Source organism: Aulonocara sp. 'chitande type north' Nkhata Bay, linkage group LG5 (assembly GCF_057382095.1).
Source record: "Aulonocara sp. 'chitande type north' Nkhata Bay isolate Kocher_YH1m ecotype deep benthic linkage group LG5, A_spYH_male_GT1.1, whole genome shotgun sequence".
NCBI classification, from domain to species: Eukaryota; Metazoa; Chordata; class Actinopteri; order Cichliformes; family Cichlidae; genus Aulonocara; species Aulonocara sp. 'chitande type north' Nkhata Bay.
Genome location: NC_141348.1, coordinates 34,024,527 through 34,268,319, shown reverse-complemented (window position 1 = coordinate 34,268,319; position 243,793 = coordinate 34,024,527). Strand labels below are relative to the sequence as shown.

General features: G+C 40.6%; 1 protein-coding gene and 1 pseudogene across 3 annotated transcripts; both read right to left on the bottom strand.

Annotated features, from left to right (window-relative positions):
• Positions 1–7,375: 7,375 nt before the first annotated feature.
• LOC147331081 (plasma membrane calcium-transporting ATPase 1-like) lies at positions 7,376–146,144 on the bottom strand. Of its 3 annotated transcripts, XM_086293136.1 has the most exons (23): positions 145,556–146,144; positions 116,857–116,916; positions 87,268–87,681; positions 61,811–62,008; positions 58,882–59,139; positions 58,558–58,683; positions 58,037–58,162; positions 53,109–53,144; positions 47,527–47,700; positions 44,531–44,745; positions 44,188–44,430; positions 42,335–42,576; positions 41,987–42,224; positions 38,125–38,304; positions 37,116–37,203; positions 36,850–36,956; positions 31,030–31,221; positions 26,876–27,089; positions 26,527–26,738; positions 25,668–25,775; positions 24,399–24,581; positions 19,905–20,115; positions 16,119–16,256 (listed from the first exon to the last, which is right to left on the bottom strand). In XM_086293136.1, exons 3-23 carry the CDS (start codon positions 87,461–87,463, stop codon positions 16,252–16,254), a joined length of 3,552 nt encoding a protein of 1,183 aa, XP_086149262.1. In that variant the 5' UTR covers positions 87,464–87,681; positions 116,857–116,916; positions 145,556–146,144; the 3' UTR covers positions 16,119–16,251. The 3 variants fall into 3 exon arrangements, with proteins under 3 accessions (XP_086149261.1, XP_086149263.1, XP_086149262.1); XM_086293135.1 differs by lacking the exon at positions 19,905–20,115 and having other exon boundaries at positions 7,376–16,256; positions 145,556–146,142; XM_086293137.1 differs by lacking the exons at positions 19,905–20,115; positions 53,109–53,144 and having other exon boundaries at positions 7,376–16,256; positions 145,556–146,143.
• Positions 146,145–184,140: 37,996 nt separating this feature from the next.
• On the bottom strand, positions 184,141–185,101 carry LOC147331080 (uncharacterized; annotated as a pseudogene).
• Positions 185,102–243,793: the final 58,692 nt, after the last annotated feature.

Sequence of the window (243,793 nt, the reverse complement as noted above, 5' to 3'; positions counted from 1 at the left end):
TAGCCCATAGGTTAATATTGTTAAATGCTAATTATATGAAAAGGCATTTCAGGCATTCTGTGTAACTTGTGTAATAACGACCCCCAACACGGATCACAACAATGAAGGGAACTACCTCCAACTCGCACAAACATTTGAACACAAAACTTATAATTAATTTACATGAATGTCTTTGATGTGCTGCTAAGAGATGGTGGTGACTCAAAGTGGAGCTAATGAGAATCTAAGAGAATCGCAATCATAACTGATGTCAGTATTGGATTTGGAATTCTTATCAATTCCCATTCCTACTCCCACTGTATCTACTGTCCTGAAGTATTAACCTGGAATTAAGACACTACAGTTTTGTAGTGTTTTTTGGGCGTGTTTAATTTGCACAAGGTCGGCTCTGCCGTTCCTGTGTCTGTTTTGTACCAATGAGGCACTTTTAAGATGTCTCACTGTCCGACACATTACTGAAATTGGTAATTTTCTGGTAATCAGTTGTACAGATAACTGATTACATAATTTCCTTTGGGATAAATAAAGTATTCTGATATCTGCTGGTCTCACAGTCGCTATGACAGATATATGAGATACAGCTCATACAACAAAAACCATGACCTGGGGATCATACCAGTTGCTTGGCTGTTACGCAGTAACAGTGGTTTACCAAATTATCTGTCTTTGATTCTCGCATGAATCAAAGGTTTGCAGCAGTTCCAACAAGGATCCAAATGCGGGGGGGGGGGGATTTAATACTAAGATGATTCAAAGCTGCAGAAAAATAGTAAACAGGAAAAATAACAAACAAACCCAAAAACAATGAATCCACCAAGGCAGAAAAAAAGAACAGGCAGCAGAGTGAGAACAGGAGAAACCGATGAGAGTAAAAAAAATAGAAAAAGACAAAGTAAAAACAAACAAACAAACACAGAAAGATATCCTTTCAAAATAAAAGAGGAATCTACAGAAATGTGTAAAATTCTGTCGTGAACCACAATGTTCAGATAAGGTCTATAAATACCAGTGAAGCACAATGAAAGTTACAGATTCTTAAAAGAAATAGAGACAGAGAAGTTCAAGCATGAGTAAAATCAGGAACACTTTCCTGTGAAAGTTTTAAGACAACTTAAAGGAAGTCTCTGACTCAGCAAACCAGATTTCCTTCAGTAGAGCACTCCTCGCCTCGAGGTGCTTCTATAAATCTCCTGTCCTCTTTAGTTTTAGTTGTGCTGTATTTCAGTCTGGGCTGAATGTTGTTTAAGCTACTACAGATACCTGATAAAGGAACTGTGTTTATACACAGTTCCCAGACGACAGTGTTTCCAGGGAAGTTCTTGCATGTTTTGACAAGATAATGCTAATCTTCATAGTTTAGCTTTACTGTACACTTTCTCATTTTAAAAATGTGATGTGTTTTCTTTGTTCAGTTGTAAATAAAAAAGGGGTTGCATTTTGTTTTTACAGTTTACAGAGCGTCCCAGCGTTTTTGGAAGCGGGGTTGTAAAATTGTATATTTGTCCAATTACTTCTGAGCATCTGAAAATGTGAGACTATATGTATAAACAAGAGTGTAACTCCTAAAAAGTTAATGCAATACTTTTGTTAAAGCCGTCAGTTAAAGCTAAAAGTCTGCATGTCAATCGCACCCTGATGGTGAAGATAAGTTTCCACTTCTAGAACAGACAGAAGGAAAAAACAATGCGCCCAAGCAAAGGACCTTAAAAGGGTCATTTTTAAGGTCCTTTAAAGTGTTTCTGGCTCAGACGCACACAGCAGTGAGCTCGTCCCATCAAATCACAGCCACCTTCACTCACAGCCTGCAGGCTCTTTAAGCAGCAGAGGAGATCCTTGGTGTAGTTGTTCAGGAAAAGGCACCAGGAAATACAAATGGACAAATTATGGGCCACATGGAAGAGAGAAGGAGAATTACCGTGGGCCATAACACACCCACACCAGCTTTTCTCAAACCTTTTGCGACACACCACCTCGGAAAAATTATTAATAATAAAAAAGATGGAATTTTTAGTTAAATAATGATTGCCGCTGATAGCAACAGTAAACTGTTTATTTATTTCTCCCTAAAAAAACCCAAAAAAACATAACCAATATTTCAACATGCAGTGGCTGTGCCCCATCGTTTGGGACGATATCCTCACCTGTAAAGCAACCTGCATCCACACGGGGGCAGTGTTGTACTGAGCAGCTGAGTGTTGCTCATGAACCACCAAACAGCAGGTTTAAGACACTGCAACACTAAATTCATTTGCTGAGTAACATACAGTAAAATACATTAGGACTGCTCAGTAACGCCCCATAGAGGCAGCAGCGTTCATTACAGTCACAACATGAGCAAACATCTTGATTCTGTCCTTCTTACTGTCTTGATGCATGCTCAATCGTTCAGGTAAGTAAATCCCAAAAGGTTGATTCTGTTCATCTGGATGTAGAGTTTTCAGTGGGAGAAACGTTTCGTCACTCATCCAAGTGACTTCTTCAGTCTCAGCTGACTGCAGGTTTCCCCAACCGTATAAACAGGTTTATACAGTTTATACTGTTTTGTTTATAAAAAAAACAACAAAACAGTCTATGCAATACTTTTATTAAAACCCTCAAATTAAAGCTGATGTTCTGCACATCAATCACATCTTGATTGCTTGATTTAAAATGTAATCTAACTGTAAGTGTCACATGCAACTGGCACGGCCTCGGGCAATGTGCACAAGATCTTTCTCTTGGCATTTTTGTCTCTCGGTCCTTGAATCACTCAGGTCTCAAAGAACAGAGCCAAAAGGATATACACCTGCACAATGAAAAGCACTACATCAAAACACTTTAAATGCAACACCTTTTTAACGTTTATGAAAAGCACGAGCAGCTAATACACGGTGTATAACAGAGTCTAATGTACCTGCATTGGTCAACAACTATGAATTCTCTTAAAGACAAATCGCATTGTTACCATGACGTTACTATTGTTTGTTTGTTTTTTGTTTGTTTGTTTTTCTAAGCCTCAAAACCATCAGCTGATTTGGTTAGAAAGCTGCATCCATAAATATCTATGTGCAAGGCACTATCAAGTGCCAATCAGTTGTTTTATAATTTTATTCAATAGGAGCCCGGCAACAGATGGGTGACCTGTCCAGGCTGTACCCCGCCACTCGCCCTGTGGCAGCTGGGATAAGCTTGGTGTTTCCTCTGCAGTGACTGCTCCCTGCTCCACTCTGTGTTACTGGCCAGGAGCAAATATACACATGTTGATTTAGCCATCTTTGAGAATCAATAATCCATTCCTAACCTGGGTTTGACCAACACCTAACTGTCAAACAATTATTATGCATTCAGACCGAAGTGAAGTGAAAATCTGTGAACATTTGCCCCTAACTCCGAACTGGTGGAAGAGTGCACCCTGACTTGTTTTTCCTCAATTTTCTCCCAGCTTTTATTTTCTTCCTTTGTCTACATAAAAGAAAAGTTTAATCACACAGTAGGTGCCAAAAATGATTGCATGTGCCCCACCTAGTGGCTGGAAAAGGAGATAAAGGTAAGTGATGCTACCTGGAGGCTGTGGCTGGTAGTGATGTCTCGGTGGCAAACGAAATGGCTCTTAGAGCCGGGTCTTTGAAGTGAACGCCGTGAGCCGACTCCTTATCGCGAGCCGTGGGGCTTTTTTTCCTTTTCTGTCCCTCTCTCTCGTGCATCTCTCGTAATTGAAGTGATCTAGGTAGCTCTGTTTTGGAAGTTCAGTTAACGCTAGAAATGTGTTTTGGAGTTTGTACGTGCTTTGTCTCTAGGGGCCACCGTAAATATTTATATATAAACATTAGGGGTGCAACAATACTCGTATCGATATTGAACCGTTCGATACAGTGCTTTTGGTTCGGTACGCATATGTATCGAACAATACAAAATTTGTAATTTATTTGATCAACTTTCCTTCTGACGATGCTGTCTGTGTTGAGCGCTCAGTGGATCTGCGCTCGACAGTGCAGCCTAGGCGGAGTAGTCGAACGCAGATTCACTGAGCGCAGGGCAAGCTAGCGAGACAGAAGTTAAGCTCTCCTTGCAACATGGCAACTTGAACCTCCCCCACCCTCATTCAGATCTGGCGTTTGGAACTATTTTGGTTTTCATGTGACGTATGACCCTGAAGGTAAGCGAGTCATGGACTAAAGTAAAACAGTATGTTGGATGTGCCATGCAATGCTCAATTACATGGGTGGGAGCTAGTGTGTTAGCGCAGTTAGCTCGTTAACGTGTTGGCCGTCCAGCCCCATGCATTTCTCTGTAATAAACTCTCTTTTCCAAAGATGAGTGATTCCTCAATCAGATACAGGGCTCGCAAAATCGCTAGCCCAACATCCCGGAGCTAGCGATTTTTCCAGTCAGGCTACCAAAATCTATCTCTGCCCTGCCCGTCGGCCTATCATAGGAAGGAAAAATATATGTCAATGCTTTTGCATTCTTTCGGAAATGTAGCTGGGTAATTATGTCATTGGCATCGATGAGCCACTGTCAATATGTGACATATTGAAATCGCGTTTGAATTTGCGCTTGTTTTTTTGCTTTCACTTTGCAATCGCGTGAACTGTGTATAGAGAGCGACATAATTTGTGCACCAATTCCTCTGACATCGTCTTATCAATCGTTAGCTTACTATGCAAACATGACAAGTGAAATCTCCCGCAGCAAGTTTAAACATGTGAGAGGTTGATCGCGCAGAGAATCGCTGAGCGTTATGTGAGTGCGTGTGTAAAAGCAGCAGGATATATATTTTAGTTCTGCTGAGCCAAATAAGACAGGTCAGGGTGAAGAAGTGACAGCCAAAGAAAAGCTTACCACAAGACGGAGAAGTTATGACAAATCAGACTATGAGGCAAAAAGAAAGTGCAGCTTTATGGTTTCATGGACAAAAGAATTTCTGTGGCTGCGATATGACAAGCTAAATAACCAGGGCTGCACATAAGTGGTCTGTGTAAATGACCTCATTAATATTTGGTAAAGTGTTTTGTAAACTTATGAGTGGCTATTATATTGTTGGAGTGAATGCTTTTATTTTGAAAGTCACAGAGCGACAAGGTGCCGTAAATCAAGTGGCGTAAACCATATGGCAGAAGCGCGAGTTTTAATGCACAGAGAGAAGGTGTGCTCTATGGTTAATGGACGGGAATGGGAAAAAGAACGGCTATTAAGGTGCAACACTGAGTCGAAAGCAGTTTCTTAGCACCTGGTTGATGAGGGAACAAGGTTTGTAACAAAGTTTGTCCTGTAGATATGTATTTTGTTGTTTTACGGAGCATATAGCTGCTGACCGCTACTAAGCATAAAGGCTAAGTTTTCACCCACTAGAGGGCGCTAACGTACCTCGTCATGTTTAGGCAGCGATGCAACGATTTCCCTGTTATATGCAATAATTTACAAGTTTTAGTGTTATTTGTTATGTAAGGTAAGGAGAATTAATTTGTGATTAATGAATAAGTCAAAAGGTTAAAGGTAACACACTGTTTGATTTACTAATAGTCTTTTATTCTGTATGTTGTAGCTCTTACGGTGTGTTCACATACACGACTGTTTAATAAAAGGATTGTGAACCATCAGTTTGAGAGACCATCTTTTCAACCGGGGATGCTACAGTCTGCAGGTGCGCATTCGCTGTCAAAATAAAAAATGCGCACAAGATAAGAAGTTGCAACGCGTGTTTGTGTACATAAGATTTTCAGGAGGAGGACAGACATTTGTTTAGAACTCTTAAAGATGTCGAAGAAGCAAGCTCCTTTAAGCAATTACTGTGATGTTCCTCCACCTCCAAAGAAATGTCAGGAGTCCGAACCACAAAAGAAGCGCGTATTCTCGGAAAAGTGGTTGCAGGAGGTGAGCTGGCTTCAAACAAATGATGAACGCACAGAGATGTGGTCCAGAATGAGCCGTGAAAATTTAATAAATGACAAATTAAAAAGGCATGAACATTTTTTTTGTATCGAAAAAATATCGAACCGTGACACCAAAGTATCGAACCGAACCGTTAATTTTGTGTATCGTTGCACCCCTAATAAACATATATAAATAAAACCACTTTTTTTTACATTAGTAATTCCTTTTGTGCATAATTTTATATTATTGTTAATAATAAATTAATTAAAGCAACAAAACAACCCGAAGAGCCGGTTGGGAGCCGACTCTTTTTAGTGAGTCGAGCCGAAAGAGCCGGTTCTCTAAAAAGAGCTGGAAATCTCATCACTAGTTGCTGGAGCAGGAAGACAGTCTTTGACCTCACAAGATCAAGACCTCTACAGACACTGCTCCTTATTTCACACAATCCTTAGTTAGTCTTTGAAATCCTTATTTTTAGTTTAGTTTGGTAATGTTTGCATTTATTGCAAAAATTAATACTGCTTAATCTTGGCAACAACGCTTCTCTGTGGACCTTGGATTATTTTGGACATAAAGAGTCAGTCACTGTCTGTGGCATCAGGTGAATCCAGTCTTTGGGAGAGTCTCTGCTAAAAGAGTTTTGTGACCCAAATTTTTCTCCAAGGTTTAAACAGTGAAGTCAGGTTGATTTCCGTAGACTTTGTTCAGCAAAAGATGAATTCAAAGCCACAGGAAGTCATTCCTGCCTGCGGCCATCAAACTTTATAACTCCTTCTTGTGATACCTGGACTAATTTTACTTTTCTGTACTATCCATGTAGTATTTCTAATATTTAATTCTAATTTAACACATCACTTTGACTGCTTTTATTCATTTTTGTTTTATATATTGAGATTCCTTTTTCTATCTTCTCCCAGGATTAATAAATACCCCTGAGTCTGTGAATGCACCATTACTCCAACCTAGCCCAACCGTTATCTCTAAAACCAAGTGTTGTCTTCAAATAGGCCTTTGAAGGGGCAGGCCAGCCAAACAGTTCCAGCTTTTACAAAGGCAACTCTGATGGACTAAACCTTTGAGACTGTTATGGTCGCAAAAGCACATAAATCTGCGCACACACTGAAATACACACATGCGCACTCAGAGATAAATGCACAAATGCTTTTGCTTCAACGATGACCTCATGTAAACCTCTAATTTGTAGATACTTTCATGCAGGCAGCGATGTGAAATGACACACACTGTATACAGTAGTGAGTAGTAGTTTATCTAAAAGCCACTGAGGTTAAGAAAAGGCAACCAGATGTGGAAAGATGCAAACTCACTCAGGTTTTATGACCCCTGCGGTGCTTTTTATGATCGCCTTCGTGTGATGCATTAAGGGGACATCTGTAAATAAGAGCTCTTACAAAACAGTCTGGTTTTCATCCCCCCCAGCAGGTTCAGGTCTAGTTTTATTTTTAAAAAAACCTGACATTCAAAATCTGACAAAAAATAAAATAAAATAAAATCACAAGCTGACACAGCTTTATTTCAAATTTCAATGGCTTTATTTTATGTGTATAGATTTGTATATATTTATATATATATATATATATTTATATATTAGATATATATATATATCTTTATGTAACAACTTGTACTCAGTTGCTTGATTATCATCTTTTGTTCAGCTTAAGTTCAAACGACATGACACTAAGACCAAGGCATTCCACATGTTCATATTTTACAAAAGAGTAAAGAAAACGTGTGCGCGCGTGTATGTGCATCTGTGTGCACACAGCTGCTGTACACAAACACACACACACACACGCGTGCACACACACACACACACACACAGACATATATCAGTGTACAGGTGGTGTCGTGGTTCTGTCTGTACAAAGAACTGGAACACAAAAAGCAGATAAAGACGGAGACGAGCGGACAGAGTGAGAGCGCGAGGGAGAGAAACCGGATGAACCACTGGAGGCGAACTGAAGGATTCTGTTGCATAGATTGAAGCAAACAGGAGGAGGGTGTCTGACAGGAACGGACAGGATGGGAGTGAACAACAGGGAAGGTGACACACACACACGCACTGAGGAAACACACCTTTGTCGAGCCAATACATCCACACGAACACACTCAGGGAAGCACAGGACATTTTATTTTGGCTCAAACAACAAACCACCGCTGCGGCTCAGAGTCTAGCAGACAGGACCGAAGACACAGAGGTCACGACCTCTGCGTTTCAGCTGATGGAAAGCTAAAGGACCACCAAAGCTGTTACACCTCATTCAAAGGGGGACACCAAATGTTTTGTGCTAAACTCCATGTCTGTCCGTCCAATAAAGTGTCCAGATATTTCACTAAAATGTCACCCTCGTGTTAGCACTGAAGGGAAAGTCAGTGTGAAGGATTTTTCTTTTAGGGAGTCTGATCGCCACTGTGGCCGACCAGATCTGTGGACGCCACGAAGCCAGCCAGGCTCCCTCATCTATCACGGTGTTCCTTTATCCCAGAGGGAGAAGATTCCCTGTCCGAGAATCACGAATGTTTGTGCAGAGATTTCAGTTCTGACAGAGCGTCCAACGGTTACTCCGATATTCTAGTCTGGACCAAAGCAGCCGACCAGATAACCAACACTGGTCAGCTGTGATGATAGAGCACGGTTGAATTTTGGGATTTTTATCTTTGTTTAATCTCGTCGCATCACTTTTTAACATTGTTTTGATTCATATTAATTCAACTAAAGCTGAAAAGTATTACAACTTGGACACATAAACAGTGTTTTACAAGAAAGGAAGAAATGCAGTTTGGAACTTGTACATTTCACTACTTTTAGGCATTAATGTCAAGTTTCAAGTTTACTCGATGATGTTGAGAAACAGAACGCTGATAACAGAGTTGCAGACTTAATAAGGATCAAAATAATTAGAGACAAACATTTTATCTTTGCTTGCGCTGGGGGCTGAATTGTGTTCATGACCTCAGTGTTGCTTTAATCCTGTCAGCGACCCTGCTGTCAGATTTCATGCTTCATGCACTTTAACCCAGTCCTTTCCACTGTGATGCTAAATTCTACAGCCTGATAAAAACAAAATAAATAAACATTGAGTCCATAATTGTTTGTATCTAAGCTGCAGCTGTTTATTAATGTAGGCTTGAAGTAAAACGTTCTCTTTTGTGGAAACTGAAGGACTAAAGGATTTATTTTGTGTCTTCAAACAGGAAACGTTATGGCATTTTGCACGCTGCTCGACACAATTAGGTGCCGCTTGAGATTTTAACACTAAAATAGGGAACGTGGCTGTTTTTCTTTGTATTACATGGAGGGTAAATGAAAATGGGGAAACAAGGCAGAGCCCACATTTCACGGCTAAAAAAAACAGTTCAAATCCCTAAATCATATCACATGATGACTCCATTATCCTCCTTTTTCTGTCCAGCGTAGCCTGTAGAGAGATTCAGGAGGATAATGGATCGATGAATGTGATCGGTGGGATGAATGGACGCCCACCTGAACCACATCATGCTGAATGTTTCAGGCCTGTTTAATTGCCATCACCTTCCTCCCTCCTCCTCCTCTTACTGCACACAAGAGGGTGATGAGTTCAGTAGGGTCTGTAAAAGTGAGTGTTTGTGTGATATGAAAGAGAATAAGGAGAGGAGAGACGTGATGAGTGGACTTATGTGTTAAATGAGATGATGAAAAAAAAGAAGAACCTTCATCTTTCATCAATCCATCCACCAGAAGTCGCACAGTTTTAATTTCCTCAGTGTTTCACCTCACAGTGCACATACCCGTGTGTGTGTGTAATGCTGCATGTGTTGGGGGCCGCGTAACTGAGATTCATTTAGAAAACAAGTCAACATTTGGGATGTTTCATTCCATACTAAAACATGCAGAACACAGAACATTGAACACATATACTGAACAGTTAGTTTTATCCAAATGCAGTTTCTCTTTTTTCTGTTTGGTTTTTTTTTATCTTTTTTTTTTTTTTTATCTTTTTTTCCCGTACAGAGTGATTTTAGGATACACAGAACACGACGGAAACCAATCGCACCAGGTTGGACATATTGCTTTAAACCACCAAATTTTGTATATATGTCATGCATGCCACATAGATGATATTATGTTTATACAAAAATAACACCAACGCCTATTACTGTGTATCATAGTAATTACAGAAAAAAACTTTCAGTCTTTTTTGCAATGAAGTTCAACTGAGAAACCTTATACATCTATGTATTTATATCTAATACACATATACATACAAATATATATTAGATATAAATACATAGATATACTATATAAATATATAGATATATATGTTAAATGGTTATGACTTTTCCAGCTGTGATATTCCAGTTCGACTGAACCCCCTTTTTTTTCTTTGTTAACGTTTGATGTGGTTGTGAAGGTTCTTTAAAGATTTCCTGTTGTGAAAAAAGGCAGTGCTCTGAAGAAGAAGAAGCAACGCAGTCAAAATGCAACAGTGACCGGATAAGACGCGAGTTCCTTCTCCATACAGAAGTCCTAATGAGGGAAGAAAAAAAAAGAAGATCTGTGGCAAAATGAGATCTTATCTAGTCCAGAAATGAACTTTCGAAAAACTAAATCCAGGTGAGGATTTTCAGTCTGCTGAGTGTCGTGTGGACTGTTTTTTTGTTTGCGACGTGGCTGAAACCAGTAGCACAAACAGGCCGCCGCAGAGTCTCTGATTGCATGGCTCTGCTTGTGCAGCTGGCATGAGACGTGAGGGGCAACCAGTCCAAGCAGTCCAACACATGACCACCGCGGCCACAGTGAGGCGATGGCGAGAGCACGGGTGGGGGTGGGGGAGCACTCTTATCCAGACAGGAGGGAGGAGAAGCGAGGCGAGGGGAGGCGGTGACAAAGTTGTGCAGAAGAAAAAGACGACTTTGGCAGAACATTCTTAAAGCTTTGCTGGGTGATGATTGGCTGATTGCCCCCTCTCCCATTTCCTGTCACCGACACAGACAGCAGGTACACTTCATTCACTTATTTGACAATATTTACACTGTACTGACTCTAAGGAGGAGTGCAGGTGTTGAGCAGTTAGACAAAACAAAGAGGAAACACGTCATCATTTGGAGGGCGTGTCTCGTTTACAGCCAACGGACACGTGTCGGGAAGAGGAAGTGATGTCACCAGCGCTCTTAAGTTCCTTCTCTCTTCCCGGAAACAGTTTCTGAAAGCTGTTAGTCGCATATAAAACGGTGATGACCTCCACAGCTGCAGCTGTGTCCCTCCACAGGCTCCGCCTCCTCCAAGATCTGAATTTCATGACCACAAAAACAAACAAACTGTGGTCCAGGGCCGGATTGAAACTTCTTAGGGTTCTTACAGACAAGTCCCCCTTTACCCCCAATATGTAACCATGCACATTAATGCCTCAAGTAAATTCATAAAGCTCCTGCTGTACCTGGATGTTGTAATAAATATTAACTCTACAAAGTGAAGCCTCACCTTTATCAGTTTAACCAGTGACCGAGTCCTGAACACAAAGCCAAGTCGCTGTGGGCTCAAATACATTCAGTCTAACCTGGTTTGGGCAGAGCGCTAAATTTTAGAGCTAACCAGACCACGCCTTGTGACAATTTTGGACGAGGGCTCAAAGACTTACAGCAACACTAAGATTACCTAAAGCTTGACTTAGAGTACAGCACTGAATCCACACTCCATCCTGATGTGCACGACACAGGATTGGTCTACTCGGTGGTACCAAAGTCTTTCTTGAAGCAACTCACAGAACTCGTTATCCTGCAAGCCCTTACATGGGCATTTATTTTGAAAAAACAGCTTAAAAAGTCATTTTTCAACTTTGCCCCAGAATAAGATTTTCAATAAAGAAGTTAGACTTGTCCCACGATTCTTTCTCTCTCTGTCGCCTGTGTTTGCTGTGCATACACTGTAAAACCCATTGATTAGCACTCTGTTAATGCCTCTGTTGAACCAAATGTAATAGGCTGTGATTGTATCTAGTGCGATCACAATGCTAATGCAATGGCTGGTATTCTGCCAGTGTACATGGCATTTTCTCATTTTTACAGCTCAGTTCCCTTCTTCCTGCTTTAAAGTAAAAGTAACTGTTGTTCAGAGTCCAACGTGAGCAGCTCAGCTAGTAAAAGCAAAGATGGCCGCTCTGGGGTTTGTGGCAATTCAATGCAGAACTTCAAATTAAGCTTAAAGCCTTTGACCTTGAGTCTGGGAGGTCAGAGCTTGCTTTGTGATTTGGTCTGTCTCTGTACTGACTACAACTACATGGAGCTTACTTTCGGAGGTTTTTCTCGCAGAGGGGTTGGGAAGTCAATTTGGACAAAGGTGGGCGTGCCTTCACGGACCACGGCCCCTTCAAAACGGAGGCGGAGCATGACGTGGGACACAGCTTTGATCCTCTTTAAAGTCGTCAGCTCCGACACCTGCAAGCTGGAAAACAGCATCAATCCACTCATTCAAAGAAATCAGTCGCTGTAGCTTCAAAGCAGAGAAACAAACAAACCCAGAGGTTGGATAAATAATTATACACTCCCATTTAATGTTTGATACAGTTAGCTGATGCATTTTCTGAACTCTAATGGAGTTGGATAACTGCGAAAAATCACTTAAGGTGTAGTGTGTCACAACATCTCAGGTAAAGTGATTATACTCATGTAAAAGGGGGCTGATGGGACTAGACTGTTCAGATTCCAATTGATTGGGCGACAGGAAGTAAACAAGTCACTGCAGGTTTCTGAGCCCTAACGTCAGGTGACCAAGACGACACACGTGGCAGAAATATTTAGAGAGCTGTAAAAAGACAGAGTCCACGGTAGGTTCATCTCATTCATGTACGGTACTGTCACCAAACTCTTCAGCCTATACATATATATTCATATATCTCCAAAATATTAAAAAGTACTTAATATAAAAATACAGAAGAATTGTAAAAAATGAGCAAAACATTGAATTTTATATGAAAACCATGCAAGAAAGATTCCCCATTTAGTTAAATAGTAACTCTAAGATTCAGGAAAACAAGGGAGTGAAAGGGAAGTGGTCGGATGAGAGAAGCGCAGACGAACTGCCACCGACTCGCTTTTCATGTAAACATTGTAGAGGTCCTTTTAACTTGGTTCGGCAGTGACGACTGAAGATTTTTCTCCTTGTTTTTTTTCTTCTTTTGTTTCTTTTTTGGTCGTGTTTGAAGTAAAAGGGCCAGGGGAGGAGAGAGGGTGTGTGCTGGGACGGGGTTAGAAAGGGTGAGGGGTGAGAAAGTCCAAAGCAAACCTCGATAACAATGAGATTTAAAAAAAAAAAATCAATACAGACAACCTATAAAATATGGCTCTGAGTTACATAGAAAAAGCTCATCAGTGGGGAAACCTAGTCATGACAAAAGTTGGAAATATGGCAGTAGTAGCACATTACTTCAATAACGTGTCCTAGTTCAGAGATAGGTTGATGGCTGCTAGTCAGACTAAGAGGGGATTAGACGCACCGCTGCTTCTGATTGGAGGATGAGTCTTTCTTCTTTTAAGACAGTAATCTGCAGACAAGCAGGAAGTACTAAGCGGCAGCAGGAACACAGTGGATTTTAATCTATGGGCTGACTGGTGACATCATCAGTCTCCCGTAAACCTCAGCATGGCCGCCACACTGATGCCTGCCAATCAGACACAGCAGAGAAGAGAGCAATGATGTTGATGGTGAAGATCAAACATCTTCTCCGCTCCTGGCTGTGTGATGTCACTGACAGCTGATTTAAGTTTATGTTATAAAGTTATAAAGTCTGAGAAAGGAGCTAAGATTTGTCTTAAACACAGGCAGACGGTCCAGACGCTGTTTAAAGCTCCATTTACTTCCTGTCTTTGCCCCAAAAACAGACTTGTCAGCGGTGCAGTCGTTTTCTGTTTAACACGCGTTTAAACTCACTTCTTTTACCAGCGCCACAGTCAGACTGCAAAAATGTGAGTGACACCAACAGATGTGAGCTGCCCGTAGGCTTAAAATGCTTCAGATTCACTGATAGCAAAACTAAACTTTGTGGCAAGCCTACATTCTGTATCGACCTGTATCCCCATGTGATGTCTGTGTTGTGTGTGTAAGGTCGGGGGGGGGGGGTCCCATTTCACTGCAGGGCAACCTGCACGTGGCGAATTAAGCCTTGATTGATTGATTGATTGATTGATTGATTGATTGATTGATTGACATTCATGGGTCCAGACATGAAGCACTAAGAGTACAATCTGACCTCTGACAGAGACGATCTTTAAGAAATGGGTAGAAGACTAAATAAGATTTGAAATGCTTTACCTAAACTTTTCCTTGAACAAACTAAAAGGTTAATACTCCTTCATCCTCTGAAGGAAATGTTTACTCTTTAAGCAAATACCCTAAGAAGTTAGTTGTGATCAATTGTAACTTGCTGATGGTGGGCGGGTTTTGTCTAATACGAGCCTGTCGGAGTGTAGAGTGAGGAGACACAAACGAGAGTTACAGTTTTCACACCTATCGGTATGCAAACATCTGCTTGGGAGTGACATAAATTTGGTCAGCAAAGGGTCACGTCCCTGTGCCCGGTGTATCGAGAGGACAACCGTGATTCCTCTCAGAGGAAGAGCACCGACTTAACCTCGGTGTCCAGGTGCGAGTATTACAAGACCAGAGATGAGAATGCATGTGTTTTAGTCTGTCTCTATCCATGTATTACTATTTTGATTGTATTCAACCTCTCCTAGCTGAAAGCATCTCTGTGCACAGCTGCCGACATGAGATTGGAGTGGGCCGGTCGCAGCCACGTGGCGAGCGAGCGACACGGTGGGGGTCGAGCAGTGGAAAAAACAGGCTGCAGCTTTTGTTTGTTGTCGTTGGCCCTCGGGGCTTTCCGTGTGTGTGGCGACCTCATCTTACCAGCGATACCTGTGTTGTGACAACACCGAGACAGACATTGGATTTCAGGGCTTTGTGACTTCGCATTACCCCGATACCGAAACTTTTATTGCACTCGCCTACTCTGAAACACACGCGGACGCCGGGGTATCGATTGTGTTAAACACCCTGATGGTTTCCTCTGCCAGAATATCGATGAGGCTGCCGTGGTAACAGGAGGTTCAGTCCTACAGACAGGAAGCTCATGGAGCTCTGAACAGACGCTGCTGCAGACGCACAAAGTTGAAACAGAATCCCGAATATTCATTCCTACTGTACGTTATCATGCGACTCAACACGAATTAAACAAAAACATGCATCCTACTAGAGACGGAAAACATGAACCACACTCCCGTTTCCTATCCTCACAGGGGACAAACTGGGGGAGGGGCAGAGAGAACCAGAACCCTGACTGGATGAGATGAGGTCAGAACCCCCACTGAGCAGAAAGCGAGCCCCCTCCAGACGCTGCCGTCTTCAGTATTTTTGGGTAGTAAACATTCTGTTCTTCCACATGCAGCACAGCAGCTAAAAAAAAAAAAAAAGCAACACATACAGACACGATAAAGGGAAAAACATTATTTTAACCTTGAAAGCTGTAGTGTCACACTCACAAGACATTCTCAGGAGTCTGAATCAACCATCGATTGACATTCGTTAGAAGGTTTCAAAAAGAAATCAAGATCAAGGTCTAAAAAAACAAACAAAACAAAACAAAAAACAACAATAATAATAATAAGGTTACATTTTTGCATTTGCCTAAAAATCTTCTGATCAACAAACCCGGCTTATAGCTGTGTAGAAGAGCGGAAGCGTATGTACATCTGATTCACTGCACTCTTTGAAAAGTTCGGTGCCGTTTGAGAACGCAGGAATGAAGCGAGTACAGAACACAACATGCTGCTGCTGCGAGTCCTGCAAGGATCGAATCCAATAAAGTTTAAAAGCTTTTCAAAAAGAATGTCAAGTTAAAAAAAACAAAAAAAGGAAGAAAAAAAACAAAACATGAATGGACTAGAAGAGGCCTTCCACTGTGGAGACTCTATCAGACTTACAGGCAGAACGACGCCACAGTCAGTATGAAAAACACAACGTGGCAGGAATGACTGAGGGGGGGGGTGGAGACGATGTGAAGCATGTGTGTGTGCAGAATGAGTCATGACTCCCTTCCTCGGTGTGACAGTTCGGTTGGTGGGGTGACAGATGATGCTGATGAAGAGGAGAGAGGAGGAACTCAGATGGATTAATCGAGGTTGAGGGGGAAGGTGGTGGGCAAGTCTTCTCCTCCCCGGATCAATGATGAGGAGCTGGGGAGGGGGTCGATTTCGTCTCCAGTCTCCTTAATGGTGGGGATGCGAGCCTCCTCCTCCTCGGACAAGGGCACGAACTCAGGATGGGCCATGAAATTGTGGATGGAGCTACGGGACTCTGGGCTCTCCAGCCCCGCGTACAGGGAGCTACGGAACGCATTCACCACCTTAATCTGAAACAAAGAGAGGAAACAAACGTCAGAGGAGGTCTCGTAGGTGGGCAGCCATTTCTACACAAACAAAAACAAAACTGGCAGCAGGGGCTGATGGGACACGTGGCGGTCGTGCGTCTGAATCTGGGCACGGAAATGAGAAAAGAAAAAAAACACAACGAGTGGAACAGCTGAATGAGAACACGGTTGGAAAGCTGAAAATATCCACAAAACATCAACGCAAAAAAGGTCAATGCTGGAGGCAGCTCATAGCAGGAAGTGCATCAAAAAAAAAACACACAACAAAAACAAAAGCATCATCAGGGAGTCACATGTGGAGAAGCACTGAATCACAATCACCACAGTACGCACACCTGCACACAAGCACACACGTCTGCAGAGAGAGTTCGATTGATGCTTTCTCTACATCTATAATTCTGCTTTTTAATATCTGACAGTTAAATATTGATACGATGTGTCCAAAAGTCTGTGGACACCTTAGTTACAGTTAAACTGGGTTCTTAATGTATGAGCACATCGACAAAAGAATGCATCATCACATGTTTTATCTTTCTACACACGAACTTATGCATAGTTAACTTTTAGCCATCACAGCCGACTTAACCTTAACAAAACCGCCACTGTAACCGTCACTTCACTAACATTCGAAAACCCCATTTAAACCAGCGCAGATCTCACAATTAGCAATGTTAACTAAATTTATCTGATGTGTTCATTTATCCCTGAGCTGGCACTCAGTCATCAAAACTTCCTGACAGAAGACGCTGCATGTTATCAACCCGCTCCCCCACTCGTCTAGCTCCAGATGTCGAAGCTGTATGCGCTCCCATTCAGCCACTGCAGTATTAATGAGGACGGATGCTGGCGCTGGGTGATGAGGCCTGACACACAGTGGGTGTTGTAGTTCTTTCCAGAGTGGATAGATTGGGGCTGGGCTCTGTTCCCCCCCCCCCCCCCCCCCTCCCCCCTTTCTTTTCTACCAAACTGGAAAAATATTTACTAATAATTCTTTTTGTACATTGGGGAATCGTCACATTGTGTCACACTGAAAGAGTAATAGGATTACCTGAAACGTAATACAGACTACAAACATATTTGTTTTCAGATTTTCTCTCACTGGAAAGCAGGGGCTAACACCAGGACAAACGCACTCATACTACATAATACAGTAAAGGGTGTGAATGGTTTTGATTCACCCAGCCTTCGTGATCTCATACCTGATGAGAGATCACCCAAAATGACTCAAAAAACACATGCAAGTCTTTCGTTACATTTGTAAGAGATCAGTCTCTGAGAATGAATTCCTAAACTGAACCTTAAAAAATTTAAGCACAGTATGAAATGCATCTGTGGAGCTATTTGTTTAGACAAAACTCTTATTCTGCTGCCCAGTTTTAGATGACAAGTTTGTTAAATAAAAATTATACTGTAGGGGGAAAAAAAAGGCATAATCACGAACACAGAAGTGTCTTTATTTGTATGGTGCTTAAATAGCTGATTAAAATTTCAGTTTCAGTAAATTTGTATTATTTTTAAAGCCATGAACCAATCACAGCGCTTCCCTGCACTGGGCAGCCTGAAATCACAAACCAAAAATATGTTTCCAATCAATAACTAATTAATAAATATGTCCAGTAAGGACAATGAGTGAAAGCAGTGTCCGCATTCCAGGAAAGTGTAATAAAACCATTTTTGCCACTAAAACCAACAATTAATATTAAATTTTATCCTCCCGAGTCGGTTCCTGCGTGTTAAAAGATTTCCCCAGTGGATGAAAGGGTTACTTTGAGTCAAAAAACGGGCTCCGACTGTGGTTTGTAGCCACTCCAGTTCTTGGCCTGATTGTTGGAAGCTGCACCATCTGTAGTTCTCAGCGCTTACCTGGGAAAGTGAAATCTGGAGGCTTGTGACTGGGAGGTCTAATCTGAATCTGGCTAAAATTTAACCTCAATGCATGATCTCGTCTATGCAAATAAGATATAAATACCATAAACTAACTGTCCTGCAGCAAACTGACTTTCTGGGGTCACTGCTGGTTGGAGGGCACGTTTTACCAACTCGGCTATGATGGCGTCAGCGAGAATACCGAAATATTTCAGCCGATCCCCGACCCCAGTAAACACCACACACATAACAAACACAATCTCACTATTAAGCATTTCTAATCACGTTCCGAGTGAGAATCGTTTTGTCCTCGGCCTGCTCTCCTCTCTCGGCCTAAAGTCGTTTTCTGTGTGATGAATCCGCAGAGGCTGCAGCTGATCACACTGATTTATACGCACCAGTAGACACTCTTCATTATAATTAATAACCCTGCAGTTCAAAGCTCTCTATTACTGAACCACAAGAGAGCTGCAGGCTGAGCTCTGCAGCTTAGAGCATGCATGCAACAACCACAAACACTCGTGCATACACAAAGCTCACAAGTTAAAAAGCTCTTGGCTGTTAAACCACGAGGGAGACTTGCTCAGCCTGACAGATTTAACCCTACACAGGATTAACCCATAAAATTATCTCGATGACCAGGATGTTGCCTCAGAGAAATAGAGGGGGAAAAAAAATCAACAAAGAAAATGGGACGGGGAAATGAGAGCGATTCATCGTCTCTTTCTCTTCTAGTAGGTCACACGTGCCTTTAGTGACTTGTCAGGCACCAAGTCTCATCATGGGTTAATAGATGCATGGTGAGTTTAATTCTTCATGCAGGATGGAAGTGATGGAAGTAATAACAAGAAAAAAAGATGAATATAAAAGCACAGGAAGGTGAAGTGGACAGCACATGGAAGCAGAGAGATGGAAACAGATCAGGTTGTCTGCAGGCTCTCTCAGTACTTTTTTCTCTGGCTTTTACAGTCAAACTGCAGTTCACACTGGTGTCTATTCAAAGCCGTAATGTACATACTGAACACTTTAGAAGGATTTAATAAAACACATTCAGTGTAATTTTTTCTGTACAATAGAGCTGAAAATGTTTGAATGTTCTAGAAATGCTGAACTGAATGAAAGAAACATCTGAATGCTGCAACAAATCATCTAAAAGAATCTTAAACCTTTGTTTCTCACTCGCACCACTGTTCGAATGAAGCAGGGTAACATGAAGCAAATTAGCAAGTTTTAAAGATGTTCACTTTTTCTCCAAATATGCTTTTTAATATCTTGTGATGTTCAGCTCTTACTATACTCACATCTTCAAACTTGTTTACTTATAGATTTCAGCAGCAGCATCACAGCTTTATTTGCGGTTTTAATTGCAGCGATTGCAAACGGAGCTTTTTCACCTCGCTGCTGGTTTACATTTAAAGCTCTCCACCAAACCTTTGGGGGGCTTTTATTGTAAAGCTGCGGTAGACAATACAACTTAGCCACGAGTGTGATTAGAAGAGCTTTCTAAGCTATGCTCCTTGTGAAGGAAGGAAAGTAGAAAAGAAAGAAAAGTTTCTATTTAGTGAGCAGTTAATAAATAACCTAGACACACTCTTCACATGAAAAATTCCAGATCAGTTCAGGGCGTGCAGACACCCAGTTACGACAGCAGCAGTGCAGTGGCTTCAGTGTCGGTAAGTCATGCAACGTTCAAACAGAGGAAAAAAAAGACAGAGTCCAGCCTGGTGGAGCGTGCTGTTAGCTGGCCTCCAGTCACCGACTCACTGCCTGCAGTGGAGGAGGAAGCAGCAGCAGCGGGGGGCAGAGCCCCACCCGAGTTGGTGAGAGAGGAGGAGGAGCTAAGCCCTATGTGGGTGGGGCTAGAGAGAGTTTTGGCAGCAGTGGCGTCATTGTGCTGGCTGACGACGGACGGCTGGCGGCGCAGGGCACCGGGCACCGCCGCCTGGCTCGTCTGGAAGGTATAGACCACATCCATCTGAAGGAAGGACAGTCACAACACACTGTTAGAGAGCAGAGAGAGCAAGAAGACAGCACAGAGGAACAGACTTCTGCAGAGGTTAGAGACAGTGCAGTCTGACCTTTTAATTCATTCGGACGTAAAGAAGAGGTAGTGCAAGTACAGCGATGAAGACAAGCACATCTGATTAAATTACTCAATTTCAGGGTAGTTTACATTTAGTGTTAGCTGGCAGGAAACAGTGCAATGGCATTAGCTGATAAAATGTTGTGCATCAATCTACGATGAGACTCATCTATGTCATGCTTTGCTGCTAACAGCGTGACTGGGACTGTATCAGTCTGAATATGTCACACATTCAGTGGTAAGATTTTAAATTGTCCTGACAAAAGGGTGACGCTATGTTTTCAATGAAAGTTGGCACAGATTCTGAGCCTTTCCCTCTCATACTGACTTGAATTAATCATCCAACCACAAATATCAAAACTGTAAAAAAAATCATCTGATCAAAACCAACTAATATTTAATTTCATTCATCAAGATCAGTGCCGATGAAATAGACAGATTTTATTAAGTGGATCCTTTCCTTATTTTCTGTCATGTATGTATACACTGATGCTGAAAGGTCATTTTAAACTTTGCAAAGTTTCAAATAATGGATGATTTTGAATTGTGAATCATGGAACGCTTCTCTGTCAGAAGCTGGGTATCTACTGTCCCCACACTGAACAGACTGTATCCAGCATTTAAATTCAACAGTTAGTTTTACTGAAAGAAAGCAAATGGACATTATGGCAGTAAGAAACTTTCTGATTTTTCCATTGAGGTATTTCTTGCATATTTAGTACATTTGTTAAAGAAAAAGCAAAATAAAATATCAAATCTTCCAATGGGATAACCTCTGCAGTCCTTATCTGTGCTGCTGCAATACAGAAAAACTGAGCTACTGACACTTTTAGCAGGTAGAGACACTAGAATATGAAGGAGAAACAAAGATGAGAAAGAGATCAGGACAGAGGAGAAGTTGTAACAGCAAGGAGAAGTTTGAGAGCTGTCATTTAGTGTCAAAATGTGAAAATCCTCTGACAGAACGAAGGGATGAAGAAAGAAATGGAACAGTGAATAAAGAGCTTTTGAATCAGGCTTACGGCACTCTGAGAGAGAGAGAGCTGAGACAGGAGAAAGAGAAATGTGTCATTTGGAATGACTGATAAAGTTTCTGCAGCGAGGTGCTGCATGTAGCAATTATTCCCCCACTGTGTCTGACTGTTGAGGCGTTGAGCGGCACAACACTGCCCACCAGGATTAGAGAGGAAGAGGACAGGAAGAGGAGCGTGGAGAGATAAGAACCTAATTAGCTTGCAGCCTTTCGTCGCCTCCCTCTCCATCATCGCTTCCTCCCATCCTCCCATCCCGAGAGGACAACACTGATATTACAGATACACAGCCCCGAAGAGAAAAAGGAGAGCGTCCTCAGTTCTGTACAGGAGATCCGATGGCAGACAGAGAGAAGTGGAGGAGAAACATCCGCCTTTCACGACACCGATTTACGTGGACCGGGTGAAGATTATCGTAAACCGCACACGTGGATCAGGGTTTTCCGCTCCACCTGAAATCACACTTGCCCTCGCCTGTTCATTTGTACCCGCTCTGAAGCTTTCAATCAGATTATGTGATGAATGAGCATTTTAACCTCTAGACAGTTACCAGCTCACCGGTAACACATCGATGGTTAGGGTTTTGTTTTAGCTTCATGCAAAACAGGCATGTTTTAAATGAAGTATCATTTATTAAATTTGATATTACCAGATTTGCCTACAGTTTCTATATGAAACCACCGACTTACTAAATAATTCATTTGTATTCTTACAGTTTTAGTCTGTTTGTGTGATAGATAGTGTATTTTGGATATTTAATAGTCTACTTTCCAGTTTTTTTTCTGAACAGCTGTTGAACACTTTGGCCATCACCTGCTGTTTTAATCAAGGTATAATGTATAACACAATAATAAAAAGGACAAATGATGGAGAAGCACCAGAGCTCTGGATTAAGAAGCTACACTTATTTGTTTTGGTGTTTTATTTGGAAGAGGTCTGGTTTAAAATGAAGTCTTATTTTCTGTCAGTTACAGAATTGAGTGAAGAAGCAGAGAGTCAGTGTTTCTGCAGAGGTCAAACTGAGAAACTCAAGACGACAAACCAGAAAAAATTCGCTATTATTATTCAGACCTGGTTACCCTCTGGCCTCAGTAAGTACAAGCAAGCCCACTGGTAAGAGGAAAACACCTGACCCCGCTGACTCCATGTGTGTGCGCGTGGGAGCGGAGCAATGACTGCTGTTACTGTAAGTGGGCGTTAGCATGGAGGCTAATGAAGCCCACAGAGACTGAATGGAACTGCCCGTGGACATGCTAAAGCTCAGTGAGCTGTCCTGTAGGAGGAGGATAACACAGACAAGTTCCAGCGTACGAAAACAGCGACTACTAAGAACACCAGCTAGATTTCAATCCAAATGCAATGTAGCATGAAGTTAGTTTACTGACATAATAATTCACTAATGACACTTACTCTCCAATTCTGATGGAAGAAAAAGATGATAGCATTCGTGTTTTAAAATCCGGTTTATCTCTTCCTTTGATTAGAGGAGTGTTGACTCTTGTTTTTTCTTTGTCCGTGCTTTTTTTGCTCTCGGTCGCTCTTTTTGTTTACTTTGTGGTTTATTTTGTGACTTTTTTTTCCCTGACCCATGTTATTGGTTTGATTGTGTCTTATTGCTTTCTTTTTAACCCCTCTCTCTTCCTTGCTGTCTGAATTTAGTCGGAATTTCAATCAGTCTTTGCCAGGCTATTGCATTTTCAACTTCCTCTTGTTCCTCAGTCTTCCTTAGATTCACCCCATGTTTTAGATTCAGTGCTTTTTTAGGACTAACCAGCCTAATTGTGCTGCAGGTTTTCTAACTAACTTTCTCTTTACCCTTTCTGCGTGTCTGTCTCCGTGATTCTGTATTTGGGTCAACCTTGCGGTTCTTAGAAGTATTCCTAAAGATTTGCTCACTAAATCTGGCTTTGTTATTATTTAATCAGTAACTTTTTCAAAAAGCGTGACTTTTTAATTTCTTGTGGTTTCCCTCAGGTTACACAGGAATTGAAAGTCCGGATGGAAACAGGTGGATGGAGACACGCTTGCTGACATGACTGATTAATTTACTGACTAATGAAAGTACTCAGGAAGGTTTGTGCCGCTGTAGCAGTCTTTAATTTCTGTTTTTTAATAAAGTGGTTCTGTGCCGAAGCTCTGCAGCAGAGTGTGAAATTGACAGGACAACATCTGCAGTTGAGTGTGTGTGTTTAATCTTCAGTTCAATTCCACACACACACACACAGACACACAGTGTGTGTCACAGAGGTGCCGACATGAAGCTGCAGTCGGAGATACAGCTACGGTAAACTTTTATCGAGAGTTCTGGTTGACTGCACTATGTTGTACAGTATACATATGATAAAGACTCTACAGGCTTCATTTGGTGTCTGATCTGAGATGGCTGCTGACAGAGTTTAGAGGCTCCACATGGAAAGTTTGCAGAGCCAATCAGGCTTTGCGGCACAGCTCCACGCACTCGTTAAATGTAGATACTGTGCTTTCTGTATATATTTTTTCTCCTAAGCGGCGGTCAGCTTGACTTCAAAGATTTTTTTACACCCTCCAGCTGTTAATTTCACCGTAAAGCAGCTTGATGCAGTTTACCACTTACTGCTTTTATCTCAGTAAGAGATGGTAAGGAGATTTCCATGTATCTGAAAAAAGGTCCTTTTTTCTTTTCTTGCAACGAGAAGAGAACGTCAATAAGAAAAAAGATGTACTGTACTGTGAGAGCGCAGAAAATGTGTAGAGCATTTTATGTTGAATGAAAGTGAACTTGTCGTTTTGCAACAGAGTCTGGCTGGTCACCAGTGGTGATAAGCCGATGCTTGAGGTGATGCTCTGCTTGAAAAACACAAATGATGTTCGAGAGATCTGAAATAAAAACTTTGGTAAGGAATTTGTTGATTGTGAACCAGATCAAAAATGGACCCGGTTGTTGGATTCCATCGATTGTGATGCATTCAGGTGTCTGCTGGAAAAAATATTTTTATTAAAGTCTCTCTTTGTCATCTTGATGAGAGAATGCCTCTCAAACAACAATTCAGATAAGACAATAGACCAAAAACAAAACAAGCCCTCAGCCGTTGCCATCAAAGGGGGAAACTGATAACAGAAGTAGGTGATAAAGTTAGACATGTCGAGGAGCCGAGGCGAGCATACCTGTGTCTGGATGCGGTTCAGACCTCTGAACCAGAGAATCTGGCCTCTCCTCAGCTCCATCTCGGCGTGGTCGATTTCATCCGTGCCTTCGTTCAGCTCCTCCTCGGGAATCTCCTCCTTTGTGATACCGTGACCGGCCTCCTTCAGGAACTTCAGGTGGTGTGTGGGGATGGCCGAGATCAGCTGAGGTTGAGAGAAAACCATCGTCAGCAGATCAGATCTGGTGGTGTTTACGCCAAATCAGCAGATGAAAACAGCTGACAATATCCGATAACATCGATGGTCGAACTGCATTATGGGAAATGTAGGATCTTTTGGAGTGTGACTGATTAAAGTCCACAGAAGTTAATAATTCACGTATTAATATGTGTAGTGTATAATGACTCAAAAATTAAAAAAAGCATGGTGTGCAGGGTGCTTTCCCAATCTAGGACCAAGACTTATGTGAGACAACAGGACTGAGGTGTTACTAAGAGGTTGTAGGAAGTATTTTGGGTAAAGTTTGGCAAATTTATTTTAAAAAATAAAAAGCTAACAAATGAACTCATTACTTATTAGCGCTTTCATTTTTTTTTTTTTTACTAACAAGCAAAATGTTGCTAAAGCTGCACTGAAGCTTGATTTGACCTCAGTTTTAAAACATAATATACAAAAACTAATGAAGCACAATTAACTTGTAACTTGGTTATGCAATCATTATTTTCCTTCTGCTGGTGAACTATCTGTTCATGGTTGTTAAAAGAGAGCGGAGAGACACCCAGCATCCTGCTGGAGCTGCACATCAGCTTTTTATATCTCCGTCACCCTCCTCTCTCTCCGTTAGAAACAAAACGTGTTTTTACCTCTTAAATAAATCACAGACTTCAGATGACTCTGTTTCTGTCAGCATATTTCTGTCTCTCTGCCCTCCACCTGAACCCAGCAGGCTAGCTATGACTGAACAGTTTTTCTGTGTGTTTGCATGCTAACAGGATCATGCGTGTGATGGCGTGTTCGTGCGCGTCCACAGAGGCGCTGACACGCCGGGTTTGTTTTCCCTCGGCCCTCGTAAACAGGAGTCGCACAGCTTTCATGTGCTGAGCTCATTACCATGGCGATGGTCGTGATGGCAACACCGCAGCAGCGCGAGTGTGACAGGCAACAGTTTTCTGCCATAAACCTCACATATCCACCTCTTCATCAGCTCCTGGGTACACGTTGCTTATTCTCACAGCTCGGGCTGGTGTTTGTTCTGCTCAGCTGTTTGTGCACTTGAGGTTTTCGTCTCACCTGTCCCCACAGCAGCTCTCCCACGCCGATGAAAACGCACCACAGCCACTGGTCGATGGTCAGAGCCGTGCAGGAGAACGGCTTTCCTCCGAACTGAACAATGACGATCTGGGAAGGAAACAAGCAAGCGGCATGTCAGCCGTGTGAACTTTTAGTCGGCAGATCTGGTGGTTTAACAAAGTTATGTTAGACTATTCTATAGTGTGAGATTGGTAATACTTTTACTCATACATTATTCCAATGCTAATGTTAAGGCAAATAAATGAGATGACAGGGTAACAGAGGAAACTCCAATTTCCAGTGTTACAGGTGGGAGAATCAGTGACACCTGCACTGACCACTGGCACCCAAAAGAGACAGAAACGACACAACTTATTATTAGGTACTAAGGTTTTTCGCCATTTGGGCACTACTTTTTAAATAATACCAAGGTGCGATGTTAGTTAAGTTGCCAATAACTTCTCTGTCATTTACTGTAATCATTAGCCAGCTAACTACAGAATCAACACGACCACCACCTTTCTATTGACAACCTTTCGACACTTTGTCCCCCACACAGCACAGGCAACTGCTCATCTCGTGATCTTCCACCTGTTTTTGGTCAACATTTTGGATGTGTGATTCATCGTACCACCAGTTCTACTGTTAAGGTCTTAACCTGATGTGCTGATGTCTTCTTACCATTTCTAATTCAGTGAAAAAAAAACCATCAGAAGGTTTCAGCTAAACTCTTTTAAATGTAACCAAACTATGTGGAGCAAAAATGCAGCTGCAGCTACTGAGACCATGAATCCATCCAGACTGAGCGGTAACATAACAGGAAAACCTTGGTAGCACTAAAGGATGGTGAAGGTGTTACCTGCAGAGCGAAGGTCCCCAGTACAACGCTGCAGAAGATAGGGTTCCTGTAGACACCTTCGAACACGTTCCTCTCTCCGTGGATCTTCCTGGCATTGATTTCGTTGAAGAGCTGCATCATGACGAACACGTTGAACACGATGGTGTAGTGCTCTGATGGTGGGGAGTGCAAGGGAGCGTTTCGCCCACTGTCGATGTCGAAAAAGTTCTCACCTGATAAAAGATGAAGGAAAATACCCCAAAAATGTATCTCAACTGTTTCGACAATGATTAACAAACATCAGCGTCTTAGTATCAATGCATTACTGCAGAACCAGGTTTACACCCAACTTGGATGGAGTCAGACTCACCAGCGAAGAGCAGGGTAAAGATGATGACGAGCTGGTACACAGCATGGCCAAGTATGTTCTTCATCATGGTCCTGGAGATGAGGGGCTTGTTCCGACCGTAGGGTTTACGTAGCAGCAGAGACTCAGTGGGCGGCTCCGTGGCAAGAGCGAGAGATGCCAGAGTGTCCATGATGAGGTTGACCCAGAGCATCTGGACAGCTTTCAGGGGAGAGTCCTTTTGGAGAAGGAGTAGGAGTTTAATTTACGAGAAGAGAATATAACATCAGGTATATAACAGAATACAAATATGATTCAGCAACCAAACAACAGGGAAACCAGCAGACTCTTTGCAGACCAGCAAAGAGCATTACTCCCAACTACAGCTTTGAAATTCCCACGTTTACAGCATGAGAAACTGTTTTGGTCTAATTTTCCTTATTGTGACAACTGGAATGGTGTGACTGGTTTCAAATTTTGTAAAGGTATCTCGTGATCAAAAGACCCTGTTAAATGCCACCTGCTTGAAAAGATGGACTCAGTTCAGTTGGACTCGAATGTAGTATAAACGTGTATTCATACTAGATGACTGAACTCCAATGCTTTCTCAATGACACAGTAACACACACGGTAAATAACAAACCTATAAAACATGTGAGAGGACAGTGTGACCACTACTGACAGAGGAGCTGAGATGCTGAGAAGAACTGATCATTCAGGGAGCATGCTCTGACACGGTACAGGGCAATGAGTGGCCTGCTGTCTGGAACAAATATGGAATCTCTGAGATTCAAAAAATGTTGCCACTGATACACAAGTTATTGTTTAAGAAGGTTCAGGGACCTCATGGTGGACACATCCCATTTTTCACATGGTGTCTATGGTTATATTTGAACTTCCACATATTGTTAGGATTGCATTGTTAGGAAACAAATATATGGGCATTTTTTATACTGCTGTCACTGTGAGAACCATACTGTAAGAACTGATTTAATCTTAGTGCGTCTAACATCAAATGAGTAATTTAACTGCATAAAAAAAATGAGGAAAAAAGTACACACACATTTCAAAGCACTCCCTCCACTTCTAAAACCCAGTTTACGCCTCTGGGTCCTGCCTCTGTTCCTCTGTACACACACCAAACACATAAATCGCCTTTTAATGATCTTTTCCGTGCACTAACAGAGACCGAGCGCCTGATGATCAGTGAGCAAAATCACAGCACAGAGACCACAGACCTGCTGAGTCCCCCGTTATATTTCAGGATTATGATGGTGACGTGTTGCCATGGTTTCAGGCTGAATCTTAGCCTACTTTGTGTTCTTCGCTCTGTAGTCGAGTTAGTTATCTGGTCTTGCCAGCTGTGAGCCTTTCAATTAATACACAGCCCCAAGACTTTCTTCTTTATTGTGTCAGGGGTTCAGCTTTCTGATTACAGGCACATTATGAAACAAAGAAAATGTGACACGGCCAACTCGCCTCCTCGCAGCACTGAGACGGTCACATCGAAATCACAAATTACTCTTTGTTTCTGTGGATATTTTATCAAGCGGAGATTTAAAGATGTTTCCACAGCGTGCGACGAGGTACACCAAACACACCAGCCAGCCTCAAAATCGAATCAAAACACGAGTTAATCAAAAGCATAAGTGAAGGCGATGTTTTTACTGTTTTTGAATTTGAGATGAAAACCAGCAACGACACAAACACAATTTCACATGCTGTTTATACGCAAATAGCACACTCATTTAAATAGTTTTACATTCAAAACCTTTTAAAATCTATACATTCAAAAGCATGTGATTCATTGATCACTGATTAGAGATACTGTAGCACAAATGCTAGCAGCTGCTATAGTGAACATACAGTGGCTTACAAAAGTAGTCGGCCCCCTTGAACTTTCCCACATTTTGTCACATTACAGCAACAAACATGAATCAATTTTATTGGAATTCCACGTGAAAGACCAATACAAAGTGGTGCACACAGTGAGAAGTGGAATGAAAATCATACATGATTCCAAACATTTTTTACAAATAAATAACTGCAAAGTGGGGTGTGCGTAATTATTCAGCCCCCTTTGGTCTGCGTGCAGTCAGTTGCCCTTAGAAATTTACTTGATGAGTTCTAATGACTAAATAGAGTGCACCAGTGTGTAATCTAATGTCAGTACACATACAGCTGCTCTGTGACGGCCTCAGAGGTTGTCTAAGAGAATATTGGGAGCAACAACGCCATGAAGTCCAAAGAACACACCAGACAGGTCAGGGATAAAGTTATTGAGAAATTTAAAGCAGGCTTAGGCTACAAAAAGATTTCCCAAACCGTGAACATCCCACAGAGCACTGTTCAAGCGATCATTCAGAAATGGAAGTAGTATGGCACAACTGTAAACCTACCAAGACAAGGCCGTCCACCTAAACTTACAGGCCGAACAAGGAGAGCGCTGATCAGAAATGCAGCCAAGAGGCGCATGGTGACTCTGGACGAGCTGCAGAGATCTACAGCTCAGGTGGGGGAATCTGTCCATAGGACAACTATTAGTCATGCACTGCACAAAGTTGGCCTTTATGGAAGAGTGGCAAGAAGAAAGCCATTGTTAACAGAAAACCATAAGAAGTTTGCAGTTTGCCACAAGCCATGTGGGGGACACAGCAAACCTGTGGAGGAAGCTGCTCTGGTCAGATGAGACCAAAGTGGAACTTTTTGGCCAAAATGCAAAACGCTATGTGTGGCGTAAAACTAACACTGCACATCACTCTGAACACACCATCCCCACTGTCAAATATGGTGGTGGCAGCATCATGCTCTGGGGGTGCTTCTCTTCAGCAGGGACAGGGAAGCTGGTCAGAGTTGATGGGAAGATGGATGGAGCCAAATACAGGGCAACCTTGGAAGAAAACCTCTTGGAGTCTGCAAAAGACTTGAGACTGGGGCGGAGGTTCACCTTCCAGTAGGACAACGACCCTAAACATGAAGCCAGGGCAACAATGGAATGGTTTAAAACAAAACATATCTATGTGTTAGAATGGCCCAGTCAAAGTCCAGATCTAAATCCAATCGAGAATCTGTGGCAAGATCTGAAAACTGCTGTTCACAAACGCTGTCCATCTAATCTGACTGAGCTGGAGATGTTTTGCAAAGAAGAATGGGCAAGGATTTCCGTCTCTAGATGTGCAAAGCTGGTAGAGACCCTAAAAGACTGGCAGCTGTAATTGCAGCAAAAGGTGGTTCTACAAAGTATTGACTCAGGGGGCTGAATAATTACGCACACCCCACTTTTCAGTTATTTGTAAAAAATGTTTGGAATCATGTATGATTTTTGTTCGACTTCTCACGTGTGCACCACTTTGTGTTGGTCTTTCACGTGGACTTCCAATAAAATTGATTCATGTTTGTGGCTGTGATGTGACAAAATGTGGAAAAGTTCAAGGGGCCGAATACTTTTGCAAGCCACTGTATGTATGTGCTCCAAATCTGACACCTGACATTAAGATTCAGCCACACTGGTACTCTGCTTTTTGGTTGTGGCATTCACAAACTGCTATTAACATACATGTGAAAAATGAAAATTTGAAATGATGTTTGGAAACAAAAAATCTAAAGCAAAACACTACAAAGAAGAAGCACACTGAGCACACAAACCTTTGCCAAACAACTCACTCTCTAGGCAGTTCTTACTAGAATTGTATTTTTTTTTTAATTGTATTCACCACAATAAATTCACCTTTAAGACTTTGGTGGATCGAAGCCAAATTTAAATGGATTGCTTCCATGACCCCACACTACACCCCTTTTCAAGCTATCATTTTTACAGACAGAGTGATGACACACACGCACACAAACACAACCAAAAATAGAACCTCCGCAGTTTTTTCTGCCCACTCGTACTCTAAACTTCTTCTTTCTTTTTTTTTATAAACACAAGCAAACAATATCAAACTGTGAGACTGAATTTAAACAGAAGATTTTGAAAAATCCAGTGATCGTGACGTCCTTTTCTTTTTGGGTTGTGTAGTTACAAACATTATGTGAGATTTTTTCAAAAATTCTCATTCACACGTGTTCGTTCCAGCTTTTTCAGCTCATATTCAGGAGGTCCCACTGAGCCGTCTGTCGTTATTCAGACTCAAACTGGTGTGCTAAATGAGCTGTAATTTCAGACATAAGCGGTTTACCTGTGTGATGCAGGCGCCTGTGAACGCCACAATCACGGCCACCACATTGACGGTCAGCTGGAACTGCAGGAACTTGGAGATGCTGTCGTAGACGTTCCTCCCCCACATGACGGCCTTGACAATACTGGTGAAGTTGTCGTCAGTCAGGATGATGTCAGATGCCTCTTTGGCCACATCTGTGCCGGCGATTCCCTGAAAGGAAGCAGAGAGGCATCATTAGTCCTTGAATAAGAGCAAACAGCCTCTGTGATGCCAAGTTTCCAACAAATACGGAAACTCTGTTCACACAAGATCCACACAAGCAATGAATCAACTCTGCTAAAAAGTGTTCATCGAAACTTTCTTATACATACATTTTTGTATTTTTATGGTATTTATAAAAAAGTTCAAATATCTGAATCTGTGAGAAACGGTGTATTTGGAGCTAGGGTGGTGAGTTAGAGTCATAAAGTACTGGAAGAGACACAAACTACAGTATTATTTTTTAGATTTCAGTCAAATGACATCTCCGGGTACAAAATCAGAATTTTTCTATTTTCCTCCTCATGTTTAAAACACTGCTCGTAAATTACCATCCCAAGCACCAGGTGTGGGCCTGCTGCTGTTTATTGATGCTTAAGGTAATTTCTAATCGTTCCTCCAAAAAGTCCATTGGCTCCAAAATCCATTCAATGCTCATAGGTCCTGTGTTCAAATGCCCAACTTCAGTCATGAAGATAATGTTTACAATAACCAGGCTTCCCCCTTGAGCACTACAAGACCTATGATGTAAAAGACTAAAGTCTGGCACTCTCTTCCAATCTGATTTTTTGTCACAGGCTATGTGATTTTACATAAAGACTGCGCAGTTTGCCTTAAACATAATGTGCAAAGACAAAAACTGTTGAACAAAGACAGAAATGGAAGATGCTCGGAATCACGGCTGAAGAGTGATTTGCTCAGATCAAGCAGTCCAAAAGAAAGAAAACACTTTAGATACCGTGGACACGACATCGATCACATACTTGAACATCAACCAAAGCAAAACTTGCAGCAATTTGTCTTTGCTGGAACACAAAGCAGAGAGCAGAGCAGGTGTAAGACAGTGCTGAGTGTTACAAGCAGGCTACACCAAACAACTGAAAACTCAGGATTTTATTGTTACACTGGACACTGAACTTGCTTAAAAATGCTACCGTTAGCGAAATTAATTAATGAAACCGGCCCTCTCAGCTGTGTTTGTCACTTTGGTGCCTTCTGGAGCACTTTTCATGCAGTTATCCAATAAATAATATGGCTTCCTGTGGCATATTATTATTGGTCTATGACTTTATGGTCACTTTATTCTATTAGTAGTATAGCACTTTCATCCGCAGCTGCTACTTCTGTGTTTATGAATAAATCTGAGTTGACTTGACAATCCTGACAAGCTCCATATAACAAGATGGCCAACAAGCTAACTGAGGCTCAAAAAATGTGGAGACCAAGTCAAAACATCAGCCTGGCTTTGTACTAAACTGCCTCTCAGACTCGCACTTATAGATCCCCAAAGTGCACAACACATAAATCTGAGGGACTGTAAAGTGATTAATAAGGTAAGAAGACAGAAACAAGTATTTCTGCTATGCAAATTCCACATTTACTGCCATCTTCTCCCAATGCTTGACTGATCACCACTCAACTAGACAAACTGTGGTAAGCGGTCACAGATAACACATTGCTTTACCTTAATGAGTCCCAGTAGTCACAACCTAAAAAGCCTTGGAACCATGACTAACTAATTGTGCATAAACATCTCAGCTGTGAGCAAGAGAACTCTGGTTTACTGAAGCTCATCTAACACCAAAATGTTGAGCTGGAGCGCCCACAGTTTCCTCAGAGATGGATAAACGATTATCTTTCTGTGGAGTTTAATGTTACTGCTTCCTAGCTCATCCGCAGGGTACAAGCACAGTTGAATAATGCTGCCGAGGTTGTAACGGCAGAGCAGTATGACAGGTACAAGGAGAAAGTCCAGCTGTTCAGCTTCACTATGGATAAAGCGACGACTTATTGTTGGGTTCTTTCTCATCTCCTGTAGATGCGAACAATCTGCCAGCTGGACGTTTAATTTTTAAACCCCCTTTCATCTAAAGTCTGAAAAGCTTTGACAGAGAGTATTTTATGCTGCTCAACTGACAGTAAAGTAAAAATAAAACAGGAGGGTCGGCCTTGTCTTAAACAGCAATTCTAAAGAAGTTCTGAGCTGCTGTGTCTCTCTACGCAGGCAGACTCGCTCAAACAGATGGAGGTGAATCGCTTTCAGTTTCCCAGCTAACCAGGCGATAATTGAACAGGGACGCTGGAGTTGAAACTGAAAATGTTCCAAATGGGACATATAAGCGCTGAAAGGTCACTGCTTTAAATCCACAAATTGCTTTTGTGATGTGTTTAGGAACAGTAGCTACTATCAGGGAATTGTTTGACAGCACAGCAGCTGCTCAGCACCCTGCAGGAGAGCCTGATGTTCAGATGACTTTCCCCAGTAAATAAAGGTCACAACAACACACAGAGGAGTCAGCTGTGAACTCGTCCACATGCATGTATTCTGTTTTTAAACAGATACACATTGGCAAGTTGTCAGCTGATCATCTGTTCAGTGTTACTCTTTAGAGGTGAGAGTTATGACGCCACAGTGTTAATTCATTCAGTTTCAAATACAGCAGAATTGGATCCTTTAAATCTACAAACACTTCACTCGCAGGCTGTCTCTGTTTTACAAACTTGCACGATACAAAGAAATGCTACCATTTGGCACTGGGTTGCCAGGTCTGTGGTTTTCCTGCAGAATTGGAATACTTGCCTCTGTCAGTGCGCCCCAGGGCAGCTGTGGCTACAATGTAGCTTGCCATCACCAGTGTGTGAATGTGTGGATGACTGAATGTAGTGTAAAGCGCTTTGGGGTCCATAGGGACTAAGTAAAGCGCTATACAAATACAGGCCATTTACCATTTACTTTACAAGTTGCAGTTGCCATCCTGAACTCCTGTACAAGTTTACTTAAAACAGTCTTCACTTTGAGGTAAATATGATGAAGATTCGGTTGGTGCGTCAAAAGTGTTACATAACAAATGAGCTGACGTAGGTGCAGCGCTTGGGAATCATAAAACTGGGACAGTGAAAACAACTGAATTTACACAGCAAACAAATGTTTATGAGTGGCTGTAGGAGAAAGTTTACTGAGACATATTTTGACATATGTCAAACAAAAACATGTTTATGCAATTTTATCTCTTTTCCATTTCCTCCAAAGATAAATATGGTTTTAACTTTTGAAACTTTTAGGTGATGTAAATAAGGAGTGCGATGTTTCCCCTTAGTGAGTTAGCTTTGTGCTATAAACACAAGCCCCAATATGTTTCGTTCCAAAAGTTCTACTGGGAAGATGATCATTTTATCCGGGCTGAGCTCAAGTCCAAACTTGGACGTCTCATGTTCTCATTTTCCATAGTAACAACTTTCTAAGCCACCTGGAAGAAAGCTATAAATATTGTAAATAATGATGATTGCTGACCCTTTTCAAATGTATCCTGAAAAGCAGCACATTTTCCAAGACATATTTCCTTACAGCATGCCACTGGTTGTAAATGTATTTCCTGATAGTCTCCAAAAAAAAAGAAAAAAGAAAAAATCAATTTCCCTACTTAAAACTTGCTTGAGGTGTTTCATTTATTGTTGATGTGCGAGTCATGTGCATTAACAATACTTTTACCAGAGTAAATGTAACCATCATGTGATGGATTACTCAACTCAAGTTTCAGGAGTCTGAAAATTAATTTGTTAACGAAAAATAAAAACTAATAAATGTCGTTTCACTTAAATCTATAAAACACACCCAGATCGCCCAGAGGATTGTTATTGGTCATATATAAAACTCAAATGGGAGTTTCAGCCACCCACCCACTACCTTTTGATTGCTATTCTTCGCGTTTAGTGACCACTTTCAGGCATTTCTCAACACTTTAACTGTTATTACACACTTTCAGCTATGAATTTACCACATTTGTGTCTTGATAAAGTGCTAGTCACACTTTTAGCCAAGAAGCTCCTTCTTTTAATTTATAATTTTAGCTACTATAATAACTGTTTATATAGTTTTTCCAGCTACCAATTTCATTTGTTTAACTTTCTTTTTCTTTTTTTTAAGTAATCAGTTGGTCAACAATAATATGCATAGTCACCATTGCTTATACAGCTTTCTAGTGCGATTCCTCTTTATGGTTATTCTTCTGCTTTTGTTTATTTAATTAAAGAATATGAAAACAGAGCATGAGATGTTTGAGAGAAAGAAAAAACAAACAAACTTAATAAATTACAGTAACCAGATATACTTGGATATTAACCTAATGAGGAAATATCTATCTAAATCATAAAAAAGTACTGATATAATGAAATTAAGTTATAGGAAGGGCATTTCAAGGAGATACCATCTCTCCACTTTTCCTCAGACTGACCCTCCTGTAGCCTCATGAACCCAATATCAGGGCAAAGTGTGTAATAGACACGGCGGTCCATCATGTGTATGTCATGCTTTGCTTCTCCAAAGCATGAAATGCACAGGTGAAGTTGCATTACCAGCAGAGGGACATAGTATATCTAAAAAGCCAAGATGTTGCTCGTGACCCAGGAAGGTGTAAAGTAACTCCAGGATCAGTCTATGCCAGAAACAATTAAGCTAGGTGGCTAATATGCAGTTACAGATAAATATTTTAGTGATGTCTCTAAACGCTTTCTCGTGATTATTTTCAAGGTGAAGTAATATCATAAAATTCTTAAAGGGGGCGATATCTGACTCTGTAAATTGAAGTGCTGTGAGGTCTGGAAAGGTGGGATAAGATAGCCAAACGCTCGCCATGAAACAGAGCTTGATATTTTTCTATCTAAATGTGTTTTTAAACTATTTTGTTTGTTCATTTTTACTTTTACCTGAATATTTTAACTACATTTAACTAATAAATTCCACATATTTTTAACCAGCTATTGTATTTTTTTCATTAAGTTTGTTTAGCTAAAACCATAATGTTTTTATCCATACATGTGTTGAACTAATATTTCCAGATTTTAATAATTCAGCATTGTAGCTTCACATTATGAATGATTATCCATAACATGTTTTTGTAAATGGGTGAACAATCTAACAGTTTCAACTGTTTTGTTAAGCGAATTCAACTTTTTTCCACTTCGTGACCATTACTTATTTGTTTTAATCATTTTAGCAATTAATTTTGGCTGGGTCGGTCTTTTTATCTATTAACTTTAGTTAAAAGTGTTAACTTTCTTGCTCAAACACATTCTGCTCTTACCACTTCTTTAATTAAACTGTAATTTCAGTTTTTTCTTTTTTCCTTTTTGAGAAAATCTGTCCAAATACCCTCAAAAATGTGCAAAAATGCACCCCGGAGTACATGCACTCTGGTTGATAAAACAGACAACATAAAGAAACAGCATTAGTCTCACTCTCTGTGAGTTGATCTGTAGAAAACAAAGGCAGTGACAAGGTGGTAGAGTGGGGCCCCACTGTGCTGAATGCACCGAACTCAACATTTATTGATTTATTATTCCATTTCACAGCTATCTTAATGAATCCGCGGCATTAAACTGAAGAGTTATTGTCAATGACGTTTAGAGAAACGACCTATTTCATGGCTGCATTAGAAACATAATTAACTGAAAGGCTTATTTTTTTCTTTAGGTAATGATGCAGAGAAACTTAAGTAGCAGAAGAGTGAAGCAATGAAGAGCCGTGAAACAAAGGCAACAGAAGAAAAGGACGAGGGAAAAAAAAAATGAAGAAGTGGTTACCATAGCAAAGCCAACATCAGCTTTCTTGAGGGCGGGGCCGTCGTTGGTACCGTCTCCTGTCACTGCAACCACCTGTCGGGTTTCGCCCACTGTGCTGTCGATGATGCCTGATCAGCAGAGTGAAACAACAAGAACCTAGTGAGTGCATGATCATTCAAAAAAAGAAGGGGGAAAAAAGTAGATCCATTTACAGCAGCTTGACTAAAGGTTTACATATACACGCAGATTTAAAGCAGCTCAACAGTCTCCTGTCAGAACAAACCCACCTTTGACCAGAGTGTGTTTGTCTGTGGGTGATGATCGAGCCAGAACACGCAGCTTGGGCCAAACTTTGTCCAGACGCTCTTGTTCCACCTAGAAATGACATGTTTAAGTTTCAAATAATCTTTTTCTAGCATATAAAAATAACCATCCCAGTTGGGTACAGAGCAATAATGGGGACTTGGAGCTTCATCTTTAACTGGACAAATCTGAGCACTTTACTGGGCAGAGCAAGCAAAGCATAAGTCATAAACCTAATGCATGTGTTTGAATTTGCCTCGAGGCCATTTGCTGTGTCTGTCCTATCCAAATAAAGACAATGTCCGAAACTCCAGGACAGGCAGTGAGAGAAACAGCCAACTGCTTAAGAGTTAAACTGATTAATTGGTTAATGGGCTGCACTGATAGTTCTATAAGCTTTTCTAGATTTACTGAGCACTCAAAGCACTTTTTATGCTATGAGCTGCATCCATCCATTTACACACACTCATGCAGCACTTTATGTACACAAACACTCACACACTGATGGATGCATCAGGGGCAATTTAAGCTTCACTATCCGTACAATCAGTAAACAAAGCTCTCTACCTCCCAAACCCCCAAAAATCAGCTGATATAAGCTTAATGCAGACAGATCAGTTTAACATGATACTGTTGTAAAGAGTGCTGTGTGGACGGTATCAGCTGAACAGGTAAAACACTACCAAACACAACATCTCCCTCGCTCTAATAAGATACCTATAAGATACATTAGGAAACTTAATGTTTGCTGCTTTTGTACATAAGCCTTTGGAAGGGGGTTAACTCAGGGCCGTTAGGCCACCAGAGATGTAATGGGCTAGTGGAAATCCGGCATTAGCAACAAAGACTTATTGGGCCATATTGACTTAATTTGGTGGTTGTTTTGAGTTCATTTCAGAGTCATTCTCTGGTCAAAGCTTCTTTTTTTTTTTTTAAACTTAAATGCTCATATGAATGTTGCTTGCAGTTGGATTCTTTTTGTAGTCGTTTTACCTCTCCCTTGTCATTTCTTATTTGTTGGTTGAACTCTTTGCCCTCCAGACACAGGAAGTCCTCCCCAGGCAGCAGGATGCCACACTTAGTCGCAATGGCACGAGCAGTGTTGATGTTGTCTCCGGTAACCATGCGCACGGTAATGCCTGCACGCTGGCACTTAGAAATAGCCTCGGGTACCTGGAGGAGAGTCAGAACAAAGGGACTTGAGCATTTTCACAGTAAAAAAAAACAAAAAACCTTGAAGATGAATGCAGAGTGACAGAAAAGATGAAGATGATTTTGAGTCTGAAACATAAGGAAGGACCCCTTGCCTTTAACCCAAATAAAAAAACTGTCACAAACATTCTGTTGGTTGTTTCTTCAGGGTCTTAAAAGATGTTAAAGAAAGAGTTTATACTGCAGCAGAGCTTGTGTGTAAGAGGTCCAATTCCAGCAGCAGCAGATTTTACATGAGAACCACCGTCGTTGTTCTTAAACCCACCCTGAGATTCATTCATCTCGGTCTGGGAGAGGTGATAGTGACTACACAAAGGTACACAGACGAGAGAGGTGCTGACTGCTTCTTGTGCTCCTCAGGTGGTCCGACTGATATGACCAAAACCCAACAGAGGGCACATTTTTTGCTTACAAATACATACAAATGTTGCACAGTTCTCATTTAAAGTGCCTCAGCCAGGGTGCAGCATACTGTTTCCCTTCCTTAAGAATGGCTTCTTAACAGCCATCCTTCCACTGAGACCATTTCTGAGGAGGAAGTAAACAGTGGATCCCCTGAACGGCCAGCTTCATCTCTCTATTCCTGTGTCAGGTCTTTTTAGGCATCCCACTTCTTTTTTTGTCTTCCGGGTCTCGCTTTTCCTCATAATTTTAAGGACATATTACACAACATGCCAAGATATGCAGAGTTTTCATCTCTTTGGGAATCAACTTGTTGGAGCAAAGATTTTCTGCTGTCAAACTATAAGATCGTTGGGATTTTTAATGGATTTGGCTAAAGAAAAGGTACAGATGTGTTTTTCTTACAGGCTGTGAGTAACAAAGTTCCCAAAGACACAATTTAAAATTGTTTTTTTGCTAAGTTGTCTGCTATGTGTAGACACAACGCTGGTTCATTACCTGGAGTTAGTGACCTACGAATCATTCAAGCATCAAAATGCACCTGCTAAATTGCTTAAGAAACAAAAAAACATTCTCTCAAAGGTTTATGTACAAGGGCTGGGCTGAAAATGAGTGAAAAAGCAGCCAGTGTCCGAAGAAAAATGTTAAAAGAGCTTCAGAAAGCCTAGAGATCTATTGCTAAAGAGCATTTTTAAAATTAGTCTGGCTCCTTTTGTAGCACAATGTAAAGAAATAATGGGTGGCTCAGGACTTTGGCGCAACACTGCGGACACTTACATTAATTATAGTAAAATGTTGTAGGAAATGCTCTATGAATGGTCTGCATACATTACCCTTTAAGTTAATGAACCAATCAGGTTAAAAGGGGATCCTTGTGTTTCCTTAACTTTCAGCACTGACTGCTTGATTTTGGGGTTACTTGCAGTTACAAAAACACTTTTTCTGAACGTGAGGAGAAAAAATTATTTGTAGCACAAAGCCAAAATATTCAGTCTTGTGCCCATCACAAGTTGTGAAGAGATAAACACTGTGCTGCTGATTGACTCCTGCTGCTCTCCGGTTATTTCCATCCTGTTGGTGATCTTTGTGCTCTGACATTAAAGCAGCAGGCAGCAGCACTGATGCTTTCTCAGCTTCATTACAGGCCTCATTTAACACTTCAGAGCATCCGGACTGTAAGATCTGGCTAGGACAAACTTCGGTCTTCATGTTAGGAGAAAGTTAATGGCATGCTTACACAAATATAACAATATAGTCAAGAGCAGCCTCTCAGATGAGTTTCAATCTCAATGAAGAAAATTTAAGCTCCCTGTTTGGTCTGTTTAACTTATTTTTGCATCATCAGAAAAAACAAGCTGCACACCACAAACTCTGATTATCCCGTAGATCTATTGATCCCTGCGTGAAGTCTGGATTATTGCAGGCAACAGAAGCAGCAGCCTCTTACTGCTGTTTAGTAAAGCAACAAAGCTATTTCCGGCGCTTTTCATGTGAACAACTGATTGCAACACTATGAACGTCTTTGAATAGGGACCTTCTGGAAGTGTGAGAAACAAAAACACACACAAATGGCACAGAGCTGTTAGCGAGAGGATAGGGAGGAGGACAGCGGGAGGTAGAAACAACTGGATTATCTGTCAGTCTGCATGCATAGACAGCTTATCAGTCCTTTTACCTTTTTTTTAGGCAAAGTGGAAATTATGTAAATTCATCTCCCATGAAAATACAATATTTATCAAGGCACTGGGATGTGACATATGACTGAATGGTAATTATGTAATCCATAATTACAGTGTGTTTCTTGTTGAATAACATCATGGTCTCTTCCTCTCTGCTCTCACTGACTGTTAGGTTATCCACACTTCAGGTCAAAAGAGGAAATGACACATCGTGAATAGAAAAGTCTTTTTGGTGAACAGCGAACATTGTTTTATGTTCAGCCTTTTTATTCGGAGCTGCGGTTTTGCATGGTTAAAACAGATCCACGATTTTATCTAAACAGCGAATCACAAACAAATCTGAACAAAAAAACGTCAAAACCATATAAGACGTGAAATGGTAAGCCCATGCAATTCCATACTAACCACCACTAACCACTGAAGCTGCCATGGAAATCTATGGAAAAATGGTCCTCATATCCCTTACTCTGTGACTTCAGTATAGTTTCCTGATAAGTTTATGGTCTCAATGACTAGCTTCAAATTATGCTGATCACATTAAGAATCAGAAAAGAAGATCCCTGTCACATTTCAAAACACCAACATGGCTACGCTGAAACCATTCACCTTGGGGTTTCGTAGCAGTCTGGCCAGTCGCACAGTCCTCTTTAAATATCTTCGTAAAGGGGGCCCTCTATGGTTGTCCTAATGTTTTTGTCATATATACACAAAGCGATGGATACTCTTCCAACAACAAGGTCAGTTTATGTGCAAGTAGTGCCTATGAGCTAATACAGATCTGGCTGTCAGCAATGAAGCCCCATCCACCTGTTACCGTTTATGAGGGGCAGCCAATGAGAGGAATGGTGGCTGCACCACAGTCCAGTATAAAAATAAATCAGGATTATTTTCACCTGTGAATCATGCTAAGCTACCACAGTGGTATTCAATTGAAGTAATTTGGACCAGGAAATGTGCATTAACTTCATATTTAACTGCACACATTCTGAGCTAATGGTGGCTGGAAAGCATGTTGGTGCATTTGTTAGCACTGTTACCTCACAGCAAGGAGGTTCCTGATTCAAACCCTCTGATTGGCTCGGGGCTTTCAGAGGACATTGCATGTACTCTGATGTCTTCCCAGAGTCTCAAAAATGCATGTTAACATGCGGGTTAATTTATGCTTGTTAATTAGCCACAGATGTGAAAGAATGCTTGTCTGCTTTTCTGTGTAAGCGCTGTAAAGAACTGGCAAACTGTCCAAGGAGAAGTCTTTTCCTCAGCCTATGACATCTGGGATAAGCTCTAGCCTAATTAAAACGATGAATGGAAACTCTTTTTATGACTTTAATATTTTGTTTATATGACTGCTTTGCAACACAGTGTTTTCAACAATGCTACAGAAATAAAGATTGGGATGTTTGGCCATAAACACGCCCAAAGAGGAAAGGTGAAAATGATAAGAATAAATAAGCTGTATAAAGATTCTTCAGCAGGTAACATCATTGATTTTGAAACCTAACGGCACATTGGCCAACATGAGCTGTTAACTACAGAGAGCATTTTGATCGGTGGTGCTGTACCTCAGGTCTGACGGGATCTTCGATCCCCACCACGGCGATGCAGGTCAGTTCGTTGAGGATGTCATTCTCAGCGTCCCAGTCTGGCTCTCCAGCCTCAGCAGGAAAGTCCCTGTAGGCCACACAGATGGTCCTCAGCCCATCGCACGCCATCGGCTCAATCACCTTTCGCACCATCTCGTCACGGTCCTTGGGCTTGAAGACACGAGGCTGGCCCTGGGCGTCCAAGATACGAGAGCATCTGGGAGATGAGAGAGAATCAGAGGAAGTGAAGGGAGATTATAAAGGTATACCAAAAAGGTTACTGTGTCCACCCAAGCAGCCATCTTTCCTCAGACTGTTTGTTCTTACTTCCTCAGGATGATCTCTGATGCTCCTTTGCTGTACATCCGGAAGTCTCCGTCAGCGTTCTTTAGCACCGTGCTCATGGATTTGCGGGAGGAGTTAAAGGTGTAAACCTTGTAGAGTTTCTCTTCGGGGACTTCATCTCTGATTGGCTGGTAGTCCCTCTTCAGCTCCAGCACCAGGCCCAGCAGAGCACATTCAGTCTTGTTACCCACATGGCGAGGTAAGCCGCCTTCTTTCTCCGGGGGCTGAGGAGCGAGAAAAAGTTTGGAGGTGCTTAAACATGATTAAAGTTACAAGCAAAGCGGGTCACTAGGAACATCCAGCGGTTCAGGTTTGTTTGATGTTTGCTGGTTCAATCAGAGAAGCTTGGGCTCCAGAATTAATCAAATTTTAATCATTTCATTGGGTCTATACGCACAAAACAAGACCATCTGAAGAACACAACGCTTCTGTAGCTGCAATTCAGGTACATGTGCAGGTTAACAGTAACTGTCAGTCATGTTGGTGCCATGAAACAGGTTTAATACTATAATTTAAAATCACTTAACACACATGGTGACACATATCTAATAAATTAATCTAATAAATTATATCAGATAAATGATTTTAATTAAAATGTTAGTATTCATTTTTCTTGACTTGACATGAGCCAGCGTTAGCTTGGGTTTCAAGTCCAATATGTACTAGGAGATTTTAGAGCACTTCATGCTTCCATGTGAGGACATGCGTTATGGAAATGACAGTTTCCTTTTCCAGCAGGAGTTAAAACCTACACACAGTGCCAAAACCGCAACCAAACGGTTTGTTGGCCATAATTTTACTCTGTTTGATAAGCGAGCCAACTCCACTTACTCTGAATCTACGGGGATATTGTCAGGGAGAAGAATGTCCAATATAAAAAGAGCTGAAGGCTGATATCAAGCACTGCGGGCTTCAGTGACACCTCAGCAGTGCCACAAGCTGATCATCTCCATGCCACACCGCACTGATGTTGTAATTCGTAACTTGAAAAGCATCCAGTGTGTAAATGACCATAATTTTCAGACACCAGACATTTCTGTATTGCCATAATCATCAAAATGAAATAAAAAAAAAGGCTTTATATCTAACATATACAAAATATATCAGAGATTACTTTTTTGAGATATTTTCATTATCTGACTACCTCTTGTTTTCTCTGTCATGATGACACTCGCTATAATAAAACTATGGACTACCAAACACTAATAACACTACATACTAGTCTACATACTGTAATAAGAATACAGTACTTTGATCTGTAAAATAGATGGTTACTGTATGTAGGTAATGCGTTACCACTTTCTGCTTGGGGTGTGGAGGATAAACAGAAGGACAGAAAGCTCCCGGAGCGAATGCTGCTCACATTTATGCACACCTGAGGCCAAATTTTCAGAGTATGGCAAAGTTGTATGTTTGTGAAGAATGCGATCAACAGTTTGTATTGGCTCATAAATATACACTCAATATAAGAAGGGATGATGCTGAATCTCATTCATTAGATTGTGCTCAGATTTTTCTGGTATGTTCTTTGCTTAGATGTTTTTTCTCCTGTGTAATCATCAGGAAACATTGTCCCAACTATAGTTACTGCCTCAGGCAGGCACTCATGTTGCAGTTTATATGCTTGTCAGTCTATACTCATAACTTGCGTAGTGAAGACTTCCATTAATAAAGCATTTATCACAGCACAGCTTCTTTCTTTAACATAAATGAAATGTTAGGCCCATAAATAACTGAATATTCTCTGTTTATTATTATAGATGCTCCAGAGCCAAATAATTGCATTTGGAACACCTGAGTGTCACTATTTGTCGATGTGATAGTTAAAGACTCACCAGGATCTTGGTGGTGTACGCTGAGTTGATAGAGATGCTGTTGACCATTATTTCCAAAGTATCTGGCTTGATAGCATCTGGTTCTGGGACAGTCTTGTAGTGCGTATCGCCGATGTATGCCTGCACCACTGTCATCCGATTCATAGTCAAAGTACCCGTCTTGTCGGAGCAGATAGCCGTGGCGTTGCCCATGGTTTCACAGGCGTCAAGGTGACGCACCAGGTTGTTGTCTTTCATCATTTTCTAAGGGATGGACGATGAAGGTGCACTCATTAAAACCTCAGCGTCTCTGACATGATTTTGAGAGGATTCTATTAATGTTAAATAATTCCCTCCTGCTCACCTTGACAGAGTAGGCCAGAGAGATGGTGACAGCAAGCGGCAGCCCCTCAGGGACAGCGACGACCAGAACTGTCACACCGATGATGAAGAACTTGACAAAATACTGAATGTAAATGGGGGTGCACTCAGCTAACCACTGCCGACCCTGGACCCCAAAGGTGTCGATCACAAAGTAGAGGATGAGGATGATAACTGTCACCGCCGACATGATCAGACCTGGGTGGAACAAGAGCAGTTTTCCATTAAAGTCAAGTAAGCTTTTTTTAAGGGTTTTAAGGTTTCTACAACACGTATCTTTAAACCTTCAGTTTCAATCCTTTGGGACTGAGGCTGTTCTTTTGTTGCTGTGTTCCCAGTTTCTATGGACTCCTGTGTTCCTCCATCTCTGCTAACTTGTTTAGTCTCTGTCTTCATGTAATTTTGTAGTTTACTTTCAAGTTTTTCATGTACCTGGTTCTAGTTTTACCTCCGGCTCTTTCCTCCTTTGCAACTGTTTTTCTAGCACTCATTAGTTTTACCTGTCTTTAATTACTTTCCATTGTTTCATGTAATCAGTCTCTGTCTGTATATAATCTTGTCTTTCCATAAATCCTGTGTTTGACATCTGGATTCCTGTTTTATTTACTCCTTTGGGAATTATGTTTACCATTTTCAGCTGTTAGTAAATAAAGGCTAATTTTTTTGTTAGCATGCCTATCTTCTCTAACCATTTTATGTCATGTATGATGTTATAATCTTGGTGATCCAATACCTATTATCTTATTTTGTATTCAGCAACTTATACTCACATTTTAAATTGACTTACTTGACTGATCTGCACTTCTTGTCCACATTTCATACTTTTACACATTTTTTTCTAAGCAGAAGACACGTCTGCAGTGACAAGTGCACGGGACTGTTAATGTTTACCTTTAAATGCTTAATTTAATGACATTGTGATCATTATTTGAGTGACGACATTTGTGTGTTGAAGAACACTGTAAAGGCTTAGCTATTAACAGCCCACCATGACTGTGTCTGCAGCGATTAATGACACTTGTTCAGTGAACCTATTCAAGGTTGTTAAGGTTAATAAAACCAGCGTTCCTGGAACGCAGTGTGTCTTAACTCATGATGGAAATACAGCTGCTCAACTTCAGCTTTCTAAAGTTGGTCAATCTTAGTGCATTTTCAGATTGTAGTCCCCATTATTTGCTCAAAAAAAATCCACTGAGAACTGACGTAAAAAGTATCCTTAACTTAAACTATCTTTTTTTCTGATTTCCTGCCTCATTGGAAAGGCCGGAATGTCCTCTATTGAGCACATCAGTAGGGTAGCTCAAATAAGTCAAAAGATATAGACCAAAACCAAATGTCCATTACAGAGGACATTTGGAGACTATGGCTTAGTTTATTAGGTTTACGTGACTTGTCCACATTAAGTACTGCAGATTCAGTCACATTCAAGTTATTAAAAACCTTCTTTTATTTAAATTAGCATTTTTTAAGCAAAACCAACCTGGTATTTTTCACAGTGCTGTGGCAGCACTTTTCAGATCTCTTGTGGTGCTTTTAAAGATGATCTGATGAGCAGTCCTGCTGAAGACCTGCTGGCAAACTCTCCCTGTGGTCTAGCCTTTTGGGAAATATTTAACCACACTGTCCCCAGTCTGATGCTACTACAAAATAATTTTGATTGCATGTCATCCCCTTTGCTTTCCATGTCTCTGTTTCTATAGTCAACTACCAAAAGAAAATACACTTTAATCTTTAATCTATTTACGCTTTGGTGTCTAACTGCACTGATTCCGGACTGCCAACACTTGAATATGTCTCGCTTGTAAAAAATTGAAAGGTGGTTAAACTATGATATTTAATAAGGCAGTGAAGTCTGGATGCCTGTAACCAGACAACATCCTGAATATCAAACAGGTGAGGGGAAGTAACAGAAAATTCCCGTTTGTGTTTCTGTACTTCATCTCTCCTGTCAGTCACCTCCAGTCAAAGTGTTTGGCCCAAATTCTATTTCTGTTCGGTAATGATGTCCTGAAAACCCCTTGGTGTATTAAGGTCAATTGAAATGACACAGAAAATGCTTTCAGTTCCGGGATGAATCGTGTCCCCAATAAAAAACATCCATCCAATAGAACTGAGTGCATTTTGACCCTCAGCCTCTTCGTCCCTGCGCTGCCTGATCACTTTGTGTGCTATTAGAGGGCAAGACACACTTTTTCTCAAATGTCGTCTTTGTGAGAGTCATGTAGCAGCATAAGTTTCATTTCTATGTATCTAATAAAGAGACTTGTTTAGGATCTACTAGCCTGTAAAGAAATAAAACTGCAAAGATCCTCTTAGTGTAATCAAAAAGAGACAAAACTGCCTTTCCAATAACTTCAGATATGTCTGATGTTGAATCAATCCTAAATGGCAAAAAAAAACAAAAAACAGACCACTGCATATCAACTGTAAGCTTTCATCAGGGTCTGATAAACACATAATCAGTGTGAATTAAATTACAGTAATGCTAACACTTGTGTGGAGGAGATTGTTTGCTTGTTTAATGTTTATTAACCAGCCTCTGGTCTCCAGTGATTGTGCAAAAGTGGTCCTCAGACAAAGCAGCGCGAGTATCCCTGTTGTAGGCTCCCAGCATAAAAAAAAAAGAAAAAAAAAGAAGAAGACGAAGGAGAGAGGTCCCATCAGAGTTTCACAGTAGTTTAAAAACTCAAATTACTGACATTCATTTGTGGCTGTTAAAGTATTCTTAATAATCAGTTAAAGTTAAACCTCAAAATCTTTTACAAAACTATTAGCTTCATTCATTTTGGCATGTCTCTTTAAATGTGGTCTACAAAACTGTGCTGACTCGACTTTTACGTTTTTGGAAAGTGAATTAAAAAAAATAAAAATACTCCACCCCAGGTTGAAGCTAGACCAGCAGATTCCCCTCAACCGCCAGCCTTTGTTCTAAGCTAGGTTAAGATTGTTCGTGTGTGTGCGTGTGTGTGAGCTACTCACCAGCCTTCCCAATCTGCACAGCTAGTCTGGTCAGTTTTCCCTGAAGCACAGACTTCTCCTTCTTGGTAACATTGACCTTTTTCACTGGTTTGACCTCTTCCTTCTCCTCAGACTCAGCGGCCTCTTCACTCTTCAAAGGCTGTATCTCCAGAGCAATGCCATCCTGGGTCTTGGCTGTTAGGATGGAGGCGGTAAAAGGAGGAAGCGGAAGGTTTTACGGGGAATGACAGAAGGAAGGAAGTAGGGTTCGAGGTGGTGAGTAAAGACAGATGAGGACAGACAGAATAATGGAGAAAATTGATGGTAGTTGGAAAAGGAGGAAGGTTTTGGATGGGAGCAAAATAAAATTTGAATGAATTAAATTGATGTTTAATTGGCAACAAAATAAAACACAATGAGGATGCAAGGTTCAGGAGTGGTTAGGGGATGAAGGAAGAGAGGCAGAGAAAACGTTACAGAATCAGTCTGAGGGAAAGCTGAAAAACGACAGGACGAGTTTTCTCAGAAAACAGAAACACCTCTGACTCCTAATCATTACATGGTGAACCTTTGGCTGAATGCAGAGAGCAGCATTTCATCGTTTTATGATCACACAACATTCATGATAAAAAGGTCCAGGTAGCTTTCAGAGTGTCACAGACGAGTTGGGTGCAGCAGTTCATAATGAAGTGCAGCAGACAGAACAGAAAACAGCAGATACAACAGTGAGGATTTAACACGGGGCTGTCAATCACACACAATCACACGCACAATCACGCACACATACAGTTTGTTTGACATCAGAGCTCTGAGTTTGAGATCTGAAGTCTGATGTGCAGTCTAGCTTCGCGTCCTGCTCGACGGCTCTGCTCTGCATTTGCATAAACAAACTGTGTATTTGCATTTCACTTCATCAGCTGTGATCCTGTTTGGACTGTAGTAATGTATGTGGAGCGTTTGTGATCTGTTTGATCTCTGCTCACAGCGCATTCAGCTCCGCTCGCTCCATCCGCTGTTTGTCGTATTTCCATACCAAAGAAATATGAGCAGGTGATGAACGAAAACAAAACAGAGCTTCTCTAATCTCACACACTGAGGTTTGATATTTGTCCTCATGAACGACTGAGCTGACAACTCTGACTGGATGATTTTATCTGAAAATTCCTTCATTTCCATGTCATGTTATTCACAATTAAATACTGGAAATGCTCTGCTGGGTCAACAAACTGGGGCAAAATTACTCAAATTTACATCATTAAAGCTATTCAGACTGACTGCTGGTAAACATTTCAACATCAAATATGGAACCAACATTTCCAACAAATCGTGGATATAAAGCAAGTTAGACAGATGACCAGAAAGTAACAAGTACTCTTGTATTGCTAAGGTTATAGCTCTACTGCTGTGAAAACATAACATTTATTCACATTCTGAATTTTAGTTAAAAAAAATATTCAATGGAATGAACCAAAGGAAAAAACAAAACAAAAAACAATCCAACAATAATAACGTGAACTGGAATGAGGAGTAAAACCATGTTGTCCAGTTTTGCTTCACTTTTCCAGAAAGTTTCAGCAATAAGTTTAAAAGAAACTGAATTAAATCAAACTGAGATACTGAGCCTCAAGCAAGAACCGATTTAAATGTTTTTAAGGGAAATGATTCTGTTTTTCCTTTTTTCTGTCAAATATACAGTCAGTTTGCGCAGTCCTGTGAAGTACACCCTATAACCCAGCAGCTTTAGCATTTCACTGTGTGACTTTATCAGCTTCTCACATCATTGTGGAGTAATTTTTGCCCACTCTTCTTTAAAATGTTCTTTCAGTTTATGCACTTATTCAGTTTATGAACTGAAGTTGATGTTTGGGATCATTTATTTATACACGTCTCTTAAGTATTTTTCAGTCAGGTTAAAGTCTGGACTTTGATTGGATCATTGCGGCAACCTGAGTTTTTCCTTTTTCAGCCATTCTGTTGTAAATTTACTGGTCAAGCTTTAGCCGTCAGACTGATGGCCTCAGATTTAACTTTGGAGTTCACAGTCGACCCAGTGACTGCAAGGTATCTGAGAAAAACAAATCCTCAGCCCTCCACCACTGTGCTGACAGTTGGTATGAGGTGTTTGTGCTGATCTGTCCAAATGTGGCGCTGTGATTCACAGCCAAACATCTCCATTTTGGTCTCATCTGTAGAAACCTGCAACAGTCTTTTTTTCCTTTTTTGTTTATGCAGATTAACTTTGAAATTCTTATGACTGACTGACATAAATCCTGGTATTAGCTGGTGAGAAAAGATGATGTTTGAAATGTGTTGTATGTATATAGTGAGAATCTGAGCTCAATCTAACAAAAAAACTGAAGATTTAAGATAGAAACATTAAAAAAGTCCCTGCATGAGGCTCCTTGTCTTTAACGGCTATATTGCCTTCTAACCTGGGTAAAATGAAAGAATTTGCATGCTCAACAAAGCCAGGAGTGTCGCCCTAACATGTTTTTTGTCTGACCACTTTTATCCACTCCTCAGTACCACCACCTTGCTCTGAGTTTCATCAGGTTGTTAATGAGAAACCTCCGACACAGATTATTTCCAGAAGGGAAGTAATTTCACAACAGCACGACCTCAACAAGACATTTAACATTCTGGATGTGGGGATGGGTCGGTGTTAAACCGGGAAGCTGCGGAGCCTTATGCACATAGTCCACTCTGAAGACAAGCCACAACATAGAACTAACTGACACAGCTTCACACGAACAGGACTGAGACCCACTGACCAACCACAGAAGTGTAAACAGGCGCAGCACTGAACCATGGGAGAACGCACGGCGAGCAGAGGGGAGGGGGTGTCTGACAATCAAAAAGTAAAGCAAGTCAACAAACAGAAGATGAACTCAAAGGATCACCCCAAAAAAAATGAAAAACAACAGCGATGCAGAACCACGACAGAGAGAGACAGGAGGAGGTAGTGGAGGCTGCAGGAGACTTCAGCAAGACAAAAAGGAACAGAGGAGAGAATCAAACAGTGCCTACAAGACAACATGAAGTCCTGAGCAACGCCCTGCGAGGAGGCAACAGTGAGAGAAATGAGAGGAGTCAAAAGGGAAAAAGAAAACAAACTGAGGATAATACACAAACAGAACAGACGACAGCCCACAGCCCACTGATACTGCAAGGGTGCAACTCCCACATCCTCGCTTCAGCGCCCCCACCCGCAAACCCCCCCGGCCATGTCTGTTTCCCCTCAATACTGCCAAGAGAAGCTTACATTGACCACAGCATGTTAAAATGTGATTTAAAAAACAAACAAACTGTGGGGTATTTTAAAGGTGAAACATCAGATTCTCAGATCCTTCTTTTGCTGCTGCACTTCCTGCACAGATGTTTCACATTAAAAGCTTTCCAACCGCTCAAGGGACAAACACCCACATGATATTAAAGTGAAACATCTGCAGGAAGTGTTGTGATACAAAGGGTAAAAAAAAAAAAAGGAAAAGCAATTATTAAATAAATGATAAATAAACTATATTAAAAATTAAATCTTTAGGTTTTAAACTAGAAACAAGCTATTATGAGATGTGACCTTGGGCTTTTTAAAAAACGTGCAATGGGATACTTAATCAAAAGACAAGGGTTAGACACCTTTGTCAGCCCATTTGTGGAATCTGCACCTCCCAAGACACCTGCAGTATAGGGTGTCACCACCATAGACAGTATAAAAGATGGTAGCAGCTGACCAGTCTAAATAGTGCCTAAGTGCATCAAACATGCATTACTCTTAATGGCCAGTAGGGTGTGCCTCCTCTGGTTGCAATAAGACTTTAGGTTGTCTAGAAGAAAACAACACTCGGCTTCCTCGCACTCTGACCTCAGTAAAAACTTTCCATATGACTTTATGGCTCCACTGCTACTTTCAGGTCACACTGAAGAAAACAGGAAGTTCATTTCATAACTTATGGTTGGAAAAAATAAGCGGCTGGAAACATGACTGATGGGAGAACTGGGGCTATTTCACGTAGTTAATGTGCTGCAAAACTTGGAGCTAAAAAAGGTGGTGACAAATGCATTCAGGGCTTTAAGGTTCATAAAAATGAGCAAAGATGTTCCTAGAAATGTTGTCCAGCTTGTGTTTTTCAGCGGAGGTCGGCTGTGACTGCAGCACTGACTATAATTTCCGTGTGAAAAACAGTGATGAGCATCCAAAAGCTGTGTGTGCGTCTTTCTCTGTACATGAAGAAGCATTCTGTCTGCAGCAGATGCTTTAACCATGGGAGGTCTGGATTTGGGGAGTGTGTCAGTGTGTGCGTTTAAATGTGTGTGTGTGTGTGTGTGTGTTTGCTGAGACAGCTTGCAGAGGAAGCTGGCCATGTGCTGGAACACCCAGGACATGGAGGGCATTTGGCTGATTTTGGAGGTTGCCGCAATGACGTCATCAGCAATCTCACACACAGTCATTAAACCCATTAAACAAGGACACCTCAGAGGTCAGAGCAGTATGTTAGGAGTTAGTAACCCTCACTGATGGTCTCGCAGCCCAATTCTGACCGTGAACTGAGAGACTCTGATGAGGGGAAAAAAGGTGTTTAGCAAGCACATGACTTACATTTAAGAGATTAGTAATAACCGTTCAATGTTTTGTTCTTTTTCTTTCAAACAGAAAATAGCGATAAAGATCCCAACAGTTGCATAAGTTAGTTTGCAAAGTGCACACTGATAACATTTACAAATCAGTAGTGCTTCCATGTTTGTTTGAATATTATGAAAACAGCCTAACTTGTTTCTGCAATTTAACTTTTTTTTTTTTTTAGTGTGAATGTCTGTTGAATGTTTTGTGACATTTAAAGATTTGCTGACCAAACAAGAATTAATCATCATTTGAAGTCCTAGCTCGTTAGTCTGGCTAATATTTAATAACAGGCCTTCTGCAGGCGATTAACCATTAGTGTGTCTCCTTATAGACATAATATATTAAGTAAATCTGAATGATTACTAATTGATTGTTGTTTTTAACATTATATACTTCTGTTTCTTGTTGACTCTTGTGTATGCGTGCACCTGAAGCTTGCAGGCCTCGCTTCTGTGTACTCCTTAGCAACAGGTGTCACCACAAAAACATGCCAATGGGTGTGATGTCACTTTTGGTACACGTTCCTGTTGGCTAGTGCGACAATGAACTTCCTGTAAGTGATCATAAATGACTTGTATAACCCACGTCTTATTTTTGTTTTGAGTGCTGCAAATAAACGTGATTTACACAAAGATAACCACTACACTCACATTTTTAAAAATTTCCCTGTGGCTGATTTCTCACCCAAACATAAATCATGTGCTTCCAAAAAACATGCCCTGCTTTCAGGGTTGAGGCATTAATGCACTTCTACAGGGCGACCGCAGACTCGGCTGTTAGAGACTTGAAGGTTGAGAGTTGCACCCTTGGACAGGTAAAGCAAGGCGAGAGAACGTCCCCCTTTATACAGCAGAAAGAGAGAGAGAGGGAGAGAGATGGACTGGACACTCCCCTCCTGCCGCTGGGTGAAGGGTGAGGAGTGGGTGAGTAACAGGGAGGATGGAGGGACAAAGCGGGACAGATGGATGAATGGAGGGGTTACCTTTGTTGCGATTTTCGGGGGGTCCTTGTTTTTTACCTGTTCGGACAGAGAGAGAGGGCGGAATGCTGATAAGATGGCTCAAAGGAAAAATAAGATCAAATCAAACTGAGGGACAACACAAAGTTCAAACTGATAGAAACCCACAGGTGTGTGTGTGTCGTGTGTGTGCCGTGGGCAGGAATGGACGAATCAGAGGAGAGAGACACACGACTTCCCGCTGCGGAGAACCGATGGCCAACGAAATCTAAAGTTTTAAAAATATTCATCAGAAATTTAAAATGTGGTTTAAAAGTAATCAGGCGATTGATTTATTTGTACTTTCCTGAAGCTCTGCATTACTCTGTTTCTATCATTTATTGTGAGAAGGTAGACCTTTCAGGAAGTTGTCTGTCTGTTTTTGAAATGACACTGAATTCATGTTATTGATCATTACAATACAATAACATGTAAGACCCACTAGTGTGCTCGCTTCTGTATTTCACTTCACTTTATGCAGTGTGAATTCATCTGTACCAGCACACTGTGGCCTCTTTTAAAATGTGATGCTTCACATGGTACATAACATTGTTAATATGATACTTTATCTAAGCTTACTGAGGTTTTTGTTCATTATGTACATCGTTAAATAGACTGCATGTTGGTCTGTTCTGACACATTCTTGTAAGCTGCATTATTTTCAGATTATAAAATATAAAAATATATATATAAAAAAATAAGTTGATATTATGGTCATTTATTTATCAGAGTGTGGATTTTTAAAAATTTTTTTACTTTAAAGTGGAACGTAATGAAAAATGTTAAGACTCAATTATTTCACACAATTATTGAAGGTTGTGTGATGTGAATAATCAAATCTATGTTAGCACGTTCACCGCATTGATTTGTTTCAGTACTGCCTCAAAAGGCTGCCAGCACAGCTGCAGACGCTGTGATAAACAGTGACCACGTTTACATTTTATTTTGAAATTCGTTCCTTGTCTGAGCAGAAAGTGAGAGTTAACAGAAAGCTTTGCTTTTTAGGGCACTCCCTTTGTAGAGTGGTTGTGAGATGCTCTGACATGCATCAAAACATCATTTTATTTTTGTCTGCTGATTTTCTTGAGGTCTGATTTTTTTATGTGACTAACAATGCGTTCACTTCCTGCCAAGATGCCGTCTGTGTATCCTCATTATGTGCATGATGTTCTGTGGCGTTGGTGCCCCGAAGAGCCAGCCAAGGCAGTCTTGGAGATAATGTTCCCCTTTTATATCCCTAATGGTCCCCTTTTAGAAGACTTTTAGAGGATAGCAGTATGGCATTGATTTTTCTAATCTTTTATTGACTTTTTACTTTTGCTTTCATTTGCTGGATATGTATATTTTTGTTTATTTATTTATTTTTTCAGATTTAATCCTCAAAAAAGTATTTAGGCTTAGGAAAGCGTTGCAGTTTGGGTTAGAAGCTGCATCTTTATAACAGTAACCGTGCACATGTAAAGATAATGACTTGAGAGTTACAGTCACTCTCACTAGTGCTAAAACTCAGTGTGTCAGGGAACACATGACAACGGACACTTCAAATTCAAATTCAAATTCAAATTCAAATTCATGCCACATGCCAAACACATGCCAACGGACACTTTGTGTGTAAACGAGCCATTCCAGTGGCTTTGACTAAACAGCACTAATTGATGCCCTGTGGATGAAACTGGGCTGTCTGAACTGGACTGCTGAATCTCTAAAAGGGATTTTATTCACCCCAAAAATGACTGAAAAGCTAAACACATGGGCTGATGCTGTCTCTGAAATTGATCTTAACGAGGTGTCATGTACTGATTAGACACAATAAAGCACATCACAGGTGAAGTGCAGGTCAGGTACGTTTTCCTGCTCATAGGAAGTTACCTTCCTGCTGCAGTAAAACTAAGCTGTCTGCTTTTATTATGAAAGGAACTTTGGCAAGGTCAGAGCTAAACAGCGCGCGCGCGCGCACACACACACACACACACACACACACACACACACACACACACACACACACACACACACACACCTCTTTGTTATTCAGTTGGTGGCTTGATATCGAGAGTGAACTGGTTCGAGTATGTGTGTGTATGTGTGCGTTTGCAACACTGAAGGCTTTTATCCCCGCAAGATAACTGATGGCTGTGACTTGACACGAATGCATGAATGTGTGCAGTGCATGTGTGCGTGTTTACGGCGGATTGATGCAGCCATGTGTGACAGTGAAGTCTGCTGTGTGTCTGCTGTTAAAAGAACACAAGAACCTCATGACAGTGCCTCCGTGTGTGTGTGTTTGTGTGCGCGCTTCTATCTTTGCGAGGATTCACTTCCAATTTGGAAAATAAGGGCTTTTTTTTTTTTTTTAAGTTAAGATCCCTTTTGAAAAGTCTGAAAATATCAAAGCAAGGACTTGTTCTGAAAAGTGATGACACTTCTCACTTCAAAGACTTTCTGAGGGTTTGTGCTTTGTTTCAGCATAAGGATTAGTAACACATTTTAAGATTAAGATTAAAGCTTTGACAATGTAAACATGGAAGTAACGGCCTGTGTATGAGATGTAAATGTAAAGGCTCTTTTCTTTAAAATTGAGAATTTACTTTTAGCTGAATCTGTTTTGTGGTTCTCCTCATTAGGAAGCCAGCACCAATTTTGTTTTTGTCTGTTTGTCTGTATTTTTTATGAACCAGAAACTGGAGGCCGAAATGCAAACCTGAGCGTCTCTCTCCGCTGAGCTGGTACATTCAGCCAGTTCACAATGAATGCCTGACAAACTCAAACTTTAGCCAGTAAAACAAAATGATAAGACAAAAACAAACTAAAGGAAAAGGATACATGTGTAAAAGGGGGTTAGCATGATCACAAGCAAATCAAAAGCAATAGAGACCGACTGCAGAAGCCTGTTGTTTTACATCTGCTCTGACATAGTACAAAGATCATCTGGACGTTGGCTTTTGAAGGGTCCCTCTATAAAAGAAGCAACTGTGTTTCACAGTTAATTGATATTACGTAACTGGCCAATTTACTCAGTACTGTGGCCATGAATTTACATGAATAAATGAGACCACGATGAGGTGTTTGCTCAGGTGACCAATCAATCTGTCTTTGAGTCTTTGTGAAATCACAGTTCAAAGTGTTGCTTTACTGAAATATTAACAAAGATTGTTTGCAAGCCCATGACAGAGAACAAAAGTTTAAATGGCCTATCAAGATTCCCATCAAGCACTTAAACATAACAACTGAATAATGTTAAAAATTCAAGTATTTTTTAAAATTTTACATCTGGGGTGTCAAGCTCATTTTAGCTCGTAGGCCACATACAGCTTGATTTGATCTTAAGTGGGCAATTGCAAACCACTGCATAACAACCCCTAAAGTGCTCCCTTTCTTTTAGTGTACAGAAGTACATTCTGCACACTTTCCTGTTTAATGAACCATCCACTTACAAATGACAGCTTGACGTGACTGAAAGTGAACCTATTGTGCTTTTTTGAAAATATTTTCTGCCATATGTCACATAATGGTGGATTCTCTTATTAAACATGGCAAAAGTTTCAAATAAAGAGGTCAGTATATCCTTGAGTAATTTCTGTGAGCCAAAAGTTCAGGCTGCAGTGTGCTCTGAATGCTTGATTTCATTTTTTCTACTTTTGGATCTGTATGATGTGAATAAGAGAAGATATATATAATATGGTCTCCTCAGGCACACAGCTCCACCTGTGAGCACGGAAGCCCCACCTACCCGCTATTCAAACCTGTTCAATGAGCAGCCAATCAGATGGAGTAGCTAAAACAGCTTGTTTGAACTGAGGTGCTGCACCAAGGACCATTAAAATATCAATAAGCGTTATCTTCTAACTGAATCATGCAAAGCTATTTTGAGTCCAAGAATTATGTCTGACTCCTCAACAGCCTCCAAACTCTGGAGATTCATCTAGTGGGCAGCACTGAGTCCTTTGAAGGACTAGGGCTGTCTGCTTAACTTACAGAATGAAGTAGGCTATAATGATCCATGGATATAATAGCCATTTATCCCCTTAAGGATACATGGTCACATGCATTTCTTTGAAATGTAGCTTTGGGTACAACCATAGACTGTATATAAAAGAAGGACAGAGCAGAAAAGTGCAGCTAGTGCAGCATTTTTCAAATGTCCAGCAAGAGGTGACTGTTTGCAGACGTCTAGGAAGTACTTGTCCTCAGTACTTGTCTGATGAAGCACATTTAACATTTCTAGCCTATGACATCGCGATATGTTTCTGAATCAGCTCCACCTCACATCATATCCTGTTTGTAATCACCAAGATTGTCATACCAAAAAAGGTCAGCTCAAGACTTCAAAACAGGACTTTGCTAATTCATCTTTTATATACAGTTTAAGCTAATTACCTGGTCATAGCAAATGAACTATAATCTTACAAACTCTTTGGAATCGGTCACTAAAAAGGTGTGCATGCCACTTTAAAATTACGATAAGCTAAGTTTGGTAAGATTGTGGGAGCTCCTTTGTAGACGTCACTTTTATTTCACTTGTTTTGGGCCGGTACAATCACAATATTACTCATCTTTGGTCTCGTGTATTCACTATGGAAGGTTTTTGTGCTTAGATTGAAGTTAAATTAAGCTTACAGATCACATTCAGACCCTTCAAAAAGCTCTGCTGTTATCAGCTCAGACTGGATGAACTCTACCTGCTGACAGAGTCGGCTGGTACGACAGGAGAAACGTCAAATCAACACCAGCTGATAAAAACGGGCAAAATATTTCCGATCAGCCTGTTCAGAAATATTCAGAAGCTGACACGGTGACAGTCGTTCTAGCCAAACTTTCCTCACACTTCACAGACTTACTGTCCTCGTATGACCTTCCACACTTCAACATATGTTGTGTTTCTTGACATGTGTGACAGGCTTTGTCTCATGTCTTACTTTTCTTGACCTTCTTCTCTTCGTCGTTCTCGCTGGCGCCCAGCAGAGTAAAGATGATGCCTGTTTGAGAGTTGAGGCCGACAGCTGACACCACCATCCTGCCTGATCCCTCCATCACGTGGGTCCCTGAGGAAATATTCAAAAAGCTACGAGTCAAAAAAGAAGCTTTATTTATTTATTTTTTAAAACTGTTACTGTGTTACTGTCATTTGTTTTCATTTTAAATCAATGTCAAAGCACTTATTTATCCATCTAATCTCATTTTAAGACGCATTACTGAATATTTAAAATGACATGCTTTTACTTATGTTGCTTTTTTTCTAGGTAAATAGTCTTGCACTCCTGTGTAGCCCTACTCTGCATCCAGATATCCTTCTGAATCAAGGGATTGAATTCATACATGGGAAATTTTAGCTTTGGCGGGGTCTCAGACAGCTCTTGTGTTATAAGCAGGACATCAATCTTTCAGTCAAACACCGTGAACCTGATTTTTTTAGGAGAACAGTTTTCCAGGCACTCACCGGACAGCAGCATGGGGTCTTTCTCCATAGACTTGCGAACCTGGTCAGATTCTCCTGTCAGAGAGCTCTCGTCAATCTTCAGGTCGTTGCCTTGGATCAGGATACCATCAGCAGGCAGCAGGTCTCCTGCAAGCAGATCGATCAGATAGGTCAGAATCTTTTTCCCCCATCAGCCACAGGGTTTGAGCAGGATCTTACACAGAGTCCTTTTAAATTTAAATTTTGTATTGTAAAGCAGCTCCACAAAGGTTGTTGCTGTAGTCATAAAAGCTTGACAGTTAAACATCACATGAAATAACCAATAACAATGTTTGCGTTTCATACCGTATTTGATCTGAGCGATGTCTCCAACCACGATCTCGGCCACAGGGATCTGGATGACCTGACCTTTGCGGATGACCGTGAACTTTTGTTCTTGCTCGATGCGACTCTGCAGCCCGCGGAATTGCTTCTCCTTGGACCAATCGTTGAAGGCCGTCACCAGGACCACAATGATGACTGAGAACAAGATGGCAGCGCCTTCGATCCAGCCAGCCTGGGCCTCGCCCTCGTCCTCTACGCCACCCGAAGTTGCGCCGCATGCTGTGAAAACATGAGGACATGTTGAAATCAAATCCCATCATAACAGCAAAGACAGATGGCGAGATGGAGAGCTCTTATTGGAAAGGTTAGGCAATAATGGCTGACTGTGTAATGATTTAATGAACAGGTAAGGCAAGAAGCTCTAAGCTGTGATGGGGTTTAACCCTCTCAAGCCCGAATTAAGTTTTTTGTTGCTAATGCACAACCAAGTCCTGCAGTGGTACTTCTGAGTAAAAAAACCTCATAAAATATGTATGTGGGTTAATCAGGTTGTTATGTCTTAACTGTTGCAAATCTGCAACGTCTGCCTGGAGAGGGTTAAGATGACATATGGTATTGTATTGTGCATTTAAAGTGGGAATCCTGAAATTCCAAGTTTCCAGTTGCAATTTTCATCTGGATGCTCTCTCAAGTCAGACTTTCTACTTAGAATTTGGAGACGCAACAAAAAACCCACATCTGAATTCTTAAATTGCTGTGACAACCATAGACCAGTGGAATATGCTCCACTCAGGCATAACATCATCACATTATAATTTTTTCTCTTTTGGATTTTTATTAAGGCACAAAACACAACATTGCACAACAACTGTATCTCAGTTATCCTGCTTTAATAATTGTAAAATCATTAAAATTTAATTAATTGCTCAGCCGTCTTTCAAATTAGCAAAAAGCAAAAATGACCTGTATCCTTCAGTCGGGAATACTGTCAAAAGCTAAACAAAAACTTTACTTAAACAACTTTATTTACAGTACATATAATATATACATCCCCATATAAATAATAATATAAATTAAAATATAAACCAACTACCTACATATATCAGAATACTGAAAATAAATAATAATAATTAATAAATACATGTTACTTTTGGAATAGATGCAGTAATTGTGGGACGTGCAAAGGTTTGGGCTTTCAGTAACCCCTATGGGATTATCACAGCTTGGAAAACCTTAACCTTTAATCAGCTGAAAAAGTTTCTTCTCCTAATTTGTCATCTTTCAGAAATTCGTGACTAGCAGATAATTTCCTGTTTCTAGATATTTTTAGACTCCCTTGCATGCAAAGCATCTTCACAATCCACAAACATACTGCTCCCTTTTTCAGCAAACAGAGCTTTGATAATTAAGGCCAACAAAACATATTTTATCTCAGTCTGCACACAGCAGCTGTTACTCTGATCCAAATGCTGCTTTGCTGACCACACAGACTGACTTTTGTGACGCAGCAGCAGGTGAGGTTTTTCCTTTGATGTGGGCCCTGATTGTGAATGAACCCCACGCAGCGAAACAGTGCAGCATCACTTCTGTGTCAGCTAAACATTCCCGTTGCTGCTCCTCTGCAGACATCTTGTTTCGATTCCTGGCGCTCCCATCAACCACCACTACTGAATGACATTTTAGACAGCAAGCTGGAAGTGCTCTGATTTCCTTTTATAGCCTTCCCTGCTTCGTAGGCATCAGCTTCATTTTCAGATTCTCACTCACTTGATTAGAGGAGCCCGTGAATGTGTGAGTGTTACCACGAGGCTTAAAGACTCAGATAATTTATCAGGCTCTGAATTGTCATCAAGTGACAATTCCTGATGGCAGTTCTTAACCTCTCTTAGCCAACTCAATTAAGGCTCACCGAGCTAATGAAGTTCTTGCCACAATTATTGTTTCATTATTTGCATGACATAAAACGTATCTGCGTGTAAACACTTGAAGAAAGTCACGTTTAGATGTTTGTTTTCTGCACCACTTTATTTTCTTACTTCATTTTCATGCAAAAATTGACAGTAATGGAAACTAGCCCAGTAACTACTGACATTTTTAAACAAATCAATGATCAGATTTCTTGTTTTATAAAAGTGGATTACGTAAAAATGAAAGTAAATAAATCCACTTATAATTTACCCAGAAAAACATACCTGATAAAAGCATGTAATTAAAATAAACAACATGGATATAGAAAAAAAATACAGGTGGCCGCTGGTGCTACCCGTCAGCCCCTTAGTAGATACATGTATGGTATTCATTTGAAACTCCCATGTCGCCTTCTTTCACAAGATTTCACAAACTTGAGTGTCCACATCAAGTTCTAGTATTTTATAACAGTGCTCTAATTAATCTGCATCTGTGCATGACACCCATTCAGCTGTGACCAACCCAGCCAGTCACCTGATTGCTGGGCTTGCCTTTTTCAGGTGTTTAACCCATGTTGCCTTCCACCTCACAAAGGAAATGATTTCTCTTCCTGGGAGTCTAATAAAACGGTGGTTTTCTCCTCCAAGTTAGCTTCACTTGCTTTGGTTAATGTTGGAGTTCCCTCTATTTTAAGCCACGGGTAGTTTTGTCTTAGCAGTTATTTCATTTCTTAATTAATTTAACTTAATTCGTTTAAAATAATAAAATTATCCAGAGAAAAACTCCAAAAACCAGACGACACGCTGCAAACAAGCGCTTGGCGACAGTGGGAAGGAAAACTCCACTGGAGAAACAACCCTCTTTGTTATGTCTATGTGTGCAGCTTGGTATACTGATAACTTAGCACTGCCACCTCTCCATATATGTTCATCTCTGGCTCTGAAAAACCACCAGCTGGCAGCAGCTAAAATGCTCAGGTTGAGTCTTCAGTGTACCGAAAGCAATGGGTAAAGACACAGCGTCTACGACGATCTACACTGACCTTCACTGTCACCGCCAGGTGGATGGTAGAAAGACAGACCCAGTGAGATGATTGCAGCGATTTCCAGAATGATAAGCGTGACGTCCTGCAGAGCTTCCCACACCAGCTGCAGGAATGTCTTGGGCTTCTTTGGGGGGATAAAGTTCTGTCCAAATGCCGTGTGACGTTTTTCCAAATCGACAGGGTTACCAGACAGACCTGCAGACACAACCGAAAGGTCATGAATATTGACATCAACATTAGTTATTGTTCTTTAGTAAAACAGTAATTATTCTGACATGTGGATGGAAACTTGGAGAAATGTCAAATGAATCCAGCAACATGACAAAGAGTGCAGACATACAGACACAGTTACAAAGAACAAGGACTTTTCTATATCAATTTATTTTAGTTTTTGCACTTTTTTTTAAGGCTTGGGTTTTATTTTATTTCTGTTAACTGAAATTATTTAATATTTTAAAGAACTGTGCAGAGATATACCTTTACTCCGTTTTCAGTATTTCTGTGACGTCTCTCTGTGTGTACCTGTGTTGCAGGTGAATGAGTGTTGCAGTCAGACTGAAGTGTGTTGCTGTGTTAATATTTAGTTAGAGCAATGCTGTTTATAGTGCTAAAGTTCACCGGCCCTAAATATCTCAATGAATTTGAAATATAACTATTACAATCTTGTTCTGCAAGACATGCTTTTTCCACCACAGCTTATCAGCAGCAGCAATAGCAGCTGTGTATAAGGGTCAAAGGCTAACTCCTGTCTTCAAACTTTATTATGTTAACTCACCACACAGGGCAGAAGATGTACTTTAGTAATAGAAAGTCACGATCAGCCCCCTTTTGCTGCAGACTGCAGCATTTCCACACACAGTACTTATTTGAGCAATTCACCAAAACAGACCTGTTCCACCCAGAAACCATCTGCAATGACATACTCATCATTTCCGCCACAAAAAAAATGACCTAAAGGTCAGAAATCTGGTACACTCAGGTTCAGCTACAAAGATTGGAAAAATAATTCCCCTGATCAAGGGTGAATTATAAGCAGCTGTGATGGGGTGTGTTGTTTTATAAGTTTCAGTGACGATTCCTGAACGTTTCTTTTTGTTTCGCTTTGTTTTGTAACAGCGGCTGAACTTTTGTGGCTTGCGACCTCTAAAACAACCCTTCATTCAAAGTTACAACCGTCTACGGGCTGCAATTAGTTCAACCAAAGAGAAATGATGTAATTAACTTTTAGAGGGTGATGAACTGAAAATCACAGGAAACCTAAATATTAGCGGAAAGCAGAAAGAAAGCAGTCATCCTGCCAGCCTTCAGCTTTATTCTGTGGCCCCTCGTGTTGATCACAGTCACCGGGTCAGGGGCCTCCACTGTGTGTGTGTGTGTGTGTGTGTGTGTGTGTGTGTGTGTGTGTGTGTGTGTGTGCGGCAGCGATGAAACCAAAGCAGCCTGAACTGACCCAAGTTCCCCTCCCGCTGAACACGCAATCTGCTGCTCCACCAGAGCCAATCTGCTCCACGTCAACACAGCACCACCCGTTCAGACCAGCCCAGTCGCTCACAGGAAACTAATGAACCATCCCGCTAATCAAATTTGAAATCTAAATGAACAAATTGACAGATGATACACATTTTATACTGCAGCAATCATGATTTAAGGCTTATCAAAACCTTAAACTAAAGCTGGAGCCTGTCCCAGCCGACACTGGGCAAGAGGCAGCAGACTGTGGATAAGTTGGCAGTCAACCGCATGTCTAGAATCATCAATTAACCTGACAGGGAGAGCACGCAAACACAAGTTACAGTCTCGGTCGTTGTGTCCTTGGGCAAGACCCGTTGTCTACTGGTGGTGGTCAGAGGGCCTGGTGGCGCCGGTGTCTGGCAGCCTCGCCTCTGTCAGTGCGCCCCAGGGTGGCTGTAGCTAAGATGTAGCTTGCCATCATCAGTGTGTGTGAATGGGTGGATGACTGGATGTGTAAAGCGCTTTGGGGTCCTTAGGGACTGTCATGGTCCTGGGCCATGTGGGCCCAGTATTCTTAGTTCCTTGTATTTTTGCATTTCGTTCCTTATTTAGGCCATGTTTTCTGAGTTGCCCTGTTGTGTTGTTCCCTAAGTGTTTTCCCTTCATGGCTTTTACCCCCTGTGTGCCCCTCTGTGTATCTGTGAGCCCTCGTCTCTCCTTATGTTTTATTCCATGTTTCCCCTGCCCTTTATGTCTAAGTTCTCCCCGTGCTCTCTCTCCCCCCTGTGTGCCCTCTATGTATTTATGAGCCCTCGTCTCCCTTTGTGGTTGTTTCATGTTTCCCCAGCCCGTTATGTCTGTGTTTTCCCCGTGCTCTCTCTCCTCCTGTCTGAACCTCTGTGCCTGTACATGTCATGTTCAGTTCACCCCGCCCTGTCTCGTTATGATTATCAGTATCACCTGTGTTCCCCGTGTGTGCCCACTTTCCTCGTTTACCCTCTGTGTATTTCTGTCTGAGTCTCCCTCTGTTCGGCGTTGCGTTCTCCCTCATGTTGTGTGTTATTCTCCCCGTGGTTCGGTTCCTTGTACATCTCATGCTTTAGTTTTCCCAGTTTTAGTTTATTTTGTATTGCTTCTCGTGGCCAGCAATAAAGCTGTGTTTTTGAGTTTATCCCCGTGTCTGTGAATCTGCATCTTGGGTCCTTCTCCTGCCTGCCACACAACGTATCATGACAGAAGAACGCGACCGCAACATGGACCCAGCAGTTCACAACCCCTCCGCGGACCTCCAGGACGACGCGAACATGTCGGACCCAGCGACACAGAGGAGGGGGATCGTCCGGACAGTGGAGTCTCTATGCGACAAGTGGCTGCACTGTTCCAGTGAGGAGGAACGAGAGGAGTTCGCCCGCCAAGTAGGGGTGTGCGTATCTGTGTTCCCCTGGTTATGGGAGACGCTGCACCCCCTCGTCAGCGACTTTCTCGCCTCCACCCTCCAACTCCGTCCGCAGGAGCAGCGGCCCGGTGGGCGTGCACCTTCACCAGAGCCGTGCCGTTGCGCCGTTTCCCCGCTGTCTCATGAGCCAGTAGCGGTCAGAGTTGTAACGGTGAGGCTCGCCACAGACACACCTTCCGCCCGCACCCCGCCGGCTTCCGCGTCTTCACCGCGGTCTGGCCGCACGGCGTGGCGCACGGAGACAACGGAAGCCATAGACTTTGGCGAGGAAGAGCGGCAGCAGGTGTTACGGGCTTATCGGGAGGACGAGCTCCGGCGGAAACCCTGGCTCATCCCGGAGGAGGACCTCTCACCTGCTGCACAGCCTACCAGCCGCTCGCCGTCTCCGATCCGCTTAGGCTATTTTTCGCCTGTCTCATTTCTGGCAAGGATGGGGGCGGACGACGGGGAACTCACCACTACGTCACCCTCTGTGTTGGCGCCATCAGCGCCCATCGCGCCAGCTTCCTCTGCTCGAAGGAGGCGGCGCGCCCGCCGCCATAAACCGGACAATGCTAACACTACAAAACATGAAGTGGACGGCGGGTTCATTTTTGATAGAGCTATTTTTGTCGACCCTGAGCCTGCCATTTCTCGGACAGTTTTTTCTGAGCCTGCTCCTTTTCCTGCTCGTGTTTCTCCTCCCAGGCCAGCTCAGTCAGCTCCCTCGCAGCCCCTCACAACTCAGTCAGCTCCCTCGCAGCCCTTCACAGCTCAGTTAGCTCCCTCGCAGCCCTTCACAGCTCAGTCAGCTCCCTCGCAGCCCTTCACAGCTCAGTCAGCTCCCTCGCAGCCCTTCACAGCTCAGTCAGCTCCCTCGCAGCCCTTCACAGCTCAGTCAGCTCCCTCGCAGCCCTTCACAGCTCAGTCAGCTCCCTCGCAGCCCTTCACAGCTCAGTTAGCTCCCTCGCAGCCACCCTCAGTTCAGTTTCCAGTGTCCCCCGTGTCCTTTTCAGTTCAGGCCCCAGTAGCTCCAGTGCCGCCTGTAGCGCAGGCCCCAGTAGCTCCAGTGCCGCCTGCAGCGCAGGCCCCAGTAGCTCCAGTGCCGCCTGCAGCGCAGGCCCCAGTAGCTCCAGTGCCGCCTGCATTGCAGGCCCCAGTAGCTCCAGTGCCGCCTGCATTGCAGGCCCCAGTAGCTCCAGTGCCGCCTGTAGCGCAGGCCCCAGTAGCTCAGCTCCCCGCGTCTCCAGTAGCCCAGTCCCCGATAGCAGTACGGTCCGCTGGTCAGCTTAACATTCAGCCAGGGGTCTCAAATCTCTCTGGCTCTGCATCAGCTCCTGCTGGGAGCTCGGATGAGCTCATCCAGGACTCCGCGGCTCCCACGCCGCCATCTACCTCGTCAGCTGGAGGGTCCGAGGGGCCCGTTCAGCCTCCTGTCTCCGCTGGAGGGTCCGAGGGGCCCGTTCAGCAACCTTCCTCGTCAGCTGGGGGTTCAGGAGAACCGCACCAGCCTCATGCCACGTCAGCTGGAGGGTCCGAGGGGCCCGTTCAGCCTCCTGTCTCAGCTGGAGGGCCCGAGGAGCCCGTCCGGCCTCACGCCTCGTCTGCTGGAGGGCCCGAGGAGCCCGTCCAGCACCATGCCACATCAGCTGGAGGGCCCGAGGAGCCCATCCAGCCACCTTCTGCTACGCCTTGTCCAGCCTCTGCTTCTGCTACGCCTGGTCCAGCTTTGGCTTCTGCTCCTCCCGGTCCAGCTCCGGCCTGTGCTTCGTCTGCTGCAGCTCCGGCCTGTGCTTCGTCTGCTGCAGCTCCGGCCTGTGCTTCGTCTGCTGCAGCTCCGGCCTGTGCTTCGTCAGCTGCAGCTCCGGCCTGTGCTTCGTCAGCTGCAGCTCCGGCCTGTGCTTCGTCAGCTGCAGCTCCGGCCTGTGCTTCGTCAGCTGCAGCCTCAGAGCCTTCATCCTCTGCAGCCTCAGAGCCTTCATCCTCGCCCGGTCCGGCCTCTGCATCAGCTGCTCCTGCTCCGCCTGGTCCAGCTCCGGCTTCAGCCTCAGAGTCTTCGTCCTCGTCTGGCCCAGCCTCAGAGTCTTCGTCCTCGTCTGGCCCAGCCTCAGAGTCTTCGTCCTCGTCTGGTCCAGCCTCAGAGTCTTCGTCCTCGTCTGGTCCAGCCTCTGAGTCTTCAGCCTGTGCTTCGTCTGGTCCAGCCTCAGCCTGTGCTTCGTCTGGTCCTGTGCCCACCGGGCCATGGCCAGCACGCCTGACACTGGAGAGCCGCCGCTGCCTTCCGCGCGGCCGGCCTCCTGAACTGCTCCGTCGTCTCCCTCGCCGCCGCCACTGCCTTCCGCGCGGCCGGCCTCCTGAACTGCTCCGTCGTCTCCTTCGTCGCCGCCGCCATTGCCTTCCGCACGGCCGGCCTACGGACCAGCTCTGTCACCTGTGCCACCCGCCTGGTCGGCCCCCCGACCGTGTGACCCGTGAACTCTTGTGCCTGTGGGCTCTGGGTCGGCCCCCTGAACTTTATTTGGACTATGGTCATGTGCTCCTGTGTTTTCTGTTGTTTGTTTTGTTTCCCGTTCTGGTCCCTCCGTCCTGGTCCCCCGCCTCCCGCCCTGGGTGGGTTGTTTTCTGTTTTTGTTTTGTTTTTCGGGTTTGGGCTGTCGGGAGCCAGCCCTTTAGGGGGGGGTGATGTCATGGTCCTGGGCCATGTGGGCCCAGTATTCTTAGTTCCTTGTATTTTTGCATTTCGTTCCTTATTTAGGCCATGTTTTCTGAGTTGCCCTGTTGTGTTGTTCCCTAAGTGTTTTCCCTTCATGGCTTTTACCCCCTGTGTGCCCCTCTGTGTATCTGTGAGCCCTCGTCTCTCCTTATGTTTTATTCCATGTTTCCCCTGCCCTTTATGTCTAAGTTCTCCCCGTGCTCTCTCTCCCCCCTGTGTGCCCTCTATGTATTTATGAGCCCTCGTCTCCCTTTGTGGTTGTTTCATGTTTCCCCAGCCCGTTATGTCTGTGTTTTCCCCGTGCTCTCTCTCCTCCTGTCTGAACCTCTGTGCCTGTACATGTCATGTTCAGTTCACCCCGCCCTGTCTCGTTATGATTATCAGTATCACCTGTGTTCCCCGTGTGTGCCCACTTTCCTCGTTTACCCTCTGTGTATTTCTGTCTGAGTCTCCCTCTGTTCGGCGTCGCGTTCTCCCTCATGTTGTGTGTTATTCTCCCCGTGGTTCGGTTCCTTGTACATCTCATGCTTTAGTTTTCCCAGTTTTAGTTTATTTTGTATTGCTTCTCGTGGCCAGCAATAAAGCTGTGTTTTTGAGTTTATCCCCCGTGTCTGTGAATCTGCATCTTGGGTCCTTCTCCTGCCTGCCACACAACGTATCATGACAGGGACTAGTAAAGCGCTATACAAATACAGGCCATTTACCATTCAACCAGTTTAAGGTGAAAAAACTACTGGTGGACTAAAGTGGCTGGGTTTTTGTGTCTAAAGGGGCGTTCCAACAGGAAGAGACTGACCAGACCATTAAAGGTCCACAAATTTCAGCAAATTTTGAGATTAGCACCTGAAACAACTACCAATGAGAGCGAAGGATAATACTGACTGAACTTGTTAAATCTCTCCAAAGAGTCCTGGGTCTACCCCGGGGCTTTCTTCCGGTAAGACGGGCTCAGAATACCTCACCTAGAAGCCATCCTGGAGGCCTCCTAGTCAAATGTCTGAATCACCTCAACTGGCTCCTTTTGATGTGGAGGAGCAGCAGCTGCACGCCGAGGCCCTCTCGAATGGCTCCACACCCCATCTCTAAGGGAGAAGGAAACCCATTGTTGCCGCTTGTAATGGGTGGCAGTCAGAGGCGGAGGAATGTACAAGGAATGTCATCTTGCTTTACAGGAACATTTGCTCTATGTTGCAGTGTAAATGTTTATTCAGCACTGTTTTCTAGAAGGACTTTTCATAACGTTCCCCTCAAAACAGTCTGAAAACACCTTCTGTAACTGCAGTCAAACCTCACCTTACTTAACCTTATTGTTTAAGAGTAAAACACTTTCCTTAAACACACCATTAGAACTTGCAGATGGTGTTTGCTATTTTTGTGGAAGCATCCCTTCTAGCAGAGTTGCATCAAATTTCTGCTAATGTCAGTCACTGGATTTCTCCAACTAATCAATGAGTTCACCGAATTGAAAAATGGCAATGTTTCTCCTCTTATCACTCTGCAGAGATTGCTCCCAAACCTCTGCTTACCGAGGAACAAACAATATCACTGAGTTATTGATTCCAGAACTGTGACTGTCATTTTCCAGCCGTGGCTCATATCTCGCTGCTCATTCATTCTCCATATAAAGATAGTACAAACAAAAAGATTTCCCAGTCGACCCAGATGCTCAGAAAGACGGAGACACCAGGGCTTCATCCATCTTCAGAGCTCCTTACTTGTGGTTTTATTGAAACTGGGCTTAAATTAGATTTTAAAAACACCAACTGCAGTTTGCTAATTAAAAATGGATAATCAGCAGCTTGTTTCTGTATTGATTTTCATTCACCGGAAGAATCTCAACAGTTAGCTCTTTAAAATCACGTGTTCTCGTTAACTTTAACTGGTGTTTGCTGCAACTTTAATGACACACACATACAACTGAATGGAAAAATAGTGTAACCACTTGTTTAATTATGTATTTTTCCACTAAAGTCTGATCATCAAAGACGTCCTCCTCATGGTCACGCGGACACCAACATGGCTGCTGGGGATTCTTAGAGAAATCGGGAGGTATGCAGTGGAACGTGATCTGAATGTTAACAGACCCCACTGCCAGGATCTCTCATGAAGACAGCCTCCAAGTCAGCATGAACATGAGCTCAGCCATGTCTCTGCCGTCACATGTTTTAATAACGGACTCTTATTCTCGCTCTCTCTGATGATGCTGTCCAGACGGACCGAAAAAAAAGAGTTCCTCCTCTCCTCCTCGTGAATTCTCCCCCGTCTGTCACACTCCTCTTTGGATGCAGTAATGAGGTGAAACTATGAGACACTAGCTTCTGCCATTTTGAGGGTTTGCCTACACACAGCACACACAGATGTACTAGTTTCATGCCATCTAATCTTAATTGGACAGCTTCAGCGGCAGAAATATTCCACATCAAGGCTGACCGAGATAAGGTGAGAGATTAGATGTGGTAAAGGAGAGATGAGAGGAGGGCAAATAAGGTGAGGGAAGAAGAGATGGGGTGTGGATGGTGTAATGATATAAGGTTAGACGGAATAAAATAAGGAGAAAGGACACAACGAGAGATAAGAAGAGACAAGTTGAGATTAAATAAGTTCAGTGAGATCAATGAGATGTGAGGCGGCTTAAGACAGTAGAGGTGAAATGTGATTAAAGAAAATTAAAGTAAGGTGATCCTACGGCATATTCACACCAAACCCAATCAAAACCTATGCAAAGACACAAAGTAGGGGATGTGCGTAGAAGTGAATCTGTGTGTGGATGTTAAATATATCACATTTTCACTCTGTGTCTCAAAAATCTATCAGCAGACACTGGCTGTCCCACAGACAGTGGATGCTCCTGAGCCCACTGACAGTACAAGTATCTGTAGCTAAACTCATCGTTTCCAACAGGTCAGAGAATGACTGCGATCTGGTAGTGAATCAACTAAGTGAGCTGACTTTATACTATCATACCTTAAATAGCATGAGCTAATTCTGAATCAAGTAAGCTGATCTGAAAACATAAACTTTGACAATTAAAAAAATATTTGAATATTAACTCATTCACTGCCAGCCATTGGCAGTGAATGAGTTAAACCCATTGACTCATTCACTGCAATTGACGGCTATAGACGTCAATGGCAGTGAATGAGTTAATATTAATGCTAACAAATTGTAAATTGTTATCATTGGACTCACGCTTTGCATAATTCACGGTTCAAAATCACCCTTTTTTTAAATCTCCATCAGCTTCGGTACTAGGGCTGGGCGATATATCGAGTTTTTTAAAAATATCGATATATTTTCATACGAGATATAAGATGTGACAATATCGTTTATATCGATATAGTCTATGTTACGTTATAATTATACTCGTGGAGCCGCAGGTTTGCCTCTCTTTCGTCCACTTTTGTCTCTACGCAACGTTACTCGGCCTTGCCTCTCCTTCACTGAACACAACTCCGCCTCCCCCATAGCTTCACCTGCAGGCAATGACAAGATGAAAGCGGAAAATCTCCGTTAGCGAGTTACCGTGCGTGGGGCTGGACGGCGTCAACGTGTTAGCGAGCTAACCGCGCTAACGAGCTAACCGCGCTAACGACATGCAGCCCGGAGGGGCTGCACGGCCTAAAATCCTTTCATTTTCTCAAAACTTGACAGTGCGCCTTATGTATGAATTCTGGTTGTGCTTACTGACCGCGAACCGATTTTATGTGGTACACAGCGCTCAGCAATCTGTCAAAAAATGTTTTAATATGACTTTGCTAAGCTACGGAGCTGCACCGCTTGATGGATTGTCGGAGGATTACGGCTACCGGGGAGGAGCCTCGCGGAGTGATACGTACTGTGCTTCAACGTAATATTACCGTACTGTGTGTGTATAAGGACCACAAATGGCACCTGTTCAGAGACGTGGTGCAGCAGTGAAATCTGTCTCTTTGTTATTATGCTCAGCGTCTATTAGTTTACATTTTGACTGCACAATTGTGAGCTTTTTGTTATGCACAAAAACAACATTGTTTTCTTTTATTTATGGACCATGATTATTTAATAAATGCTGATAATTTATTTTTGAGTAATTTCTTCATGTACATCTACGCTGTATGTAAATAAAAGTGCCCGTGTGACATCTGGGACACAGTGTGACTAGAACTCTCTTTTTGTTCTTAACTTATGGCTTTAAAAAGAAAAAAAATCGAGATATATATCTTATATCGCCATCCAGCTAAAAAATATCGAGATATGAATTTTGGGTCATATCGCCCAGCCCTACTCGGTACAGCACCTCAGTTCATCTTTTGTCTAAAACAAGCAGCTTTAGCCTTTAAGCTAGCTGTCTTTTGTTGGTTTAATCAGAAGGCAGGCAGAGCTCTGTGCCTGAGATGACCACGACATAAACTTGCTTAGAAATACAGACCCAAGAGCAAAAAACCCCCCCACAAAACTGCCAAAGTGGGCATTTACAGCAGTCTGAACCCTGAATCTGTGGCTCATAGGGATTAATGTTCACCAGTATAAATATGAGAAAATAAGGAATGAAGTTTTTTTTGGATACTTCTTAATGATCCTTGTCTAATGTGGCACTTGTTAAATCTCTACATGCTGCAAACCATTTGCATTCTTTGAACAGATCATTTCCAAGCTTTTTGCCTTTTTTTTTTATAGTTTTATTTTTAGCAACTAAAGGTGACATGACACATATTAAATATAAAAATGAGAGCACCCTACCATGCAGTGGGATAAGAAAATATACAGTAATTCTGACACAACATAACAGAGCTGAGGACAGAATATCTTCATGATGAGCTATGACACACTCCGATATTTTAAAAATACACTTTCTGTCACAGGCACCATCGGCCATGTTTCATCACACTGTGGTTTAGTGCAGAGTCCAGTTTGATCATGCTGAGGCCAGTGATTGTCACTGAAAGCTGCTGTCAGATTAAAATAAAGATGAGTTCAATCACAGAGCACCTTTACTGAAGGTTTGAACGATATGAGTCTGTTTTTTTCCCCATTTAATGCTGTGATTGTGAAATCATGTTTCATCTAGTGCTTGGCATCAGCTTCCTGTTAGCAAGCGTCCCCATGGAGATGCACAATAAAGCTCTAAGATGACGTTCCAGTAAAAGAAGAGCAGACCGCCGCACACTCGCCAGTCACAGATGTTTGGAAATTTCAGCTTCCAGCAGAAATGGGCTACCTCGATCCAAAATGAGAACTCTTCCAATCTACAGTTTTATCAGCCACCACACAGTTCTCACTTTCATTCATTCTTCCTCTACTACAAAAAGACACCACTACAGAGACTGAGGACTATTTGTCCTTTCTCTGTCCTCCATGCTGCCAAAACCGCTTCACGTTTCCTTCATCCTCTCTGTGGTTCTTCCACCTTGTCGTTTGTTTTTTTTTCCTTTCACCACCATCCCACAGCTGGACTTATTGAGAAAAACAGCAGCAGTAACAATTCATGCTGAAGTCGCACACCCGGATCTAATAACAAAATAACAAACCCTGTACTGATAATTTAGTTTAGGAGTGGCTCAGGAGGTAGGGCAGATCATCTATTAATCGGAAGTTTGGTTGTTTAATCTCTGGCTGCTCCACTCTGCATGCCAAAAATAAGAGGGCGAGATACCGAACTCCAATAATCCTGATGTGTTCATCAGAATGTGAATGTCTGATAGAGATCACTTAAACGTAGAAAGAAAGTGCTCATCATGTTGTATAAACATGCTTTAAGAGCTTGAGTAGAAAAGTGCTATATATAAGAACAGGTTCATTCAGTAAAAGAGAACCTATTATGCTTTTACCCATTTTCTGTCAGAGATACAGTGGGGAACACTCATAATAAACATGGCCACTGTTTGAAATAATGAAGTCAGTGTAACTGCAGGTAAATCTGCTGACCCAAAAGCCTTTCTCATTGCAAAAATGTGGATTAGAAACAAAAAAGCAATTTATTTGTTTGTGTTCATGGATATTAATTGTCAAGTTTTTTTATAACCATCAGCAAGATTTTGAAAATAACTTTCATTTCAGTAGGGCACGAATGAGTTTGTATGAGACCAGTCTACAGCTTCATTTTTAAACAATTGCACTCAGGAACACACAAAGCTGATGGACTGAGGCGCTGCACTAACGGCTGGTTTAAAATCCAGAAGTTATTTGTGTCTTGGATGAATCCACATAATCACTAAAAACTGGCAGTCGTGCAGACGTCTACACGGAGCCTGAAGTAATTTAAGTCAAGTGTCCCCCTGTATACTCCGATATGGATACAAATACACTGTTAGTATTAACGAAGTGAATATTGTATTGTAAAAATGAGCCAAACCCATCCAGCACAGCACTGATTTAAGCTGTGCGAGAATAGTTCTCTTATACTTTGCCTTATAAATTCAGAAACTGCACAGTTATTTCTCGGTTTACATTTCAGAGTCAAAGATCCTCTGATGATATTTTTTCAAAACCCTTAAGCTGAGAAAAGAAACAGGTATAAAGTAACAAAATCCAACACAAGGTACAAGGCTTTTTCTACAAAGGGCTTCGCTTGTTTCATCTTTTGCTCACACAAAAATGTTATCATTAAATAGTGATAAGACAAACTGTTGAACAGAGAGTTCATGCAGAAGTGGTACAGCGAGCTGCAGGGCATGTCAGTAGGCGACAAATATTTAACAACAAATGAAACAGAAATTACTTTTTTTTGAGGCTGTTTAACCTTTTGTCCATGCAAAAAGGCAAGCCTATGAGTTTGACTATCGACGATGGTTTTTCCAACACCTTACTGTGGAAAAAAAGAAGACAGTTTTTGAGTTTCAAATAATAAAATAAATTATTAAAACTTAAAATTTGTCTCGGACATCTTTCCTACCTTTGATCTCCTACAAAAAAAGTTTTTAAAAAGTTACAACTGCCAGCTAAATATATTCTTCTTCATTTAAATGGACCTGTTTGATATGCATGCTGCACTGATGTGACCTGACATTACGAACAGTGACTCAAATGATGTCACGGGCCTAAATTGGGAACCATCTCGTTAAAGAGTGATTAACCTCTGAAATTCCACCAGGTCATCGGTGAACCACAGAGTGGAAGGGTTGGGCTGAGGCTCCATTTAACCACAAGTGACACAGATGCTTTCAAAAAATAGAAGACGGCAGCTTTCAAACCAGCCCTCTGTCATGCATTAGATGAGATAAGATCGCCTTTATTAGTCCCACAGTTGGGAGTGAAAACTCTATATGAGAAGATAAATGTGAGATTTACCCTACCCCGAAATAAACATGCTGTAAAGTAACAGTCATCACTACACTGTTCTCTCCACATGCTGTAACTGTCCATATGTGGGGATTTTTCTGGTAACCATGGCACTAAATTGCACAAAGATCTTTTTGATATCGGGATGAAGCATTTACGGCCCTGTTCTCTTGGTCTCCATAATATTCCTGAAAACTGAGAGCATGAGCGGTAAAGGACGACTACATCACTTTCCCCCCACATCCCTCTAGACCAGATCCGGTAGTGTTCACATTACTGAACTCTTAAATCTGCATTCATCTTTGTAACGAGGTGTTTATTCACTGCATCCCTGCTATAATATCCCTCTCTAGGTAATTGTCTCGTCTTGTTTTCTCATGTCCTGGATTCTTACATCTTCTCTCTTCTGATGAAGAACTTACCTTCTGTTTGTTTCCTTGCGTAATAACACCAACACATTTTTCTGATATAATGTAGAGAAGGGCCTCATATTGTGAGAAATTGTTATTATAGTGGGATGTAAGTACATTTTAAAGAATTGAGGAGGTAATAACCCTGGTCACTGTGAAAACATGGATAAAATTTGTTTTTACTGATGTCTTTTCCATAGATGTTAAAGCATTTGTCTCTTTAGTCACTGTTCCTCTAGAAATACAAGCATGCTGAGGACTTTGCTACTGTAATGCCTGCTATTATTTTCCTTTTCTCTTGCTATCTAGAAGTAAAATCAGAATTTGTGTCATTGCTCAGCATTTTTCATATTGTATATGCCACAGAGCAGGAATAGATATCAATCGGTTGACTGTACAATGCAGTTTTATTTGGTGGTCAAGTTTCTATTTAAAGCCATCACCAAGCCCTGTTTAATCTGGATGTTTCTTTCATTGTTTGAGGCCTCAAGCATCCTCTGAACCACTTTTCTTTCAGTGCCAACAGCACCTTAAATGGAGCCTGGTGACCGAATGAGGCCTATTTTAATAATTAGATAAAGAGAAAGCACATCAGCAAACACTAGCAAAAACAGGCACAGATGTGGATGCAGAACAAACATTTAACACAGACTGCATAAAATACAGGAGCAACTATGTCAAGATGTCTAGAGTTCAGCTGTGATGCTTTCACCATCTTGTTTTGTTTGTTTACTTCTTTGTTGTTTGGAAACAGTTGCATGGCAAACATTAGCTAAAACTGTACAGCTGTGGTATTTCTATCAGCTATTGTTAGCACTGGCTAACCATTTTGATTAATAAGGTGCGTCTGATTTAATGTGAAAGGCTATTAAACAGGGTGCTAATTTGGGCGATCGTGGCTCAAGAGTTGGGAGTTCGTCTTATAATCGGAAGGTTGCCAGTTCGAGCCCCGGCTCGGACAGTCTCAGTTGTTGTGTCCTTGGGCAAGACACTTCGCCTACTGGTGATGGCCAGAGGGGCTGATGGCATGATATGACAGCCTCGCTTCTGTCAGTCTGTCCCAGGGCAGCTGTGGCTACAACTGTAGCTTGCCTCCACCAGTGTGTGAATGAATAGTGGAATTGTAAAGCGCTTTGAGGGCCTCGATTGCTTTTCGAGGCCCTCAAAGCGAATGCAATCCATTATTATTATTATTATTATTAAAAAATTAATAAGATAATTAAAGAAAATTGTATTGTGTTTTAAGAGAGGAAATTCCCCCACCAGTCTCTGAAAGCTGCATCACCCCTAATATTTTACATTTTTAAGCTTCAATATAATTTAAGCCAGCCTCAAGTGGCCACTGAAAAAAGTTCTTTGGCACTTCAGCATGCCATTTTTAACCCTCCTGAGGTTATAGCTTAATCCAATATCTGCCCAAACTAACTCCACCTGCTGTTGTCAGCAACACATTTTTTTAAATTTAATGAGAGCAATAAATTGTAATGTGTGACAGATAAAAGCATCCTGGCTGAACGGAGGACCAATAGTTCACCTGAAGCATTTCATTCACAGGCTAAGCCAGAGATGGAGAATGATGACCGTGATGACCATATCACCGGTATGAAGAGACGAGTGTCTACAGGAGATAGATTTCTCTTTAACACAGACTCGCATCCTCTGTTGCAGAATGACATAAGGCTGAGCTTTATAAGTCCTCAGGTCTATCCTCTTTGAACAAAACCAGAGACCTGGTATGCTGCAAAATGACTTACACTGTATTTAAATGTGTACGTCTCAACTAAAAGAAAGAAAGAAAGAAAGAAAGAAAGAAAGAAAGAAAGAAAGAAGAGTGTCTTTGTAGCTTTCTTCCTCTTGCTGATTGCTTAGAGGAGCGTTCAGCTTGAATTGGCAAAGACATGGATGTCCTGAGGCTGTGTGTGTGTGTGTGTGTGTGTGTGTGTGTGTGTGTGTGTGTGTGTGTGTGTGTGAGAGACAGTGAATAGGACTCGGGTCATGCAGCTAATACTGAAACTCTGATAGGATGCTGACTTCTTGCACCAAAGAGTTCAAAAAGATCTGACAGACCAGCAGGCCGAGAAACCTCTTAACCTACAAACACGTACACTGTGTGTGTGAGTCTGTGTGTCCGTGTGTGTGTATGGGAATTCATTTACATAAAGCTCAGAACTGAACTGTGGCTGATAATTAGCCCTTTCACAGTACACACAGACAGGTGACACCATAATGAGGGGATCTGGAAGCGTGATTTTAAAATACTTCTGCTCGTATTTAAAGGCTATGTAACATTTCTGTTTGTCTGACACTTCATGTGCAAAGTTGCACTCCTAATCCTCCATGACTGAACTGTTAGAGATCTGGTATTCCTTGAGGAGAATAACTGGGGATGCAGCTTTTGCCGTTTATGCCCCCAACATTTGGTGCTGCTTTCCTCAAACTAGACTGATAATTTAAAAAACTCTTAAACATCTACTTCTTTAATCTTGCATCTAACTAGTGTTTGCATCACAGACTATCATAGAAGATGACATAGCTTAGGGTCTGACAAATTGTGTCAAACCAGAAAGACCTTAAATCTGCATTATTAAAAATGAATTATTTGACCTTGGGGTGACACCTGCACAAGAGAAACAACTTCCTGTCACATACAAGTCTATGGAAAAAAACCGTTGGACTCGACCTCTGTAAACACTTTCCTGATGCCTTCAGCTGCTCAGTCACTCATTTGAGTCATACTGAATAAACCATTAAGTCCATTTTGTAATAACCAGTATGTGAGTTCTCCCATATTTAGTATTCAGGTCAAAAAGAGCATTTGTGTCAATATCAACGTCAATATCACGTCAGCTTTCTACTTTTATTATCTCTGAGTTTGTTTTCTCTTGCCACATCGCTCTTCCTTTGTCCACTCCAACAACCTATTAGAGGTGGGAATCACCATACATCCCACGATACGATATTATCACAATACTTAACGCACGATACGATATTATTGCAATTTTTAAAAATATTTTGCGATATTCAGATTCTGTACATAAAGGTAAACTTTATCAATATTCATTTTATCTAGTATCAAAGTCTCACACTCAGTTTCTCATTTCAGTCAGTTTTATTGTTGACAAACTGAACGGTTTGTATTACAGTCTAGTCCAACTTAACTGAATGCAACCATCTGGTACAATTATAGCTATTCTGAACTATGCAATTTATGAAAACTATGCAGCCCATTCAGCAACTGAAGAATTTGAAAGTAAATTAAAACAAAATATGATTTTACATTAAATAAAAAAGTTTTAAACGTAATTAAAATAAAACATGTCTTAAATTAAAATAAGTAAACTGTCATGTTTATTGCTGCCAAAAAAAAAGTTAAACACATTTGGACAGTGAAGGAATGTCAGGATTCTTGCTCAGAAAAAGGATCAAAATGCTCTGAAGTCAGAGTTCCAGTCCACAAAAACCTTTTTTGTAACAAAATATCGATTTCTGCTGTCCCTGTATCGATACATTATTAGCAAACAAAATATCACGATACTACACAGTATCGATTTTTCCCCCACCCCTACAACCTATGTCCTTTTATTCTTTTAAATTATTATTTTTCCCCATGAAGCTCTTCGAAATTCACATGTCAGATTGAGGTCTACAAGGCAAGGCAAGGCAAGGCAAGTTTATTTGTATAGCACAATTCAACAACAAGGTGATTCAAAGTGCTTTACAGAGACATTAGAAACAAGAACAAATAAAAAGCATGATTTAAAATTGAATAAAACAAGCAAATAAACTAACTAACTAATTAACAAACAAACAAACAAACAAACAAACAAACAACAGTATATAAAATCAAAACAGATAAAATCAGAACAGTAGATAAAATCAGTAGTTAAATGTAAGTTTTGAAATTTAAGCTTAAAGTGTGGATTTGGTGCTTTATTCAAATGCAGCTGAGAACAGGTGAGTCTTCAACCTGGATTTAAATAAACTGAGTGTTTCAGCTGATCTGAGGCTTTCTGGGAGTTTGTTCCAGATAGAAGGAGCATAAAAGCTGAATGCAGCTTCTCCGTGTCTGGTTCTGACTCTGGGAACTGATAAAAGACCGGATCCAGATGACCTGAGGGATCTGGAAGGTTCATACTGGGTCAGGAGGTCATTGATGTATTTTGGTCCTAAACCATTCAGAGCTTTATAGGCCAGCATCAGAACTTTAAAGTCTATGCTCTGACGGACAGGCAGCCAGTGTAAGGACCTCAGAGCTGGACTGATGTGGTCCACTTTTTTGGTCTTACAAATAAAACTGACTGCACTAGTGTGGCATTCTCCTGGCATGGTTTGGATCCACTTGCCCTGCAAGAGGGTGGCTTCTGAATTTGTCGATGTTCATTTGTCAATTACGGCAAACAGGATATGGCTGAGGTGAACACAGGAAATACGCACCCACCAAACATTTTAGGTTTCCAACTTATCTTCTCAGGAGTTGGTGGTTTATTTTGATGAGTGCCAGTATTTTGATTATGATTAGAGAAACCCATGCAGCTCCAAAAGCCAAAGAAACGGACAAAAGTCAATAAATAGGACTAATACAAAAAATATTACTTTATTTATCATGATATAGTTTTATTTCATTTTGTTTCCATTTCTAGTTGCTCTCAGTCACTGTATGTGAGAGGGAGGGTGGAGGAACCAACTGATTACAGCTCATGAGCCCAAAATAAAATCTTTCCATTGAGTGATAAGTCATCTAAAACCACAGTTAGGTAAACTTCACAAGCTTCTGGAAATCAGATTATTTGGGAACCAGTCAAGGTCACACTATTGTCACTCCTACTAAGTTATATCTGAAAAACCCAACAGTAAAGGTCACACGTTCATGAGTGCAGAATAACACACTGAAACTGAAAAATACATTAAAGACACTTAAAAAAATATATATATATTTGGCCAAAACACGGTGGGATTTGACCTAGAGGTGATTTTTTTTTCCCCATCACCAGACTACATTTTTGACGAGTTTTTCTAAAAATGATTCAATGTTCTCAAACTTGAAGCACATTTTTGTTTATAAAATGGTCAAAAATATAAAAAAAAGCACCCACTAACATTTCTGCACTTGAACTACACCACAGGAACATCATAAAGACAAACCCTTTAAAAGCTTACTCTGCAAGAACTACTACTTACAACTGTTCAGTGCCATCATTCCCTGTACCATCATTAAATTCTGCATGAAAATCCAGCTACTTGTTCATCTGCTGCCTTTAATCTTTGTTAATAGGCTGGAAGTGAGAAACTACAACCCCAGCTAGTGTTTCGGCAGCAAATTGGAGGCACAACACGTACAATTGCAAATCCTGGCAATGGTGATTTGTGTAGGTTATCACATAAATAGACTTTCAGCTTCATTCACTGGTCAGATTTAGGCACTAAAAACTCTTGGTTAGCTTTGGGAAAATGGTGAGAGCAACAATGCATGTTTAAAAATGACTACCGGGTGTGACAGAACCATCTCCCTAGTATCATTACCTGGTTACCAAAGAGCAGAGTGTGCATAAATGAGCCGCCCTAGTGTGGTCTTTGACAAAATGGCATCAACTGACAAGCTGGGAATGGGTTGTTGTGCAAGAGAGATTAACACTAACAGCGGGAATAAAAGAACAATTTGTTTCATTCCAAAACCCCATCTCTGTTGTTATTGAATAGACTTCAAGTGACGTGACTGATTCACTGCAGCACAAATCGACCAATCGGAGCTTTTGACAAGCAGTTAACTAATCAGAAAGCCATTCTGATGTTAAGTTAATTGTTTAAGTCATTCATCAGTCATCAACGGCAGCTCTTCTCTGGCTCCACTTTCTCCAGCTGTCTCACATCACCATAAACTGCATTTCGCCTTTGCTGGCTCTCAAATGAGACCGATATTTGTACACAAGATAAACAGGAAGACATCTGTGTGACTTCCATGCCGCTTGCGCTTCAAAATTAGCATGAAACTGAACATTTGATCATTAGCTGATGCCACAGTAAGAAACTCTTTAAATCCATTTTTATCTGCCACTTTCAGCTCTAATTTCTTGAAGCTATTAAAAAGCGATGACACAAAATACAAAGGGAATTATCTCCTGTCTTCTTCTCACCTGAACAGTGACAGAAAACGCTGCTGCTCAGTGGCACTTTCCTAAAATAGAGGCTTATTTTAAGGCCCGCATGTGTATTTTTATAAAGTTTACATCTGGCTCCGTGTGTTATGTTCAAAAGCTGCATGTCATCGCAACATGAAACACACTCAGACTTTGATTAATCAATACACATTAACCAACAGGATGCACAGCTGCAGCTGAGCCTTCGGTTTTAGGATGTGTGTGTGTCTGTGTGTGTTAATGATCAGGTTCAACTCAGGATGACGAGGTCTGTGTCTGTGTCCATTCATGAGCTGGTTTTACAGACTGAAGCATCTAACTATCTATCATAGCCATCGAGAGAGAGCTGCTAAAGACGCGCCTCGCATGTGGTTAAATATAACTGTGTGAAATCTCTAACTGCTAACATAACGACGAACTGAGCTGTTACAGAGCTAATCAGGTTAGTTAGCATGGCAGTGGGCTATCAGAGAGAAGGAACAGGTTTTCTATTGTGAGAAGCATGATTCATCTGAGGCTCATTCCAGATCTGTTTACATCAACACAAGAAATCATGCGATCAATGTGAGAAAATTAGCTTAAGGTGAGAAACAGACAACCCCTGTGTGTGACTCAGGTTTCATGCAGGTTTCCCTTCTGTCACAGAGACACAATAAATGAGATGTACATGCTTTGAGGGGCAAAAAACACACAATATTCACTATTTAACTCCTCACCTCTGACACTGCGCATCCACTGTATCATTGATATTACAACATCCTGACATGGAACAAAACCCATATTAACAAATAAAATGCTGTTTAACCTAAAAAGCTTGCAGTTTCCCTTTAGTTCTAACTTACTATGCGTGGTAAGTTATTAATTCTGTATGTTTTTGGTGTATATCACAGTATTGCTTTTCATTTTTGGTTTAGAGTCACAGAAAACAGGCTTCCATCATCTACCACTTGGGTAGCTGAATGCTTCGATGTAAACTAACAAACTATGGTTATGGTATATAGTTCACATTTCTAGATGGAGAATAGGAGAGCGGTAAAAGAGGATTTATCAATACAGCGTACTCCCACAGCAAACTCTGTGCCTGCCATGCAGACTGTAAAATCAATTTGGAGTTTATTATTAGGATGGAAACTGTGATACGTTCAGCCAGTGTAGCAGTGCTGTCAAAATCCAGCACTAAACTTTAAATCCTGCACTGAAACAACCATAAACCGTGACACAAACCATAAACCACAGCCACCTTAATGATTAGGCTTGGGCTTTTCTGTTTCATAGCTTAAACATTTTCACTACTTAGGCTACATTTTATAGGTTTATTGAATTTTTAAAAAGTAGGGACGGGGTGATATATCAGCCACATAACAGCACCTCCCTGTATCAGCCTGGGTAAGAGAAAGAAACGTATCGACAAATGAGGTAGCCGATGTTTATCTGTTGTCAGCGCAGCTTCCCTGAATAAACGTTCAGGGACAGAGACTTTCAGAGATTTCTTTGTTTTCATGTTAAAAGTGAGCATCTGTATTGAACCACAATTTCAAATAACTGGTCCATCAGAATCAGCTTTTTTTTGACAAAGTAGGTGGACACATTCAAGGAAACGGGATCGTTTTTTTCTTTGCTCTCAATGTTCTTAACAGCATGGAAAACAGATAATACCAAAAACAGCAACATGACAGACAATAGCAGGACATATGTCATATTGATGTTTATGTGCAACAATGCAGCGGTGCGGAGTATATAAATAAATAAGGATTGGATAACTGGTTACTATATATAGAAGGGACTTGACAACATACATTTATATAATTAGAAATAACACCATATTTACTTTAAGGTATTTGTTTTGTCATAAATTGTTGATTTCATTGAGCTACATATTATATATATCATTGTACACCTTGCAGCTGTAGTAATCAGTCAAACTGCCGTTTAAACCATGCGTATACTGTCAAATAACACTTGTACTAAAGACTTGCAATCAGAGCTGTGAATCTGAGATAAACATATTAAGGCAGGTTTCAAATATCAGTTACGATGAATCTAAATGTATTTTAATTGGTATCAATGAACTTCCTGTGTCATTTTAGCCACTAACAAAAAAAAAAAACACAGAAACACACACACAAAGAGAAACTCATATGATGTACTGGAACAATCATACATAATTGATATAAATGAATCTAAATCTCATAAATGTTTTACCGGTTTATCAGTTTTATTGAATAACCAAAGGCTTTAAACCACTGAATTTAAAGCCTTATGATTTATGAAGTCATGTTACATAAACATCCATCAACACTATAGATGCAACAGCCACTAATGCAAATACTGACTGTGTAACAGAAAAATAAATAAATAAATAAAAGTCATTTGTGGAATGCACTAAATGGATGGATTTGTCTTTCATTTTAGTCTCAGGACTCTTGAACCTGTGTAAAAGGACTCAACAGTAGCACGGTGACTCTGTGCTGTAGCTCACCTGTTTCAGGTTTAGTAGGCTGTGATTCAAGGTTAGGCCCTGACCTATATTCTCTGTGTGTCAGGAATAATTGAATAAATAACAGTCACTGCTGTAGTGCCATATGCGTAAATGTGTGCAGTGTCCTGTTAACGTTTTGTCAAACCAGGATTAGGCTGCGTTCACTGGCGAGTCTCTTTATTAACCAGGCTCGTGCACATTTGCAAATTAAGCACATGAACTTTATTCTGTGCTTCCTGATGTTTATGGACTACTGTTGGTGCAAAAGAAGCCTGATGTCAGAAAAAAAAAGAAAAGAAAAAACGCCACTTCAACTTATCACTGTTTTCACAAAGTACAGGCCTTGAGTGTTTTCCTGTATCTGGTGTGAGATTTTCTTGGACATCTTATGAGTGTGAGATAAAATCATGTGTCTAGGAAGCAGCGTCAAAAACAACTAGTCTGTGGGATCCACTTATCCACTTTTGTGCTAGTTTTGGTTTCCAGATAAAGAAATTCTCCATCTTGAAGTTAAACAGTCTTAAAAACAATGTAAACTGTCCACTGCTGCTGCTGCTGTTTGCGCTTCTCTTAATGCTTTTTTTATCCCTTGTTGTCTTTTTTGTGCTTTTTCCCCTTTTGATGAACTTTGTTGCCCCCTTTTGTCCAACAGGCATTCGACCTACCGGTATGCTTAGCAACTTCACCGTCAGGCTATGTGCTGTCAGTTTTTTAACTCTAACTCCCTTATATGTGATTGTTTGATTAAGACAAACAAACTGACCAATAAATACACAAAAATGTTGTCTGACAATTGACCTTTTTTTTTCTTAAATTGTCATAAAGCTCAGTTTTTGTTTTTGTTGTTTTTTTTTTAAAAAAAATGGAATTTACTGTCAATTATTTCATGATTTACATGGTTAAGTATATTTGCTCTCACTGTAGCAGTGAGTAGTAGGAGCAGGCTGAAGCCTGAGATTTAGGTTCAGGGGGATTATTTGCATTTATGAAGAAACTTTGACCATGTATGATATAACCCTGCCCCACAGGAAAAGCAGGAGCCCTTTAGATGGCAAAAAGATGCTCATGTAGGACATGATGTTACTAATAAACCTGGATTGATGTCTTTACAGTGTAACACACTAACAGTCTCATTTCATGCGTGTTTGCCCTAAATCTTACATCCAGATTTCCCCGTTGTTGTTTTTTACCCCCTCCCCCCTCTGCAGTGAAAATATAATTACACTTTCTTCATTAAAGTGAGTAATTTCTTGCGTGGAGGACTCGACTACAGCTGTCCTCTGATTACTAAATGGAACGGAGCAATGATCTATGGAGCCATTAGGGGAACGGGCTGGAACTAATTTCAATCCTGGAATGGACCAGTGGCTGCAAACACACTCACACACATACAAACAAACACACACACACACACACACACACACACACACACACACACACACACACACACACACACACACACACACACATACACAAACACAGAGGGATCAAAGGATGAGAGTGGGAGAGAGACATAACAAACAGCCACATGTCGGCCATTTTCTGGTCTCACATAGAGCTCCAAAATGATCATCTTTTAGCACAAAATAACGAGGGTATCCATGTTTCACCAAACAAGCGTGGCTCACACACACTTATCTCCTGCTCTACTTGTGTTGTCAATGTAACTGTTGATGCACTTCCATCAATATGCCTGAGCAAGAATTTTGAGAAACAGTATTATTTATTGCCCTGCCAGCTACAGTCACTTTCAGAGTTGCTGAATAAGGCTGCAGTCTCATCATGTTTGATCTTATCAGACTAAATTCTCATTGGTCTGACAATCGCTAGCTTTACTTGCACGAGGGGAAAAGTGCTGCAATAATAGCCTTCAGTCCAATCCATTACTTTTGGCAGTGTGAACAGACCTCCCCTGAATTTCCACAACCATAACTCTGGCTATAAGAAAACTTGGACAACTAACATCTTTCTTAACCATAACCACAGATTATTGCCTAATCCTAACTAAGGATTATAAAAAAAGACTACGGATTCCAACCAGAATATCAATCAATGGATTAGGAATGGAAAGGTCATCGAATCAATCGTAAACCCAACAAATCCTAATCCTAATAGTACACAGCAAAAATGCCACGTCCCGTCACCGCTGTTAATTAGTGCACTACTGTTAAAGTTGGTTTCTTCTGTTGCAATAGCTTGCTTCTTTCTTTGTGTTTCTTAAATGCAGAGATTTATGAAGAAAAGCTTGAACTGAAGTACAATTTTTATGTTCACAATTAGAATCACTCTTTATAAATGTGTACTAATAAAAAATGTTTAGTGTGCATAATGTCATGAAAATAGTAGCTACAGATTAAGATTTTATTCCTCCTGTAAATTAATAAATAATTTCTTAAATGTATGTTTTTCCATCTATTTAATGCTACTAATTAAAGGTTTTATCGTCATTTTTGTACATGCATTACAAAATCAACATTTTTTCTTTTTCGGTTTATCTGATAGGAAGATGTGACCCATGTCTTTCAGTTGCTTAGCAGCAAAATATGGTGTATTAAGACAGCCACATACTGTGTATTTCCAGGATTTTTACTGTGAAAGGCAAGGACAAGAAGCCCTTTTTGAAGAACAAGCGTGTATGGTACAGATCTCCACTGCCACCTGCCCAGACTGAAACACAATCCCTGCGTTTTTTCAATTTAACAGAGTAAGCAGTTTCCAAGTCTTTGTTTTTAGGGCTCCTAAAATCCCAGAATTTGTGTTGTCTGACTTAAATGCTGTTAGGAATGTCAAAGATGGAGGTTGCCCCGTCCCCACCTTTAAAGGGCGATTCCACAACACTCCAACAAGGAACAAGTACATGAGCTGGTTGTGTTGGCTCATGTGCTCATGCTTACAGCAGGTTCAGCTGTGTGCTGCCAAATCTCAAGGTAAACATAAGAGCAGAAATGTACTGGGCCTGGGTGTGTCATTCATCAGACCACGTGAAGCGTAGTTGCGTAATACTCTGGGTGTGATTAATCTGGTGTAAGTGTAGTTATTGCTTCTTCTTTTTTTTTTTTTAGCATACTAAATAATCTCGTACAGTCAATTAAAATGGTACAACCTTCTGGCTTTAACTACCTGTTGTTCAGATCCAGAGCCAACCTTTCGAAACACTATCACCCATGATTGTTGACATTGTTTGAAATAAAAAAGTATCTTCATTAAAACTGTTTAGATCATTCTAAGGTACCAAAAGCAAACTTTCTTGACTGTACACAAGGCTCCAATAAACAAAAAACTTCCAGACTTTTTAGTACATAACACCATATATGGGGTCATGAAGAGGTGGGCTGGAGCCTATCCCAGCTAACACGTGTTGACAGAAGTTAAGCAGTTAAGCAGAATAAATGTGATTTCTGGAGGGAAAACTTTCCAAAAGTATTTATTGATGATATAACGGTGACCACTGCCAATCTAATTCACCTTGGATCATTTGTTTTTATTGTCACAGACTAATAAAAATTGTAGGTTGTGAACTGTTTCAGATCCACTGACTTAAATGGTTTGGTTGTGTGTATTGAACCGGTCTTACCTTCTATAGGGGATGTTTTCAGGCGGCGGCAGATGCCCTGCACATCTCCGTAAGTGTCCCGTATCTTGTTGACGGCCTCAGTGCTCCGCAGCTCCATCACGGTCCTCAAGTCCACCATGCTCACCCCAAAGTCCCCTTCATGGTTGCCCTCAGCAACCGAATTCCCCGGAGGGTGGTCTGCAGGGTTGTTTGCCATGGTGGTCCTCTTCACAGCAGTGTCGTTCTTCTGACTGTCTTTGTTTGTAGTGATCGAAACGTTGGCTATGTTATTAGTCACAGGAATTGTGGGTAGTGTAGTTCTTTTAGATGGCAGTCGGAGGAGACAAACTGTGACGTTAAAGCCTTCTCTGGACGTGCATGCTCCTCTCAGTAACTATGGAAACAGTGGAGTAAACATGTTCTGCTGGTTTTACTCTGCAGAGAAAATAGAAAACAGGAAAACAGTTGTTTAGAAACCAGAACCAGAGTGGAAACTGTCTAAAGACGTACCAGCCCAGCATCAGAAGCAGCACACATAAAAAATAAAGAAATAAATAAATTAAAGGGACTCCTGAAGTAATCTTTCTAATTAATAGCAGAGAGACTAATTTGCCCAATTAGAGAAGAGATTTTCTCATCTTAGATTATTAAAGGAGTCCCCTGAATCACCGAGGTCGTTATGATATAAACTTATTATCAGTTTGCGCAGCTCCTGTGAGACTTGTGGTTATTTGGTAAATATCTGCTCTCCATTAACCATATGCTGTGAGTTTATCACTCTGGTCAGAAAAAGCAGCATTTTGTCTTTTGTTGTATTTATGAGGGAGTCATAGTTTATTTCCTTGCAAACAGCTGTGGATTGAGTTCAAAATCAAGGGTGTCAAATGTAGTTTTACTAACAACCACACTGGGAAATGAGAACGAAATCAAGTGCTGGACAGATACGGTCTGTTGACAAGGTTTACCTTCATTGAAAATGTATGTCTTCTGCTAGTTCTTCACATTAAAGCCCTGAAGCAGGCCACACAAAAACATTTATTAGCCTTTATAACATTTAGTCAAGATCACGTAGTACACCTGTGCCATATAAAATAAATACCTCATTGTATGGTAGGGTTACTACTGCTTGCCAGTGGGTGTAGTACCATCATAGTAATTTCATAATTTACATAATTTCCTCTTGGATTCATGAAGTATTCTGAATCTGATGCTACAGAACTGCCACTGTGTCATTGAAAAAGGGTCCAAGGGCAAATCCTGAACCCCAAGTGGCAATTTTTCCACCTTAGTTAACATTTACTCATTACTATCAGAAAGAGCTTTCCATTTCCTCTGCCACACCAACTGGCCAATTCCTGCAGAAATAATTAAAAAAAGTGGAAGAAGACTCACCCCCCTCGGTTACACTGGTGTGTGTAGACCACAGCTACAACGGGGTGGATCAGATTTGGTCAACACTGAAATTATATGTGAGCCATATAAACATTTTGAAGGGTTTGAGTTGGCCCACAGGCCTTGATTTATTCACATATTCTCTTCTTCTCAGCCTTACTATGTGTGCAAAAGCACAGCTATACAGTGAAATAAAACACAGCAGTTGAAGACAGCAGTTGGCCTCTGAATTCATTAACTGAAGCATCTGTGAAAACAATATCAGGCAGCAAATTTAATTACAGACTACAAATCAGGAAAAGATTAGATGCCATAATCAAGAGTTTAGGAAAAACTAGATGAAGAGATGAAGAGCCAGAGGTCACTGTAAATGCAATGCAGCTCTGAGAGCCAATCAGCATCAAGCAGGAGACAATGAGATGGAGGATATCCACTGGGTCAGAGTGTGAAAATGTGTGTCTGGCCAAACTCTGACTCTCCAGCCCATCGCTACAGATTATGTAAGTGCACATCAAAGGCTGTCCTCCATTTTTCGCAGTTTAGCGCTCTTTGATGGACGAGCGCGTGCACACACACACACAGACCCTGTTAGAGAAGTACTACCATTACTGCCGGGGTTAAGCATTTTCTGAGTGGTGGTTTTTGGTACAGGTGTTGCAGGATAATAATAATAATAATGGATTGGATTTATATAGCGCTTTTCAAGGCACCCAAAGCGCTTTACAATGCCACTATTCATTCACTCTCGCATTCATACACTGGTGGAGGCAAGCTACGGTTGTAGCCACAGCTGCCCTGGGGCAGACTGACAGAAGCGAGGCTGCCATTTCGCGCCATCGGCCCCTCTGGCCAGCACATGATGCTTGGGTCAGTGGTTCTCAGACTGAGGAGGACAGACAGAACAATTTCAAAGCTCTGGTGAATGCTTAATATAACAGTGGGAGCTTCAGCTGGCTCGCTGTGCAATAATTGGCACCTGGTTCACTTAGAGAAATTACCAACTGAACGTCTAATCAAAGTATAGACCTCATTTACATTTGATGGCATCTGGACTCCCAAGTCAGAGACAGTTAAATGTTTATTGTGTAAAAATGCTAAAAAAAAATTCGTGATGCTTTCCTCTTCAGAAATTTGCTTTGAAGTCTTTATAATAATCCTAACATGGTTTGCTCGGTATCAAATGTAAGACAGAGATTGTTGTTCAAACAGGAATTGCTGATGGCCATCTCAGTATGACTTTACATAATGCAAATTTTCCCAACCTGAAACAAAATACACTGCACAGGGAGACTCACTCCACATCAGCGTGGCGGTACGAGCGAGAGCTCACAAGGATCAAAGACGTTTTTCTTTCTCGACATGTAAAGTAAAGTAAAGTGTGCGTGTTAGTCCCCATAGGGAAATAGTTCCTCTGCATTTAACCCATTCACCCAGTGAAGCAGTGGGCAGCCACCAGTGCAGCGCCCGGGGAGCAGTGTGTAGGGACGGTACCTTGCTCAGGGGTACCTCAGGGTAGCCGTTCAGTAGAGTCGAACCCCCGACCTTACGATCATGGGGCCACCACTCTACCTACTGAGCTATCCCTGCTCACGTTTGCAGTGCAATATCTGCAATGTGATACTTTAAAATCTACTACAATGGCATTACTTTTTACAGGCCACAATACAGGAAATAAGAAAAGTTTACTAGACATATTAATGATTGAAGAAGAAGAGGTGCAGTCTCAGTGTAAGCTGTTGTGCTATGACAACTGCACACGGTGCAGATTTCCAGTTGGGTCATTTAAATTGTAAAAGTCAAGTTTTTTGACTGACATTTTGCTGTTCTCATGCCAGATATCTGCTTCCACTCACGTATTCCCCTTTACAACCTAATCCTGTAACGCCAAATGTATCATATTTCATACATGAGTTCGGCAGCTATTTCATGGTTCAGCATTTACCAGGCTAATAATAGACTGCAGCTCATCTATATACTTAATTAAAAATTCATTTTTTTACCTAAATCTATTAGTTACTGCTCCTTACCCTTAATCCAGGGGTACTCTCTATTTCAATAAAAAATATCCAAAATAAATATTAAGAGTGGATGGATGGAATAAAACCAGATAATTCATATTAAATAAACATTTTCCCAGTCTGTGTGATGGTTTTCTTTGTGAGGGTTTTCACCACGTCCTGCGTAATGTTCAACTTTGGGTTGACTCCAAATTCTTCCCGTTTAGAGCAACGCCAGCGTTCACAGTGACAGCTTAGCCTGAGCTTGAACCCGTGTGCGCACAGTTTGATCGACATCCCCCTAAGGGGACGGGGCCTTCCCCGCTTTCGTCACAGCCACTGATCAGTGGCAGATTTGAGAAAACTTTCTGTTCTGCAGCGTTGAATATTACAGAGCTAATGAAAAAGAATAACGTGGCGCATAAAGATGCTGTGCAGTCCTTCACAAAGTAGAATATCGGGTCATTCTACACAAATAAACAAAATTACATTAACATGTTTGCAAAGTTGATTTGAATAAATTGTAAATAATTGCCGTAAAGAGTTTACAGATTTATCTGTGTCAACATCTGTGTCAACGTTTATTAATGATTGCTGCACTTTTACAAGTAAAAAAGAGGAGCTGGATGAGTTTGTTTTATGCCCCATCTCTCGTTTTTTTTTTTTTTTTTTTTTTGGTCTTTTTGTTAACTGGAAAATATTAATAAGAAAAAGCTCGTGTTTTTCTTTTTTTTGTATTTACACGCTTTATATTAATGTCCGCCACAGTTTCACACGGCACTGGCCTCTCCCAGATAATTTAACAATCCCGTAAGTCGGTTTCATGTTTTCAGTAACTATTTTTGAGTCATTAGTCGCAACATAAGAACGCGGTAATAAAATGAATGCTTGTTTGTTCTAAGTTATTAAAGAAATTGTTGATGATGTCACTGTGATGGAATGTGTTAATTATGGATAATGAGATTACTTAATTACAGAGGCAATAAGAGGATGAAATGTGCGACTATTTAATTAAAAAAGATCGAATATCTACGTTTACATTCATTATTCAGATGTGCATTAAAGAAACCAAATGAGTTACCATGTTGTGCTTTTAGTGTGTTTTGATGTACATGGGCAGAGCTTCAGTGTGCAATTCATAGCTCAGTTTCTTATCAATTTCCTATTAATAGCAGTATTTTTCAGAAGCTTTATGACCGTCTTATCAGCATGGATATAATCAGCAACATTAGTCAGAACATTAATGTTTGTTACTTAATAAAAGTCCCTCATTCATGAATGTGAAATGGAAATAAAACAAAACTGCACAACCCACATATTTTGGGTGGAGTTTCACAAACAACATACACCTTCTGTTTGTTGACTATACAACCACACCCAGCTCAGTTCGAAGGTAAGCATTTTGACCTTAAACCCTAATGACACACCTGCTCATTCAAACAAAACACACATTTTCTAGCCTGTCAGGTCACTGAGTGTTTGCAAGGTTGTCAGGCTTTAACAAGTTGTTTCCTTATCACAAACATAAGTGGGGGAACAAAGTGATGACACGAAGATACACCACCAGGTTGCATATACTGTCACAGTGCAGAAAAAAATAGGTTTGTTTCATCTGCTTTGCAAAGGCATTGAAACCCACAGAAGCTGTCATCTGATAACTGTCATACATAACAAGCTGCAGAGCCATTAAGCTCATGTGCAGGTCAGCTTGCTACTGAATATTAGTGTAGAACTTAGCCAGAAACCATGTTATTGTCACTGACGACTAAAACTGGGTGGGGAGACACATTTCAGTTAAAATACAAATAGAAATAGAAACTAGAATAGAAAAATGGAAAAAATAACTGAAACAATACTGGGCACTTACAAAAGACATGCAGTATGCAGAAGCACTGGTATATAAATTTACTGAGATGTGTATATGTCAATACACACATGTATAATTAATGCTGATTCTTAATTTATAGCATCTTGCATCTGACAAATTCATCTATCGCTAACAACAAAATCTCTCTCTGGAAACCAAATCTAAAGTAAAATCTAAGATTTCAAATGAAATCAAGAACATAATAACAACTGAAAGTTTTTAAAACAACAAGAAAAAAATCCTCCTGAATCCTCATGCCAGTCAGGAGAGAAATGGGATTTTCACCTCTTGTGTTTGAGAGCAAGACAGGAAAAATGACTTGCACATACACAAATCAATACAGAGATGAGAGCCAGTGAAACGCTGCATCCTCTTCTGGTGGTTCATTTTTGATCATTTTCAGTTTTGATTAGATCTGCTCTCTGCTGCTGCACAAACAAACAAACTAATCAAGCATTTGTGGTTGGGGCTAATTCAGGGTTAGTAAATTATGTAATGCCCGGCTCAAACTACATGATTTTCTGTTTGTTGCGTTAGTGTTTGTGTAAGATTAGGCGATTATGGAGTCATAAAATCCTGCTTTTTTCTTACTGTAATCTGTAATGAGAGGTGTTACAGATTACCGAGTTGCTCCTGCTGAGTTGCTAGTTGGTGTAAACATCTTCTTTTCCTGGAAATCACTAAGTGTATTAAATTTAACTAAACTAAACATAAAGGCGGGCAGCAGGAGTGTGGAAACTTTTAAGTGAACTGACAGAAATGTGAAGTAAAAAACTTCACATTTCTGTCCTGAAAAACAAACTAAAATAAAAAAGGCAATTTATTTAGTATTGTATTTATTTTTATTTTTTAGCTCATTTGTGTTTTTTTTTCCTTCAAACTAGTGTATTATTCTATTAGACTAGCATGTCTACATGACAGTAAGTCCTCCACTACAATGCCTGACAAATACCCAATCTCTGTTTTTAGAATTATAAAAATGTAAACGATCACTAAAACTTACAAAAACCTTACCAGCTGGTTAGAGAAACACGTGGACGACCAAAAAGTCTTCGAGCAGCTGCAGCATTAGCTTCCATCCATTATGATGTGAGAGTCACTGCATGAAACCCATTTTCATTTCCCCACATCGATATCGTGTAGCCTAAACAATAGATTACAAAAGCAAAGTAGCCCGCCCCTAACATGTTACAACCACTTGCCGAATGGGAATGGAATATATTTGTAAAATCTAAATCACAAAACCACAAGGTTGTAACACAGGTCCAACTAGCTAACGCTGGAAAATTCTCCAATGTGTAATCACAACTACAAACAAGCTGCACAGAATAATGTACATGTGAAAACCGACAGGTCCGATCAGGTCAACATACACAAGCTAATCCTCCTGCACACTTACATATCACTCGCACAAACCAGTTCTTTCTCAGATTACTGGTGATGAAATATTTCCACTAGCCAAGTGCCAGCTGGAATGAGAAGTAGCTTTCTAATACACTTGTGTGCCGGTTTATTATTAGCTAAAACTAATGCAACAATCCTCTTAAATGCCCTTTCATGAAGGTTATAATGAGTAACAGTTTTAAAGAGGTGTTAATTCTACTGCGAGATCATTTTGGAGGCTGCAGCACATCTACAATATAGAAGTATAAATACACACAGACAGAAAACGCACACTTAATTTAGACTACTGAGTATAGTGTACATTTTAAAATCTTTTTAGGTTTGAAGCTAGTTATTAAAAACTGTAAGCAAGAGTTAGTGATCTAATGACACTCACATCAACACTAAAGGAAAAGCAGGTTATTTAGGCGGAAATTTACCCACTGGGCAAGAACTAGTTGAAAGATGACTTTCCTAGACATCCAAACTACGTCATGGATTTGATTAAAAACGGAAAAGTGTTAAGTCGTCTTTCCAAGTTTTCAAGTTATAATTGTTATGATTTTTGCCTTAAATGCAGAACTGCAGGTGTTAACAAGTTAAGTTTTGACTGAGCACAAAGGCCAAAGAATTACTTTCATTATGCAAGTACTATTCAGATTTTAGTCTTAACGTGAGGCCAAGAACACCCGGCAGCACTGTTAAAAGAAACAATGATGTTAATGCGTTATTTTTACGTTCTAAAAATGTTACTTTTGATGACTCGATATAGCATTACCCAGACTTAGATATGATGTCACAGATATGTTAGTTTTTATGTTGTTCTGCAACACTGCAGAAGGCCTGGTGATCTTGAAACCACAGAGCAAAGTTTCCAAGACGTCACCTGTTGGTAGTAACCAAATTATGACCAAATGCTACACTGGAAACAGGTGATGTGTTCGTGAGAGTATTGCTAAAACTGCACATGCCCTTGCAAGTTGTTCATCTACACAGAGATCATTCATAGAAAGATAGTATCTGAGAGACTGGGCAACAAACATTGTTCATATATGCATGACAGCGGCATGCCTATAGTATGTCTGTCTGCATACTGAACACAGCCGCAGGATATCTCTGAAACCTGTTCTGTATGTTTGTGAGCCCTGATTCACTGCAAGACAAAAAAAAAAGAGAGAGAACATGCATTCATTTCCAGGCAGCTTTCCTTGCCACAGTAATGGGCCGATTCCCATTGAAAGTTAAAGGTTTAAAGGTGTTAACATCCAGTGTTTGGTGGAGAACCTTTACTAAACATTTCCTCTGGAAATGCAGTGGGAATGCTGTCAGCTGAAATAATCCAACATTTTCGTGTTTCAATATTTGACAAAGAGAAGATAAGAAAGTCCCAAGAGGTTTTGAGCAGACATCTAAATATAGATGGAGCATCAACGTGGCATTAAGACAACCAGTTTCCGTGCATGAGAGGCAGTGTGTCTGTTCTTTGTCTGTCTTATCTATTTCTTACTGCAGATTAAATTATGCTGTAGTTGCCATGTTGCCAGCCACTCAACTTATATGCATGTGCGATAGCATAAGTTTGTGTGTGTGGAAAGCGAAAAAAAAAAAGACTATTTTGGATTATATGTGTGGTTTGAAGAAGCCTTAAAACACTTTATAGTACAAGAACCCAATTGTTACAGAAGCGAGGCATCCCACTTTCACATCATGTGGAGATGGAGAAAGCGCCGTGTTTATAACTTGGTAAGTATTATTTAAAAACTTAGGGCAGTTGAAAGACTGCAGAGCTGGTTATGAATAAATATTCTCATAAACGAGTCTCGCTTTGGAGCCCATTTCTGAGAACGTTTTGGAAAACACCTGAAAACATAAACATGTAGGCACGTCTTTTCACATGTAAACAGTTTGCAGACACACTCTGCCTCAGAGAGGATTGAATTCATGTTTTGGCAGTTCTAACTGCATTTGGTTAAACTAAACAAAACCAAGGTGCACAATGACTCACGCACTGACATCACATTGTTATTATAAAGAAACCTGCGGGACATTAACACAATAGAGTTGTGTTAAAATGTTCAAAAAGGCACCTAAAACGTCAGAAACACCGTCAAGATGACACAATTATCTAGACAGCGCGACTCCTGAATAAATTATTGGCGGGACTGCAGACTTCTGCAGTGCAGATGCTGAACTGTGTTTGTTGGACGCGTGGAAGACATTTGCTCAATCTGAGCTCCACCAAGTATCACCATTTTCTGAAACGTACTTAATTAACTGATACAAATAAAACAAGTCACCTCAAATTCAGAAAACTGACCCCTAGCATTAATGAGGCGTTTGGGGTCACTCTGAAATGCCGCCATTAATCAAAGTCAGGTAAAGGATAAACTGACAGACATCGTCACGTTTGCATCTCTTTTACCTGGTTAATTATCAAAGCAGCTGATGCTCATTATAACCTGATCTGAAGCCAGTTATGTTCAGAGTTTTGTTTTTCCCACATTTTCACTGATGGTTTTTTTTTCGTTTTCTGTACGTTCCGTGAGCGAAATGGATTCTCTGCAGAAGAAAAATGTTGGTTTTTTTTTTTATATTCTTAGCCCATTGAGCCGTATAACACTAGAGAAGGAAGTTGCGCAATAAAGTTACAGTACAAGTTACAAAATCACATGAAGTGACATTCAGCTGGTGATGCAGAAAATACACAAATGTTTTATGCTTGATTCGATCTGCTGCCAGGTCCCATTCAGGCTGCTGGGGATGAAATAGCTAGAACACAGATTAGAAAATGTATCATTATAGGTTGTTTATTACCAAGAATATTATAATATATAAGGTCAAAGATCAAGCAGGTAACTAGAAAAAGGACATATCACATGTCAGAGAATGATAGAGGATATGGCTAAAGGCTGTGACAAAGGCTGATAAGCATATCCATTCAGAAGCAGGGCTCTATAGTAAAGTCTGTTTTCAGCCTGCTCTGTCTCAGCCAATGCCATTAACTCTTTTGATATTGATTAGCTTACAGGACTGTGCCTTTCTGTTTACAGCTTTTTGCACATCTAGTTTCTGAGCCTATAGATAGAAATAAAACCAATCAATCATAATACTTTAACACACTCGTCTGAAAAATGTTTTTCATTGCAGTTTAATGAAGTCATTGTGCGCTACTCTTTGGCCTTAGACAAAATGATGCTGATGTTTACAGTGTTTTTCCTGCTTAGAGAAATTTTTGGCATGGCCCGGAGGTCTGAAATCATCAGCAGTGAAGTGAAAATAACAGGAAAAAGCAGTCAGATTTGTTAATTAGACTTAATGCTTCCCTTTACACAAATTAACCCACCAAAGGCCAAAGCTAAGACAGGAAGGAACCCTGCTTACATTTTATTTTGAAAGTTAAGCTAAGCTGCAGGCAGACCACAATTTATCTCAGGAAATGCAATCATGCAGCAAGGCTAAACACACGGGTGGAGGACAGGAAGTAACACAGAGGGCTGTAAATGTAAACTCCAGAAGCTAGCAACTGTAACTCTTAATGTTGTAAATCACTCAGCTTCTTATCAAAAGCTTCACTGTCATCAGCAGCTATAAAAATGTTTGGAGGGTCGGTGAAGCTGTGCTAGTTGAAGGGGTCAAACATGTGGCCCAGGAGCCGTGACAGACCTGCCAGCAGGTCCAAATCAGCTTTATTTATTTATTTATTTATTTCTGGTGTGACATATCAATTCCAGCATTTTTTACGTAGGAGTGAACATTTCTGGAAATTTCCACATATTTATACATTTAGAACAACTTTTCTTGAAGCCATAAAAACACATTTGTTTTTCTCAACACTTGTCATGCATTTATAGAGTTACAATAAAAATGAAAAAAATTTGAGTTTTCTTTCCTTTTTTAGAATATATGGCTTTACTGACTGGCTCCTGTGAGTTTAAATTGAGCTGTATGCGGCCCGTGAAGTAAAATGTGTTTCACACCCCTGGCCTTGTTGACATTTAATGATCTGTTACCAGGTCGCTAGCTACAGAGCTAGGCTAATAATATAAACCGATCACTACACGAGATGTACTGATGATGGCTAAATTATTTTAAAAAATAAAATAATGGGGTCCCTGATGGGCACAGGAATGCCATCACACATGGCAGGAAGAAAACGCTCCTAATGGATTAAACTTCAGCCGAGAGAACATATGAGACGGGTCCATTCACAACACGAGGACAGCCATTAAATCGATGCTGTGTGCTTTGGATTGATCACTAAATAAAAGAAACCCTGGTCCTGCGTTTAAAGTCCACACTGAAATCTTAGACGGCCTAAGAGTGACTCTTTTCTGAAGCGTCAAAAATCAATATTTGGAAAAAGCATGAGGCTGGAGGCTCAAGTGTGCACCACGAGTTTTTAAAACTTAAATTGAAGCCTTGCTGCACATGAATAGTGCATACACAAAACTGTAGGGACCGAGAATCATATGCCTCTACAGTTTTTTTGGGGATTTTGTGTGCGTATGTGTGTGTGTGTGTGTGTGGGGGGGGGTTCCTCATATGGTGGAGACGCTTGGACCAGGAAACAGGATCAATACCTCATCACAGCTCAGCCTGTCAGACAGTTCTTCTCTTCCTGTCTTTAGAATATTTAATCACAAACTGTTTCCTAAATACTTTGATCTTTTATTTGATGTTTCAGCCACAGTCCAGCTGCTGTCACTTATATTATTTTGCCTGCTATGAGAAGGCTGCTGGCATAAGGAAATTTGATTTGAATGTAAATTTTAAAATTTCTCTGTCTCTCTCTCTCTCCTCCAAACACACAGTGAAACACACACAATAACAGGTCATAAAAACAGTTTCATTCATCTCTCTCTTTTCATTATCTTCCATCAGACCGGTCTGCTGTTCAGCTGCTGTTATCCTCCCTCCTTTTCCTCCATCTCGGTTCTCTGCCTCTGCAGACACACCTGCTCTGCATACTAAAGGAGAAGCCTGCACCGCCCTCCTCCACACACACACACACACACACACACACACACACACACACACACACACACCTACTATTCAACCTCACTGCTGCCCACACCCACCACACAAAGAAGAAGTTGATTCTTGGTTCGCTCAACAACCAATCACATGCAAACACACACACCCCACACACATACAGTCCTGAGTCCTGAATCATGTCAGTGACTTCATACAGGCTTTTCCACATGCAGGACACGTTACACTGAGCTAGTGTGAGTTGAGTCTAGACGACAGTGTGTGTGTGTGTGTGTGTGTGTGTGTGTGTGTGTGTGTGTGTGTGTGTGTGTGTGTGTGTGTGTGTGTGTAAGAGAGAGAGAGAGAGTGTCGCAGGATGCCAGATGGCCTAAGGAGAGCAAAGCAAGAGGCCAGGAATGCAGGAGACCACACCCATATCTGCAGTCATGTGACCAGAGTGGAAAAAGGAAATCCCCATACTGCAGAGAACAGAAACGTCACATATACACAAGAACACACAAACACACAGTCATGTTTCCATCACTTCACAATGGAAGGACTTGCATTAATTATGTTGAGGCTTACCCAAATCATACCCCATGTCGGAGTCCCCACAGTGTGTCTATAGATTTATGGCCCCTCAGCATGGCTAATACACACACACACACACACACACACACACACACACACCAGGGGGGTGTTTTTTTTAAAGCACAAAATAGGCTTTTACTGGGTGACTATGCAGCTAAAAATATTTGGGTCCCTTACAGTGCACACAAATGTGTTTTCTGTGTTACCTTACTGAACAGTACATGTATATTTATATTCTATTCTATCACTATTACTATTTGTCCCCTCTTTTATGTAACATATACACTGTTATAGTGGTAAATTTCATATTAAATATGCCCAGAGTTACAAATAATAAGGTCAGGGTATGTACAAGTTATGCTGTACATGCACTGACCTTGTCAAATTATTTAAAACATGAGGAATATGCCCATATTTATATGCATATTCTTGTTTCTATCAGTTTGATGGTTGTATGAATGATAATTAACGTAAAATATGAGAAACATATTTTGTTACAACTCTGGTGACTTTTCTTTGGGGCGGAAAGCTAAAACATCTTTGGAGGGAGCCACAAACAGACACACACCCACACACATTGCCTTTGTGTCTGTTAATGATGTTCTCACACAGCGACACTATATGGACAATTAGCAAGATTCATCTTACAGTTTTCCACTGCAAAAAAAAAAAAAAAAAAGCTCCCAAGGCTCAAAGTCACACAAGCACACTCATTCACTGGTTTGTAAATGACTCATGATCACAGGAAGCAAGACATGTGTGCAAGCAGTGCCAGCTTCCCGTTTGTCTGTTTATTTCAGGCTGTGCAATTAACCCTTCAAACTTTAAGGCAGTCAGCACAAACTGAGGCTCATCAACTTAAACCCTTTAATTTAATCTTCCCATCACAGAGCAGAAAACTGCCATTAACCAGTCAGATCTACGAAACCTGAATCTATAAACCTATGTTTTGGAAGTAAAAGAGCCTTTTATGAAAAATATGTGAATAGTTTTGATGTCTGTCAGTTTACATGTTTGTGATCAGGACTTAGGAGAACAATGTGTCTAAAAGTCAAAAATGGCCAATTTTAATATTTTCAGGTTATCGGGTACTTATTGTTCGTGACGATACTGCCAAGTTGCCTTGCGCCTTCCATTCTTTGTAACCAAGATGCCTAACAGCAGGAATCTGTCTCTACAAGATTTCACAAGTTCTATCACAACGCAGAAGCACAGAAATTCCCAGATGAGTTTGTTGCAGCAGTTGGAAAAGATGAGATGTTCTACATAAAACAGTGAAGAAACCTTAGCCATTGCTTTGCTTCCTATATTGACTTCTATTTTCGAAGATGGGACTAGAATAAACCGCACTGAGATGCTGTGAGAGTATAAATGGATACCGAGCTGCTGACGTCTCTGTCTGCATGAACAATGACAAATCTGTCAACCATAACCACAGTTTAGGTAGTCAGCTGATTGTTTATCTAGGAGTGACTGTGCAAAGAGATAAAAAGCAGGATTTAGAAATATCACTGTCCTTCATTTGAAACAGCAAATATGGTGGATGGATTCATATTAATATATAAGATATATAATATATAATTTCTACTCCTGCTGAGAACTCCAAGCAACTTCACACTACAGGCCACACTCACTCCGCTATGATACCTGCTAAGATTTACTCTTAAATGGGTGAAAATGGGCCCAGCTTTCCCAAAACTGCAAAGTCTACAACCTGTCACACATGTCTCAAGTATCACCTATTAAGGATTGCTGACGTGGTGAAGCAACAGCCAAGATAGTAGGCTAATTCATTCAGATTTTTTACAGATGACTCCCATGACGTTTAAAACAAATAAATAATATGAAAAACAAATAAACCAATGCATAAATGAAGGAAAGGGGTGGGGGTGGTGATTTTTGGGGTGAAGAAGGTGGCAAAGAGAGCCTGGGGTTTCTGCCCACATCACCTCCATCACAGATGAACTGACCTGCACTGTAGCAGCAGGGCAACCACTGGAAACGCATGCTGGCAGTTGCTGTGTTTCGCCAAAAGCAGACCAGGAAACAGACCTTAAGTGATCTGGAGACAGTCAGCTGCAGCAACGAAAAGTCTTTGTACATCATCATCTATGAAAACTTTGAGAGTTTTACTTCCGCTAGATAGATCTTGTTAAACGAGGTTTCTCTTTACACCTAAAGAATGACTCTGGGCTTTTAGTCAGGGGCAAAAAAGGTAAAGGGAAAAAATAGAAAAATAAAGGGAAAACAAGAATCTTCTTACCCCAATTATCTTGTGTTTACAATCTTTGGAGATGGTCTTAAACTGCACGGGAAACGGAGGCGGTGTCATATTTATAGAGCACTTTTATCTTTGGCGCTTTAATTGCTTTTAATCCATTATGTACATACTCAAAATCAATGGACACAGCATGGAAAATCTGAGACTCACTATCTCATCCGAGGACTTCTCAATATATAGGATCAAACAATCGACCCATTAGTAGACAAGCCCCTCTACCTCCTGAGCTACAGCTGTCATCTGTGCCAAAAGAACCAAACTAGGGGCTCTAGTGTTGAAAAGTGTTTTTATTAACTCTAGAAAAGAGTCAGTGCAATCCTAGACAATCCAATCCATCAGGGCGATGAAATATGAGACCCCGTAGATTTACAGAGGGCTCATTTTGGATCAAGTGGAAACCTCTTTGCTGTCATGGATAGGCCAGAGAGAGTGTAATCAGGCATGTTGGTAATCAACTCTGAAGGTTATAACATGCAATTTCAGAAAGAAGCAACACAAAAATAACCAGAAGAGATCTCAAACTTTCCTATTTCAATTGGTTGGAAAACAAAAACATAAAATTCTTCATTTGTAAGATGTCAAGTCTGCCTCTGACACACTACCAGCTCTGTTAAAAGATCTACAGGCAAACTTTAACAGAGCTGGTAGTGTGCAGACTGTGGTCCTGTGGTAAAAGAATTTAATCTACTGAGTGCCACAAATAAGTGACAGACATTTAAACCCAACATCATTTTATTATTCCAGGTTTTTCCTGTCTCAAACTGAGCCTTTAGGAATAACTATACAATATCAGACATTGCTATTGCTATGATGACATTGTCTGAAGGTCTTCTCCTCCCCATCTAAATGGCTACAGGGGCCCATGTGACATCTGTAAATATAGTCCAAACTTCATGACCACACAGGCTGAAAGCACCAACAAGCACATCCACATGAGCAACTGTTGCATAATAGTGTCATTATTTCCACTCTTTGATGTTTTCGTGCCTTTTTGGAAGCTGCTATGGAGACTTAAAGTTAAAAATAAATTTCCTGTTGCAAAGTTTTTTCCCCTTGTATCAGTAGGTTTGGGAGTTGCACAAAATAGAATCTAAAAAGGACAAAAAGCCCAAGTTCCCTTCAGCCTAACAAGAACTTTATCTTTCACATAAATCATTATCTTTTCAGCTTGATCCATAGCATACTTGAAAATGAGCCGCCTCTAACTGCATCAGAGATCCCCATCTCGTACAGCTTGCAGGCTGACCTTTAAAAAAATAAAAAATAAAAAATAAAAAATCCCAAATAGCCACTGTAAGATTTTATTGATCATATATTTTTGGTTATATGTGTTTTAGTCTGCACCTTAAGCTGCGTTGTACATCAGGAGGAAGCCCCCAGTCAACCATACATTTTATTAGGACCAGATATCTTTGGAAGAAGGGCAGAAATTGTACTGCGAACAGAAGGTTTGATAAAGGAAATAAAAATAAATTACAATCTGTTCTGCAGCTGAGTGCAGTTTTATATCACACAAGTCTCAAGACTACAGCTTCAGGTACAATCCAATTCAGTTATATTGAAAAGCTCACTACAATTTATATTAATCTTGTAACAGCCGCCATAAGGGAAATTAGACTGTGAAACTTCTAAAACTGAGTGGCAGCAGACTAAAATTTGTGACCCTCAGAAAATCCTGAATAATCAGGCTCTCGGTCGATCAGTGATTGGTGATGATGTGGAAAAGTCTGATTGTCTTAGCTGAGCTGAGCTTCGTCCTTAATGTCTCCTGAAGCCTTGGTATAGAAAGACTTGAATCCTCCATTAACTGTATGAATAACAACAAACTGTTCACCATTTTCACGCAGGATCCTCCTGGAGAATCACATCAGGATTATTGCCACAGTTGTCTTTTCACAGATGTAGCACACAGTAGGAAGTAGTCCACTTCAGATGTTTTAGGCGAGGGAGGTACCACGACAGCATGCAAGAGGGAATGCTCGCACACCGGAGCATTCCAACGCCACATGGATTTTGTGCAGGCACACTGGCAGTTTAAAGAGCAGCTTATATCCAGTCAAACTGCACCTGGATGTTTGAGCTCTGATATGCACCTTTGTTGGGTAATGCCTTGAGAATGTCAGGGCTGCAGTGCATGTATTAAAGCCACAGAACAATAATATTGCTACCATAACATTAACCAGTGGCATTTTAAATCCTCAGGATTAGCATTCTAGCTATGGCTGTGTTGTTTTCTTGCAGTCAAAAGTCTTGTGTTTGGCTGTGATCAGATAACAACTGTGGAATCACAAACACACATATTGGCTAATTAATGCTAAGGTAAAAGACCAAAATAATACTAGAATTTTCTGTGCCTGCTGCCCTCCCCTGGGGGTACCGCAAGGCTATGTTCTTGGACCTTTCCTTTTCTCTTTGTACCTGCTGCCACTTGGTAATATTTTCTGGAAACATGCCATTTCCTTTCATTGTTACGTGGACAATTGTCAAGTTTATTTTCCACTGAAGCATACTGGTGTGTTCTTGGACCATCGCTTTGATTTTAAGCATTCCTGCCAAAAGATTACTGCTAAGTCAATCAATCAGAAAATTACTGGTTCTGTTGTTTGTTTTGTTCTTCCTCAACTGGAATGAAAAACGTTTTATTGTTTTAAACATTTGAAAATGTCAACTTTTCTTTGAAAATGCACAGTATTCTATAGATTAAATTGTCAATTGAATAATCCTAAAAGGAATTAAGCGAGCTAATCAAATATGACAACTGAAATTATTCATTAGCTGCAGCCTGACACTTGTGTGAGATAATAAGCATGCTGTGTGTAAATGAATCCATTATTTCCTGCACTTAAGATTAGGCAAATTGTCACAGAGAAAGTAATAAGAAGGGACAAGAGACACAGCATTAAAGAGGACATGACCTTATTGTCCTTTTTTTTAAGCCCAAAGAATGACACAGAGGAGAAGACAGTTCTGAAACAAACAAAGCAGCAACATCTGGAGAGCATCCAGAGATTTAGTAATCCTGTTTACAGCCTAAGGCTCTGAAGCTGTTCATCACTTGAATCCTGATCCACGCTGATCATAACCCAAAAACACTGAGGAGGGGAGGGAAACATCAGACACTGCTGCTGCTGCTGGTCAGTCCCCAGGTGTGACTGTCTGAGAAGCAGGTTGATAAAGGCCTCCATTGTTGCCGCAGATGAAGGGAAACAGGCTGTAAAATTTAAAAACACGCCGCACAGCTGAACGATTTAGAGCACTGCCCCTTTAATGTTTGTCCTTTGCATGACACAATATTGCCCCTCTGGGCCGCCACAGCCGTTTCTGATCCAACAGATTTGATTCTTAGTTTGGTTTTCATAAACGTATCCAGACACTTGGACCAAAAAAAAAAAGAATCTTTTATCAACTTCAGCCCACATCTTTGTTTCCAGATGTTTCAGCCATAAAATCTTACATCAAAATTTAGATTTTGACCAATTCAGCTCCCTGTTGTATCATTTTCAGTTGTTTATTTGTCATTTTATTTATTTATTTCATTGGCTAAAATGTCTGCTGTTTTCAGCTGGTAAGAAATGCTTAGGTGGATACAAACCCTTACATTCCCAAACAGCACACTCATGCACTTTTGGATTTTGTCTCAACCATACTTCATATTTGCAACTGTACAAATTAGAGATGGACCGATCCGATATTACGTATCGGTATCGGTCTGATACTGACCTAAATTACTGGATCGGATATCGGAGAAAAATAAAAAATGTAATCCGATCCATTAAATATCACGAAAGCACCTCACAAAACTTGCAACACGCCGTAACTCACCTCAGAACGTTAGCACGTCGGAGCAGTATGCATCACGTGATAGAGCGGCTGTGGCATGCAGGACCTGTCGGTGGTCTGGATAGCATTTGGAGCTTCGCTAGCAACCCGGCATTTCATCTCGACAAAGTTATCCCGAGAGAAGTAAAGCAAGTGTGTAAGTCCATCTCTGAATGTTTGTAAAGCATTCCTGCGTTAAGCTTAACAAGCGACTGCCTCTTCTTGCTGCTACTTCAATCATGAAACTGCTTAACGATCAGCTGATCGGCTTTTCTGTCGCGAGTCCCTGTCTCTAGTTTGCTTTTGGCCCACTTTGCACCAGAAAGAGGAAACCAGCGGCTGAACAACAGCAGCACGTTTAAGCTTGATCAGCTGTTGTTAGAATGTATTTAATCTTACTTTCTACTCCAGGATCTTTTTCTACGTAGCTGACGCTGGTAACTGTGCAGGGGCGGATCTAGCAAAGTTTAGCCAGGGGGGCCGATAGGGCATTAACAGGGAAAAGGGGGCACAAAGACATACTTTTCTTTCTTATTCTCATTTAAAATGTCTAGCTTTTAATAAATAATTATCTGACACCCAAAGTTTTAATTTGATGTAAAATGAATAGAAGTCCATTACTGTATATAGTAACTATTAAGTCTAATATACCCTAGTAAGCTATAGTACTTTTTCCTTTGGGAAGGTACCATCTGTGCAGTCTGCAATTCTGTTGAAGAAAGATGTTGAATCTATTTAATATTTCTTGAAAAATAATTGATTTCTGTGTATTTTTCTTTTCACACTGCATCAAATTAAGGTTGATTACGGCGATTAAGCATCATGAGGTGGAGCGTGAGGGGTGGTTCCCTATTTTTTATTTATTTATTTTTGTTGTTGCTGGGAGTTGGAACCCTATTAGTTAGGTTGCTTAATATTTATGCTAAGTACTCTTTAAAATACCAGAATAGGGAGGATGGTGTAGGTTTAAGTTTATTAGATTGATCAGTATTGCTGAACTATGAAATATTTTTTTTTTGCATACAGGTATAACAGAATAGCTTTAGTGTAGTTGTTGTTTTAAACTTGAGTATGAACTTATACAAAATGCAGCAAGATATTTAAAAAACAGTTTTGTTGATTAAAAAACACTATATCGGATTCATATCGGTATCGGCAGATATCCAAATTTATAATATCGGTATCGGTATCGGACATAAAAAAGTGGTATCGTGCCATCTCTAGTACAAATACAATATAATAAATGAGATTTAAACTCATTGCAATAGTAGATATCAAAGGACCTGATTCATAGTGGGGAGCTAGAAGAGACTTTTCTTGCTTTCTTGCATGGAGCAAACTACAATGACCAAATTACAGGTGTCGTGCTAAATGCAGATGCAGAAAATGTTAGTTTTACAATCCTAACTATCGGTTATTTAGGTGTTTACTTAAAAGGTACTGCCTCCATTACAGAAAGGTGAAAATTATTCCCTTTTAACAGGAAGTACCAGGCTCACTGAAGGGCTCTTAGGGGTTTGGGACAGGACAGGACAAAAGACACACTGTGGAAGGAAGCCAGAGATTGATAGTAACTAATCATTAAATACAGAGTGATGAAAAGAGAAACACTCAGTGCACCATCAGGCCTATGACTAAGGGAGGGGTCAGGGTCACCTGATCCAGCCCTAACTATCCAATTGTTAAGTGATGACGTGACGAATCCTACTTCCGGGCCTAAAGTAGTCTGCGTTTAATATGGCTTTTGTGTTGTTAACATGTTTAATGTTTTGTATTTTCTTCTATTTAATCTCAAAAAGCTCCTAAAACAGTCAGTGATCACTGTTGACCTCCCTCGGCTTTTATTACCGCTAATCATTTATTTAAGCTCAGTTTTTAAAACCTTAGGAAGTAACTACAGCCCAACACATGCAGCAGTATATGAATGACTAACCTCGTATTGTGGATGGATTATCTCAGTTGTTCTCCTGGCTGAAGTTTGGTCCTTTTACAGCATCCTGCCATGCGATTACATTTGTTCCTGACCACCGAGAACACTCACGTTAACTTTTATCGAGTGGGAAAAAAGTTAGCTTGTTTATATTATGCTAACATAGCTGTGTCGCTAGCGGTCACGTAGCACATCATTATATACCAGCTAGCCCAACTTCAGTAACCCTACAAACGTCACTGCTGTTTAGTTTTCTGTCTTCATTTATGCTGGAAGTGATAACAGAGCTGTACGTTTTAATTTGTGTCCAAAACCCCGCAGTCAGGACATGCTATGTTGTATTTAGATAGAAGCTAGCGAGCTAACTCCCTGCTAACTTCTAACTCCGTTAAATGTCATAAATTCTGTTTTCATGGATGCCTGGATGTTAAACTCAATTGTTACACCTGGTAGAGCAGAACGCTGATCATTTTATTAAAGATGAAAGACTTTAGACAGTTTTTCAACTCTCAGTAATGCCATAGTGATCGTTTGATATTGACCTGCAGCGGAGTTTAGGTCCAGACACGACTAGTGACGTCAGACTGAACAACCGGATAAGCTTTAGCAAAAAGGAAAGTTCTAGCCTAATATTGAAAGTAGTGATAGTGTGTCTGTCTCCTAAATCCAAACTGGGAGCTGGTTCCACAGAAGAGGAGCCTGAAAGCTGAAGGCTCTGCCTCCCATTCTACTTTTAAATACTTTAGGAACCACATGTAAACCAGCAGTCTAAGAGTAAAGTGGGGCTTTTGTAGCAAGATGGGGCCTGATTATTCAAAATGTGAGAAGTATTTTGAATTTGATTCTAGATTTCACAGGAAGCCAATGAAGATAAGCCAACATGGGGGGGGGGGGGGGGGGGGGGGGGTAGTCCCTGTCGGTACGCCCACTGCAGCATTCTGCATCAGCTGAAGGCTTTCCAGGGAACTTAAGTCTGACATTTCTTTTAAAAAGATCATAGAGATAGTATATCAATGGTTTCCTGGTAATGGTGGATTCATGGGTATTTATAGTTTTTTCAAATTACATTATCCTATTTTTCTTCCTCTTTCTGTGAAACACTACAAGATTTAGATGACTCATCTTGAACTTGGGGGCAAATACTGTAAATGTATAACATGTAATTTGATTTTGGGCCAGCAGCTCAAGGCTCTGCTTACCGTATAAAAATGCATAATCGCTCATGTATCACAGCTTACCAGAGTGATATTACAGGAGTGGGGATATCTTGGCAAAAAGAGAAATTTGGGAGGACGACAACAGTCCTCTACAGCCCAGTAGCTTTTCTGCACCTCTTTCTACACCGCATTCACCGTTGAGCAACGCAGTCATACCCGAGACTTTAATCAAATCCTTCTCATAATTAGAGCATGTTTTTGGGTTCGTTTGGATGAAAATCACCTTACAGAAGACAAAGGAGCTTCTGTAAGCTTTGAAAAGTGATGCATTTGAATTTTGAAGTAGAGAATTAAATAAAGCACCATGTTCTTTCTTAGCTTTGTGTCAGCAGTTTATAGTTTGACCTGTTCCAACACCCTGTGGTCAAAGGCCTGCCCATGAAGAAATGGCTTTCCCCTGTCTCATGTGAGACGTTGACATAAATACTGATTTTTACATCTCAGGAAACGAGTTGCAAGCTCACTATGTGTTAGGATCTGAACTAACTCAATGAGACACCACAGTCAGAAAATACCTCAAACTATGTTACTTGGTGTCTGTCATTGGAGTCTGATGGAGTGTAACAGAATCACGTATTTGTAACAAAAAAGCGAGTAAGGTGGGGAAAATATCAAAATATACTCCATATAGTGTAGTCAAATGAATGTCACTTCTTTAATAGGTGGATAAAATCCACAACAGTTCATGGCTTTAGTTGAGTACCCAGTAGTGCCTTTTTCTAGTTGGGGTTGTGGCCTGTAGCCTTGTGCGTCAGGTAAATGATTCTCAAACTTTGCTTCAAAGAAACTCTGAGTGAAACCTGTTTACTCAGTGACAAATAAAATTTGAATTTGAAGTGTTTGATTATTTCAAACATCAGAAAGAGATATGTGAAACTGTTTTACGTATTAACTATAAAATTACATTTCATGCGTTAGACAAAGATTATTCTGTTGTTTTGGGAAGCTTTTCCAGATACCTAGATAAGTAAAAATAAAGATGATACTGGTCTTCCTCAGCCCCATCCAAACCCTTCGAGTGCTTCCATTTGATGTGGCGTCTCATACAGTTTTGTTCCAAGGCTTCAACTCACACCGCAAACATTTCAGAAGCTGAGTGTTTAGCCTGCACAGTTTCTTTCATTTTGGAAACCAAATTCAGTCCTTTATCCCCAAACAGATTTTCTTCGAGACAAGTTTTGAAACGTGCTCTGGTACATCTGGTGGAGTTACAGGCATTGTCTTGAGTGGGGGTTATATTCTCTTTTGGCTCTCTTAATGTCTTCCCAAGATGAAGAGCCAGGCCTGATGAAAGTCACAGAACCCATTCACTAACCTGTTGGGAAGTCTTTCCAGAAAATATAGAGGCTGCCACAGCAAAAGAATTATGGCTGCACAAGCTTGTTGATGCAAACACAATGCAGATTGGAAATGTTGACAAATTTACCAAAGCCAACAGAAAATTATTTATACAAAGAAACTCCAGGTTCTCCACTCTGAAATGAGAAATGAAATCATGCATTTATTCATATCCTCCTTCTATTCCCTCTCTGACCTGTCTGCTCTTTGAAGGGGAACTCCTTTGAAGTGCGTCAGCATCTGTGCAGTGAAGACCCTCCAATTAGCTCAGACAGCTAACAAGCTCCACAGGGCGGCTCCATACAGATGACAGTACCTGCAGCTGGGGTCACAGACAGCTGACCCTCTCTGGGCTGCATGCTAACAGCTGTAGGCCCGAACCAAAAGTCCTCTCAGGCTTTGATCAAACACCGCTTGACTAAACCGGCGGGATGGTGATGGTGAGGTCTACAGAGAGCAGTTCTTCTGTCATCTGAAGCCCGCGTGATGGCTGAATGTGTTTGCTGCCTGAGTGCTCTGTTTCAGAGGCCGATCATCATCTGTGATCCATCTCTTAAACATCATTTTTAAGCATGAGTTTTTGTTATGGGTTCGGTCCTAAATAGGTAATGGGTATATAAGGCCATTATAAGGCCTTAGAAAGGGTGAATTTACAAAGAGCTACTTATATGCATGTTACTGACACATTATATTTGTTTATAATAGCATTGCAAAGCCATTTATTGATTGTATTAATCTATATGTACATTTCTTATTAGAGAGAGCTAAAAAACTGTGAAAACAATAAAGTTGGAGCAGTGGTCACTTCATAGCAAGCTACAACCGGTTCACATTCACCAGCTGGGATGTTTGGATGCTCTCCCTGTGCCTGTGTGGGTTCTCTCCAGACTCCACAGACACACATAATGGGCTAACTGGTATTTCTAAATTGGCTGCAAGTGTGATTGCAAGGTTGAATGATTATCTGTCTCTCCATGTTAGCCTTGTGATAGACAGTAAAAGACCTAGATGCCGCTTGTCAAGAACTATTCAACAAAACAAAACAAAAACAAACAAACAAAAAACACTTAACAGCCCACACGTTTTTACCTCCTGCACAGCTCGCCACAACGTCACAGAGGTATGTTTAAAAACCAAAATACTAACAAATTACATCAAATCAAAGTGTTTAAATACCCATCTCTCTCCTCACGTCACGCCACACAGCTGTTCTGACTCTGACAATCACAGGACAAAGTACTGATAGTACTCTGTTAAACCAATTCATTTTCACATTTGAATGTTTTTTTTAAAACAAGCTAAAATATAATCAAAATTAGGCCGATTGAAATGTATATAATCCTATTAACACATATTGTAATATATTAACAAGCTACAAAAGTGTGAAAATACAGTGTGGGTTCAATTCCAGTTTATTTCTCTGGTAATTCAGAGCAATATGTACAATATTTTGTGCCACTCGTTGATTAAATTAGGTGAGCAAAATCCCGAGGCTGAGACCCCAGTGGAGCCAAAATCATCATCATTAAATCAAATCTGGATCAATGTGATTCAAAAGAATCTAAATGTAATCAAATCATGAGGTTGCCAGATTCTGACCCATAATAACCCTTCCCAGGACATTGTGTCTCGTTTAACCTTTAGTCCGCAAGTAAAACCACAGAGATAACCAGTGTGATGGTGTGACTGTTTACAGTTTCTCCTTTTTGAAAGAGGTATGTTTTACAGATTCTGGGAAATGTTACACACATCCTTACATTAGGAACATGAATATTTCATGGAGTCCCTACTGGAACCACAGCATCCTTTTATGTAAGAAAGCATTAAAAACCTTAAGAGCAACGCATCATTTAGATTTGGAAGCAGATATGTTAAAGTTACCACAAACATCGAACAAAAGTGCGAGAGCGGAATGTGGAGAATTCCCAGATAAATGTGGAGTTGTGTGGTCCGTGACTGATGAGATTCCACAAGAAGAGGAAAAAGGGTGCATAAAAAACTTTAAATAACAATTAGAAAGAGAAAATAAAGTGGAAATCAGTCTGTGCTGTGATTCACACTTGGACTGTGAATACGCTATAACTGCTTAATCAGAACATCTGTGATTTGGGCCAAGTTAAACCAATATAATAAAAATATACAGAAAGGAAATGAGTCTTGAACCAGAGCTTTTTTTTGGCAGCCAGAGGGACAGAATTAAATTAAAAACAAATAAACAAACTGCTGATGAATCTCCATCTCTTAAATGCTAATTGTATTGTTTTGAGGGCAAAATCTCACAGGCCAAATGTTCCACACTTTCCGCTACAAAGAATTACATATATTCTCAAAGACTGAGAGTTTGGGGAGCATTTTTGAAAGATTTGTATCCAAGAAAAAGCCAGCCGGAATAACTGATTTGTATAAGCTATGCAGTGGATATAGATTCTCTTTCTCTTTCACTGTTGATATTAATGTTCAATAAAGATGAACCCCCCCTCCCACCCCTAAAAAAAAAACAAAACATGTTTCTCCTTCTTAAAGAACATCACAAAGTGCATGAGTCTATGTTGATGTGTGAGAGTGAAAGCCAAGGCATGCCAATGAGACATGGAGTGCGTCTCCAACATGTTAGATAACAGCTGTTGTCTGCAGCACGTTGATAAGCAGGTCGCACCGAGCGGGACATGGCAACATTTTCCTCAAGAGGTAAATGAAGAAGAAGAAGCAGCTAAAAATACGACAGCGGCAGACAACAAACATCCTGACGAGAGACATCACACATGTCGAAGCGCATCATTTAACACGCTTGGATATGAGAAAACTGCCATTATCACTCCACTTAAAATTCAACTCCTCGTGTCAGTTATTTTTCCCATTACAATTAGAAAACAAGATATTAAAGATAAAACTAATATTGGTGGTCTCGTTCTCCAGTGCAACCCTTTCCTTCACAACTGTGCACTTTATCCCCTCTCTAAAAAGCTGAGCTCACTCTGGGCAGCAGTTTTGCAGATCTTTCTTTGGACAACCAAATGCAAATTTAATTGAACCCCAATACATCTTTCTTTTATTTGTGTTTTTAGGATTTTCTAAAGCAACGATTACCAAAAACCTCTGAAATCAGATGCGCTCTCTGTATTGGGAAAAAAAACAACCTTATCTAGGGCTTATTTTGAGTTTGCCTTTAACAGCAAATGTCTTTCTCACCCTCAACCTGTCTTGGCAGAGTGTCGCCCCTCCCTGAGCCTGGTTCTGCCAGAGGTTTCTTCCTGTTAAAAGGGAGGTTTTTTTCTTCCCACTGTCGCCAGTGCTTGCTTATAGGGAGTCGTTTGATTGCTTGGGTTCTCTCTTTATTATTGTAAGGTCTTTACAGTACAAAATAAAGTGCCTTGAGGTGACTTTTGTTGTGATTTGGTGCCAAAATGTAATATTTTATAACAGACTAAATTATGAAGATTGATGTGTTTGACAATCGGAAGGAGCCTTGCTAATAAAGCACATTTCCTGTTTTAAATAGTACCACTTAGTTTATATTAGTTGAGATGCAGTTATTGTGTTAAGTGAGCAATAAATTACTGCATATGCACTATATACTTGTGATTTAATACAAGTTTTGTAGAGACTTGGTAATAAGTCTGACTCTACTAAAGCCAACATTTGGATATGCTATGACTGACAGAGATACACACTATAAGGCTAAAAGTACTCGCTCGCCTGCCTTCACATGCATATGAACTTGAGTGACATCCCATTTTTAATCCATAGGGTTTAAATGATGTCAACCCACCATTTGCAGCTATAACAGCATCAACTCTCCTGGGAAAAGTTTTCACAAGTTTTACGAGTACATGTCTATGGGCTTCCAGAATCGCATTTGTGAGGTCAGACACTGATACTGGTCAAGATGTCCTCTCTAGTCTCCGCTCTAATTCATCCCAAAGGTGTTTTGTCGTGTTGAAGTCGGGACTCTGTGCAGGCCAGTCAATTTCTTTCACAGCAAACTCACTCATCCATGTCTTTATGGCCCTTGCTTTGTGGACTGGTGCACAGTCACATTGGAACACGAAGGGGCCATCCTCAAACATCCTTCAAAGTTAGGAGCATGAAACTATCCAAAATGCCTTGGTATGCTGAAGTATTAAGAGCTCCATTCACTGGAACTTAGTAAAAGGATGCAGTGAAGACCCTCCAATTAGCTCAGACAGATGCACCACTGCAACCAAAGCTTTGGATTGTGCTTGGTGATGTAAGGCTTGGATACAGCTGCTTGGCCATGAAAACCCATTCCACGAAGCTCTCTACCGACTGTTCTTGATCTAATCTGAAGGCAACATGAAGTTTGGAGGTCTGTAGAGATCTACAGAAAGTTGCTGACCTCTGTGCACTATGCTCGTCAGCATCCGCTGACCCTGCTCTGCGGTTTTATATTGCCTACCACTTTGTAGCTGAGTTTCTATCATTCCTAATAACTTCCACTTTGTTATAATACCACTAACAGTTGAATTTGGAATATTTCACAACTGGACTCGTCACGTATTTGGAATCCTATCACTGTATCACGCTGGAATTCCTGAGAACAACCCGTTCTTTCACAAATATTTGTAGAAGCGGTCTGCATGCCTAGGTGCTTGATTTTTATACACCTGTGGACATGGAAGTGACTGGAAGACCTGAATTCAATTACATGGATAGGTGAGTGAATCCCTTTGGCAATACAGTGTATGTCTTTCCCTGTTATATTCATTAATATATGCCTATGCTTCAGTAGATGAAACATTTGTTAAAAAACAAACAAACAAAACCTTAGTGGATCTTGAAATATTTCTTTCTTCTTTTAACAGCTGGGTCTACTCTGAATGTAATTCAGTTTCTTTGCATCTTTCTGAAAAATAAAATTCAGCCAACAGAAAATGCAAATGTTTAAAAATGGAGAAATCTTTGTCAGCAGAAAAGTTGAAGCAGGTTGAATGCATACGAGAACATGCAGCACCTGAATGAATAAACACATGAATAAATGAATATGTCAGTGAAAGCCTGTCTGACTCACTGGGCTGCTTCACATGTATACATGAAGTACTAGCCTTTAATGTGCAAGTCATTCACAAACAGCTGTGTGAAGCACCTAATCTCGATGGTTTCAAACTACAGAGATCAGTTCTGTGTCAGTCTCAACACATACACACTCTTTTAAAACATATCGAGAGGCCAAAAGCCTACAAACCCACCGCAATTAGAACACTCCGCGACGACAGCAGCTTCCTGTTCTGGATAAACAGCTACAGCTACAAGTCACTGTATATCTGTTGCTTATCAAGAGGGAAATGTTAGCACCGCAATCACTTTCTTTCCTTCCTACTTTGTTTCACAAACTTCCATCAGTCTCATTTTCAGGCCATCACTCGCATAGCTGACTGCATATTAACACAGAAACACAGCAAAACCCCATAAGAGCCTGCACTCAGCTCTTAGTCATCATCACCACTGAATGCGGCTAATAGCCAGCTGAGTAGACCTCTTAAGGCAGCCGAGCCAACACACATGATGATGTCTCTTCTTCACTAAAATTCATTGACACCAGTGTTACAGCTTCTCAATGCTGCCAGTTATTCTCCGTTTCTATTTGGGCTGGGAGATCTTCTCTGTAGTCCAACAGACATTTATTAACTCCAGTGTCATTGCTAATAAGTGAGATAATCACTGGATGAGTTTAAGACTGCGCGGTTAAGATTTTAACACCTGCCAGGTCATTGGTGATTGGTCTTGGGTTAAGGTTAGTTTTTATTTTCCCCACATGGAAAATGGTCAAATTCTCAGAAACAGAAAGATGTTGCCTTTCAAGTGAAGTGTCATGTTTTCATTTTGACATCACAGTTTTCCTTTTAAAAATGTTTTCCATTTGGGTATTCCAAAAGTCAAAAGTACATCATGACTAACCTTTACCCTTAACACACACACGCACACACAAACACACAATACAACACTGCGGAGAGTGTAAGAGTGTTTACAAGATCTTTTGAGTGTTTACTTCCTACTTCAAGTATGTTGACAAAGACTACATACCATAATCATTGGATACCACAGCTAATGTTTTTATGCTTCTCACTTTTGAATCTTTAACTTAAGGCATTGAATTTTCTAAATGGCCACAATTTTTCAGTTTAGGGAAACATACTCTTTTTTTTTTTTATGTGCACGTTTTTGAACAATGGGGAATTTAAATGCCCAACTTGGCCTCAGTTTAGACAAAAAACAAACAAACAAACATGTAAACAAGAATTTAAAAAACACCAGACACGATGGAGCTATTGTGGAAAAATATAAGCACCAGTGTCTGAAAATAATGTAAAAATATTACTCCTAAGCTCAGGATTTCTATGCAGCCAACGATGATGAGACTCTAATATCATTCAAAAAGTGCAAATCTAATTGATGCTTAAAAAATGACTTGTTATCATCAATTTTCAAATGGCTAACAAAACACTTCTTTGTAACAACCATTACAAAAGAGTATGCATGCCCATCCTGACACGTGTGTCGAATTCTCAACCATTTCCCTGAAATATCAACTTATGTGCTCCACCCAGATTCAGTTAAACAGCTAAAAAGATACCAGGCCATCATATTTGTTTGGCTCTTTTTGACTCCCTCACAGTCTCCTTTCAACCATCTCAGGCTCAAATTAAACTTTTTGTTGCTAATGCACAACCAAGTCCTGCAGTGGTACTTCTGAGTAAAAAAAAAAAAAACAAACTCATAAAATATGTATGTGGGGTAATCAGGTTGTTAGTTTTTAACTGTTGCAAATCTGCAACGCCTGCCTCGAGAGGGTTAATGTGTCCCACCTGTTTGTCCTTCGCTGGTTTCCTCCACAGCGGATTCTTTTCACCAGCAAACACAAAGCCCTGTGAAAAAGAATGAAAAGAGGCCACTAAGTTTTAAACACAAGTTAAAGTTTTTCCTTACTCTATGATGAGAAATGAGTATATTCGCTCCAGATACACATACATTCATTTCAAAGTGTGAAGAGTTGCGAGCATTAACTTGCACATAACCATGTCGGTTACATGCCAGCATGCTAACATGAAACTAGCGTGGCTGATTAGATTTATTATCAATCTAATTATAATGATGACATTCAATTAATACGCTGACAAGAAGATGAGTTGGAAAAAAAATCCCCTTGAATCCCCTCTAACGATCATCTGACCTTTAGATCATCCTCCATCGACACAACCCTAGTTTATCAGTCTTCCAGTGTCCACTGTCTCTTTTAAAATAGGGGCCAGTTTCAATTTCTCATAACATGCACGACTGAAGAGCCAGCAGACCAGACAACAGTTGAGACTCACACCAGTCTTATCAAAGCATCTTGTGCAGGGGTTTTTGCATCACAATAATGCAAATGCAGCTTCCTTTATAAGAAAAAGAGGATATTAAAATTAATGGTAACACTTTCTTGCAGGGAAACTGAGCAGCACTGCAGATTTTTACAACTTGGGTCAGTAACCTTTTACATCATAGGAACTTTTTCATATCTCCAGGATGTCACAGTACTGTTCCTATTGGCAATGCAAACCCAAATAGAAAAAAACCCCACACATCCCGAGGATGTAGTTATTCCCCAGTGACTATGGAGTTCAAAAGCACCTTGCAAGCGACAAATTTCAATTAGAAGACACAGAAAAGAGTTGCATTTAAGCATAAATATTGATTTAAATACCACATCAGAGTACCGACAACAACACAGTCTCCTCTCTATTCAATTGTGTAACTTCCATTTGTGTAATCAATATCTTCCACTTATCCAAAGTTGATTTGTGGTGGCAGCATGCTGGGGAGGATGTTCCAGTCATCCTTCTCCCCTACAACTTCTTCCAGTTCCTTATGAGATCCTGAGGTATTCCCAGGCCAAACCACCTTGACTGGCTCCTTGCAACACGGAGGAGCAGCAGCCCTATTCCAACGTCTCTCTCTAAGGCCAGCCCAGCTACCTTCTAGGAGAAGCTCATTTCAATCGCTTGTAATCAGTCTTATTCTTTAGTTCATTTCCAAGATCTCATGACCATACTGTAGGTCACAGTTGCAACACAGACAGTCTGTTAAATCAAAAGTTTATAAAACTTTACCTATTTTATCTAATGGGGGAATGATCTTAATAATGCAGATGAGTTAAGAGTGTGTAAAAACATGTCTCTCCAAAGCAAAGTGTCTCAAATTGAACATCATAACAAGTATAATTTCCACAGGCAGCATGTATAAATCCCAAACGCAGAAAACGTATACACAACACTGATGCATTAAGGCCTTTAGTTTCAGACTGCGCTTTCCAGTGTGGTTGTGGGCATATAGAGCTGCTGTGGGCTGGGAAATAAAAAAATCAATCACTCAGTCAATAAAAACAATACATTTTTCTTTCCGTTTATTCCTCGTGGAACTTACTGTTAAACTATTTTTGTCCAGCAAAATGTCTGATGTTAACTTTGAGGCTGGAGTCAATGTGGACTAAACGGGCACTTCAGTCGAACCCTGCTGACATCAGGCGTCTGATGGGAATATAAAGCCCATAGATGTGAAACCAACCCTTTGTTTTAAGAGATTTCAGCCCCCTCACAGAGATGTTTGCCTCCACTTAGATTGGTTTTTTTTAGTGGTATTCATGGAACAGTTTTGTTAGCAGCCAGCTTGTTTACTTCTGGACTGGACCTAACAGTGATGTTATCAGCTGTGGGGAAAATTTGGAAACAACAAGTCAGAGGAAAACTTGTTGTTTGGCAACTCAGTACTCGAGTTCATGTTTAAAAACAGCTTAACAGCTTCATCCCCAAATCAAAATGACCTACTTTCTTCTCTGTAATTCACACCAAAGCAAAAAAAGTTCCCTCCTGTCTAATGGTTCTCTGCAGGTTGCTCAGGTTGTTTTTGTTGTGCCTTATCCCACTGTCAGACATACTCCAATTTGGCGACGGTAGTATGCTAGAGAGCCACTTTCGCCACAACCTGGAGTAGGTGGAGAGCTGGGACCACTACACTGAGCTCAGAGCAAAACAAGGACTTTAGTCGCCAGCTACAGCTCAAGATGACAGAGCTGGAGTCCATCCACGGGGTGAGAAACATGTTCGAGAGGCAGCTGAGGGGCACAGTTTAGTGTCTTAAAGCATTTATGGTATTCTGTCACGAGTCTCTCTTCACGAGTAAATGGAGGCGTTGTTCTTCACAGCATTACATTTGGTGGGTGTAGTCTGATAGAAAGAAATGAGTTCCTATATGAACTGTGAACATGTTTTTTTCCCCCTTTCTGCAAATAAAGCGCCATCTGATCCCAGTATATTATAGAGAAAGGCAGACATCTCTACAGCCGATATCTCCAAAAACTGGGCAACAGTTTTGCAATATTTCAACACAATAAAAGCAAAAAGCAAATTCTGGGGTCCAAGCATTTAATTAGGGCTGTGCAATATGACCAGAATCTCATATCCCGATATAAAACATCTATCGTCCCGATAACGATATAAATCACAAAAAAATTTATATTTTCTGTAAATTCTGTGAATCTCGGGTAGGTGAAGTGTTTCCAGCTGGGCGTCGTGTAGCTGGAGTCGAGTGTTTTAACCGATGCATGAAACTACACATTTTTAGACATAGGTTGTAACAGCCGCCGTTTTCTTTGTGAGTATTTATTACACGGCGTGCTGCGGGGAAAAGCCTGTTCTAACGTTTGAGTCTAAGGTTTATTTTTTAGCACCTGGCGGCTCTTTTTTGCTTCTCATCCGTCAATACTCTGCATACTTTTTCACGTGATTCCGTTTATTTTGAAAAGTCTCCACATGATCTTGAGCTTTATTGTGAAAGGTTTATGTGGAAAATAAACAAGAGGACATGTGATGGTTTTACCGTCGTTGTTGCTAACGACAGCGCATAAAAACAGGCGCTTGTCCGTCCGTAGTGTGGTTATATTAAATATAAGAGAAAGAGAGAACTTTAAGAAATTAATATACTGTAGCCACTACAGTGACCATCAAAACCATGAAAAAAAAAATATTGCCGTAAAGTTTATTTTGCGACACCACGAAACAAACGATAGCGTAAAATGAAACGATAGACGTTTTTATATCGTCATCCGATATATATCGTTATATCGAACAGCCCTACATTTAATCATACTTTCCCCCCCCCTATTCTATAACAAACCCATCAGCCTCTTTCAGCCCTCATCAGTGAAGCAGCACATTACTCAGCCTCAGATGACTGTTGGTGGAGCATCTTGTGACTGAGAGCAGAGCGGAAAAAAAAAAATCCTCACAGTCTGCTGTTTGTTGGGCTGAAAACCAGCTGGACAATGTGACACCAAACATTCCTGGGTTTTGTGAAAAATAACTGTTCAGGCTGACAGAGTGGAGAGTGTCTGAACACAGAAAACACAAGCTGCCATTCATACCAGTGGATGGGAGGAGTGTATCTAACAGTCCAATCGGTGAGCAGCTGAATGTGTGACAGGGTCAAATTCACAAGAGGAATGTGACCAAGGAAACATGTTTCTGTCTCGAGTGTTCAGGACAAGTATCCACGGCAGTGTTGGCAACATTTTTTCCTCAGAGGGCCAGACTGAGTTAGATAGAGTAAGCAGAAGGAAACAAAGTGCTTAAAATCCACTAGAAAATTCCTGAAAAAATTATGAATGTGCCAGTGTCCCTATTTCTGTGTAAAATAGGTTTGCAGAGATTGCAGCAAATATTGTAAGGAAAATGTAGACAGCTGGAAACTAGAAACAGATTTTAATTGTTTATGTTAATATCCTGATAAAAGTTATTTTTGAGTTTCCCAAAAGCTAAAAGATCCATGGATCTGAATTTTAGGCAGAAGAAGGAGAATAATAATAATAAGAAGAAGATAATGACAAAAATCTGACAAATAATAGTCAGCCTTAATGCTATTGCACTGACGCACTCAATTAACTTTGACAGTCTTGATAGATTGCTTTAAACTGTAAAAGCCAAAGAATGTTGACTTTTCTCTGTCAGGCTGTTATGAAATCCGCTTAAATGCCTAATGCATGTATTAATATGCATGTTTGCATCAATGAATGAATAAAGAATGAATACATGATCATAGTCGTGGATATGACTCAGGGTGCATACCTGAACCAAACGGCCATCATAGTACAGACCTGCATCACTGAATCAAGAAAATCAGCTAACACCATTTCCCATGCACATACATTACTGATTAGGGCCACTCAGACATATTTGTTCCTTCATCCGAGACAACAAGGACTCTATTGAATGATGTCCTCACGCTTGTATTGAAAGTACACTGACTGCTCCCATTTCGCATTCCCCCCCAAAGTTCCATTTAGTACTGCAAACTGTGCATTGGACCTCAGCACTATCCTGACACTCTTGTGCCTGGATTGCTTAATCTAAACAGGATTCAAGTTCATCTAATCACAAGTACTGGTCTTACAGTTATGGGTGTGGTTTGGTACTGAGTGAACCTGTTACCCTGTGTAGAGCTTAGGCCTCTAAATTAACTTTCATTATTAAAAAACTAATTTAGCAATAATCTTTGGACAAACAAGTAAAAAAAACATGAAACAATTCAATAAAAACAAAAAACAAACAAATACTAAGTGTGGCAAAAACTACACACAAATTGTGTTCCCCTTGTCATTTTGACTTTATGACTACTTTATGACTTTATATGGTGGCTCCTATCAAATGAATGTGGACTGAGTGTACAGAAATTTATGAATTTGCAGAAAGGGGAAAAAAAAAGTTGGAGAACCAGTTCAAAGACACTCAAAACCAAAATACCTATTAAGTAAGTTAATGACACACACGCACTGATATCAGTGCAGGTAAAAAAAAAAAAAAAAAAAAAAAAAAAAAAAAAAATCACCAGAGATCATCATTTAAATCATGAATGAAAAATGCATTATTCTGCTGCCGTTTTTGAATCTGCTTTCACTAAAACTTGCCTGCTTCACAAAGGCGTTGCCATCTGTACAACACTCAGTGTCAGAATTATCACAGGCCTCCAAGTGTGTTTAATTCACTAGTCTCAGGATAGTGTTCTTTTGCCTGGCAACTAACCAGTTATTCAGCTAATCATATGCGCACCACCTTCAGTGGAACTCCCATCAGTATGTGTACTTCAAATAACTCCGTATCAGCTGCCAGCTACTTCAAGTTCATCTGTTATTGCCACGTAAACATTTCCAAAGCCAAACGCACTTGAATGCAAAGATAATTAAATTTATTTCACTACCAACACACACACAGACCAGGAAACTTGTATGTGATTAGTATCATGTTCACGGACACTTCAGCCTCTAGACGTGAGGAGCTACAGATGAAACCACCAACTCTGCAGTTAATTTACAACCAGTTCTACGGACTCATCCACTTTTTTCCCCCCATAGTGTTGAAAAGGCTAAATTTCTCCATTTTGAAGATTCTGTGTGTGAAAGCAGAATCCAAGAATATGACACAGAGTCACATGAAAGCATGCACAGAATGTTCTGTGTGGACAATGTTCTGTGCCTCTCCTGTTTTTGTTTTTTTTTTCCTGGTGAACTTTGAAATGAAAAGCCACTTCGGTTTTATTGAGCACATGATCTTACACAGCTGAGCCCAAAGGCCTCGCTCAGTGGACTCAGAGTCAAACTGTGGAAAACACAAAAACGCACCAGCAGGTCACTGGACCAGACCTCCAGAGCAGTTTCTGGTCCTCAGAGTCAGAAAGTCACCGAGTTGTTAACAACAGCCGGAGATGAAGAAACAGAAATGGAACAGCTGAGAATAAATTCAGCCTTTGAATTTATTTACTTATTTATTCTGCTTTCCCAAACAGCAGAGGAGCGAGCGGGTCCCTGTTCCTCTCTGATGTGTTTTATGTTTTAACAGATTTCATCTTGTCCCAGTTTGGAGCATCTTGGCTGTGATGGCAGTGTGTGCGTTCAGATCGGAGCCCTGCGTGTCTGTGCGTGCACGCTGTGATGAATGCCTGCGTGCTGATTGTGAGAGCTACGCCCAGCTCTCCAAAACAAACATTGCATTCCACCGATCCTCTGCACCAGTCACAGACCGGGAACAGGAATGAGGCCTGAGTGGGATTCCCACCTGGTAGGCAGAGGAGATGTGTACGTAGCAGAGTTCCCTGCTGGCAGAGCTCCCGGTCAGCTCAACAACACATTGACAGGAGGATAGAAAACAAACCACAGCGGGGACTCTTTGCAGCGTCTGCAGTCTGAACATGAACTGAACTGACTACTGGCAGGGATTCCCCCACAGAACAGTGCAGTCCACCCACATCCTAAAACAGCTCATGTAAAAACAGACCATGGCCACACCGCCTAAACTATAGTGACCCCCATCTCATCCCACACATCGGATATGCTGTGCTGAGGTTATACATTCACTAAATTTAAGGTATAAAAGAAGGCTCTGTTTATTTAAGGCAGGGTTGGACACCTCTTGTATAAAACACTAATCTTTTTGCCACACTTGGCTGGATTAGCTGGGATGCACTGCAGGGACATAGTCTTTGGGTAATTGGGCTGCAAACGTTGTTCAAATATCCTTGAAAGGTCTTTTACCCATGGATCACTGCAAACAATTGCAAAGTAGTGATAAGAAGTGGAAAATGATATCAAAATCAAAGTTCAAAAAATAAACATAAAACATTTCCAGCACAGTTTAGCTTTATCCTTGCCACATTAGCGGGCCATTTCCGGTAGAAATGTGAACATAATGAGTAACAAATATTAAAAAAATATTGCAGCAGCACATAAATATGAGCTGGACTCCAAATGGTCACTTGAAGGTTAAAAACATAAACAGTGCGCACAATATTGATCTAAATTTACCATATATGATGTGAAATGCGTTCATTTGATGTCAATCAATTTAAATGTTGCCACAAACATACCTTAATGCAGCGGTCCCCAACCTTTTTTGCGCCACGGACCGGTTTATGCCCGACAATATTTTCACAAACCGGCCTTTAAGGTGTCGCGGATAAATACAGCAAAATAAAACTAGTACCGGTACCGAAAAAAAGAAGATTTATTCATAACACACGTGAAAAAACCCAGGAAAACCGAGTTAATGATAAAAACGATAACAAAATAACGCTAAAAACCGATAAAAACCCTGAAAACCATACATTTCACACCCGAGCCTCAACTCTCGCGGCCCGGTACCAAACGATTCACAGACCGGTACCGGTTCGTGGCCCGGGGCTGCCTTAATGCATCCCTAACAATGCCTTCATTAAAACAAATAATAAAATGGAGGTTGCTGGCCCATTAAACAATGGTACTGACACCAGCAGTGTTCAAAGTACCCTTTAACTGTAAAACTCGCTCTGCAATAAGATGACTCATATGTTAAAATTCTGTAAAATTATCCAGTGGTTAATGAGGTGTTTTTTTCCAAGGGGAACAAACCACATAATTAACAAAATATGGCAACATATATCATGCTAATGGCCAAAAACCTTGTTGTTCTTCTCTGTGAGTCTTTAAAATGATACAGCCGATGCTCCAACTGCATTCATGTGAGAACAAATCTGATAAGGAACTATGTAGGTTACACTGATATTTCCACCAAATCTTTTACAGTACTCAGCCTCCAGTGGAGCTTCAAAGGATTAGATGACAGAGAAAGACAGAAGTCTGGTGGTGGGGGGAAAAAGAAAGAAATATACTCCACCTCTGCTCATTTTATGGAGAAAAATAAAATGGTTCAAGCACCAACACCAACACTGTTTTGAATTTTAAAAAAAGTTTCTGAGGTCAAAAAGCAACATGTCAAATAAAGGGAGGAAACAGACACACAGAAACAGCACCTGTTGGGAGTGTAAGTAGAGGGAAGTGAAATTTTGACTGTTGCCAACACAACATGAGGAAACCACCGAGCCTTCACTTCCTGTTGGCTCTCCATGTGCCCTCCATCTGCTCACTTCCTCCTCTGACTGGTGCCTTTTTTTCGGACCGTCTCTGAGAACAGAATCTTCCTATACATCTGAAATTTTAAGAAGCTCCTCTGAAGTCATGAAGTACCAGATTGAAAAAAAATAAAATAAATGACAATAATAATTAAGAGAGAAGGAGATGGAGGAAGAGTCTGATGCCTACCTCAAACTATGTTGTATGACTGACTTCCACACACTTTGTCACAAATGCATGATGATGTTTTACTACAGAAAAGTTGCGTATAAAAATATTTTTCAGTGTTAAACATTATGTGTGTGTTTGGGTGTCACTTAAAAAACCAGGCCCACACCCACATCACCTTCACCTCAAACCTGGTCGTCACGCACACTTTGTTTCAGCCACCTGAGTGGAAAAATCCTGTGGGTTTTCTACAGACTTATACAGAGATTTTCTCCCTCTCTCTCTACGTGCTGCAGCTGAACAGCATTCTGGTCAGTAGTGGAAGTGCACATCTAGCCCCCGACAAAGCGCTTCTTGCCATTTGGGCTCTCTGTTGTATGGTTGCTAGGATTAGTCGTGTTTAGTTTCACTAGAAATCTGTCCTTTGAAACAGACTTGTGGCAAACCTGTAAAACCTCAGTATGCTTTCTTTTGTGTTTGAATAAATCTGGCTGCAAGCTTGGTGGGAGTTTTCTGACAGTATTTAAACACTTTCTCTCCTCTTTTGTGGCTAGCCAGGGAGCCTAGGTTTTATAGTTTTGCTTTGTTTTTTTTTTGTTTTTGTTTTTTTAAACCTACAGCTCGGTGTTTCTCTTCTTTCTAGAAAAAGTGGATAGGTGTGGGTGGGGGTCTGTTTGTTGGTTTGGCCTTGAAGACCCAGAAGGCTATTTTCTTGCTTTCCTTTTCCTAACCAATGCAATATAACCTACAGAACTGTACTTCAAACAAATGAGCATCAGGAAAGCGTTTACTGGGGTTAAAGGTCAGGGGAGCCAACAGCTTATTCCCCATAGATTTCTATAAAACAGTAAGTCTTTTAGAAACCAGAGGAGTCGCCCAATGCTGTCAATTTTAAAAAAAAAAAAAAAATCAGATTTCAATCAGATTTTCCCAAAGTAAAGCCACATCCCCCTTTTATACCATCTATGGTATGCACAAAAGCACTATTGTTCTGCATATTTTTAAGGCAATGACTCTGCGTCACCATCCTTAACAGAAGCCTGTTCAAATTCCTCCTATTTCCAGCCATTTCTGCCCATCCTGATGATTTCCCTTTGGGAATAAGAGCAAATACAAATTTCAGGAAAAACACAACTAAACAGATTAAAATATTTACCTCTGAGTCATTTCACTTGGAGTTCTTTTTAGCTGGTTCAAACCTCTCTGGTCTTGGACAGACACTTTCTCCTGTGGCTTCGGTCTTTTTATTCCCTCGTCTTTATCAGTTGGTAACATGTAGCAGAGGGCTGCCAAGTAGGCTGCCCCTCTTGAATATATGCACACCCAAACACAAGAGTGGGCTGCACACTCTTCACAGACACCAACCTGAATTACACAGCCGCTCAGCCAAGGAGCTGAGTCAGATTACCGCAGTCTGTTTAATATACAACATCTAAAGGTGAGCGTTATGGAGCTTTCGGGAAGGGAGTGGCTCTTGTACCTGCCTCTATTGGAACCGGTGTAAACAGGACTGTAGCCACTCCAGCTGGAGAGTCGGCCTTTCTTATCACTCTGCCAGAGTCGATGATGGTTTAACCTTTTTTAAATAGTGAGCACACAGGAAGAGGATGCACGAGCAGCTTTTACAGCTGTCTGAGTTCTCTGAATTAGGAGCAATAGGACTGAAGAAGGTCATTTACAGCAAATAAGCTCCATTTTAATCTCTATTTTAGATCTATAAAATCTCTGTGATATCCAGAAAACGTATATGAAAGTGTATTTATATTTGCAACTAGGGTTAGGTGACTATTGTGCTTGTCTTTTTGTTAGCAAAGTTACATTAGTCAAAAGTCATGAAAGGCACAGATTCATTATAGTCATTCATGTTTAGATTCATTAATATAGTGCTGCCTTCTGTTGTTTGTTTGTTTTTTAGGGTTATTCGGTTTTCCTTTATTTTTTACCATTGTGAGACAGGTTCAAAACTATATATCACCTCAGGATATTGGAAGAATTGTCTTGATTTTCAAGAAAAATATCCAAAACTAGTCTTGATCCAAATATCCTTCTGGATCTTGATTCCTTCTGTTAAGGGAATTTTCATTCTTAACGGAGGTCTCAGATTGCTCTTATCATCAATTAATTTGCTGATTATTTTTGCAACAAGTGTCTCGTCTACAAAAGATTACAAAACTGAGAACTGGCAACCGGAATTCTCTAGAGCACAAAGCAGCGCCAGCAAAATTTCATTTTCTGTCTGAACAACAGTCCAAAATCTGAAATATTCAAGTTGCTCTAAGGTAGACATGGAAAAGCAGCAAATTCTCACATTTTAAAACAGAAACATTTTTGCCGTTTCTGATTGAAAATTTAAAAAAAAGAAGAAAAAAAAGAGCATAATTCAAATAGTTGGTGTATAATTTTCTACTAAATGAACTAACTGTTGTGAATATAACTTATCCTCATAGCAACAGCATAGTTATCCAGCATCACCTGACATCAACTGTAACAACCCACAGAGCAAAAAAAATAAAACACACTCACACTTATCCATCTATGCTAATACAGTCACACAGACTCACACAGCCTGGCTCACTGCAGCTCATCACATTCACAACAAGCTTCAACACCTCTCTGCAACAATGGCTTCATCAGGATTCACTCACACACACACACACACACACACACACACACACACACACACGCCTGAGTGTGTCTTAGCGGCAGCTTCACCTTTGTGAGGTGAGAAATGTTAAACTGAGAGCACCAAGACAGATAAATGTGCATTAGATTTGCTAAGATTTCTTTTTAAAATTGTATATATCCTGTGAGACACACAAACATTTAGTACACACGTGTACAGTACGTCAATGTCAAACAGCTACATGTGGGCCAGCATTATCGTAGCTACATACAGTGGGGCAAAAAAGTATTTAGTCAGCCACCGATTGTGCAAGTTCCCCCACTTAAAATGATGACAGAGGTCAGTAATTTGCACCAGAGGTACACTTCAACTGTGAGAGACAGAATGTGAAAAAAAAAATCCATGAATCCACATGGTAAGATTTGTAAAGAATTTATTCGTAAATCAGGGTGGAAAACAAGTATTTGGTCAATAACAAAAATACAACTCAATACTTTGTAACATAACCTTTGTTGGCAATAACAGAGGTCAAACGTTTACTATAGGTCTTTACCAGGTTTGCACACACAGTAGCTGGTATTTTGGCCCATTCCTCCATGCAGATCTTCTCGAGAGCAGTGATGTTTTGGGGCTGTCGCCGAGCAACACGGACTTTCAACTCCCGCCACAGATTTTCTATGGGGTTGAGGTCTGGAGACTGGCTAGGCCACTCCAGGACTTTCAAATGCTTCTTACGGAGCCACTCCTTTGTTGCCCGGGCGGTGTGTTTTGGATCATTGTCATGTTGGAAGACCCAGCCTCGTTTCATCTTCAAAGTTCTCACTGATGGAAGGAGGTTTTGGCTCAAAATCTCACGATACATGGCCCCATTCATTCTGTCCTTAACACGGATCAGTCGTCCTGTCCCCTTGGCAGAAAAACAGCCCCATAGCATGATGTTTCCACCCCCATGCTTCACAGTAGGTATGGTGTTCTTGGGATGCAACTCAGTATTCTTCTTCCTCCAAACACGATGAGTTGAGTTTATACCAAAAAGTTCTACTTTGGTTTCATCTGACCACATGGCATTCTCCCAATCCTCTGCTGTATCATCCATGTGCTCTCTGGCAAACTTCAGACGGGCCTGGACATGCACTGGCTTCAGCAGCGGAACACGTCTGGCACTGCGGGATTTGATTCCCAGCCGTTGTAGTGTGTTACTGATGGTGACCTTTGTTACTTTGGTCCCAGCTCTCTGCAGGTCATTCACCAGGTCCCCCCGTGTGGTTCTGGGATCTTTGCTCACCGTTCTCATGATCATTTTGACCCCACGGGATGAGATCTTGCGTGGAGCCCCAGATCGAGGGAGATTATCAGTGGTCTTGTATGTCTTCCATTTTCTGATGATTGCTCCCACAGTTGATTTTTTCACACCAAGCTGCTTGCCTATTGTAGATTCACTCTTCCCAGTCTGGTGCAGGTCTACAATACTTTTCCTGGTGTCCTTCGAAAGCTCTTTGGTCTTGGCCATGGCGGAGTTTGGAGTCTGACTGTTTGAGGCTGTGGACAGGTGTCTTTTATACAGATGATGAGTTCAAACAGGTGCCATTCATACAGGTAACGAGTGGGGGACAGAAAAGCTTCTTACAGAAGACGTTACAGGTCTGTGAGAGCCAGAGACTTTCCTTGTTTGAGGTGATCAAATACTTATTTTCCACCCTAATTTACGAATAAATTCTTTACAAATCCTACCATGTGGATTCATGGATTTTTTTTTCACATTCTGTCTCTCACAGTTGAAGTGTACCTCTGGTGCAAATTACTGACCTCTGTCATCATTTTAAGTGGGTGAACGTGCACAATCGGTGGCTGACTAAATACTTTTTTGCCCCACTGTATGCCAAACGGCAGCCTGATCTGAACCACTGAGTCATTGTCCACATATCTGATTTTTTTTTTTCAGTGCTTCCAACAGGTCTCTTTTTGTGCTAATCGATAAGCGTTTCCATGGATGGAAAAACAAATAGCCAATCACAGCCTTTGTGGGTGGAAGGACAACATTTTCATGTCCCAGAGCCAGAAAAAATACGAGTAAGTGCTGCTTTCTGAATTTCAGCTTACAAAACATGATAAAAAGCAAACTCAAACCATGAGCACTGTCAGAATAATGAATAAATAACGAACAATGAAAAGGAATTGGAATTCAAATGGATCACCGGTGCGGCAAACAGCAGAGAAAGGTAAAAGCTGGTGGCAGACAATTAAAATTATTTATTACCCAGATTGAATCTAATCATTGTCGCCACATAATGTAGATTGGAAATAATTAGACTGACTGCCTACAAATATTTTTGCCATAAACCCACAGTACAATCCCCAGTCTTTCAGGAGTAAGGGACAGACTGAATGAGTCAGCAAAAGAAATCCTTATTTATACTGCAACTTCTTCTTCGATGTTGCTTCTAAACCACGTCTCATTCTGCTGTATGTTGGTGTGATTACAGCTGTTTTGTGTGCACTAGGACTTGGAAACCAGGACAAAGCTCGATGTTGGTGGGAATCTTTGCTGCTTATAATACAGAAAATGCAGTGCCTTTTGTAACTTTTAATTAGGCTGATAATCAACAGTTTACCTCCAAAGACACAAAGTCCTTTATTTTTATCTTGAATTTAATTTGTCACCTCAGATTGTGCACAGATGGAGCTGTTATTTAATTCTAAAAAAAAAAAATCTACTGCATGGAGCATGTCAAGAAAAAAAAATTGAGATGCAGCTAAATTTCTAGTTTTGCTTCTTTCTTACTTTTTTCTTAAAAAAGAAAAAAAAACTCAACTTGTTAATTAGTCACTATGATCATCCCCAACTCAAATTGAAAACGTTCCCTCACTCACGTCTGCAGCAAAGCAAATTATTAATGGTTAACAAACAGATTATTGACAGTCTAAGTGTTAGTTTAACTTTGAGTTTTTGTGCATTATGCACAGTGAGGGATGATGTAGGAAAAATAAAATCCAGGTCACTGGAGGAGCGATCATGGCCTCGATTAGTAGTCTTCTACTCACATACTGTCCATGAAAACCTCTAACTATCCAGGCTGCCGGAAGTTCATCACATAAAAGAGTTTAGTGAAATATATCCTGCATTTGTTAGCAGCTAACAGCTCTGACTCCAGACTTTAAATGAACCTTTTATCACCAATCATTATGTTTTTATTATTAAAGCATTAGAAAATAAAAGCATGCACAGCAGGTAGCGGCATCTTAATTTTAGCTGCTGTGACCCTCGCTGAGGTTGTTGATTAACATGACAAACATCAAAAGCAGCAGCTTCAACAAGCAGCAGATAATTAATGTTGATTCCATAACAGCTAAAATTACAGTTTTGGTTGTTGTCCAGTGAAAACGGTCTCTACAGCCAAACAGAAACATGACTCTGACACTGAGCGCTGTTTCGTATCAGATAAATATCAGGAGAACCACCCAGTTTAACTTCTAAGGGTATAATATAAATTTCTTATCAGCTTCACAGTGTGAATCAGGACCTCCATTATTTGAATCTGATTCATATTTAATCAACACTTCATATCATCTCCTGCTCATCTAATTTTCTGGTTCAGGCTACAGGCTGCCGATGTTTATTATGGCACTAATATAAACTGTAACGCACAAACAAAGGTGATTACCGATCCGAATTCAATATTTGACTCATAACTTTAGTTACTTTAAAGTGATGAAAGCTGAGCATAATTACAGTGGATGAGCAGATTTGATAAAATAGCAATGCTCATCACATCTCAGGAACTCTGCCAACTACTGAGACTGACTCTTTGGTTGAGCTCATTTCAAGAGTGTTGACAAAAATGCTGTTTCTGAATTTTCCTCCTGCTGCTCAAACCTTCCTGTCTATCATAAATGCACAAACACCCACATCTCCACCCACTAAACACCTGCCAAGCAGCACACACACTCACACATCCACACGCAGGCGTTATGTAAGTGTGTGTCAGGAGGACACTCTCAGACGGTCCAGTTACAATCATCAATCCTGCTGACGCCTCCATGTCATCTGTGTGGATATTTCTATAAAGCAGGTGGACAGTGAACCCACTGCAGTGAGGTGGAGGCAGACTCCCATCCAATACTAGACTCACACATGGCCAAAATATGGTCTGTGGACCAGATGCCGGCCCCCTGACATCCTGAAGGGAGAATTTAACACGTCCCCAAAATAAAAAAAAATGTAAAAAGTTTTAGCTTGGGGCAGGGAGCATGCAAAAGCAGGTACACCCAAGCCTTCAAAACACATTAATAAATACAATACTTTGTGATAATAAATAACAGGTATCAGCTGTCTTTTTGCAACGTTTCATCTGGCAGGCAAACTCTAATGCCTTGAACTCCAGTTTGCAGCTGTAATTCCTGCCCTCGGTGACCTCTGTATAGCCAACCAGTTCTCTGCATGCTGCAGGTTCAGGTAAGAATGACCCTTGTTAGTTGGTCACAATCGATATCCAAGAAAAAACAAGGACTGCAGTCCAAGATATTGGGAGCTAGAGTCTGTTGAACCATGGGATGAGAGTCTTGGTACCACCACAGCTGTGACCTGATAACTCTACGGGTAAACACAAGATGGGAGCTAGCTAGCTAGTGAATGAACATTCAATATAACAGAAGGGATTGTCCAATAGTAAACTGATCATGGATGTTAAAAAAAAAAAATTAAATGAAAAATATATTTGGCTGACTAGTAATATAGCATGTGGAAGACATTGTATCTCCCCGCCCCCAAAAAAAAGAGTTATTAAATAGTAAACATACGCTAAGCTCAGTGATGCCTGTGGTGGTACTGCAACGTATTGAAAATCTGAGTTACCTACAAAATTTAAAACAGAGGCTAAAAAATTAATTTTAATTAAATCATAATTATGAATAAAATTATCCTTAAACACATTAAGCATCGATATGAATTGTAGACACTGAAAAAGGTTTCTTACTGAAAATTCTTGATTTTTTTTTACCAGGTGTAAAATCCCCACGTTTTTGTTATGTCTGCAAAAACGTGGGGATTTTAACATATTTCAGGACTGTATGTGTTCATGTGTCTGTTTAGTCATTTAATGTGTGGCGCTTCATTTATTATATCCAATTCAGTCTGGCCCTCAGAAGAAAAATGCTGCATGCTTTTGCTCTCTCTGGACAACTGTGAGTCCATTATTGTGTCTTCTGTCATGTTCGCTGATCAGAGGAACAAAGGTCGACTGTGCTGAATCCTCGTTCATGCTTTGAAGAGTGTTTGTAGTCACTTTAATCCGTCATCTCTACCACTGGACTAGTTTCACCAGTCTAACGCTAAGAAGCCTTAAGCTTCAGTACTGTTGCTATGGTTACCTGCACTTGAACATACAAGAACAGGTCTGATATTTCCATGTCTTGCACATGCTGCTGGTGCAAGTGAGTTGGATTGAAACAAAGACCAAATTATCACCAATGTGAGGCTCATGATAGATTCTGCATAACGTACATTTTATTTAGCCTACTTTTTGGGGGGTTTTCGCCATTAAATTACTTGCAGTGGATCTCAACTTTGTATTTCAGTGCCTCCAGAATTCAAACAGTTTTTTCTTAAAGAAACCAAATGTTTTCTAATCCATTTGATATTATTTTTAGAAAGTAAAAAAATAAAATAAAAAAAATGCTCACGCAACCTGCAGACCTTGAAATGAGCTTGTCCAGTATATCTTGGAGCAGATCAGAAAACATTTAAATGATTAAAAGAAAAAAAACAAAAAACAAAAACGCATGTAGCTCACTGGTTAGTGCACTTTTCAAAGTGCATTCCCCAATGTTAGTTTTGGGCACCACTATTTTGTTTTTGGAGCCAAAAGTGACCAAATTTGGAAAAAAAGGTTTGAGTGCAAAAATTATCAGCTAAAAATAGAAGACGTGGTTTACAAGCTGTATCGATAAACCATATGGATACAATGTGCAGACACATACTTGTTAATTAGTGCTAAATAGCAGACTGATAAAATATTGCAATAAACATAGAGCACTAACTTCTTGGATCATCAGAGGTTTTCATTAAAATTACTCAAAAGCCACCTACACCATAAATATTAGGGTGAGGCAAACAATTAATTTTGATCTTATATCTAAAATATAACAGGACACTGGAGTAAATTCTCTACTATCTCACACTTCTGTTTAATCAGTTTTCTGTTTGACGTTTATTCAGCTGTGTGAAAACGAACTTTGATCTCAGCCAAACAGATTTACTTAGGAACAAATAAAAGACTGAAAAAGCCAAACAATAACATTTTTAAGTTATCTAAGTGACTTATATATATATCATGTTTAACCTGAGTAGCGAAAGACCGCAGGGGGTTTGAAAACGACTTACCGGGAGTCCACTGTTCTCACCGGCTCTAGTGAGCCTTGAACCCCGGCTAGCTATCCTAACATATGTCTCCGAATACGTCGCAGCACTTTTACAAATATGTGACCGAACCGAACAGATATTTGAACTTTACACAGCTACATTATTTCCTGAAAACATGTTAAAAGTTTATTTTGTGACCTAGAAAGAGTAATAAAAGTAATATTAAAACTAAGTAGCTACCGCCATTGTTGGAAACAGGAATTGGCTGAGCTGTGCAATGAATTCTGGGATAGGTTTGGTCATACGCCCGACCCATCCTTCAAATCAGGGGAAAAGTAGGATGCGTTTGTCGGCTGCATTTGCAGAAGTCTTCGAATTTGGACAGGCTTCAAATGCTGCCTCCGAAGGATGCGGTTCCTGAATTTGGACACAGCTACGATACCGGAGTTGCTTCTTCTTCTTCGGGGTTTAACGGCAGCTGGCATCCTTGTGCAGTCAGTGCTGCCATCTTCTTTTTCAGTCCGTTATTACACTCTGAAATCCTACTACTTATTCCTGTCTTTCAGGATCTCACAAGGCTTTAAATGAGGCGTCGACTATTAAATTTGTGATCGACGATTTTGATAGTCGACGTAATCGTGACTAGTCGACTAATCGTGGCAACCCTAATAAACTTGGTGTTGAAATTCAGTTTAATGAATTCATCAACATGTTCTTTTCAAAGCTGGGAAACACAGGAGTCTATGGGGATTGAATCACTTTTGGAACCAGCCTCAAGAGTTCATGAGATGAAATGCACTTTTTGGTACATTTGAGTGTATCTTGTTATTTGATTCAATTTCAAATAAAAATGTGAGCTAATGCAAATATTACACTAACCCCAACCATGAGCATGCAAGTCAACCACAAAGACTCCCTTTGTGAGACACACTAGAAACAAAAAAAGAACATTTGAGCCCTTTTCAAGGGCTTCAGCTCTCATGTTATTCATAATTTCAGTTTGTTAACCTCCAATTCGTGGCGTATTTTGTATCTGCAGCTCATGGGTACTGCTGCCTGAGTGAGGATTTCCTGCTTAAATATTTTACAATTGAATAAAATGGATAGCATGCAGTCATAGTTCAGCAGTTCTTTATTACAGTGGGATGACCTCTTTTTTTTGCCAGCAGGGATATGAAAAAATGATAAAGGCCAATGGCTCTATTATAACCACAATCACTGAGGCTCTGCAGAGCAGAGAGCATGCATATCTTAAATATAGGCCTGAGCTTCTCAAAGCTGCACTGCATTCATTAATTTTTGATGTGAACTTACATAAGAGACAAAGTGAGCGCTGCAGGGTCTGTCTTACAGGCAGGGACTCCGCCTGCAGAGGGGTTTCCACATTTCACTAAATCTTAAAACCACGTCCATACAAGTGTAATGGATGGTGTTTTTGGATGCAACAGGCATGGATGATACCGACTGCTACATGAGCATGAATCTCCACAGGTTGTGAGGTGGATGGTGGATGGTGTCATGACAGTGACAGTATAAACATGTCCACCTTTGAAGATGTTGCTATACTTTTTTTTTTTTTTTTTTTTAACAATAGACTGATACCTTTATATGTCTCCTTGTAACAGCAAAACAGCAATATGTAAATTATTGCATTTTCTTAATTTATGTGCAGTAAAGTACTTTAATGTGATAGAATGATTTCCTGTATCAAAAATGAGAAAAATGACAATGATAATATCCCAGAGTTGATGTCTTTAGATTGATAGTTGTTTTGGAATCAACCAATTGTCATTATATAAAACACACACACACACACGATAATGGATTTTACCCATAAAAGAGCCTTTCTTTTGAAGAACAGATCATCACAAACTTCGTACCAGTGTCAATGGTAAAAAGCTGAAATTACATTTTACAATAAAAAGTCTAAACACTATAAAATGTCAGACAAGAAAATAAAAGCTCCAAGATAAAAACAACCTGAAAGCAATAAAAGAGTTAGTTTGTTCAAATAATTTCCAAACCGAGTCAAAAGATGAGATGAGATATATATTTGTATTATTTTAATACTTGAAAGGAAGCTGAAAGGAAGCGGAGCTCCGCTAAGAAAATGTAATAAAAAAGGCAATACATTTTTAAAAAGTATTTTCAGCACAAACAGCAACTTTAACATACAGAAGAATGAACACCCAGCGGTTCAAAGTTCGGCAGTAAGGGAGGAAGCGGTTTTGCCTCGGGGTGACTCAGATCACATCGATCTGTAAATCAAGTCCCAGATGGTTTAGACTCCATCTGGGGTCTGAAGGTCTGACTCAGTGAGATCACAACAACACACTTGTTTGCAGTCTCATTGTCAGTGTAGCAGGTCAGCCTGAGATGTCAACACTTGCAACGAAAAAGGCATATGGATAAAAACCAGCACGAATGTCTCGATGTACATCTGCGTCACGCCTCTTGTTTTAATGCCCACAGCAGCCAAGGAACAGCTTGCATTTAAGTGAAGTAAGAGCCACAATTGTTTTTCACTTTTACTGCAAAAATGGCTGCTAAGCCAGTGTCTACAGACTGAAAACAGAATCAGATGAGACTGCAACAAACAGACGCTTCCTATGCAGTGCTGCAATTTAATAAGTAAAAACAGTACATGTAGAATTCTTAGGGCGAGGGCTTTTTATCGAGTCACCATTTTGAAAGCAGAGCTGAATACACACAGTGAGACAGCATGTACCACACAACAACATGTATGGCAGTTTTACTTGGTACTTCAACAACTACACAGACGCAGAATGAAGCACCAGCTCCTCTTTTCCGTCCACTTGGTGGAGAAGCGCTGATTTACAGCAATCTACCAAATGGAACAAAAATAAAAACACATGCTAGAGCCGCTCTTCCATACAGAACGGACATTGGTTAAAATTAATATAAATATATATCCGGCCACTATACGAGTCACACCTCTTTACATTTACTGTCTGATATTCAATATCCAACCTAAAACAAACATTAATTGAATGATGAAACCTTCAGCCTGCCCCTGAACTATTAATGTTAATAACAATTTAATTTTTCACAACAAAGATACCAGCTATGTGCTGCATGTGGTGCTGTTAAATAGTCTTCTTAAGAACTGTTATGGAAGGAGCAATTACACTCTGCTGCAGACACGGATGAGTAGGCAGTGCTGTTATACTTCTTAGAAGTCTGACTAGTTGCTACATTGTAATGTGAAGTCTCCGCTTCTGAGTTGCCATCTGACTGGACATTTATGCTTCAGTGGGGAATCTAGCTAAGTTGTAACCGCAAACTGTGGCGTCGACACAGCTCACAACTCACAGCCTGTATATATCCAGCTACTCTTACACTGCAGTTTTTCATTTTAAGAATACCCTTCATCAATTTAAATATAAGGAGTAATAATTTAAAAAAAAAAAAATCTAAATTCATGGAGGGAGATTGCTGAAACTATCAAAATGGATACAAGGGAATATACCAGCATTGCAGCATTTTATTTGTTTCTATCAGCTGGTACCCCACATAAAACATAGGGACACAACCACACGGTAATTAACACAATGCACCTCGCACGAGAAATGTTGACAGCAACGGCGGCCACTTAAATCGGTTACATTTTAGGCTCTACAAGTAAATCACTGCAGAAGTTTAAATCAGGCCTGATTATGAAATTCATATCCCTCTGACTCAACCAGAGCCAAGCAGACTCACAGACATGGAATCTATAACATGCTTTTAACTGACTGACACGACCGGAAAGCATCTGCGTGGCCATAAAAAAAGCTGGTTAAATTCTTTGAATACCTATACTGCTTTTTTTATTACCACTTTTAGCAAAGAATATGCCTGCGAACAATCCGTAAACAGCGTTGTCAATGTTATGTTGATGGTGTTGTTCAATAAATATTAGTGTGTTTTTGTATAAGCTAGGATGTGTTTTGAACCTTCACCTTCAGCCATGTTAAACCCACCTGTAAATCCTGTGTATTCTGAAGCTAAATCTTATGAATCTTTTGTGCATTGTGGTTCCCATTTCCCAAGTCCTTAAATTCTCTCTCGCATTGATGGAAAACGGCATCAAGGTCAAGGAAAAGTGATTAGACAAAGACACGGGGTTACTTTTTGGACTTTTTGACCACAGCCTTGGTTAATTCTTCTTAGGCTAAAGGAGCTAGAGCTTCATGCAGGCCGTTCAAATGACAGACGCACTGAGTCAGCATACGTCGTCTCTTGTGGTCATCAGGACGACGGCAGCAGCTTGAGACAGATACAGAACACTCGACTGTCTGCAGGTAGGCGTGACCGTGTGTCTTCAGTGGGGACGAGGTCGAGGTTGGTGAGATAATAATGATCAGTATGAGAGCTGGAATTTACAACGTACTTTATTTTTAGACATTTTTATTAACATCACTTCAACTGCATGTAATATAGCTACTTTGTATTGCTTTAGAGCACAACTGGCTCCACCTGTCTGTTACAGAAAGGCAAGAGATATACACCCCCTGCTGCAGTAGCACCCATTACATGGCTCTGTAATACACCGTTATAACCAAGAAATCTATTCAGGAGATTATTTAAATAAGGCTGGGCAACAAAGATCCTAATTTTGAATGTGATCTGCTCTTAAAATGCATCACCAAATAAATAGCAGCGCAGTATGAGGCCTGCTCCATTAAGGGAGAAGAAAAACAATCATAATTACTAGGGGTGCAACGATACAACAATACAAAAGCGAGTTTATTACAGAGAAATGGCTCTTTCCAAAATAAAAGCTATACTATACGCTTCTTCTGGGCTATATTCTCAGCAGCATATAAACATATCAGGTCCCCATAAGGAGAATCACGTGCTAACGGCTGTCTAAATGACTCGGGTAAAGTTTGTAGCATGTGTGCTTGTTGGTTTTGTCTGCTTCCACTTGTCTTTGCACTAGTATGATGTCGGAGTAAATGGGCTATCATATTCGTTGTGTTCCCACTAGTGCTGTCAGCGTTAATCTCGTTAAAATGACATTAACGCCACAACACGGCAAATCTCCGTTAACAAGTTACCGCGGATCGCCCCGTGCTTGGGGCTGGACGGCGTCAACACATTAACAAGCTAACTGCGCTACCGCACTAGTTCCCACAAATTGAGCATTGCGTGGCACATCCGACATACTGTTTTACTTTTGTCCATGACGCGCTTACCATCAGGGTCATGCTTCACATGAAAACCAAGATAGTTCCAAACGCCAGATCTGAATGAGAGTGGGGGAGGTTCAATTTCGGGTAGCGTTGAGGTAGTTGCCATGTTGCAACGAGCTTAGCTTCTGTCTTGCTAGCTTGCACTGCGCTCAGTGGATCTGCACTCGACAGTGCAGCCTAGGCGGAGTAGTCGAACGCAGATCCACTGAGCGCTCAACACAGACAACATCGTCAGAAGAAAAGTTGATAAAATAAATAAAAAATGTTGTATTGTTTGATAAATATGTGTACCGAACCGAAAGCACTGTATCGATCGGTTCAATATCGATACGAGTATCGTTGCACCCCTAATAATTACTCTGGTAATTATTGAGATGGTTATTTAAAAATAATTATTCTAAGACTTTGAAAAAACTGTACATATTTTTTCTACTTCTTTTAAAATTGGATTTTAATTATATCTTAATTTGTTTTATATAGATTATCTTGTTTTAATAGTCACTGCAAGCCACAACTGTAGCTGAAATAAAAATTAGACGAATGCCTTTATTTTACATGAACTTAGCAAAAGCCTGAACAGCTGTGACATTACTAAGATGACACTTAGTTTGTAAAACAGAAAAAACATGAGGAAAAGGGTTTCAAAGACGCAAAGAAATGGATTTTAATTCTGCCTCAAAAACATCACCATGTTGGATTTTTCTGTATCTCAGAGTTTTCTGTGGCGGAAGGACAAAATACTTTATACGCAGGAAAAACCCAGCAAGTCGTATCTGATGTATGCTGATAATGAAATAATGTAATGTACTAAAGAAAAAAGATAAAATGTAAAAACCTTTTGACTGGGGTGAGATGCTGCATCAGCTAATTCAATAGAAATCTCTTTTCTTGAGCAGAGTTTTTGGTCATTAAAAACTTTTCCACTATAAATAACTGTTCCTGCACCATAGGTTTGCCTTCTTGTGGGTCCCAATTCCCAGGAGAAGAGAGGGAGTTTGGTGTTATGTGGATTGAGTGATGGTCAGCCTAACGGTGCAATCTTCAGGTACAAAAAGTGAAAACAGATCATTTTATTTTCTTGGCCAGTCCTGCAGGTAAGATCTGTGTGTGGGAAGCACTAAAGTAAATCCATGACACGTCAGTATCATCAGATACTGAAATCATAGTCAGAACAGTTTCAGCCAAGTGCTTTACAACCAATCTGCCACTACAATAAAGGCAACAGTCCAATTTACACATAAAACTGCCACTGGACTTACCAGAACAGGTTGCCTGTCTCTCACATACCTGACACATTTCTAAAATTATCGTAAAATTATGAAAACGAGGTTCATTTGTTTCCCAATTAACTGATGAGTATAGATAATGTGAGAAAACAGTGAAAATGTCCATCACAGTTTAATCACAGCCTGGGGTGATTTGTCTAGCCTGCAGCTTGACACCCAAAGCAGTTTAGAGTGATATAAGCGATCAATCAACTAATCTGTTCAGTTCTAGTTCGATCAGATGTAGGCCACCTTGCCTGAAACAGCGCCCATTTAACCTCATAATTTATTTATCCAAAAATACAGCGTTAACCTTCAGCGGCAAAAATCAGTGATGCTGCTGTTAAGGTTTAGCAACAAATAACATCAAGATGCACCAACATAGGTGTGGCAGGACCACTTCATTTGAACCACTTAATGAGAAATCTAAATAATCCTGTAAACTGTACGAGATGGTCTAATACGACCATTGTTATACATGGAAATAGCATTGATCTATCCAGTGAAGACATTCAATGAACATGTTTTGTTAGTTAGTCAACTAATTCACTGACTTGCAACTAATTTGATTACCAAATGACTGTAAAAAGGTACCCGCATAACATCTACTCCATAGATATAGAGTAGTATTACCAGATGGCCATTTTTAAAAATATCATCATTACTTTTAAGCCACTTATGTATAACTAGGCGTGAATCCTGTCTCATCTGTTGTATGGTGAATTGAAGGGGTCCTTATAGACCCTATGATGTGAACACAGGGGTGTCCTTAGGAGTTTTTCCTGGCATTCTTATGCTCATCTTGAATTATAACGTTTTCTGTCACATTTTCTTCTACTCAATTAAGATTAATATAAAACAATTCTTTCATCGACTTCCCAAAACATTTTGACATTGAATAACCATTGGCTGTCCATCTTTTCTTGATGTCTAGTCTTGAAAACACGCCATAAATCCGACTCAAACTCTTGACCTCTCTCTTGACCATTCATCCATTTTCTTCTGCTTATCCAATTCAGGGTTGCGGGGAGGGCTAGAGTCCATCACAAGAAAGGCAAGAAGATGGGTACTTCCTGGACCCTGCCTCCAGGCTGACACAGAGACAGACAACTATTCATGCTACCATTCATTTAACACCTACAAACAATTTAGAATCACCAGTTTACCACCAGCTTAGCTTTTTGACCATGTTTGCTGGGTTTCCAACAGGGATGTCCAGATGATGTTGATAAGATAACACGCAAGAGATGGCAAAATTTTGTCTTCAACTTTCATTCTGGAACCACATATCAACCAAGACACCAACATAAAACAGTGGTTTAACATAAACTTTACTTTGCTGTAACGTCTAACAAAGACACCCAGGCAAGAAAAAGTAAGCCTAGCAGATATGTCTGTGAAGGTTCTCAGTCATCCAGGTCATCGTAGTCAAAGGAGCTTGCAAAGAAAGGCGTCTGGACTTCTTTAAATTACTTGAAGACGTTTCCCCTCTCATCCGAGAAGCTTCTTCAGTTCTAAGGTCAAATGGTGGAGAGTCCCAGATATAAACCTAGTGGGAGTAACCCCCCACAGAGGGACAAAAGGACCCCCTGATGATCCTCTAATCGCCTGAGCCAAGGTGTGAAACTGGGTGTGGGTCCCAATCAGCCAGAGAGAAGGAACACACACATGTAAAGGAAGCCCTCAAAACATGCTTCTATCCTAAATGGGCGTTCTTAAAGTCAGCAAAGAGGCACAGAAAAGAAGACCAGACACCAGCGAGGGAGGATAAGAAGGACAGACGCAACAACATTGTCATCCCCTATGTAGCCGGTGTATCAGAAAAACACAGGAGAGTTTTCTCCAAGCATGACATCCCGGTGCATTTCAGACCCAGCAACACGCTCAGACAAAAACTGGTTCACCCGAAAGACAAAACGCCAAAACACAGACTTAACAATGTGGTGTATGCGGTACAGTGCAGCAAGGAATGCTCAGACCTCTACATTGGAGAGACCAAACAGCCACTTCACAAGCGCATGGCACAACACAGAAGAGCCACCTCCACAGGACAAGACTCAGCAGTCCATCTGCATCTTAAGGATAAAGGACACTCTTTCTAGGATGCCAATGTTCACATTTTGGACAGAGAGGACAGATGGTTTGAAAGAGGAGTGAAAGAAGCCATCTATGTCCACTGTGAGCGACCATCTTTGAACAGAGGCGGTGGTTTACGACACCAACTCTCTTCCATCTATAATCCAGTTTTGAGATCCCTTCCCAGACGCCTTAACGCCCACTCACATCCTGGGCCATCTGATCTCAGGAATTCGCATGATAAGGTGGGGCCAGGTTTCACAATGAACTCACCCGAAACTCCGGCTGATTGGGACCCGCACCCAGTTTCACACCTTGGCTCAGGCGATTAGAGGATCATTAGGGGGTCCTATTGTCCCTCTGTGGGGGGTTACTCCCACTAGGTATATATCTGGGACTCTCCACCATTTGACCTTAGAACTGAAGAAGCTTCTCAGATGAGAGGTGAAACGTCTTCAAGTAATTTAAAGAAGTCCAGACGCCTTTCTTTGCAAGCTCCTTTGACTAAGCCTAGCAGACAGTAAATGTTTGTCTCCAACATTGGCACAACCTTTATTTTGGAGCCATGCTTGATCCAAGGCTAGATGTTGACTAGAAAAGACAGCCAGTAGGCAGTTTGGCAGTGTCAAAAGGTCAGGAGTTTGAGTTTCCCTCATAGTATTTTTTTTTTTAATTTGTTATGTTGTTGTAGTCCATAAATAAAAGGATAATATACAACAGTTCCTTATCAGAGACTTAATTTGTTAGAAAGTCCAACCAGAACATCTAGGTGATAAGGAGGTACGTCCAACAGACGACCCTTGTTCAACTGTCATTTTCAAAACCTTGTTTAAACAAAAGCGAGACCTTAAAAAAGTGGCTCAATGCATTTGCCTGACAAGAAAATGATCCCTTCTCTAGCCCTAGGGGGGAGACACAAAACCTTTCAAGGTTGCCAGGAAGAGCATCTGGTGTCAAAATATGCCAAACCAAATAGGCAGTGCTACCTGCTGTGCTTGTGAATGGAGGACTAGTTAAAATCTTTAACCAGAATTCAGAGACAACGGTTATTCAAATTTGAAATGTTTGCTTGGTGTTATCATAATGGTTGGAAGCCACATAGTCAGATTTCATTCCAAACCTCGATAAACTGTACAGACTTCGGTGGAATACAAAAAACTAGCCATTTTCCCTTTAGAATCAAGCAAACAGCAAAGTCATTGCTGTCATACTTATAATTCAACCCTTTTCAGCAAAGAGTCTTCAAAGTTTCCCTTTCTACTAATTTCATTTTGCAAAAACCCTCTATGTTCCGATAATTTGCAGCAGCAGAAATCAGAAGGAGCAATGCCCTCTTTTGGAGGTCACAAGCTGAGGAGGAGTCACCTCATGAGCCAAGATGCGGGATCCCCCCTCCTTTCTAACGCAATAAGGCAGGACACACCCAGCTACAGAGGGGAGGAGGAGGAGAAGGTGGAGATGGATGAAATGAGAAGAGAGGAAAAAGAAGCAGAACTGCTGCTGCTCCTCCTCCTCATCCGCCCAAATAAGCCGATGACGTAAGGATGGTCCTTCCTTAATTAAAATAAAGCGCAGTCGGTAACGATTTTTCCACCCTTGTTCAATACCGGCAGCCTTGAAAACGCAGAAGTAGTATTTACAGTGCGAGTGCTAAATATGGGGGAACCACTCCAACAAGCTTAACAAGCTCATCCTGAAGGCGCCACATTCGTGTCAACAGTGTGAGGACACCACAGTGATACAGAAATATACACAATTAATATCACAACAGGGACAAACAACCGCAGCAACCAACGCTCGCTGCTCAGAGAGCTGTTTTTAACCAACTTACCACAGGTCCTGTGTTTTTTCTGATGGTAAAAGGCGCCTTTTCCGGTTACCACTGGAAATATCACTCGGAAAGCAACACACTCAAGCCAGAGACTGTTAACAAATTGTTTCCAGGCGCCCGGAGACATCCGCGGGCGGTCTGATTCCTGCCTCGCAGCCAATGCACCAGCAGATACGTGCCTCGCTGTCGCCCGGGGAGACCTGGCACCAGAGCGCCATTAAGAATCTGCTCTTTTTGATCTACATCTCCTTGTTGGGTTTGTGAAAACGCAATTTTGTAGCCATTAATAACAATTTACAGACCTTTTAGAAACAACCCTTCAATTCGGCATACCCCAATGACACGTAAAAATGTAATATTCAGAATAAAATAACAACTTTTACCAGCAGGCTCCTTACTTTGGCAGGCGGCAAACTAACTAGCAGTGCGTATCCAGTTCAAAAGTTGTTTTTTTCACCAAAAGTGAGTCATCGTCTGTAAATTTTACAGGTGTCTGATTAGAAACTATTGCACAATATCACAGTGTATGCTTTATGGGTATTTTAGTTTGTCGAAAAGCGTTTTAAGTTGGATTTTAAAGTCCGCATTATGAATGAAGACCCGACTGCGTTGACTGCAGGGAGGGAACGGCACGTATCGGGGCTGTAACCTAGCTAACAGCCGGGACGTTTGGCGAGGTGAAAGAGACAGAAACCGTAACTCGGGGTTTCTGAGAGACACTGTTGCTATTAGGGAGGAAAATACGCCAAGATGCGTATTAAAGTGCGTCGGACTGGGATAATTGTGCGTTCACACCTGTGGAAAATCCCAAAAATCTCCCTGTAGTTGCTAATAATTGGGTGTCAAGGTAAAGAAACGGCAGTTATGAACGTTACCCGGATGCTGAGCAGTGCGGACAACTTGGGGGGGGGCACGACAGACCCCTTAAAACACAGCAAAATGTCACTTTCACGGTCTCCGACAGACTAAGCGAGCCTTTCTTGGCTTTCAGCCACAAGTGAATTGAAAGATTGTACAGACTCGTGGTGAGTTAAGTTTAATTAAGAAGCAAAAAAACACTGAGATTAGACGTTACCTCCACTCCGTGGATCTTCGTCCAAATCACGTCCTGTGGCTGAGTCGGAACGGTTGGGAAGCGTCTTTAGTTTAGAGGGGTTTGTCCATTTCCCAGCAGAGCTCCAACTTGAAAACTGCAGTGGCGAAAAAAATGACTGACAGGCCGGGTGGTGGTTGGTGGATAAAACCTTGAACCGTTCCTGACGTTTAAACCGTTTTTAAATACATCAGTAGGGGCACCAGCTCTGTTCCTGCAGTGGTGGCGGCAGCCCCGAGCAAGGAAAACAAACCAGATCCAGATTCAGTCAGAAACGAATCCTTTAAAAGGAGAAGATAAACTCACCCTCTCTCCCTCTCTTTTTCTCTCGCTCACTCACTCTCTCCCTCTCCTGGAATAAAAGCAGAGGAGGGAAAAGGCTCTGTTAACAAAGAGCAGATCCAGAAAATGAGGACTGGTGGTGTGTTTGTGTTGCTTAGCGGTGGGTGGAACTGGAGGGGGGGTCCGGCACACTCAACCAGACCAGAGGAAACACCAAAAGTCCGGATCAGATCTTTTCCTGCCAAGCTGGGAAACTGAAAGAGAAGGAGGTGAGCTTGTGGTGGCGAGCAGGGGGGAGGGACCAGACCGGGATTGCCCTGTTTTTAAGGTGGATCTATGAATTAATTAGGTAACAAGGCAGAAACAGAGCCCTGCTCTCGAGAACAGCCCCGGGCCACAGATGCAGTCTGGAAACTCAAGTGGGGGGGGAGAAAAAAAATCCAGATCTGGATCTATCCCGGAGCGATGTATGGAGTCTCTTTTCAGCCAAACAAATCGTTTAGAGATAGTACGTTTAGAAAAACTGTTGTCAGACTAATTTTGAGATAAAGCTTTTTAAAGACTAAAGCCATAGTTACTTCACGTTTTCAGAAAACCCTGCCCTGATTCAAGAAAAAGTCAAATTTTTACCAAAAAGTCTATTTTGGTAAAAAATAAATAAATATATAAATAAAAATAAAAAATTGTTACTAAACAGTAATAATTTGAATCAAAAAATAATAAAGCCAAAATATGATTTTTTTTCCCCTTTTTTTAGAAGAAGTATAGTTTGAGGCAAAATCCACAACAAAAGTCATATTAAATAATCACTATACTGGTGTGCATTTGAAGCCATCATATCAATTCCAAAATAATTCAAGGCTAAAGTTTCAGGATAAACTCAGAATATTTTTAAGTTTCTTCATGAATTACCCCCCTTTACCTCTTTTTTTGTATTCGCTTATTTTGTCACAAAGGTTGGGGGGAAATTAATGGAAAACACCAGTTGTAATGTAAAACTTTTTTTTCTTTTTTGAAAATTCTAGATTAAATCTGAGATCTTATTATTAATTAATAAAATTGTAATCTTTTTACTTTAAAAAGTGTTTTAAAGGTAAAGTACAATTCAAAGATGAAAATCATATTTTTTTTAATATAAAATTATAAAAGTGATTGATATAATCTGATAAAATTTATCATTTACCCATTATGCCTACCAACTGACTGGCAGCCTGTCCAGAGTGTATCCAGCCTCTTCCTCAGTGACACTCAGTGACAGCTGGGAGAGGCTCCAGCCCTCCTGTGATGTTAAACTGGATGTTTTCTGTATTTTCTTTAGTTAGGCATTGAATAGTATTTGCCATTTACCATTTATGGAAATATTTAAAAACTTATTTAAGTGTTTCTTCTTCAATCACCTTTTCCACATTGCATTTAATCATTATTTATTATTAATCTCTGGCTATCTTTCACAGCTAGTCTTTATCCTGTCCATCCTGTCACTCTCAATCAGTGTTTCCCAACCTTTTGGAGCTATTTCACGTTAGAAAAATCACACGGCACACCACCAAACAAAAATGTCACAAAAAGCATATTGATAATTTTTCCCCATGCACCAGGTATAGTGAAATTGACTCGGTTTGTCCACAACAGAAATGGGCAGTAGTGCATTACAAGTAACACGTTACTGTAATCCGATTACTTTTTCAAGTAATGAGTAATGTAAGGGATTACTATTGTAAAAAAAGACATTAGATTACTTTTACTTTCCTGTAAGCACGCTGTGTTACTGCGTTACTAAACTGTCATGATTTTGTTTGTGAGAGTGTCTCATGACAATGACGTTAAAAAAAATTATAATATTAAAACTAATAAAACAATTTTTAGAAAAAGGCTTTCCATTTGATTCAATTTTATATGATGGATTATGCATAAAAAATAGAATTGGCCTGAAAGGTCTATTGCTTTTTTATGTATTCAGGTTGTGTATCATGTTTTTGAAAAGTAACTAATTACTTTTGAAAATAAGTAATCAGTAAAGTAACGGGATAAATTTTTTTCAATAAAGGAAAAACTTTAGTAACTAATTACTTTTTTCAAGTAACTTGACCAACACTGGTCCACAATATATATTTTTTGCTTTCTTCTGACCACTACTCATGCTAGGGCCTTCATCTGGGTCGGAACTTTCTGCAGGACCCAGTTCAGATTGACTACTTTTTCTTTTCAAATATTTATCTATTGCTATTTCATGCTGCGACTTCCAACAGCATGACTAGTATGTAATTTCTTCTTCGTCTTCTTCTGTTTTACGGGCGATTGGCAACCCATTTAATTAGAGCAGGTAGCTGTACTGCCCTCTAGTGGAAGAGAATGTAATTGTTCTGTGCGTTACTCACAATCGCGAGTACTAATCAGGTGGAACCAGATAATCTTCCACAGCACACCTGATCATTTCACACAGAGTGGTTGGGAAACTGCATTAGATGACTGCTCTGAGCCTTGTTCTTCTGGAGGTTTCTTCCTGGTTTTTTTTCCTGTTAAAAGGGAGTTTTTCCTTTCCACTCTCACCAAAACACTTGCTCATAGGACATGATCTGATTGTTGAGGTTTTCTGTTTTCTCTTTATTATTATTGTAGGGTTTTAACTTGTAACTTGTAAAGGACATTCTTGAGGAAACTGTTTTTGTGATTTGGTACTATACAAATAAAACTGAAGTGAATTGAACCACAGTTATCAGATTACATCATATTGTGTCCATCTGTTGGACACACCCAAGAGTCTAAACAACTCCACCCTTGTAACCATGATCTAACCACTGTGCTGAAGACAAAGAAGATCCATGGTAAAATACTTTAAAACCTTTCTCAGGACATTTATTTTAACATCAATTAAGTTTCATAACTTTTTCACCCTGACAAGAATAAGCGGAAGAGAATGGATGGATAGAAGTGTTACATTAAGTTCCTGAGTTTTGTTACCTTGTAGTAAATACAAACAATAAGAAAGTGGATGCTGCAACACATTAGCAACCTGTCCACCTCTCAACCCATGACTGTGATAGCCCTCCTGTGACCTTGAACTGGACAGGTTGGTAGATGGATGGTACTTTTTATTATTATGAATATTTTTAAAGTAAAATTAAAGATTAAAACATGACAAAGGTACCTCTTTGGTGAGGTGTTTTGGGTATGACCATCTTGGAAGAGGGAGGTCTGGACATCTGTCCCTGAGACCCAGACATAGTACAAGTACAAGATGAATTGGTGAATGAAATAAAAATTTATGGAGAAAAGTTAGAAAAAGCCAATATTATTGAGTAGTAGTTATATTTTTTTTACTCAGATTTATTTGGGGACTTCCAAGAGGAGTCTTGACCCTCTGGTTGGGCACTTCTTTTGATTTATGTTCAGTTAAAAGACATTAAATTTAATCTGTCTTGAATTTAATTGAATCTCCAACAATCAACAAAGGGTCTGCTTGAAATAGCAGTCTACTGAATTGTTCTTGCGTCATCTGTTCCTTTATTATGGGGGTTTGGTTGGGTTTCATTCTCTTTGTTGTGTTTAGTTCTGGGTAAAATCTATTGAAGTTCTTCCCTGAAAATGATTTATTTAAGCCTCCAAGCTCCTGTGCACATCTGTTTAATATGGAGATATGAAAAAAAAAATCAGAGACCACATCATTATAAATCAGAGGTGGAGGTGGATGTTGATGAGATGGTGATTTATTTATTTATTTTACTCGTGCAAATGCAGAACTTGAACAAAGATTCTGAAAAGAAATTTCTCTCTGACTGCCAACTGGCCACTCAATCAGCTCTTCCTCCTACGCTATGCTAATGACAGAGAGGCAGAGAGGTGGTTAAAGCTGCCATTTAACAGCACATTACACTGCCTCACTTTAGATAAAAAACTGACTGCAGATGAAAGAGAGCTGCAGAAATGTTCCAAGTCCTCACCAGTCCCTATCTCATCCTTACTGTGTGCATTTGTGAGACGTTGGTTTTATTAGTCTCAATTTACACTTGAAACACCGTATAACCTTTGCACTACACAGTTTCCTTCCAGTTATTGTTGGAGATATCAATATACTGTATTTTAAAACTCAGCAAATAAGTTGTACATTCAAGTAAGCAATTTTCAAATAGCATATTTACAAGGAAACTGGTTTTTTTTTTATTTGAATTTTTGAATTTGTCTGACTTATATTTTGTATTGTTTTTTGTTCCATCTCCAAGGCAAAGGATCATTGCAAGTTGTTTGTCTCTTTGTCAGCAAGATTATACGAATGACTGCCAAGCAGATATTTCATCACACTTGGTGGAGAGGGGATTTAAGGAGCATTTTGGTGCAGATCCAGATGAGTTTCTTTTAAATATTTGAATAAAAATGGATTCCATTGGTTAACAGAACATTTGATGTTATGTGCATATTTAAACCATCCATCCATCCAGTTCTTTTAACATTAAATCTTAATAACATAAATTCACAAACGTTTAACTTAGAGGACCCACTTTGTTTTAATTCCAATGGTTAGGGGGTCAAGGGTGGGGTTATAAAGACTTTTGGGTGGGTGGGTCTAATTGACAGGATATGATATAATGTGATTGTTAGTATAGTCAGGAAAAGCACATTGTAAAAAATGGAAAACAGCCTGGTTTTGTTTTTTCCAAGAAGTTTATGAGCATACCATTTAGTAATATTTGACTTCAATACTCTGTGGAAAAATATAGGAAGACATCTAATAATATTATGACATTATGTATTCATTCTAACATAAATAATAAGCTTATTATGTCAATTAGTAATTAGGCATTGATCTTGAATGTTGATTTGGTGGGCTGTAGAAACAAGCTGTAAACTAACACATGCCACATCTTACAGTTTCAGAGATTTCTTTGTGTTTCATGTCAACAAGAATTGAAAAGGCCATTCGCAGCGTTGGTATAACAGGCGTCCAGACTGGAAGCGACTAGCAGCAACTAGTGTCATCTGGCTGACCACAGACAGATGAATGAACTGCTGGTGAGCAGTAGCTATTACAGAGTCTGTTTGAGGCTCAAAAATTCACAAGGAGTCCTCCAACCAGATTCATCACCATTATGTTAAAAATATTATAATGAATTAATAATAATACCAGTTTAATATTTCTTTTATGTTGGCTGAAGTAAAATGACAAAAAAGTAACATGGCATGTCATTTTACAAGGATTCTTTAGAGTGCAATGCATGTACAGTATAATAAAAAAGTAAAAGCAAAATTCTGAACTTAACATTATCAGCATTTGGAGGGGGTGACCTTATCCTTCTATTCTGGTGTTGATGCCAGAAACGATTTGGGGAAAAGATAGCATGATATAGTATAAGACACTCAAAACAGTTAATAGCATCAAATTACAAAGCTTTAACATGGCAGATATGGAATATACAATAAAATCCACACACCACAATGCACATATAGCACAATAATATGCACCAGTAATGGATGCCAATGTACTTAGAATGCATATCCAAATTTCTTTATATCAGAATTTTTTATCTTAGCATTAACAGTTTGACAGTTAGCTCAGTCGATCCGCTTTTATCATTTTACTTTAATAAAGTCCAAAATTACAATCCGGTTGTTCAGTCTGACGTCACTAGCCGTGTCTGGGTCTAAACTCCGCTGCAGGTCCATATATCAAACGATCACTATGGCATTACTGAGAGTTGAAAAACTGTCTAAAGTCTTTCATCTTTAATAAAATGATCAGCGTTCTGCTCTACCAGGTGTAACAATTGAGTTTAACTTCCAGGCATCCATGAAAACGGAATTTATGACATTTAACGGAGTTAGAAGTTAGCAGGGAGTTAGCTCGCTAGCTTCTATCTAAATACAATATAGCATGTCCTGACTGCGGGGTTTTGGAAACAAATTAAAACGTACAGCTCTGCTATCACTTCCAGCATAAATGAAGACAGAAAACTAAACAGCAGTGACGTTTGTAGGGTTACTGAAGTTGGGCTAGCTGGTATATAATGATGTGCTACGTGACCGCTAGCGACACAGCTATGTTATCATAATATAAACAAGCTAACTGTTTTTCCACTCGATAAAAGTTACCGTGAGTGTTCTCGGTGGTCAGGAACAAATGTAATCGCATGGCAGGATGCTGTAAAAGGACCAAACTTCAGCCAGGAGAACAACTGAGATAATCCATCCACAATACGAGGTTAGTCATTCATATACTGCTGCATGGGCTGGGCTGCAGTTACATCCTAAGGTTTTAAAAACTGAGCTTAAATAAATGATTAGCGGTAATAAAAGCCAAGGGAGGTCAACAGGGATCACTGACTGTTTTAGGAGCTTTTTGAGATCAAATAAGAGAAAGTACAAAACATTAAACATGTTAACAACACAAAAGCCATATTAAACGCAGACTACTTTAGACCCGGAAGTAGGATTCGTCGCGTCATCACTGAACAACCGGATAAGTTCTCTTATATTATTGTTTATTGGCAGCTGTCATTATTCTTCCCCATCTGTTCATCCATTCATGTTCTTGCACTGATGCAATCCAGTCCGTGTTTGTGCTTTGCATCCATACAGTTAATAGATGCTTACTTCATTTGCTAGAATTAGCCAGCACCTTAACACTCCACCCTTTCATCTTTTCAGCATGGTCAAAATAGATAACTGGCAGGAGCAACAGTTTAGTTTATTTACAACATATGGTGTCCCTCAGATCTCTTAGGATGTTTCAGTGAACTGTCTTTGCACAACCCTGCAAATGTATAAATAAATAAACAAACAACAACAGGGTTGCTCCTGGTCACTCCCCTGAGCTGATCTGCCACCACCTGGATGGGGGCGGGGATTCTGGAGGCATCCCTGTTTTTGGCATGGTCACTCTGGACTCTTTTGCTGAAAAACACTATTTAGGTTTGGGAAGAGAACTTTAATGACCACGGCTGATTCTCAGTACTAAAGTCGAGTCAATTTGTCATAGAAGTTGCTCCATAGTGAAAGTGAAGTGGTTCCAAAGTATAGCAGCAAGGAGCTCTGGATAGGAATAGCACCTACCTCGTACCTTTAGAGTTGAGAGCTAAATACATGTGCTTATAGGACTGGAAATCCATCATTTAGTGAATTTCTTTGCTGATCTCTGTTGGTATGGTCTGGATCGTTATGTCACTGCAACAAAACAATGCTATCAGATTATGCTCTACATTTATGTATCAGTGGGCCAATAAAGACCCCCTCCTCTTAAGATACTGTGGTGTTGAAGATAGATATTTTCATGTTGCCCAAACTCAGAAGTGTCTTCTTGTTGTAACTGCAGTACAAGTTACTGAGCTTTGTGTCAGGACGCAGAGTTCATGGTGGATGTAGTTGATACAACAGGTCACACCTCAGTTTAGTAAACTCAAAGGGCTTGGAGCGGGTTGTCTCAAAATGTTTTTAAAACTTAAAAAAAAAAGGTGCAGATTTTTATTTAATAAATCTCAATAAGTGATATCAGTGAGTGGAGTATTTTACTGGAAGTCAAACTGCCACTGATCGTCCTGCTGTTAGCTCTCCATAAATCAAAGCTGGACACTGTTGGTTCAGACTGTTGGAGTGTCATAAAAGGAAAACATACTTGCAAAAGGGGGTAGTATTTTTATTTATTTATTTACTTTTTAAAATGTGGATATGAAATTGAAAGTTTTTGCAGTGAACTTCAGACTTCAGATTCTCCCCATAAATTCAAACATTGTCTGATAATACTGGTGTTCATTACACCTTGTAACATGTCAGTGTTGATGTTAGACCCGACCCCTCAACTATAACTAAAATAGAAATAATGTGCCTTGTCAAGACTTACCTGCTTGATTCATTGCAGTCCTTTACCTCCCCTCTGTACCATACTGTTGTCACAACACACCCGTGATTCTAAGGTCAATATATCCTGCAGTGGCAGGACAGGCGGAAGAAGAACTTTTAATCGGAAGTCCAGCATCTGTAAATACGATAAGTATTAGGCTCTGATTTTTTTGTGTGGTCCATCTATAACGTCAAAAAACAGGTAATCCTGACATTTACTTATCGATTGTAGATAATATTGTTGTAACCTAGCTATGGGTGGGCCACAATCCACTGTACCTCTAGTCCTGTTCCCAAACAAAACACGCGAATCATGAAGAACTCCATACTGGATCAGCGGGGGCCCAGGTTACCAGCAACCACCTCTGGTGCTGTTTGCCAACTGGATGCTGCTGAAAACTGTGCTACTGTTGGCTGAAGACAAAGAGAGAGAGAGATGACATGTAAAGTGCTGGTGTAACAAGGGATGCAGGGTACAAGAGGGTTAAGATGATATTTTAGTGATTAGTTAATAAAAACAAAGTATTAAAACTTGTAGGACAAGTTTGTATCTATTGGTTTTTGGTTCCCCCCCCTTCCTGGTGAACTAGGGGTCAATTTGTCCTCTCACGAACAGTCAGCTTAACTGTGGTTTTGTATCAAAGGGGAGTGAGTTGACAGACCTTTCAGAATCCACAGACCAGCTGCGACTGTCACTCTTACCTGTAGGATGCATTCTGCCACTCACAGTCCGTGGCATACAGACCCAGGTCCACATACATGCACACGGATTCTTTTTCTTTCTCCCTCATAATATTGCATGTTATGGATGTAGTCCTGGTGAGATTTTGAGGGTGTTAGCCTATTTTGAAAGGTCAGTGTTCAGAATCAGAATACTTTATTCACTCCTAAGAAAATTATGTGGTTATAGTTGCTCCAAAACAGTCAGTACCCGACTGAACAAAATCAAATAAGAAATAGCTCTAATATATACAAATAGTTCAATTATAAATATCCAGAATATTACAAAGGTGAAATATACATGATTGACATTTTACTCTAAACTGTAAAACTTGTTATTTGTTATTTTACTGTAGAGCATAAGTAAAAGGGTGTAACTATTGTACTTTGTAGTGTGCATTAGATGGAAGAGTTGTACAGGGTGTGTCGTTCAGTGGTGCATTTGGGTAATCTCAGTCTCTCACTGAACATGCTTCTGTGACTGGCCAGCACCTCATGGAGTGGGTGGGAGGCTTTATCCAGTATTGTCCATATCTTGGACAATATCCGCGTCTCCGACACCTCCTTAAGCCAGTCCAGCTCCATTCCCACAACATTACTGGTCTTGTGGATCAGTTTACTGAGTTTGTTGGCGTCTGCGACCCTCAGCCTGCTGCCCCAGCATGCAACAGCATAGAGGATGGCGCTGGCCACAACAGTAAAAAAATCCTGTGCATTGCACACATGTTAAAAGACTTCACCCACCTCAGAAAATACAGACAACTCTGGCCCTTCAACAAGGTGCTGTGAACAATCCTCAGAGATTTTTGATCCATATTGACATGATATTGACATATTGACAAGCACAGCTTGATTGTACTGCCTCGCACTCCTCTGGGGAAAGCAAGGCATTATCATGTCAGAAAAGAGACATAATCTCTTCAGCATGTCTTGGTTCTGCTCCAGGGTCTTTTCCCAGTTAAGCATGACCAAGCTGCCTGTAGGCATCATCCTGGTCAGACACCTAAACCATGTCCAGTGGATCCTTTTGTAGCAGTGGGAGCATCCATTCATCTCTGACGTTACATTGTGTTTCTCATTCTCGATGCAGTAATTGCATTGGTGTGGACTACACCGAACACAATTAAGCTGATAAGGTTCTGGAAATTCAGTGTTCTGAAATATAGAGGGATGTTTCAATGGACTCATTGAATCTGACAGGGTCTTTATGTCCTCAGTGTCCTCTTGACTGCCTCTGGCTTTAAGCTAAATTTATAGTACAAGCCTCTTACGGTCAACATGCTGTTCATTTTGTTAAAACTTTGGGTTGATTTGTGACATGATAACCTTGTATCAGATCAACCTCTTTTTCATCAGGTTGAGTTTTAAATAGCTGGAGATGATGGTGAAGTCAGTAGTGGCAGTCTTGAAACAAAAACATTCATCAATGGCAAAAAACAAAAGACAAAAGAGAGATGCTGCTTACATTGCCGTGTCCTGTGGTTAAAAAAAACACAGCAAAAAGAAATTTGAACTTTAATAAGAGATTTGTTATCATTTGAGCTTAACAAATTCAGGTATTTAGGTTATTTAATAATTTAAAATAACCTCCTGGAACCCATCCCTATACTCAAGGTCGTCTAAGTGCTTAAGTGCTTTCTGAATTGCTCTTCCACAAACCCTGAGAGTCTTAAAAAGGAAATTAGAGGCTTTTCAAGCTGAATCTTATGCTCATAATTGTGGGCTGTTCTGACTATGGGTTACACTAACTTTGCACTTATGAAATGCACTACGGGGGTTAACCAGGCTCTCCACATTGTTTCCTTAACTATCCTTCTGAGATGAGGACCGAAACAAGCTAAAGAAAACAGATGTGTTGATGAACAGACAGCTGTTTGGCTCGTGTCCATCTGACAGAACATATCCTCCTAGTTTAATCATATATATTCTTTTCATATATTTTTGCTTTAATAATAGTGGATTTATTTGTACAGCACTTTTAAAATGTAGTTACAGACCTTTTCCAAGATATGGAAAAAACTGTGCATTCAAAATGAAAACATGCACTATAATTGTTTTTTTTTGTTGTTGTGTTTTTTTTAAAGGCATAAAATCTGAACAAACAGTGTGAATGAATCCATTTCCTGCTTTTTCATGCACTACTGCCGCAGTCAACATGTTTTTGGGCTCTTCTAAACTGTGCCTGAACGCCTCCTGTGTAGAAACAGATGAAGAAGTGAAGCTGCTGCTCTGCTTACATGCTGCTCACACTACGCCTGCTGTATGCCCTCTAATGGTGGGAACTTCTTTCTGTGTTTACTTTTGATTTGACTCAGAGACATGTGAATATATAAACTGATTCATGAAAATTTTTTAAGACTTACGGAAAGCTCTGAGGGGTGTCAGACGACTTCATTCATATCATAGTCACATCCAAAAGGATGTGCTGAGAGTGATGCGCAGTCAAAAGAATCGCAATGAGAGTACTGTACCTGCAACTGACTTACTTTGCAATTTAGCATATTTTAGTTTGCAAATGTTTTTTAAGCGGGGGCCCTGATCCATAACCTAAACCATTCAAGGCATCTATTTAGTTGCTGGAGCTTGTCCATAGCCTGGAGGGAGAGCATCCCAAGAGACTCAGTTCAGGGCAAGAAAGTCACCTCTCCATCTGCTCATGGCTGCAAAGGCAGCAGGAGCTCTCACACACACACTCACACACACAAAGTTGTGTTTATGACACTTCAGAGGACATTTCATTGACTTGTATTGATTTCCTGGAGATTTACCACAACCATATCCCCTACTTGCCTAAACCTTACCCTGACCTTAAACCAAACCTTCACCCCATAATTCAATGGCTTACTTTATAGGAACTTAACTTTTGCTTTACAATGGGAGATGTGTCCCCACAATGTGACCATATAAACAAATTTATGTCCACACAAGATGAGTAATACAAACACACGAAGAGGCAAAGCAGAAGGGATACTTGTAATTTCCCAAAATGTCCTTTTGACAGCCTCAACATAGCCTCGACATATCTGAGTATCCGTTTTATAGGATTTATGTGTTTCAGCCAGCCTCAATGGAACAGCAGCCAGGAATGCAGATTGTGTCCTGGACATTTTCTCAGTCAGAGGATTCCTGTCTGACCGGTGCAGTCTACCCAGCCGTGCTCATTCTTTATGACTCAGATTACATTAAACATATTAAATTTGCTTTTTAATCTTTTCGTCCATTACGTCAGCTTATGATTAACTGGAATTTAAAATTGTTGCTCTGACTCATTCCACAGCCACTAACAATATAACCAGAATATTGTTTACCATAAATTGATGATCTAATTAAAAATGTATTAATGGTAGAAATCACTGAAAGCTGTTGTTTAAAAAAAAAAAAAGAAGTGCGGCACAGACTGAAGCAGGCTTCTGACTGATCTTGTTGTCTGTAGTGTAATAGCGTCATACATCACTGTGTGGTGTGTTATTGGTGCTTCTGCCCTGCAGTTTCACAGATACAAAAGACTGATTCCACCTGCGGCTCAGAGTTACTGCAGTCCTGCAGCTGTGGTGAATTTCATGGAAATGTAACTTTATACTTTGTGTTTATTTATAACTGCAAGACTCAGTGCTTCAGAATTAAACTTGTGCATCCTGTTTGAAAATACAGTTAGTTTCAGATCTTCAGCATCCTCAGAGGATAAATCGTGTGGCATTTAATGCAGTGTTTGTGCAAATGTCTGGTTACTCCTCAGTATCTGAAATTAGTGCGTGTCCCATCGTCTTACTTTCAGGGACAGCTCAGGTTGAGCAATTTGGAGACTAAATTAGAGAAGGAAGGTAGAGAGGGTTTGGACATTTGCAGAGGAGGGATAGTGGGCAAAGGATGTTAAATATGGAGCTGCCAAGAAAAAGGAAAAGAGAAAGACCACAGAGAAGGACATGCAGAGGGTTGGTGTGACAAAGGAGGGTGCTAGGGATAGATGGAAGCAGGCGATCTGCTGTGGCAACCCCTAAAATGAGCAGCTGAAAGAAGAAGGCGGCCTATATATATAATAATTGGAGAAACATGTAGGGAGCATTACTCAAGTTTACTACCCAAACTCTGTATTTCAATTAATAATGTTCAGCTTCTTCAAATGATATCTCATTGCTGAATTAAAGTTTTAAACATGAAAATATACACAAAGTAAAAGTATTCACTAGACAAAATCTCTCGGCTGTATTACAACAAATAAAAAGCTGTTTACATTAAGCACATAGCTTTATCACTTATTCCAGATTAACTCTCCTCACCTTAGCTAAGTTGCTAAGACTTATAACAGCAGTTTTCTCTTCATAATATTTTCTGTTTAAACTTTCTGTACAGATACAGTTCCAGAAACACATTTTATTTTGCTCCTTGTAGCGTTGCTTTCCAAGGTACTCAGAAGAAGAAGAAAATCTTAGGTGCCCACATGACGGCCATGCATGATTCAGGTTTAGAAATTGATGTGAAAACCTCTGAATCATGGTGGTGTCATAGTACTCTGGTGGTCACCAGAAGTAAAAAGGATCACAGAATTGCCTGGGGGATGTATTCAGCTTAACAAGATTTGTATTTTCAAATCTGCAAAACAATAAATTCCTAAAACTTTAAAGTAAATTCTACAGAGCATATCAAATTCTGCTTTCAAAACTCCACCACAGCCCCCTCAGGACACAACCCGGGGAAGATATACAAACTTTTTTATTTACTTATACTTTCAGTTACTTTTAAGTTTCCTTGAGCAGCTTTCTTTTCCTTTAATAAATAGAAATAAACCGGCAGCCTTAGTGGGACATTTAACTTTTGTCCCTTGAAGAAATCAACACTCATCCTCCTCGCAGGTTTCTAGATTGACTGTGCTCAATGAGTGGGAGAGAACAGCAGCACCTTTGACTAATCCACAGGCAAAAAGAAACATGAATCAGCCCTGAATGTGCCTACCTGAATGATCTAAATACCAAAATAAATAGCTATTTAATTTTGTTTATGTTTGCATTTGCACAGAATGAACAAGTTTATTCTGACATTCCTATCCTCTGTGAAAGCCTAGACATTGTTTCTTTCATTTACAGATATAATTTGAGTCATATTACTATTCCCTTTGCTTTTTTCTTTCTTTTCTTTCAGCCGCTCCCTTTAGTGGACGCCACATCTGCCTCCACCTCTAGCTTCCGCCTCTGCCACACCAACCTTCTGCACACCTCCTTCACTACATCACTGAATCTTTTCTGTGGTCTTCTACTTTTCCTCCTGCCTAACAGCTCCATTTTTAAACAGCTAACACAACTCTTTGCAAGTGCTCGTGCAGATAGCATGCTAACGCCAAGCTAGCCAAGAACCCAGAGTGATGTTAAAGCTGAGTGAGTGCTGACTCCAGGCCAGCAACCAGACCCTGAACTTCACACAGGTAACAAAGGGATGAGCAGTCAGGTTGCAGCCTTCGTTCTTACCTGTTCACGTTTCTAAAGTAGCGATCGCTTTCATCTTTGCTTTGTGTCATCAGGTTTTTGTTCATACCTAAATATGAAAGAGAAGGATCATGTGTGTCCGCATTAGGACAGGGATTTGTGTTGATGTGTGGGACTGTAGCCTTTAGGTTTATATTATTTAATGGTAATCACGAAACAATGTGTTTCAGGTCATTTTACGGAAAACATTTTTAAAGTAACATTAGTGTAACAAATTACTTTCTCGTGTGTATTTATGTAATAGATTCCTTTGTTTGCATAATGACACCAAAAGAGGGGAAATATATCTAACATTTAAAAAAATGTGACCAAGCAACATGCAATTAATTTGCACAGATGCAATGTCTTTGATATGCTGCTTAGTGATAGGTGGTGATCCTAAAGCAGAGCCAGTGGGAACACAATGAGATAAGATAATCAATAAGAGAATCGATAACGGAATTAGAAAGGGTAAATTCTTCACATCACTTCCCATCCCTAATAATCAGTGGTTTTACAGGTCTCTGAATAAAATCTTTGCTTAGTAAAAAATTAATAAACTACAATTTAATGAGTGAAATGATTCACAATTTTATCTTTCACCTTTGAGAATGAACAAAGGATCAAACAGGTTGTTTAAAAAAAATGAAAAAAGCTGAATTGTCCTTTTATATTCCACTCGAACGTGTTCGGCTTTTAAACTAACATGTTTACACTTCAGCTGGAGGGTTTTATGAGGTGTCGTATGTGGGAGTTTTCTGTGAAAACAGCAGGAACCCATCAGAAACCATTGATACCATGAAATCGCGGATCAGCAGTCCTGCTGGAATGAGACGCAGTCTTCCAGAGAAACTTTTCAGTATTAATGTTAATTATGAAATGGAAGCTGTGATTCAAATCCATCAGGCTTATGTAACGCTGTGACTTCCTAGGGTCAGGATCCACCTACACGGCAGCTATCTGACAACACACAGCATTTAGACAACTACTTGAGGTGGAAACACATAAATCTCTCCATATATGCACTGACAAGGGTGACTGGATGTTGTATCCATGGCTACCTCCTCACGTAATCTGCATTATTTTTATCACAAAAGCCGTCCTGCTTTTTCTCCTGAGCCTCCTGGTAGCATGATATACACAGATTCAGTTCTATATGTGAAGAAACTAAACCGAAGAGACTCAGAGAGACACAGGGAGGGTGTGATCAGTACGAGCAAACTGGAGTCTGTGTGCCTTTAACTGGTGAAATGATTTCCATTTCAACTGACAGGCGTAGAGCTGCGCCTACAGACCCTTTCAATGAAATATAACTTTTTTTCTCCCCACTCATTTTCCTCTGGACTAAGGATGAAAAGTATTTTGTTGCTGCGTCTGTATGGGCCAGGATGACAAATTCTTCAATCAAGAGTAGCCGATGGGCTGTGTTAATGTCTCTCAGAAGAAGTTTTTAAGACATACAATTTGACTACACTGGAAATCAAATATATTCACAGTCATTCAGAGTGAAAAGCCAGCTATCATAGTGAGGGGGAGGAAGGTGGAGGCATCATATTTTTCTAAAAACATGAATAATGCCTCTCATTTTCAGAAGATCTCTGTCTCTATTTTAAGGCGAGAGATCTTCTGAAGCTGCTAAACTTCCCCTGGGAAAAATAATTTTTTAATCTAATGCACACAAATTATGCATGTTGTAATACAATATAAATTCATATGCACCTCTAACAATATGGAAAGAAGCCACTTAAATATTTCATTTTACACACAAGATGATTTACTATAAAAATTTCTCCAGTCATCTGCTATACGGCTGTTTAGTATGCGCGGAAAATGATTCCTCCTGATGACAAGTCGAGATGCAAAGGCAGCAACAATTTCACTGGGGTAAAATAAAATTTTATTAGCAGCCTTCTCTCCACTATATGATGACGGTGTGCATTTGAGGTCGTTAGAGACTCGTTCGTTTCGTGCCCTGTGGTATCCATTAGCTTTTAATAGTTTCAAGTGTTATTTTCTTCACGTGACTTCTGTGCTTTCCTTTTGTTATCTGTGTTTCTGGTCTTTCTGTCCAGGAACTTCCTGGCTTATTTTGAGGAGATTTTGTAAAAAATGTAAACTATAAAGAAATACTTTTGCATCTGAGATATCTTTCATGGTTGAATTAATGCCAGTACATCCAAAGTTACCTGATTAATTACCTGAAAATGTCCCACTAAAAGTTCCATCGTCATTATCCAGTCAGCTGCAGGTTTTTTTTAGTGGACTTGGCTTTCAGGCTATCAAAAGTCATTGCACACTTCAACTTTTAGATATGTTTTGCGTTTGATCAGGTGTTTCCTCAGATTAGATCTGCTCTACATTTTGTACTACAAACGCTCCATAGAGTTTTGAAAAGTATAACCACACCTTTGACCTGTGTGTACTTGTTGCTCCTCAGTGCATTGAAAGCACACGTCATATTGTCTCATTGTCTAACACTCTGCTAAACCAGATATGCTCTGGTGCCTAAATTTGGCATCGCCTTATTTCGTGTAACTTTGTTCTAATTCAGATGACACTCTAAAAAAAATTCAATACCCAACCCTACCTTCATGATCTTCTTTTCTGTTGTTTTTCCACTGTAACATGTAATTTAGCATGTCAGGATAACAATAGATTACCAAAGTTATTGTTATAACATGGAATTTGTCATGGTCCTGGGTCGCTGACCCAGTGTTTTGAGTTTATTGTTATCATTTTCTAGTTTCTTCTGTTTTTGTATTAGTTCTTAGAGTTTGGGTCTTGTGTTTAGTGTTTCTGTTATCCCTACCTGTGTCCTCTCCCGGTGTTCTGTTCGTGTCTCTGAGTCTGTGTAAAACAGTCTGTGAATTTCCTGTTTTACTTTGAAGGTCTGTGTCTTGTTATGCACATTAGTTTCAGCTGTGTCCACCCCTGCGTGTCATTTCCTCATTACCTGGTGTGTATTTATAGTGTGTGTTTGCCTCTGCTCGTCGTCATGCTGTCTGTGTTACTTGGTAATCACTGCGTCTCTCTGCTCTTCATTCCAGCTCTCCATCCCCTGCTCGTCATCCCCTGTGTCATTCCCTGTGTCATCTCCACATGTTTCCCTGTGTGTTATTCCATGAGTTATGGTTTTGGGTTTGGTTTGTTATTAGTTTCCCCAGTTTAGGTTTATGTTTAGTTCTGTCCTCGCTTTTGTTATTTTCACCGTCCACAATAAAGCTCCCGTGCATCACAGCAAGTGCCTGCACTTTGGGTTCTTCTTCACAACACCACACGACTGCTGCCCCAGCCGTGACAGAATTACAAGTTTAAAATGTCTCAAGTATGCAAATGTTAACTTGAAAATTCATGTACAGCTAAAATCAAAAACGTACACAAAAATGACCAGAATGGCATTACATTTCCATGACTGTCATCGAGGTGCATCATGAACAACTGGTGGTTAAGGGCATGCTCACATTACGTGGACATTTCATCATCATCACCACTGGAAGCTGTTTTCAAGGCGAGTAAAACTGGTTAGAACTACAAGGAAAAAAGATACAAAAGCTGAAACGCGTTTTGAGTTTGCTGAGGTATAAACTGTGGTTTTCTTGAGACTGCAAACTTTACTAAAAAGTTTGTTTCAGCTATGTTAATACTAGTCAACCGTTACATAAGATGATCCCGACACCCGTTTTTATGGCGCACGGACCAAATTAAAAGCAGATTAACTGTTGTAATAAACCTGTCTGTTTTCCCACACGTAATCACTTCAGTTGTTATTTACTGTAGCCATCAACAGTGCACTCTACACATGGTCTATTGACTAGCCTTAAATTAGTTTTGATGACCTTGCCAGCATGAGATACACACTGAACTGCCACTAACCAGGTAATGTTAAGTAGTAATTTCCCTCATAACCTGTTCACACAAAATCACACTCAGTTTCCTTTTGTGTATGTTTGACAAATACATCAGGTAATATGTCATGCATGGTTGCAGGTTATACATGCGTCTTCTAAAAAGTAGAAATATATTTCTCTCTGAAATACTTGACAGTTAAGAAAAATAGCTTTATTTTTAATATGTGTTTGAATTCTTGCAGTCAATATGATCAAACTGTGTAAGTTTCCATAATAAAAGAGCTAACGTGATAGAAGAAACTGATTTTGGCATGGTATACTGCAATATCCCCAGAGTTGTTTCACTGATTTGTTGCATAATTTGGCAAACTTCATCCCTTGTGCTGCAATAAAAATAACATTGTTTATATTTTCTTTCTTGTTTTATGTTTGTGTGACAAAACTTGGTGCTGGATCTTTTGTATTTTTATGTTTTCATAGAAATGAAATGGTAAATTAGGTTTTGTGTATTTTTCATATTACTCGATTATAGCTTAGTTCAATTGCTCTGTAGAATAAATGATATGAAGGTTATAGTGTCAAGGCACGTCTTAAGTAGTAGTATAGGGCTATTGATGATCACATGGAGGTGACATAAAATAAATAGATATACTACCAGCAAGTTATTCATCAACAGTAGCAGTGCAGTATGTTTACATCATCATGGTTATAATAGCATTTATAGCTGAAGGTTTTTCATTCAGTTATTTTCCCAGGTCTATATGACCACACTTGTTTGTGTTTTTTGAATGAGGAGGACTTGGAAACTTTGAACTGTTTTTGTGGGAATCGTTAAACATTATAAAAACAGTCACAGACATTACTGAAAAAACTGTCCACCACCCTGCACACACACCAGACTGTCTGCAGCATTCAAATCTAAGGAAAGCTCTCTGTGTCCATTTAAGAGATCACCGTGTCATAGATGAAGAACTAAAATGCCCATTGAGCGACTTTATCGAGCCGGTTGGATTAAATTACTAAACTGTTTTGTCCATCAAGGTAAATATCTGAGGAATAGGGAAACTGTTACTTGCTGTTCTAATCTGTGTCCTTTTAAATCACACATTTACCCCAGTTTTATGTCACAGAAAAGTTGTTTTCGTCCGTATTGTACTTTAAAAGATTTCAAGAAAAAGAAACTGAAGAATTGGTAGAATGTGAAATAGCTGTTCATTTGCAGGGAAAAAATACTGACAGTGATGTTAAATAATTCTGACATGGAGCACCATGCACCATGAAACCAATGACAAAATTCAGGAAAGGCTTGCATCTTTATTTCTGAATTGATAAACCAGGAAATAATCAGTGATGTTTTTGAAACTGGCATTTTGATTGATGATCTAAACAGGTATAGAGTATTACTTTCACAATCCTGTGTCTGACTGGTGTTGGGCTCCAGTTTATGTTGTAGCTTTTGATAGACACCTTATTTCTGGGATATTAAGAGCAGAATACAATAATGTCAGTCTTATTTGAATTCAGAAGCGGGAAATTAGACATTTCTGCAGCTTAACAAATTGCTATTTCATCTGGCTTCTTGAGTAGATAAAGCTGAGTATCATCTGCATAGCAATAAAAATGTTTGCTATGCCCTTAAATGATACTACTGAAGGGAAGCATGTATAATGTAAACAAAATTGGTCCTAGCAGAGAACCCTGTGGAACTCCATAATTAACTTTAGTATGTGAAGAAGACTCCCCATTTACATGAACAAATTTTGATCTATTAGATAGATTTAATTCACTCAGCCCAGTACATTTAATATCTGCTCTAAACTTTGTAAGAAAGTATTTTGGTCAACAATGTTAAACACTGCACTGAGGTCTGGCAGGACAGCTAGCACAGAGATGGACCTACTGTCAGGCCATAAGTAGGTCATTTGTGACCCTCACTAACACTACTTCTGTACTGTGATGATTTATGAAATTTGAAGGCACTGATGAGCTGTGTGGCTTGTTTCTGGTCAGTGACGCTGGCAAGACCTGGCTCATTAAAGTGCTCCATAAAAACCCTCAGAGCTGTGCTGTGGTTTTCCTCCCTGACACATCTTTTTGGATTCTGGTTGTGCTTTGGTTTGGGTTTTTCAACTAAACAACATCGCATGTATCATTTCTTCACCCATACACTGATTTATACCACTGATTGTACAAACCGTGGTTAGATTCTTTCAAGTCTGGTTTGTGACAATCTGTGAAAAGAGCATTGGTCTGTTAAGACCATGTGAACTGAACACTGCTGAGATTGCCACCACTGCTAATTGATGGTGTTGTGGTGATATTGCACTTGAAAATCATGTAATTCTGTACCCAAAATATATTGTGGAACTCAGAACTGCAGAGCATTTTCTACTTTTACAGAGGAAAGCTTGTGTTACCTTGATGCCAAAATGAGTAAGACAGGATTGCGTTTCCACGCCAGAAATTCAAAACTAAACACTGAAACACTAATCTAATTTCATTTCAAAACGCAGAATGCAAGACAATGAAAGGCAACTTGTAAAATAGTAAAGTATTTACTGAATGCTAGGTGGGGACTGGTAACTGAGGGACCCAGGGGAGCTGTGAGGGACAATAGGGTTTTTTTTTTTGCATCTTCAGGGGTGGGTGGGGTTCATCCACCGGTTTTCTCCCTGGGAAGGAGGATGATGGATAGTGAGCAGGCAAGCAGGGAAGCGATGTGAATGTTTCAAAGCAGGCTTTATGAGGAAGCTGACCAGCTCAGTAGACACAGGTTGGTTTGGAATATAAGAAAATCACTTTTTAACCAGCAGGGAGGCACTGAGAACAAGGGAAAAGGACATTGAGGTAAGTTCATAAAGGTGTTACAAAAAGACCCTGATTACCACACTTAAGAGGCTGAGAGCATTTCTTGTGCATGAAGGTATTTTTTTGTGATGTATTTAAAGTTTGTTTTCCTCTAAAATTAAGATGGAAGTAAAAATAATGTGTGGGAGGTTTCAGATTTTCCAACTGTGCCTACATTTTACCAGCTTTTTTGGAGCGTTGTATAAAATGTTTCATCTGGACACGTCTCCTCTGTATACACTCATTTGACTCACCAATTAAGTTACGCAATTGCTTAACTTTTATTTGAATATGTTACGACAGAGTTTGTTGGTGTGTTTGGAAACAGGACCCAGAAGCAGACGCTGAGAGAGGAACTGCAGGTTTTCAACAAAAAAAGAGCCTTTAATTGTGACTGATTAACAAAATTACAAAACTGGAAAACACGAACTATTAGCTATGAATTGTTAACTGTGAACTAGAAGAGAACTATGAATGTGAGAAAACTAAGGCCTGACAATGAACAAAGCTAGACAGAGGACTTAAATACACACAGGAAGTGATCAGGGGAAGTGGGAACACATGGGGAAACAGCTGACTGAAATAAACATAATGACACCACGGGGGAAGTGAAACTAATGAACAAAGAACACAAGACTCTTTCAAAATAAAACAGGAAACAGGGAGACGTAGACATGACAACATAAGAACTAAATATCACAACCTAGCATGAGAAGCTCACAATATTAACTCAAAAATGCTGGATCAGAGACCCAGCCCGTGACAGAATATCGAGAAACCAGATCTTACCTGGCCCTGTCATCATGGGGCTTCTGTAGACTGGAGAAGAGATTTAAGGGCATTGGCTCGGAGTCAGTGGAATATTGGATGAAGATCAACGTAGATGTTTTCATTCAGTGCCAGATATGCATCCTGTCCGACCATGTCTAGATGCTATTTTTTCATACTATTGTGAATGTGTGGAAAAAACAATGAACTGTTTCCATTAAGGAAGCACATTCTGATTCTGTCCAAATATGGATCTTTGGGGCTAAGATCAATATTTAAGTTTAATGTAACTAGCACTGTTCTAACATTTAGCACATAAAAAAAAATAACCTTCAAATTCTTCTTTAGACAAAAATACAAAATTATGGAATCACTTATGTAAATTGTTGTTCACATTGTGCAATTAGAGAAATGCTCTGTGACTTATCATTTTAAATTTTTAAATATGATCACTGTAAGAAATGGAGTTGCAGCTTGGGTGGATGCTTTATTCTGAAAAAACTTCAACTAATAATGGTGACACCCAAAGCCAATCAATGCTTCTATTTTAAATGGTAAATGGCCTGTATTTATATAGCGCTTTACTAGTCCCTAAGGACCCCAAAGCGCTTTACATATCCAGTCATCCACCCATTCACGCACACATTCACACACTGGTGATGGCAAGCTACATTGTAGCCACAGCCACCCTGGGGCGCACTGACAGAGGCGAGGCTGCCGGACACTGGCGCCACCGGGCCCTCTGACCACCACCAGTAGGCAACGGGTGAAGTGTCTTGCCCAAGGACACAACGACCGAGACTGTCCAAGCCGGGGCTCGAACCGGCAACCTTCCGATTACAAGGCGACCTCCCAACTCTTGAGCCACGACCGCCCCGGTAAAGTAAGGATGTTACATGATATTTTTTCTTTATTTGAATTCTTTTATATTCCTAAGATAATGAAGACATGTTCATCAAGGGGATTAAAGTTGCGTTGGCATTGTAATGTTGAAAGAAATAGAAAACATCATCACTGTGTTAGTAGTCCTTGAGGAGGCAGTAATCCTGTCTGATGTCCCAAGTGCTATTGCCATGATGATGGGTCTTTTTTGCCCATTCCATCTAAAGAAACTTAAGTACACCTTTGAAGTCATTCATAGGGGCTTTATAACCATTGGTGGAAGGCAGGGTTCCTTTCTTGTGCATAGTTTAAGAAACAGACTCTTCAGATGTGAATCTCAATCAATCAATCAATCAATCAATCAATCAAATAAAACAGATTATTATGGATTTCAAAGTATTTGGTGACAGTATAATAAAACTGAATATTCTGTTTTTGGTGTGACACCCCAATATTTTTAGTGGCCCCCATATGGCCAATGTAAATGTAAGATCTAAGAGTAACCTAACCTTTGCTGAAACAGATAGCAGAAAATTCAAAGAAGCTCAAATATATTATATTTACTTATATTTACTTTACCTCCTATTTTTATGTGTGGTTTCTACGTGACCTGTCTGTCTACATAGTGTTTTGCATTAGTCTTGAGAATTTTTGCTAAACCATATCCTGATTCTGTAGAAAATTTCCTTCTCAAGATAAATAGCTTGAGCACACAAGATAATTCATTTGTTCTCACAAGACTGAAATATCACTTATTTGAGCAAAAAAAATTACTTGATCCCACATGCCAAATAACATTACTTTATAGAACTTAGTGGGCTTTGTAAAAAACAAAAATATGGGGCTAAATCAGTACAGTGCCAACCGATCTCTGCAGAAAGAAAGTGTGAATATTGCCTGTCAGCTTCTTGCCAGCTACAGATAATGTGCAAGACAGATAGTTGCTGACATCTAAAAGGTGTGGGTGAGACAGGTTTTACAAAGCTGTCTGACATGCCATCCAAACAGATGAGATTTCAGTCAATGTTTTGTTTCTGTTCAGGTATTTAAGAGCTGCGGCATTAAACCAACAGTGCAGTTCCTTGAATGAATGTTTCTGTCAGTCAGAGCTTTGGTGAGAATCTTGAAATATGGGGACTGTATTCACCTTCATCAAACTGATGCAACTGCCAGTAGCATTAAGGCTTTTCACTTTAATTTACAAAGACAACTCAAAAACCAAAACCAACTTTGACAAGTTTTGCCTGGCTTTGTTTTTGCTTTTTAGTAAATTTTTAAAGGATTTGTCTAACAAATAATTTGGCTTGCTGAGTGGTTAATATCATATCCAAAAACAATTGGTGTAGTCTTTCAGGGTGAAATTGTATTTGCATTTTATCTAGCAGTAAGTGAGACAGGCAAAATAAACAAAAAACCTTACTGGTGTCACAGTTTGTGCGAAGGTTTCAAGGGCAAAACGTGCTGGAAAAAGTGCTTTGTGCCCACGTGTTGCTGGTTCAGGTAAGTAACTACTGCATTTTAAGGAAAGGTCTCAGGTGGGTTTCCTTTGGTTTACAGCAGCACAGACGTAGATAAGCGTTCCTTCACATACTTGAGTGCAGGCAAGTGTTAGCACGGTCTACGGATTTGAGTTCAGGCAAGTATTTCTTTGTGGGCGAGAGTGGGGCAGGCAAATTTTTATAGAAAGCCAGCAGGTGGGCGGGCACATCAGGACAAGATCATACTTGTGTAGTATAGATACACCCATGCACACATTCACACATCAGAGAGGAAGAGACTGAAGACAGCAGGTCTGAACCCGAGAGCACATGGGGACCATGGCAGTTGGCTTACTTAAACCCAAAAGACCAGGGGAGCAGCAAGAATATATAGACTGTCTACACACAGAGGCGACTGAACGCAAGTGGCTGCTGCTCAACATGTGGAGCAGGTCATCTACTGACTGAAATGTTGATAGTTTTCCTTTGAGTATTCCTTTGAAAGTATCCTTTGAGCAAGATCCTAAACCCTGAGTTGCTCTGAAAAAACTTTGAGTGCAAGAACAATAAGAATAAGAACAAGTCCATTTACTATTTAGGTGAAAGCAATGTGGACAGGCCAGATAATCGTAAAAAAAGGGAAATCAGACACAAGTGGAGGTTAAAAGGGAGGGAAGACACAAACTGGAAGTTCAGGTGACACAAACAGGATGTGGAAAGTAGAAAAACAAGGACTACATTACAAGGACCCAGAACTGTGACAGCTTTGCTTTAATCTCATACAATATATACAGTACCATCTCTAATGAGAGGAAATTAGGTAAAAGTGACCCAGGCATATCGAACTGTTTAAATCATTGCATCATCCACAGTCTGGATCAACCAATAACAGCTTCCAAACACAGTTCTGCACATTAATGTGCCAAATTTAGCTAACAAGACTTTAATAATCGCACAAGATAAAAAGCTGAGGAGCCATCAAAATGATTGCTGTCTATTCCGATGAAGACACAAATTTGTGTGCCAAGCTTCATGCAAACAACCCAATCTTGTTGAGAGCATTTGGTGACAGCAGAGATAAAGTCAGGGGAAAATCTAAGTTATGAGCGCTGATCTTCTTTTCGCCATTAAATCTGGATAAAATGTCACTGCAATCCATGTAATAGCTGTGATATTTCAGCAAAGTGGCGGAATAAATGACCGTCAGACATTTTAGAGGGTACTAGAATCAGAACAGCAAAAATTATTTTTTTAAAAATAAAGGAGAAGTACAGAAGTCAGAGCAATTTAAAATGACTACTAGTTCAAAACTAGTACTAGTATTACAGTTTAAATATGCGTGTGCGTGGAATTAACACATTTTTGCCTGTAAGGTGTTGTCTTAAATGATAAATATTTGATATCCTGAAGATTTGTGCCTCTAAGGCTGTTTCATTGTTCATTCATTGTTTATATAAAGAGATCTACCGTCTCACATCGAAAACGTTCCTGGTTCAAAATTCCCTGTTATCTGGAGACCTCCTGATTTTCTGCATCATTTCCTTTCTGTTCCTGAGTTGTCCTTGTTTTCTTTCTCCGGGCTCCCTCCCCTCTTGGTTAATTCCTGTAGCCTTTTCAATTTTATTTGTTTATTGAGTTTCGTGTCACACCGTACAATGCCCTTTGTTATCACTAAGTTTTAGATTAAAGTTTTTTGTTTATCCACCCACTTGCAAGTCCCTGTTATGTCTGCATATTAGGTCCTCTGGGGTCTTCAAACATAAAAAATAAAAAGAACAAATGTCAAAATGACTCTTTTATCTGTGTTTTTGGAGTTATTTAGCTTTGTTTGTATTCACTGATAAATTGTCAGTTATTCATAATTTAATATTTTTAAAAAAAAGTTCTGTGTGGTGGGCTGTTTAATATTTTATGATTGACTTCAGTAGAACCAAGCCTACACTTTACATTTATTTTAATGACAAATTTTAAATGCATGCAGTGTTGCGTCTTTAGTTGTTTCCACAGTTGATCAAGAAGAAATATTGCCTTGACAGCTGGGGTGAAAGGTCGGGAGGGGATCCATACGAGGCAACATTAAACATTGATCTCTGTAACCTACTCAGGGAGTCTAGCAGCATGGCTCCTGCAGCTGGTTATGAGGAGATGGATAACAAGGCAGAGGAGTCCCCACAGCAGCGTGAGGTTTCCCTCGTGGCTTGGAGCTCTCCTGGTGGTCCCTGACCTGAAGTCCAACCTTGTCATTATTGCTGTCCAGGTGGGAGGGGTTGCTCGCTGACACCATTAACATCATTCTGGCTTTCAACTCAGGGAAGCTTCCCTCTCTTTCTCAGATGTACCGTGTATACATCTAGAAGAAATAGACCACACACTCTACGGTCTTTCTGCAGCTTCATCCATCATTTGAATGACATGAACAATATAAACCTTTACAGTTTTTACATATTTAAGTCATTAAATCTTTTGGGGGTTATTTTAGCAGTTAATTATGCCATCCCACAAAGACTAATTACCACCATCCAGCCTTTTTAACCTGCGGTTTTTCACATCCCAGAATAAGCACCGCCTCAGATATGTCCCTTAGTGAAGGCCTCTGCACACTATAATGAGGGATATTAAACCATAAAGCTAAGAGTTCAACACAGAATATCGCTAATACTATTTTGGATTCATCTAGAAGGTTTCTGGCAAGAAGTCACGGTTTTTAGTTGCACAACTGAAGATGAATCCTCTGTCAAAATTACCCAGACAGGCTGTGTTATGTTAAATAGATAAGTTGGAAATGAAATGTGGGAGAATGTTCAGAGTTTATAAATTACCCACCTTTATTTCTAAAGCTATTTTTTCTTGTATTATGTATTATTTTTACAGTACTTGTAAATTGTGATTCTACTCTGGCTGCCTCTGTGCATATTGTTTTATGCATGACAAAAAATGAAATAAAATGTATGAATAAAATCAGTCAAATCAAAAACTACTCTTTAGAACAAAGTAGGTGTTTGTTTCTCTCTTTTCTGCAACTGTACATTCATAAACAAGTCGTGCAACATTACAGTGTCTATCCAGAGAACACATGGCATATTGCACACCTGTTCTCTTCTTCTGATTCTCTTTGGAGGTGGCGGTCTTTGGTCTTGACGGAAAAAATATGTATATAACATATATGTAGTGATCAGTAGATGAAGGACTCCTTTATTTCAGAAGCCATCAGATGCATGAGCAGCTGATTAAAGGTGGATAACTTTGTTATGTATCATAATGAGTGGGCTGAGAAGTCAGAGCCATAACTGTGCACAGACATTTTGTGCTAAGTGGCCTGATCCAGGACAGAAGAGAAGAGAGCTGCTTTTTTTCTTTTAATTTTTAGATTCATTCATGCATTCAGAAGGAAGAAAGCATGTATTCAGCTTTGCCTGGAACATCTCTCCAGCAGTCATAAGTCTGATTAGATCTTATAGTTTTCTATCTATTCTTTCTTTGAGTTATTTGTCTGTTAGACTGAGGGTTGGAATATCTACAAGGAAGAAAAAACTGGACTGAGGCCACGAACAGTGTTAAATTATTTATTCATAATGAATCTTTTGTGAATAATTTTTATTCTTGCACATATACCACACACATTCGCTTGGTATTTATTTAATTTAATTTAATTCTGTTTAATAATCAATAATTTTATTCTTTTATTTTGCAGTCCTGTTTTATGTGTTCACATAACTACTGAATATCACTAGTTATGTCTTGCTGCTCAGTCACAGAATTTTTTATAAGCTATCAAAGTGGTACTGTCATGATCCTGGTGTTGGTGATGTGGTGGTGCTGACTTCTGGAGTTCATGAGCTACTTGGCTGCCTCTCTCCACCTGTAGCTTGTCACCAGTATTCAGCGTGGTAGCTTTCAGGACTGGTGCAGACCATCACTCTCCACCAGATCGTCAGCTAACACGTTTCGTTCATTCAAGTGTTTCCTTTTCCGTAATCTCGTGGGCCTTCTCCAGCTGCCTTCTCCTCGGGTTCATTCCTCACCTACCTCTGTACCTACTTGAATTTCTCTGAAACTGGCGTTTTGCTCCCGCTGCTGCCAAACTAAATTCACCTCCCAGTCACGACTGCACCTCCTGTGGAATAAATGGAAAACTTACCTGCCTGCTGTCCTGCTCTCCGTAATCATCCACAGCTCACCGAAATCGTGAGTGGACATCCCACCTCACCTGCCGCTCACCTTACCGTCTTCCCCAGAGAATCTCCCGTCCCTCGATAATCTTTCTCGCCTGCCTGCCAAGTGAGTCATCTCCTTTCACTCTGTTGTTGCAAGACCCACTTAAAGCAATCATTTCTGGTAATAATACCTCTCTCTTCCCATTGCAGTGGAGCCTGTCCCTGTGAAACTCCTTCAGTGCCTCACTTTATCTGCAACAATTCTTTTTTTTAAATAAAATCAGTTTAAATTTGAACCCTTCCTGCACTGAGTATACTTTTGGGTTCATTCTCGCACTGGCCTCTCAGCCCTTTCTGACAGTATGATCTGGCCATACATGGACCCAGCACACCCAATTTGCTCTGCAATTAAGAAACAGGGCGCAGTGATTGGTGTACATGAGCAAGTGCTACAATACCTAGATCAACACTGTCAAGCCATTAGCGACACTCGGGACAAGATGTTTTCTGTTCTCCAAGAAATTCATGCCATCTTTATCTCCCACTTCAGCTCAGACAGCCCAGGCCTCCACAGCTTTCCCAGAAACCGTCTTCAATCTGCACTCCCCTCAGGCCCCACTAACTCGGATCCTGCACCTCCTGCTACGGCAGACCTCTAATCTGTGTCAGAGGAGTATCAAGATTATAGGAGATAGTAAAAACATGGCGCTGTCCTCTCTGGACAGGCTGCTGACCTTCTTCTTCCCTCCAGCCATTTATACAATCTGTCACAGCAGGAAAGGGAGGCAATGGAAAGTACATCCATGAGTCACTGCCTGCAGGAGTCACCTGCCCGTCCTCCTCCCCAGTAGGAGCTAAGGGGTTTTTTGTGGCAAAAAAAGATACAATCAGACCGTGTATAGAATATTGCAGGCTTAATGAAGTCAGAGTCAAAAATAAATAACCACTGCCTTTCATTAACTCTGCCTTTGAACCTCTCCACTGAGCTTCACAAAGCTTAAGCTTCTCAATGCCAACCATCTCGTCCGCATCCGATAGGTCGACGAATAATAAACAGCTATTAATACCCCTCTCACACACTTTAACTACCTGCTCTCTTTGGACTCACCAATGCCCCAGCCGTCTTCCAGGCCTTAGTTAATGACATGTTAAGATGCTTCCTAAATGTGTTTATCTACCTTGACAACATTTTGATGTATACACGGTTTTGATTTTTTCTGTTCCTGTTAGAACACCGTGTTTATGTCCGCAGTGTGTTGCAGCAGCTTTTGGAGAATCATCTCTACATGAAGGCTAAGAAGTGGGAGTTTCACTCCCTAGCTGTTTCGTTTCTGGGCTACACGGACCCAGTCAAAATTGTGCCGTCATTGATTGGCCCACCCCAACCTTACGGAAAAACTGACAACGCTTCCTCAGATTCGGCAGTGTCGCTGCTTCGTCTGTAACTAAACAAGGTAGCCACACCGCTCACTGAACTCACCTCACCTAAAGTTCCATTTGACTGGTCTGCAGAATCCAAAGTATCCTTTTCCAAACTAAACTGTTCACCTCAGTGCCACTAGCTACAGGGAACCGAGCAACCTTTGATCATTTGGACAGACCATAAAAATCGTTATATTCAGCTAAAAGATTAAATGCTTGCCAGGCTTGTTGGTCTTTGTTTTTTGGACACTTTAACTTTAATGGATCCTGTCGCCCTAGTTCTAGAATCGTCAAACCCGACGCTCTTTCTCGCCTGTTCTCTGATGACACCTGCAAGTTGGAGTCTGAATGGATCTTGCCCGCCTCGTGCACCATTGGCAGCCTAACTTGACAACCAGCGCTGGTTGACAAGATGGATCCGGGGGCTGTCCGCGCCTCAGGCAGCAGCCCCGGAGCTGGTCCGGGGGCCACCCATGTGGCAAGCAGCGGTGGCACAGCAGGCGTGGAAGTGAGCCGGAGCAACATACCAGCCTCTGTTGGAAGAGAGGCCAGACCGGACAGTACGCCGCCCTCGGGCGTGTAAGGACCCTCGCGCACCTCGACCTCTGTCTCCAGCTTGGCAGGTCCCGCTGGCACGCCAGCCTCCAACTCACCCCCAGCCAGTCCGTCCTGCGCGCTGTCCACCTTACAATAATCACACGGTTGCTGTAACAGTACATTCAACGGCTGCAGCTCTCCCGCTGCCAGCCATACATATCACCACCAAAAACAACAACAACACAAGCAGTGCACAGGCCGGCAAGGCGTGATTGTGGATGACGTGCAGGTGAGTCCACGTCCGCCACAATAATAAAGTATTTTCTATTTAATTATAGACTTTGTCCTAATTATGTCCTGAGTTTTTACTATTTAATAATAAAAAAGGAAACATTACAAAAAACACTTAAGGTCATGAAAATTAATTGCGATTTAGCAATTCAATGACGCATCCACCTTATTTATTGAAAAGGATCGGTATCGGCGATACTGTCCCATATTTACATATTTAAATATGCAGTATCACACATCACTAATGATAGACTGATCTCAGCTTTTCAGCAGAACTTCAGTAAATTACAGTTCCACCACATTTATACGAATGGTATACATCACTTAGTTTGCCTTAACTGGCAAAATAACTACCACAGAAGACTCCCATGAGGCACTCAGCCCACAATACTGGAAATGTGACAAGTGGAATCACACACTCGTTCACACTGGCACCACATACAGCAGGGGTGTCAAACAAACGGTCCACAGGCCAGAGCCAACCCACTAAAGGTTTCACTCAGGTCCACTGGATGACTTGAGAACATGAATCCCCTTTATTTTGCATGCGAAAGCATTGTGCTGCAAATTGTTAACCTGTTGACATCCACTAGATCACCAGCAGCCAATCTAGATGGGATCATCATAGGACAGAGTATTTTTCCCCTGCTTTGGAAAGACAGAAACTGTAATGTCAAAATGAACGTGTGAGGCTTAATTTAAACTGCAACATTTTCTTGTTTCTTAAAATTGACTTCTTTAGAATTTTTTTTTCTTCAAAACAACACTCAACCCAAGCCCTAAATGTGATTTTACAAACTGCACAAATTTAAAGACTGACTGCTATATGACACACACATGCAGATAGAGATAAACAGATAGAAACAAAGGATCCAGCGAGCAGGAGGCAAGGAACAAAACATGAAAACAACATACATGACATTGTGTGTCTGAGTTATTCAGCATAAGTTGGAGTTATTATTCAGACCCAAGGAGGAAAAGTCTTTCTTAGACATATTCCAATAACCAGTTCCAATATAAAGCATGTGTTTTCAATGTCATGTAGCATTTTATAGGTCAGCAATATCATCTTATCATGTGTTCCTGTCCGAAACCTCGGACAGGGGGATTTGCATAGTCTGAATATTTTGCTATCCTCTCTGTCTCCCTTGAACAATGGCCTGAACAAAGCAATATTGCATCCTGTGTGAAGACCCCAAAACCCTGACAAGTTGCAGGTGACCAACTTTCATGATGTTAGATTAAATCATTCAATGTTCTGAATCATCTTACATATTTAAATGTTCTTACTGACATTAAGACATTACCTATGGCCTGCCGTACCACACCAAGGAATCATGTTGTCACCAGTATTTGTGTTTCAGACTCTGGAATTATATTCTTTGATTATTGTTGTTCATGGTTTTGGTTTTTAGTTCTCAGCGATCTTCATTCTCCCTCCTTTTGTGTTTACCTCAGCCTGTGTTTAGTCTCTGTGTGTTCTCTGGGCTGTTCTTGTGTTCCTTGTTTTTTGTTGAGTTACATGTGTCTCTGTGTTCATTCATCTCCTGTGTCTCCCCAGCCAGCCGTGTCTCCTTGTTAAGTCTGCATCTCTGTGTATATTCATGTATTTCCTGTTTTACTTTGAGAGTTCCTTTTCCCGTGTTCAGTGTATTCAGTTTTGCTTCCTCCCGGTCTTGTTGTGTCATATTAGTCCCAGCTGTGTTTCCCCCCTGTTTCCCATTCCCTCATTACTCCCTTCTGTATTTAAGCCGCGTTTTCCTCTGCTTTAAACTAGTTGAGTAATGGCTTTTTCTTAAAGTGTGCAGATAATGCCAATGTGAGTGTCCAGGTGAACTCCAGGACTCAGTGTCATCCTTTTTTTTTTTTTTTTTCATCATTGTTTTTATTGCAGATTTTCCTTTAACACGACAGTGTCTCGACAGTAGACACAGAACAACAAAACAGTACAAACACAAAACGTACACAACAGCTCTTAAATAAGGCATAATACAAGATACAAAATACAAAATATAACATACAAGAGGTGGTGAGTCAGTCTTACAGCGCCCGGGTGGTGATCACGTGTGTAGTAGTCCTTTGAATAAGATAGCGGAAAGGTCCGGTCCAATATAGTCCAAAAAGGGGTGCCACATCCCATAGAACTGACCCACACTGTGGTGTATAACGTGTGTGAGGTATTCCAGAGGAATCAGTTCAAAAACTATTTTGCGCCAGCCACAGACAGTGGGAGTCCTATCGTTGATCCATTGTAAGAGGATATTTTTCCTGGCTGCAAATGTTAGAGTGTTATACAATCTTTTGTTGGCCGCCGCTTTTAGGCGGTCACTTGGAAGACCTAGAATCAGGGACAAAGGGTCCATCTCTATATCAACGTGGAAGATTTTCCCCAGTTCACCTGTAATGTCAGCCCAGTATTCTTGAAGCTTATAACAGGACCAAAAACAGTGAGTTAAAGTCCCTACATCAGTTTTGCACTTAAGACACAGAAAGAGAGCGGCTGAAGAGGTGTCTGCGGTGAGGGGATACGTGTAATCTGTGTAAAATCTTAAATTGGATTGCTCTTGTCCGAGTACAAATTGAAATCCTTTTTGCGAGAGACCAAACGGTATCCCACTTATCTTCATCTATGGTTACCGACAGTTCCCTCTCCCACACACCTCTAATCCCCTGCGCATCAGTGGTAGTCAAAGCATTAAGCACATGGTAAAATGAACTCAGAGACACCGTCAGCTGTTGCCCAAACAAAACCCTCTCAACATCAGATACTTTAGGGTGCTCAGCAAGGGTTGTATTGTGAGTGATATAGTGTCGTATTTGCAAAAAACGAAAGAAATCCTGTCTAGGCAAGCCGTAACTGTTGGTAAGCTGTTCAAACGACATGAGTTCACCACCCGAGAAAAGGTCACCAAGAGACTTAATATTCTTATCAGACCATCGTTGAAAGCCGGGGTCCAAAGAACCCGGAGGGAAAGCAGGGTTATTCATTATAGGGGTAAAGGTTGATGTTATTCTCGATCTTCCCTCAAGACGGCGGACAATTCGCCACGCTTTTAGGGTGTTGATTGTTACAGGATTTGTACAAAGGGCCTTAATTCCGTTAAAATCATTACAAAATAATAGATTGCTCAGTTTGCATTGTGACAGAGCTGTCTCAATATCCGACCAGATTGAGGTTTTACCCCTAACCCAGTCGCTCACAAATCTTAAATGGGCAGAAAGCTGATACAATCTAATATTAGGTAGATCCAAGCCGCCCCTGGAGCTTGGCAGATGCAACACTGCCATCTTGAGTCTGGGTCTGCGCTTGTTCCAGATGAAAGAGGTGAGCCAACCATTTATGTCCTTCAGTACTCTCTTAGAGAACAAGACGGGGATCATTTGGATAGGATACAATAGCCTGGGCAGCACATTCATTTTGATCAGGGTAATGCGTCCTAGCCAGGAGACAGGAAGTGACGCCCACCGCTCTAGGTCCTGTTTGAGTTTGCCAAATAAGGGTGTGAAGTTGGCTTTGTACAATTGGTCAAGAGACGGGGTAATAAAGATCCCCAAATACACAAATCCATTAGGAGACCATTTAAAAGGAAAGGAAGGAACAGTAGCCGGCATTGTGAAAAGAGTACCGAGAGGCATGGCCTCTGACTTAGCCAAATTGATTCTATAGCCAGAGAAATGGCTAAACCTGTCAATCACCTCAATGAGACTGGGTACGGATGTTACAGGGTTAGTCAAAAGAATCAAGATGTCGTCCGCGTATAAGGTTATTTTATGACACAGCTGTCCAATCTCTAAACTACGTATTGTGGGCGTCGCCCTTATGGCCTCAGCAAGAGGCTCTATGGCCAGAGCGAATAGAAGGGGCGATAAGGGGCAGCCCTGCATAACTCCCCTATGAGTGTTGAAGTAATCAGACCTAAGTCCATTAGTCAGGACTGCTGCCTGTGGATTATTGTAGATAACTTTGACCCATTTTATAAAATTCTCCCCTAAGCCGAATTTGCCCAGAGTATACAACAAATAAGACCACTCAATTCTGTCAAATGCTTTCTCCGCATCGAGAGAAAGCACCAGGCCGTCAATAGATTTTTGCTTGAAAGCTACAATAGCGTTCAGTAAGCGTCTAACATTGGTGGCTGAGTTTCGACCCTTTATAAAGCCTGTCTGGTCCTCCCTTATCAGCACAGGTAAAAAATTTTCTAAGCGGGTGGCCAGAATTTTAGAAAGCAGTTTCCTATCTACATTCAAGAGGGCTATAGGTCTATAGGATCCGCACAAATCAGGACACTTCCCTTTCTTTAGAATTAGGGAAATGTTGGCTTCCTTCAGTGTCTGCGGGAATTCACCCGTAATGAAGGAGTGGTTGAACATATCAAGAAGCGGTTCCACAATAATATCCCAAAACTGTTTATAAAATTCACAACAGAAGCCATCAGGCCCTGGCGACTTTCCACTTCGCAGTGATTTAATAGCCTTAAACACTTCGGTCTTAGTTATAGGGCTGTTAAGGGCAGTCTTCTGTTCCTCTGACAAATTTGGTAAGTCGAATTGGGTGAAGAAATTATGCATCAGCTGCACCCCCTCCGGGACTTGTTGAGAAGAGTACAAGGCTTCGTAGAACTTCTTAACACAGTCATTTATCAGTTTGTTTTCATATATCTTGTGGCCACCTTCATCAGATATCGCTGCAATGGTATTCGATTCTGCGCGCTTCTTAACATAGTACGCCAGACATTTACCGGCCTTATCTCCATGCTCGTAGAACCTCTGTCTGGTGTATTTAAGTTTCTTCTCTGCATCTCTGGTAAGAAGGCAATTCAGCGCTGACCTGAGTGCGGTTATTTCTTGCCATAATGGTGGTGATGGGGAGGCAATATATGTTTTCTCCTTATCCATCAATTCGCTCTCTAAAGATTTTTGTTCCTCCATCCGTTGTCGCTTCTTTGTCGCAGAATACGAAATAATTAGGCCCCTCGCATAAGCTTTGCATGTTTCCCACAAAACAGAGGCAGTAGTAGCTGAGGGGGTGTTGATATCCAAAAACGCTTTAAATTCTGCAGAGAAGTGAGAGGTAAATTCCTCATCCTTAAGAATAATGGTATTAAGCCTCCAGTGGCGGGACCTATGAAGCGCAGCTTTAAGATCGAGATCCATGATTACCCTAGCGTGATCTGAGATGATTATACTTGTTATGTCGCACGATACTACTGAACCTAAGTCAGTTTTTGGGAGAAAAAAGTAATCAATTCTAGTTTGGGACCTATGCGGAGCCGAAAAAAATGTGTATTGCTTATCGGAGGGGTGAGTATATCTCCAAGCATCCACAAGTCCAAACTCGTCGCATAGAGCATGAAGCGCTTTGGCCTGAGGAGAAGGAGTTGCAATGCTGTGTGGAAATCTGTCCATAAGCGGATTTAACATTAAGTTGAAATCACCACCAATAATAACGGTAGAGTTAGGAAGAAATGGGGCTAATTCCAGAAACATTTTGGTAAGAAAGGTAGTTGGGTGGGCAGGTGGAAAATAAACATTCAGTAATAAGATATTTTGGCCTTGCAAAATCCCTTTGACTATCACGTAGCGGCCCTTCAGATCCTTAACGCAATCAGTTACTACAAAAGGTACATTTTTCCTAATCAACACTGCCACTCCTCTACTTCTTGTAGTGAAGGATGAAAAAAACACTTGTCCATATAATCCTTGTTGCAACTTCAAGTGTTCATTATTATCAAGATGTGTCATCTACACCGTCCTTTCTTAGACAAGTAAATATCTTCCTCCTCTTAATAGGGCTGTGAACCCCTCGTACATTCCAGGTGCATATTCGCAGCCTACTCATTATTAGACTTATTCATGTATCACACAAAGCATATTGAGCCAAAGGGTTCACCACACCCTGGTTGAAAAAATAAATAAATAAAATAAAAATAAAAAAGGCATGAAAGAGCTGTGTGACGGAACATTCAAAGAACAGTGATTTGGCAACAGCCCTACTAAACATGTAGGGAAAAACCAATCTCCTCCTGCCCGTCGGGAAAGCCGAAGGGCATTGCACGCGCGTAACTCACGCCTACCCATAGACGAAAACACAGTCCGTCCGGTGCCCGATGGGGTGGAAGATTTCACCTGGTCGCTTATAAGCAGCGAGGACGAAAAAAAAGAGTCATATACGCCTAGATTCGGCAAGTACTCACACCGGTTAATTAAGGCATAGTGTGAAGAAAAGGAGTACTCCGGTGGTTACGGGGATTCAGGGCAGCGAGTCCGCATAGGACGCAGCTGCCTCCGGTGTGTTAAATCTCTTCTCCTTGCCGTTGGCAAACAGCCTCAGTGTGGCGGGGTAGAGAAGCGCATAATCCACATTCTTCTTCCTCAGGCAGCTTTTCACCTCGTTGAAAGCCTTGCGTTTCTTGGCTACCGCCGCTGAATAATCATTAAAGAAGGAGACTTTGATCCGACTTGTTGGTTGGTTCGGCTGCGTAGCCAGGCGCCGAGCTGCGGCCATCACACGTTGTTTATCAGCAAAGTTGTGAAGCTTCATAATGATGGGTCTGGCGCGCTGGCTGGGGCCCGGCCTCGGTGCTAGAGAGCGGTGAGCGCGGTCTAGTTTGATCTTCCCATTTTTAGTTGTGAGCTCGAGATAGGAGGGGAGCCATGACTCCATGAAGGCGACAACATCATTTCCCTCCGTGCCCTCGAGAAGCCCGACCAGGCGAAGGTTACATCTGCGGCTGCGGTTCTCTAAATCGTCCATGTGGTCTGCCATGTCAGTTACTTGTTTTTCGAGTCGAGCCACTTTCGCCTGCAATACACCTGCCGTGTCTTCCACGCCTGAAATCCGTATCTCGGCGTCTCCCACCCGTGTCGCCAGAGCCTGGATCCGAGACGTCTGTTCACGGATTGCGGCCAGCACAGTATCAACTTTAACATCCAATAAAGTTGTAATGCTGTCAGTTATCTTACTCAGAGCCGCAAGGATATTCGGGTCGATATCACTCCCAGTTTCCTCAGCGTCAGCGGAGATTTCTGTGTCGCTGGCGTTAGCTTCTTCAGGCTCAGCCGCCATAGGACCCACAATGTCGCTAGCTTGCACAACCGGAGCTGTCTTTTTCTTAGACCTGACGTTAGGCATTTTAGAAAAATAGTCGTCCAGACTCATTATAGAGTTACTCCCACGCACATTTGTAACGTTTCACCAGGTGAACACGTATTTTAGACGGATAATCGGGGGACCTCACCGGAGCACAGCGAGACGGGTGTTCGCGCTACGACGCCATCTTGCCAACCGCCTCAGTGTCATCCTTAATAGTGTTGTTAAAGTGAAACCCACAGTATGGAAAAAATTCCAGTCCAGCCCTCACTTTTCTTGAGCATTCTCATGGAGGTTCTGCCACTTTAGGTGCCACTTCAAAGCAACTACTTGTCACTGGCACTATATTATAAAGCCCTCCAGCACAGGCTCTGCACCAATGCAAGTTTATTAACCACACTCTGTGATGGTGAAGCACCATCTGACATGGAGGAAAGTCCATACACTTAAAATATGAGTTCCATTTGATTATTTCACAGCCTTTCCAGTAATAAATTAAATTAAATCGAGAAGTGTCTCAACCTTTTTTATTATATTGTTGATATATGTCATCTCATAAGTTATTGAGTTACAATGAACAAGAAAGAACAGAGGAATTAAGATGGAAACATTTCAGAAATGTTGTTAATAAATACATTAAACAGAAATATAATAGTTTGACATCTAATAAAAATTTAGATGATTTTACTCTATCCTTTAGAGAAGTATAGATAGCAATAGAGGCTTATTGGTAAGTGTCTGTTTCCCAAGAAAGGACAGAAGTATTTGTATCCATCCATTCATCCACCCATCCGTCTTCTGCTGCTTATCTGGATCTGGATCATGGGCCAGCGTTCAAACCAGAGATGTTCCCCTGCCACCTCATGCAGCTCTTCTCTCATTCCCAAGCCATCTAAGAAATTTCATCTCTGCAACATCTCTGGGGCCTGCTCCATGTTCCAGTTGGTCATGCTCACCTTTCCAGCTCACAGTCCCAAGTCAGACCATGCATCCAGCAGCGGCCGATAACTATAACAAAAAGAGTTCAGGTGGCTTACCTCGGCTGCAGTGGCTGCGACGGTGTCGCGGCTCTGGCGGCCTGCCACGGGTCCAGTGGTGGCGGCGCTGCAGCTCCGTCGGGTGGCCATGGGTCCGGCAGCAGCGGTGAAACAGTTCCGGGGGCGTGCCACGGGTTCGGTGGCGGCAGTGTTGCAGACCTCTTCTGCGGGCAGTGCTGGCTCCTCCGGCCCGCTGAGCTCCTCCATGGGCAGCGCTGGCTCCTCCAGCTCGCTAAACTCCTCTGCGGGGAGCGTGCACTCCTCTGGCTCGCTGAGCTCCTCCAGCTCAGGCTGAACACTTCTGGGTGGCTCTATAGCAGTAGGTGGTGGAGAAGATGGCAGAGTGGTGGCTGCAGGCAGACGAGACGATGGTGGCACATCCGCTGCAGATGGTGAAGCAGGGAGTGGTGTGGAGACCTCTGACTGAGGTAATGCTACCTGCACTAACGGCTGGCTTACAGCAGCGTCACCATCCACTGCAAACACAAAAACAGATGGTGTGGGAAATGAAAAATTATCCTTAACAGCCGGCTGTAGAGATGTCCGGGAATCCGGCTCCTCACCGCAGCCGGATTCCCGGAACATCGTTTCCGTGTAGACGATGGGGCTGGCATGTCAGGCTGTGAATCTACCGGCTGTCCAGGCTGGTGAGTAGCCTGAGTTGGAGAGTGGAGGTGGAGGGTGGAGAGCAGGAAGTCCGTGGCGACTGGGTTGAGAGAGTCCACCAGCCAGGGAAAATTAAGAAGCGTTTCCTGCAGCTGCCTCTCCACGGCGCTACGCAACACTTCCTCAGACTTCTCCCACCACAAGTCACACAGTTTATAAACTTTATTAGTCACCTCCCTCTCCTTAGCCTCTCCATTGAGTCTGCTGGATCCATGCCCTGGCAGAGTACAACACCCACCAAGAACAAGTCTAACATATTGCCGGGAATGCAAACCAAACTCTCACTGCAGTTGTGTAGGAACTGTCAACGTGACTGATCCCCAACTTGTGGAGCGCCCACAACAGGACACCCTGGTTTCCCTTGCACCCTTGAATATCCTCAAGAGGATACAGTCCTCTTTTCTATTCTTCTATTCTCATTTAATAAAGAAACCCTTCTGCAGCTGCAAGTGTGACGCCACACAAAGCTACACTCATTTGTCACACTCATTGTAGAGAATGGACTGGAATTGGGCTAGTGTCTGCATGATGAAGAGAAGGATGAAGGTGAGCCACTTCAGTGGGTTTGTCACCGTCCACATTTTATTTAGTGAATGATCTCATTCATTAGCACAAGCTGAAGTCAGAAAAAGCTGAATGCACTGTACATACGCAAAGATTTTGTTCTTATAAATAAATGCTTCAAACACACTGCCTCAAACTTGAGCTACGTTGAGAATTAAAATATCTCTATTTCTCTGAGTTCTCAGCGTTCAGCTTTATATTCTACATAATGTTTTTCACAGTAGCATTTCAGATAGTTTGATCGGCTTATGCCTCTGTGCTCAGACTCAGGCCATTACTGCTGACATTTCTCTCTTGGACTTGTGTTTCTTTTATGGGAGCAGAAACTGGTAATGAGGATTTCCTCACACTGAGGCTTCATGTCTGCCATTAAGCCTCACTGTAGAAATCAGGAACATTATGATTCGCATTTGAACGCTTTTTATTCTCATCTTGTTTAATATTCAGCTCTGTTGCAATTATGTGTTATATACAAATATCAGACAGAGCTTAAACCTCCTTGAGGTAAATTTTTGATTTGTTTTCTGATTTTTTTTGCAAATAATTGAAATGACCGAGTCTTCCCTCTCTGTCGAAGATGCCCAGGAAGAAAGTCTGCAGTGTGCTACCTCCCAAACGACTCCGACATGCTGCAAAAACACAATTTTCTAATCTGCAGGAGACCTGTAACACCAGTCCAACGATGGCTGACAGAGCTTTTGATTAGTCTGTGTTTGTGGGTTTGATCCTCCTGATTCTCTGCAGCGAGGCAGCAACACATCAACACATCCAGCCTGTTCTGATTCTCCACCAGGAAAGGTGTGAAATGGCAGGTTGTGATTGTGCGTGTATGTGTGTTTGTGGGGGCGTGCTCTGGCCTTTTCCCCTCCTCTCCCACGTCCTCCAGCTCTGCCGCAGCATTAGCATGCAAACAGCAGCTGCAGCGCTGCACCCCATCGCTCACTTCAAACAGCAGCCCAACCTCAGCTCCCACACGCACACACAAACACACACGCTTAGACACACACACGCACACTCTGACCATGTAGTACAGTTCATATATCACAACAGCAGACGAAATAGCACTTTGTACATGTCAATGAGATGTATTCATTTGACATTCAACCCACGCAGTCAGTGACACACGCACACAGTTACCAACCCACACAGAGGAAGCACTGCACACGCACACAGTCTGCTTCTCTGCAGAACCAGTTCAGCTGTTCAGGATGTTTTCTTGATTTTTCACTTTCTTCCCAAAGTACAAATTCAAACAGTCTGAGTGCAGAGCTAGATTTATACTTGTGCATTAGGAGGTAACAGCACAGAGGCAGATCCCAGGAGCCTCTGGAGCTACACCACAACTGCCACCGCAGCTGACATATACCTCTGCAAAAATGTAACTCATGCAGAAGCTATAGAAACTAGACTAAAAATGAACTTAACTACTTATCTGAGTCTACACACTGGGTCTACATTGATCGATCATGTAGAGTCTCAAAGCACAGTTATCTGCATGCTGAGAACAACGAGAAGGAACATATATGTTCCTTCAAGTTTAGCTCTCCTTCAGACTCTTGTATGAATCCAGACAGCAAACCTGCTCCCAAACCAACACCCACAAAGCTCACAATTATCCCTAAGCTCACTGTGCACCCAACCCACTAATAAAAGACTGGACTAATAATGGCTCAGAGCAGCTGATGAACAGTATAGGTAAAGGTTTAGTGTTGCAGGGTTTAGTATATTCACAGAAGCACCAAAAGAAGTCACATAATTACAAAAGATTTATATGTGCTCACTGCAGATGTCTTCTGTGTGCTTTATTTACAAGGGTGCCTGTTTGAGCACAACAGTAGTTTTCATGCCTTCCTATCACCTGTATCTACTTGGGGTAACCCTTTATTCTCTTTCCTGAACTGAAGAGTTTCTATGACACTTCAGGTCTGCTTCAAGAACAAAATGACTGTGTGGATTGGAAGTTAATGAGGGTGATCTCTGCCTATACAGCTTGGTAGAAATTATCTTGGAAAAACCCCTTAACCAAAATAATAAAAAACAAAACACTTTCCTGTTGAGCTTATAAGCTCAGTCACATCGACTAGTCATAAAACCTCGACTCCATTTTGTAAATTTTGGTGATTCTCAGCTTCAAAACGGACGATTATCAAGGATATCCTCATTGGTCAGTGTCTGCTGGCTAAAGTCAATCACAAGTGATCAGCCAGTCAGCATTAACTGTTAGTCACATGCACACTTCACTCGTCACATCCAGTTTTAAAGCACCAAGATGGCGAAAATGCTCATCTTGATGCTTTATAACAGGACTTCTTGAACCAATGGCTGTTTTCATGTTAACTACCTCCTATCTTTCATAGTGTCTATGGTTTCCTGCAGGCTAAGCATGGTAGTCTAGCTGTCCCTCTCCCCGGCAACATTTTCCATTTCCTCTTGTAAGATCCCAAAAATCTCATAGTATTCATACTACGAGGAAATGCCTGCAATAACTCTAATGAAAGGCATCCTGATTCGAGCCATCTCCTCCTTTTCATGTTAAGGGGCAGTGGCTGTACTCTGTGCTCTCCTCATCCTGTCTGTCATGGAATATTCCGGCCAAGCACAGTGGAGTTTTATCCCACATTGGAAAAATCATAAATAATTACAAAAGCCAGTGGGAGGAGGGAGAGGGTTGTAAGTGATAGCTAAAACAAAGTTACAGGAACATATTTTCAGAACATACCAGGAGTCTTATTATGACAGTGAAGTTGAATGATGACCACACACAACAATAAGCCTTTCCTCTATTTCTGGTTGTCAGCAGCATCAGGACAGTCTTTGAGAGAATATCAGCTGATTGGCTTTCTCAACCCGACATTTTTGTAGACATTTTTAACTCTCACAGATGCGGCTTTGCCTCTGCTTGTTTCTCCTAGCATCAGCAATCTAGTTCTTTCAGCTGAGTTCTAATCACAAGTAAAGCAATCCATTATTTCCACCTGAGCACCTCACCCTCAGACTTGGAGGTGCGTAATCAGCAATTACACTAGAATCTAATGAGAAGAGCAAGAACATTATGACCCCACGCAGATTAAATAAACAACTCCAATAATGTCAATGCCACATTCAAAGGTCTAGCATGTATTTAGGGGAATTCTGCTGCTTAGGTTACACGATGCTGCTTTAAATGTCTCAAAATTTGGAACTGGCTCAAAAAGAACAATTGAAACAAAAGTCAAACATGTAATGAGGCTAATGCTATTGCTATAGTTCCCGGGGTTTACAGGCTTCTTTTGGAAAATCTACATAAAATGCAAGATGTTAATGACATGTGAGGTCTAGCAGTGATTTCAGTCTCTCTGCTCAAAGCAGTCCTCCTGTCAGCAGCAGAGAGGGCAGCAGGAGGACAAACTGTCTTCATCAGCCTGAGTTAAACATTGCAAACCTCACTTGAACCTGCCAGCAAGGATCTAAGCCTCAAACCTGAACAGTCTCTTAAATAAAACTCTTTCTGTGGGTAGACGTGCAGATTAGCTAGCTCATTTTGCACGTCACAGCCGTCCCTGGAGAGCCTCCCAAGCTAGCAGGATAAGCCCTGTAATAACGCAACCAAAGCAAGTCTTCATAATGTAAAATCAATGGATTCATGTGTGGGTGACCTCAGAACTGATCTGAGCTTCAACACAGATGGTAATTTCTAATTACACATTCCCAACACTTGGGAGGTTGGTGGGAATGAGAGCAGAGTGCATTAATTAGCAAACTGGATGCTGCTCTTCAATGAAAACAGGTCCTGAGCTGCAGAAGAGACAGAGTTCACTGAACCTGAGTGTTGCTGATTGGTTTAACTGTATGTTTGTGCATCTTTGTATTGCAGCTTCTGTGAGTACATCTCCATATATTGCTAATGACCACACCAGTGTAATTACTAAGTAATTGAAGCTGACTTCACTCACTGACGTCAAAGAAAGCAAAAAAAATGGTTCTTCACTCGGTTTCCCGGTTTGTCTGCAGACAACAAGGATCCAGCCTAGATGTTTTATTTATTTCCTGCGGAAGCTGGAATTATGTCGGTGACACAGTGATGAGGAAGTCTGACTTCATACCTGCAGTAGCAATGCAGCAGATTTAGAAACAGGGCTGTCAAATGGGATTTTTTAAAAGCTTTTTAAACTATAGAACCACTAAAGAACAAAACAGGTTAAAAAAAATCAGCTCCAGAAACAGAAAATGCTTCTTTATAGGTTTTACAGAAAAATAAAAACGCCGTGTGGATAAAACATTTCCCAATTACACAAGTGAAAATCATGCCTCAAAATGCAAAACATCAGTGATGTCACCCACTGGTTTATGGACTAATGTTCAGAGGAATTTTTGGTCTATTGAAACCAGACACTATATGCAAAGAGTGAATCTGAAACTCAAAAATCAAGGAAAATTCAAGTTTACATAAAAACTTGTAAATAAAAAGGTACCTGAGCTTTAAATCACATGCTTAGTTATCCTTGTGAGTTATCCCAGGCTTCTCTAATCCAAATATTGAAGTGTGCTAAGATACTGAAACACGTTGCACCTATCCCATTGAGGCGTTTTCAGCGTTTAGTCTATTAAATTGTAACTGGTGCTAATCATTTGTAACTGAATGTGGGCCAAAACAATTGCACCAAGACCTTTCAGAGGTGGTTTCAGCCTGGTTGAACTCTAGAGCAGCAGAGCAGAACATTATCAGACCAGAGTAAATGAAGTATAGGTGTAAAAATGTCCTAAGTGACCACTTTGAGTGCTCAGTTCATGTAGAAAAGTGCTATATAAATATAGTATAAATACAAATGCATATATTACCAATTCTAATTAACCATGGAGTTAGGCCATGAAGTCAAACTCAGCCCACTTACATTTGAATACATTTTTAAAAATCAGCAGATGTATCTCTTCTGAGAAACCATGTCCTGGTTTCTAGTGTCTGTATCCACTAGTGTTCCCAGACGAATCTGACAGTGACATATTCTCATGACAGAGAGACTGTTTCACAAGATTTGTTTCCTGAAAGGTGAAGTAACTTTGCTGATAAGCTGTAACACTCTGATTAGCCTAGCAGGCAGCACAACAGAACAACAGCCAGCTAAATATAATAATATTTAAGTAGGATTCCTTCATTTATCAGTCATAAAAGCAGGTATGACTCAGTCTTAACTACATGCAACATCCGGAGCAAACTAAGCTGCTATGACACACACAAAGCAAAAGATTTTGTAAAAACTCAGATGACAAAATAAAAGTTTTCCCATAACCCTCTAACAAAACAACCTCAGCATCAGTTCTGTTATGGCAGATGTTAATCATCTGGAGGATCATCACCAGCAAAAGATATGAGCAGATGCCACTAATGGCGACCTACATGGTTTAAGATTCGCATCATAAAGCCTGAACTAACTCACTAATGTTTTTTACATAGTCTCAGCGGAAACTTCAGAGCTTAGGATAGTTGGCTTTCTGTTTCATAAGCCTAAAAAAACAAAATGAAAAACTGCATTCGTTTGCTTTTCTTAAAAAAACTATTATTTTTAACACAGAAAATCCAATATGCAGCAAAAATGCAGGGCTCTTTATGTGGTGAATTATCTGCAGGCTTCATCCGAATCATTTCTTGCAGTAACTCCCCTCAAAGCCATGACACAAATTTGTGCTCAGCAATTTCGTGATGCTGTGTTTGTATCAGCTTTTTGTTATGGCACTATAGACTGTATATAAAACACTAAGCTAGGCTGTAATCAGCATTTAAGCATCCTGGCTGCAGCCATTTTGGCTTTGGAACCACAAGTTATCATATTTGGGCAAGCTTGGTTACCAAACTGCCTTCATACATTTTATGATTACAACACAGAGACACAGGTATCACCAATCCAGTTAATCCAATACTAGAATTTCACTCTCAAACATAAATTTATTTATCCAGATTTATCCAATAAACACGCTACACATGAACTACTTTTAGAGCCTGCTTCAAGTGGACATTAGAGGAACTGCATATTTTTCACAGTTTGAATGCTGCCTGTCTTTTTGTGACTAAAATGCATGGATGCAGTTCTAGACCGGGCTTCAGAGCATGAGTTACTATCGATTTTAGATGGAATAGTTGCAGAAGAGCATGCACAGACTGCTCTTATATATACTTCTATGTCTTCTAAAGAAATACATGAAGCATAAACTGTATGTATGCACATATACAGCATGTATACATCTCTTTGGATGAACACAGTGTATAGATACGTCTAAAAGAAGATACAGTCAGCTCACAGAGGCAGATACTAAATACTGTTTTCTTTCTTCTCCCACTGTAATGAAGTGTGTGCGCTCGTTTGTGTGTGCCTGTGTGCGTTTGATTCAGATGTGACTGTGCCACCTAAATCATGTAGGCGCTGCAGCAGAGTGTTAGATATCGACACCATGGCAACAACACAAAGCTGTGTGGTTACATAAGGACGATCAGAGTTTCAGAGTGAAAGGACAAACTGATCAAAAACAGCCGTAGACTCACCTGGGGAACTGAAGCACTCAGCGGATCTAAACTGATGCGATGGCTACAGGTCTGATTGCACACTCGGTTTAGATCCTGTCAGTCAGAGTATCAGGAAGGCAAAATGACAGTGCACTAAGGGAGCCTTACTGACATCCATCTCTAACTGTCATGGTGCCCTGTGTTAGGCAGGCAGGATAGGACCCCAAAATACATTTTTGGATACCTTATTTTACAGCTTGTTATTAACAGTCCACTTTTATACTTTCACAAAACTGTGACCAGAGGTTCCAGATTGAGGCATATAAATGTGTATAAATAATAAGGATGTTACTGGTGACTAATTTACTGGTTATCTAAACAGGATATGAGTGGAATCTAAAAGTAATAAAACACAATTTAACTCATTCACTACCAGCCATTGGCAGTGAATGAGTTAAACCCATTGACTCATTCACTGCAATTGACGGCTATAGACGTCAATGGCAGTGAATGAGTTAAGAGCCATTTGATTCCTTTAATCTCATTATTTGATCATCAAGTCAAACTGTAAACGCTGCTGAAATAATCATGACTTTGCAGTAGCATTGCACAATTACTGTCTACACACAAGATTATTGTTAACTTGCTTGTTACCACTTGGCTGTGCAGACTCAATACTATGTACATATTGTATTGAAAAACTGGTTCACAGAGCTGTTATCTGTCTTAGTTCCACCTTGATAGTTTTTGAGTTGTGCAGCCGTCTATCAGGGCTACAGCCACAGGCAATGCTGGGCGATGTCCTAACATCTTAATGGATTAATAATAACGGACCATAGTCGACTGGTGTTGTACCAGCTGGTGTTAATAAAACATGAATGTTTGTGTGGTGTCGACTAGTAAGGCCCCACTGTCTAATCAGCAAATCAGCAAGTCAAGCACAACCCTGCAAAAAGTAGCCCCTGCCAACGGTGCAAACCCCAATGACAAGCCACTGTAATCCTGAATGTACTTTGTTTGCGCTGCCTGTGCTGATAATTTATTGATAATCTAAAGAGATCACTTCCAGTTTTACATTAAAAGCTTTGAGTCTTTACTATTAAACAACAGAAAACTCTGTATTCGTCAGCAAAACTAGAATAACCAGGTCATTAATAATCCTTTGATGTAATTACACCAAATCTGTTTTGCCTCACGCGTCTCATACTACATCGTGAGGACCTCGAAACCTACTGACTTTGTGTAGGAGCTGAAGTGGGCAGTTTCTTTATGTGGAGATGTTTCTCATTTACCATTGTCAGAATAAACAGGGATCAATTCCATGGAGACCGCAGCGTGTCACGGCATCTTCTCTTCATAACCGACACCATAGAGAGGTTTCTGGTTACACTTATCGATTTTAATCATCATGACATCACTCATTAATTCGTGGACTCCACGTGGTGAACCCAGTGAGCACCATGGCCGATTTTAATGGTGCAGCTTAACTCTCATAGCATGGAATATCTCCAGCTAAATATAAACCACTTTTATCCCCAGCAGTTTAATTTTTCATTCCATAATTTATATAATCACATAAACAACACTATGGTGGGAGGGACTGAGATGTAAGGAGAGAACTGAGGATGTAAGAAATGGAAAGGAGGACCATCCTCATGAAACAGATGATGAAAGACAACACACTCTTACTGGTCAGTGAGCGGCATGTCTGTCATGTGTCACAGCAACCAATTATCACAACCGTGATCTCAGCATTAGACTCATTTTGAAAGGTGTTTTTTTTTTTTTATACTGAACCTCCACTTACACTTTATATAAAATTCTCAGATAAAATGCTTTCAGTGACATGCACCTAGGTAACTACCTTGCATGCTGTCACATTTCTTCAAAAGACCAGAACATTAAGAAGGTATTGCCTGGAAATACCTTTTGCCTTTTACAACCGTTAAATTCAGCCCAACAGTGACTGATGGTGCTGTGACACTTGGCTGGTTTTTGTTTTCTGGTCCAGGTGTCCCTCAATCACCCAAATTCCTCTCTATGTTTAGAACGGGACTGTTTGCCGGCCTCTCCTACCCAGATTAAAAGTGCCCCCTCAGTGTAACGAGCTGTACTCATAACTAGTGATGGGACTTAATCACTGCTGAAAATTTAATTAAATGTTAGGAAACAGCTAAAATATGTGACCCAGCATGACTCATTGTGTTGTACGGTTTCTGGGCTGTGACCCAAGAAAAAAACACCACAAGCCCTGCTTTTCACTGCAGATATGCACACACTCCCTCTTCAGTTGATTAGTTATTTATTAAACGACACCAAGTGTCAAGAAAATAAAAAATCCAAGCTGCAATTAATATTTGTATAACAATGCCTCAAATGACAGTGTGTTAACAACAAGATGACACAAAAGGAGACTCTGAGAGCGGTGGTTGTGCTTCTCTCTGCAGAGAATTATCTCCTGAATCTACAGCTTCCCACAGCATTATGGATCTTTATAGTCAGTATTAATGAAATGTTTAGCTTTCATACTTTTATGGTTTGGTTCAGCTCGCTTTGCTAACCTCAGCATCGGCAGTCAGGTCAAGATGCTCAGTGACTCAGTAAACAAACTCAGGGTTTATCAGTCTGAATGCAAATGAGTCCACATGAAAAGGATGGCCCTGGCGATGTCTGACCAATCACATACAGGTTTGCTGACAGCAAAGTGGCGGATTTTACAAAGAAGAAAAAATTTCACTGTCCCCAAAAAACATTAAAGGAATGCCATGAAAACACACCAGATCTAGGTAAGAACAAAAGAGTAATGCTGGATATCTATACTGATATGGACTGGGTAATGTGTTTGGAACAAAAGGACATTGTTTTATTAAAATGAAAATTATCAACCTACGCGGGACTGAATTTGGGATCTTCTCTCAGATCTACACCAAGGCATCGCTGAGCTCCAGGAGAGTCTCAGGTGCAACCCTGCGGCGTTAGATGGACCAAAACAAAATGTCCTAAAGGTGTTCTGTTGGATTTCATTCAGACGAACATGCAGACCAGTCAGTAGAACCCACGACTCAGTGCACCAGTGTAGGGTCTGACAATGAGTCCAAGGATTTCCTCCTGATACCTAATGGCAGTCAGGGTGTCGTTGGGTAGCCGGCAGGGATCTGTCTGCCTCCCCAGACCATCACTGACCCATTGAAATGGCCATGCTAAACAATGTTGCAGGCAGCATAACGTTCTTCACGGCTTCTCCAGATCCTTTCATGTCACAGGGTGAACCTGCTCTCATCTGGGAAAACCACAAGGTGCCAGTGATGGACCTTCCAATTCTGTTATTTTATGGCAAACTAGAGGACGTTGGGTCCTCAGACTACCCTCATGAAGTCTGTTTCTGATTGTTTGGTCAGAAACATTCACACCAGTGACCTGCTGGAAATTATGTTGTAGCAGTGCTCATCCTGTTCCTCCTTGCATAAAGGAGCAAATACAAATCCTGCTGATGGGTTGAGGACCTTCTGTCCAGCTTCCCTAGAGTAACTCCTGGAATCTCCATGATCAAACCTCCTTGCAATGGCACGCTCTTTCATTAACAAACGGGAACATCTGATGGATTATAATTATAATTCCATGAAATTAATATTTAGATATAACACAACATAAGTTAGTTTTAGTTTTTATTCTTTCAGCTCCAAGCGAGTGGTGTTTTGAGGATTTGAGAGTAGAATGAAGGTTAAATATAAAAACAGAATGGAAACATGCAAATTTTGATGATGCTTTTCTGTGGATTTATTTCATCAAAATTTATAACAATTCACAATAATAACAAGTGGAGAAGGATAGATATCTGTATACATCTGTATACAATTCTGCTGGAGGGCAAATACAAAGATGATCTCTAGTAGGCATGAACTGTTGTTACAAGTTTGCATTTCAGTTAACTATCATTTAACCAGAGCAACGTCTGTGTAGCTAGGTTTTACAGCATTTTATTACATCATTTCTCATTAGCAGACTGGCACACGTCCATGGGATCGGTTATTTGCATGTTTCCATTCGTTGTGAGTGGTTTTCAAACTTTTTCTGCTGAAGACACGTCAGAGGGCATGCCAACATTTTAACGCACACCTGCATTTACAGTGGGGCAAAAAAGTATTTAGTCAGCCACCGATTGTGCAAGTTCCCCCACCTAAAATGATGACAGAGGTCAGTAATTTGTACCAGAGGTACACTTCAACTGTGAGAGACAGAATGTGAAAAAAAAATCCATGAATCCACATGGTAGGATTTGTAAAGAATTTATTCGTAAATCAGGGTGGAAAATAAGTATTTGGTCAATAACAAAAATACAACTCAATACTTTGTAACATAACCTTTGTTGGCAATAACAGAGGTCAAACGTTTACTATAGGTCTTTACCAGGTTTGCACACACAGTAGCTGGTATTTTGGCCCATTCCTCCATGCAGATCTTCTCGAGAGCAGTGATGTTTTGGGGCTGTCGCCGAGCAACACGGACTTTCAACTCCCGCCACAGATTTTCTATGGGGTTGAGGTCTGGAGACTGGCTAGGCCACTCCAGGACTTTCAAATGCTTCTTACGGAGCCACTCCTTTGTTGCCCGGGCGGTGTGTTTTGGATCATTGTCATGTTGGAAGACCCAGCCTCGTTTCATCTTCAAAGTTCTCACTGATGGAAGGAGGTTTTGGCTCAAAATCTCACGATACATGGCCCCATTTATTCTGTCCTTAACACGGATCAGTCGTCCTGTCCCCTTGGCAGAAAAACAGCCCCATAGCATGATGTTTCCACCCCCATGCTTCACAGTAGGTATGGTGTTCTTGGGATGCAACTCAGTATTCTTCTTCCTCCAAACACGACGAGTTGAGTTTATACCAAAAAGTTCTACTTTGGTTTCATCTGACCACATGGCATTCTCCCAATCCTCTGCTGCATCATCCATGTGCTCTCTGGCAAACTTCAGACGGGCCTGGACATGCACTGGCTTCAGCAGCGGAACACGTCTGGCACTGCGGGATTTGATTCCCTGCCGTTGTAGTGTGTTACTGATGGTGACCTTTGTTACTTTGGTCCCAGCTCTCTGCAGGTCATTCACCAGGTCCCCCCGTGTGGTTCTGGGATCTTTGCTCACCGTTCTCATGATCATTTTGACCCCACGGGATGAGATCTTGCGTGGAGCCCCAGATCGAGGGAGATTATCAGTGGTCTTGTATGTCTTCCATTTTCTGATGATTGCTCCCACAGTTGGTTTTTCACACCAAGCTGCTTGCCTATTGTAGATTCACTCTTCCCAGTCTGGTGCAGGTCTACAATACTTTTCCTGGTGTCCTTCGAAAGCTCTTTGGTCTTGGCCATGGCGGAGTTTGGAGTCTGACTGTTTGAGGCTGTGGACAGGTGTCTTTTATACAGATGATGAGTTCAAACAGGTGCCATTCATACAGGTAACGAGTGGGGGACAGAAAAGCTTCTTACAGAAGACGTTACAGGTCTGTGAGAGCCAGAGATTTTCCTTGTTTGAGGTGACCAAATACTTATTTTCCACCCTAATTTACGAATAAATTCTTTACAAATCCTACCATGTGGATTCATGGATTTTTTTTTCACATTCTGTCTCTCACAGTTGAAGTGTACCTCTGGTGCAAATTACTGACCTCTGTCATCATTTTAAGTGGGGGAACTTGTACAATCGGTGGCTGACTAAATACTTTTTTGCCCCACTGTATATCTGTGCAAAATAGTCTCCATATCTTCGGACATGTAGTTGCTTTCTCTTTTGTTTGTCAGTTGAAGTTGCTTTTGATACACTGTTTGTAGCATGTGGACCTAATGTGAAGGATGCCATCTGCAGTTTATTTTGAGCAGCATTTACGTTCTCTCCATCACCTTATTGGACACTTTTCCACAATCCAGCAAATGCACATGTTGCCATTGGTGCAGTTTCTGTGCTCTTTTCTTTTCTCTCTATGTGCTCTGGCACAATGGTGGTTAATTTTGGGTTGTTCTGCAAAAGAAAGTGATCAGTTCTTCCCGTAATTATTAACCCCCTCAGTGTCAGTCAAGCCTTTTGATGTGTCACAGTCTCATAATTTCCCATATCTTGCAGCTACATAATCAGACTGGGTTCCCTTCAACTGCAGTTTTTTTTAAGGACTTTTATAGTAGTGATGCAGTAAATTCACAAGTCAATGATAACTTTTTCTCTAGTTGTATATATTTCTGATGTTACCATGGTTCCTGTATTGCCTCACAGCACACCATTTGGATACCACTGGTCTATGTAACCTTTTCTGTGATGCACTGTGGTTGTGCTGCATTGTGTTATGTTGTGCTTTGGCAGCTTCTCATTTCCATTAACTTAAAGTCCAGGGTACTTCATGCAAATCCAGTACGACAGCAACCCTGGAAACTTTAGTGGTTCAGACTGTTGGTCTAAACTAAAGTTTGAATAAAAAACCATGTGGCTTATTCTTGCCTCAAACATATAACATTTGAGGAAGTTTGCAAACAAGCAGCCGTGTTGGTTTTGCTTGGAACTATGGGAACAGAAAAACCCACAAGAGACTTAGCATGTGTGCAGGATGTTTGGAGAGCTGAAGGACAGGAACAGCTCTTGTCAGTCATCTACTGTAACATGCTACTGCCAACACTGACTCGAACCAACACTTAAAACTGACTGAGCATAAAAGTGAGTGGTGAGGTCACAGGTATGGCTTCAATCATCACATCTGGATATACAGGGTGGGCCATTTATATGGATACACCGTAATAACATGGGAATGGTTATACAAGTTATACAAGGAACCAAGTTATTTGGTTCCTCGTATAATGTCAGAATCAGTGTGTTTTAACTTAAAATATCTGTATTAGACAATATTTGTGTGATGTGTATTTACATCATACAAATATTGCAAATAAACAGTAGCAGTCAAAATTTTGGACACACTCAACCATTCACATAGGTAGTGATTATAATGTATAATATATAATGATTATAATGATTATATGGACAGAACTAGAGAACCTAAACAAAGTACATATGTATAGCATATGTTTTTATTTACTGACCCACAGATGAGGATAAACTTAAGGTTTGTTATGAGGCTAAAGTTGACATGCTGTTTTATTCTGCCTGAGACAAATAATAATACTTCCCTCATTTAGGAAAAAAACCTCTTTGTGTAGTTTCATCTTTAAAAGTCTATCAAAGGTCTTGGTACTTAATATGTATTAACTGTTGGGAAGGTTGTCTTCTGGGCTGATACACAGTTTTTATTGTCATTTTAAAAGTTAGTGTGCTGCATCTCCTCTTATGGGATGATAAATATTTCACCAGGCGTCAGAGCGTTTGACTCCGTTGCTTCTGCTGGAACAATTGAATGTGAATTCTGTTTTTCTGAGCATCCATCCAAATACACTCACCTGCTTCCAGGGAAGCACTCATGAATAATTATTTTACACTTTCCACCACTTAAGCGCTTTGGCTGTGTACCGACCCAGGGAGCTGGCCTGATTATGCTGTTTGCTTGTTTATGAACAACATTTTTGCCTGGAAGTCTCTACAGCCGTTTGCTTTTTTTTCTTTCTTTCCTGTCTCAGGAGTCTGAAGTCGTCCGGATGATGATGCTGCTACTTCATCCCCTCGAGCTGAAACAGCCGTCTCCTATTCTGCAACAGAGTTCAGTGCTACTGCGAGTGAATTTATCAAAGCTCTGCTCCAGAATAAAAATATACATTCACTGTTTTGCCTCTGGGATTTAGCATTGCTGTGTTATACCACATGCATATGAATTAGTTAGTCCTCCAATCTAAACACATGTTTTTGCTTTCTAGCTTGTCCTTAAGAATACTGAATACAGCAGTTCAGCATCACTACATCTGCAGTTACAGGATAAGTGAAAGTCAAACAGTTTGACTTGGTTACACCAAAAAAAATCCACAAAACAAAAAGTAAAAAACACTTATCAATAGCAATTTGAAGGGGACTGTTTCTCTTTATTACTGTAGTTTTGTAGGGTCTTTACCTTATTAGATACAGTGCCTTGAGGCACCTGCTGTTGTGATTTAGCATAATTTGAATTGAGTTGTTTGCTCTGTGTGCTGTCTTTACAACGGTACAGGTGGCAATCTGAATGTGTACCAGCGGGTGGAAACGGTGAGAGCAGAGAGTTGAAGTCAATAAAATGTGAAAGTATTCAGGGTTGACAGCTGACTCTGTGACCTTTCACTGACCTTTGGTGAACATGTTGTTCAGTGTGGGTGATGATGCTGCCCAGATCAATAATGCCCAAAGGATCTATCACCAGCCTGGGGAGCTGACAGCAGGATGAAGCTGAGAGGACAGCTAGCTGCACTCTGCAGCGAAGAAGAAGTTTGTCAAGAGTCCGAGAGCAGTATGACACTCTGTGTGTGTGTGTGTGTGTGTGTGTGTGTGTGTGTGTGTGTGTGTGTGTGTGTGTGTGTGTGTGTGAGCGTTTTGGGATGAACAGCATTCATTTTTCCAATTTACAGGATCTAATTCACACACACACTCCAGGCTGGGTGTAGTGACAGCACCATAGTCCTGCTAGCGTCCCCTACAGGCAGCAGTGTTCATTGCAGGTCCATTATTGCAGAAAGTGACACAACAACAATATGTACATTTCAAAGAAAAGCATTCTAATTATAAAGCTTCATGCTGATCATTAAAACTACCCACAGGTGACGCAAGTAACATGAACCATGCCATTACAATGCAATTTTCTGCTGGTAAATTTTGGGCCCTGACATTTATGCGTTAGCACAGAACTTCCAGTATAATTGAGAACTCCCACTCTCTGGACTTCCAGTTTCAGACGGGGCGCTTGCGAGACAGAATGAATGGGGCCCTGAGGAGCTGTAGAACATAAATATAAATTTGGTGAGGAAATTGTTTTTCTTCTTGCAGTTTTCACCATGTTTTTGATAAAGGAGTTTGAGACAATAAATTCATTCATTGGCTTGCCAGAAGATGTGCATGCATATATCTGCCCTGGTGCAAAGGCACAGTTTTTTATCATCCTGGCATGCTTGGGGGTTCGTTTCCTTTTTTTCCCTCTTCTCCTTTGAAAACCTCTTTCTAAGTCTCAGGAGGAGTTGTGGGCTGACGCTCCTGCTGGCACACACATGGGTGGGGTTCCTCCTTGCATCAGTATGGTGTTAATCAGGCCCTCTTTGAATCCTGCAAGTTCTTGTGTTTTTAACCTGTAGCTCTCTTTCTCCGTCTGTCTCATGGTTGCCCATCTGAAAAGCCTGTTTTTCAAGTCATTCTCCAGGATTCTGGTTCTTTTAAGGAAATTAATGGACACTACCAGCCACTCCCAGGCATTCTCCATGCCTGCAAAGGAAAGTTACCAATCTGTAACATACCTGCCTCCTTGCTCTCCATTGTTGCCCTTTCTGGCCACTTTGGAAGTTTGACTGCCTGTCAATAGCATCTCCAGACCTTCTATCCAAGAAACAAGTAAAGTCACATACGAAAGGGAAGCAATTCGCATCACTTTCGAGCCCCATGTGACCAGCAGTTATTTGACAAAATATCTTTCACTCTCTATGGTCTCTGGTCACCATGTTGCCACAAATCGCTTCCAGTGAGTACGGTCAAAATCCAGAATCAAGTCTCAAATCCTGCAAACCAAATCAAATCCTCACCTTGGGCACAACATTTCCTTTCTCCTCTGGCAGAACTCTTTGGATTGTGTTGAATACTTCATGATGGTCAACAAGTTTCATGTGCAGAGAAGGTTGTAAACAACCTGCCAGACCACCAAGTGGGCAAGAATGATTTTATCCAGAGTCTTTCTCTCTGAGCTGAAAAGCTAGAATAAATAAAGCTTTACTTTTTGTGTGATTTGTTGATTTAAGAACATATATTGAAGGTGGAACTGAAACAAGGGTTTGTATGGATGTGCTTTCACAATGGAAAGCGACAAAAAATATCACAAAACAGGTGCTAAGCTGATGGCCTGCTCCAGGCAGGTGGGCGACAGAAATGGAAAAAATAGTCTCAGTGCATCCTGGGGAAATGCCAGTTCGCCCGCTGTGTGCTGCATCAAAACAAAGCCCTTAGTAACAAAAACTGCCAGCAATCAAAAGTTTTAATTTAATCCTTTGTTAGGTCTTTAAAGCTGTTTTGCTAGTGTGCCAGGGCAGGGTTTTTACTGCACAGAGAAACTTTGTCACCACTCAAAGAGGTTTTTGTTAGAGGCAAAGAAAATCACCAGCGCTTTAATGAAATTACTTTTTTTCTTTTGAAAATCAGTTAATTGGGGTTTTATTTATTGAAGTGTAACAGACATTGTGATGATCAGAAATGACTAGAAAGTGTTCAGACTTCTATCAGATTTTCAGCCTGGCAGAATCAAATAAGATTTAATCAAGGTTATATTATAGAAATTGATGTACTGTATAACACCAGTGTGGGTATTTTGAACAACATATGCCTTATGTTTACACTATTACACCATTTCCAGATATGTGCATTTAAAAGTGACTAAATGTGGTTTATTTTTGGATAAAGATTACCACAGACATGAATGTATGGAGGCAAAACAACTAAATTAAGTGATCTAGACTGACGTTCTGGGCTCAGCGTGCCTCGGTCAATACTACAAACATTTATGGTTTATTTCTTGCTCATTGCACGCTCATTAAAGTTTCCAGAGTGTACATATGGGTTTGTTCACTTATTGTTGATATAGCCAATGATCTGTAACCTGTAAGAGTTTTTCCACACTTGCACTAACCTGTACAAACCTCTGTGAAACCACACTGGATATTACCTAACGCCCTCAGCTGCATGGCAAGCAGAAATATTATACACTCAAGGCTTTCTTCAAGGTCTGTGTAACAACTAGAATATCAATTTGTTTTGTTTTCTTGGAGGTAAAAAGTTGCACAAAAGAAGAAATCCTACAGTCATCTTATTGGCTGCTCTTTGTCCTTTTTGACTTTATGCTTTCAGACATTCTGAGGTGCACCGTCAGCTATGTGAAGGAGCTGTGAGCCGGCTCATCACACCTAACAAAATATGACGAAGGTGTTGACATGTCATACATTAGACAGCCTTCGACCTCTATCAGGCCTGAGGAGCACACTAAAACACTAACGGGGGGCTGACTCAGCATCTTCTTACATTCAGCAACTTTAAAACAGCAACACGTCATGTAGACAACTTAGACACAGTGAAGGATGACCTTAAGTCCTGCTCAGGTCTCACAAGGGGCAGCTGATCCACATCCAACCACATCTGCCCGGTAACATGCCTGTTAAGTCCCAGTGCCACGATCAATCACAATCATGTTGTCACTGCCTTTAACACGGCACTGTGTCTTCCCTCTTTATCAGCCTCTGCACTGTTTCTATTCAGGTTTGGGTTCATTTTATATTCAACAAAACCTGACAGACCTGACATGCAGTTGTTAACAGGAGTATTTACATACAGAAGCACATTTTAATTTCATCTAAATATTCAGCAGAGGCCTGTATGATAAAGCAATAGTAGGCAGCTAGTTACATAAGTTCAAGTTTAATTCTGGGTTTTCAATATTTTGATGGTCATCACAGGAACCTGTTGTACGGCGGCTCTGAAAGGTCAAACGGACTTCAACTTAAGATAACACCAACAAATAGAAAAAAGCTGCAAATGCATGCAAGACACAACAGAAGTTGAATAAAACAATATCTCACAAAAACGTAATGGAAGTGTTTTTGGGGACACAATAACACAATGGAACAGCTGCAAACAGGTGACAGAAAGTGAACAGGTGACAGACTGCACTGAGACACGCTTAAAAAAGTTGTGAGTGGAAAAAAAACGCAAGGTAATGTTTAATTTTCACTCTGATTTTTCAATTTGATTTATGTAGCGCCAAATCACAACAGTGGTTGCCTCAAGGTGTTTTATATTGTAATGTAAAGACCCTACAATAATACAGAGAAAACCCCAACAATTATATGACCCCCTATGAGAAAGCACTTTGGCAACAGTGGGAAGGACAAACTCCTTCTTAACAGGAAGAAACCTCCAGCAGAGCCAGGCTCAGGGAGCGGCGGCCATCAGAGTGAAGAGAGAAAGGCAGGACAAAGACACGTTGTAGGTGTTGTAATTGCATGATTCAAATAATACTGTTGATGCATGTTTGCTATTAGATTGTCTGTCAAGTTATTGTTTATTAGTGGGTTGTTTCTTTTTGGTTTATTTGTTTTTTGTGTGGTTTTGTAGCATTTGTGTATTTTCTGGTATTTTCGTAAGTTGCATTCTGTTGATTTCTCAAGGCTACCATATCATTGAGATTGGAGATTAACACGTGCACAGTCACCAACTCCTTACGATTCTTTGATGATCCTTTGAGGCTCAGTGCACAGGTAGTTAGAGGGTCTTAGGTTTTTCAGGTGTGCCTTAAAGTATCTGCATTATGCCAAAAAGTTGGAAGAGAAGCAACTTTATTCCTTGCTTATTTTCCTGTTGGATGAAAGCAATTTTAAAGCAGTTTTATATTCATCTATAAGCCTCCATAGTGAGAGAAAAGTAAAACAGAAGGCCTATGCCTTGCACTATCTGAACATTGTGTGAAATTTGCAACTTACCAGTCTGATTCTTGGTGTTATATTTGTTCACCCCTCCTCTTAGTTTAACAGCACCAGGGTTGCAGATGAAAAAATAAGAGCAGAAGTAGCTCATGCACATCTAAACAACACATTGAATTAATGGAATTTGTGATATTATACAGTTGGCATGTAAAGAGCACTGAAAGCACACATGCAGTCTAACACTAAACCTCTGCTGCTTTGTCCGCAGCAGCTGTGTTGCTTTCAGCCTTTATTATGTGTTTAAACTGCTCATATTTTTCTAATATCCATGTTTGTGACTGGTCAGATGCTGCCGACACTGCCCCTTTCATGTGAATGCTCTTGCAGCTAGACTGACCCTGTGTTGATTTATTGAGTTGATTATCCTGATTCTCAGTGTTAGGGTAAGCTATGCCAGATATAATGGTATCGTTCACTTATTTGGTTTCAGTTACCCTAGCATCAATCGTGTAGCACAGGCCCCAGTCAAATAAAACATTACAGTTCACATGTAATCGTAGAGGTATCATAAAAGGAGGCAGGAGGCACGATGCTTATCCTTTACAGATGCACTGAAAAAATAAAACTACCAATTAAACCTCATATTTCTGTCACCAAACGTCAGCTTCTCGCTGTTATCTGCAGGCAGAAGCACAGTGAACCTATGACTGAATTAATAAATAAAAGGCCTGCAGGAAATAGCAGCACTTGTCACTCAGCACACTAATCAGTTTTAATTGACTGCAGCTGTCTGGTTAAATGTCCGGCAGGTGTAACTGAAACAAATCATCGCTGTTATTTAAACAACTTCAAACAGAGGAAGCAAATGATTTATATGGAATTTCTGGGCATCGGTAGGAAAAGCTCAGTTTGTTATTACTGTAGCACACATACACACGGTGCTTTATCCTGGCTTATGAGATGTGTCTCCAGCTCCGTCTTGCTCTCTTTTTCAAGTTCCAATCACGGAAATGCTAAAACTAAATAACAGAGAATAATCTTCCACAGGTGAAGATATTTTATACAGATATTGTACTGCTGTGTGTAAATTTGTAGCAATAATTCATGTTTATGTCTCCGTAATAATACATGTTCGAGGGGGCTATGTGTGTTTATGGAAACAGAGACATATATGAACATCGGTCCAGTGAACAGCCATGGTGATGAACATGTTAGTTGTTGCAAATGAACAGTCTTAGCTGAATCTAACGTAAAAACAGACGGATATCACACACGAACAGTGAAAAAACAAGCTTACACTAACTTCTCCCACCACTACCTTGGTTTTAGAAACACGGTCTTAAACTGTTTTGGCAACACAAGAAACTTCCTTTTGATGTTTTTCTCTTGTACTCCGTGAAGAGTTTCACTGCATGAATTTTTCAATCTGTCAGATGCTCAGCTGTGGAGTCTGAGATGACTGAAGAGGAATTTAGTGCTGATTATGAGGAATGACCTGTTTGCTGAGGCAATATGGATAATTTAGGAAGTGATTGTTTTGGCAGCATTTGGTGTGGTGTTTTCCGTTTGTTGTGCATTTATCAACAAGGATAAAACCGGAACAGATTTCTTCCTTTCTCTTTCTCTTCCCTTTTTTTTTTTGCATCTACACTCTTTAACAAAATTGTACTAAATCCGTCTCTTTCTTAAATAGGTGTTGTGCCAACAGCAGGATATTTGTGTGTTTCGGTTATCAATTTCATTTTTTTTTTATATATATAGCACCAAATCACAATAATAGTCATTTCAAAGCGCTTTTTAATGTAGAGTAAAGACTCAAAAATAATAATAGGAATGAATTTGATTCCAGCTTGAGTGCATGAAACTGGGCTTAAACGTAAACATGCTTAAACTCACGTAGCCACTGTGACATCGCCCTTTGCTATCTTGGTGTTTAGATACGTGCATGAAGCGTCGTCCGCTCATTCTTGAACTCCCAACCTGAGACCCAAACACAGATTAGCGTACCAGCCCAAGTACCTGTTGCACACTAACTGGCTCTCAGAACCTGTGAAATATTTACTGGCTCAAAACAAAAGTCATTTGCTTCTCTGCGCTTAGTACCTGCTAAATACTTAACTCTTCACAGTATCTGTTGCACATTTACAAACTAACAGTCCCTTATCGGTTCTAAGTGCATATTTGCCCTCATCCTTTTCATCCAGCTTGACAAATAGTTAATTAAAACTTCTGAACTTTTTAGCATTTGAGTCTATAAAAGTAGCCTTTGCACACAGACAGGTGCCGAGTGATTAGTGCCCAAGCAACAACAAAATAAATCAATAAAGTACCATCATCTGAAACACAAACTTCTTGGGCAGTCAGATAATCCCATTAAAATTTCCCAAAATGCACCACAAACAGAGGTTTAAAAGCTCCATTTCGGTGGCTTGAAGGGATGAGGCTTAGCAAACGGTGATTAGCTAGAGCTTACAGTTCCTTCATAAAATCCAAAGAGGTGCCATCAACAAAGTACACCCCCTGTAGAGTTGTAGCTATGGAGACCAAAACTGTTTGTTGGCCATAAACATGTTTATTTCTGTTGTAAATTTGGACCTTTTAAAAGGCAAGCATTGGGGAATTACTTTTTTTTGCTGTCAGATTCAAGTGAAATAGAGGAACTGCTATTCTTTTGGCACTTCTTCATTTTTTTAGCCACAACTTGGCTGAAATTTGTCAATCTTCAAGAAGCGATGCATTCCGTGCGTCACTGTCTTTTCTTACTGGGACAATAATTTACAAAAATGAACATGTCTGTATTCGAGGGGGATTCACCACCTGCTGTCCTATTAGAAAGACTCCAGGTTTTCCGAGCTGGAAGCTATATCCATCTTTTATATTTATCTATGGATAAATCATGTGATGACTTCCGAACTGCTTTTGAAGATTTATTTGTGCACTTTAGTAGTAATCTTTGCTTTACAGGCCCACCCTGATTATAAACAATAGGTGTCTAGTTTAAATTACCTTCTACACATCTTTTGCTGGAAGAATAATGACACTGAATCCAACATTAATACTCACATTTATCACATTAAATATCATGCAGGGACTTGACAATTAACAACTCTGTCACACACAAACCTCTGACGTGTGTGAGTGTTTGTGTTGTTAGCAGGTCCTAAAACACTGTGGATGTTGGGATGGGTACACAGACACACACAGCGGTACATTTTGTACTCCGTAGAACGCTCCAGTGGTGTCTCCCCTCCCCACCCTTTAACGGGTCGACAGCCCAATTGGAAATCCATGCAGCTAAAGCTGAAGCCTCTTCCCCAATGGCTGCTGGCTCGTTGATTATCTGTCAGAGACAGGGGGTGAGAGAGTAGCCTTGGGTGAGTAAAACAGAGAGACAATGACTAAGAGAGAGAGAGAGAGCTAACGGCATGGAGCTGAAGACAGAATGAAAATGAGGAAGAGTTCTGTACATGCTAAAAGGAAGTGAGGAGAGATGAAACCAGCGGGGGGGGGGACCTGAAACCAAACCACTCCTTTCTTGCTTGCTCGCTCTGTCCGGCACAACAGCTGTGCTTAATTTTATATTTTATTATTATTTATTATTTATTTATTTAGTATTTTGTCAGAAACAAATTTCTCCAATTATTATTCTTTTTTTTTTTGTTTCACTTTAATTGTATGAAAGGAGAGGTGCTGAAGAAGAGGAGAGACCATCGATTGGTGGAACCTCAGATTCAGGATTGTGATTGTCCAGGCCATGGACAACAGCAACCTTTCCAGGATAATCAATATCCTTGATAATCAACAGGACATATCAATTATGTCCTGTTGATTGTGTTCTGGGAGTGTGGGGGATTGGGCCTGTTGTTGAAGGCCATTCAGTATCTGTGAGCCCTAACTGAGAACTTGTTTTATATTAAGTAATTAGTCTTGTTTCATGCTTGTTGACACAATTCTGTTCTTAACTGTGAAAGGGATTTCTAGGCATAGTCTGAGGTATACACCTCAGAATTAGGCCTCAGAATAATGTTTTAACCTTTTGCAAATGATGAGCTCCTTTTCGGTCACTGATCCATGATTTCCAGCTCACAATGGAGCAGTTTGTAACTGAGTGTGAAGCAGCAGGAATTAGAAGTAGCACTGGGTAGGAGAAGAGTTACCCCCAGCTGCAGCAGTTATCTTAGGGTGGTGTCATCAGTGAAAGGAGGATAGAGTGGGAGACTGACAGATGGATAAGTTCTAAACTTCTCAACACATCTCAGCTGGTTCCCTTACTGCCAGATTCCTGAACCGCCACCTCAGTGGGCTGCATGAGGGAAACAACTGAGGTGGTTTGTGAATCTTGCTCCTGTGTGCCTCCTAAGTGAAATGTTTCAGGCATGTCCTGCTCAGACTTCAGGGTACAACCAGGGCAAGCTGGAGAAATTATGTCTCCAAACTGCCCAGGGAGCCCCTTGGGTTCCCATGGAAAAGCTGAAGGAGGTGGCTGCAGAAAAGAGAGATTTGCTACCCTTGCGACTCAGATTTTTGCAAGCTGCGGAAAATGGATAAATGAATGAAATTACCGTTAACCCTATTTTATTTATTGTGGGTTTTTTTGTTGCTTCTAAACAAGCTGAATTAATTTTTTCCTGAATTTTTAAATTTTACTTTGTATCTCTTTTTAAGATTTATTGTTTTTATATTGACTTTCCCAAAGTGCTTTATATCTGCTGTCTGTGGGGGAAAAAAACACTATATAAATTTCAAATATTAAAATACACATTTCTTATGTACATTGGAGCTAAATGATAAATGCCATTTATCTCAAAAGAATCAATAGCTCCGATGCACATATGGAGCCTTTTGGGGGAAATACAATGTTGGTATTTATTTATTTGTTGCTGTTTGTCTTCACTTCTCTTTCTGTGCTTTGTTATTTTTCCTTTAAGGGAAAATCGGTTGGTTTTGTGCCTTTTAGACATTTTTGAAAGATCTCTGCAGAAGTTTGCTGGGTCTAGAAATGAAATTCAGAATAGATTGAACAGAAGTAGTGGCACTGCACTTACTTCAATGCTTTATAACAAAGTTGGGTTTTTTTTTTAAGTCTTTGCAGATGACTGTAATAATTTCCTCTACAATGTCTGTGATGACTCACTCTCAGGAACATGATACACAGCTGGTAGCAGCTCGGGGGGAGAGAGAGAGAGAGAGAGACGTTTCATCAGATTTCCCTGCAAGTGTGGATCTTCTGCATTTGTTCTAAACTGCATTACACTTGACAAATGTTGAACGGCAGCCTCTCTTTATTGCCTCATTGGATGTTGCTTTCACGGTGGTAGCTCTGTGGCCGAATTGGTGAGCTGTAACTCGATACCATCTTTTTTAGTCAGTCAGCCTCTTCAGCTTTTGACCACCCTGATGGGATCAACTCTAGTGCCATTATCAGTTGTGCTTATAGGTGCAATTTGATATTGATTCCCTCATTGATTTCTGATCTGTTTTCTATGTAAAAAAAAAAAAACAGTAAGACAACATAGCTATTTATCATCAACACACAGCTTTATTACCTCAGAGTCTGAACACAGTGGAGCAACACAAGGTGGACAAAAGGCTTGTAAGTGACTCAGGTGTGTAAAAACCCAAAGGCATCATAAAGACTAAAATTAAATGGCCTATGTTGACATTAATCTGTACACCAACTAAAGCATAACTAACCTCTAGGAAAGCAGGTATTTCCCTGAGTACCCTGAGAGATACTAACATCTAAAATGGATTAAATAAGAGAATATTTGTAGAGCTTTTTGTTTTATTCAGGTTTTCTTATTAAATATTGGTTTAAAAAAGGATTTTGGCCTTTGGAAATATGATGTGCTGATCAGCTGGAAGACTGTGGAAATGCTGGTGAAAAATTATTTATCATGTTGCTGTTTTTTTATAGTTTTAATAAGTTCAAACATTGCATTTACTGCATCGTGATGAATTTCTATACACCACTTTAAACCTTGTTGCATTATTATATGTCGGAAGTGACCTTATTTATATAAAGGTCTGTGCAAAATCACGCACTGGATGTCAGTTCATACAGGAACATAATGCAGTGGGAACCCCCCCCCAAAAGAGCCCTTTTCTCATTTATCTCATTCAGTTATCCCTGCTGAGTCAACACACTTATAGGCTTCTGTCCTCTTTAGTGTTTGCCTGTTTCCACAGACAGTCAGAGTGTGCTGAGTTGATGTTTGTCTTTTATTCAGAGAGTTACCCCGTACGTGGGTATCATGACGATGATAATAAATTCCTCTGTTGAGGCAGGCATAAAAATGAGTGTTTTGTGGGTCATGTGACTCACAAAAGGATCCCTACCAGTGCCTCCTAATCTAGAAATATGATGATGAGGATGAAATAAACTGTTGATGAAAATCTCTAAAGAACATAAGAAATATAACAGTAAAATCAACACTTTTGCAAATGAGACAAGAGACTAATGCTGCAGAAACCCTCAATCTTCGGATTTATCATACGGAGACGTAATATAAACATTTTAATGTTTATATTACGTCTGCTACGGTTCTAGCAGTGCAAAGCGGACTCAAGCTAAGCATTTATATGTTTTCTGAATCACATACACATTCCTGTGACAATGTGGCAACTTATAAAATGTATTCCTACTACATAAAATCTATAATGTACTTAAAACATGCTCTAAATAAAAGAATTAGTGAAAACGTGGTGTTTCTAGTCGACTTTAAACCTGCTCCTTATCGGGTTATGAATTAAGTTACCATGGTGATTTAACCAGGCAAAAGAAGATCCACTTGCTCAACACAGAAAACTCTGACTTTGAGCTTGACATGGCTCACTAAAATATGGTGACATAGTACATCCCTCTTTTCTGTGGGCTAATCTTATTTGCATTTGGTCCTTTAGGTCAGACGCTGCTGCAGAGAACATAAATGTTGTAATATGCAAAATAAGTTTTGTGAAGGAAAAACAAATGTTAAAAAATAATGAAAACTTTCAAGTGCAGCCATCATCTGTAATGATATTTGTGTGTTTCTGTCTGGGGTTTTTTTTTTTAAACTTTGGCATTACTCCTTTTCTCTTTCAAGCTAAGATTTCAAACAGTCAACATCTCTGAGTAGGTTGCATACCCAAAGTCCTTTAATCTGTTTAGCCAAACACTCATGCAAATGGACTAAAATGCAGTACCATGAAGTGTTTTTTTTTTAATTTAAGGTTTGGTGATAGCAGCTTAATTTGAGCGAAGACTCTGGTTCATCCCTCTGAGACCTTTGTGTTCTGCACATTGTTTGTGTTTTTCCTCCCTCGTTTTTAATTTTTTATTTCCACTCACTTGTTAGATTGAGTCACTAAAAAATGTAGTTTTAGGAAAAAATGGTAAATGAATTGGTTCTTGTCCAGCACTTTACATAACATGCCACATTTTTTCCATGCTTAAGTGCTTTTTTATCAAACATTCACACTCCAGTGAATACAGAAAGCAACTTGGGGTTTGCATCTTCCACATACAGAATAGAGAAGCCAGGGATCGAACCCCCAGCCTTCTGACTGCTAAAATCACTTACTCTACCTCTGGACCTACAGCCACCCTAAGCTCATGGTTTTGGTTGAAACACAATCCTTTACAGCAGTACACCTGCTCATTGACAAGTTGGAAGTTACCCATCACTCTCACTAATATCATATCCCAGTGTGACAAGGTGCAGACACTAAAGCACAACTTGAGCTGCACCAACAGTTTGACAAAATGGCACCAACTGATGCCTCAGGGATGAAAACATGCTGACTGTTCAAATACAGGAGATAGTAGGAAAGAGGAAACCCTAACATAGTCAGTACATTTTCAGAAACAGGTATAAAAAGGTGGAGCGGTGGTGGCCCCGAATGCTGCTATCATTTGCATTTGTATATCTCGCAGCATGTATTAAAGTCTTGTCAAGGCCAAAGGGCAGGGCGGTGAACTGCCAGTGTAATTTCTCTGTGCTGCCTCCAAATACTTGTCATAAGTCATTAACCTGCATATTTATGATGCTGCTTACTTGTGTAAATCCTACTTATCAGGCAGATTAAGCGACTAGGAGAGTTGGGGGCTAGAATATATTTTTACATTTTAAAAGGGGTGTTTTGGAGGTAAGGTTTGGGACACAGTGACTTCCAGGACTTGTTAGTTAATCCACATATTTTACCAGCTGCTATCAGAATGTTGAAGTGCATGAATAACTGAATGGAAGGACTACAATTAGAAAGACGGACGGTTAATGTGTAATTTGGGGGGGGGGGTTATACATTAATGGGGAAAATGTAACGGATAGATAATAAAAACAAATTTTAAAAACCCACAGACACATGAATAAAAAGGTGGTAACAGATGGGAAATTGGATGGGATATGGATCATAGAGTAGATTTATTAATGGATGTCTTGAACAGAAGTGGTACTTTCATCGAGACATAATCTCTCAGTTATGATTCAGCAGCCCTGGGAGGGTTTGAGTTGTTTGTTTCTATTTCCTTTTCTTTTCTCTACTTCCTCTGTTTTCTCAGGTGGACTTGCTGGTCTCATCTGTGGTCTCCGACTGAGGGCAGCGTCTCTTGGTGTGGGTCGAGCCCTCCTCACCTGTGGGCAAACTGATTCATCAAGCATTGAGTATAAGACGGACAGGTGGTGCCACAGTTCCCTGCCTGACCGCTCCTGTTGTTATGGCAGCTCTTAGGCTCTTCACAGTTCGAAGTCTTGTTTGTTCTTACCTTTTTCTCCCTCTGCCCTTTATAGCTGCTCACTTAAGAGCCTTGCTTGGAATCTGCTCGCTAAAGAATCAACTTAACTACAGTCTGGTGATAACTCGAGCTGCCTTACTTCTATTTATGCCAACCATCATTATGCACATTGTGGGCAGTTAATTAACTCCAATTCTCTCCTCTGGCAGAGCTCCTGTGATCCCTCTCACACTGAAGTGATTCTTGTTCTCTGGTCTGGTCATAAACCCCCATTTGATCATTGTCCTTGCAATAAAGCTCACTTAGTTAAGTCTCTGCATGTCAAGTCTGCTTCATGGGTCTGGCCAGTCTAACATTATGACAGTCTCAGATTCAAACATGAAAGCATGCCCTTTGGATATCTACTGGCATGCACTCAGATAGTTGATTAGGTGCACCTTTCAAGTACCCATTGAATTCCCTTTTGCCTTCAGAACTGCCTCAATTCTTTGTGGCATAGATTTAAAAGACATTCCTCAGAAAATCTGACATGGCAGCTGCTGCCCATCTATGTTGTCTTGTGGTTTCTCTGCATCCCAGAGGTGCACTAATGGATGGAAATCCATTGATCGGAGCTTTGTGACATGGCTTTTTATCCTGCTGGAAGCAGTAATTAGAAGATGGGTACACTGTGGTCATTTATGACATGGTCAGCAAAAATATTCAGGCAGGCTGTGGCTTATAAATGATGTTCAGTTAGTAATAATAATAATTACTATTTTTATAGCACTTTTAAAAACAGAATTACAAAGTGCTTCACAGTTTGAATAAAAGCCACACATTAAATGCGAGGATCATATAGGCCAGCTGCAGTGATCAAGGTCTCAGAAGCTCATGGGGCCGCTAATGTCGTAACTGGCCTAAAGAGTGCCAAGAAAACATTGAAGTGTGTTAACAAGCAGCTGAACAGGAATGCCTTAAAAAGTAGCCAGTGAGTGTATGTTGAACCAAGGTAGTGTAAAATATTTTCCAAACTCCAAACTTGAAAAATTAAATATTTTACGATGCAACCAAAAACAGCAAAACACTGAAAATGAAAGCTTAGTAAAAATGAAAGCAGTCATTCACGCTGGAATTAAAAGTTTATTAGGTTTTTGTTATATTCTTGGACCTGCAAGTGCCTATTTCAGAAAGTGAGATGATGAGGTGCTGCACAGAGTAAGAGCTCATTTTTGGGGCAGAAAGACGAAATGTAAATGTCAAATGTTAATAAGATTAGAAAAGACACTGGATCAGTTGAAAAGAGGAGGTGAAGCAGCACAACGTGGGGGTACAGCTTCCCTCTGATGTATCCCAACTATCATATCTGAGCGCTTTAATGATTCTCTCTGGATGAAGGAAAGACAGACTAAAGAGAGATCAAGGGAGCCGAGGGGGTGAGGAAGGAGGGAGTGGAGGAGGGTGGAAATGAAGAAGAAGAAGCAGTGAAACAGCAGAGAAGTGCCCTTCTAGACATACTTATTCTGCACGCCATAATTTCTTTTTCATGGCTGCAAATGTATTAAAGTTAAAATTTATGTTAAACTCTCCTGACTTCGGTTTGCACCACTCCAATCATGAGTTTCCATCAGAGAAGAGAATTTAATGGGTACTAATGAAGATCAAATTAAATCCTGGTGTTATGCTTTCACCTGAAGAGACGAGGTTAAATGAAATGCTAAATCAAAATTTCAAAGCACTGTTCTCTTATGACCAAAATAATGAAGGCAAAAACCAGAACACTGCTTTACTTCAACAAAACAATGTGATCAAATTATAATTTCAACCTTTCCAAAATGATTAAATTGTGTGTTGAACGACATCAACACAATTCATGATTTATAAAAGCAATTTTAACTTCCTGGAGGTCACTGGCATTTGGTAGGTGAAACTGGTCACAAAGAGATATGCAGCATGGGAAATGCTGACTTGACTACAAACACTCGTCTACTATTTCTTAAACTGTTGCGAAACTGAAGAGTGCAATATGCCACCACAGCGTGGGAGTGAAATTTGAGAAAGTGCGACACAAACTGGCCCTTCCCCTTCAAAATAAAAGCTGCACGATTTGAAACATGTTGTTTAAGCTCTTAGGCCCAACCTGTCAAAACTGTTACAAAATCTACAGACAGAAGAAACCAGGATCTAAAACAGACAGGAAAGACACTGCTGGTAATTAGATAGTCAATAAGAGGTTTATATAAATATAATTATTATATAAAATTTACTCAAAGGAAGCCACGGCTTAAATATTCAATAATGAAGTAGCCTTAATCAAGGGAATTAGACACAGGTGGGCAGCAAGACTCGGCTGAAAGTAATCAAAACAATGACTGGGATGAAGTAAAATTTAAAGCGTGACACAGGAAATAGGAGACAAAATAAAACAGGAAGTAACACAACAGGGAAACACTGGACACAGAGGCGATGACTTTACAAGACAGAACACTAAAATAAAGTTTGTTTGTTCTTCAGGCCATTATATTATTTTATGTCTATTTATACAGACATTTTTTTTAGACTCGTATATGTTTTCCAAGTTTGAAGAATCCTTTTGGACAAACATCACTTGTGAAATATTCCTCCACCAACCACCAGCTTCTTTCCCCAGGTGGAGGTTTGAGATTGGTAGAACACTGCTAGAAAACAGCTTTTGTTTCCAGGAAATCGATTTAACTCCCAGATGAAGAGTTGCATATTGTTGTGTGTTGTCCTTATCGAGTTCCATCACTTTAATAAATGCTTTGTTTTATAATTCTACCTCTAATGTCTCAGCTAGTTTAAATATCAACTGACATAGCCAGGCACCATTTACACCACAATCCTTTCCTTTTTATTTTACCAAATAACTTCTGAAATATTAAAGACAAAATCACAAATAATGCATTGGGTTATTTATGTGGCTTTATGTAATGTAAATACCTTGTAAAAGCAGGAAGATAGCTGAAGGAAACCAGCGCTCTGCTTTCTGTTCACTCTTCTATATTGAGTTAGACAGCACAATTTCCACACTACCAAAGCCCTGAGGCGGTAGCCACGATGCACAATCGAACCACAAGGATCCCAATCTACTTTCTGTCACCCTGCAATGCTTATGTAACTGAGGTGAAGAAGATTGTGAATTAACACAGGTGTACTACAGGAGGGAAACCCTCCTCAAAAACGGACGGAGCAGTGGAGCAGCCAAGGGAATGCCCCGAATTAAAAAAACTGTACAATATTAAAATATTAAAAAGGTAAAACACAGCAAAACATGCATAGTAAAAAACCCTAGATAACTTGTCCCTTTCCACCCCGTGACATCCCCCCACACTGAAAGATTAGCAGTCCCTGCTAAGGCCCAGCTTCCAGTCATGCAGCCTTCTTGGAGTCCGGTTCCTTTTTCTACCCCCAAGCGAAAATATAACAAAGTGCGCCATACAGTCAAATGCCACAACGAGCGATCCCTTTCACGTCCCCATAGCATAGCTACCCGGAAGCCATAAGGTCCTAAACTGCACCTAACTGGTACTGTGGGGATACTTCCAGGCCTAACCTGGGCTTTGTGCTTAATCCCAAGCACTGCTGCCTAGCAGCAAACCATTACCCCAGATCCCGCAACCCTGCAGCTGACCTCCCATGACAACCTAAGTCGGAAGTTCCTCATTTACTCTTCTTGTGACCAACACTCATACCTGCGCACACTGTCCATACCCATTTGCTCAGGGGGCCCTTGGCTAAAACTCCAAACAGTTAATCCTCCATCTTCTTATTTGGCCTATCCCTTTAAACCACAGTAATACTGGGGCACTGGAATACACAGACATCATCATATTTGCTATTCCCCCAGCTATCACCAACTGCACCTCCGCATCCTGTCGACAACACCACTTATGTAACCGAGATTGTGAATTAACACAGGTGTACTACAGGAGGGGAACCCTCCTCAAAAACAGACGGAGCAGTGGAGCAGCCAAGGGAATGCCCTGAATTAAAAAACTGTACAATATTAAAACATTAAAAAGGTAAAACACAGCAAAACATGCATAGTAAAAAACCCTAGATAACTTGTCCCTTTCCACCGTGTGACACTTATGAAATACAACCTAAATAACTACTTTTACATGTCAGAACTGCAGTAAGAGCTGACCTTCAGCTGGAAATTCACTTCTTTCAAAGATCTGCCCCACAAGAAAACTTTAACTTAGACAACAACTAGGCCTTTACTGCTGATTTTCATGTTTTTCCCCCTTTCTTGTGAAGAATAACCAAACATTTTTACTTTTTTTTCTCTGTAAAGTTAGAATCACCAGAATCATGTTCTGCTCATGCTTTAGCTATTTGATGTTAATTCCATATAATAAACCTCTGTGGCATGATTTTTTATTGTTTTTTCAATTTGATTTTGACAAAGATCAAGTAAAAATAAGTATTTAATCCAGTGTGTGTGTGTGTGTGTGTGTGTGTTATCAAATAGTTATAGTAATGCCCTCGAAATTCTTTCGTGTTTTTCTTGCTGTTGTTTTCAAGCCAATTAGTACTAATTGGACTAAGAATTCAGTGCAAAAACACAATTTGTCAAATATTAAATTGCAGTTTTGCAAACAATAGGGTGATTCTAAAAGTGTATTAACTGTAAACACCACATATCCAAGCACTGTGTGCAGTAATTCTTGGAACAAAGTTCAAGAAATTGATCAAGTGGAGGACATAAATACATGGAAGACATACAACAACAATGCACAGCAGGTGAACTGCATCTAAAAGTTCCTTCCTTAATAAATAGCAAAACAAACAAACAAAAGATCTACCAGCTTTTCCGTCACTGCTACAAACAAGAAGGGACCTAAAGTTGATCCCTGGTGTAGTCCCACTCACACCTTCAACTAACTGATCTTCTGCACTTCCTGATTCATTAACTTTCACTTCATCAGTCCTCATCTGTCACTCTCATGAGCTTCGAGAAGTAAAAGTACTCCTTCAATCTCCTCGACACTCTGTTCACTCGATAGTACATTTTGATTTCTGTCTAACATTAATCACCCTGCTGCACATCGTTTCAAGGTCGATTTTTCTGCCATCCAATCAAGACAAGTCCTTTTCTCTTTCATTGGTGTCGAGCCTCACATAACTCACATGCATTTTCACTTCTTATTTTGATGTATGTCAAACCTCCCAGGACTCCTGGCTGCTTTCTTCAGACTATCCCGCTTTTTCTTTGCCAGCTTCTTCCTTTAAAGAGTGGCTTGCATTACATAACCTTGTCTCCTTGTCTTCTTTCCTCTGTCCAGAGGATACATCGTAACAAGTGTAGCCTCTCTAAACTTTAGTAACTAACAAAACATGGCAACGGGTATCCTGGTAATTAATTAATTAATTGAAGTATCATTGTTTTCCTGTGGGACTTCAAGCTTTACAGAATACACATAGGTCTCTTCCTTTGGGCTGTTTATAGGGCCAGTTTATCCAAATGACCAACTCTGCATATATACCAGATACTGTCAGGGTACAAATTTATGCATCATTGTCTTCCACAGCCCACGGCTTCGTGTTTTAAAGAACTCTTGTAGGCCATTGTTTTACCGCTTAAGTTTACATCTACAATGAGAAAATTGGGATAAACAGGAAGATCATATGAAACAACATGACCCTACAGCTTGGCTTTTCATCCTCCTTTTCTGAATCAACACTCGTCATTTGTATGCATCTTTTCACAGTATTGACCCAAGGACGGCTATAGCCTACACTTTATTCAGTTCATAAATAAATAAATTGTAGTCTACTTTAGTGCAAAATAAACTGTTTTTTTAGCAACATGAAAGTTGCATGAAGTGTTTCCATGGTGACCTGCCTGGATGTGAGGCATAAACAGAGAGCTCACAAGACAGATCTAGAAATTTGCATTCTTATATTTCAGCCGTAATTCTCCTCCAGACAAACTGTTCATTTGCACAGGACAAACTATTAAGTTTGGAGTACTTTTTTACTTTTAGGAAATGTGAATTTAAAAATATATGAGTTTCAGATAAATTAAGAGTGTTCATAATTAAATGCTTATTTTTATTTTTAGGTTGCAGTGATGATGAATAAATTATGGTTATATAGAAGCAAATCACACAACAGTCACCTCAAGGTGCTTTATATTGTCAGGTCAACACCCTAGAATATTAGAAACTCCAACAATCATACCATCTATGAGCAAACAATTGGTGACAATGGGAAGGAAAACTCCCTTTTAACAAGAAGAAAGTTGGTGATGGGGGAAAAAGTAGAGAGCAAAGAGAGACAGGGCAAAGGGTAAACTATAGGAGAGAAAGCCAGAGTTTAATAAATGCTAAATGCTTTAGACAGGTGTGAGACTGCTGTGTCATTACATTAAAAAAAACCCACCACCAACAAAAAAACAAAACAAATTATAAGAAACATTGTAAAAACCAAAAATGGGGTTTCTTGCCTGAGAACAACACTATAAAGGCATACCAGCAGCTCAATAGCTGCAATCCCCCCTGTAGACTTTAAAAGTACCACTGGCATAGTCACAGTGGCATCACCCCATTAGTGATGCCTTTGTGATGCCTTGAGTTAAGCATTTTCACCTAACCGTTTTTGAAACTAGATGTGACAAGAAAGAAGTGGTTAAACTCTCATATGGTAGCTGACCAGCTCTTAAGTATACCAAACTTTATTTACCTTTTGAATTCTGATTGGTCTCCCTAATTCACTAACTGAACATTATTTTGTATTCAATACAGCTTTTTTAACAACCAGGAGTCGCCTCCTGCTGGCTGTTTAAAAAAAGCACTGCAGGTTTAAAGCACTTCCCCACTGGCTTCAATTTTGAGCTATCTTTTATATACAGTCTATGGACAGTTTCTGTTCAACATCTTATTTTGAAATCTTTGCAGGAAATTTTAAAAAAAAATTCTGTATATAAATAAAAACATGGTTTCACAAATATTAGAATAAGGTCTGCGTTTTTCCAAAAGTAGCCCTAGTAAGCTATATAAGCAGAGACCACCCTCACTAACCTCTGGTGCACGCTCAGTCATTTTGTTCTTGAAGCAGGCCTGAAATATAACAGAAACCACTCAGTTTAGAAGAAAGAAACAAAGGTTACCCCAATAGATCATTACATGAAGGAACCTTTTAAAAAACAAAAAACAAGCGCGTCCATGCTCACAGGCGTACACACGGGTGATCACACCCACAAACTACACCCTTTTTGGCTCCTACCTCAAAGCACACTGTGTTCTGTTGATCTTATGTGCTGCACAATAATGTTTAATATTTAGTATTTACTGTCATATTCCCATATATCATTGTGATGTTGTTTATTCTATTACTCTTGTTCTCTTCTGCTTGTTTTCTTTTTTCTTTCTCAACAGGTGATCCAGGTGATTGATATATGCATTTTTTTTCTCTGCCCGTTCTGTTGGTTTTTGTCTTTTGCCCTTCTCCCCTGTCCCTCTTCTCAACTGTTTCTCTTTCCCTCTTTCTTTCTCCCCTTCTTTCCCCCAGTCAAGTCTGTCCCGTATTCAGTAAGTGAAAATAAAATAAACAATAAAAGGTGAATCAAATGGACCATTACGGCAAGGCTGGGATGGTCAATTTGGTAAAGTAAATCCGTTGGGCATCTTTCTTTGCCTTTAGACAACAATTCTGATGGCAAAAGAGCCAAACGGGACAGGCACAAGGGGAAAAAAAAAAGGTTACCCCAATAGACTTCAAAAGAGCAAAGAGTTAAAGCAAAATGGCCTTTGAAAACCAGCTTTTATTTGAAGACTGGCTATTGTGAAAACTTCCCAAGACAAAACATCCCAACGTCCCAATTTCCAGTGATTCTGATACACTGAAAATATTTACAGTCAATGTAGGAAGTGTCGCATCCATATACAGTGTGGGTAATGAGAAACAAACTGGTGACTCAAATTCAAAACACTTAACTTTTCTGTAAGAAAATAATCAACCTTTGTTTCCTTCCAAGTTTAGTGTGCAAAGGTAGAGGAGAAGGTTGAAGAGGAGATGAGAGGTAGACACTGGAGTCGTTGGTGGAGCGTGGCAGGCGGGGTTTTTAGCTGACAGCAGAGAATGGCAGGTAGAAAAGAAGCTGAGGAAACAGGTTGCCAAAAATCAGAGGATGCTAGCTGACACTTTCTAGAGGTCTGCAGCACAAAGGAAGTGAGTAATGAGTTCGGTGCAGAGTTTAACAAGAAAAAAAATAGAAGAGAATAGCCTCAGTGCTGTCCACCACAGCAGGCTGACTGATAATTTGCTAAGCAGGGGATGACAGGCCATATATATACAGCAGGTGGTTGATTACATGATGAGCAACAAAGACATAGACAACTCCAGAGAAGAATTTATAAGGACTTAGAAAAAGCAGACCATGGTTCTTAAAAAACCCAGCTGCTCTTTCAATCAGCTCTGTCAGGATGTAGCTGCAATGTGATGGGCGACAAAAAGCTTGTTCAAATGAGGGAAGGTTCCATGTTTATTACAGTGACTCATTGAGTGTTCCCTATGAGCCGATTTGGTGGAAATTCAGTGCAAAGGATGAAAGGATAACTCAACATGTCCTCAGTCTGGGTGTTGTTTTCAGTTCTGAAACTCTTAATGTTGCTCATCTATGAGTGAACAGCATCAACATTCATTTAGCTTATTTTAGCAGTAAGCTTTCTTTTTTCTCAAAATTGCAACCTTGGTAATAAATTGGCATTTCTTCCTCTGTGATGCGTGCATTGTAAAAACGTAAAAATAGCCTTCCTTTTTTTATAAACTCACTGTCTATCTCTAGTTGGGAAGGTTGTTAGCCAGTGGGAATACGCCATGTGAAGTAGGATTCATTAGTGCTCTCAAAGGGACACAGTCATTTATAATTAACCGCTGAAGCTGATCAATAATAGATGACCAGGAATGAAGGTTTTTCTAGTGACAAAACACAGAGGGAAGCAAAGGAGAGAGCAGAAACACACACAACCGCCAAGGTGACTGAAATTAATCACGTGTGAAAAATAAGAATGTACCTCAGAAGAGTCTTAACAGGCGGGTCAGCAGCTGTCGCTTCAGCTTCTAAACCTGGGATCAAAACTTAATCTCGTTATTCTGGGATAACAAGTTGTGCTCTTTGTTCATTTTTAAGCCTTTTTAGTTACAAACAGTGCTGACCAATGCTACATCCCTACTAAAGAAAAATCTTTCACCTGTGATGAGCAAATCCATTCAGAAATTCATAAAGCAAAAAAAATGAATAGCTCCAAATCAGTCTGCATGTCTCAGAAAGTACAATTAAAATGAAAAACCCTCTGTGTCTCAATGCTGTCGTAACAAAGCTTCTTTAACTGTGATTTCTTCTTGTTTTGTTATTGTTGTTCAGTGGCTCTTCTTCAGCAAATATCTTTCCACCACCACCTAAAAATGAAACATTGTCTTCATTTACTAGTCCTCCATATTACAAGACAAAATCTATTGTCAGTCTTTGTGCCTTTAACAATCATTACAAATCACCGTTTCAGTAATGACACAAAGTGGGTAAAGTTTGATCTGACTTTGGCACAACACGACACTGATGGTGTTGAAGGAAGATAATGGGTTAAATATTCCCTTAAATGAGACACACACACACCTCTTGTGGTTTTTATGTCAGTCTTTTATTATTGTGATATCAGCCTAAGCCTATGGCTCAAGAACATATTCTCATCTTTTGTTACACATCTTAATAATGTCTTAATAATGTCCATATAGAAATTCCTAAACATTTCATCACTCGCAGCTCTGTTTTCCCCCCTTTCACAGCAGGTTCTTCCTACACCCTGTCAGTGTAAAGATGGAAAGTGCACGTATTATGCGTTCCCCCATTTTCTGTCATAACCCTCTTACTGTGAGAAGATGACAGTAGATGAACTGAGGGGCTTTACTAAGGCCTATTATAGCATAAATAAGGATTATTCTGATCTGTGAATCAGCAAAGCTACCTTAGTACAATCCAAGAATAAAATTATGAAGTTGGAAATGTAAGTATAGTTGATAGTTCATAGTATCTCATACTTCTGTAGCCAAAAAAGAAATACATCTCACATCTCATGTCTGAGGTTCATTATTCGGGAAGCCCATCATCATCAGGTAGCCCAGCTAGTCAAAGCATCTCCAGATAGTAGTGATCCCCTTTTTTTCTGTACTGTTTATGAAATGAAACATACAGTCGTTGATAGTTGATGGTTGTTTATAGAAGCATTTATTTAAAAAACACTAATTCAGGATGTACAAGGCAGCAAGAACAAACTACAAATCCCTTATCTAAGGAGAGAAAGGGGCAGGAAAAGAACAAAACCCAAAATTGGTTGAAAGCTTGACTTTCATGGGACAAGACAGTCTGACCAGTGAGAAGTATAAGGCTATGTCTACACTAGCTACTACTCGTCTGAAAACACTCCGCGTCCACACTATTGGTCTCAGTTGCTTTCACAGAGTTGTGCGCCCACATTGAAATGGCAGAAAACACTTATGTTCCAGTACTGCGCATGCGTGAAACGCAAGGCAGTTCGACCTGCCTCATTTCTGTCTGCCGTTTATTTACTTTCCGGCTCTTTGAAACATCGCAGCAAAATGTCGAGGAAAAGCACCAAGTTTTTTAAATGACTAACAATGAGGTGGAGTTGTTGCTGCGAGTAACAGTGAAAATTGAGCGCAAACAAAACAACTGCTGTATAATGCCCTCCTCTCTCTTAGTTTAATTGGTTGCATGACTGCATCACATGACTAAAATGTGTCAACGTTTTCGAAAAGGCTCCGGGTTCGCTGTCCACACTGCGATGCGAAAACGCCGTTTTCAAATGTATCTGCTTTGGAGAGCGTTTTCAAAACGCTGCACTTTCCTTGACCGAAAACACCGTCTCAGTCTGGATGGAAGGCCAAAACGGGGAGAAAAAGACGCATTTTCAAACGAAAACATATTAGTGTGGACATGGCCTAAGACAAGTAGTACATATACACAGCTGGGAACACTGGTGCCACCAATTCAACACAGTTGTCAGTGAGATGGGGTTGTTAAGACAAAGGCAGGAAGTAAAGCAACAGGAGACACACGAGAAAAAGCAGTTACTAAAATAAAAAAGGAAATGAAGCTAAAACAAAAACTCAATACTACGACAATATGATGCATCTCTCACTCTCCACCCAGAGAGTTTGCCTGTGATTCCTGTCCCTATTGTGTCATTTTCGTTTCTCTTCTTATTTCACCAGGACAATAACACTGTGAAATTAAAGAAAATCTCCTTTGCAACAGTGTTGTGGTCATGACAGACAGCAGTACAATCAATGGTAGCTGCACAGATGAGCAGAGGAGAGCACAGATACAGCTGCATTGCAAGCCTCAATTTGAGCTGGAATGACCCTGCTGGGAGTGAGCGAGACCTTCATCTGCTGGTGTGACTTTCCAACGCTCAACCATAAGATTACTCAATAAAGGTGTCACCTTTGCTTCTGAAACACAAAGAGGAAGGCAGCGACTGTTTGCGCCTCCTGTCACATCCCAGCATGCCCTGAGCAAACCATGAGATGTGCTCTAAATGCCTGCAGGTGTTTCAGTTGTATCTGTTCCCTGTGCAGTCATAGTAAGAGCTTAGCTCATGTTGCCAGCAGTAAGTCAAGCTTGTTCAGGCGGGTGTAGTTCTCCACAAGATCTGCTGTTTGTCACCAATTCTACTCATAATGTGTATGGACGGAATTTCTAGGCAAGAGTCTGTAGGTGGAGCATTTCATGGTCTCCGGATCTCGTCTCTGTTTATCCCAGATGATGCAGCTCTGTTGGCTTCATCAATCCATAGCTGAGGAAGTTTGTAGCCAAGTGTGAAGTGATTGGGATGAGAATTAGCACCTCAAAGTCTGAAGCCGTGGTTCTCAGCTGGGGAAGGGTGGAGTTGCTGCCCGAAATGGAAGTTGAAGTATCATAGGGTTTGTTCACGAGTGAGGGAAGAGTAGAGCAGGAGACAGACAGAATGTGGTTTTGATAGTGATGTGGATGCTGTACTGTGATGTTTGTCAACTGTCAGTTTATTGGCTCCTTGGTAGGGAACTGTGTGTAGTGACTGAAAGAACAATATCATATTTATTATAGATAAATGGATACAAAATACATGGTTCAGACTCACAAGCTAGACTTGGTACACCGGCACCAGTTTAGAAGGTTTATTGAACTGGGTGAAAACGTGCTTGGGCAACCACCAGCAGAAGAGAGGAATCTGCGAGAGGAGAGGTGCACTAATCCTGGCCAAGGGCCGAATGGAAGTAGTGTGAGGATTCCCAGATTGGCAAGCAGGATTCCAGTGAAGCGCTGTGTGAACAGGTAAGCAGAGTTACTCCGAGACAGAGTGCATGTAACTGAAATGATCAGGCAGAGATCCGACATCCTTGCAGCCACTAATTACTCAGGTAAATGAGTGGATTCAGCACTGGTGTGAACAGCCACCAGCAGAGGCTACACCTGAGGCCAAACTAAGGAAAACTTAAGCCCACTTCTCCACCTGTCCAGAAAAAGAAACGAGTATGGGGAAAAAAGGGAAAATGAAAACCTTGAACCCACCCCGAAACATAACAACAAGTGGCAGAAATGTGTTTCCTGTCAAGGTAGCACATTTGCTGTCCGCTGCACTTTTTTAAAGCTTTGAATATTCTTTGTGGTTCCCCTGTTCCCGGTGAACTCTGCCATCGCTCTTCTCTATTGCAACTCATTTGTCAACCAGTCGACATTCAGCAGCTGCTTATGTCATCCACTTCTAGCGACACACAGTCAGGATATTGGAGGACTGCATGGGAACACGTCTCGTGTGGGTGAAAATCCCCCCCTCCCCTGCTGGAGTCTGCTGGAGCTAGAGACACAGTGGCCTGTTAGAGCTACTTCTTTGACATCTGCTTGAAGTGCACCTCCTGGGGAGCATGCGTCGTTGGTGCAATGTAATGTAAATTCTCCATGAAGGTGTCCACTTGGTCACAAAAAACAGGCAGGACCATGGACATTCACATTAATTTTCCTGCTAATGGTCCAATAATGAAATTTACTTCGCCCAAAGCATCCTGGCAGACTTGTCAATATGGAACATATAATATATCCTTTACAAATAACACTTAGAAATAAGGTTTGCTGTCATTATAATTTTTTGCTATTATATTTGCTTCTTGCAGTAAATCCCCAGTAGTTTGTGTATGTTAAATACGTTAGTAGGACGAGGCAGAGCAGTTCCTTAATTTCTTGACTTTGCAGCTGAATCTAGGAGACAGCTGCAAATTTATAACACTGTTTTCCAAATGTCACATTTCAGGACAGACAGACTGAGTCTTGGGATAGAGAGTAATTTGCCACATTGTATTGATCTGTGTAAGTCAACAAGTAAGATTATTTTGTGTCTAGAAATTGACAAAGCAGACCATCAACCCTGAGTTTTAAGGTTCTTTCTGAAAACATTTAAAGCATCACTCCTTATAATCCGTTCTTTTTTTGCTAATATAACAGAGAAAAAACGACAACAAAGGAAAGATTTTTTTTTTTTTTTTAGAAACAGTTGTTTTTTTTCACTTATATTAGAAATTGAAGTCATTCTGATGATTTGAAGTTTCAGTGGTTTAATTTATTTACTTAAAATAAATAAATGAGTAAAGATATATCAGCCGAAGCAGATGAGACTTTTTAAGGAGCACACACGGAATAAAAACAGGGAAGCCCTACGCCTGAGGACAGCAACTGAAGAAGAAGTTATTACCTTCATGTCTAATTTAACAACACTGAGACGAATGAGCTGTGGACCTTCTTTACAACCACCAGGGGAAGAGTATTATGGAACAGATGCAAGGTCACCGCCTAAATTGGTAACGCTTCGGCAGTCGCGATGATATTGGTACCGTCAGAAAGCACGGGGGAGTAATAATGCAAACAGAGCATAATTTTGCAGAAACATTTCCACAGACTGACGCATTTCTTGGAAATGAGTCTGCATGTTTCACCCCCGTGCTCAGCGACTGCAGCCTGCAGTGCTGACTGGCAGCCATAACTCTTCCAGCACATTTCATTCATCTCTTCCCTCTGTCACCTCCCTCTGGTCCCATTTCTTTCTCCATCATTCTTTCCCCCCCCCCCACCCTATTCTTCCTCTTTATAGGCAAATTTGTATCTCCACCGGTGAACATCTGAGGGCTTTAATGTGGGTGTGAAGAATCAGATAATGGTGTTTACTTTTTTTGCTTTTTCCCTTCGTATACTGATGTTTGTAGATCTTGAGAACAGGGTCACACACAGTGAGGGCCACCTCTGCCCAATCACTATGGCTGAAATTAAATGTAATTAAATTTCTCCATCCAGGGTTTGTGACCAAATTAAAAATCAACTTGTGTGGGCTATTCAGACAAATTGCTCTTCAAAAATGACCCTTCAACCTGGAGTTTCCGATACCAGAACCTTAAAATCGATCGATTGTGCTGTTCTTTGTTTATGTACTGCTACTCCTCTTTGCTGTTGTCTTTTCTGATGTCTCCTCCTCGTTTTGTTTAAGAGCTCACCCACTTTCAGCCTTCCATGATCCATGGTCCAAGGCAGTTTCCTCCCAGCGGTCAGTGGGTATTTGGTGCTCTTCATGTCTCGTTAACGCACATCCATAAACCTCAGCTGGGGACATTCCCTTTTTTCATTTCTCCATAGAAATGGTCTTTTGGGATGCCTCCATCGTCCATTCTTCCGACATGTCCAAGCCAGCGAAGTCTTTGTTTGAGGATGGTGTACATGGTTGGTAATCTTGTTCTGACAACTCTCTCCATCTTTCCATGTTATGCCCAGATTGTGTCATAAATTCCTCATGTTGAACGTGTTCAGCTTGTGTTGTTGTTATATGCCATTCACTGCCATCGAGAAGCGGACATGTATAAAGAGACCTTCGACTTCTCACCGGACAATACTGCAGAGGAGGGGAGTATCTTCTATTTCTCACATGGGGAAGAGCCACCAATAGTAGCTAAAGACACTGAGAAAGCAACCATGAAGATCCAGTTTTCAGCAAAGTCTGGAGCTACACTATGAATGGGTGGCTGAGTTATAAGCAAGATAAGCCTTATTTTATACGCAGACAAGACTTGTCATCAGAACAAGGATGTATTCTTTGGGGACAACGAGTTATCATTCCACCAGTTTACCAACAGAAAGTAATGGAAGACCTGCATCATGAACATCCAGACATCCTATGAAAGCTCTCGCCCACAGTTACCTGTGGTGGCCAGGCTGTGATGGTGACATACAGGAACTAGTTCAAAGCTGCTCAATCTGTCAGGCTGTACAGAAGTCGCCAGCAGTTGCACCACTCCATCTGTGGAAGTGGCCTGGGAGAGTTTGGCAATGGATTCACATTGATTTTCCTGAAAAAGACAAGCAGTATTTTTTAGTTGTCATAGACAGGCATTCAAAATGGTTGGAAGTGTTTCTTATGTCATACATTACTTCAAACAATACCACTGAGGTTTTAAGAGGGTTATTTGCTGTATATGGACTCCCAGAAGAGCTTGTTTCAGACATTGGACCTCAAATTGTGTCAAAAGAATTCAGTCAGTTCTTGGAGTTAAATGGGATCAGACACACAGCTTCATCCTGAATCAAATGGAGCAGCAGAGAGGTGAAATCCTGAAACCATCCCTGATGAAGAATGTGCTGGAAGCAGATGGTAAGGCCACATTGCCACTCAGTCGTCGATTGGCAAACTTCCTTATCATGTATCACAGTACACCAGCAGAGTTGTCACTGAAACGTCAGATCCGGACTCGTTTCAGCCTGCTCAAGCCTGAACTCACCAGACACATTGAACAGAAACTGTCTGAGCAGAAGCGACACCAACATCACAGAACTCCACCTGTACGTGTTTTTTCGGAAGGAGAGGCTGTCCGTATCCAAAACCTCGGGGGAGACAAAAAAAATTGACTCATGGAACAATTCTGAAGAAAATGGGAAGTGTTACTTATATGATACAAGAGGGACAGAAAACATGCACAATACATGTTGACCACCTGTTACCATAGAGACAAACTGTTGAGAAATCCCCAGTTATATCTCCACCAGTTCCAGAGGGAAGACCAGAAGTGATCATGGACTGTGTTGTTCCAGAGATAAGAGGGATTTTAACATCACACTCCTTACCTGCTGAATCACCTCAACACACAACCGATGAACCTCCAGTATCAACCCCAGAAACCACCCAAAGCCCATCTGTGGAGCGTGAGTCTGCACTTTTGGGTCCACTATTCCAGCCTGCACACAGTACATGACAAGTTCATCGTTCGTTAGTGTGACCATGAACTAGGTCACACTACCGAAGGCTCATATTAAACATGGCCAAAGTTTTCAAGGTCAGTGTATGTGCAAATAATCTTAATAAACTATAATATCAAGCCTTAGACTGCTCTAAGCACTCTGCTTACAGTTTTTTTTATTCATTTTAATGATGTCACACAAATAGGATATTATTAATACAATCAACTCAGGCACACTAACTCCACTCGCCTGTGGCTCAGACCGCCTGGTTTAAAGGGAGAGGAGCTGAAACAGCGGATCAACCGAGGGGCTTCACCAAAGCAAATTATAAGATAAATGAGGATTATTGTGAACTGTGAATCATGCAAAGCTACTCTAGCAAAATACAAGAACAAAATCCGGGAGATGAAAATGAGCATGTTTTAAAGTGGAAATGTATGAAGAGGAACCGAGATCCTCTTTTTGATGACTTTTCACAAATTTCCGCAAATTGTTCACGCAGCTCAAATGTGACTTTTGCTGGTTCTTCTTTTCATCCAGACCTCTCTGGTTTGTGAAAACAAAGACTTCAGCTGTTTTCAGGTCAGAGCAAAAAGAAGAACTGAAAACTGCTGACTTTGCTCTCAGATGGATCAGCTGGCAGCTTCGAAGGGCTTTCCTGAGGCTTCCTGTGCGTGTGAGAAAGAGAGACCGGTTTTCCTTCTTCTTGCTGAGCATCCCACAGGGTGGCTATAGGTCACCTACAGGATGGCGGTTCAATCCTTGCCTTCTCGGTCTCCCGTCTGCGTGCCTAAATGCCTTTGGGTAAGATACTGAGCCTAGAGTTTCTCTTTGAAGTGTGAGTGTTACACAGAAAGTACCTAGGTGTCGAAGAAAGGTCTTTAGTGCTTATGTGGAGTAGAAAAACATTGTAAAAGAACCAGTCCGCATGCCGTTAACGTGCAGGATCTTAACCTGTTAATCATGAAATTCTTTCATAGTTTCAATTTTATGAAAACCATTTTGTAATTTACATTGAAAAAGTAAAAAGTGTAAAACTTGTCATTTTCATTCCAGTCTGGTGAATCTGTCTGACCTCGTCTACCTCCTCCTCGCGCCATCTTCGTCGTCTTAAATACTGTCTATCAGTGGCGAGCACATGTAATGTTTAAATACTTTATTACACTGGGCAAACATGCTGCCATGTGCATTTTCCACCCACCGTCTTTCAAAATCCATCAACAGAAAGATAAAAGCACGAGTACGAATGCATTAATGGATGGGCATGTAGTGCAAAAATCTGACAAATCATCCTAAATTGAGCTCTAAATACTCCTCAACTACTTCCGACTTGTCACATACATAAATCTACTTGGTTGAAGCTGCGTCTTATTTTCTACCTTAAAAGATAGTCCAATAGACTTTGGTAAAATTCTTTCTTAAATAAATGCTATGAGATTGTAGGCAAATGTATTAAACAAAAGAATGTGTGTTGACGTTTTTGGAGATATAGGTTTGGGTTTGTTACATGCTCAATCTTGTGAAAAGATGTTTTAATCAAAAGCATTTATGTCTGACTAAAGCCTGGTTGTTAGTTAAATCTTTTTTTTAAATCGACTGCTAAAGCTCCAGTCACATAGGCCAAAGTTAGTGATGCCTTGGTAAAACATGTATTCCCCAACTGATTGGTGTGTGGTTACGAGAGGATCCTTTCAAATTAGTTAAATTTTTATTTATATAGTGCAAAAACAGCAGTGAGTGTTTGCAGACCAGTCAGCATCTTCCACGTCAATTATGGGCAAATGCAGCAACCTGCTCACAACCAAAGTAATTCCATGGAGGTTTTAGTGGGATACACATTTTTCCTCAGAGACCAGAGGTTTTAGTGGGTTGCTGACTGGCTTCTAGGCCTGTGTGACTGAAGCCTTAATTCTCCCCCACATTCAAACATTGTCACTTATGGCTCCAAATAACAGACACAGTGGCTTCCCATCTTTTATATACAGACTATGGTGACCAGTTAATCTGAGCAGTAGCATTATGAAACATTTGGATTTGGCACCAGTGACGGAAATCCTGCAATTTTAAACTGACAATAAATCTCAAGTCATCCAGTGGAGCCAAGGCAGCTCTAAAGAACAGAGCAGGAGGTTTATATCATATTTTAATAACTTGTTTCAGGTTTGCCATTCTTATTTTTTACAGCTGCTTTGGTACTAAGAGCAAATTTAATCCTAACAGACTACAGAACAGTATTGCACTAACACTGAAAAAAGCCTGCATCCTGTCACAGCTTCAGCTGGGGATTCCTGCCTCTCTGTGTGCTACAAAGAGTGGTGCAGTACTTATTCATGTGTCCATTGCAGCATCTAGCTTCAACAAAGTCCTGCAGTCACTTCATAACCCACCATTCCCCAAATACACATACACACACACACACACACAGACACACACACCCCGTCCCTTGTTAGTGCACATGCTTATGCTTATGCGCTGCGTGCTGCTGCATGTGTCAGCTCAGCTCCTCTAATCCACATTGATTCGTGATGCTGAGAGGAAACTGCTCCCAGCAGAGAGTCATTCTGGGCTGTTGTGTCCATCAGCTGCTGTTTGTGTGTCTGAGTTCAGAGCGAGTGTATTCCTGGCTGCTTTTTCCTTTCTAAATGGATGCATTCAGTCTAAATACATCAGAGAGATGAACTGAGGTTTGAAAGCTTTAGCTAAATCGGGATGCACGTTTAAAAGAGCATCAGGGTCGGAGAGGGTTTAGTTCAACAAGCACAGAGAAGCGTTCATAATTAATTCATATTTAACTAACCAGTGCCAGTGAAGTGTTGTCATCTGACCAGTGGTAAACTGGTCAGAAAGTAGATAAAATATCTATAGAGTATCTCGACCTTAGAACAGTGAGTGGTGCTCATTGGAATGAATAGAGGTCCAAAAAGTTGAAAAAATGATGATTGTGAAATGTTGCTTGTTGGTTGGACTGGTTAAAAGACAAATGAGATGTGCATGACATGTGAGTCTGTCAAAGTGTGGACTAATTTCTGGAAGAGGAAATTTACTATCAGGGAAAACCTGTGTCAGATTGAACACGGCCTTCAATTCATTGCAGGTTTGTTTGGGTTCTGATATTTAATCCAACTCTGGTCTTTGTTCCTTTGATATATATTCATAGAAACTGAAGGGTATTTTTTTTTATTAACTTAACTTCCATTTGCAAATTACTGCATCAGGTAATGTTACAAATCAACAACCACAAATACCCTAGCTGTAATTCGCCTGATAAGGTCATCTATTTTTTTGTAATCAGATACACACAGTTCCTATGTCCAGCATAGTCATATCAATAATACTTCAAAATAACTGCATAAAAGAAGTGTCTGCAGACATCTGAAGATGGCTGAGTGCAGAAGAACATTGGACACATCCAAGTCAGTTTTGTTGCCATTATGCTGATGGACAGGCATAAGCTGGCCTCTAAGTTTTGTAAAAGACTCATGACTGAGTACATCCAGGGGTATGTGCTATAATATACATTTTACTGCAGGACTGTCTTGCAGATGTCTCATCACTATTTTCGCCAATGTTCAGCTTGCTCATGGAAAGTCAGATAAGGCTGGCTGCATTTCAACAGCTTTTCATGTGTCAGGCGCTGTGTGTGCAGGAATGGAGGACCCAAAATGCAGACTCAAGGAGGCGAAAGTAAACTCAGAAGGCAGCTTTATTGCTGAATACCAGATATACCAAAACTAACTAAACTAGGAATACACAATAAAATGAACGGATAGGTATGCAGGCAGAACACACAGAGAGGGCTGAGGGAGACCACAACACCGAACAGAGGAAGACACAGACAATAAATACAAGAGGTTAACAAGGGGATGAGGACCGGGAGGGAAACGAGACCGGGAGGAAGCAAAACAGAAAACACTAACACAAGAAGAGGAACTATCAACGTAAAAGGAAACATAAGACACACGCTGAGACACGTACTGGACGTGGGGACCGGGAAAGAACAGACATGAAAACATAACTCAGTCAACAAGACACAAGAAAGACAGGGAAGTCACCGTAACAAAGCCTAAGAACTAAAAACCAAGGCTACTTCCACACGTACACGGGTATTTTTGAAAACGGAGATTTTCCGTTTTCGTTCTAAAAAATAATCCCGTCCACACATAAAGGCAGAAATGAAGGAAAACGCTGCTATGAACATGCCAAAGCAACAGGTGGCGATATATTCCTAACCGTGCAGAAATGTTGGCCAATCAGAAGTCTAGAAGCCTCGGTGGGAAAAAGTAAACAAAGCTGAAGCAGAACCGAGTCGTATGTGTGGAGGGACAGTAACTGTGTGTGTATATGTAAGCATTTAAACACTGCAGAGAGTACAATTAACAGTAACAGTATTGTAGAAATTCATTTCACCGAAACAATAACGTGGCGCACAGTGTGATGTCAAAAAATGCGCACACCTTTGACGCTGCGTTTTCTCTGTTTTTCTAGTCCACACGTAAATGCAAAAACGGAGTTTTCAAAAATATCCACCCTGGCCGGAGTTTTTAAAAATCTTCATTTTCAGTGACCAAAAACGCCGTTTACGTGTGGACGAAAGGTGCAAACGCATAGAAAAATCTGCGTTTTCAAAAATACCCGGGTACGTGTGGACGTAGCCCAAGAGTTCCTAAAGATAATTTGAGGAGCTAGAAATACAAAAGACTAAACCATTAGAAACACTAAGTCAAAGAATATTGATAATCAAAACAAAAACACTGGGTCACAAGACCCAGATACCGTAACAGCATGTTGTTAGCAAGAATTTTATATCTAGAACTTGCTAAGTGCTCCTTTAAGTTTCAGGATTCGTTTTTAGTCCCACCACCATTTGTTCAAATTTTTTACCTTTAGCTTCAGACCTTTTGTAGACCTCGACTGTGAACCGGAGTGTGAGTCGATTAGTTGACTCACTTTAATTTAGCATAAAAGTACGGCCCAGTCATAGTTCAACTTCACTTAATATCTCCTCAGACATGAAGTCGTTGTTTAAAATTCTGTCAATATTTTTACTAAATCTTCAAAGGTTTTTAACAAGTTTGAATTTGTTGCAAAGTAAACAGTCAGAAACAGTCTTTATTTTCTTTCTTTTTATTGGCCATTTGATGATTAGCATGGTTTTAGATGACGCATATGTATACGAGGAAATCAAGATGAATGTAAACAAAAATGAAACAAACTGCACTTTTGACGGCCTTTAAATGGGCTGGATGTGTGAATTTGGCAGCTACTCAATAAACAACACAACAAAAGATAAAAATGGGTCTTTCTTGTTTTTCACACACACACACTGTTGTTCAGGATGGAGCCTTGTTTGTTTTGTTTTGCTGTGAGACTCAAGGCAGCTATAAATATTCAACCTGCTCCTGTTGCCCATTCATACTGACACAAACAACAAGAGGAAAGAAGGCTGTAAAATCCATAGTTTATGTTCTTTGCCTGGACCTAATAAAACAGACTGAGCTGTGATTTCAGGGAGCAGGTCAGCGAGAGAGAGGAAGAGAGGGTGAGAAAAGAGAAATGGGTCATTAAGAAGGCGAGTAAGATGATCAAGAAAGATATAAAAGACGTCAAGGAGGTCAAACTGGTGGATTAGAGATGAAGCTTTTTGGTGATACCTCTGTGTTATTACGACTTATATATGTAATTTCCATCTGTTCAGACTTCTTGATGTCTACCGAGGATGGTTTGAACACTGCAAACATTCTGACCCATTGTCAAATCAAGAACATGTTCCCTAAACGGGTCAAAGTTTCTCTTTCCTGCTTGTCTTTAGACTTTCAGCCTCAGAACGTGAAGAAAATCCACAGACATGCAAGAACATCCAAAGTCAGCAGAGGAAGACCCCAAGCAGGTTTGAATCCAGAGGAAACGTTGTACCGCCCGACCCTGGATTATTGTCATTACCAGTGTTGGACAGCAATAAATGACTTAGGAATATGCTACAGTAATGTGATTACTTTTTTCAGCAAGGACACGTTTAAAGTTCATGATTATTTCATGTTTCAAAAAGCAGTGTTAGCCTTTATAGCTTTATCCTGAATCACTGCACTGGGGTGAAATTTAAATTCATAGTATATATTTATAAATCACCCATTTGGGTTTTATTATAGTTTCTAACGTTTATGTGTGGCCTCTATGATTGATCCGTGTGCTGATAGCTGCCTGCTAGGAGTAATTCCAGTAAGTGAACTGGACTGCATTGTGCCTTTGCCTCCTGCCTTTGGACCAGGAGTGACATGTTTGGCTGCATGTTCTCCTAAAATTGCTGGCCGTCTGGGTGGTGTTCAAAAAAAAAAAAAAAAAAAAAAAAAAAAGTGTGAGCTTTATATATATTTGGGACACTTTCTGAGGAGAAAAACGGGTCTTATTAGGAGACCCACTTTGGAAATCTGGCCAAATTTATTAAACCCTCCCAAAACATGATTATCCAGAGTTGGGACCAGGAAGCAGAGCTGCAGTCTTACCTGCCTCTCTGCAGCTTCTCTCCTCTTGTTATCCCCCAAATCTGGCCCCTTAGCGACTGTGTCAGTGCCCAGAAAAAAAAAAAAAAAAAAAAAACAAACAGAAAAATCAGGAAATCAGCAGGTTTCTCTCTTCTAAGTCTCTGTTAGTACATGAATTAATAATTGATCAACAAATTGATTTACTCTGGCTGACAAAAACCTGGTTACAGCAGGATGTAAAAATAACAGCCTCAGCACGGCATTTAATATGTTATTAGACTCAACTGGCTTCTGGCTCTGTTGTGACATATGCAGTGTTGGTCAAGTTACTTGAAAATAGTAATTAGTTACTAATTATTGATTACTTCTCTGTCACAGTCTGGCGAGGGCAGACTGTATGAATTGAAAAAGGACCCAAAATGCAGACTCCAAGGAACAGGGAACAAAACTTGAATGTTAACAAAAAGCGAGCCGTTTAATATGGCTGGTAAAAAAGGTACAAACAAAGGGCAAGGCAAACTGAAGCAAAATTAACACAAACCTAAACTGGGAAATCTAAACAAACAATAAGAAAAACCTAGACAAGAAACTTGGAAGCATGGCATAGGAAACATGGCGTGGACAACAGACGACCTGACAATCACACACTGAAAACAGAGGACTTAAATACACAGGTGATTAGGGGAAGTGGCAACACCTGGGGAAACAGCTGGCACACATGAACATAATGACGTCACAGTGGGAGAGTAAAACTGAACACGATGAACACAGAAACGCCAGACCTCTTCACAATAAAACAGGAAACAGAGTGAGATATAGACATGACAACCTGAACTTGACAACATAAGCCACAGACATGAAATACATGAAAAGCAGGGGAGACTTAACATGGTGGAAGCACGAGGGGGAAATAATAACTAGAAACACTTAAGCATGATAACAAATGAACTTAGGAACCTGAAGGGCTTACATAAACTAAAACATCAAAAATGAACTAAAACTCAAAACACTGGGTCATAAGACCCAGGATCGTGACATTCTCAAAGAAAGTGATCCATTACTTTACTGTTGCTTTATGATTATTTGAAAGGTAACTAGTTACTTTATTACTTTTACTTTTTAAAAACGTGATAACCTGCATTCATAATATAGCAATAGACCTTTCAGGCCAGTTCTATTTTTTATACATAATCCATCATAAAAATTGAATCCAATGAAAAAGTCTCTCTTTAAAACTTGTTTTATTAGTTTTAACTTTTGCAAAATTGTATCAAGCAAAAATTAAATTACATGCAACATTTTCTGACTGGAAGAAATTTGTTTAACATTTAAACTTATTTTCTGCATATTCCAGCATATAAAATAAAATAATGTTTTGTGTTTACACTCACTCATAATAGATGCAAGTAAAACACAGCAAAAAATAAATAAAATCAGAGATTCAGTGGCACTAAGTCCTGTCACTCTTAAATCTATTTTCACCTGTTTAGCAGGAGTGAGGCCTGTGGAGCACGGTGGCCGCAGCGGTCATGTCAGCGGGGAGATCCCAGGGTTTGTCTGTGAATTTCACATTCCCGTGGCAGCGTACCAGGTGCTTGCTCAGATTTGAAGTTTAATTATTTGCTGTAGAAAGCAGTTTTTTTCCCACTCAGAGTGTACAGCGGATATGCATTTTTTAAGGACTCAAACTCAAAGTAATGTCCACTCCAACAGAGGTCGATTACGTTTTTAAAAATGTTATTTTTTGTTTGCAAAACAAGCCAGAATCATTGAGTCTCTACCACAGTGCTTGATAGTTTGCATAGTTTGTGCTGATATACTGTGTTTGGATTTTTATCAAACATGACACTGTGCATTATGACCAGTCATCTCCACTTTGATCTAATCTGTCCAAAGATCATTGTTTAAGAAGTCTTGAGGTTTAAAGTGTAATTTTGCAAACCATGACATGATGTTGTTTTTTACGGAGCTTCGCAAGGGACATGGGAGAAAAAAAAGCCGACCGGGAGGTCGAGGCACGATGTGCCAGGAGAGCGGTGATCCCCCCGGCTATAGTAGGTCTCGACCTCCCGTTAGCTTCGAGATGGTGGGTGTCAGACGTCTCCGAAAATGTCGGAGCACTTTTGTAAATATGTGATGTCTTGTAAATCGAGCAGATATTTGACGTTTACACAGCTACATTCACGCTTCAAAATATCTTAAAAGTTTATTTTGTGACCCAGAAAGACTAATATTACAACTAAGTAGTTGCCGCCATTGTTGGAATTCAACTTTTGCGAAGTTCATCTTAATTTTTTTTTCTCTCATGTCCCTTGTGGGCCTCCTTACTTTTTAGGGACAAAAGGCTTTTCCTGGAAAAACTTTAAAAATAAGCCATATTTGTCTTGTTGTGATTGTGCTGTAGTAGTAGTTTCTCTGACCTTGGGGTGAATCCAGTCCTGGGAAGATTGTGGCTTTGTGTTAACACACCTGAATGCACCGCACCTAAAAACTGCCAAAACTTTTGCTTTTATAGAGGTGATATATGGTTACATTTGATCACCAGCATCTGCCTCCCATAATTTCTATTGAAGCATTAAGGGTATATCTGACAATGTTTCCAGATTTGATATACAGCCTATAGTGATTTTCAGCACTGGAAAGTTACTTTCAGTGCCCCGTTCTAAAATAGCAGAAATATGACTCCAGGAAATTCCAAACTTGTCATCTCTAAAGGTTGTGTTTCTTAGATGGTTCGGTCACGACAGTCACTGACACTCCGACATTTAGAAGTCACTGACCCAACTCTTGCTTGTCATCAGTAAATCCCTTCATACTCTGGGCTGTTTGCTGTTGAAACCAGAGTCTTGTTTTTGGTTTCTACATGCCTTCATGGCAAAAGGTGCAACATATGTGTGCAGAGATATTGTTATAGACACTGAGGTAATGTGATATGTTAAATTTTACTCTCCATTTTTCTCTAATTTTCATGGATAAAAATAAACTCCCAATCTCACCATTTAAGCAGTCAAGTAAACTCAGCAGAGTAAAAGGACCACAGGGCCACAGGGGGAGCCACAAGGCAGTGTACTCCTAGTGTCCACAAGCACGGATAAAATGGGAAGGTTACGTCACGAAAGGCATTTTGAATGTTTTCCAAATCAAATGCGTGGGTCATCAGGCATTCGAAGAAAGAGGCTGCAGATTAACATGCAGATAAATATGATTAACAGATTGTTTGTATAATATGAGTATGATATAAGGCAATATTTCCCTCATAAAAAACTGTTTTTAGAAGTTCTTCTGCATTTTGCTCCCAGCCAGGAGTTTGTGCTAGCGTAAGAAAAGAAAAAAAAAAGCTATGAAGGTAAAGACAAGCTGCAGTATGTGAAGAAAGCAGGACGGAAAAGAGAAGGAAATTGCTATCTTTTAAAGGAAATTAACTATATTTATGAGCCAAGATAAAAAAAAATGCATTTTCTCACCCGAAACCAGTGGTTTTGAAGTTGAGTACCACAGACGGGGCGTCATAAAGTATCGAGAGAACTCACAAGTTGTTGTCTGAGGTCAGTTTGTGTTTGCATGAGAACAAACAGCAGAAGGAGTTGAGGTACAGCAGGTTCAACGAAAGACTTCAAGGGAATGGGAAAATGAAGCCTTGGTACTTGAGTCCAACCAGCTGACATTTACTTTCTGCACAGATCTCACAGTCAGCAGTTATTTTAACTCAGCTTCTGCTGGGGAAAAAAAACAGGCAGTGTTTTCTGTGGGTCATCCAGAGTTAACGGGGACAGTCTTCCTAGAGAGATGTGTTGCTCTTCAGTCTCTTAAAAGTAATTTTTCAATGTTGTGCCCTCAGTTTCTGTACAAACATGCGGTGCATTATCGATTTGCTAAGCCTGGCTGCAGCGGCAGCAGAGGGATCCCCTATTACGATGCTGCTTGTAATTATTGGATTATTGAAGAGTAGAGGAGCTGCTGGCCAATCTGAGGCCTTCACACTCATGACCACAATCATAAATATCAATGCCCTCCTCCCTTGGCTGCCATCCATTCTGCAGCCCCCCACCTCTCCTCTCAGACTGCTGAGTGGAGGAGGCAGAGCTGCTGGGAATCCCACAGTCATACATTATATAACCAGCTCTGTGCTGCAGTCATGGTGCTCAAGCTGTGACACTGATTAACTGGTGGCTGTTCTTCTAAATCTAGCAGCCCAGCCTCCACATGGAAAAAATTAATCATTTTTCCATCTTCTTGAGGATACACCGCCTGATTTGGTTTTGCGAAAATGTCCTTCAGAGAGGGCCTACTGTGCTTCCCTTATTTTCATTCATATATATACAGTATATATATATATATATATATATATTAGGGGCGCAACGATATTCGTATCGATATTGAACCGTTCGATACAGTGCTTTCGGTTCGGTACGCATATGTATCGAACAATACAAAATTTTTAATTTATTTTATCAACTTTCCTTCTGACGATGCTGTCTGTGTTGAGCGCTCAATGGATCTGCGCTCCACAGTGCAGCCTAGGCGGAGTAGGCAGATTCACTGGGCGCAGGGCAAGCTAGCGAGACAGAAGTTAAGCTCTCCTTGCAACATGGCAAATTGAACCTCCCCCACCCTCATTCAGATCTGGCGTTTGGAACTATTTTGGTTTTCATGTGACGTATGACCCTGAAGGTAAGCGCGTCATGGACTAAAGTAAAACAGTATGTTGGATGTGCCACGCAATGCTCAATTACATGGGTGGGAGCTAGTGTGTTAGCGCAGTTAGCTCATTAACGTGTTGGCCGTCCAGCCCCATGCACAGGCCATCCGCGGTAGCTCGTTAACGGAGATTTGCCGTGTTGTGGCGTTAACGTCATTTCAACGAGATTTACGCTGACAGCACTAGTGGGAACACAACGAATATGACTGCACATTTACACCGACATCATCTTAGTGCAAAGACAAAAACAACAAGCACGCATGCTACAAACTTTACCCGAGTCATTTAGACAGCCGTTAGCACAGGATTCTCCTTATGGGGACCTGATATGTTTAATATGCTGCTGAGAATATAGCCCAGAAGAAGCGTATAGTATAGCTTTTATTTTGGAAAGAGACATTTCTCTGTAATAAACTCTCTTTTCCAAAGATGAGTGATTCCTCAATCAGATACAGGGCTCGCAAAATCGCTAGCCCGACGTCCCGGGGCTAGCGATTTCTCCAGTCGGGCTACCAAAATCTATCTCTGCCCTGCCCGTCGGCCTATCGTAGGAAGGAAAAATATATGTCAATGCTTTTGCATTCTTTCGGAAATGTAGCTGGGTAATTATGTCATTGGCATCGGTGAGCCACTGCCAATATGTGACATATTGAAATCGCGTTTGAATTTGCGCTTGTTTTTTGCTTTCACTTTGCAATCGCGTGAACTGTGTATAGAGAGCGACAGCACTGATTGGTGAGTGATGATAATTTGTGCACCAATTCCTCTGACATCGTCTTATTAATCGTTAGCTTACTACGCAAACATGACAAGTGAAATCTCCCGCAGCTTAAACATGTGAGAGGTTGGTCGCGCAGAGAATCGCTGAGCTTATGTGAGTGCGTGTGTAAAAGCAGCAGGATTTATATTTTAGTTCTGCTGAGCCAAATAAGACAGGTCAGGGTGAAGAAGTGACAGCCAAAGAAAAGCTTACCACAAAACGGAAAAGTTATGACAAATCAGACTATGAGGCAAAAAGAAAGTGCAGCTTTATGGTTTCATGGACAAAAGAATTTCTGTGGCTGCAATATGACAAGCTAAATAACCAGGGCTGCACATAAGTGGTCCGCAGGTGCGCATTCGCTGTCAAAATAAAAAACGGGCACAAGATAAGAAGTTGCAACGCGTGTTTGCGTACATAAGATTTTCAGGAGGAGGACAGACATTTGTTTAGAACTCTTAAAGATGTCGAAGAAGCTCCTTTAAGCAATTACTGTGATGTTCCTCCACCTCCAAAGAAATGTCAGGAGTCCGAACCACAAAAGAAGCGCGTATTCTCGGAAAAGTGGTTGCACGAGGTGAGCTGGCTTCAAACAAATGATGAACGCACAGAGATGTGGTCCAGAATGAGCCGTGAAAATTTAATAAATGACAAATTAAAAAGGCACGAACATTTTTTTTGTATGGAAAAAATATCGAACCGTGACACCAAAGTATCGAACCGAACCGTTAATTTTGTGTATCGTTGCACCCCTAATAAATATATATATATATATATATGTGTGTGTGTGTGTGTGTGTATATCTTGGCATTCTCTCAATGAGCTTCGTGAGGTCGTCACGAGAAATTGTTTTCTTACAGTCATGAAGGATTTCCCAGAGATTCTGAGCACTTGGTGGCCACTTTTGCCTTGACTCTGTGGCCCATCTCATCCCAAACCATCTCGATTTGGCCTTTACACAGCCTGGAGGTGTGTTTGGGGTCATTATCCTGTTAAAAAATAAATGATGATGGATGGCATGTCACTGCAGGATGCTGTGATAGCCGTGCTGGTTCAGTGTGCTTTCAATTGTGAATAAATTACCAACAGTGTCATGAGGAAAGCACCCCGACATCATCACATGCAGAAACCATCCATTCACCTTTTTTGTGTTGCACAAACACGCAGCGAGTGGAACCAAAGATCTCAAATTTGGACTCGTCAGACCAAAACACAGATTCGCACTGGTCTAACATTCATTCCTTGTGTTTCATGGCCCAAACAAATCTCTTCTGCTTGTTGCTTTTCCTTAGTGGTGGTTTCTTAGCAGTTACTTGGCCTGATTCACGCAGACTCCTCTGAACAGTTGATGTAGAGATGAGTCTGCTACTGTAACTGTGGGCATTTATCTGGGCTTTAATCTGAGGTGCTGTTAACTTGCGATTTCTCAGGCTGGTGAGTAATTAATTCATCCTCAGACTCTTGGTCTTCCTTTCCTGGGGCGGTCCTCATGTGAGCCAGTTTCGTTGTAGCGCTTGATGGTTTTGTGACTGCACTTGGGGACACATTCAAACTTTCAGACATTTTCCTGACTGACTGACCATCAGTTCTTAACGTAATGATGAACTGATGTTTCTCTTTACTTAGCTGATTGGTTCTTGCCATAATATGAATTCTAACAGTTGTCAAATAGGGCTGTGAGTTGTGTACCAACTTGACTTCTGCACAACATAACTGCTTGTCTGAAGCGCATTAAGAAGGCAAGAAATTCCACAAATGAACCATGACAAGAGAGACATGTGAAGTGAAAACCATTTCAGGTGACTACATGAAACTCATCGAGAGCAGGCCAATGGTTTGCAGTGCTGTCACCAAAGCAAAGTGTGGCTACTTCCCGAAATCTAAAATAAAAGACATATTTAAGAGTTATTCATAATTTTGTTCTTTGCTACATAATTCCATGAATCTTGCTTCATATATCTGATATCTTCAGGGTTACGGTCAGTTTTTTTTCTACTCTTGGCTCTGGATGATGTGATTGTGAGGAGATATCCCAAATGTGGTCATCCTGATCAGACAGCTCTGCCTGTGATCACAGCAGCTTACCTGTAATTCAAACTTTTGTGCTTATCTGTGGCAGTCAGTCAGAAAAGAGTTACCGTACTCCATTGTTGGGGTAACCCAGTTTGTGAGAGTATTCAGATTACCACTTGCTGTAGCGAGTAACATAATAGGTTAGTGTTTTTTCAAATAAGCTATCTATTAAATGCCTGTTTGGTAATGTGGGAGAGAACAACAAGAATTCCTCTGGAGCTTAAAATAAAAGTCAGCATTTTTTTTTCCAAAGACACAGATTTTCATGAGTTTGACATAGTGGCTGAGAGAGGGGAAAAAAAGCAGAGCATGTTTAAAATTTCTG

Excerpts from the sequence above, each read along its gene's own strand:
- LOC147331081 (XM_086293135.1), bottom strand. The coding sequence starts at position 87,463 with ATGGCAAACAACCCTGCAGACCACCCTCCGGGGAATTCGGTTGCTGAG. Across the intron at positions 59,140-61,810 it reads ACCTGGCGGTGACAGTGAAG|CATGCGGCGCAACTTCGGGT; the intron begins GTCAGTGTAGAT and ends ATGTTTTCACAG. Across the intron at positions 38,305-41,986 it reads AAGATCCCGTCAGACCTGAG|GTACCCGAGGCTATTTCTAA; the intron begins GTACAGCACCAC and ends ACTCTCCTCCAG.